General features: G+C 56.6%; 78 protein-coding genes across 78 annotated transcripts in view; 39 read left to right on the top strand and 39 right to left on the bottom strand.

The window, feature by feature from the left end:
- CkaCkLH20_06229 (uncharacterized protein) overlaps window positions 1-1327 on the bottom strand; it is a gene marked incomplete at both ends in the record, with an annotated part of 1560 nt that extends 233 nt beyond the window's left edge. The window contains one exon of the mRNA XM_038888946.1: window positions 1-1327. This exon is cut by the window's left edge and continues 233 nt beyond it. Coding sequence (XP_038745747.1) covers window positions 1-1327 — 1327 coding nt within the window.
- Window positions 1328-1672: 345 nt separating this feature from the next.
- Window positions 1673-2928, top strand: CkaCkLH20_06228 (uncharacterized protein; the record flags this gene model as incomplete). Its single annotated transcript, XM_038888945.1, has 2 exons — window positions 1673-1958; window positions 2018-2928. 2 exons carry the CDS (start codon window positions 1673-1675, stop codon window positions 2926-2928), a joined length of 1197 nt encoding a protein of 398 aa, XP_038745746.1.
- Window positions 2929-3793: 865 nt separating this feature from the next.
- CkaCkLH20_06227 (uncharacterized protein) lies at window positions 3794-4747 on the bottom strand (the record flags this gene model as incomplete). The annotated part of the gene is made up of 2 exons (XM_038888944.1): window positions 3794-4404; window positions 4462-4747. The coding sequence occupies 2 exons, from the start codon at window positions 4745-4747 to the stop codon at window positions 3794-3796; spliced, it is 897 nt and encodes a 298-aa protein (XP_038745745.1).
- An 821-nt stretch (window positions 4748-5568) lies between these two features.
- Window positions 5569-9034, bottom strand: CkaCkLH20_06226 (nitrite reductase; the record flags this gene model as incomplete). The annotated part of the gene is made up of 4 exons (XM_038888943.1): window positions 5569-6676; window positions 6725-8730; window positions 8779-8929; window positions 8976-9034. 4 exons carry the CDS (start codon window positions 9032-9034, stop codon window positions 5569-5571), a joined length of 3324 nt encoding a protein of 1107 aa, XP_038745744.1.
- Window positions 9035-10071: 1037 nt separating this feature from the next.
- CkaCkLH20_06225 (uncharacterized protein) lies at window positions 10072-10920 on the bottom strand (the record flags this gene model as incomplete). The annotated part of the gene is made up of 1 exon (XM_038888942.1): window positions 10072-10920. The coding sequence occupies one exon, from the start codon at window positions 10918-10920 to the stop codon at window positions 10072-10074; it is 849 nt and encodes a 282-aa protein (XP_038745743.1).
- Window positions 10921-11767: 847 nt separating this feature from the next.
- Window positions 11768-12533, top strand: CkaCkLH20_06224 (3, 4-dihydroxy-2-butanone 4-phosphate synthase; the record flags this gene model as incomplete). The annotated part of the gene is made up of 2 exons (XM_038888941.1): window positions 11768-11831; window positions 11899-12533. The coding sequence occupies 2 exons, from the start codon at window positions 11768-11770 to the stop codon at window positions 12531-12533; spliced, it is 699 nt and encodes a 232-aa protein (XP_038745742.1).
- Window positions 12534-12886: 353 nt separating this feature from the next.
- On the bottom strand, window positions 12887-14254 carry CkaCkLH20_06223 (FAD dependent oxidoreductase; the record flags this gene model as incomplete). Its single annotated transcript, XM_038888940.1, has 3 exons — window positions 12887-13130; window positions 13178-13406; window positions 13453-14254. 3 exons carry the CDS (start codon window positions 14252-14254, stop codon window positions 12887-12889), a joined length of 1275 nt encoding a protein of 424 aa, XP_038745741.1.
- Window positions 14255-17272: 3018 nt separating this feature from the next.
- CkaCkLH20_06222 (uncharacterized protein) lies at window positions 17273-18357 on the bottom strand (the record flags this gene model as incomplete). Its single annotated transcript, XM_038888939.1, has 3 exons — window positions 17273-17438; window positions 17487-17993; window positions 18044-18357. The coding sequence occupies 3 exons, from the start codon at window positions 18355-18357 to the stop codon at window positions 17273-17275; spliced, it is 987 nt and encodes a 328-aa protein (XP_038745740.1).
- A 4937-nt stretch (window positions 18358-23294) lies between these two features.
- CkaCkLH20_06221 (uncharacterized protein) lies at window positions 23295-25468 on the top strand (the record flags this gene model as incomplete). The annotated part of the gene is made up of 4 exons (XM_038888938.1): window positions 23295-23565; window positions 23701-24057; window positions 24105-25237; window positions 25301-25468. The coding sequence occupies 4 exons, from the start codon at window positions 23295-23297 to the stop codon at window positions 25466-25468; spliced, it is 1929 nt and encodes a 642-aa protein (XP_038745739.1).
- Window positions 25469-25738: 270 nt separating this feature from the next.
- CkaCkLH20_06220 (uncharacterized protein) lies at window positions 25739-26969 on the bottom strand (the record flags this gene model as incomplete). The annotated part of the gene is made up of 2 exons (XM_038888937.1): window positions 25739-26540; window positions 26638-26969. 2 exons carry the CDS (start codon window positions 26967-26969, stop codon window positions 25739-25741), a joined length of 1134 nt encoding a protein of 377 aa, XP_038745738.1.
- Window positions 26970-38954: 11985 nt separating this feature from the next.
- CkaCkLH20_06219 (uncharacterized protein) lies at window positions 38955-40355 on the top strand (the record flags this gene model as incomplete). Its single annotated transcript, XM_038888936.1, has 2 exons — window positions 38955-39402; window positions 39454-40355. The coding sequence occupies 2 exons, from the start codon at window positions 38955-38957 to the stop codon at window positions 40353-40355; spliced, it is 1350 nt and encodes a 449-aa protein (XP_038745737.1).
- A 2463-nt stretch (window positions 40356-42818) lies between these two features.
- Window positions 42819-43525, top strand: CkaCkLH20_06218 (DSBA-like thioredoxin domain-containing protein; the record flags this gene model as incomplete). The annotated part of the gene is made up of 2 exons (XM_038888935.1): window positions 42819-42987; window positions 43044-43525. The coding sequence occupies 2 exons, from the start codon at window positions 42819-42821 to the stop codon at window positions 43523-43525; spliced, it is 651 nt and encodes a 216-aa protein (XP_038745736.1).
- Window positions 43526-43784: 259 nt separating this feature from the next.
- CkaCkLH20_06217 (transcription initiation factor IIE subunit beta) lies at window positions 43785-44678 on the bottom strand (the record flags this gene model as incomplete). The annotated part of the gene is made up of 1 exon (XM_038888934.1): window positions 43785-44678. One exon carries the CDS (start codon window positions 44676-44678, stop codon window positions 43785-43787), a length of 894 nt encoding a protein of 297 aa, XP_038745735.1.
- Window positions 44679-46076: 1398 nt separating this feature from the next.
- On the bottom strand, window positions 46077-46639 carry CkaCkLH20_06216 (uncharacterized protein; the record flags this gene model as incomplete). The annotated part of the gene is made up of 3 exons (XM_038888933.1): window positions 46077-46241; window positions 46304-46430; window positions 46524-46639. The coding sequence occupies 3 exons, from the start codon at window positions 46637-46639 to the stop codon at window positions 46077-46079; spliced, it is 408 nt and encodes a 135-aa protein (XP_038745734.1).
- A 1820-nt stretch (window positions 46640-48459) lies between these two features.
- On the bottom strand, window positions 48460-51164 carry CkaCkLH20_06215 (transketolase; the record flags this gene model as incomplete). The annotated part of the gene is made up of 7 exons (XM_038888932.1): window positions 48460-48805; window positions 48873-49010; window positions 49058-49200; window positions 49254-49369; window positions 49421-49439; window positions 49490-49551; window positions 50003-51164. The coding sequence occupies 7 exons, from the start codon at window positions 51162-51164 to the stop codon at window positions 48460-48462; spliced, it is 1986 nt and encodes a 661-aa protein (XP_038745733.1).
- A 410-nt stretch (window positions 51165-51574) lies between these two features.
- On the top strand, window positions 51575-53819 carry CkaCkLH20_06214 (beta-glucosidase 6; the record flags this gene model as incomplete). The annotated part of the gene is made up of 2 exons (XM_038888931.1): window positions 51575-52196; window positions 52243-53819. 2 exons carry the CDS (start codon window positions 51575-51577, stop codon window positions 53817-53819), a joined length of 2199 nt encoding a protein of 732 aa, XP_038745732.1.
- Window positions 53820-55606: 1787 nt separating this feature from the next.
- On the top strand, window positions 55607-57866 carry CkaCkLH20_06213 (bicyclomycin resistance; the record flags this gene model as incomplete). The annotated part of the gene is made up of 7 exons (XM_038888930.1): window positions 55607-55941; window positions 55994-56289; window positions 56342-56548; window positions 56616-57144; window positions 57404-57440; window positions 57545-57614; window positions 57703-57866. The coding sequence occupies 7 exons, from the start codon at window positions 55607-55609 to the stop codon at window positions 57864-57866; spliced, it is 1638 nt and encodes a 545-aa protein (XP_038745731.1).
- A 2488-nt stretch (window positions 57867-60354) lies between these two features.
- CkaCkLH20_06212 (C6 finger domain-containing protein) lies at window positions 60355-62617 on the top strand (the record flags this gene model as incomplete). Its single annotated transcript, XM_038888929.1, has 3 exons — window positions 60355-60601; window positions 60755-62520; window positions 62567-62617. The coding sequence occupies 3 exons, from the start codon at window positions 60355-60357 to the stop codon at window positions 62615-62617; spliced, it is 2064 nt and encodes a 687-aa protein (XP_038745730.1).
- A 338-nt stretch (window positions 62618-62955) lies between these two features.
- On the bottom strand, window positions 62956-63621 carry CkaCkLH20_06211 (riboflavin kinase; the record flags this gene model as incomplete). The annotated part of the gene is made up of 2 exons (XM_038888928.1): window positions 62956-63444; window positions 63502-63621. 2 exons carry the CDS (start codon window positions 63619-63621, stop codon window positions 62956-62958), a joined length of 609 nt encoding a protein of 202 aa, XP_038745729.1.
- A 986-nt stretch (window positions 63622-64607) lies between these two features.
- CkaCkLH20_06210 (uncharacterized protein) lies at window positions 64608-65330 on the bottom strand (the record flags this gene model as incomplete). Its single annotated transcript, XM_038888927.1, has 1 exon — window positions 64608-65330. The coding sequence occupies one exon, from the start codon at window positions 65328-65330 to the stop codon at window positions 64608-64610; it is 723 nt and encodes a 240-aa protein (XP_038745728.1).
- A 1743-nt stretch (window positions 65331-67073) lies between these two features.
- On the top strand, window positions 67074-67764 carry CkaCkLH20_06209 (uncharacterized protein; the record flags this gene model as incomplete). Its single annotated transcript, XM_038888926.1, has 2 exons — window positions 67074-67122; window positions 67172-67764. The coding sequence occupies 2 exons, from the start codon at window positions 67074-67076 to the stop codon at window positions 67762-67764; spliced, it is 642 nt and encodes a 213-aa protein (XP_038745727.1).
- Window positions 67765-68061: 297 nt separating this feature from the next.
- On the bottom strand, window positions 68062-68451 carry CkaCkLH20_06208 (uncharacterized protein; the record flags this gene model as incomplete). The annotated part of the gene is made up of 1 exon (XM_038888925.1): window positions 68062-68451. One exon carries the CDS (start codon window positions 68449-68451, stop codon window positions 68062-68064), a length of 390 nt encoding a protein of 129 aa, XP_038745726.1.
- Window positions 68452-75631: 7180 nt separating this feature from the next.
- On the top strand, window positions 75632-77730 carry CkaCkLH20_06207 (uncharacterized protein; the record flags this gene model as incomplete). Its single annotated transcript, XM_038888924.1, has 7 exons — window positions 75632-75674; window positions 75819-75941; window positions 76066-76177; window positions 76233-76437; window positions 76486-76641; window positions 76699-77150; window positions 77199-77730. The coding sequence occupies 7 exons, from the start codon at window positions 75632-75634 to the stop codon at window positions 77728-77730; spliced, it is 1623 nt and encodes a 540-aa protein (XP_038745725.1).
- Window positions 77731-80514: 2784 nt separating this feature from the next.
- CkaCkLH20_06206 (transcription factor PAP1) lies at window positions 80515-82312 on the bottom strand (the record flags this gene model as incomplete). Its single annotated transcript, XM_038888923.1, has 3 exons — window positions 80515-80707; window positions 80759-81783; window positions 81833-82312. The coding sequence occupies 3 exons, from the start codon at window positions 82310-82312 to the stop codon at window positions 80515-80517; spliced, it is 1698 nt and encodes a 565-aa protein (XP_038745724.1).
- Window positions 82313-85601: 3289 nt separating this feature from the next.
- Window positions 85602-86972, top strand: CkaCkLH20_06205 (BSD domain-containing protein; the record flags this gene model as incomplete). Its single annotated transcript, XM_038888922.1, has 3 exons — window positions 85602-85799; window positions 85855-86563; window positions 86611-86972. The coding sequence occupies 3 exons, from the start codon at window positions 85602-85604 to the stop codon at window positions 86970-86972; spliced, it is 1269 nt and encodes a 422-aa protein (XP_038745723.1).
- A 154-nt stretch (window positions 86973-87126) lies between these two features.
- On the bottom strand, window positions 87127-87792 carry CkaCkLH20_06204 (pre-rRNA-processing protein TSR2; the record flags this gene model as incomplete). Its single annotated transcript, XM_038888921.1, has 2 exons — window positions 87127-87710; window positions 87765-87792. 2 exons carry the CDS (start codon window positions 87790-87792, stop codon window positions 87127-87129), a joined length of 612 nt encoding a protein of 203 aa, XP_038745722.1.
- A 604-nt stretch (window positions 87793-88396) lies between these two features.
- On the top strand, window positions 88397-91143 carry CkaCkLH20_06203 (lipase esterase family protein; the record flags this gene model as incomplete). Its single annotated transcript, XM_038888920.1, has 3 exons — window positions 88397-88474; window positions 88562-89611; window positions 89656-91143. The coding sequence occupies 3 exons, from the start codon at window positions 88397-88399 to the stop codon at window positions 91141-91143; spliced, it is 2616 nt and encodes an 871-aa protein (XP_038745721.1).
- A 246-nt stretch (window positions 91144-91389) lies between these two features.
- Window positions 91390-91789, bottom strand: CkaCkLH20_06202 (uncharacterized protein; the record flags this gene model as incomplete). Its single annotated transcript, XM_038888919.1, has 2 exons — window positions 91390-91512; window positions 91598-91789. 2 exons carry the CDS (start codon window positions 91787-91789, stop codon window positions 91390-91392), a joined length of 315 nt encoding a protein of 104 aa, XP_038745720.1.
- Window positions 91790-92747: 958 nt separating this feature from the next.
- On the top strand, window positions 92748-96142 carry CkaCkLH20_06201 (uncharacterized protein; the record flags this gene model as incomplete). Its single annotated transcript, XM_038888918.1, has 3 exons — window positions 92748-93175; window positions 93232-94708; window positions 95441-96142. The coding sequence occupies 3 exons, from the start codon at window positions 92748-92750 to the stop codon at window positions 96140-96142; spliced, it is 2607 nt and encodes an 868-aa protein (XP_038745719.1).
- Window positions 96143-97981: 1839 nt separating this feature from the next.
- Window positions 97982-99813, bottom strand: CkaCkLH20_06200 (cation diffusion facilitator 1; the record flags this gene model as incomplete). The annotated part of the gene is made up of 8 exons (XM_038888917.1): window positions 97982-98178; window positions 98233-98350; window positions 98397-98645; window positions 98700-98855; window positions 98916-98990; window positions 99055-99132; window positions 99192-99218; window positions 99280-99813. 8 exons carry the CDS (start codon window positions 99811-99813, stop codon window positions 97982-97984), a joined length of 1434 nt encoding a protein of 477 aa, XP_038745718.1.
- A 3505-nt stretch (window positions 99814-103318) lies between these two features.
- Window positions 103319-104854, top strand: CkaCkLH20_06199 (fe(2+) transport protein 3; the record flags this gene model as incomplete). Its single annotated transcript, XM_038888916.1, has 6 exons — window positions 103319-103409; window positions 103465-103491; window positions 103547-103662; window positions 103712-104595; window positions 104643-104770; window positions 104820-104854. The coding sequence occupies 6 exons, from the start codon at window positions 103319-103321 to the stop codon at window positions 104852-104854; spliced, it is 1281 nt and encodes a 426-aa protein (XP_038745717.1).
- A 3296-nt stretch (window positions 104855-108150) lies between these two features.
- CkaCkLH20_06198 (glycosyl hydrolase family 3) lies at window positions 108151-110776 on the bottom strand (the record flags this gene model as incomplete). Its single annotated transcript, XM_038888915.1, has 7 exons — window positions 108151-108528; window positions 108579-109208; window positions 109255-109614; window positions 109664-109744; window positions 109791-110091; window positions 110141-110384; window positions 110434-110776. 7 exons carry the CDS (start codon window positions 110774-110776, stop codon window positions 108151-108153), a joined length of 2337 nt encoding a protein of 778 aa, XP_038745716.1.
- Window positions 110777-112003: 1227 nt separating this feature from the next.
- On the top strand, window positions 112004-114347 carry CkaCkLH20_06197 (glycosyl hydrolase family 31; the record flags this gene model as incomplete). The annotated part of the gene is made up of 2 exons (XM_038888914.1): window positions 112004-112177; window positions 112227-114347. The coding sequence occupies 2 exons, from the start codon at window positions 112004-112006 to the stop codon at window positions 114345-114347; spliced, it is 2295 nt and encodes a 764-aa protein (XP_038745715.1).
- Window positions 114348-115291: 944 nt separating this feature from the next.
- On the bottom strand, window positions 115292-119019 carry CkaCkLH20_06196 (uncharacterized protein; the record flags this gene model as incomplete). Its single annotated transcript, XM_038888913.1, has 6 exons — window positions 115292-115432; window positions 115707-115793; window positions 115843-117068; window positions 117114-118388; window positions 118452-118570; window positions 118718-119019. The coding sequence occupies 6 exons, from the start codon at window positions 119017-119019 to the stop codon at window positions 115292-115294; spliced, it is 3150 nt and encodes a 1049-aa protein (XP_038745714.1).
- Window positions 119020-119958: 939 nt separating this feature from the next.
- On the top strand, window positions 119959-121373 carry CkaCkLH20_06195 (N-acetylglucosamine-6-phosphate deacetylase; the record flags this gene model as incomplete). Its single annotated transcript, XM_038888912.1, has 3 exons — window positions 119959-120336; window positions 120387-121057; window positions 121106-121373. The coding sequence occupies 3 exons, from the start codon at window positions 119959-119961 to the stop codon at window positions 121371-121373; spliced, it is 1317 nt and encodes a 438-aa protein (XP_038745713.1).
- A 552-nt stretch (window positions 121374-121925) lies between these two features.
- On the top strand, window positions 121926-122423 carry CkaCkLH20_06194 (uncharacterized protein; the record flags this gene model as incomplete). Its single annotated transcript, XM_038888911.1, has 1 exon — window positions 121926-122423. The coding sequence occupies one exon, from the start codon at window positions 121926-121928 to the stop codon at window positions 122421-122423; it is 498 nt and encodes a 165-aa protein (XP_038745712.1).
- Window positions 122424-123062: 639 nt separating this feature from the next.
- On the top strand, window positions 123063-124797 carry CkaCkLH20_06193 (putative acid phosphatase; the record flags this gene model as incomplete). The annotated part of the gene is made up of 4 exons (XM_038888910.1): window positions 123063-123172; window positions 123287-124223; window positions 124274-124626; window positions 124677-124797. 4 exons carry the CDS (start codon window positions 123063-123065, stop codon window positions 124795-124797), a joined length of 1521 nt encoding a protein of 506 aa, XP_038745711.1.
- Window positions 124798-125512: 715 nt separating this feature from the next.
- CkaCkLH20_06192 (glucosamine-6-phosphate deaminase) lies at window positions 125513-126962 on the bottom strand (the record flags this gene model as incomplete). The annotated part of the gene is made up of 4 exons (XM_038888909.1): window positions 125513-126031; window positions 126084-126629; window positions 126684-126716; window positions 126783-126962. 4 exons carry the CDS (start codon window positions 126960-126962, stop codon window positions 125513-125515), a joined length of 1278 nt encoding a protein of 425 aa, XP_038745710.1.
- Window positions 126963-129604: 2642 nt separating this feature from the next.
- CkaCkLH20_06191 (hexokinase-1) lies at window positions 129605-131332 on the top strand (the record flags this gene model as incomplete). The annotated part of the gene is made up of 3 exons (XM_038888908.1): window positions 129605-130230; window positions 130282-130854; window positions 130909-131332. 3 exons carry the CDS (start codon window positions 129605-129607, stop codon window positions 131330-131332), a joined length of 1623 nt encoding a protein of 540 aa, XP_038745709.1.
- Window positions 131333-131541: 209 nt separating this feature from the next.
- CkaCkLH20_06190 (uncharacterized protein) lies at window positions 131542-132802 on the bottom strand (the record flags this gene model as incomplete). Its single annotated transcript, XM_038888907.1, has 2 exons — window positions 131542-131742; window positions 131798-132802. 2 exons carry the CDS (start codon window positions 132800-132802, stop codon window positions 131542-131544), a joined length of 1206 nt encoding a protein of 401 aa, XP_038745708.1.
- A 2070-nt stretch (window positions 132803-134872) lies between these two features.
- CkaCkLH20_06189 (uncharacterized protein) lies at window positions 134873-138166 on the top strand (the record flags this gene model as incomplete). The annotated part of the gene is made up of 2 exons (XM_038888906.1): window positions 134873-135919; window positions 137633-138166. 2 exons carry the CDS (start codon window positions 134873-134875, stop codon window positions 138164-138166), a joined length of 1581 nt encoding a protein of 526 aa, XP_038745707.1.
- Window positions 138167-138548: 382 nt separating this feature from the next.
- Window positions 138549-140143, bottom strand: CkaCkLH20_06188 (uncharacterized protein; the record flags this gene model as incomplete). Its single annotated transcript, XM_038888905.1, has 2 exons — window positions 138549-139262; window positions 139991-140143. 2 exons carry the CDS (start codon window positions 140141-140143, stop codon window positions 138549-138551), a joined length of 867 nt encoding a protein of 288 aa, XP_038745706.1.
- A 1345-nt stretch (window positions 140144-141488) lies between these two features.
- Window positions 141489-142593, bottom strand: CkaCkLH20_06187 (chromo domain-containing protein; the record flags this gene model as incomplete). Its single annotated transcript, XM_038888904.1, has 5 exons — window positions 141489-141605; window positions 141658-142021; window positions 142079-142158; window positions 142212-142254; window positions 142310-142593. The coding sequence occupies 5 exons, from the start codon at window positions 142591-142593 to the stop codon at window positions 141489-141491; spliced, it is 888 nt and encodes a 295-aa protein (XP_038745705.1).
- Window positions 142594-146458: 3865 nt separating this feature from the next.
- Window positions 146459-148533, top strand: CkaCkLH20_06186 (uncharacterized protein; the record flags this gene model as incomplete). Its single annotated transcript, XM_038888903.1, has 2 exons — window positions 146459-147075; window positions 147129-148533. 2 exons carry the CDS (start codon window positions 146459-146461, stop codon window positions 148531-148533), a joined length of 2022 nt encoding a protein of 673 aa, XP_038745704.1.
- A 1244-nt stretch (window positions 148534-149777) lies between these two features.
- Window positions 149778-150383, bottom strand: CkaCkLH20_06185 (uncharacterized protein; the record flags this gene model as incomplete). The annotated part of the gene is made up of 1 exon (XM_038888902.1): window positions 149778-150383. One exon carries the CDS (start codon window positions 150381-150383, stop codon window positions 149778-149780), a length of 606 nt encoding a protein of 201 aa, XP_038745703.1.
- A 3005-nt stretch (window positions 150384-153388) lies between these two features.
- CkaCkLH20_06184 (uncharacterized protein) lies at window positions 153389-157743 on the top strand (the record flags this gene model as incomplete). Its single annotated transcript, XM_038888901.1, has 5 exons — window positions 153389-153473; window positions 153531-154477; window positions 154553-155593; window positions 155644-156779; window positions 156828-157743. The coding sequence occupies 5 exons, from the start codon at window positions 153389-153391 to the stop codon at window positions 157741-157743; spliced, it is 4125 nt and encodes a 1374-aa protein (XP_038745702.1).
- An 887-nt stretch (window positions 157744-158630) lies between these two features.
- CkaCkLH20_06183 (HECT-domain-containing protein) lies at window positions 158631-164514 on the bottom strand (the record flags this gene model as incomplete). The annotated part of the gene is made up of 5 exons (XM_038888900.1): window positions 158631-158827; window positions 158879-159028; window positions 159080-163939; window positions 164000-164100; window positions 164159-164514. 5 exons carry the CDS (start codon window positions 164512-164514, stop codon window positions 158631-158633), a joined length of 5664 nt encoding a protein of 1887 aa, XP_038745701.1.
- A 2224-nt stretch (window positions 164515-166738) lies between these two features.
- On the bottom strand, window positions 166739-168161 carry CkaCkLH20_06182 (2-oxoisovalerate dehydrogenase alpha subunit; the record flags this gene model as incomplete). Its single annotated transcript, XM_038888899.1, has 2 exons — window positions 166739-167512; window positions 167571-168161. The coding sequence occupies 2 exons, from the start codon at window positions 168159-168161 to the stop codon at window positions 166739-166741; spliced, it is 1365 nt and encodes a 454-aa protein (XP_038745700.1).
- Window positions 168162-168862: 701 nt separating this feature from the next.
- On the bottom strand, window positions 168863-170602 carry CkaCkLH20_06181 (major facilitator superfamily transporter; the record flags this gene model as incomplete). Its single annotated transcript, XM_038888898.1, has 5 exons — window positions 168863-169239; window positions 169297-169633; window positions 169720-169881; window positions 169935-170357; window positions 170414-170602. 5 exons carry the CDS (start codon window positions 170600-170602, stop codon window positions 168863-168865), a joined length of 1488 nt encoding a protein of 495 aa, XP_038745699.1.
- A 1268-nt stretch (window positions 170603-171870) lies between these two features.
- CkaCkLH20_06180 (aminotransferase class IV) lies at window positions 171871-173010 on the top strand (the record flags this gene model as incomplete). Its single annotated transcript, XM_038888897.1, has 3 exons — window positions 171871-171993; window positions 172052-172102; window positions 172162-173010. The coding sequence occupies 3 exons, from the start codon at window positions 171871-171873 to the stop codon at window positions 173008-173010; spliced, it is 1023 nt and encodes a 340-aa protein (XP_038745698.1).
- Window positions 173011-175706: 2696 nt separating this feature from the next.
- CkaCkLH20_06179 (uncharacterized protein) lies at window positions 175707-175910 on the top strand (the record flags this gene model as incomplete). Its single annotated transcript, XM_038888896.1, has 1 exon — window positions 175707-175910. One exon carries the CDS (start codon window positions 175707-175709, stop codon window positions 175908-175910), a length of 204 nt encoding a protein of 67 aa, XP_038745697.1.
- A 238-nt stretch (window positions 175911-176148) lies between these two features.
- On the top strand, window positions 176149-177140 carry CkaCkLH20_06178 (ubiquinone/menaquinone biosynthesis methyltransferase; the record flags this gene model as incomplete). The annotated part of the gene is made up of 2 exons (XM_038888895.1): window positions 176149-176414; window positions 176474-177140. The coding sequence occupies 2 exons, from the start codon at window positions 176149-176151 to the stop codon at window positions 177138-177140; spliced, it is 933 nt and encodes a 310-aa protein (XP_038745696.1).
- An 890-nt stretch (window positions 177141-178030) lies between these two features.
- CkaCkLH20_06177 (uncharacterized protein) lies at window positions 178031-180472 on the bottom strand (the record flags this gene model as incomplete). Its single annotated transcript, XM_038888894.1, has 4 exons — window positions 178031-179789; window positions 179848-179959; window positions 180036-180183; window positions 180377-180472. The coding sequence occupies 4 exons, from the start codon at window positions 180470-180472 to the stop codon at window positions 178031-178033; spliced, it is 2115 nt and encodes a 704-aa protein (XP_038745695.1).
- Window positions 180473-181561: 1089 nt separating this feature from the next.
- On the bottom strand, window positions 181562-184381 carry CkaCkLH20_06176 (uncharacterized protein; the record flags this gene model as incomplete). Its single annotated transcript, XM_038888893.1, has 2 exons — window positions 181562-181786; window positions 181838-184381. The coding sequence occupies 2 exons, from the start codon at window positions 184379-184381 to the stop codon at window positions 181562-181564; spliced, it is 2769 nt and encodes a 922-aa protein (XP_038745694.1).
- A 4224-nt stretch (window positions 184382-188605) lies between these two features.
- On the top strand, window positions 188606-189805 carry CkaCkLH20_06175 (short chain oxidoreductase; the record flags this gene model as incomplete). The annotated part of the gene is made up of 2 exons (XM_038888892.1): window positions 188606-189052; window positions 189137-189805. The coding sequence occupies 2 exons, from the start codon at window positions 188606-188608 to the stop codon at window positions 189803-189805; spliced, it is 1116 nt and encodes a 371-aa protein (XP_038745693.1).
- Window positions 189806-191471: 1666 nt separating this feature from the next.
- Window positions 191472-193547, bottom strand: CkaCkLH20_06174 (uncharacterized protein; the record flags this gene model as incomplete). The annotated part of the gene is made up of 1 exon (XM_038888891.1): window positions 191472-193547. One exon carries the CDS (start codon window positions 193545-193547, stop codon window positions 191472-191474), a length of 2076 nt encoding a protein of 691 aa, XP_038745692.1.
- A 1884-nt stretch (window positions 193548-195431) lies between these two features.
- Window positions 195432-197641, top strand: CkaCkLH20_06173 (catabolite repression protein crec; the record flags this gene model as incomplete). The annotated part of the gene is made up of 7 exons (XM_038888890.1): window positions 195432-196145; window positions 196195-196362; window positions 196417-196793; window positions 196845-197130; window positions 197197-197385; window positions 197440-197515; window positions 197580-197641. The coding sequence occupies 7 exons, from the start codon at window positions 195432-195434 to the stop codon at window positions 197639-197641; spliced, it is 1872 nt and encodes a 623-aa protein (XP_038745691.1).
- Window positions 197642-204675: 7034 nt separating this feature from the next.
- Window positions 204676-206787, top strand: CkaCkLH20_06172 (carbon catabolite repression protein; the record flags this gene model as incomplete). Its single annotated transcript, XM_038888889.1, has 5 exons — window positions 204676-204740; window positions 204847-204990; window positions 205060-205822; window positions 205878-206607; window positions 206678-206787. The coding sequence occupies 5 exons, from the start codon at window positions 204676-204678 to the stop codon at window positions 206785-206787; spliced, it is 1812 nt and encodes a 603-aa protein (XP_038745690.1).
- A 4353-nt stretch (window positions 206788-211140) lies between these two features.
- Window positions 211141-212723, top strand: CkaCkLH20_06171 (ph domain protein; the record flags this gene model as incomplete). Its single annotated transcript, XM_038888888.1, has 2 exons — window positions 211141-211233; window positions 211344-212723. The coding sequence occupies 2 exons, from the start codon at window positions 211141-211143 to the stop codon at window positions 212721-212723; spliced, it is 1473 nt and encodes a 490-aa protein (XP_038745689.1).
- Window positions 212724-214189: 1466 nt separating this feature from the next.
- CkaCkLH20_06170 (uncharacterized protein) lies at window positions 214190-215130 on the top strand (the record flags this gene model as incomplete). The annotated part of the gene is made up of 2 exons (XM_038888887.1): window positions 214190-214305; window positions 214482-215130. The coding sequence occupies 2 exons, from the start codon at window positions 214190-214192 to the stop codon at window positions 215128-215130; spliced, it is 765 nt and encodes a 254-aa protein (XP_038745688.1).
- Window positions 215131-215521: 391 nt separating this feature from the next.
- On the bottom strand, window positions 215522-218361 carry CkaCkLH20_06169 (uncharacterized protein; the record flags this gene model as incomplete). The annotated part of the gene is made up of 2 exons (XM_038888886.1): window positions 215522-218090; window positions 218147-218361. 2 exons carry the CDS (start codon window positions 218359-218361, stop codon window positions 215522-215524), a joined length of 2784 nt encoding a protein of 927 aa, XP_038745687.1.
- An 883-nt stretch (window positions 218362-219244) lies between these two features.
- CkaCkLH20_06168 (tyrosyl-trna synthetase) lies at window positions 219245-220711 on the top strand (the record flags this gene model as incomplete). The annotated part of the gene is made up of 6 exons (XM_038888885.1): window positions 219245-219368; window positions 219437-219786; window positions 219836-219917; window positions 219966-220097; window positions 220153-220391; window positions 220448-220711. 6 exons carry the CDS (start codon window positions 219245-219247, stop codon window positions 220709-220711), a joined length of 1191 nt encoding a protein of 396 aa, XP_038745686.1.
- A 531-nt stretch (window positions 220712-221242) lies between these two features.
- Window positions 221243-222321, top strand: CkaCkLH20_06167 (methylthioadenosine phosphorylase; the record flags this gene model as incomplete). Its single annotated transcript, XM_038888884.1, has 3 exons — window positions 221243-221270; window positions 221357-221848; window positions 221921-222321. 3 exons carry the CDS (start codon window positions 221243-221245, stop codon window positions 222319-222321), a joined length of 921 nt encoding a protein of 306 aa, XP_038745685.1.
- Window positions 222322-222660: 339 nt separating this feature from the next.
- On the bottom strand, window positions 222661-227302 carry CkaCkLH20_06166 (uncharacterized protein; the record flags this gene model as incomplete). Its single annotated transcript, XM_038888883.1, has 2 exons — window positions 222661-227208; window positions 227264-227302. The coding sequence occupies 2 exons, from the start codon at window positions 227300-227302 to the stop codon at window positions 222661-222663; spliced, it is 4587 nt and encodes a 1528-aa protein (XP_038745684.1).
- An 886-nt stretch (window positions 227303-228188) lies between these two features.
- On the top strand, window positions 228189-230178 carry CkaCkLH20_06165 (uncharacterized protein; the record flags this gene model as incomplete). The annotated part of the gene is made up of 2 exons (XM_038888882.1): window positions 228189-229189; window positions 229242-230178. 2 exons carry the CDS (start codon window positions 228189-228191, stop codon window positions 230176-230178), a joined length of 1938 nt encoding a protein of 645 aa, XP_038745683.1.
- A 197-nt stretch (window positions 230179-230375) lies between these two features.
- On the bottom strand, window positions 230376-230924 carry CkaCkLH20_06164 (uncharacterized protein; the record flags this gene model as incomplete). The annotated part of the gene is made up of 2 exons (XM_038888881.1): window positions 230376-230653; window positions 230723-230924. The coding sequence occupies 2 exons, from the start codon at window positions 230922-230924 to the stop codon at window positions 230376-230378; spliced, it is 480 nt and encodes a 159-aa protein (XP_038745682.1).
- A 1589-nt stretch (window positions 230925-232513) lies between these two features.
- Window positions 232514-236281, bottom strand: CkaCkLH20_06163 (metal ion transporter metal ion transporter; the record flags this gene model as incomplete). Its single annotated transcript, XM_038888880.1, has 7 exons — window positions 232514-233366; window positions 233414-233927; window positions 233976-234433; window positions 235475-235985; window positions 236034-236050; window positions 236105-236144; window positions 236221-236281. 7 exons carry the CDS (start codon window positions 236279-236281, stop codon window positions 232514-232516), a joined length of 2454 nt encoding a protein of 817 aa, XP_038745681.1.
- Window positions 236282-236790: 509 nt separating this feature from the next.
- Window positions 236791-238364, bottom strand: CkaCkLH20_06162 (uncharacterized protein; the record flags this gene model as incomplete). The annotated part of the gene is made up of 4 exons (XM_038888879.1): window positions 236791-237842; window positions 237892-238054; window positions 238105-238226; window positions 238292-238364. 4 exons carry the CDS (start codon window positions 238362-238364, stop codon window positions 236791-236793), a joined length of 1410 nt encoding a protein of 469 aa, XP_038745680.1.
- An 843-nt stretch (window positions 238365-239207) lies between these two features.
- Window positions 239208-242972, top strand: CkaCkLH20_06161 (uncharacterized protein; the record flags this gene model as incomplete). Its single annotated transcript, XM_038888878.1, has 3 exons — window positions 239208-239474; window positions 239526-241074; window positions 241123-242972. The coding sequence occupies 3 exons, from the start codon at window positions 239208-239210 to the stop codon at window positions 242970-242972; spliced, it is 3666 nt and encodes a 1221-aa protein (XP_038745679.1).
- Window positions 242973-243031: 59 nt separating this feature from the next.
- CkaCkLH20_06160 (uncharacterized protein) lies at window positions 243032-244426 on the bottom strand (the record flags this gene model as incomplete). Its single annotated transcript, XM_038888877.1, has 2 exons — window positions 243032-244105; window positions 244229-244426. 2 exons carry the CDS (start codon window positions 244424-244426, stop codon window positions 243032-243034), a joined length of 1272 nt encoding a protein of 423 aa, XP_038745678.1.
- Window positions 244427-245209: 783 nt separating this feature from the next.
- CkaCkLH20_06159 (uncharacterized protein) lies at window positions 245210-246253 on the top strand (the record flags this gene model as incomplete). The annotated part of the gene is made up of 1 exon (XM_038888876.1): window positions 245210-246253. One exon carries the CDS (start codon window positions 245210-245212, stop codon window positions 246251-246253), a length of 1044 nt encoding a protein of 347 aa, XP_038745677.1.
- A 171-nt stretch (window positions 246254-246424) lies between these two features.
- Window positions 246425-248162, bottom strand: CkaCkLH20_06158 (major facilitator superfamily transporter; the record flags this gene model as incomplete). Its single annotated transcript, XM_038888875.1, has 2 exons — window positions 246425-247086; window positions 247136-248162. The coding sequence occupies 2 exons, from the start codon at window positions 248160-248162 to the stop codon at window positions 246425-246427; spliced, it is 1689 nt and encodes a 562-aa protein (XP_038745676.1).
- A 2416-nt stretch (window positions 248163-250578) lies between these two features.
- On the top strand, window positions 250579-252628 carry CkaCkLH20_06157 (uncharacterized protein; the record flags this gene model as incomplete). Its single annotated transcript, XM_038888874.1, has 2 exons — window positions 250579-251694; window positions 251747-252628. The coding sequence occupies 2 exons, from the start codon at window positions 250579-250581 to the stop codon at window positions 252626-252628; spliced, it is 1998 nt and encodes a 665-aa protein (XP_038745675.1).
- A 396-nt stretch (window positions 252629-253024) lies between these two features.
- On the bottom strand, window positions 253025-253684 carry CkaCkLH20_06156 (uncharacterized protein; the record flags this gene model as incomplete). Its single annotated transcript, XM_038888873.1, has 1 exon — window positions 253025-253684. One exon carries the CDS (start codon window positions 253682-253684, stop codon window positions 253025-253027), a length of 660 nt encoding a protein of 219 aa, XP_038745674.1.
- Window positions 253685-254273: 589 nt separating this feature from the next.
- CkaCkLH20_06155 (g2-specific serine threonine protein kinase) lies at window positions 254274-255631 on the bottom strand (the record flags this gene model as incomplete). Its single annotated transcript, XM_038888872.1, has 2 exons — window positions 254274-254759; window positions 254813-255631. The coding sequence occupies 2 exons, from the start codon at window positions 255629-255631 to the stop codon at window positions 254274-254276; spliced, it is 1305 nt and encodes a 434-aa protein (XP_038745673.1).
- Window positions 255632-258568: 2937 nt separating this feature from the next.
- CkaCkLH20_06154 (pheromone-regulated membrane protein) lies at window positions 258569-260471 on the top strand (the record flags this gene model as incomplete). Its single annotated transcript, XM_038888871.1, has 3 exons — window positions 258569-258634; window positions 258688-259111; window positions 259159-260471. 3 exons carry the CDS (start codon window positions 258569-258571, stop codon window positions 260469-260471), a joined length of 1803 nt encoding a protein of 600 aa, XP_038745672.1.
- A 911-nt stretch (window positions 260472-261382) lies between these two features.
- On the top strand, window positions 261383-263290 carry CkaCkLH20_06153 (oxidoreductase; the record flags this gene model as incomplete). The annotated part of the gene is made up of 3 exons (XM_038888870.1): window positions 261383-262121; window positions 262169-262266; window positions 262316-263290. 3 exons carry the CDS (start codon window positions 261383-261385, stop codon window positions 263288-263290), a joined length of 1812 nt encoding a protein of 603 aa, XP_038745671.1.
- Window positions 263291-266458: 3168 nt separating this feature from the next.
- CkaCkLH20_06152 (vivid PAS protein VVD) lies at window positions 266459-267362 on the top strand (the record flags this gene model as incomplete). Its single annotated transcript, XM_038888869.1, has 3 exons — window positions 266459-266722; window positions 266770-266904; window positions 266952-267362. The coding sequence occupies 3 exons, from the start codon at window positions 266459-266461 to the stop codon at window positions 267360-267362; spliced, it is 810 nt and encodes a 269-aa protein (XP_038745670.1).
- Window positions 267363-268000: the final 638 nt, after the last annotated feature.

Raw genomic sequence — 268000 nt, 5'->3', positions numbered from 1 at the left:
GAAGCTTTCGGGTGAACGCTTTACTCCAGACAATGGGTCTGCATCCGTTGACAGGCAGCATTTGCTCACCGTACTCCACCAACCTCTGAACCAAGGGGATGTTGGACCGAAGAGGGGGCTTCCTCCATCGACGCTTGTACTCGAGCTCGTGTCTCTGGGCTTTCGTCAGCCGAGACTTGCGGGAGCACGAGTCCCAAAAGTGAAGTTTTGTGTTGCAATACGGACATCCCATGATCCATCCGTCGTCGTCGGGCATTGCGCAGTCGCACAATAAGTGTCCTCTGTGGCCACATTGACCACAGACATTCCGCGGATGGAACCTGGAGTGGAATGCCTCGTCGCCCTTCGTCTCGAAGCTCTTCCGCCGTTGCGGAGTCATGTACACCTTCTGATTGTAAGGGGGCTTGTCTCGACTTTCCCATCGCCATCTGTCGGACCTCCTTCCGTGTTTTCCAGTTGGGCGTGAATTGTACGTGGGCCGCGATGACTGTGCTGAAGGTCGAGGCGGCGCAGCGGGCAGCGTGCCGGGACTCTGCGACCTGGGCCTCGTGTCGGCTCTGCGTTCGGAACCCGAATCAGACCACTGACTCCCGTCGTCGTCGTATCTTTCCAATCTGAGCGGGCTCTCACGTCTCTCCGTTTCGCTCGCGCTCAAAGTCTGGCCTGCCGTCTGGCTTCCACAACCATCTCGTGCATGAGACTGAGTCCCGAGGCCAGTCGACGAATTGTTTGGGGGGCAATCATCGGGGACTTGGTGGTGATGGAGAAATTCCACCCTGAGTCTGATAAACGGATAGCTCGACATTGTATCCAACGATCGCAGGAAATCCGCCTTCACACGATGTCTTTCACCGAAGTAGTCGGCCACACGCTGTTCCATGTTGAAGTTTTGAAGTGTGGTCTCGACAGAAGAGACCGTCGCTTGAGGCGTACCATGAGGCATCTGCTCGTTTGGCTGATGTCCGTTGCCGCGCTTTATGGGCTCGTTTGAGCGCTCATCGACGTGGCTCTGTTCGTTTGAGCGGCCATGTCCGTTGTAAGAGTGACTGACTCTGGGCGCGTTGGAGCGTGACCTGGAGTGGCTCTGCTCGTTGGTGAAGCCATTTCCGTCGTTTGACTGGCTCGTTATCGACGCGACGGAGCGCGATCCGGCGTAGCCCTGCTCAATCGAGCGGCCATTTCCTTGGCGATAACTGTTAGCTCTGGACTCATTTGAGTGCGATCTCACATAGCTTCGCTCAGTTGAGCAATCATATCCATGTTTGGAACTATTCATTCTCGGCGCATTTGAGCCGAAGCGGCGACGAAACTCATAGTCTTCGTTCATCCTTGTTGTCTGGTGGTAGTGGTGTTGAAGATGGGAAAGAGGGAAAGAGAAAGATTTTCAGACGAACCCAGAACTGAAGATAGTCAGTGGAGGAAGGAACTCGACTTCCCTGGACACCTCAGGCTGCTGGGCAGATTGATTGCAAAGCGCGGGAAAGTCAGTGGTCACCTTAGCATCGAGGAAGGAAGGAACTGCCAACCTGAAGGTCAAGCGGCCGGGACCCACATTGGAGCTCCTTCCGCACAACTTGCTTCGAACAAAGAATCGCCTCCTCTTCAGTATTCTACCTCGACACATTCGCAAAATCTTCCGCCTCCCTCACACACAGCGAATTTCACAAAAGCCATGGAATTCATCGGCGGTGCCGCCATCGGCCCGTGGTCCAAAAGCTACGCGATCGACTGGCGCCCTTCTCACGATGGAAACCATCAGAGCGATGACGATGTGCTGACCGAAGTCATGAAGTTCATCCAAGCCAAGAACGGCAAGATTCTCGACATCAGATGGATCAGAGACACTCTTGAAAGACACCTTCCGATCGGCTATCAAATGATGTTCGATATGGGACAAATGAGAGTCAGCATCGAGTCCTCGCTGTTGTCCGCGATGGTGTCCATCTGGCTCAACGATTGTGAGTAACAGAACAGGACTGCTCTCATCATCGATTATTCATGCTAACTCAATAATCAGTCAAGCTGACGCCAGAGGAGTGGTTGCAGAACAATCTTGGTCCCATTCGCGTCAAAGCCTTACGCCTGGGCATGGTGGCTGATCATGGCTATGCGGAGTGGCTGGAGACGAACAGGCCTGAGTTCTTCAAATTACACTCCAACGAGATTCTCGACTTGAAAGAATTTTGTTGGGACTCGCCTAAGTGTCCTTCTCCTCCGCCCGCTGCCATCGATTCGAAGAGCAAGTGGCTTGCTCTGGCTGAGCAGTCGGTCAACCACCTCTCCACACCTGTGATCGGCTCGTCTCTTCAAGATCCAACCATTGCAGAGGCCAAGACATACCGAAAGTCCACAAACCCCGTCCCGACCATACCGTCTTCGTCTCATCACCGCAACGTCGTACCTCTTGCCTCGGCTGAAGAGGTATTTGGCAATGCCAAACGCCATGGAGCACATCTATCGCAGCTCGTTCAGAACGAGATCGAAGGCTGGGTCTCCCGGCTGGACCCCAGCATACTGGGCTCGGACTTTCGAAAATTTGAAGTCCGTATCCCTCGAGACATCGACCACGATCGCTGCTACCGAAGCGTGATGAAAGAAGTTCAGCAACAAGCGGGCATGGGCTTGGGCGTCGCCTGGGCCTCACGAGACACCGAGTCCTTCTTCATTCCCTTCGTATCTCAGAACCAACCGGAACTGCTCCTTGAGCCCCTCACGATACTTTGGAGTCGCCTCTCTAGCTACAGCCTCTATCTTGAGACGATGTCAAATCCCGTCTCTCTCCCCGATTACCTCCGCGAACAACGCCGAGAGCACATGACGAGATGCCTACTGGACGGAATCAGGTCGGGTCAGAAGAGACAGAGAACAACAGAGTCGGACTGCTTCGCCGAAGGGCGTGTCAGCAAGAAGAAGAAGATGGAACACTGAGGGTCGCTGACGGCCGAGGCATACAAGAGAATGGTCTGCCGGCAATGGGATGAGGTAACGAATGATCCGGAAAGGACTCGCGACATTTGGTGTTCAAGTGGCGAAGAAGAGGCATTCATTCCGACCTCTACTAATTAAGGCTGACAAGTGCTTCGGATTTCGGAGGAAGCCGCGCAGGTACTGTGTATATCACGAAGACTGGAAGTACGTAGAGAATCAATCAGATCCATGTAAGCCAGAATATGCAACTGTCAAAGCGAGTCAATTTGGGAATGAAATCAATGGCGGGTGCCAAACTTCGGGGTAAGCGTCGTCGAGACCCCCGGAGCATGCAACTTACTCTCGCCAGCAAATCATGATCATTCTTAAACAGCCATGAACGATCAATATCCTATCACAAGGCAACAGCGAACCCTGATGTGGCATTTCTCGCGACGATGTCATTCAAGCTGTTAAAGCAGCAGCAGGTGGTCGGTGCTCATCCAGTCGGGTGCATTCCCTACCTGCCTCATTCGGACAGAAAGGGCAGTTTCTAGAATGCACTAGCTCAATTTGGATTAGATCACTCGCCGGTGGATGCGGGTCTAGGACTCTGTGCAACGTCACCCGCCTTTTGCAACTGACCCCCAAGACGCTACGAGGAACGATTTTATATTCAAGATCACAGTTGTTTCGCTGTCAAACTCACACGTAGATGTAAAAAATTGATGTAGACTTACCTAGGTTGTCCGGCATTGACTTCATAGCAACTCGCGCGGTCTAAAACCGAGCACTCGCCATTCAACACTTCTACTTTCACGACATAGACTGCCTAGCCTTGAGTCTCCCGATTCTCAATTCAAACCCCTCCAGGCCATCCAGATACCTAGGCCTTGGGGCCTCGGCACTGTTGCTTCATCGGCCTATCGGCACAATTTCCCGGCGACGCCGGCCGCTTGAGCGACACACCCATCCCCTCCCTGTGCTTCTGTCTCCCGGCCCAGTCGTCTGCAGCCACCCGGCTCTTGAATCTCTGCTCTTCGGCAGTGTGCTCGGCCCACTGATGCCTGATGATGTTCCTCATTCTCTCCTTGGTCAGGGAGAGCATGTTGCACTTCAGAAGGGTCGGTGCGTAATCGTAGAGGTCCTGGATGTGCGCCTCGCGTGCCCCTGGAAGAGTGTGTTCTCTCAGAATCGTTCGGGTCTTGTCGATCAATAGCTTCTTTTGTTTCTGTGCCTCACAATCAGTCTTCCCTGCAGTACCTGGAGATGATGTGGGTGTTGGCCCGTTCTTCCCAGCGGCCGCGGAGATCGGCGTCGAACGCGTCTCGTTTGCTTGGACAGTAGCCGCGGGCGGTGCGGCCGTTGCTGCCGGGAGCGGACTCATCTCGAGATACTTGACGTAGCCCGGGTTCGGATAGACCGGGTTCAGAGGAGACTTGGAGGCCAGGGCCATATCCACGTACGGCATGTGCTTGTTGCTGATGAAGGCTTCGTCTGACATGTGTGTTAGCCATGAAGGATCTTTTGGGGAAAGGGTAGTCATTTGCGTACTAAAGAGTTTGTGCATCAAGCAAAGCGTCGCCAAGTTGGTAAACGCGCCCCTTTTCTTCAGTTCATGTACGTATTGGTACACAAACTTCCACTTGGCCGCTGTGAGTCCGTCAAGCTCCTCAACAGAGGCGTTCCGAGCTTCTTGCAAGGCCATGTCCTTGGGCGAGGAATTCCCATCGCCGGTCTTCGTGACTGTGTCGGAGACTTGAGTGCGTAGTGATGAATCATCATCATCTTGCGCAGCCTCCGCACCAGCGCTGTCTGCTGCCACAGTCTTTTGGTTCATTGCGTCTTGTAGAGGGTGTCGGTTTTCCATTTCGTTCTTCTGTTATTGATAGGAAGTGAGTGAATAAAGAAACAAATTAAAAAAATAAATAAAAATAAATAGAAGAAGTTGTTGTCTGCGGAAACGAAAGACCGGGAGAGTTCAAGTGAGAAGAGCTGGCCTCCTTAAGTAGACAGTCTGGCATGTCTCCTCAAGGTTCTTTTCTCGCCCCCAAAGCTTTTGCCATCACCTTGAGAAGTTGGACTTCTGCCATAGAGGTTAGATATAGCAGCCTAGAAGCTTCCAGGGGAATGTTTTAGTAATATAAAATGGAAAAAAATGTCTACTCACCAGATATGGCGAGCTTTTGAGTCAGATAACAAGGGTTGCTGCGTTGTGTCGGCGGCGAATTGCAATTATTGACCTTTACACGTGTAGGTTTGCCAACATCAGCAGCAAAGCCACGTGCAGTATAATATGGAAAAAGAAGAAAGTTTTCTTAGGCTATGGGTGCTTGCCGACCTCGATCCCTAGGAAACGTCATAGTTTGGACGCCTCTCCCCGTTGAACGTGCCTTATGGGTTGACAGAACATAAAGCCGAATACGAAGCGAAATACTACGAGGAGTAGGACGACGACGACAACGACAATGATGAGAACGACAATGAGGACGACGACAACGACGACAAGGTCAACAAGGACGACAGCGAGAACCGAGACAAGTCAAACAAGACACATTCACCAAACACAGCCCATACTCTATCAATTCGCAACGCTTGATTTTCCCTACCCATGTATCCATCTATGCATACCTACCTACAAACGCCAATGCCGCCCGCCAATTACCAATCCGGCGCGCTCCCGCACCCGCCGCCGCCAACGAGCAGCTGCGCCGGCTTCTCCATCTTCAGCGGCGCCAGCGGCCTCACGCCGGGCTTCTTCGCGCGGTGTCCCTTGAAGTTGATCTTCTTGTCCAGCTGCTCGAACTGGCTGCCCCCGGCCTCGCCCTTCTTGACCATCCACTTGGCCGTGCCCAGCGCGGCATCGAGCTCCTCCACCGGCGGCAGCTTCAGGTAGATCATGCCGTCCGGGCGCTCCTCCACGGGGAACGTGGCGATGCTGACCTCCTCGTCGTTCTTGCAGCTGCCGTTGGCCAGGTCGAAGTTGCGCTTGTGGTACGGGCACGACACCCAGGGGGCGGACCGCTTCGCGTCGCCGTTGGTGCTGCACCCGGAGTCGGGCTTCTTGGCGTCGTCGCACGTGTCGGTGCCGAGCTCCTCGCCGATGAGGCCGTCGGAGAGGACGAACTGGCGCTTGTGCGGGCACATCTGCTGCGTGGCGTAGTAGCGCCCGCGGATGCGCCAGATGGCGAGCTGGGTGTCGCCGCGCTTTACCGTCGCCGAGATGCCGTTGGGGGTCTCGTCGGCGCCGAAGAAGTGGCTCGCTGGGAGCATCGGCTGCCACGCCATGCTGGTCCACTTGTTGATGAGGCCCTTGAAGTCGTCCTTGGCCGACTCCTTGGCCCAGAAGACGGGCCGGGGTTGGTCGCGGTCGAGCTCGACCTCCATGTTCTCGACCGTCTCCTCGGTGTTGTTGAACTGTTTGAACTTGGCGGCGATTTTGGGGTTCTTAATGGCCTCGGCCCACTCGTCGAAGAAGCTGTCGACGAGCTCCTGCATCTGCGCCTCGAGCGACGCGCAGATGCCGAGCTTGTCCTCGAGGACGACCTCCTGGAGGTACTTGATGCCGCCGGGGAGGTTCTCCAGCCAGCGCGCCGTGCGTTGGAGCTTGTCGGCGGTGCGGATGTAGAACATGAGGTATCTGTCGATGATGGGGATAACCTCCGATGGAGGAACGTCCTTGGCGAGAAGTTCGGAGTGCTTGGGCTTGGCGCCACCGTTGCCGGCGACGAAGATGTTGAAACCCTTTTCGGTGGCGATGAGACCGAAGCTGTGACGTTAGCGGCGTTCACCCGTTCATTGCAGACGACAGGCTTACTCCTTATTTTGGGCTTCGGCACACTCGCGGACGCAGCCGCTGACACCGCCCTTGATCTTGTGCGGCGCGCGAATACTCTTGTACCGCTCCTCCAGACGGACAGCCATGCCGACACTGTCACCGATACCGAAACGGCACCAGGTGGTACCCACGCAGCTCTTGACGGTTCTGAGAGACTTGGCGTACGCATGACCAGACTCCATACCGGCCTGGACCAGCGTCTTCCAAATATCCAGGAGATCCTGTTTCTTGGCGCCGAACATGTCGATGCGCTGTCCGCCGGTGATCTTGGTGTACAGGTTGTATTTGCTCGCGACCTGGCCGATGACAATGAGCTTGTCTGGGGTGATTTCGCCTGCGGACACACGAGGGACGATACTGTAGGTGCCGTTGCGTTGGATGTTGCCGAGGAAGCGGTCGTTGGTCTCCTGCAGGCCGTGCATCGGAGTGTCCATGACGTGGCGGTTCCATAGTGACGAAAAGATGCTGCCGCACGTGGGCTTGCAGACCTCGCAGCCGAGCGAAGCAGGATCGTTGCCGGCCTCGCGCATGACGTCCTCGAACGTCTTGAGCTGCTTGACGAGGATAATGTTGTAGAGGTCGGCGCGGGAGTAGTTGAAGTGGGCACAGAGGTGGTTCTTCACCTCGTTGCCCATGGAGAGCATCGTCTTGTTGAAGATTGTCGTGACCAGGGGCATGCAGCCGCCGCAGCCGGTTCCGGCCTTGGTGCAGGCCTTGACCTCGCCGATCGTCTTGCAGGTGCCTTCTTTGACCGAGTTGACGACGTCTCCTTTTGTGACGTTGTGGCATGAGCAGATCTGGGTGTCGTCCGTCAGGTCGTCGCCGTCGTCTTCGCCATCCTTCTTAGCGCCCAGGATGAGCTCGCTCGGAGGCACCTCCAGCTCCTTCATGTTCTTGACGAGCGGTACGAGCTTGATGTAGTCTTTTGTGTCGCCGATCATGATGCCACCGAGCAGGTACTTGCCGTCTTCAGTGAAGATGTACTTCTTGTAGATGTTCTGAAACGGGTCGCGGTACGTGAGAGCCTTGACCGGGGCTGGTGGCAGGCCGTTGGTCAACGTCTCGATGGTGCTCTGTTCGTCCTTCTTCGTCTTCCGCGCCACTTTCGGAGGCAGAAACTTTGGCCCGTCGGTATCGGCAAAGTAGTCGCCGAAACTGGCCACGTCGACGCCGAGGAGCTTGAGCTTGGTGCTGAGGTCTGGCCTCTTGAATGCCCTCGGCGCGTGCAGCTTGGCTTGTGTGAGGTTGAAGGAGAGGACGTCGGCCATCTCGACACCGGGACCGATCAGACCGTACGCCATGCCCTTCCAGCTGGCGCACTCTCCGATAGCGTAGATGTCTGCACAGCTGGTGCTCAGGTCGTCGTTGACGATGATGCCGCCGCCGCGGTCAGCGCACTTAATACCGGCTTTCCGCGCGAGCTCGTCTCTCGGCCGCACACCAATGGCGAAGCAGACGGCGGAGCAATCGAGACGCTCGCCGTCCTCGAACAGAACGCCCTTGACTTGGTTGTCCTCGGTCGTCTCGATCTCGCCCACCCGCCTGCTCAGAAGGATGTCGAGGCCGAGGTCGCGCACTTGGCTGACGACCATGGCGCCCGCATCTTGGTCGACCTGTCGACTCAGAACCCAGCGATTCCTCTCGATGATCTTCACTTGGTTGAAGCGCTCGAGGTCGACCATGGCCTTGGCGGCTTCCAGGCCCAGGAGTCCACCACCCACAACGACTCCGTTGGTGCCTTTCCTGGTGTCGGCAAAGGCAATCAGTTTGTTGAGGTCGTCTATTGTGCGGTAGACAAAGACGCCCGTTGCGTCGTGCCCAGGGATGTGTCTGGGGAGAACGGCGTCTGAACCGGTGGCGAGAACCAAGGTGTCGTATGGAACGATCTCGCCATTGGAGCAGGCTATTGTCTTGGCTTGAGAGTCGATGTCTGTGACTTTGGTGTTGATATGGTATCCCAGAGAGCCCTCAGGGGCGTTGCGATACTGCGGACGGTCAGCGCATGCTTTGAGAGCGGCTATGAGTTTTCATACCCATTCTTCGGGGTTGAGGTAGAGGTTTTCGATCTTGCGGTGTTCGAAGAAGCTCGTCAGGCCCACGCGGTTGTAAGCGAGGTACGGCTCGTCTCCGATGATGGTAATGCAGTATTCATTCGTCCGCGCATCCAACTTTAGCATCTTTTCTCTGCAAAACGTCAGTAAGTTGTTTACATCGCCACAAACACACTCACATGAAGGCCATGCCGACCATCCCCAGGCCGACGACCACGAGCCTCTTTCGCTCTGCCATCGTGCGATGCCAAACGATACTGAGACGCCAACAAAATCAAAGACAGAGAAGATCAAAAGTACCAGGAAACAGAAAACGCTGGACTTCCTACGTAGATAAGAGTACTTAAAAGACGCATCACTCTGCTCGGCGCACAATGAACTCAGTCGCCAGCTCGAGCACGATCCGCTGGGATCAGCATCTCCGGGGAGTTGGTCCATGACGTCCCAGGGGCCGCGCGCCCTGATTGGTCCAACGCCGTCGCACCGCGAAGCAATCTGAACGACGCATTTCCGACGGTTGAGCATCAGAGTTTGGTGGCCCGGGCCATGGGCGACTTGCTGCATGGCATTGTCAAGGTGGCACGGTATTACAAGTTGGGAATTGTACGGTCGTTCTACCTAGGTTGATCGCGGGTGATAAGGCACAGCACCATCGGATGATAAGGCCACGTCCGGCCAATCAGGGGCGCAGGACCGCGGCCCGCAGCGGGCGGCTCTGGTTGCGCCCGCGGAGAAAGGCGTCTCTGTCCACTGAAACCGAGGGGTGGAACGTGGGGAGGCTTCTGAGGTTCGAGTGCTCCTAGGAGAAAGGGACTTGAGGGACGTCTGTCTTGATGGCAGATAAGCGGGAGCTTATTTGATTTCGACTGGGCTTGATTGGACGACGACTACCGATATCAGTAGAGGCGTTCGAGATACACATACTCTAAAAGTCGTTTACTTTGTTTGTTATCTTGTTGAGGTTGTTGATGTGTATTACGGGATGTTCAAGACATGATCAAGACCCGGACGCATTGCTCCACAGAGTCTGTCCGGATTCCTGTGGCAATGCCTCGTCTGATCATTTCTGATACCACCGACATCGAACCACGAAAGGCGGCGCATTAGCAATCGGAACTCGGCTCGCTGACTGGACAAGTCATCAGTGGATTCGACCACAGTAAGGTCAACGTCACAGAATACCGTCAAAATCTCTGCGCACCCCGTGTTCCGCCGCTGCTCTAATGGGGTATCACCAATAGTGTACAGTATATTACAAGACCTCGTCTACCGACATCACGCCACCCTCCTGACGCCAAAGAAGTAATTGCCGACCTTCTCGCTCCCCTTGACCTCCTTCCACCCGAGCCCGGGCATGTAGACGACGCCCAGCACGCGCGGCATCTCCCAGCCCTTGCCCATGAACATGCCCTTCAGCTCGTGATCGTTGATGTACTTGCGCCAGTCGTGCGTGCCCTTGGGCACGATGCCCAGGATGTCCTCGGCCACCAGGTTCGTCGTGACCCAGCTCGTCCACGTCCGCGCGATGGTGCTGCCGACGAGCCAGCCGCCGGGCCGGACGAACGGCAGGCAGCGGTCCAGGAACTCCTCGGGCGAGGAGACGTGCTCGACGACCTCGAAGACGGAGACGACGTCGTACAGCTGCTGCGGCTGCTGCGGCACGGGGAGCGTCTCGATCGTGGCCGACTTGTACTCCAGCTTGCCCCTCAGCGCGGGGTCCCTCCGGGCGTGAGCCTTGGCGATGGCGAGGACGCCGGGCGTGGGGTCGATGGCGGTGACGGCGGCGGTGTCGGGGAGGCGGGCGGCGCTCTCGGCGAAGATGCCGCCGCCGCAGCCGACGTCGAGGAACCGGGTCGGGGTCGACGGCGGGTCGTACTGGCTGTTGAGGCAGTCGCGGATGAAGGTGTGGCGGAGCGGGTTCATCAGGTGCAGCAGCCGCGACGAGCCGTGCGGATCCCACCAGTCGGCGGCGAGGGCGTTGAAGTGCTCGACCTCGTCGGGGGAGACGGAGGAGAAGGTCGAGTGGGCGCGGCGTGACGTCGTAGCCGCGCGGGGGGCTTGCGCGAACGGTCCCGCCCGTCTGAGGGAACGCAGCAGCGTGGCTGCTGGGCGTGACGATGCCATTGGCGATGCTGAGGATGTGGTGGTGAGCTCGCAAAGAGAATTCCTGAGTGGGAGAAGGAAATGATGACAAAGCAGGGATGGTAGGTCCGCTGGGGAAAGCAACCTTGTCCTCGGTGCTGTTACCGACGGCCCCCTGTCTGCAGATGCAGGCACGGAAATTCCGTCGACTTCACTCAGAGCTCGAAGGCGTCAATCGGAGACGGATGGGCCCTTAATCCTGATAAAAGACCCGGCGCAGCAGCCGCTGAAAATAATTCACAAAAAAGAGGCCCGATAACCAGGACGGAGCCGCGCGGGTGCTTCCACAAAGGTTTGTCAGTGACAGTAATGGACCTCGACCCTTACGTAATCCCGCTATCGGTTTCGCACCGTGGCAGCTGTCAGCGCCAGAAATCACCGACCGCCGACTCAGAAGCCCGCGGCAGGCCGAAATCCTCGGCGTGTTCGGGGGGTGGCACATGGATGACAGATCTAGGCCCGCGCATCATGAGTCAACTGGGCCAATCCACGACCTCGGGTCCAAAAAGATTAATAACTTTGGGACCGGCGCATCGCGGGTATTGTCAATCAGAACACGTTGTGATAAAAAAGACGAATTGATTGACCTCGACCCGCCGAACCGCATTCTTTATCATTATCAGGGTGCAATTCCCTATCCGCCGGTTGTTGCCCCCTCTCTCGCATGACGGAATCCCTAGCGCAGTGAAGAAAACGGACCCTTGGCAAACCCAACTTTCCCGTAAAGACCGCTTTCAGCCCCTCCCCCTCCACGCCCACCGTCGCCAGACATCACGACTTTCCCATCGCACACTGCAAACCGCAAACCACACACACCCAAACCGCCGCGATGCCCTCCTCAACAATAGACGAGTCCAAGTTCGACTCCATCCCGGACGCAATTGAGGCCTTCCGTACGCCGTCCCGCGCAATCCGGTCCCACCCCGCGTAGAACCCCGCTAACCCCTCCGACACACACAGGCAATGGCGAGTTCCTCGTGGTCCTCGACGACCCCTCGCGCGAGAACGAAGCAGACCTCATCATCGCCGCCGAGTCCCTCTCCGCCGCCCAGATGGGCTTCATGATCCGCCACTCCTCCGGCTACGTCTGCGCGCCCCTCGCCCCCGCCCTCCTCGACCGCCTCGACCTCCCCCAGATGGTCACCTCCAACGAGGACCCCCGCGGCACCGCCTACGCCGTCTCCGTCGACGCCGCCGACCCCGCCGTCACCACCGGCATCTCCGCCCACGACCGCGCCCTCACCTGCAGGGTCCTCGCCGACCCCGCCGCGAAGCCCGCCGACCTGCGCCGCCCCGGCCACGTCCTCCCCCTGCGCGCCCGCCAGGGCGGCGTCCGCGAGCGGAGGGGCCACACCGAGGCCGCCGTCGACTTCTGTCGCCTCGCCGGCAAGAAGGAGGCCGCGGCCATCTGCGAGCTGGTCGACGACGGCGACGTCGTCGAGGGCCGGGCCATCCACGAGAACCCGGGCATGATGAGGGGCGAGCAGTGCATCGACTTCGCGCGGCGGTTCGGGCTCAAGGTGTGCACCATCGCGGACCTGGTGACGTACCTGGAGAAGACGCAGGGCAAGTTGGAGGTCAACGGGTCGTCGTGAGGGGCGTGGGGGAAGTGAGTGATGCAGTGAGCGAAGTGGAAGAAGCCGGGTCAAGCGAGATACCCCGTGTAGGGTCGGCAAAAGGCGCTTGGGAATTTTCGTCATATACTGTCTGCGCTCGTTTTCGGCGCAATTGGATACTTGGTTATTAGAGCATCAGTGAGCAAAAAAGCAAAACACCACTTTGATACCGGCGAGAGTGTGTACGATATTGTGTTGTCTCATAACGAACATAAGATGTGCCCCCATAATGAAAATGCTCATGATACCCTTTGAGTCTCGTCTAATAACGCCAGGTATGCAACCAGTCCCCTCCAGCCCCCAATCCAACCCAGCAATGCATGTAAATCCGCCTACTGCTCGCTCAGAGCACCCAGGATGGGGTAGGTCGTGTTAGCGTCCTCATCGTGAACCCGGTCCCAGTCCCAGAGCTGTCGGTACTTGGGCTCGAGCTCGTTGTCCAGCATCTTGACGATGTAGTCACCGAGGACGGGCAGGAACTTCCAGCCGTGGAAGGTACCGCCGGTGGCGACGTACAGGTTCTGGGAGTGCGGGTGCTTGGAGATGATGAAGTCGTGGTTCGGGGTGTACGCGTCCCTGGGGCGTGTTAGTGAAGCTCGAGACGGCAGCGGCGGCACACTCACCAGCAGAAGCGGTACTCCTCGATCTCGCAGTCCGCCAGGTCTTTCCCGCACAAGCCGACGATGGTCTGGCGTGCGAGCTGCTTGATGCTGTCCGGGATGGCCTTGGGGTCGGTGACCCATTCAGTCAACCCCGGCTCGTTGGGCGCGACCCAGGGCTCGTCCTTGTTGAGCGTCCAGCATCCGTCGCGGTTGAACTTGAGAAGGCCGTTCTTGTAGGAGACCAGCTCCCCTGGGCAAGTCAGCTTTGACACGGTGGCGGCGGATCGTGTACTTACCCATGACTTCCTCCACGCGGTTCTTGAAGACGGGGACGGGGCCGGCGTCGAAACGCTCCTTGAGCTCTCCGTCGATGCGGACGGTGAAGCTCATGGCACCGGTGGCCTTGAGCCTGTTGCCGGCATGCAGCTCCGTCCTCTCAGGGGCGCTGTCTCTGAGCAGAGCGGCCGTACGAGCACCGGTGCAAAGCAGAACCTTGCCCCTGAGCTCCTGCGATGCCCCCTCGGTCTGGAGTCTCACGCCGGTGCAGTCTCCCGCGTCATCAAAGGTCAGGCTGGTCACCTCGCCCACCAGGAGCTTGACGCCGCGGTCGACGGCTTCCTGGCGGACGGCCGCGAGACAGGCCTCGGCATCCACGTAGCCGTAGTCCGGGTTATACATGACCTTGTCCATGCCGCCAAAGTCGGCACCGGCCAGGACGGGCGACACTTCCGCAACGTCCACCCACCTGGACTTGGTGGGGATGCCGGCCTTCTTGTAGGCGGCGAGGCTCTTCTCGTTGAAGTCGTCGGGCTGACAGCGCAACATACCGACCCTGTGGAAGAACTTGCTGTAGAGCGAGTCGGCATCGAGCCACACGTTCATGGCGCTCCTGGCCATGTGGATGTGAAGCGTCTGGCCGTAGTCATCCCTGATGATCTTGGACACGTCGTAGGACGCCGAGCGCGGGTGCGGGAGGTGACTCGGGTCGATGAGGACGACTTCAGAGTCCGGATGCTTGATGATGGCCGTCAGGGCACCCGCGGCACCGAAGACGCCGGCGCCGACGATGAAAATGGGTAGTCTGGACTTCACGGCCATTGCGGAAAAGATGATCTCGTTGATATGCCTGAGAGAGTGGCTTGGATATCTCAAGAGAATCCCATCTCAGGTAACGGGAGCCGGCCCTTATATAGAGGAAAGATCAGCGACGTCGCGACAAGATATCGAGACGGAACGTCAAGAAACGGATCAGACATACCCCCAACACACAAGAGAGACTCGACACGAACCGGTGTTCGACCCATCGGCCATCGACCATCCCGAATCACACGCCCGCAGTCCCGTCGACAACGTCCATGGGGGCATTCGACATTCGCAATTCCCACTCAAGAGCCTCGTCCACCACTTGTCTGCCTCGCCCGTGACCCCCAAAGAGACCTCCCGGCATCCTCCCACTCCCAGCCCTGGAACATAGTTCCCGTCACCATCTGGAATGATCTGACTTTGAGATCCTTGGAAGAAGGGAACAGAAGGAAAAAAATCCCATCCCACGGCCGCTAAGCCGACTAAACTATGGATTACAGCTGCAACATGGCAGACGGGGACGTACGGGCACCACCACCACTACTACCATCGCGTTGGTGGTGGCTCTCGCCTTGCCAGGACGGGAATAGCGACGAGAAGGTGGTCGAACAGCTACCCGGTCCATGATCCGGTATGCCGCCCAGACTCCCTTCTCAGAGACACGTCGGGGGTTATCCGTAGACCGCTGGGTTTCGTTGCATGATTACGATTCCTGGCGAGACGGGATCTGCGAAAAAGCCTTTGTTTAGTTCAACCGTCTGGCGGAGTCGAGCGTTGAAAGGCACACACTTACGGAGGTGAGGTGACAAGTTACAACAACTGGGCGCGACAGAGTGGGTGTAGTAAGCTGAAGGTATGGCAAGCAAGGGGTCGAGTAGGAGGAGGAGGAGGGGGCCCTGCGATGACAATGGGTGTGTGTTGGGACGAGCGATCGAGCAGCAGCGAGCTGGGGCGGAGATGTCGCCGAGTTGGAAATCCGTACTTTGGTTGGATGGCGTGGAATGGCCATACCTCCGCAAGTTGTTCATTGGCCTGCGACAGCTGCAAATGCCCCTCTTTTGCGTTCGTCGTCAAGCGTTCTTGTCTCTGTTGCGACGAGGAACTAATCAGCAATTATGCATGTGCCGCAGGTAGTCCCAAACCAACCCTTGCAAACGTCTCCATATCGCTAACGCAGACAACAACTAATTCGGTCTCTCTCTTTCTCTCTGTGTCAAGGTCTCTTTTCCTCTCTCGCTCTCTTGTCTTCTTCTCTCCAGCCGCGCCCCCAACGAGAGAGGAAAATGCAACTTCACCTCTATGGCCCTTCTCCAGACACGCCCTCAGCTCCCCTTACGAGGTGTGAGGATAGAAAACCCGGACTGGAGTTTCCTCTGCTCTGACATTCTGTCTCCCCCCGGCTGTTTGCTCCTTTTCGGGGCCTCATGCCCGCCTTGTACATTGTTTCTTCTTTTCAGAAAAAAACCCTCGAAAAATAACTCTGGCCTGGGCTCCGTTCCATCATGCGCCATGAAATCAATGAATATGCGCGTCGAACGATACGGCACAGAACGACGTCTTCGATATTCTGCATCGACGGACGGCGGCGGCGGCGGTGGACACAAGCGCAGGTCTCTGCCTCCCCATCCGACGGAGGGCGACCCCGACTCCGCGAAGAAAATGGGAAACTGGCGGTTTCCCATAACCAACAGACGAGAAACCAAATGCCAAAGTCGCCGCCAAGCCCCAACCCTTCCCCTTCCCCTTCCCCCAACCCTCCAACCCCTCTCGCTGCGTTAGCCCTAGCGCCAGACGTCGTACGCCCACCTTCTTCTTCTCTCGCCCGTGCCGTCTTCCTGGAGGGTGATCTGATCGTAAAAAAAACCGCTCGAATTCGAGAGACGGACGGGAAGGACGCGGTAATTGCCCCAATCGTTCGACGACCAGTGAGGAAATGTGCAGTAGACGACGCCGCCAAAGACAGATCCGTCCTTGCCCAGACCTGATCTGCCACGAGGGACTGGGTAACACAACTCACACCACACAGAAACTTGATGTTGTGTAAGACTGCACCGATGATATGACAGGCATCACGGCAGGCAAGCCCTGTCTGCAAGGTCCAGGGACCCGTAGCAATTGTAGGTCTGATGGGAAGGCCATCGGGAAATCGGGGTCCTCCAACGCAGCCAACAACCCGGGTGATAGAGAGACTGGGCTCCAAAGCACGAAGTCACCGAAATGGCTAGAGAGGATCACCACAGTGGTCCAGGCAAGGCAAAACAGGTTTAGTTGAATTTTCCCTGAATTATTCACACGCCTATGCGACTTTTGAGAGAATTATCAGAAACGCACTCAGCCGTTCTGCCGTCGGCCACGCCGGAGACGATTGGTCTCCTTGCATAACATGCCTCGACAGCCTCGTACGCCAAATCATCGTCCGACGTGATATGTCATGGCAGGAACCAGCTTGACTCTTTCGAACGAGTCAGTTCGTTTGGACGTGCCAGCTATTACGCCAACGACAAGACAAAATCCATCCGTGGACATCGCCCGCATGGGTTTGCCCATGTCTCACTGGCACCAACCACTGGCAACGCAGAATTGAGCATGAGAGAACAGGGTGTGGACCGTTTCCTCCGCTCGTTGTTGGTTCACCTCCTCGTGCTGACAAGACGATATCAAATCAGTGGTATTCCAAAACAACTTCGTGTTGGTACCAGTTCCCTGGCCTGCTATACTTTTGGCACGCATGATAACTGCCATGGGTTGTCCGTCCGTCCTTCCAACCAACCAACAAGGCATGCCCAGACTCCGTCGCTATCCCATCATCCTAATCGAGGCGGTTTCCATGCACGCCTCAACTCAAAAGACCGTTCGTGATCCATCCGACATGATAATGATACATTGCAGCAATCAGTACGCCAAATTGCGTAGTGAATCGTTTGCCCCATATTCCACAAGCCCAAGTGCGCCGTCATAATATCAGAGCAAAAACGTACGTGCTGCCCCAGCAGCCCTGCGGCTGTAAATCAAATACAGTAAGAGTACGCGGTGCTACATTCGTGTCATGTGGTAAGGAGCCCGCGCCTTGTTCTCGTTGTCTTCGTGCTTGACGTTCAGCTGGTGTCGAAGAAGCTGGTCTTTTCTGGCGAACCCCTCCTTGTTCGGACACCCTCCCAAGAGACACTTGTGCGGCTTGTCATGCTTTTGCAGGTGTTGCCTGTTTTCTGTAAGTATGATATCTGACATGAGAGGATTTCTGTCATACCTGAACATGCAGTTGCGCTTGAAAATTTTGGGGCTGCCGTGCCCGTTGTTGCCCCCTTTCGTGCAAGTCCGCCATTCCGGGCATATGTACCGGCCTTTCCCCCTGTGCTTCAGGGCTTCGTAGGACCACTCGCGCGTGTCTTTGGACTCGTCGTTGGGCGAGGTCATCATGTAGTCGTCGTCATCGTCGTTGCTGTCGTCGTCTTGGGATTCGTCGTTGCTGTGGTTGCCGTTGCCGGACAGGCCATCGTGATGATACGGCGGAGGGTTCGGGCTCAGGGATCGTCTGCCGGTGCTGAATGCGTGAGATGCGGCCGTGGAAGGTTGTGAAGCCGTAGCGGAGAAACATCCATTCCCCATTCCGGAGACTGACGACCTGGAGCTGGATGCTGATGGAATGATCTGGCGAGCGGATTCTGGGATGCCCCTTTCCACGGGAGGTAGAGGCGGCGGCGCCGCGAGGGACAACGTGATCCTCTGGGCATCTTGCATTGTTTCTCTCATTTCCCTGGTGCTGTTAGCGATTGCGTGCCGATTTCCGAAAGACGGCCTACGCACCTGAGCTGCCTGCGGTCCTTGGTTGCGTTTTCGAGAATCCCCATGCCATTGCGTCTCTCTCCGTAAAACTGATCCGTGATGGTGTACCCGGTCGACTGCAAGTTCTTCTCGTCCGTGATCTCCAAGACAAAGTCTGCGGCAAAATTGACGGCGTGCAGTGCAACCCGTCTCAGGAAAGACATTTTGGGTTCATCTTTAGCTTGGGCGGGAAAGGACCTGGCATATTGGCGGTAGGTCTCCTCGAAGAGCTGGCGACTCTGGGCGGTCTGGTCGAGTGACTCGGTCTGGAGCAGCGAGGTGATGCTGAAGGCCATGATGAAAGTCCTGGCGGGGGAAACACGACAACATGCGAGTTCCCGCCAGGTGAGTTGAAGTGGAAGCCGCTCAGCTTATCAAAGCTTCGCCAGCAGTCGAAGTGCGAGGAACAAGTCTAGACTGTGGTGTGGGACGGACGGGACCGTTGGGACGGCGGCTGAAAAGACAATGTCGACGCGCCAAGTGGGTCGAGTGAAGGATGGGAAAGCAAACGACGTGATGCAATTTCTAGTTTGGGCGGTCCACCAAGAGCACAGAACTGACGACGAGGATAGCTGGATATGATGGACTCGACGCCGGGTTGGAAGAGGGCTCAAACAAGTCACAATTCAGTTAAAGAGTCTGTAGGATTCGGGGCCAGGGGGGAGTAATAGGTGATGGATTACGGGTGGAGAGGGGTTGTGCGAGGTAACAAGGGAAGAGGAAAGAGGTAGTGAGAGACCGACGGCGACGGGACGGGACCCAAGGCGCGCGCGGGGTGGGAAGCCAGGTAGCGTGCAAGACCAGAACCAGAATTCCACTTGGCCTCGGACGGGAATGGGGGCGAAAGCAACGGCAACGGCAACGGCAGCGCGTGGAAGAGCTGGAGGTGCGCGAGGGCGGAGCTCTATCTGCGAGGGAACGACTCGGGGAGTGTCAGATGTGTGTGGCCTCTACGACGAGTTGCGAACCAAAGTCCCTTGCCTCTGATACGCCCGTAGTAACCGGTTTGGGTAGGCTCTGATGAGGGGAGCAGGCATGACGAGCCAGTCAAGAGCGAGCTGGTACGAATGCCTATTGTGTGTGTTGCTGCGTGTCTGAGGAGCCTTCGGGCCAATGACCAGATGCCCGCTGGCTTCGCATGTCCGGTAGCCGTATTCGTAAGCAGCAACGGCTAGCAGTGTGTATGATCAACTGTCATGTCAGGCAGAGAGGCGCGCTCGCTCCCAGTCTGGTCGTGGGTACCTGACGTTCACCGGATGGATGCTACCTGGGCGGGCGTAAGCAGAGATTGACAAAAGAGGGAACGGAGGTGTGACAGGAAGAAGCAAACATACGGCTGGCGGGAAGGGCGAATGGGCCCAGAACGTGGGCCATTTGACAGAAGATGGGGGAGCGGGCAGGCACGGCGGCGGGTTTCTCGTGGGGCGGAGGTGCCCTGTCCTTGGAAGATGGAGCTCGTCACATTCGACCCTTGCCGTTGTTGGTGAGCGAACATGACCGTGATTTCCGGAATTGCAGCCCGAGTCGTGTCGACCGTCGAGCGAATTCGATACAGTGAGGAACGTGAACGTCTTCTGTCCGTCCGCCCGCCCGCCGGGAAACCTACAACCAAGAGACAGGCGGTGTCGGCGTCTGCGGGATAGCGTTATCTGGGCGCTATCGAGGGCGTTGCGGAATGAAGCATGGTGCAGATGCATGGAGTGGGAAGAGGAGCCTTGGGAGCATGGGCCAGGCGAGCTAGGCAGGGTAAGACATTGTGGCGGGCGGGGGGTCGTTGGAGGTGAAGTTGGTGTTGGTGTCGGGTCGTTGTCGGGTCGTTGTCGGAAGGCGTTGGTATCGACGATCAGGGCGACGGGGATACCTATCGCGTTGTAAGTAAGGGGGTAATATTACTGTTGGTAGTGGTGGTGGTGTTGGTGTTGTCGGACAGGGTACCTACCCGGGCGGCACATGGAGAGATGGAGAGAGAGAGAGAGAGGAGAGGCGAGATTGAGGATGAAGAAAGCTGAGGCTGTGATGCATCCAGAAATCTTATTGGAAGTTGGACACGAGACAAGGCCAAGCGAAGGTCAAGAAGAACCAACGGCTCACCGAGTTGGTGAAGATGCATTATCCGTACATGGCAGAGTAGCAGCCGTAGCTTCTCTCGTGGGTACGGGATCCCGGGGGCGGCAGGCAGTTGGCGGCCTTCCCGTCCACTCTGTTTGCTCTTGTCGCTGCCGTCCTTCTCCCGCTTCCGTGGTCCCCGGATGCCGGTGGCCGGGGAGCATCCGACTGCGACATAAAAGAGAGCTATCCGTACCTACCTAGGTAGGTAGTGTAGGAGTCGATGCCTTGGAATGCCTGTGCCGTGAGCGAGGAAAGGAGACAGAAATTGGATGCCCGGTGGAAGGAAATAGCATGGGAAAGAGGTACACTAGGAGCATGGGGCAAGAGCATGGGTAGCAGGGCAGGAGCATGGAAGAGCAAGGATCAGGAGCGTTCCTTCTTCTTGCTGCAGGCAGTGGAAAAGGAAAAAGCAACAACAAGTGGAGACACGACCAACGGACGCTCTATCCGTAGGCACTGCGAATCGATGGAATGCAAAGTACTTTTCCTCTTTTTGGAGGCAGGTGCAGCGGTGCAGCGGTGATCGGCTTACTCTTCGATTGCAACGCGTTTGGGAAATCTGCAGGCGACTCCGAATCGGGAATGGCAAAGCTGCTCAATGGCAACGGCAGGCGCTAGGTGGCGGGGAAGGGAGGGAAAATGAAAATCATCAACACCACACACCTCTCCAGTACTGCGAAGCGAAGCAAGGCGGCTTAGATATGCACGACTTCTCAACCAGTGTCTTGTCCGTCATTCCTCGTCCTGCCCTACTCGTCGACTCGTCCTGTTCCCTCCTTCTTTTTTCTGCCCTCTGTCGTCTGCCCTCATCGCCCCCGTGATCACACCCTGGATAACTCTAGGTGTTTCGTTTCTACTGCGCTTGTCTCGTCATTTGCTCTCCTCCAACCCACGCCGAATAACCGACAGGGCGGGAGATGTCGAATTAAGCTCACACCCCGTCTCCAAACTTTTGAGTTCACTCTGGCATCTGGCGTGGAATCCGCAGCCAGCATCAAGCCGGCACCACCACCACCAACACCGGCTCCTCACTCCAACCAAAGTCCCAACTCACCGTCGCATCTCCGTAGGTACTCCCGTCGTCTTCTCTGGCAGGCAACGCGTATCTCATCGCATGGTAGTGGCAGTAGCAGTGGCAGGGCGACGTCGTCTCGAGGACCACTTTCACCCGAAGTTGCAGTCTCCTCCGTGCGGTCCCACGGTACCGTCCTTGCGCCCGTCCCTGCTGTCTCGTTCCCTCACTCCACGTCGGGTCCTTCCAGGGTCGAGTGGAGGAGAAAGGATCCGCCGCGTGTTTCCTCTCACCCCCACCAGAGCGGCAGCGGTACGGATCGGTCTTTACGGTGCTCATCATCGTCGACGGTGTTCCTCCGGGCCTGGCAACCTCACTCCTTGCGTCTGCTTCCAAGCATCCTTCTCGAAGAGTCGTACGAATACGCAGAGGCCAACGTCGAGGCAAGCCAGGCCGACGAGGTCGACAGAGCACAGCACAGCACAACCTGCCCTGCATACGCATCCGCATCTGCTCTATACCCCGTACCAAGTACTCCGTCATCAACTGCCCCATCAGCGGGCTGTCGTCGTCGTCGTCTTGATACAACCCGAGACAGTACGTGACTGAACATAGCTCCTTGCATGAGCGGTCTCTCTTTTCTCAACAAGCGAGCCTGAGGTAAGATTCTGGCCGGACCCCGCCATCCCCTCTCTGATTCACATTCCTAGCGTCACGGTAGTGTTCCTGCCTCCTCACCGGTCTGGTTGCTAAAAAATCGCGTCACAGTTGCAGTTACGCTAAGGCACGGCCAGACAGACAGGGCGGCCTATCGCCGTTCAATCTAAGGGAGACAGGAACTTTGGCCTGCTTCCTCTTCACACCATCCGTGCGCTCTGCTCTCACTTGCCACTATTCTCCCGTGCGGGCAAGACAACGACCATCACCACCACGCACCCTACCTCCACCCACCAGTACCGTCCGATGAGCGGGAACGTCCCATTGGACTGAACTCTATTTCGCGGCCGCCAGCCAGATCAAGCAAGACATGCGCGGCAGACATCAGGTCATTTGACAAGTTGCAGTTGCCCTTGTCTTGCCTCCTGCTCTCTGCCTGGTCACTTCTTACGCCTCACATTTACGCTACAGACGCAGAAGCAGACGCAGACGCAGAAGCAAGACATTCGCCATCTATCGTCTACCGTCTGCGCCAACCTCCCTGGCAAGACACAGAGTGTCACTCTTCTCCCGACCTAAGCTAAGCAGCTACCTTATCTGCCAGCTCCAGTCTGAATCAGATTCAACAGCAGCAAGTGACGAATTCCTCCGTCCGTGCCTTGCCTTACAGACGGATACCCAACGTCTGCCTGACCTCTCCACGGACGGCTTCCTTCGTCTTACTCGTCTCCTCGCACTCGTCGTCCCCTCCACTTACAAGGAACTCTGCGTCGAGGCATCGGCCAGAGTGGACCACCGCTAAATTAGGCCCCCGACTCTTCGGTCCCGGGCTGACCGGTGCCATCACAGCCCGTAACCTAATTATCCACAACCGCTGCCACCGTCACCTTCGGGGAGCTGTCATTACACGCGCCGGCCGCTCCCTGACTCCCTCTGCTATCCGTACCCTACGCGAATTGCCCGCTCGTTCGCCGACCCTCGGCGCGTTCCTCAATTCCAGAACCAGACATTGCAGCACGAACAGCAAAGTATCAACTGGGGTGCTGGTGTTTGCTGGCCTTGCTTCTCTTGTTAGCGCCGGTGCAAAAAAAAGAACCGGGAAACGACAGGGTACCTTACTTGCCGGCCCTGCTGTTCTCTCATCGGCTCCATCTCATCTTTCCTCACTGGGCCGCACCGCGCTACGCTACGCTAGCCGCTCCGTGCGGGTTCCGCCTCGAGTGTCTCCTCCAGCAGTCCCCATCGGCCCTGGCTCTCCCTGCGCACTCCCCACACACTGAGTGTGAGAGCTCTCCACCAAGATTCCAAGCACACACCAATTCCAGCACCCATCTCAGGCGTCAATTTCTCTTCTGAGTCTGGAGACAACTCGTCCGTCCGGACATCCAGCGTCCCGTGCTGGGGACACGTCCCCGTCCCGACGCTGGCTTTATTCGTCTCCAAGTCTATTAGGACATGGCCGCTGTCGCCATTCTGCCCAGAAGGCCTCTCAAGAGGGTCCTGGAGGCGGATCCTCCTCCATACCCCAGCTTGGCCTCACCTCTGGATCTCATGATTTTGCCTACGTCTAGCGTCGATTTCGGCCTTCAAGCCAGCCATCTAAACTCGCCGAAATCACCGAACGTACAAGTGACCCCGGTCGAACCTTCGGGTCCACCTGTTCGACGTCGTCGCCTGTCGTCCCGTTCATCCAACAAGAGCCGAGTTTCCGCGCCGTCCGTGTCGTGTAAGTTCCTTGGCTCGTCCGATCCCTGTGGTGCTTCCCGCTTTGTTGAGAGGCACAGCACGAAGAATGGGGGAAAGGGGCAAGAGATGAATAATAAAGAAACAATGTCATGTCAGAAGCGCTGACCATGAACAGCAATTAGTGACATCCCTGACTCGGCGTCTTCTGTTTTCACGCCGGAGATCCCTCAGAGCTACCGGGGTGGGCAGGTCTTTGCTAACCCGTTCGAGGACCACTTTGAGCTCGAGCACAAGGGCCAATTTCGGCGTCTCGAGGGCAAGAACTATCCCGTCGTCTCGGGCGCGATCAATGGATATGTCAAGATTCCCAGCCGGTGGAGGGCGGCCAACCTGCGGCTCACGGAGTCCAACGGCGGCGATCCAGCCACGAGCCGAGAACGAGAGTCCATGTTGAAATGGCTACAATTTTCAAGTATCCCGCAGCCCTGGTATGACGGGCTCGATGATGTCGACCGGGGACTTTTTGACTTCTGTAAGTGTTCCCCCGTGTTTGACGCGTACGCGTTGCTAAGTTACCAGACGTCTCCGCCTGGTGCACCGGTAGGACCGTCCTCAGAAAGACCAACACGTGGCTGCGGGACATTGCTCCCATGGTTCATCAAGACGGTGCCGTGAAGCATGCCGTCCTCGCCCTCGCCGGCACCTACGTCTACGATTACCACCACACGGAGAGGATAAGACAGGCGGCCGAGCTCCACTACAGGAAGGCCGTCATCAACCTGAGCTTGTCACTGACCAATGCCCGCCAGCAGACTCCCAGCGACGCGGAAGCGGACGCCCTGGTTGCTGCCATTGCGGTCCTCAACATGAACGACGTCGTCAGCTCGGAGCACTGGAGAGGGAAAGATGAACGCCCTCGGTGGTTGGACGGCGCGCACCTCGCCTGCCAGATTCTGGACATGACGGATCCGGGTTACCGCTACCAGGACGCCAAGAATATCCAACCCTCTGAGGCCCGCATGGGTAACGCCATCATTGCCAGCAGAACCGCCATCCTCGCCCTCCCCATGGTGCCCCTCGACCGCAAAAACACACAGGATAAGCAGTTCGTCTGGCTGCTCCAAGGGCCAGAGCAGAACATCACCAGGATCCACGGCGGCTGCGGCATGTCTCCGCTGCTTCTCTACCACTTCTCGCAAATCACGCACATCACCTCGCTCGTCAGCGAAGACCCCGTCGACACCGAGTTCTGGGCAGTCCCGATGGCCTTGAGGATGCTGGACGAGCTAAAGAACGTCCGTCAGTGGTATGAGTACGAGCACAAGCGTTACGGCGAGTTCAACGACGTCACAAAGGTATCCATCAACGTCGACACCATCCGCGACCAGCTGCGCTCCCGCTTCCTGGACGCCCACGGAGCGATCAAGAACAAGGAGGGCATGACGGCCTCGACCGCCGAGGCGTGGCGTCTCGCCGCCGTCATCTACCTCCTGTGTCGCCTCCTGCGACTTCCCCGCGACCATCCCGAGGTCCTCCTGCAGGCCTCCAAGCTCGCGGCGACCATCCGCGTCATGCCCACGTCGGGATGCATGTTCACCGCCCAAGCGCCCTTCTTCCCCGTGTTCCTGCTGGGCATCGTAGCCGTAGAAAAGGACCATTGCGAGTGCGCGATGGAATGGTTCGAGGCCGTCATCGAGACCAAGTGCCGCTCGGTAAGTTCAAAGTGCCTGCCGCCCGCAGATTGACCCCCGCGAGACTGATCCCACCCATCGTAGAGCGTCCCGCCCGCGTATGACGCGCTGGTCGAGATCCGCCAGTGGATGTCCACCAACATCAAAGACGCGCCCCAGCCCATCCCCGACCGCATCCGAGACCGGTATGCGTGGTGGGAGGATGTCGTAGATCACGTAGCCCAGACTCTGACGACGTTGTGCTTGGTCTGAGGGGGTATCATGATGTAGAGTCACTCATGTAAGGCAGGCAGGCACGTATCTAGACTCGATGCATATATATCTATATATTTGCTATACTGTCGCTGTTGTTTGCTGTCTGTCTCAGCAGCTCCCGCCGTCAACGGGGTATTTCGGAGGTGCGTAAGGCTCGTGCCCCTTTGTTGCCCGCCTATCTAAGATGATTGAAAAAGAAGGAAAGCCACCACCGACCCGTTGGTCCTGCCCGGTGGTGTATACCTGAATCACGCTCGCCCATGCCGTCTAGACTTCATGGACGACGACAATGCCACTATCACTGTCGCTGTACACGGTCTCGGCTCCCTTCTCGGGGACGCGGCGGATGAGGTACTGCCGCATCTCGGAGGGCGCGATCGCCCAGGACTTGATGACCTCGAGGCCGGCCTCGGCACACATGTCCTCGACCATCTTCTGCGTCCGCTTGTGGGCGTCGAACCACTCCAGCTTGGTGCCCTTCTTGATGGCCAGCTCCTTGCCGGTCCCGGTAGCGGCGGCGCCGACGACGACGTCGCGCTCCGCCGTGAGGTAGAAGACGTGGCGCGAATCCTCCTCGTCGATCTCGCCGGGGACGGACCAGTCCTCGGGCCTGAAGACGTCCTCCTTGAGGAGCTTGTTGGCGTGCTTGAGGCCGTTCTCGAAGAAGGCCCTGAAGAGGTCCTCCCGCGCGTGGTAGGCGGCCCAGATCTTGTCGTCGGTGATCTCGTGGCTGTCCATGCCGGCGAGGATCAGGTCCTGGGGGCGCATGACGGCGGCCCACTCCTTGAGGAAGTCAACGGCGTTGTCCCACCGGTTGTTGAAGAAGACGGAGCCCAGCGACAGGAAGATGCGCGGCTCCTCGGTGTCGGGCAGGGCCGAGCAGTACGCGCGGCCGAGGTCGAAGTTGCCCCAGAGCCCCGCCATGCTCACGGTGCTGTCCTCGTGGCCGGGCGCGTACTTGTGGATGTTGTAGAGCAGAGAGTCTTGGGAGATGTCGAGGCCCAGGTAGGTCGCCTTGCGTCCTATCTTGTTGAGGTGGGTCAGGAGGATGTTGACCTTTTTCATGTCGCTGTGTGGTGTTCTCAGGTCAGTCCGATTCAGTGAATGATACAAAGGCTCATAGCTAGGAAGGAGAAGTTCTAGAGTCAAGACTGGGGAGCACTTACCCAGCACCAATGTCAAACATGGTGGTGCCATTCGGCATGTATTCCGCGATCTCGGGACTGTATCTCTCGAAGAGATTGATCTCGTCCTGTGTCTGGTAGTTCCCCTTTGTGAAGATGATCTCGGCCCAGATGTCGAGGCCATCGTCGTCATACAGCAGCTCGTCAGGCATGACGACGGCATACTTTTCCTCGTTGTTGTCCTTGCCGGCAGCGACCTTGGCGAAGGCGGAGCGGATGTTGTCGAGGATGGTGGAGGGCAGCCCGCTGCCGCCGATGTCTCCCACCTCGTCATTCATAGGGACCACGCCCATGGACATCTCACGTGCCGCCATTGTCCTGGCTGTGGGTAGGTGGAGGCTGGGTTGATTGGTGGTGGTTGGTATGGGGAATAGATGGTTTGAGAATAGCAAAGTAGGATTGGGAATGGTTGTGGGTTTCGGATAGTTGCAGGAGTGGAAGAGCCTTTCCTGCTGTCCTCCTCTCCCCATATATACTCATGCGACCAGCCGGCCCCCATTCAGTCATTGTTCATTGATTCTTAATTCACCAGTCAATGCCATCCGGCCTTTTGTCGCTTCCTCCCTTGGCGACTCACTGCAACACTCCCCAAGACCCGTGCTCATCCCAGGCTTTGTCTGATATCGACAAATCCCACTTGCCAGACCACAGTCCACCCTCCTTTGGTTGGTACTCAGCGGTGATGCAGGGCGAACACAGGAGAGACCCTTTCCGGTTTACCACAAAAGCAGGTGGCAGCGACTATCTCTTCCCGGTCTCAAGAATAGATAGGTCATAGCACCCGCCCCTTGGCCGCGGAAGTGCATATGTAGCCGTGGTGTCGCCATCCACTCGCGTTGTCAAAACCCCTGGCTATCCCGACGACAACGTGGGTTAGATCTCCGCCCCGGGGAATCCTCAAGTGACGCCCGGTTGATGCTGGGTCCTGACGTACCCCGCTCAGGGACCGGAAACGCGATTTGAATGGTTCACTACGTGAGAACCCCCCGGCAACACCAGAGTTGTTTCGTTGGATTACGTCCCGGCCCGCGTCTGTGTTGGCTGGCATTCTCCTAAAACAGAAGTCAGGTCCCGCTCGTTGGCGGGATTAGCGGTAGCATATCTGGTTCATCTGCGGGCTCGCGGGCCCGGTCTCGCTCGCCGATGGGTCGAGACGACCCCGGTTCATATGAGATCACTGTCGAAAATAAACCCGGTGAATTGCGCTTGGCGGCACTCCCTCCGCCAGCGCCTATTCGTTCATGCTGATGCGTAGGGTACCATGGCCGCCGTACATGAGTATCGCTATCTGACGAGGTCTTCGGTAAGGGGCACAGCTCACTCGGCCAGACCCCGCGCCCGGTGAGCCTCGGGCCGTCGAATCGCACGCGCGACCAGGACACCCAACTAGTACAAGCCGGTCAGCCGATCTCGTCCGCCGTTCGTCGTCGCTCACCGGTCATGGATGAGACAACAAGCCTCACGCACGATGTCGCAAGAGACAATTCGAGAGAAGTCACCACGCCAGCCGCGGCAGGCAATGGATTATATCGCGGGATGTCGTCTACCAGGAGCCTCATTCACGGCACTTTTGTCGGACGTGGCGGCGCGGTTGTCTCAGTGCCGCATTGCTCGATTCGTACAAGCCGAGGACCCCGTTCGTGATCCAAGACCACCAGCTGAGCCTGCATGGCTTCTGTCTCTCGGTGGTGGTGCATCGCACGAGCCTGCGTCCCTCCCCCCGGATTTCGCTGCTCTCCGTTCTCCAAAGCTCGGATGTCGTGCTGGCTGCCCGGCGAGACTGGTCCGTGTCCTGGTCACCACGCCGGCCCCGGACGGCATCACGGAGCGGACCGCGTGGAAAAGTGAGAGCTGCTCAGCACGGGGCCTCTTGACGGCCTTTGCGGCCGTGGATCAACCACCTCCATTCCGGAATGCAACCCTGACACGTTGCGAATCAACCCCTAGTGTGGAATCGTGCTGATGTGGAATCACGATTCCTTCGTCGGCTCCGTCTCCGGCTTCAGCTCTCCGGCCTCGGCTGACCTCTATTACTGTAATATGCAGAAGCACACTCCATCCGGCCAAGAACTGATAAATGCAGCCCCAATTACGGGAGCTCAGTAGTCGTATGTGGGCCGGAGGGTCATCCGTCGTCCGCCATTGGTGATGCTGCGAATGTGTGCAAAAGCAAAGTGTCTCGCCGTGCCCCCACGTCGAGCGACGCCAGATGACTCGCGACATCTGTAGGTCATGACTGAGAGCCTGCGGTCCGATAGCAGCTGGCATGTCTTGAGTGCGCACACAGCTCGGTGTCGACAGAGCATGACTACGGCCACGATCATCTTCAGCTTCGGTGCAATGTAGGGATGCTCCCCGAACCGCGTTGGTCCGTCGCGGCGGGACCGGAGAATTGACAGTCGTCCACGGGCGCTCGGCAACGTCAGGCCAGCACCTGGAACCCGACTTCAAGCATGAATGTAGCACGGTCAGCATGGAACTCGCTGGCGATCATTCCCAACGCACGCGCCCCAACATACGTACAGCGATGTCTCGAGCAACCTCGCCAGTCCACTTTTCAGGTTGCGGTAAAGGATAACCGAGTTTTGTGAGCTCAAAGCTTCATCATCGTGAGCGTCTTTGCAGGTTTCGGGTGTTATTCGCTTCCCCAGATTAGATCGTCTGACCGTCCAGATTACTCGGTAATTACGGGCGAACCATATTGTCGGATGTCGAGGAATCCAATCGGACGGGCGTGGCCTAGACATGCCGGGGTTAGCATTGCTGCTGCAAGGTTTCTGTTCCCTGCGCAGTCGAACCGCGCGGAGTCAGTCCAGATCAGGCTGCTGTCCTTGCTGAGCCGTCGTCATGGATCTGCCTGCTGGGTGCCCTTAAGACCAGTCACAGGCCTACGGGGCCGGGAAAAGCTTAAGGTCCATCCATCCAAGACCGCAAAGATCCGAGTCTTCGACCACGTCAGAGCCTGCAGTCTCTGAGCTTCGCCCTTGAATTGACCGGGAAGAGGGGCACTGCAGCGCCGTCTTGTGTTCTCGCATTCCATTCGCCTTCCTGCGAGCAGAGAATGGCAACCTGCAGCGCGTCCTCCCAAGACGGTGCCATCGGCCCCGAGAGGGTGTGGAGCCGGCCGCTCAGCCTGCGGAAGTTTGAGGTTTCTCGAGTCAGTTTCTTGGTACTCGGCCGGATTGAATTTTCAATGGTGGTTTCAGGAGGCAAAAGATGCAGAGAGACTTGAGCGAGAGATTCGCCTCTTTTTGCACAAGAGACGAATGTTGGGATGATCAAGAGAGGGAAGCCCAATGCTGCCCAAGGTGGAGGTCGATGGCCTACAGTTCGGTCGGGCCAAAGGCCATGGTGGTGGCATCGACGTCTTCCAGAAGCGGCGAAGAAACTCAGTTGCGAGTCCGTGGTAAGGAATGACGTTGCGGCTCCCGAGCGCAATGACTTGGACGTGGCCACAGCCGTCAATCGTTGCCGCTCGTCCATTTCCTGGTCACGTCTCGGTCGCGTTTGCTGGCCGCGTTGCTCGCGTTGCGTGTCCGATTGACGCCTTTTGCAGAGACGGCGGCGGCTTCGTGTATATTCTCTGCTGTTGTTTTTGACAGCTGCATTGCTTCGACGCATCGTCTTCCCGGCGGGCTGGCAAGCCGCCGGGGTGATGTGGAACAGCGGAAATGCCGGCTCTCGCCGCAGGGAGACCCATTTAGAGCCTCCGTTCCGGTTCGATGCTTTTTGGGCGGTGGTCAACAATGGCTGGTCCTGGCCGTCTGAAGAAGACGACAAGGACAGCCCGGACACACGCTGGACGTCTATGCACCACGAAAGGGTGCGCGTGCGTGACTGCAACCTGAAGGACGAAACAGCAAACTGGCCACCATCGTGGGATCTGTAGCTCCTGTGACGACGCCTACCAACGTCTTCGTCGAGCGCCTCGAGCTTGGCAACACAGCGTTGACAGCTCTTGAGGAGGTGTGAAAAGACAGTGTCGCGTTGTCGACGGCCATCTCGGAGTCAGTTCATCCCACTCAGCTGAGTTTAGCTAGCAGACGTGGTTTCCTCGTGTGGGTGGGTCTAACGAGATTTAACATGCACATCCCTCCAACTGCCGGCGTCTTTGGTGCTCCTGAACCTGTGTCGTCGTCGTTCTCGCCAGTGTAATCGCACGCGGGATGGATAGGCAAGGCGAGGCTAGTGCTGCTCTATTCCGTGCTAGTCAAGCTGGCCACTTTGTTTACGTGGTGTTGGCGGCGACTGACAGAGGCGAGGTTTCGGCACGGGCGTTTCATGTCCAGATCGAGAAGAATGAGGGTACGGATTTCGAACGAGGTGTGAAGCCCAGCGGAACGGCCGTCGATGAACTACGTTATTAAACCTGCCAATAGCTGTGGCCACGATCGCGAGACTGGGGCGGACTATTGACCACTCCATTGCAGCATTTTTTTTCTCTCTTCTCTCCTGTTCGCCCTTGATCCTGGCTAGCTTCGTCCGCGGGAACTATCCAGTCGATCCAGTTGGCTGACATGTGCACCCGCCACAATAAAGGTCGTCCTGGGCAGGAGTCATGGATCCGACAGAGGCTTGGGTTATTGTCTTTGTCCCCTGTGTGTATTGGACGGGAGGCTGAGGACCGGCAGCATTGACGTTGGTACTGTGATTGGTTTCGAGGTGCGATCAGGCCGGGCGTTCGTCGTGTGTGCCTGGCTCAGCGGTCGCTAGTGCGTCGCAAGAGGCATTGACTAGGAGATGCCGTTGCTTCGAACGGAGTTGACGGGAGGCTGAGGCTGCACCGTGCCAGCAGGGCGGACGGATTTCTCATCGTCGTGGTGGAAGCTGAAGCCTCACGCGTTGGCATCCCGGAGTCTGGGCATCTGGCTGTTTTGCGCTGAAGGGCGGCGTATCAGACGCCGTGGGAAAACGGGTGAAAATGACTGACAAAAATAGAAAGGATTTTCGGTTTCGCGGCCCTCACCGAGGCTGTTGAATGACCTGGTCTTCCTGGTCAACGAAGTTCAACATGGATGGATGGTGGTCAGGGGACGGTAAGATGTTTGGAGGTTGAAAGTCGTGGACAGTGCAGAGCGGCACTGTGACCAAGAGGCGGCGCACGGCCTGCGAGGCAAGTCTGGGGGCCAAGGCACACGGAACGCCAACGGCCAGGGGGCAAGGTCGCACACAATCGTAAGCGACAATGGAAGGATGAATAGAAGCCCGCATGGAACAATCATGGAAGCCTCCAAGGATCGATGCATAGGAAACGACGTCGGCGCCCGTCAATCATCCTGTAGCCGCCGGCGAGCTGACAGCTGCTATGATCTGCCAGGAACAGATATCCGCGCTAGCGCATCTGTCTCGACTGTCGAGACGAGCCAAGCACGACGAGGGTGTCGATGATGCACACAGCCAGCCGGCAGCGAGCAGAATATCTTGGTGAAGCCGGAGATCCAGCGGCCAGCAGCCAGCAGCCGCATCAAAATAGCCCATACTCGTCGACCATCGGCTGTCGTCGCCTGCGAGTTGGGCGACCGCCTGAAACAGCTTGTCCGAGACGGATGGCACGAGTCGTACACGCACTTTTAGCTCATGTTTGTTGTTTGGGACGATGCCAGTTGCAGTCTTACTCATCGCGGTCGTCGAAAGAGCCTCTCCAACCCCGAGTCCCATCGAGACTGACCGCTTCTCTCGCTCATATGCGCCTGACCGTTGAAGCCTGTTCTCGACTCATCGGTGCTGGGATGATGACCCCCCTCTCGCTTCTCCCATCTCCACGTCTCGTTTTCCCTCTTCGAGGTTGGCGGTCAATGTCACCAGATTGCTCGTGAGCTTCGACTAATTGGGATCTCTGTAACTGCAGTAGGGCGACCCGCACAGACAATCGATGTTCAAATTCGCCTGCGGCAATCTCCGCCGATGCTCAATAGCCCAATGACCCCATACCTTGACCACCCGATGGACCATGCATGGCGGGTGTAATAACGATGGGTGCCGTGCTGGTGTGCGGCGCGCGTGCCTGAGCAAAGTCGACGATGCGGCTACCTTTCGTTATGGACCGTTCGTCAACGGCACCCAGCCCAAGGAAGTCTGAGCTTCGGGAGCAGAGCCGCAGGATATTGCGCTGACCGTTGGCGGTTGAACGTCCCTGTTCCCGTGATGCTTCACGCCCATCATGCTGAGAGGCCCGTTGCATCTCAGTCGTCCAGTCTCCTTGCGTCTTTCAACCCGTCCCATTCACAGTTCATGGGCGCACTCGAACGGGGGGCCAGAGCGACAAACACACACGCACGCACACAACGTTGTCGACAAGGACGATGTGTCTGAGGCATCCGGGCCCGACGGCTGCTGAGCTGAGCGTGCCGTCAGAGACGGGCCTCAATCCGTCCGCGCGAGCGCGTTCAAGGCTGATACGACACCAAGCGCTGCTTTTAGGCCCTGCCGTGTGCAGCAAGAAGTCCGTGTAATCTTGCTTGGCCGACCAATTACCTGGGGACCCCTGAGCTCGGCCAACCTTCTCGAAGTATTCCAGAAGGAGTGGGGAGAGAAAAGAGGGCTCGTAGGGGTAATTTGACCTCGGAGTCCCACGCTTGTCACAGATGAAGCGGCGAGACGGCGGCGCAGCCCATCCCTTTGACGCAGCCGTAATTCCACGAGGCTTCCACACCGTCAATCCCTTCTAGAAGGCTTCTGGAAACCTGCCCCGACGGGCCTAGTGCCAATCTCCCAGTCTCCCTGTCTCTTCATGCATGGGCCATCACCCTCCCCACGCAGCCAGGTTTGTGCTCCCATCCCTGCAGCTCCTCGTCAGAGATGTTGGCGGCGGCACCCCTTTTTGGCTTCTGCTTCCCGGCTCAGATGCTCAGCTGCCCTGCGCTACGGCCGGCCCAGAGATGGCAGACTCCAGGTCGTGATGCTGATCCTCGCAAAAAGAGGGGTCGGCTCTTGCGTTTCTGTGTCTCCTGGGGGCCGATTTTCGATTTCAACGGCATGTTTGCTGTGGATTTCGTCGAGTACGAGCAGGGCCGCCTGCAGGACGCCTGCTTTCGAGGAGCTTTCCCCGGCAAAGGCTGCAAAACCGGCGCGTCATTCAGCATTTGAATTAGAAACCCCGCTAACGTGCAGAGTACTCGAGACCGTCGACGGAGGTCGTGTACTTTGCGGCATGTACTGAGCCTTGGCCGCACAGTGCTCCGCTGACTGTCCGAAGTTTGTTGAAGAAGCTGTGGTCCGGCAAAGGGCCTCTGGGCAACGGTTCAACGTCTGTCTAGTCTAGACAAACGAGTCGTCTGTCTTTCTTGTCCAGTGGCCATATAGATCCCAGCTGCAACGGCCACATGACGATGATTTCATCAGCCCGATATCTTGTTTCCACGGCTCGCGTGTCTGATTGTCAGGCCTCTGCATTGTCTCTGCGCCCGGGTGGCTCTGCGCTCTAGAAGGTTTCTCTGGCAAGCAGCCTTTCTTCCAGAAGGAATGGAGTGCTTCCATGACATTGCCCCTTTCACACGGCGGAGCAGCCGGGAGCCCTTGCACGTTGTACTGTCGCACCGTCGCAAGGCCCTTGGATCGAGATTGCCCATGCCATGGCGAATAGAGGCCGGCTTCAGACGTCAGTGACAGAGCCGAATAGGCATGGGCTGGGAAGGGGGTCGCAAGGGACCATTCAAACAGCTCCAGCGCAACTTTGTTTCGTGACTTTGATACGTGCTCTGAAGGCGGCAGCCAATTTCAGAGAGTCCGAGCGTTCATTAGATGGCACTCTTGCACAGCGCGCCGTAACATTGCGGCCATGGGCATAATAATACCGTTCTTCAGAGTACGGCTGCCAAGAAGGAGCCGGCGCAAACAGATGGACGACGGCAGCATCTGCGGCGGCTAGTCTCGTTGACCGTCCTTGTGAGGGTTGCCGCGTGGGAAATGAGCGGTAATGAGCTGCGCTGCATTCACCCAGTGTCGAGGCGAGGCGAGGCGAGGCGGCTGCTGTTCATGTAAGGTACCAGATGTCAGACACGGCCGTACCACTCGGACGCGAGAGATGCTGCGCGTTGGATGATCTGGGACTCGGGATAATGCGAGATGCAGTGGCTCTGACCGCAATCCGTCCGCCCTCCACGACAGCGCACGCGCGACGAGGCGCCAACGGTGACTGCCCAATCGAGGAGGGGAGTGGCCACATGGAAGCTTTGGAACATTCGTCTGGCACAGGGTCAGAGCACCGCCAAGTCTAGCTTATCTGACAGACAGTGGTGGCTTTCGTGGTTGAGCACGCACCCGAGTGCCGGCGGACATATTCTGGCCTGCTGGCCCAGGACCAAGGAGCTGTCATTCATTGTTGGATGACGGGGATGACGGTATTGTCGGTAGAGTCTGCTGCGTATTCAGCAGCGAGAGTGGCCAGACTCCCAGCATCAAGTCAGTTCAGACCGGTGAGGGCCGTTCGTGCGGCGGGCAGTCCCTAGCAACATGGGAAACAGATGCGAGCCACCACCCCTGCTCCGCCCTATCGTAGGTTTTGTCTGTGGGGATGCGAAAGGTAATTTGGTGTCTCATTCTGGCACTTGACTGGGAGAGGAGCGATCCACTCTTTTGGTGGAGATGATGGCAGAAATAACCCGATTGTTTGATGATGACGAGGCAAAACGAGAGAAAAGGCAAATAGTGGCCGGGGGTGTTTGGTAGGCGAACCGGCGAGGCAGTGGGCTTGTGTCGTGCCCGATGCTGGGATGCCGGGTTCCTGACGAGGGCCCCTGAATACGGTGGAAGAAGGGGTGAGAGATGGTGAGAGCGATGGTAATGATGAGCGACACTGACGAAGCGACGGAGGCGGTAACGGCGGCAGTGTCATGAGCTGCAGGTGGTATGGACTACGGACGTAGTAGTGATGGCAGGTGGTCCCCTATTGTAATTGATGATGATGCAGGGCGTGCAGATCGGTCCGTATTGTTTGTCTGTTTTCTCAACGGCTCATCTGCGTCGACGTTGACACGAGGCGTGGTGGCCGTAGTGGATGGTGGCCGGTGGGCGAGGGATGTGTCGATGTCCATGTTCCGAGGAAAGGACAAACTGGCAACGGCAACGGCATAAACCCAGTAATAGCATCAGCCGCAGGGCTTTGGCACCGCCTGGGCAGAGCAGGGTCGAGGAAAGTATAGCAGGAGTAGGGTAAAGACGGTGCGTTGCGTGAGGAGTCGTAGGGTAAGGTAGGGATCGAGTGAAAGGTGCGTTGTCGTTGCCGTTGTCGTTGTCTTGTCGTTGGTGCTCGGGTCTTGGTGCATAAGGTCTGTTCCTGAAATTGTCGATGGTGAGGGCAACGAAACATAGATTGGCGAGGATGCTGACGAAGATTGGAGACGGAGAGGTCGACCTCACCTCATTCCCATCAAGGCCGCCAATGGCAAAGACGGGCAATTGGCAATGGTAAAGTCAGCGCGCGAGGACCGGCTCCAAAAGCTGCTCGCAGGGCGGTCCCGACCCCTGAATAGCGGTGATCATCACTGACTCCAGGCCCAGCAGGTCCAGCAGAGACGGAAGGACCTGAGAGAGGAAGAGCACTGTACGCACTGGGTACGGCAGGCGCGAGCTTTGGCAGGTACGTGTGGTGGGAACTTACGGCAGGTACGAGGCAGAAGTACAGAGCAGCGGCAGTCAGGTGGGAACTCAGTGTAGAAGTACTGTTTGGGCCAAGGGAGGGCAGGAAAAGAAGGAAGAGGAAAGGACGTGGAAGGCGAGGAAGGCAGGGAAGGCAGACAGACAGGGCAGGCAGGGGTGAGAGGAAAGCATGGGCATGGGCATGAGGTGGGCACGCACCCTTGCCCAGATGTATCCAAGTACCCCGTACCGTACCTGCCGTACCTTACGCTGCCCGTTCGTTCCTGCCTCAGCGTGAATTGGCCCCGGTCGTCCAGCGTCCAGCGTCCAGCGTCCCAGCTAAACCGTTCGTTTCAATTCACCAAGCTTCCGCAGTTGGCATCTTCTCACTTGACCTGACTTGGGGGGAGGGTGCGTTATGCGAGTCGGGTCTCTCTCTCACTGTGTTCTGCTGCTCTTGCTTCCATTACTCTTGCTGAGTGTGTGTTGCGTAAGGTGAGGACGAATGTAAGGAAAGGATGTGTGTAATGAGTGTGTGTTGTATGTGTGTATGTGTGTGTGTGTGTGTGTGCTATGTATCCATGGCTGGATAACATATGTACGTGTGTAATGAATCTTTTTAGGACGAAAAAAAAAAAAACATATCCTGTCTCTCTCTCATTCTCACTTTTCTCACTTTCTCACTTTGCTCACCTCTCATTCGATTCATAAAAGTAAACCCATTTCTTTTGTCCCCATCCTGCCCACCGTCACTCCCTTCTACCTGGCCCCCTACCTGGTTAAACTGAGGTGGTTCTTCTGATCGATCCGTTACCCCCCCTTCCCTTCCCTTTCCCTCCTTTCATCCACCCCGGTCTCACTAAAAGGATCGTCTCCGTGGTTGACATTTCTATACTAATACCTGCCGAACCCCGTCCGTCCGTCCCTGCGCTCCGCCGCTTGCTGCGTCACAGCTTCTTCCCTTCCTTTCCCTTGCTCTGGTTTCTTAACCTGCACCCAACACCCAACACCCAGCACCAAGCACCAAGCACCAAGCACCCGTCCAAAAAAGCTGGAAGGGGGGTCCTTTATCTTACATATCTTAACGCTCCCTCTGCAGCAGAGACAATTTTCAGCCAACCGTGCTTTCTTTTCCTCTCTTTCCTTTCCTGCAATTCGACGCCCAAAAGCAATCCGATTGCAACCCCGATATTCGAGATACCCAGGTCGAGGTTACAGGTGAGTCGCAGCATTTCTTGTTCACTTGACTCCTTCACTTCTCTGTTGTTGCCGTTGTCGTTGCCGTTGCCGCTGCCGCGTCGAGGACGAGTGTCACAGCTATCGAGGTCGACGTCGACGTCAACGTTTGTCCTTCACCCTTCACTCCTGTTTGGTCGTTTGTCGCCCCGTCTTCAGCTTGGCCTGTTCACCCGGCTGCGTTCCTGTTCCTGGCTTGCCAACGCCGTTTGGTTGTTGCCGCTGCCGCTTCCGCTCTGCTGTACTGCACCGCGCTGCATTGCGCGTGGCGGTACGTACCCTTTCTGCCGTGTTGGCCCCCGGGGTCGTCCAGCGCCTTGGTCACGTCGCCGCAGCAGCCTCTTTCTTCTATTTTTTTTTCTTCCCCTTCCTCGCGCTTCTTACACGTCCACTTTTTTCCCCTAACCCTGCCGGACCATCTGCAACCCCGATCATAAGGTTTCTTGGCCCCCTGTTACCTCATCTCGTCCGAGACCTCAGCACACGCGAACTTTGACAAACACCTCTCTACCTATCCTGGGCAGCCCTCGGCTTCGGAGGCACCAGCTTTTTCTTTCTATTACTTCTACTGCCCATCCTGGCTCTAGCACTACCATCACGGCCTACATCACTAGCATTCCGTCGACACCCAACTGACAGAAGGCGCGCGTCTACCAGGTCTCACTGACACGACCGCCCTCCTCCCAATCCAGTCAACTCTCCTTTTCTGCCGTCATCACTACGACTCGACTCGTACACCCAAACCGAAACACCACCATCCCTCGATCGACTCCACGAGTGCTCTGCATCTCGACGCCGACGATTAATTCACGGATTTTTTGGTGGGCTGTGCCGCCGTCAAACGAACAACCGCGGTTCAGCACCAACTTCTGAGATTTTTTCCCGACCCGACGCGCAAAGTATATATACCGTCACCGCTTCGGTCGCCGACTGTGGGACGTATTCGGATACCGTCGTTGGAAGACGCTGCGGTCCCGACCCCAAGCGAAAGCTCGACCCGGGCGGATATTTTGAGCGGCGAGGACGAGCAGCATACTGGTCTGTGATCTATGATCGGTCTGTCCCGGATTTTTTCCAGCACCCGTACCAGGTAAGCCTGCGAGCCAAAACCCGTCAGTCTGATTCAGCCCGGATCCGCCACCAGGTGCTCCTGGCACCTCTAGTCATGCCAGAGAGCACGCTGGGCTATCCCCGCGATCGAGTTGCCTTTCCCTACCCTGCCGGTGGAGTCGTACCCAAAACGCTCCCTACTCGTGGCGATGTGCTTCCCCTCAAGATAGCCCTCGTCCCCCCGGCGCGTCCTCTCTAAGCCTCTCTTCCCCTCAGAGTCGCTCACCAATACTAACTTTGTCAACAACACGCAGTCCTTCTGAACCTTAAGTCACCTTCGTCTGACGCAGAAAACCGTCCGAAAAAAACCCTCCTGCAAGCTGGCCATTCACGCCGCAGGGGTCTCGACAGCCGTTGGTGATATTTCTCATCGTAATATGAGGTCGCCAATTCCCGGCGAAGTAATGGACATTGGCAACTTGATGAATCAAAGAGCTATGCAACAACACGCCCCCATGCCCACCGGAACGACACCGGAGCGCCAGATGCCTCAACTTCCTCAACTCACCGCGAGAAACATGCCCGAACCCCCGATGGACCGCGCCGGTTCTCCTCACGGCTCCGAACACTCCCAGTACTCGCGTCACACGATGGACGGCGTCCCTCGATCGTACCCTTCGCCGACCGCCATGGTCGGTGGCCCGATGCCCATGCAGGTGCCTGTGTCTCACATGGCTCCCATCCTGCCCGGCATGCCCTCCGACATGGGTCAAATGCATCAATACAAGGCCCCCGAGCCTCAGCAGCCCCAGCAGCCGACAAAGGCTTACCCGTGCAGTACCTGCGGCAAGGGCTTTGCCCGTCGCAGCGACTTGGCTCGCCACGGTATGTCGACTTGAGCGACGCGATGAGAGAATTTTGGCTAACTCGTCCCAGAGCGCATCCACAGCGGAATCCGCCCGCACGTGTGCGACTTCCCCAACTGCGGCAAGCAGTTCATCCAGCGATCTGCGCTGACCGTCCACCAACGCGTCCACACCGGAGAGAAGCCTCACATGTGCGAACGCTGCGGCAAGCCCTTCAGTGACAGCAGCAGTCTGGCCCGTCACCGCCGCATCCACTCCGGCAAGCGCCCGTACAAGTGCCCGTACGCCGACTGCCAAAAGACCTTCACTCGTCGCACCACCCTGACGAGACATCAAAACCACCACACCGGGACCGTCGAGGAGGCCGCTGCTGCCACCGCCGCCGCTCTGGCTGCTCGCGGCGCTGCTGCCAAGCCCACCCGCTCCGACGGCGATGCCATGTCTAACCGCGGCTCGCCCTTGACGACGCCGTCTCCCGGCCAGCGCACCCTCTCAATGTCTCCCAGCGCGGACAACATGCACCGTGCCACCGCTGACTTCCAGTACATGGGCAACAGCTCGCTGCCTGTTCACCTGCAACGCGACATGCACGTCGGCAGCCCCGCCTCGACGTCCTCGGCCGGCTACAACAACGGCATGAGGCCGACGTCGCACCCCACCGGCTACGGCCCTCCCCCGACCTTGGAGCCCAGCGTCGAGCAGCACTCGGGTCCCGGCAGCGCAGGCGGAAGCCCTCACATGAGCAGCGTCGGCTGGCAGTCGCCCTCCCACGTCCCGTCGCCCTCGCACAGCAGCAACGGCGGTAACGGATACACCTACCCCGATCCCGACGGCTACCCGGCGGCGCCCTCCCTGGGCGGCCAGATGTTCTATGGCAATGCGGGACAGGTTCGTCGGCCCCAGAGCACGGAGCCTCCCACTGCTTACGACATTAAGGGACGTCAGAGCGAGCTGTGGGCAGGCGCCCACTAGGAGAACTCTCGGGGCGGAATGTACCAGTATCCCGCGCCTGGTCAGTGATATCCTTGACAGATCACAACAGGCCGCTTTTCTTTGGTGTGCTTATTCCATTTTTCTGACACGAAAAGTTTGTGCATGGCAAGGTGGGGGAGGGTAAATACATACAACTTTAATAATGCGGGCTGCACCGGGAAAAGGGTTCAGGGAGATACCAAAGGGACGGGCAGCCGTATGGTTCGTTTTAAAAACACGCCGCTTTCTTTTGTGTTGATAGACTTGGCGGGGAATCACAACTTCATGACGACTGGGCCTGCATGGGCATTGGCTGGAGGCAAACGGTTGGGAGGAGTTTCCAAGACAGGAAACACGCGCCCGGCGGATTGGCGGGACATCCAATAAAGGAACTGGAACTCTGTTTTGTTGCGGGTCTTTGTATGCAAATCTGTAATAGACAATGAACGCTCATAGCTATGCTCTCTCATTTCATGGTGGCAGTTCAGCAGGGTCCAGTGATTCTAAGATGGATGTGAATTAAAGGTCGCCCAAGGTCAGTACACCAAGTCATATTCCATGGTGTCGATCTGACCTCAACCAACTGTCCAAAATGTTCATTCCTCTGATTTGTATTTGCCTATCAGCATGAGATGAAGCCGATAGATGTATTGCCAGACTGTGTCTCATCGGAAAGAGATCCATGAGCAATTCGCATCTGGCTTTTGTTTTCTTCTTGAGGATGTCGACCGCCGCTTCGTGCTGCTCGATGCCCAGCGAGATGTATGGAGCGGACTGACGTGTCGGGTATGGTGGTGGATGAAGAGGATCCAAGGTTGTGGCGGCTGTCTCCCTCAAGGTCACTTAAACTCATGATTCTGTGGAAACTTAAGCTGCGGGAGGAAGCAAAGTCTCCAGTCCATGTGAGACAGAATACCACCTCTTAGGTCTGGAGAGAGGCAGAAGCTGTGACCTACGAGGCCCGGAGTATCTTCAAAATGTCGGCCAAACTCACCCGCATTGAGGGTCTGCTCTGGTCGGGTACGTGTTAAGGCGATTCGGGAGGGTGTTCTCAATCTCATTGTAATTCGTCAACCATGCTCAAAAATTCATACAGCTTATTCTATCCAGGTCGCAATGACCCAGCAGCATTCGCGTGTATGTTAGAACAAGCAAATGACGACGGCACGACCAGGGGCAGCTTGAGGATCGATCTCACGATGGTCAGTGTGCTGAGACAAACGGGGGCGGCGGCGGCGCATCTCTAATTAATTAGCGTTGCGTTCGTTCGGGTCTGGGGTACATGAGAAAACGAATGAACGACCCGCTGCCGCTTGGCGAGTTTAAATGCAAAGGGCCTTGGCCGTCATAATGGGATCCTGTCAGACAATAAGAGAACGCATGGGCATCTGTCAGCATTAATCAACTCAACGTGTGTCGTGCGTGGTCCGCTTCTTATTAAGCCGTCATGTCATCTCGACCAGGAGAGGTGAGGTGTCAGATTTCGGCCGAACTCATCGCGCGCGCCCGCGCCCGAGACACACACGCCCTGGAATTGTTTTCTAATCGAGTGCTGTTGTCTCAGTACAGCCCGACGACAATCATGAATGAGGCGAGACAATTGGCGGCCGAGGCGCTGTTGGTGAGAATAATCAGAAAATACGGCGGCGAACAGGAAAGGGAAGCGGATCCGCTAGCCGTGGGGTGTTTTTGGATCTGGTTGGGTGGGGTTTTGTGATTAGTGAACCGCGATGCGTTCGTTGCGCATGTCACCCACGGGGCTCGGATGATTGAAGTAAGAGTATGGAGGGAGAAATCGGGCTGGATGACGCTGAATGAACCCGAAAGAGAGAGAGAGGTGTGATTTGGTGAGACGGGTAGCCTACTAAGGGCATGGGCGTTGCGTTGCGCCCGCGTGGGATGTGGACGTCTCGTCTGCCCAGTCCGAGGGACTCAGCCTAGTCGATGGTGTTGGCTGACCTCCGGCTTTCCTCGTTTTCGGGACACGGGAGAGAGGGGGAGAGAGAGAGACAGCACCTCTCACTCGGATTAGTATACAAGAGACACACAAAAACAGCGCCCTGTTGGTGGAACACGGGAAAGGCGCGTATGTGTATGTCTCGGGGGTGCCTGTGGGATATAACTCATCCCACAGGCGACATGAAAAAATTATAAGCTGATTACTATTCACGATGTCTCTTTCCGAGCGCCCGAATTCCCACCAACGCAAAACCTCGCGTGGCCTTAAGATGTAAGGCTGCCCCCTCCCCGGGACGGCAGCGTTTGCTTCACACCCCACACACACCATGGTTCAAGAGTCCTGATCCATTCTGGAGAGAGTTGACGCCATCGCGAGCCGAGGCTAATCTCTGCTTTGGGTACGCTAAGAATATCAGTTCTCGACAACAGGCTCGCTGCCCACAACAGAAACAATTGACGAATTATTCATCTGAGAAAGGAGAGGCATTTGAAAAGAAACCAAAAATGACCGTCATTCGAATCGAGGCCGTGACGGATATGCTCTGTCCGTGGTGCTACGTCGGCAAGAAGAACCTCGACCGCGCCATGGAGCTCTACCGCGAGACGGACCCGACGGCCGAGTTCGAGGTGGCCTGGAAACCGTTCTACCTCAGCCCCGCGATGAAGAACACCGGTACGTCTGCCCCGTCTCTCGCCGGAATCTACACCTTTCTCTCTAACACGGTCCAGGCTACGACAAGAGGAGCGTCTACGTGAGGAGGTTCTCCATGTCGGGCGACTACGACACCGTCTACGAGCGCGTGTCGTCCGTGTGCGGCCGCGCGGGCATCAACCTCGACATCAGCGGGACCACGGGCAACTCGCGCCAGTGCCACAAGCTCATCGCGCTCGCCCTGACGAAGGGCCTCGACGTCCAGGACAGGCTGCTCAACGCGCTGCTCCGGGGCAACTGGGAGGAAGGGGCCGACATCACCGACCGCGGGTTCCTCCTGGCCGCGGCGGCCGAGGCTGGGCTGGACCGGGGGGAGGCCGCGCGGGTGCTGGACAGCGAGAGGGCCGGGGAGATGGTCGACGGGGAGGTCCTCCGCGCGAGGAAGGCGGGCGTGACGGGCGTGCCGACGTTTACGGTCCAGGGGCGGTGGCGGGTCGGGGGCAACCAGGAGCCCGACGTGTTTTTGAGGGTGTTTGAGCGGGTTGCCGAGGAGGACTGAGAAGTTTGTTATGAAAGCGAGTCAGCAGCATTGTAGTAGCGCGGATGATACCACAGTCGAGCATCGGGGGGGTCTGTAAATGATTTTTATTCATCGTCTTTTCTGCCCGTTCACCACAGGACTCGTCCCTGATCGGCCGTGACAAAGCCAGTCTGAAACCCATCTATAAGGACTAAGAAGAGGGAACGCCCGCGAAGGTTTTGAAAACAGCCTGCCGTCCAACAAACGCCGTGAAATGCAACCAGAGTGTGTATCCCGTCTACCGCTTGGTCATGTGGCTGTAGTCCTTGAGCAGGTGCTCCATGTGGGTGTTGGTCGTCTTGCCGGTGCGGCGGACGGCGCGCTTCTTCTGCTGCTTGCCCTTGGGGTCGACCTTCTTGATGAGGCTGGGGTCGGCGCTGGCGGGCTTCTGCCCGACCGAAACGAGCTTCTTGACGATGTCGTCGGTGCTGGGCACCTCGACGGCGTTCCACATGCGCTTGAACTCGTCGTCGACGTGGTGGTGCAGCGAGGCGTCGTCGAGCCAGATGGCGCGCGGGTGCTGCTCCTTCTTCGTCTTAACGATGAGGATCTTGTGCTCGCGTTCCAGCTCCATCAGCGACTGGTCGCAGTCCGGCCAGCCGTCCTTGAGGTCCTTGACGGACGTGCCCTCGGCGTCCTTCTTGCTCTGCAGGTGGCGCAGCAGCGAGATCTTGTCCCTGACGCCGGGGATGATGGGGCGGTGGATGTAGGTGCCCGTCCGCCACGTCTGCTCCGACAGCTTCGGGTCGGGGACCCACTGGATGCGAGGATGGCGGCGCATGGCCTCGACCAGCTGCTGCTTGTGCTTGTCGGTGCTGCGCGTCTGGCCGAGATGGTCAAAGATCTCCGTCGCCGTCTTGGCCTCGTCCTTGCCCTTCAGCCACTCGAGGGCGTACTGCATCTGGGTGAAGACCTCCTGGCCGAAGCTGGTGTTTTGCGGCTGCGAGTAGACCACCGCGTTGGGGTCGCGCTTGCGCTTGCCGGAGGAGGCATCGTTCTTGGACGCCGTGCTCCCGACGGACGGCGAGGGCGAGGGCGGTGCCAGGGACGGCTTCTTGGAGCTCAGCTTGCTGGCGGCCGACGCGAGCGAGCTGTTAAACGCTGCCTTTTGCTTTTCGAGGAGAGACGACATCTTGGCGGGGATGGTTTCAGATCCGTGGTATATAGTGCGATGGTTCGAAGACGAAGAGATGCCAGTAGATGGCTGCAGAGCTCTTACTCGGTCGATTAGGTTAGGCGGACTCGATCGCCTAGCCGATGACCAGGCAGCCTCGCACGAGGCGCGCGTCAAACTCAAACGCCCGGTTCAAGGCGAAGGTTTTTCGATGGCCTCCAAACTGGCTACCGTGTCGTCCCTGCCGTCTCGAGGCGATCGCGCCGACCTGTTGGTCAGCCCCGAGGTGTCGAGGTGTCGCCGTCGCGGGTTCTGCCTGGCGTCGCGGTCGCTCGACTCGATTCGTCTTGTCGTCCTTGACTCGCTTCCTCTTGCCGTGGTCGCCGTTGAATTCGCACGTGTGTAGTCGGATGGTTTCTGCGGACAGCCGGTGGACAATGACGGCGCAGGTGGTGTGACGGAGGGATGATTCTTTGTCGATCAGAGGTGGGATGCTGCTGATTCAAATCTCTGGGACGTTCGACGTTGTGGCGCACGGACGAAAGCTCAGCCACATTGGCCAATCTGGGTCAGCCACGACCTGAAATAACGATTCTCCGGCTGGAAGGTGTCCATCCCCCTGAAATACCTGGCTGGTAGGTAAGTGGTTGATCTCTTACTTGAATAGATCTGGAAGATGATTTGACCCAATTCTTCACAAACTACGTGGCAGTGTTATGGTAGCGGCTGTCAAGGTTGTCTCTAGTGGGTGAATCGTGTGGCCGCATAGATACGGAATGGCCGGGGTTGATAATGGCACCCAGTTTGGAGCTTGCACCATGGCAAAAGTATGCAATTCAACAGTGACAGGGCGAGTGGAATCAGCTCAATGGCTACCTCCATGGCTGTCGCGAGCCAGCGATACCGGCGAGCTGTCAGCAATGCACTCAGCCAGCAACGCACCCAGCCAGTCACGACACTCAAGTACGACCTATCCAAGTCATCGCGTCTGACAGCAAGACACCAACTCTCCGTTGTCAACCACCTCATGTCCACTGCTGCCAATCCCCAAGCGACCGCCGTAACAAGGACCATGTCCGAACGTATATTCTATTAAAAGCATATCTTCACCGGCAGATTCGGCTCCGTCTCGAGGACCAGCCAGATCCTCCGCCGCAGAATCAACATATCAAAAAAATAACTCCCCATCGTGTCGTTACACCTCTCGCCATGTGATCGTAAGAGGCGAGAGAAGATCCCCGCCATCCCTTCCCCCATCACACACCCGCCTCACTGAACTGAACCCCCATTACAAGGCGGCGGCGCGGCGCGGGATTTCCGCTGTGGAAGCTTTGCGCGGTGACGGAATACACCCTCTCCCCAAAAAAGTACTCGCTTGAATCAGAACACACAAAAGTAACCCCGACAAGGGGGCACTTATGCGGACTGCTGCTGTTGCTGCTGCTGGTACTGGTAGGCGACGTAGGCGAGGACACCGCCGATGAGGAGGACGGCGTACAGGCCGATGCCGAAGCCGGGGCTCTCGGTGTGGCCGCCCGAGGAGGTAGCGGGGGCCTGCTTCTTGGGGGCAGGGTCACCGGGCTGCAGGAGAACAAAAGTCAGCTACGGATTCACGGGGATTGCGCGGAGAGGGAGCAACATACCTGGCGCTTCAGGTCGCCGATGAAGAGCTGGTCCAGGGTCTCGCGGGCCTCGTCGCTGTGGCCGACATCCTCGAAAGCCTCGGTGGCGTCCTGACCTCCGACGTCGAGCAGAACCTCCTCACCACCGCTGCGGAAGAAAAAGTCAGTTTGGGACGAACGGTCGGAATTGGGAAGGGCGGCACTCCGGTGGACGGCAACCGCGGGCTTGGCGACGACTTACGGGTGCTCGTCGACGAACTTGGTGCAGTCGTAGATCTTGTCGTGGACTACAATGTAGATGTCCTTCTTGGTGTTGTGCTCGGCAACATCCTGGTAGGTGAGTTCGACGCCGCCCATTGTGACAGATTTCGCAAAAGAGTCCGGGGTAGTTTAAACGTGGCTCCTTTTTTTTCGTTGTGTTTGTTGAGGACGCGAGCAGCAGCAAAACGGGATTGCGAGCTAGTTCGGTGTCGGTAAAACCGGTGGACTGGAGGATGCGCGAAGAAGGTGAGGAAGAAGAAGAAGAAGAAGAAGAGCTCTGAAGCAAACTTTTTGGCGAGATTTGGTGATGGTAGTTGCACAAGAGTAAATCAGACCAGAAGGACAGTGCCGGATGTTGTTGAGCCCGTTCACTATCGCGGATCCAGCAAGGTAAAATTGGGGGGGAGACCAAAACGCTGACAGCTGATGGAAGCTTCTGCTTGGACAGCACCGGTGAGTGGGCTTCAATGGACAGCTTTGGGGGGAAAAGGATATCGGGGGTCCGCTCAGGGGGGACGCTCGAGTCTCGGGCCAATGGCAGACACCGAAATTAGTGCACGGCTACGATGATTCGCTGGCCTGGTGGGCTTGGCCTCCAGGGTTTGGGGGAATTGAGGTGCCGTTTTTAGGGGCCGACAGACCGCTGGGCACCTCACCTTCACTCTTCAGTGGGACCCCGGCGGAGGTTGACTGTGATGCCGCCGTCCCTTTCGGCATCGCATTCGGGACCTGTCTGTCTCACTACCGTCTGCTTCCGAGGCTGCAATTCGTCTGCGTCTGGATATGTAAAACCTTTCCAAGCCTGCCTTGCCTAACGGCTTCTACGCCCTACCCGTGGCACCTACGAGGCCACGTCTCTCTCTCTCCCCGCCCGTCGAGACTCGACAAGCTGTCTTCGAGTCAGGGTTTACCTACTTACTCGGCGAGGAAGCACAGCAACGTATCCGTACGCATCCTTACCGCCCAAGCTACCGCGACAGGCAAAGACGGTTAGCTCGTTTCGAAACGGCTTCTCCCAAGGGCGGGATCCTGTCGGTGTCCGCTGGTCGTGGCTGGGGTCCACGATGGACCATCTTCTGCAGTTCCGCCTTTCCAAACGTCAATCTGCGGCGGCGGAACACACACTGCGGTAAGCTGTCGTCACTCGGAATTCCAGCCACAGGATCCGTCTCCAGTATTTCGTGTTCGTATCCTTGCATCGCTGCATCACCACCAGCCCGACCGAATGCAACGCCGTAAAACTGGCCTGGTCCAGTGTGTCCCGCGGGGTCGTCTTTCCCACCGGGATACCCACAAGTCATTACCGTCCGTCCGCCAGCCACTGGTTGGCAGTAACTGACCGTCGGAATCTTCCTTATCTTGCCGGTTCCGCGGGGTCCTGGCAGCGTAAATGGCGCTCACGGACTCTGGGCCGGCGGTTCAAAGTCCGAAATCCCACGGAGCCACACGGCATTGTTCCACGACCTGGCGTGGCAGATCTGGTTCGGATAGACAGCTGTGACGTCCTTCTTCAGCTCAGAGTGTAAAACAGGACCATTTCCCAGTCGTCAGCCCTCCGCGTGCCTGGAAGTTCGGGATGATGCCGAGGCACTCCGGGATCGTGATGTCAGTTCCATACAAATACAAAAGGCGGGGAACGCGCGGGGTAATCGAGAGATGGCTTCTGATATCGGCTCGCAAGGCGTCTGGACCGTCCTCGCGATACATTCCCTAATAGGGAAAAAATCGCCGGTGTACGGTTTTGCTGCATCTCATCGACTGCCGCACTGAATGACTATATCAAGCAGCACACCACTGGTCCGTCATGATAAAACATAACTTTGTTCCAGCTTTTATAGGACCCAGCATGCCTGCTCAACGCATGGAAGGACATCGCTCTAATGCCACGAGTCTACTAGACACAATGCATCGCCAGCTCATCGCCTCGTGCTGCCGCCGCCGATATCCTGTCCGAGGCGGTACGACGTGATCTTGTCCCACTCAATCTTCTGCCTCGTCACGGGCAGCTGCCGTCTCAGGCCCTTGAACGCTCCCTCGCTGAGGCTCGTGAATCCCCTGTTCAGCTCCTCCTGGTACTTCTTCTCCGAGGTCGAGATCTCCCGGACGATGCCGGCGCCGGTGCCCGAGACGCCCGTCTGCGTGGGACGGCTGGTGAGCAGCCTGACGTTGCCGTCTTCGTAGTAGTGAACGTCAACCTTGACGGAACCCTCGAGGGTCTCAGACGAGGGGTCGTAGATGTAGAGGGAGCGCCAGCGGCCGTTCCTGGGTAGGTCAGCAGGGCACTCTAAGTCGTGGGGCGGGGCACTTCACGCCACGGGGCAGAACGTACCAGAAGTTGTTGGGAGAGTACTTGTTCGAGACGATGATGATGGCGACCTTGGAGTCGTTCTCAGTTGGGTAGACACCGTAGGCCGCGTTGGGGAAGTGCTCCTGGACGTAGGGACCCAGGCTCTTCAGCGTCGACTTGCTGTACCTCAATCAGCGCCATCCATCGTTGCCAGCAGTATAACCCACATCAAGTCGGCATTGGCGCTCTCCAGAACGTAGCTCTTGGCATTGCTGGCCTTCTGTGTGGTGTGGTCGAACGAGAAGCTCGTGGAGCTCTCCACGTCAAAGTACTCGCCGTCGCCGAGCGAGTTGTGGGAGCTGATGATGACCTGCGGCGTTCCCTTAGCTTCCGATAGTCTCTTCGAGCACCGTATCGACCGACCTGTTGGCTTCCGCCCGGCAGCTTCGTCGTGATGAACTGCTCCTCATTGTACTTCTCGAAAGCCGGCTCGAGGCTGGAGACGAGCTCGGGGTCGGACACGGTGAGGGACTTGATGTCTTTGTCGAATTAGTTATCGGGCTGCGGGACCGGGTCGTGGCCGTCGTTACCTGCGATGACATCTGCGAGCTTCGTACAGGTCAGCTTAGCACGGGAGTGGAGTGGTCAGCTTGGCGCACCTCGCCCGGGGGAGCTCCCTCCACGAAGGAGGAGACAGTATCGACTTGGGACATGGTCAGGTCTGCGTGAGAAGCTGGTATCGCGATGTTGCGGTGGGAGTGATGCGGCTGCGATGTCGAGCTACTTGCTGGGACGTTGAAACGTAATGCGGGGCAGTTCCAGGCGGGATGCGCTGGGTCGGGAAAGGGGCAGTAATTGTTAGCGCGAGACCTCCACCCGGGCCGAAAGAAGTGGGCTCTACAGGTATCTTCCATCGTCGTCTTCCATCACATTGGCATCAATCACTCATCGTTGGGCGGGATGATATTAAATCTGTATTTTTTCTACTCTTGATATAGATCGCATGCATTTTTAAAACCAATATTCCAAACATCGCTAGGTCTTCATGGGTATGAATTGCTGCCCCTCCTTCTGCCGCCTGTCCTCAATCAGTAATCCAACACCCTCTTGATGTTGTCATAAACCCCTAAACACATTAGTACTTGGTCGGAGGCTCAAGGGACACAACTTACTGGCAACATCTGGGATGTTGAACTTCTCAAACAACAACGGAGTGTGAATGCTCCACCCCGCAACCCTCGCAACCGGCGCCTCCAGCCTGAGGAAGGTATCTGGATCCTCTTGGATAACAGCAGCAACCTCGGCGCCGATGCCCGCGTTGACCATGGCCTCGTGCACCACAATGCAGTGCCCCGTCTTGCGGACGCTCTCCAAGACGCACTCCTTATCCCAGGGGTAGAGCGTCCTGAGATCGATGAGCTCAACCGAGATGCCCAGTTCCTCCTCGGCTTTCTGGATGGCCGACATGCACGTATACAACGGCTGTCCGTACGACACAATCGTCACGTCCTTGCCCTCCTTCAGGACCTCCGCCTTGGACAGCGGCAGCGTGTATGCCCCGGAAGGGACCTGCTCGACGGCGGCGCGGTACAGGATCTTGGGCTCCATGAAGATGCATGGGTCGTTGCTGCGGATGGCCGACAGCAGAAGACCCTTGGCCTGGAGAGGCGATCTCGGCATGATCACCCGCAGTCCCGGGATGTGCGTGAACAAGCTCTCGGGCGATTGAGAGTGGTACAGGGCGCCGTGTCCGACGCCGCCGCAGGGCATGCGGACGGTGAGACCGCCGACGCTGCGACCGCACGCGCCGTCTCTGTATCTGAACTTGGCGGCCTCGTTGACGAGCTGGTCGAAGGCCGGGTAGATGTAATCGGCGAACTGGATCTCCGCGACGGGGCGCATACCCTCCGCCGCGGCGCCGATGGCAAAGCCCATGATACCCTGCTCCGTCAGGGGCGTGTTGAATATCCGATCCCCGCCGTATGTCTCGGCCAGCTTCATCGTGCACCTGAATACACCGCCGAACGCGACGTCCTCGCCAAAGACCATGACGGAGTCGTCCTCGGCCAGCGCGATCGACAGGGCGTCGTTGATGGCCTGGAAGAGGTTCATCTTCTTGGTCGTGCCATTGCGGACCTCCTCAGGCAGCTCTTTCGTGCCGAGGGCCGTTTGAGAAGAGTGCGCAAGTAAAGACGTCGTCGAGTAGTCGACGGGAATGTTGAGCTTCGCGTTGGGCGGATGCGTCGAGTAAAGCCGAGAGACGGCAAGGGGGAGCTGTGTCGATACTGACGGCGCCAGCGCTCGCCGAAGGGGACGTAAGGAGATTGACCTCATTTTGCACGAATTCGAACCGACGGGATTGGACTCTCAGTCAGTTGCACGGTGATGGTCCAGAAAGAAAGGAATCAAGCCCGCCGGCAAGATGAGGGACGTCGTCTTGACCCGAGGGATGCGGCCCGGGTGATCTAAGTTCGGCTTGCAGCGGCGTTCGCGGGGTCGCAGCGGCCCTTGGCGGCCACCAACCCCTGCTGGCACTTAACGCCCTGATAAGAGAGGATCCGCCCCGATTGTTGCCCTGCCAACAGCCGAGCCGCCAATGCGGCGCCAAAACAGGGCAGTGGACAGGAATACGATCTTGGTATCCTTGGCACCAACACGTATATACCTCTGGAATGGGCGCAGGCCAGCAGCATTCCAGAGAAAACGACCACTAGCACTTTTACGACAACGTTGCGCCTCCCAAAATGGCGCCCGGCGAATCCTCGAGACCGTCATCGCATCGACCGCGGGACTCGGAGGGCAGGAAGCACAAGAAACGACGATCCCATGACCAGCGACCGAGACGACCAGCGACGGACTCGGGGGAGAGCAGGGATGAGAGGAGATCGCAGGGTCTCTCGGTCAATGCGCTAGATCAATTGAATCAAGAGAACACGAGGAGACACAAGAGAAGGGAATCCGATGCGGACAGACCACGAGACCCAGCAAGAGACGCAGAGCGGCAGAGGCTGAGGGAGGAGAGACGAGAAAGACGGGCGCGTCGCGCAGAGCGAGCAGAGCGTGCAGGACGAGCAGAGCGTGCGGAGTACAGCGATGCTCCAAGGGAAAGGGATCCGCCGAGGGAGAAGCCCAAAAGAGTGAACAGAGACGAGTACCGCGATGCGCCGTACGAGAAACCGCGGAAGGACCACAAGAGCAAGAAGAGGAGAGTAGTGAGCGGCGCCGTCATGGAAGAGGGCAGATCGCGTGGGCTTAAAGGCAGCGGGCTGAGAGGCGGCGGATGGGGCAGCTCCGACAGCAACAGCATCGAGAAAGAGTACCTGGTCGATGACCCCCCGAAGCCGGTCAAGAATCGCAAGAAGCTCTGTAAGTATCATCGAGCGGGTGTGCGATCGTCAGCTAACGGCTACAGGGATCTGCGCCGGAGTCTCCGTGGTGCTCCTCATCATCATCATCGTGGTGGCAGTGGTGGTCAGCAAGAACAACGCCAACAAGAGCGACTCGAAGACGGTCGATCTCAACGGCGAGGACAAGAACAGCATCCCGATGAAGTGGCGCGGGACTTACCTCGACCCGTGGTCCTGGGCCGACACGACGGACTTCAACGTGACCTTCACCGACGAGATGGTCGGCGACCTCCCCGTCATGGGTCTCTACACCGACTGGGACGACTCGAAGCGCGCAAACGACAAGGTGCCGAAGCTGAGCGACAGCTGGGGGTCGTACGGGTCCAGGCCCGCGCGCGGGGTCAACGTCGGCGGGTGGCTGAACCTCGAGCCCTTCATCACGCCCTCGCTCTTCGACTACGACTCCCGCCTGGGCATCATCGACGAGTACACCCTCTGCAAGCACCTCGGCGCCAGGAAGACGGCCGAAGTCCTCGAGGACCACTACAAGAACTTCGTCACGGAGGACACGTTCAAGCAGATCGCCGACGCCGGGCTCGACCACGTGCGCATCCCGTTCAACTACTGGCTCATCGAGGTCTACGACGGCGACCCGTACCTGTTCCGCACCGGCTGGCGCTACCTCCTCCGCGGCATCGAGTACTGCCGCAAGTACGGCCTCCGGGTGAACCTCGACGTCCACGGCGTCCCCGGCAGCCAGAATGGATGGAACCACTCCGGGCGCCAGGGGGCCATCGGCTGGCTCAACGGCACGGACGGCGCGACCAACGCGCAGCGCAGCCTCGACATGCACGACCGGCTGTCCAAGTTCTTCGCGCAGGACCGGTACAAGAACATCGTGGCCTTCTACGGCCTCGTCAACGAGCCCAAGATGACGGAGCTGAGCGTGACGGACGTCATCTCGTGGACGGAGCAGGCCTACAAGCTGGTCAAGCAGAACGGCATCAAGGCCGTCGTCGTCTTCGGCGACGGGTTCATGGGGCTGGGCAACTGGCAGGGCCGGCTGACGGGGTACAGCGACCTCGCGCTCGACGTGCACCAGTACGTCATCTTCAACACGGACCAGATCGTGTACACGCACAAGAAGAAGGTCGAGTACGCGTGCGACGGGTGGACGGAGCAGACGGTGCAGTCGATGGACACGTCGACGGGGTACGGGCCGACGCTCTTCGCCGAGTGGTCGCAGGCGGACACGGACTGCGCCAAGTACGTGACCAACGTCGGCTGGGGCAACCGGTGGACGGGCACGTACGACACGGGCAACGCGTCGACGTCGATCCTCACGCCGCGGTGCCCGACGCAGGACTCCAAGTGCGACTGCGGCGCGGCCAACGGCGACGCCAAGGGGTTCAGCAGCGACTACAAGAAGTTCCTGCAGATGTTCGCCGAGGCGCAGATGCACTCGTTCGAGAAGGGGTGGGGGTGGTGGTACTGGACGTGGGACACGGAGAGCTCGCCGTTGTGGAGCTACAAGAAGGGCCTCGAGGCCGGCATCCTGCCCGCCAAGGCCTACGACCGGGACTTTGACTGCGACAGCACCGTGCCGTCTTTCGACAGCCTGCCCGAGTACTACCGGATGTAGGCCGGCGCGAGGCGGTTGTGACACCGGAGGCGGGACCGGAGACGGGACCGGAGACGGAGCCGGGGGGTGGTGAGTTTTTGCATGAGAAGGGCGTTCGGGTTAGCAATTTGGATTTTTCAGTACGAAGCATATACAGATGGAAGTAAGGGATGACGGGACGAGAAGTCATGTATGATAATAACGAGGAGATGCATATGATGCTCCAATTAGATAGATCAAACAAAGAGATGGGTATTCATCGATCCGCGTCTGACAGTAGTCTGACCGAGTGAATCAATCCAAAAGTGATTATAAATGCACGCAACCACCTCCGGATCCGATTTCCAACGCCCGCAGAAACTCCACGGACTCAAATCCCGCGATGACACCAACTCGCACGTGGATGCGCCCTAAGGATTCTCACGCTGACGCTACCGGTTGCCGGCGCCGAACGGCCGGGGCAGCTGTCAAGCAAACACACAGAAAAAAGCACAGACTCGACTCGGGGTCGGGATCGGAGGCAGCGTTGAAATGGCCCTCGCGCTTCGGTGTCTCCGCGAAGAAGCGAACCTATGGAATGTGGCACTTGCCGTGATTGCGAGTGGACCACATGCCCGGGTGAGAAAAGGTGTTTGTCAGGCGCTCTTGATGGGCTTTAATGATGACATCTAATGACCGTTGAAGCTTGTGGTAAAGGCTCACCTCATCTCATCGCCATGTGAAATCCCGTCTGATCTATGTCTCCTGTCAGTTCTTCAGCTTCTGGAACCGCCCAGTCGGCAACGCCCAATTTTAGACCTGCGACTCGTTGCAGAACACTGAAAGGGAGAAGGAGAAGAAAAAAATAAACCGTCCCTGTCTCACCCGGCCCCCAGATGCCGAGGGTCTCCCGTCGAGCCGGCGCCGACGTCATGTCGGGCGGGTCATTTCCGACAGTACTAACGTCCCGTACCCGCGTCCCATTGCCGCCATTCGCACTTATCTGGCGGTAAATGCACACTCACACTCACACACGAATTGACAAGCTACCAGGGAGTGATGGTGTGCTCTGCGTGCTAGAACCAAAACGGGCGCATATTCTGACTGGGCCGTTTCTGGTTCTGGAATGGACCCCCTTTCGTCCGCTCTTCTGGCGGCTGTTGGTTCGGATGATGATGCTGCAGCTCCTGTTTGTTAGATCGCATACCCATGGCTCATCCATCCACTTCCCAGGATGGGGGGCTAATGAACGTCCACCAAATGTCCACTCTCGCCTCGAACTCGCTTCGCCGCCATGACGAGATCCACCCCTAATCCGGGGGGAATTCCTCTAAAGGCGAGCCGCGTTCTGGCACCTTGCTGGGCTGAATAATCGTTAGGGTGAATAATGGAAAAAATTGCCAAAGACGTAATTACTGCAGCGCCCTACTGATGTTCACCCGTCGTTGACTAATTAACGTGGGTATCGCCAGCGAAGAGGCGGTAGCAACACTTTCGTTCTAGTCATCATCGTCAGGTTTGTTGAAAGCGTCGCAATGGGAGAGGATCCCGTTTCTCCTGCTCCTAAATAAAAAAAGCCAAACACCCGCCTGCAACGCATCTGTTCGCAGGAGAAAAAAAAGACCCTGTCTACAAGGTGCTCAGCAACGCGACGATCCACAGCTGCTGGAACTCGGAAGCCGGTCCCATATTAATCTCAGGGCGGAACTTTTCGAGTACGATATCCGACATCCGCGCCGTCGTTATCAAGCTGGCCGTCGCCAGTCTAATTTCAATTTCCCAGTTCGTAAACATCGAATTCGATGCTGTCGTCGTCCGCATCAACAACCATGACGGACGTCGAAAAGGCCGAGAGCCGGTCGTCGAACCCCGACTATGACGACGCCACCATCGCCGAAGACTCGGGCTTCGAGCCCATCCGCACGGGCGCCTCCGGCACGCGCTCGCTCCGCCAGTCGCGGTCCCTGAGCCGGACGAGGTCGCAGAACGGGTACGGCGTCGACGAGTACGAGGCCAGCGACGACAGCCCGCAGCGGCAACCCGAGAAGGACCCCTTCGAAGTCGGTTTCGACGGCGGCGACAGCGACCCCATGTGCCCCCGTAGCATGAGCAAGTTCAGGAAGTGGCTCATCGTCTGCATCGTGTCCTGTGCCAGTTTTTGCGTGTAAGTGACGAGGTTGCGCTTAGAGTGAGACGGCAGTGTTGACGTAAGACAGCACCGCGGCTAGTTCCATCTACACATCGACGTATGCGCAGATGGAGGCAGAATTCGGCAATTCCAGAATCGTATCGACCGTCGGCCTGTCAGTGTTCGTCCTGGGAATCAGTCTGGGCCCGATGTTCCTCAGCCCTCTTAGCGAATTCTACGGCAGGCGGTTGATTTACTTGGTTTCCTGGTCCTCCTATGTAATCTGGATCATCCCGTCAGCCGTGGCCAACGGGATCGCAGTGATGATCGTCGCCCGCTTCCTGGACGGCCTCTCAGGATCGGCCTTCTTGGCCGTCAGTGGTGGTGCGTCAGGAGACCCGGTGATGTTCGCCCGTGCTTGACTAACAGCGGACAGGTACCGTGAGCGATCTGTTTGCTCGCCACGAGCTTCAGGCGCCCATGCTCATGTACTCGATGGCGCCCTTCATCGGACCGTGCATCGGCCCTCTGATCGGCGGTTTCATCAACTTCAACGCCAACTGGCGCTGGACGTACTATGTCATGCTGATGTGGTCCTTTGTGCTGCTGGTGGCCATCGTCGTATTGGTGCCCGAGACTTATCGTGAGTGCTCCAGGTCCCCGTGGAGGGTGCGCCCCTGGGCTAGTGCGCGGCTGACGTGTGCGTACAGATCCGATCGTCTTGCGGACCAAGGCACGCAAGATCCGAAAAGAGACAGGTGACGAGCGGTGGAAGGCCCCCGTCGAGAAGATGACCAAGTCCGTCGCCAAGACCATCGGCCTGTCGCTGCTGCGGCCCTTCCAGCTGCTCATCTTCGAGCCCATGGCCCTGAACCTGTGCATCTTCTCCGCCATCCTCCTGGGCATCCTGTACCTCTTCTTCGGCGCCTTCCCGCTCGTCTTCACGAACAACCACGGGTTCAACCTCTGGCAGGTCGGCCTCACCTTCCTGGGCATCCTCGTTGGCATGTTCTTTGCCGCCGCGACCGACCCCTTGTGGCACCGCATCCGCAGCAAGCTCATGGCCGACCTGGAGAAGGAGACGGGCGTCGAGGGGGCCAGCGAGCCAGAGTTCCGCCTTCCGCCAGTCATCTGCGGCGCGTTCCTCGTCACCATTGGCATGTTCTGGTTCGCGTGGACGACCTTCTCATCGGTCCACTGGATCCTACCGATTTGCGGTTCCGCCATGTTTGGAGCTGGGTGAGTCCGTTTTCTCTTTGCACGACATCGCAGCTTTTCCCCAACGTGGAAGAAGGCCCGTGGTTCCGCAGCATGGTCATGCTGTGTCCTGGCATGCCCGTGGTTGCGTCAAGCCGGCTTCCGTCTGCAGGTTCATGTGCTGGCGTATGCTTTCGGCCGTTAGTCACGCTTTGTCAGGCCTCACGGACCGTGGGATGGTCTTGTTTTTCTCCCAACTCCATGCAGGAGAGCTGCGGCTGACCGTCTGGATGTTTCGCAGGATCGTCCTCGTCTTTACTGGCATTTTTACGTTTCTTGTAAGTGTTCCCTGTGCCACCGGTGGCGGTCCAGGGGTCTGGAATCATTCTCCAGGCCCGGGGGTCACACGACAGGACTTGTGTGCTAAAGTTGGGCTTCGCAGGTCGACGCCTACCCTCTATATGCAGCGTCAGCCCTTGCTGCGAATGCCTTTGTGCGATGCTCGTTTGCTGGTGAGTGAACCCGTGGCACCAACGCTCTTCCAGTCAGCTGGGTTGTGCCGTGTCTCGGACGGCGTTTGCTGACTTTTATGCCTGACAGCCGCGTTCCCGTTGTTTGGGACCCAGATGTACACGAAGCTCGGATACCAGTGGGCGACGTCACTGCTCGGCTTCCTGACGGTCATCATGCTGCCGTTCCCGTACATCTTTTTCAAGTATGGCAAGAGGATGAGAAGCCGCAGCCGCTTCGCCAGGACCGACTAGCGCCGTAAATTCTCCGTGGATGGACGTTGACGAGCGGGCCGGGGCGACGAGGCGAACGGAATCAGACGCGGCCGGCACCGCACAGACTCTGCACATTGGTGTGGAGGACCAACACTCTTGAGTGGACGACAGCGTCGCATGCAGCCTTGATGCTGCTGCTGCTGCTGCTGGCACATAGTGTGCGCGTTCCTGACCCAGACTGTTGAGACGCAATGCCACTTGGCATTATTGGACGACTGCACTGCACGCAGCAGATGCGGCTGTTGATCGTGGCGATCGTCATTCGTGACGGCAGCAGCCGTCTGCGGGTGTCCAAAGTCCTGGACTGTCATTGACGGACGAGGTTCAGGCAGCCAGACCGAGAAGGCTGGTGGGTGACGCGACAGGAGCAGTTTGTCGAGTGGCTGCCAATGATGGGAGAGAGAAGCGGTTGGATTTGTGCTCGCATGCAACAAGATACCCCCTAGTGGTTGCTGGACTGCAGATAGAAGACAGACCGATGCTCGGCACGTCGGCTAAGCCAATGTTAATGCGACATCGTCAAAACGAGCCGTGTCCGTCGTATGTGCCCGTGTTATAGGTCGCACATGGTAAAACTCGCTGATGTTGGAGCTTGGTCGTTGTCTTGGCTCCAGGCTGACTGACTTATACCACTCCATGGTTGTCATAGCGAGTAGTATGTAATCGTGGAGTGTAGACGTGGACCTGAGCGTGGATCGTATTGGATCTCACATGCAGCGACTCAGGAGCAATGGCAGATGCCCAATAGAGTGGCCTGCAGCGACGGCGTTAACGTAATGCCGTGCTACCGAATGACACAGAGACGAGGGTATCCAGGGAGCCAAGGCAGGTCAGAGGAGCCGAGTGGTAGTCGTTATTAAGTGATGAGTCTCAGATGAGATGAGATTTGAGGACGTTGACATAAGAAATGTAGATTGAGATCGAGAAACAAGGCGGACCATGTCGCGAAGAGCATTGGAAGCTTGTGTGATGGAGGAACCTTTGCTCGGATTGCAGCTGGGTCCAAGTGGCCCGCCAATCTGCGTGGAGGCCGTCTTGCAGCGGCAGGCAGCTGAGGTACCGAGTACAGACTACAGACGAGCTTGCAGTGTCAGTGTCAGCAGCAGAAGAAATCCGGTGAAGCACGCTACGCTGCAATGACATGCCGAGGACCTTGGTGCTCTCGGTCGTGGTGACGGGAGCCGTTGGCAAAAGACTCTAGCGAGAGATGTAGTCGGAACCTCCGAATCGGTCACGATGCTGCGAATTCCATGTACCCGATACACAGTGGGGCAGTCTGCTGAAGCCCACTCAAAACGCCCACTTCCCTGCCTCGTGAGCGAATCGCAGACCCGACATTTTCTCCAAGAAACCCCGCAGCTCAGCAGCAAATCTTTGACCAACGGCAGCGAGGCTGGGTCTTCCATCCCGGTACCTTTTGCTTTCCATTCGCTTTTGCCGACCATCTCTTCGCTTCCTCGTCAGCTCTCCGACGAACGACTCTCTCCTCTTCCACCCGACCGAGGATAAACATCACGAACCCCCCCGGAGCCCGGAATCGACCCCGACGACCGCCGCGATTCTTCCAATTCCGCCGCCGCGACCACTGCGATCCAATCCGCCCTACGAGGACCGGTACCACCTCGAGATAGTCACCGTCCGCGTGCCGTGTCTTCGATGCTTGTCTGATACAAGCACAAGGGCCACGGCTACCTGCAGACACCACTCGAGGCCTCGACCTCTCAGAACCTCCGTCACATCACCCCGGCCCTGCGCCGCCAGTCTTCCATCCGCACCCTCGACCCTGTCCCGAACCCCGTCCCCGTCCCCGTGACCTCATGTGGTCCGCGACGCGAACACCGGTCTCCAAACGACTGCGCCAACTGTCGAGTCCTAGTCCCGCCGTGACGAGAACGTCGCACAAGGAACGCCTCTTTCCTCTCCACCAACACACCATTGGAGACTCCTGACTGCTGAGAATACGAGCTTCACCAGACCAACGCCCTCCCCCTCCCTCGCCTCGTCTGCGCCGGCCTTGCTGGGCCGTCTGGCAGGAGGAAACAAGTCTGTCCCGTCCATATTGCGGGAGCGCACAGCGCCTATTCTGGGCCCATCCCACGTCGAAAGCGGGAGCCTGTGTCCGGCTGGACTCCTATTCGTAGACCGCTCGCCGCCCCTTGCGCACGCAGGTTCAGGGAAAAACAACTGCAAGCCGTGTGTGTGCTGCACCAGACCGACCCCCGGTGTGTGCCACTCGAACTTCTGACCGCAGGAGGATTTTCATTTTCCCTTCCTATTCTACGACGCCCGCCAGCGAGACACCAGGCCACACGCACGTCTGGGAGTGAGCCGTGTGGTTTCGCAAACAGAGCATCAGGGTAATTCCTTGACGAGGGCTTGCAGCGCCGTGCCGTCACAGCGGCAGCCCGCTTGCTCCATTGTCCGTCGTCCTGCTGAGGGGAGCCTTGTATATAAAATCCAAGACAACATGCCGGACGGCCTCGAGGAACCCGGGACTGAGGTCTCGGATGCCATGTCTGATAATGACCACGAGTACGACGACGAGACGACCGTAAAAGACGACGAAGACGAGAAGATGGCCGAATCTCACGAGAGCGGCAACGACAACAATGGCGAGGTGAAGAAGAAGTACGATCCCAAGGACCCCTCGCGGCCGAGGAGGAAGAAGGCTCGCCGCGCGTGCTTCGCCTGCCAACGAGCCCATCTGACCTGCGGTAAGCTCTGCCCGATTCCTCAGGGTCCGGCTCGCGATAGTCTGTGGTCAAGTGAATGCGTGTGACTGTCTCCGTGGTAATCGGCGGACACAAATCTTTGCTCTGCTCTGCTGCGCCCTTTGCGATCAACCTTTGCTGATGTGATGGCTACAGGAGATGAGCGACCTTGTCAGCGATGCATTAAGCGCGGACTGGCAGAGGCCTGCCAGGACGGTGTTCGTAAAAAGGCAAAGTATCTCCACGATGCGCCACCAGAGGCTCTCCGGCCCGTTCTGGGCCCCAACTACAACCCGAACGCGCCCCCGACGCGCCCCAACGGCCAGCGGCACCACAGCGGGACCTCGGAGACGGCCTCGACCGCCGGCAGCACGTTCTACGGCCAGAGCTCGAACGCGTCGTTCCCCGTGTACTCGGGCCAGCAGACGCCCGTCGGAATCCCCGAAGGCATCCCGTTCCAGGCGCAGCCGTCACCGATATCGCCGTCCTTCCCGCAGCCGGGCAACAACGCCCGCTCCATCGGCGGCATGATCTCGCCGCAGGTCGCCAGCGACCCCTTCAATACGTTATTCGACCCGAGCAACCCGGCCATCTTCAACTTCGACCTGGAAGGGCTCAACTTTGGCAGCCAGTACGGCGCCATGGAGTTCGGCATGCTCGGGCACATGTCGTCCGGCGCGGCGGAGACCCCGCCGCGCGACGGCTCATTATCCGGACCCAGTGGTGAAGTCAACTTCGGATCCACAAACGTGTTTGGCAATGGCAACAACCAGTTTGGCCAAGTCTACGATAGCGGTATGATCAACGATTTCATGGGTGTAGACCAGTCTTCCAACGGCATGTACCAACAAGGCAACCTGCAACATGGCCTCCCACATGCCTACGCCATCGCTGCTGGCCCAACAAGCCTACATAGCCCGAGTACAGACAACACCGCGAGCCCGCAACCTACTAACTTTACGTTTGAAGGATCTCCAAGTGGGAACTTTGGCGCTGTCGGAAACTCCCAGACCATATCCGCCCCCTCTCGCCCCAAGGCCAACAAGCCCGGCCAGCCCCAGAAGTCGGGCCCCCACTCCCTGTTGGGCAAGCGACAACGCGACCCTTCAGCCATCTACGAGACCGTCAAGGAGCCGTACCCGTACCTGGCCGGCTTCCACGCTCTCATCGACTACCTCCCGAAGAGGTTCTCCGCCAACAAGACGCTCCGCATCGCCAAGGCGCTCTCCAGCATCCGCCCTTCCTTCATCGCCTGCACCAAGACCCTCAGCCGGCAGGATCTCATCTTCATGGAGAAGTGCTTCCAGCGGACCCTGTTCGAGTACGAAGAGTTCATGCACCACTGCTCCGCGCCCACCCTTGTCCTCCGCCGCACGGGCGAGATCGCCGCCGTCAACAAGGAGTTCATCGCCCTCACGGGGTGGAACAAGGACGTCCTCCTCGGCAACGAGCCGAACCTCAACGTCAACACGGGCGGCACGGCCTCGGCGACAAACAGCGGACGCAACACCGGCCGCGCGGGCTTCTCGACGCCCAAAGTGCCGTCGGCAGCGCTCGACCAGGCCAAGAGCGAGGGCGGCGCCCGCAAACAGCCCGTCTTCATCGCCGAGATCCTCGACGACGACAGCGTCGTAGAGTTCTACGACGACTTCTCGCATCTCGCGTTCGGCGACAGCCGTGGCAGCGTCAACCGGACGTGCCGGGTGCTCAAGTACCGCACCAAGGAGCAGACGGAAGCCGCCGCCTCGTCCGACATGACGCCCCAGCAGGACCCCCGCAAGAGCATCCTCAGCAACCGCGTCACCCGGATCGACGGCGAGCACGGCATCTCCAAGATTGAAAAGGACGGCAAGGTGGACTGCCGGTACTGCTGGATGATCAAGCGAGACGTATTCGATATCCCCATGTTGATCGTGATGAACGTGAGTAGCCCGAGTCCTGTGGGGTGAAGCTTGCTAACAGAGCCAGTTCCTTCCGTGCTATTACCAGAACAAGGAGCCGCATCAACTAGCCGTGTAGTGAGAAAGGTAGAAAAAGGGGCGACCAGGGCATATATGAAGGGCATGGGAGGCGTTTTGGAACGGTCTGCGAGTTTCACAACCAATCGAACATGGCTCTCTCGAAGAGAAGCCGGACGGCGCATCTGGGGCTTGACGGGTTAATGGTCTATACTTCCATGGGCTTCTGCCAGTTATTTCTTTCCAGCTTTCACTTCAGCCACCCCCCGGGGGGAACGGACAAACGACCACCCCGTTTTTGACAGAGGACAGATTCCCACAGGTTATCAAATGATTCAAATTCTATTCTACGCTGAATCCCAGTCCGATCGTGAGACATTATAAGAAGCAAGGGTGCATCTAGCTCTCCGCCAGAGGCCGCACCAGCCACTCCGCATCCAGCGTCCCGGCCTTGTCGGCGCCGGGCCGCAGCGTCGCGGGCGGCGCCCAGGCCGGCCGGTCGAGCGAGTTGCGCGCGACGTCGCAGTCGATGTTGATGTCCTCGATGAGCGCCTCGAGGGTGGTGTAGTCGAGCTCGTCGCGGACGAAGCCGAGGATGAGCAGGCGCATGTGGGAGTCGTAGAAGTCGGCGCTGAACTTGTGCAGGACGTGCACCTCGGCGGAGCGCACCGTGTTCTTGTAGAAGGGGTTGTAGCCGATGGACATGACCATCGGGTACAGCTGGAACTCGAGGGAGGGCTGGGCGGGGCCGTGGCCCGAGGCGACCCGGTCCGGGTGCGAGGCGGGCAGGGCGAGGGAGGCCCAGCCGAAGTAGACGCCCGACTTGGCCTCGTCGATCCAGGGGGTCGCGGCGGCGTCGACGGGGAGGTTGGCGGTTGGGATGCCCAGCTGTGAGGGGGTTTAGTCTTGGGATGAAGGTGAGGAAAAGGTCAGATGTTTGCTTACTTCCTTGGACCCGCGGCCGAAGCCCGAGATCACCTTGCCCTCCATCTTGAGGGGGTACGGGGGCTCAGGGCCGGAGTCGGGGCCGACGATGAGGGGTCGTGATGATGTCGTTTTGGCCATGGTTGATTGATGGTCTTTCTGAATAATCACTGAAATGTGAGAGACTGAGGGGAGCTCTGTGAGGGAGGCACTCGGGCGTCAATTGAGACGACGTTGTGATTACGGACGGGAGTGAGGATAGATTTGAACCGCGATTCAATCTCAGAAAAGATGTGTAAGCGTCACAAAGCAATGATGAATCGGAGGTCGGCTGTGGTGAGAATTGCGAGTGAGTCGTTCGCCGTTGAGATGTGGTGGGGCAGGCAGAAGCTCTGATGTGATGGAGGGGTTCGGGCAGGTTCGATAAGACTCCGAGCGTTATCAATCGACACACCGGGGAGGGGCAGCTGTTGGGATTGGTATGTGGGGCCACGAGCCCGGAGGGACGCTCTCGTCACAGGCCGGAGGGTGCCGTCTGACACGGCATTTTCACGACGTCTTGCATACACATCATCGTCCAATGATTTCACTATAGACATCCTGCAGGATAAGGTAATGCAGGGGTGATCCAACCGGCAGCCATTCCGACATAACAAACTGGTATTTTTGGTATAATCTGCTAGACTCCCAAAAGACATAAAACAAGAAAACATTCCTGTGTTGCCTGGGCTTGACCTCTAAAAGACAGTGGTGGTATTTCGTACACGAGCGTACGCACGAGGGATATCAACAGTGAAATGGAACACAAATATCGACAGGAAAACAGCAAAGTGCTGACGACCCCGTCGGCTGACGGGTCGGACAAGCCCACACTTACACGCCCACTTACACCAACAACTCCTCACCTCGGACGTCGTGGCACCCGCACGGAACAAGCTTAAGAACGCGCCGACGACGACGCGATTGGTCCCGAGAAAAAAATCTCGCCGGCGTCGTGGCACGGCGGAAACATCCCGCGAGACGAGACAACCGTAGGACACGTCCACGTCGTGTGTTCGGACGATGGCAGTCCTCCATCGCCGCTGGTCCGTAACGTTCCACGACCAGCAAAACACACATACACACGCCTACGACCGCGGCCACGCGCCGTGCTTCCACTCCGTCCGGCCCAGGCGCACAATGTCTGCGGCCTCAATCACCCACAGGCCGTTGGGCGCCTTGCCCTGCTCGACGAGGATGCCGGCGTGCACGGCGGCGCGCGCAATGACCTCGGCGTCCTGGCCCAGGCTGTCCTGGACGTTGCGGCTGACGAGGCCGAGGGTCTTGACGGCGGTCTGGAAGATGCCCTCGCCGGCGCCGCGGCTCTGCTCGCGTTGGCCGAGGATCATCCCCGGCTTGAGGATGATGCCGTGGTCGAAGCCGGCCTCCTTGATGGCGTCCTCGACGCCGTTCTTCATCTTGCAGTAGGGGGCCTGGCCGGAGATGACGCCGCGGGTGCCGGCGCTCGAGACGAAGACGAAGGCCTTGACGCCGGCGGCCTTGGCGGCCTTGACGAGTTCGACGTTGAGGTCGTGGTCGATCTTCCACTGCTCGGCGATGCTGCCGGCGGCGGCGCGGGTGGTGCCGAGGGCGGAGAAGACGACGGTCGGCAGCGGCTGGAGGGCGGCCAGCTTCGGCGGCCAGGCCGTGGTGTCGGGCTCGATGATGGGCTTGAGGGTGAGGCCGCCGGCCTTGGGCGGACGGCGCGAGATTGTGTTGATGACGGCGAAGGCCTCGGAGGTGATGAGGGACGAGAGGATGTGGGAACCCACGAGGCCGGTTGAGCCGATGACTGCGGCCGAGTGCGCCATGGTAAAAAAGGACGAGGTTACTTTAGGTCGCAGTGAGTGATATGCGCGATGGTAAGACGACGTTGATCCCGAGTGTCTGGTTGAGTTGGTAGGATGGAATTGTCTGTGATGCTGCAGATGTCGGCGCTTCCTTACTGTCTGTGTGGGATACAGGAGAGAAGAGAGCAGGACGTCTGTGTCTGTTGAGGCCGGGCTTTATGGGACTTGCGCCCTTTATCGTTTTCCTGCGCTTTACGGCCCAATGAACTTTTCGACGTCTGTGTGTCTTTCTGGCGAGACAGGGCCGTGAGGGGTTGCGACGAGGCAAGCGGAGGGGACGGCGGTATTGGAGACGGTATAGATGGTGTATGGCTGTTCTGCCGGGGGAGTGACTTGGGCCAGGCGTAGATGACGAAAGACGGTCGACTTCAAGCAGAGCTGCTTTACACCGGCGCAAACTGGGACGACGAACAGCAGGGATGGACGGGGTAGGAAAGGACGATTGGGAAAGAGTTGGAACGCCCTAGTCTTTTAAGCTCAGACAGGGAGGTCGGAGCGGGTTTCTATCACGGCGGTCTTCGCACACTTCCACGAGTGGACTTGGCTAAGCTGAGGTGCTCCGGAAGGAAAAAGCCCCACACCTTTTCGACGTCCGGTGCTGATCTCGTCATGCCATGGCCCGGATGGTACAACGTCACAGATCGCTCTCTGGAGCCGGAGCTGGGAGCCAAGGTCGTGGTATCTGCGATGATACTGATCCACCTTAGGTTCGCCCAGCTGCTGCTGGCTCTGGCCGACCGGCGCATGAATGGCACGGTACGCTTCATGACTAGCCTTCCTTCGATATTTTTTGACTTCCGCCTCGCGAGCAGGTTCTGTCGAGTTCGAGACCCGACGACTGAGACGTTTGGAAATCCGGTTACTCGGAAACCAGAAGCGAGCCCCAGAGTGAGGCTTCCGTTGTGATGGGATGAAAAAGAAGAAATCGGAGGGGACAGTCAAGTCCGCAGAGCCGGGTAGCTACTCATGCAAACTCCGCTTAGACGGAGAGCTCGGTACGTTATCGCCGCGGGATCCATGGCTTGCGTTGTGCTTTTCAACAGCAGCCCCGGGCAGCTGACTTGCAATGTTTTCTTCGAACGGGGCAGGCAGGCCTGGAAAACGTTTACAAACCTTGATGCCAAGGCTATTGGTGTAATCTAGCAACAGAGATGCACCCCCGGAGGCCGGGAGTCTCGACTGGGTCATTTTTCGGCGATAAAAGATGAGGTGACGTGCGGATACTCCGCCGTTTTGGAGCTCCATAGCGGAATCCTCGCGCGGAATGCCGACTCGGTCCTCCCGACACTGTCAATCAATTGACAGACCCGGGAACCGAGTCTGCACTCAATGAAAAATACTTCACATGATGAAATGCCACTCAGCCCCGCAACAAACTTTCGGCACCGGCGGCCGTTTGACTGAGGTGCGGTCAACACTGGACAGCGATGAAGTTGGAGGTGAGGCGGTGCAGCCACAGCAAAAAGTAATGGAAGGCACGCGGGGTACTGAGGTGATCCCTGCAGCTCCGTGCTAAAGAAGCTCCCCCGCTTGCTGCGAACCTTTCCCCTCACCACTGTGACCTCGCCGCTGACCGAAACTTGCGACACCACACGACTGCCTAGCCACATCATCGCCGTTGCAGCCTCACCCTTGCCTCCATAAGCCGCTCCTCGCCCGGACGGCATCTCTTGACCTCCAACTTCAATCCCAACTACCAACCTACTGTTCGCGGAGCTCGCCCGTCCGCCCACCATGGCTACCCAGTACGAAAGTACGCAAAACACACTCTCTCTTCTCGATACGAATACTAACCGGCACAGTCGAGCATAACATCAAGCCCGGACCCTCCACCGAGTCCGGGACCCGCCGCGTCGACATGTCCTCCTTCACCTCCTTCCTCGCCAACCTCACGACCGACGCCGCGCCCTCGTCCCCCCAAGAACACCGCCACACGAACCCCCACGCGACGCCCACCCCCGTCGACGCCGCCGCCCTCTACCACCTCCTGCAGCAGCAGTTCCAGACCCTCTTCTCCACGGCCCCCAACGACGACAACGCCCGCTTCCTCTCCTCCCTCGTCGACGCCCTCGAGTCCGACATCGCGAGCCCCCCCTCCGAGATCCCCGGCGTCTCCCAGGAGTACCTCGACTCCCTCGACCGCGTCAGCAAGAAGTCCATCGGCAAGGACGAGGCCTGTCCCATCTGCGCCGAGAAGTTCCTCGACGACCAGTACCCCCTCGTCGTCCAGCTGCCGTGCCACAGCAGCCACCGCTTCGACCTCGAGTGCGTGAGCCCCTGGCTCCGCAGCAAGGGCAGCTGTCCGATGTGCCGGAAGGACTTGACCAAGAAGAAGGAGCAGATCGTGATCGAGGACGACGAGGAGAACGACGATCCGGATGGGCTGTATGCGTAGAGGGGCGTGACCCGGGTTCTGTGTAGAAGCTGCGTGTGCGGGCGGTGTCGGAGTTGGCTGGAGTTTGGGGCTGCATTGATATCCTTAAGTCAATTGACTTTCACGGCAGGGATGAAGCAAAAAGAAGCTATTAGAGATGCTCAATTACGATGCAATTGTGTCGAGACAAAACGCCGTCTCCGTCCTAATGCTGTTTGTTTACTGCACATCCCTATGCCATGCCATGCCATGCCATGCCATGCCATGCCTTCCTGTCCATGTCCTATGTCCTATGTCCCTGTCATGCCCACGATGCCCTCAAAGACTGCCGGCCTTGGGCGCGCTCCCCCCCTTGCTCTTCCCGCCCTTCTTAACCTCCTTGCCCGCGCCCTTCTTGTCCGGGTTGGTGCCCTGCGGCTTCGACTGTTTCTGGTTCGCGCCCGACGACTCGAGCTCCTCCCCGCCTGCTGCGCGCTCCTCCTCGGGACGGGTCCTGGAGGGGTCGAACGCCTGCGAGTCCTTGGCGGCGTCCTGGTCGCGGCCCGACTTGGTGGCCTCCGTGCTGCCGGGGTTCAGCGAGTTGCGGTCTTGGCTGTCCTTGTAGGGGAAGCGTGTGGTGGCCGTGTAGGCAAAGGTGCGGGTCGTGGTCGGAGCTCTCAGCGAGGTCGCGGCTCGGCGGTTGATGGTTCGCAGTGCCTGGAATGCCATGTTGACGTGTGCTTCGGCTTTGGGGTGGTGCTTTGTTTTGTTTGTAAAATAAACAGAGGTCGATCAATGGTGAATTGGGTCTTCTGCGTGGTTTGTGTAGGAGAATTGGTGAGGTTGTCGCGGTTGGAGCTGCGTCGAAGTGCTTTACCAATCTGTGACGTCATTGCTACGTCCGGTAAACGATTTGCGGCGCACCCAGCTTGTCATCATTCTGACTGACACATTGCACTGGAGCTTAGCCGAGCCGGGCTTTTCCTACCTTGATAGCCTGTTGAAGAACTTTCAATTGTGTTTCATCACATTGTGCAGCAAACATCGTGATGTAGAACTCTCTGCAACTGCTGCTATCAGCTCCAACCCGGCCAACCTGCCACTACTCTGGAAAGCTATTTCCGATGGGAACAACACTGATCCAGAAACTCTTCAACCATGGCGTCTCCTTTGCCCGCGGCCGATTGGCTCGCGGCGAAACCTCCGCTCATACTGCATCCGGCGTCAATCGACCGCAACAAGCAGAGACATGGCCACAGTTGCTAGACAGTCCCGATCCAGTCGGCCGTACCGCACCGCAGAAGAATGATTGGCGTTCTGCCATGCGAAAGGAGACTGCTGAAAATCATGCCTCCTTGGGATTCTCACGAGACATGCCATACTTCACCGTCATACCAACCCTATAGGGATTTCAAATATCTTTGAAGCTTTTGCCCAATACCTTTGATCAGCATGAACGGTCGAAACAACACTGCCCCGCGAGCTCCCTTGTCAAGAAGGCTCAGTCGAGCTATGAGACTGCCACGCCGTGGGCGATGCTATTGGATCTCGTCAGTATTATCCGGGGTTGACAGCCACGAACGGTCTCGGCCGAAGCAACCACTGGCTAGCCGGTCTCGGTTCGTGATCCCCTCGGGTGGCGCGGAATGGCTTCATCCCCATATCCGACGAGGACTGCTATGCTGTAATAGGCGGTAATGCCCCCAGCAAGCACTGCAAGGCAATTGCCCAAACCGTTCCTGCCTTTGAGGCCTTGTTCGATGGTGCGGCAGGTTGAGCCACAGTCGTTTGCGCCTCCGGGAACGATCTCGACGTGCCTGGAATGAGACAATCCCTATGCTGGTCTTCGTTGCGTGTTCAACTCTGAGAACTGATCGCGTGCGCGTCCTGCACCAAGAAACAGGAGGCGGCACAGCGCCGGTAATGGCGTCCCGAACTTTCGAGAGACGGTCACTCCCAACCCTGCCAATAAATCAATCGATTTGGAATGATACTGCGTACACGCATTGCTGCGGCACAGGCCGTAAGTGACGACGGCTGGCCAGTGCGGTCATCTGGTTGAAAACGCGCCTCTGCAATGCTATTGCAGAAGGGATTCCCGCAGCATGCAGCCTTATTCTCAGACTTGAAGAACGTTGCAGCGCCCTGTCATTTCCCAGGGCACTTGCGTGTGTACCGGTGGGTTGAATCGCAATACCGACACAGTGATACGCAGAGAATTTGAAAATAAGCAATGGGAGATGCCACTGGAATGCCAGCCAGGGATCAGCATAGCGCCTCAACGCCTCTGCACGAGAAAGGGAGCTGGATGGCCATCACTATCGACATCACGGCGGTACTCTTGGCAGGCGTTGCTCACTGCTGCTTCCCCAGTTGCAAACGGTTCATTTGCCCGTTCACTGCTTCGTCCACGTGGAAGCAGACGATGCACGATTGACACGAGCTTCATCGTTTTGATACGGCTTCATATGCCGTCAACTACGCGACAGTCAGCAACGCCGTTTCAAATGCGGAAGGTAACCAAGCTTAAATAGATTACCTAACGGGGGAGGTTGAAATGAGGCTCCTGTTGGACGCGTCCAGACGTCAAGTCAAGTTGGATACGAGCCGAAGAACGCGCGGGGCCAATAGGTATATGAACCCCTGAATATGGGGCCTGCCAAACTAGGCGAGAGGACCGACTGTCGCGGCAGTCGTGTTTTGGGTTTGAATGCGATCTGCGGGATCAGCGACGTAAGCCAGAGATGCCTGGAGACGCAGCCGAGACGGTTATTACCGGCGGGGAGAAGTCGGGTGAGTCGCGTGTCGCGTGAGGCAATCGCAGCGTGTTGTCAGCTGTCAAATGTTGAAAAGGGGCAACGAGGGATCGTGTGTGTTGGACGGAGATGACCGGCGTTGAATGAGAACAGGTGCGCTCCTGAGCTCCTCCGTCCGGAGCATCTGAAACGAACCTGCAGATTTGGGATGATCTCGTTGGGGTAACAATGGACGCTGCCAGCCTGCGATATGCTGTTGGCCGTCTGCTGGTGGGATGGACGATTGGACCTGGAAATTACGTTATCCCACGGGGTCCATGGAGTTCGAATCATCGACGAGTCGCTATTTTGGGCGCAGCCGAAGGGAGAAAAGGTGGCTTCTATTGCTTATTGTAAACGTCTCAACCTGTGCCTGGTTTGACATGCGTGACGGGGCGTGGCGTCGAGCGGACGACTGTCTTTTTTTGTTTCTTTCCCCGACCGCGGTTTCCACAGCTGCAGCGTCTCGAGTTGGCTGACGTTCGTGCAGGGTCCCGCGTGGCACGGTGGAGGGCGGACGGGAAAGAGACGAGTCGCTAATCTGGGACGGCATGAATCTAAGGGGCAGAATCTTTCCAGAAGGCCGCTCATGTTGGCGTTCCACATGGTTTCCGTGTCTTGGATTGGTCCAGCCCTGCGCTGCGTCGGTTGGCGGGATGGCCGTCCAGCCATCATCACGGTGTTGATAGTCGCAAGATGGCTGTAGCGCCAGGGATTCCAGAGCCCCAGAAACCCTCTCTTCAGCTGGAGGTCGTCCTCAAACGCTCCCGATGGGCGACATGAAGGAATCAACTGGGGCCTCAGAGGTTCAACCTGGAAGGTCGTGGGCCCAGCCCGCCAGACGCGCCGACGAAGACATGCCCGCCTGCGTAGGTCGACCCACGAGTGGGAGCGGTGCGGACCTCTCCCCCGAAGCGGAAAAGACGTCGGAGATGGGCGGAGAGAGAGCAAAGCGATCTTGCAGTGTCGTCGATACAGTTTGAACGGGAAAGTTCTGGTGCGAGAATCCAATGATCAGATTTAGAATTGACGGTATTCCTTTTGACGCAGCTCGCAAGACAAGTGCGGCAAAACGGCAGAAGCAACGTGAGGTGCAGCATGGCATCGGCCGCACGTGGTTGGCAAGGATGCGAGTTCGACCTGCTGCCACCTCTGCCGCCGGCTTGTTCTATTCCTGCTTCCGGCCACACCAACGCACGCCGCCCGTTTGCAGGGTGAATGCTGTTGAAAAGCGCTGTGATGGTGATTCTGGCGTGCAGAGAGACCAAACGCCGCTAGACCTCTGCTGGGCTTCCATGTCTCCAAGGTTCGCCAGTTGCAGATGCGTTCGTGAATCCGCAGTGGGACGCGGCGGTAGCATGGTGCCAAGGCCGTGATACTGGAATCGAGTACGGGGATCCGAGACAACTTCCGGGTCCTGCTCGAGGGCCACCCAACAAAGACTTGTGCTGAATCATTCTGTCCCATGCGGACATAACGGAAGCCATGACGACAGGCTGCTTTGTTGTTGAATAGCGTCGAGATCCATTGTGGGAGAGACGACGTCGTGTGGAATTGAGCGTCGGGTGAGGACTCGGCCGGAGACTAGAAAGAGGTCGGTTCTAGAGCTGGCATTCGACGGCGGCGGTTGACCTCGTGGCCAGGGTGTTTTTGACCTCTTCAAGTGGCATAATAGGTTGTATGTGAACGCATTTTGCCCTCTTATCGTTGACCAACTATGCACCGACGGGAAGATTTAGCTTGTTCCGTTAGGCTAGTCTGCTCGACTTTGTCGTTCTGGGAAACATTGCCCCCAATCTGCTTGTTGCCAAAGCGTTCGGCAGTGGTCAGTCTGGACGTGGTCGGATGCTGTTGACTAGAAAGTAGCTGGGCTATGTCGTAGTTGTGCTTGACAAGTCGGCAACTCGGTGGTCAGAGTCTAGTTGAAGCAGCTTCAATTCAATGTCCGTGTTGACTTCCATTGACCGTGCAACAGAAATTCAAAAGTAGACGGGATGCCATTGGTCGGTTCGTATCAGAATGACTTGTCTGAAAATGAGTAGTGGTAAGTTGCCGAGCCTCAGGCAGTCGGCAAGCACGTCTGAAGAAGTTCTTGCCCTGGTTTGTGGTTGCAAGCAATTGCGGCAGCAGCAACTGAGGTGCGCAACTGCCCACAACTGCTCTCAACCGTCCGGGGCGCACGTCCCTCAGCCCACGATAAATGAGGGGTACATGAAGATACTTTCTTCTCGTAGCGTTCCTCTGGCCGGTGTTTCCCCCGGACAAACCTTCCTTGTCTGCCTCTGGGAGCATCACATCCCTAACCTTCACTGATTTTGCTGCCCGGTGAGACCGACTGCAACCGCCTTCCGACCCCAATCTGAGGATTTACGAGCTGTGCATGTACCTCAACGGTATCGCCCCGCGTGCTTTTGCTCGGACTCTCCAACATCCACACCTCTCACTTGGCATCGTTGGTTTTTCTCTCTTTATTTCTTTTTACGATTTGCGACATGCGTGCTGACCAGGCGCCAGGCCTGGGCTGAGAACGCCTGCAGCCTTGAGACCCTTGAACTCGAATCATGGTCAGGGTTTGGATGTTTGTGACACAATCATATCGATTGGGGAAGAGAACCGAAGGAACCGAAGCCAGCTGGGACGACGACAAACGGTCTTATGTCCCCGCCCTGCACCCGCAACACGACCTAGACCTGTGGCTTGATGAATGGCATTTTGACAAGCACCTCCGGAAATTCGAGATGCCCAAATGGATGCCACGAGACGTTTTCGCCCTTGCTCCGTTCTGGAAAGCTCTTCATCAGGCTACTCGGTATCTAGGTAGGCACGGTCTGCGGCGTCCACGCTACCGAGTTATCACTTGGCCAGGTACGAAGGCAATAACACTTCCAACGTGGTTCGTCAAAAACCCTTGACGTCCATGGCCTCGTCATCTTCTCCGGACAGACCTTGCCATGAGGGACAAGGTGCCTGGCATCGACTCGACGACGCCTTGCCTTCTTTGGCAGACTTCTCGACCAAGTCATCTGAAACCTGACGCCTCTTTGTCTTTACACGCTGCAGCCGCTATGCCTCTCATGCTCGAGCTGGAGCTTTCCGGGAGTCTGTCTCTCTCTGTCTCTCTGTCTCTGTCTCTGAGCATCGTCCGGTGTCTGATCTTCTCCGCCCCTGCTGCATCACTCATCGATGTTTTCTTCTGCATTACTCCCAGACCGAAGTTCTGCCCGCATATTCGTAGCGGTAGTCTGGGATGAGGCTAATCTTCTTCTGCAGATGCAAAAGAAAAAAGAAAGCAAAAGACAGTCTCGACAGGGTATCGTCGGTCGGTCTGCAGGCCAGGGATGGCAGGCCGGGTTCAAGTTGCTTTGTTAATTACTAGCATCATCCATCATCCAGCAAGCTCCTCGCTATTGGCGACCCTTTGATCCTGGCCTCGTTGCACAAGCCTGTCGGTTCCCACCTTCGCTCCCACTCCCACTTCCATTTGGATGGCCCCCTGCCACACCACACGCAAGCAACCCGCCGCCCACATTACCACCACCACCACGACAGCAGACAACGTGGGAGACGGCACACGGTACCTGACCACACGGCATCTTACCGCTTGTTGCGTTGCCTACGAGCACGCTGCATCTCTCAAAGTCAAAAAAGCTGCCCGCCGTCCTCTGTAGTGTACGCAGTACTGAGTCTCCGTACGGATACTGCCTCAGTAACAAGCACGCGCTAGGCCCCGGCCTAACCTTAGCTGACCTACATTACCGACCGATCCTGCGTCCATCCCGACAAACCACCATGTACAGAGTAGCAACAGAGAGATGTAGCCTCGGCGCCGTCAGAGTAACCCAAGAGCACGGCCGAGATATCTTTGCCTGGCAACGCAGACCGACAGTTTTCACGGACGGAAGACAACGACAATGCTGCCGACGCCAACAGACTATCGACTACGCCAAACAGATTTCAGTTGTCGTCGTCGTCGTACGTAGAGCCTTAGTCAGTTCTCGACACTAACCCTTGGTGCGCTAGAAGGGGCACGGAAGTGTTGGGGACGCCGTAGTGTAGCCGCTTGTCTCGCCCACGAGCTTGACAGGCAACCTAGTACCTTATCGCTGCCGCTGCATCCCTCAATGGGGATCCTTCCGGCGCGGCCTTTGGTAGAGTTCTTGTGATGCATACTCAAGTACTCTCCAGGCAGGGCGTCCGTCTGTACATGCATCCGACAACGAGTCTTCGTACTCACTCGCCTTAGCCTACCTGTCCTGCATGTTTGCTCCCTTCTAATCTGCTTGTTTGTTGCGCGGCGTGGTCTGGGCTGGCCATTGGACGTTACTTTTCATCCCCCTGGGGGCCGGCCTGGGAGACAGGACGGAGAAGAAAAAGAGAGGCGAACATTTGCATCTCGCCGGTCTCCTTTTTCCCTCTGTTCTGTCTTTCCTGTCCAGCCAGCCCTGGTCTCCGAAACAGGGAAAAGACAAAAAGTAGCACATCCCTTCTTCTTTCCGTTACTCTCGTCCTCCTCCCGCCTCCGCTCTGTCCTGAGTCTGTTCTGTTCTGCCCTCTCCTCGTCCTTCCTCTCCGCCCTGTCCTGTCCTGTCCTGTCCCGACCCTGTACCGGACCTAGGTATCCCTATCCCATCTCATCCCAATCACCGGCCATTGAACGGCCCCCCTCCTCGCTGGCTGGCCCTTTCTCCTCCTCGTCTGCTCAGGTCTCGTCCTCTCAGGGAGTCGCAGCGGTCTCCCCCCTCCACCGCAGTACCACCAAGTCCCCGATTTTGAGACCGTCATTCGAAGCAACTGGCCCTCCATCCCCCTGTCACCCCGTGCCAGCTGACTGTGACGGACTCCACTCCTATCTATCTGCCTCCATCTGCTCGCTCTCTCTCACTTGCTGCTGCCCTGGGCTCTCTGGCTCTGTCTCTCTTTCTCGCTCCGCTCCAATTCATTGCCTTCCATTTACTTTCGCTCTCATTTTGCCCCCGATTCCAATTCTGCGGCACCTTCATCCCAAGAAACACAACCACCCCGTTTGGATCATGGTGCGCGACAGTCAACACTGCTTTCCCTAGATCCAACCAGTGTGCAGACGTTAAGGCCATTGAAGACGACTGCACGTCGCAATGGGCAACAGCCAGGGCAAGCCCATCGACTTGGATGGCGAAGGTATGTCTTGCAGTGCTCCCCGACTATCGCTGAATGGCACACCTGCAACAGCCTGTTGCTGCTGCTGCTGCTGCTTTTGCCGCCGCCTCCCCACCACCAATCCATCACCGCCGCCAAGCTAATCAACTCCCTTCGTCGATGCAGTCAACCTCAACCACTTCCGTCTGCTGCGAGTAGTCGGCCGAGGCGCCTTCGGTAAGGTGCGAATCGTCGAGCGAAAAGACACGAACCTATCCTTCGCCTTGAAGTACATCCGGAAAGATGAAGGTACACACACACACACACACACACACACACCGCCTCGTTGCACTGCATCGTCACTCACCCCCGACGGCACGCCGTGCACATCCCATTCGACTACCAAGATGCTGACAATACTCCCATCAAACAGTCGTACGATCCGAGAGTGTGCGGAATATCATTCGAGAGCGCCGGATGCTCGAGCACGTGAACCACCCCTTCATTTGCAACTTGAGATACAGTTTCCAAGACATCGAATACATGTGGGACCGCCCTGCCATTGATGCCCGATGATGCATCCCGCTGACGTCCCTTCAGGTACTTGGTCGTCGATTTGATGAGTGGCGGTGACCTTCGATTCCACATTTCGAGGAAAACCTTCACCGAAGACGCAGTACGATTCTGGATTGCCGAGCTGGGCTGTGCACTTCGGTACATTCACAGCCAAAACATTATCCACCGCGATGTCAAACCCGACAACGTCCTGCTTGATGCCGATGGCCACGTGCATTTGACCGATTTCGTAAGTCGATTGAATGGGTTCTCGAGATGGCGGAGCTAACAGAACAAGAACGTCGCCTCCGACATAGTCCCGGGCAAGGTTTTGTCTAGCAAATCCGGCACACTCGCATACCTCGCTCCTGAAGTTTACGCTGGCAAGGGCTACGATGTCCGTGCAGATTGGTGGTCTCTGGGTGTCCTCTTTTACGAGTGCATCTACAATAAGGTGGGTCTCCAACGCGGAATCACCAGATCAGCCTGACTGACATGACAATCCACGCAGCGACCGTTCGACGGCAACTCAGAAAGCACCCTGAGCCAACAGATCCAGCTCGCCAACCCCAAGTATCCCGTCACCCAGCCGGCCGTGTCCCTCCCCTGTTTATACGCAATTCGAGACGCACTGAACCCGAACCGCGATACACGAATGGGTGCGACATGGGAGAGCTTCACTAAGCACGAGTTCTTCATGATGATCGACTTCGAGGCGTTGGAGCGGAAGGAAATCGAACCGGTCTTCGTCCCTGCGGCTGACAAGACCAACTTTGACGCCACGTACGACTTGGAGGAGCTTCTGTTGGAGGAGGCTCCCCTCGAGGCGAGAGCCAGACGTCAAAAGCCCCGCGAACGGTTAAAGGAGGACGCTTCGGAGAAGGAGATCAGGGAAGACGAGCTCTACCGCATGATCGAGAACGAGTTCCGGCCGTTCGATTACACTCTGGCCGCGTACAAGAAGTATGGTCATGAGCCTCACTCTGTGTGCGACGAGACTAACCATTACAGAATCACCGGCCAAGGCGAGGAAGGCTTCCTCAATGGCGACCAAGTACTACACAACGGCCCCCAGGCCTTGACCACAGACGAAGCGACGCCCGCCGCCATGGCTACCAACGGTGGTGCTCCCAGGAATGCCGCACCCCCCGGTCCGTTACGGAAGAGTTCGAGCCTGGAGAGACGACCGGGCAGCAGTCACAGCTCTATGCCCCGACGGCCAACAGTGAAGCCGCCTCCGATACCCCATTACCCCGGCGAGTACCACAACCAGAGAGCGCCGCCGCCGAATGCAGCCGGCAAGCGAGTCACCAGTCCCACCGGCGGCATGCAAGTCACCCTGGACGGAGGAGGCAGCTGGTCAGAACTGGCCCGACAAGATGCCACGCTTCCCACAGATGCCAACGCCATCAATGACGGCAAGTCGGAGAGCTCGAGCGGCGTTTTCAGTTTCTTCAGGGGCAAGAAGGGAAGAGGACACAGCCCCAAACCAAAGGAAAGGGGAGTGCTGGGCAAAGAGGGAGCCAGACAGGTCATTGGCTAGAGGACGATGTGGGATCGGCTGAAGAGACGAACAGACGCGCAGAAGAGGACGTATCAATACCCGAGGAATTCAGCAAAGCTCGAAAGGGAACACGGATCCCGCTCTCACGACCCGGCGGAGTGAAGGATGGGAGGACACGGCCAGATCGTGGCGTCCCGAGGACTGCTGCCAGAGCTTGAGACCGTTACTCGGGGATGCAGTGCTGAGGCTACAGTATTGCACGCTGCGACGTCTGGAAGGCAGAGGACACACACTACTAGACCGGCCCGGGCTGCATGTCACATTGGCGTGCCTCATCGGCGGATGCCAGCTAGAAGGAGGCCAGGCGGCCTCTGCTGCGTACGATGACCGGAGATGACTGCATGGCCGGCCGGCCGGGGACCGGAGCTTGGGCTGTTATCTCGACTCACCTCATCGCGGGGATCCAGGAGGATACACCGAGGGGCAACCAATTCATGATGCATCAAAGACGGTATGGAGCGTGGACTAGCGGCGAGAAATAGGACCATCAAGAATATACCCTTTGTAATAACAGGCTACTTGTACATGCACACACGCCTTCTGCGGTACTTCTCCAAGAGCCCCTCCAGCCGCGTAGTCCCAAGGTTGTGACCCCAAACTGATGGATTACTCTAAATGTGCGTGCGTCGGTCGTTGACTTTGCTCGCCTCAACGGGGATTGGATGACGTTGGACGATTCGAGCAAGTCGGCCCCCGGTTCCGGGACTCGCCATTGGCCGACCGCCCGCCGCAACCGGTAAGTGGTCTCGACAAAAAGCTCGGGGGTGGCACCGCAGATCCTCTCGCCTCCCACCCACTTTCCATCCAACTCAAGCAGAAGCAACCACCACCACCACCACACCCGAGCAGTTGGAGCTGTCAAATGCCGACTCGATGCCGCCTTGGCACAGGCAGGTCCGGAGGGGAGGCATGCGGAGGCATGGGAGGACGGAAGAGGGGAGGGGCGTAGTAACGAGACCGAGATGACCAGGATTTCCGATGTGCAGTAGCTGTAAGCATACAGGGCATGGTCGAAGAGTCTCGTGATTCTGGGTTTCTTTCTTGTATTTCGTGTGCATGGGATTCGTTTCTGCCGCGTCGTTGACTGGGGTAGGTAGCTAGCTGGGAAGCTGGGGGAGGAGATGACGGTAAGGTAGCTTAGCAGTAGCTTGTGTCCATCCGTACTCCGTATCGCCCCCCCGACCCTCCGCGAGTGAGGGGTTTCCTCCGGGTTTGGGTTTAGGCAGGCTCATAGATAACACACACACACACACACACACACACAAACAAAAAAAGATGATCCCTCCGTCTGCCTGCCTGCCCCCAGAGCTTGGCCGCGCAGTGTAGACACACATCACACACCGCTCATCGACAACCCATCCCTGGCGATATGGACAGGTGCCGTGCTTATCTTGGGGGGGATCATTCATTCCACGTGCCGTTTATTCCTGTTCTTCCTACCTTACTCCTCGTTTTAAAATCCCCCCTGTGCCAAAAAGCTACACAGCACACGTACGGTGTAGTGTAATGGGTGGTTGGGTTCCCACGGTGCGGAGAGAGGCCCTATCGCCCTTCCGCCTTGTAGACACATGGCACACGTTGTTGACGGCCATCCGTGCTCCTCCTCGTTCCATTACCTCCAGACGATCATGGGGTTAGGTAGGTAGGTAGAAAAGAGAGATGCCAGCCGGGTCGTCATCCGCGCGGCGCAGAAAACCACGAATCGTTCATCCCGCTCGGCCTCGGCTGCTGCACCCACCCCGTTCGAAAGGAGAGAAACCCGCGCGACGTCGTCAAGGCCTCTCGTCCGTCCGTCCGCCCGCGCCCGCGCCCGCCCGCTCTTCTGCCCGCACCCGCGAGACGATGGGGTGGAGGGAGCTGCGATTCGGATGCGGGAATGCGGGATGGCGGGTGCGGGCGGATGCGGGGTGTGGGTTGGGCAACAACACCCACTGGAACAGCTTCCAGGGAGACCGACCGACCATTTCAGGACATGGCATTTCTGTCTTTGCGACTCAGGTTCGGGCTGGCGGCGTGCGCCAAGACCGCCATCTCGATCTGATGTTTATACGACGGACGCATGGGATTCTCGGGGGGGCTAGCCCACCGGCCAGGGCTGAAGGCTGGGTGGGCGGGCGCCCGTCCGTATCACGCGTGTATAAGACGTGGTTGTGATCCGATCCGTTGTTCAGTGACATCCCGCGGGAGCGAGTCGGACGGGCTGCCCCGTCGGGGTTTGAAAAAAAGGTCGAAACGACCGGCCCCGAGAGGTGTGAGGCTCCTCCGGTGAATGAAAGCATGACCAGCGTCCGCGGGATTCGAACAGGGACGGTGTAAGTCCAATGTGGAGATTCTCATTCGTTCGTCGTCGGAACACCCTAACTATCTGATACTGATGGCATCAAAATTACAGCTAAAAAGAAAAAAGGACAAATCCCCGTCGAGTAAAAACAAAACAACCGTTATGGTTGCCGCCAAGTCATCATCGTAGCCTCCTAAAACCATTCTCAATCGCTCGGAGGGAGTCTCCCGCCACGGCCAGGCCAGTGCCTTACTCGTGGGCCGATCCGGATCTCCTGCTCCGTATCTAGATTTCCGATATGTGATGAATAACCATTCGCCTTGCCATGGGTCGAAACCTTGCGTTCGCCCTGTTTTTGGTCCGTGTTAAAACGCCTGCCGTCCCCAGAAAACCTGACCTGTTCCTGAAATGCTTCCAAACCTGACCGCCCGACCCGATGCCGCGGGTACGTGTGCAAATGTACATGGAGACGTCGCAATCGATCAGGCCTTGGTCTTGCCCTGGAAGCAGGCCGCCGCGTCCTTGCCCATCCACTTGTTGACGACAGACTGGAAGTCCGTCTCAGACACGACCGGCCCCTGACCCGAGCACTTGGCCTTCTTCTGCAGCTCGGAGCAGAGGCCGTCGAGGTCGAACTCGCCGCTCTGCACGCTGGGGCAGTCTTGCAGCTTCTCCCTGTTGAGGTGTGAGTAACTTGAAGCAGGCTGCTCTTCGGGGTCAACGTACCATATCTTATTGCAGTTGTAGTTCTCGGGCTTGACGGCCTCCTTAACCACGTCGTCATCGGCGTTCTTGGCGGCATCGATCTGGTCGATGAGGTTCTTCTTGGGCTGGGCGGGGCTGGGCGCCGCCATGTTGTATGGTGTAATGAAGTCGGCGTCGAGGGCTTCGTTGAAGAAGCTTTCGTCAAAGTTGCCTCCCAGGATGTTCTCCTGAGGCTCTCTGTAGTTGCCAAAGAGTTGAGGGTCAAACTGTCCGCCGTTCTGCTGAGCGAACCAGTCGATACTGTTGGTGTCGATGCCGGCGAATAATGATTGCTGGCCGGTGTGCTCCTCGCCGATGGTGGTCATCGTGTCGACGGGCTTGAAGCCCATGGGCGACTGAGTGAACGGTTCAGGAGACGTGCCGCAAGACGAACTTGGGCCGGCGTTTGACTGAGACGAGGCCGATGGCGAGCTGGTCGATGTGCCGTTGTGCATGCTGTACGGGCCAGAGTCAACGCTGGCCCGGGACGTGCCGGTGCCGTTGGAAGCGCTCATGGACGGGCTGAAGAGAGAGGTGAAGGTGGCCAAGTCGTCCTTGGTGCTGAAGTCCAGCCCGTTGATGATGTGGGGGCTGTTGTTGTCCTTGGTGTTGAGAGGGCTCACGGGGTTGCTCCCATTTGTCTGGGGCGACGCCGAGGATCCTGCTCGTTGTACGGGCTTGGGCATGGTCGACCCAGGGAGGACGCCAAACTTGGGGAACTCAAATTGGAAGTTGACATCACTCAGGTTGCCAATTGCGGATGCGCCGAAGCCCATGGGCGACTTGCCGTGGGAGACGGAGCGCGTGCTCATGGCGGCGAGCTTGGTCTTGTACTCGTTGAGCTCGCCCGTCATCTTCTCGATCTGGGCCTTCAGGATGCTGTTCTCGCTGCTCGCGTCCTTGGACGCCTTCTCCAGTTCCTCCACCTTGGTCTCAAGATCCTTCAAGTGCTTCTCCTTACGCTCACGGAACGCCCGTTGAGCGGCGCGATTCTGGGCCTTGCGCTTCTTCATGGCATTAGAACATGTTCACACATCAGGGGGTGGCGACACATACTGAGCTCGGCTCGGAGGTAAGGGGCTTGCGCCCCGGCTTCTTCGGGACCTTCTCCGCGCCCTCGCGTCTCTTGGGGTCGTTGCCAGGCGAGCCCTCGTCGTCCTCATCGTCGGGATGGGGCCTCTTGTCGGAGGTGTCGTTTTCGGTGGAATCTGACTTGGTGGACTTGGTAGACTTGGCGGAACTCGGGATGTCTCCAATCATCTTGCCCTGGTCGTTGGTGAAGTCAAAGTCGAAGCTGGAGTCGCCAAAGTCATAGTCGTAGTTGTCGAGGTAGGGGCTCTCCTGGAAGCCGTTGGCCGGGGCCTGGGCCGGCGAGGTCTGGAAGGAAGAGGGCGACATCGAGGTCGCCTTAGTGCCGGGGGACTGGTTCGCGGCCAGCTGCTGCTTGTTCGAGTTGAGGGCGGCGAAGAGCAGACTCTGCTGCTGCGGGGTCAGGATGAAGTTGGTTGGGTAACCACTGTTCGTTGCAGAAGCCATTGCTAGAAGGATGCGAGGGAGCGAAGTGGTAAAGGTAAAGTGAAGTCAATTCGGTGCGAGAGGGCTATGAAGTGAGGTGGACTCGGGAGGCCGATTGCGGCTCGAATGCCGGGACGCCGTGAGATTCGAGACAGCCGGTTCGAACGGTGATATCGCCGGGATGGAAGTGTTGTTCGATAAAAGCACACAACTCTCGTGGTCCTTCTCCGCAACACAAAACACCAGACTCGCCGTCGAGATGGGTAGGAGGCAAAGTGTATGGAGTTTAGGCGTAGGCTGGGGATGTGACGAAATGGTACCAAGCTGGGGTCCAGTTGGAGGGACGGTGCAGGTGCAGAGTTGGTGCCGTTCCGCTTAAGTTGCTGCCTGAGTCACACGGCGGTCGCCAGGCCGCCAACTTTTTTCAGTGTTGATTCTGCGGGATCCTGATCCAGATCCAAAGATTCCACGGGATTCGGAAGGATACGTGCTGCGAAGGGTGTGCGTGATGCGTGTGCGGTAAGGTGAAAAAAAGGTTGGTGGTGTTGGCCGCAGTGTAGTGCGTCTGAGGAGTGAAGTGGAGAGAATCGAACTGAATGGACGGCCGCAGACGGTGAGGAGGGGAAGAATTTCAGCGCCCTTTCAGCGTCAATTTGTCAGCCGTCATATGAGGCGTGGGTGCCACTTGGAGGACGCCAATCGAGGAAAGGCCAGGGCCCAAAATGGAGGGGGTCGGCAAGGACTCAGGGAGTCGGGGTCCCGGACGGAGGGTGCTCCATTGGAGCTTATCCATTGGCTCGTACGCTGTATCGAGGGTCCGCTATCGCCGATAAGCACAAGGGCGGGAACCATCGTTTTCGCATCATTCCGTCGTCGACCCTCCAATTCTTCAATCTCGCCCCTCTTCCGCCCCAGAAATGTACTAAAAGTCCCAAAAGACGGTACACCACTGCTTTGATTATTATGGCAATATGACTTTGGTCAGATTGCCCGCACCATCAAAACAAGCGCAGCCCAGAAGGGATCGAAGGGAACCATATCCCGCTCCAAGGCACCAGGCTCGCTCCCCCTGTAACGGTAGCTTCCCTCAAAAAGGCACATTGTCGATTTGCCACGCATCCTTCTTGCTGCCTTCTGGTTGGCGATGGAAGGGGACCTCGCTTCGTCGGCATAAGCAGCACCAAGACAGACAGGGCAGGCGGGTGGGTGGAGGCTCCGGCGGACGAATATCATGGAGAGACTGTCCGCGTCTTCGGCCCTCTGCCTCTCGTCCATCGATTTCCGTCTCAACCACATCGGATCATCGCGACTTCGCAATCTCACAGCCCAGGGCTCCCCAGGCCACAGCCTGACATCTCAACGCGATATGACGGCCAGACGACACCGGCATTAGCTGGCCATGGCCAGTCTGTCGCATGACGTGGGTATGGCCCTCATTGCGTAACAATGCGAGTGGCGGGTCATCGGCCAAGATCCAGAGACGAGTTCCGCACAGCGCTGCGCCTGCTGGTGCTGCAACTTCTGGCTGTCCAGCGTCCTCTTCTGGCTAGCCAGCCTGCCAATTCTTCAAACGGCGCGCCCGGCCTGTTGGTTATGAGTCAGGGTCATCCTCCCACGGCTGCACCACCATGCTCAAAGCCGCTTCACCGACCCTAAAGACCGGATTTATGCCCATATCCGTGCGGAAGTAGCAACGCCGGCGAAGCTGCAGCCCCGATACCTTGGCCAGATAGTCTTCTATCCCTTCCTTGGCCCGACCGAACCGCGAGCCCTCACACCGCATGGCACGACAAGCAACCCATGCGCAGGCTTACGCTCCAGTTGCGTAGGAGACTGGCGTGACTGGCCGAAACTCTAATCATTTGTGGCCGTGGGACCGTCTTGGCCCTGATCAACTGTTCACGAAGAAATTTAAGAAACGGGCGCTGGCACTCGTTGAAAAGGGGGCTGCATCTCGCTGATCGTGTTCCTGCCACAACCGCGAGATCTGCTCCGGGAATCAGGGGACGACGTTGGAAGCTGTCAACATCCGGATGACAAATGACATGCTGATGACTCTGTTTCAATGGTTGCTTCCACAATACCATACAGGGATCCGAGGAGACGAGGAAACAGACGCAGTTCGCGGCACGGGCTCCGACCAGACGAATGAGACGGCTACTGCCTCTGTACTCCGCGCCCTTCGTGCCTGTTATGCTGTAGCGGGATTCTTAGTAGCTGCTGGTCAGGGACCAGAAAACGATCGACCTGCTTACACTCTTGCTTGCATAAATCGCCACGCCCGAGAAGGCGTCTAGACCCGAGCTGCCCCATTCGAAAAGCTTACACCGTAAGCCTAACTTGTGGCCTCGTGTGACAAAAGGCCAGCTTAGTAATTCAAGAAGAAACGAATTTGAAATGGCGTCGGAACTTTGGGGGTCAGAGGCTCGCTTTCAGTCAAGTGTGTGCTGGATATCAGGACTCTCTATTCTACCTTCTAACACCAACTACGTAGTGGATGAAATGTTCAGTTTCTACCGAGTAAAAGCATTCCTTAAGCGTAAGGATCACTTGAGTTGCCTCAGCTGCACGCAAAGCTGTAGCGCAACGGTATATGGGAATTGCGATCACTAAACAGTAACACCACCATCACGGCCTCGGCCATTGAATTAGGCGCATGTGAGCCTTTTGAGCCGTCGCAGTAACAGCCGTTGCCACTCGGGATGACACCATCCTGTCCCGCTCGCTGCCGCCTTCGTACCCGGGGTAGTTATCTGGTCAACCAACGCCGCGTGTAAGCTGCAGCCGCTGTGAAGCACCTGGATCCCGTCTTTGGCGTACACAGTCAGATTACCAATATCCCGGGCTGTCACTTCAAGTTCAGACCTTGGCAGTCGTTGTCTCTATCGTCGTGGTCGTTGGACCCTTCATGCAGTAGAGTAGGTTCATAGGGATGACTCCCCTTGCCCGCATGCGACCGTCTCATTCTCCCTGTCGCCGAGTCGATGATTGGAATGCCCTTGTCGTGCAGGTGATGCAAGCAGTGTCTTCCAGTTGCAGAAACACCACCGAGAGAGAAGCGGCAGTGACCGCGCCGGCTCCACACGTGCATCGAGGCACCCGGGCCCCGCATTGACCACCCTGCAGCCGTCCACCCCGCCCATCAGGGGGAGAGCAGCCTCACGTCAGAGCCAACCGTCATTCGCCCGCCAGTTTCGACATCTTGCACGATTTCGCTTCACCTCTGCCCGCCAGCTAGCCTCGCGACGGACCATCGAGCCTCCGAAAGAATACCTGCGTCAACCCGAGCTTGGACTACTACAGCCTCGCGATGGATCTAGCATACGACCACGTCCAGGAGAGCACTCTCCCCACGCACGACGATAAGAAGAAGGACGGCTCCAAGGACCCCAAGAATGACCAGCCGCAGGCCTCGCTGAACGAGGACCTCCAGGAGGCCTACAAGGCTCTCTCCACGAGCGCCTGGGGCATGCGGATCGGCGGCTTCTTGGGGAACGCAGTGAAGCAGGTAAGAGAACTGTGGAGGCACCCACGACGGAGGCAGCGGCTAAACCGGACCCTAGGGGCAATCCGTCTACAAGGAAGCGTCCAAGGAGGTCACGGAGCTCGGTGGAGATGCTGCCAAGGGCTTCACATCCATCATCAACCGCACGCGGTCCCTCACCATCAACACCACCGAAGGCGAGGCTTCCGGAGATAAGGGCAAGGAGACCGACGAGACGACGCCGACCAAGACGAGGGGACAAGCCTCCGACGAGGCCATGAGCAACTCGGAAAACTACATGACCAAGATCCGCGCCGAGGCAGCAAGGAGGCTCAAGGAGCTGCAAAAGGCGGAGGACGCGGCCGACGAGGCCCTCCTCCGCTTCGGCACCAACATCAGCAACTTCCTCAAAGAGGCGGTCAGCATCGCACCGCCCTCCGACTCGAACAACCAGGGTCGAACCGTCTTATTCGAGAGCAAGGACGCGCAGGGCAAGCGGGTCATTCACACCTCGAGACAGGACGCGCAGCTTCACGTTATCCACACGAGCACGGAGAGCTTCACAAAGGACCCCGCGACGGAAGAGTTCGCGACATGGGGCAAGACATTCGACGTGGAGAAGAAGACGGAAGACATTAGCAACGACCTGAAGCAGTACCCCGAGCTGCGCACGACGATGGAGAAGCTGGTGCCCGACCAGGTCCCGTATGCTGAATTCTGGAAGAGATACTACTTCCTTAGACACGGTATCGAGGCCGCCGAGGCCCGGCGCCGGGACCTTCTCAAGGGTGAGCTTGGTTGGTCGAATTCCACGACAAAGCGCTAACTGCTACAGCCGCATCCGCCGAAGACGAAGTCAGCTGGGACGACGACTCCTCCGAGTCCTCAGAAGAGGAGTCCTCCGAGGAAGACTCCGACGACGAGGCCGCCCCCGCTACCGCCTCCAAGACCGAGCAGAAGAAGCCCGTCCGCCCGCCATCGACCGAGTCCTCCACCACCATCCAGCCCCCTGTCCAGGCCTCCCAGACCACCCTCAAGCCCGCCGAATCCCGCAAGTCCAACGACGAGAAGTCCCAGCCCGATAGCGACACCAGCTACGACGTCGTGGGTGACAAGTCGGGCGTGCCCAGCCGAGCCCCCAACAGCCCCAAGGGGCGCGAGAAGGCCGACGACAGCGATGACGAGGACTGGGAGTAGGCGTAAAGACTGTATTGCTTAGGCTGGCGTTGCGGGGTTGAACTTTTTTCGTATGGCAGCTCTTAATCTGCGGACTTTTTTGTACATCAGCCGCGGCGAGTAGTGACCCCATCTCCTTGAGACACACAAGTCGGATATTTTTTCCTTCGCTTGTTTATCGCTTCTTCTTAGTGACCATGGTAAACCCGTCCTCATCGACCTCGGGCTGCGGCTTCTCCTTGGGCGCAGACACGAGCTGGGGCGCCTCGTCCATGTCGACGTCCTCATCCTCGTCATCCTCGCTGTCGTCCTCCCAGTCGGTCTCCTGATCGCCGCTCTCCATCTTCTTGTAGAGCCCCTCGACCTTGGCGCCCTTGCGGCTGTCCCACTTCTGGCGCAGGTCGTCGATGGCGTCGAACTTGCCCTTGGCGCAGTCGGCACGCAGCTTGATGATGCGCTCGGCGACGTCGAAGCCCGTCTCGTCGTCGACGTTGACCTCGAACTCGTCGACCATGACCTGCAGCAGGAACGTCTCGACGTACTCGGTGTCGGGCTCCTCGACGGCGTTGGCGGCGGGCACGGCCTGGCCGTTGGTGACCTTGCTGTACGTCGGGAACAGCTCGGCCACGGCGCCGGCGAACCAGTCCCTCTTGTCGGCGGAGTCCGGGCCGCCCCAGTTGTTCTGGACGGCGAGCGAGAGGGCCGGCCACATGTGCAGCGACAGGGCCACGGCCTGCTCGAAAGAAGACTGGCACGCCTCTGCGGAGAGTTAGTACACTGAGGCAGTGATTCGGTTTGAGCAGCTTGACTGACCTGCCGTGATGGGTCCTGTGGTTGCCATGTTGACTGTGTTTGTTCGCGGGGTAGTTTGGAGGGGCAGACAATTCGGTGACAGTTGTGCCAAAATCACAAATTTTTGAAGGATAGTGCGCGCGACGATCTGCACTGTCGTGGGCGCTGTGTGGGGCTTCCCGGGTCAGGCCTGGGCAGGGTCCCGTGCGGAACCTTGAGATTGGGCATCCCGATGCGTGATGATTCCCGCTGCCGGCAGCATGCTTGCTCGACAGAAATGTGAGAATAACACGCTCAATTCTCATGATCAAGTCTCGTAAAATATCGTCAAAAACACGCCAAGCTCTACAGTTTCTTTTCGCATCATTACCTCATTTATTGGTTTAGGTTTTGGTCCCCAGCATCCATACGACAATCGACCAGGACCGCGGACATTATCACCCACTTAGTCTCTATGTGATGTCATCGGTCCCCTATTCCGGTAGCCAGCTTGAGTGCGGTTTCAGGGTCAGCTTTCTTCTGTGCTCCTCCACGACGTGATGGTCTGTCCACTGGCTTTGCCAATCACCTGGGCAGCTTCAAAAAGCATCGCGTCCGCCGGTGCCGAGGGTCGAGTCGTGGTTCTCTCTCTTTAGCTACCTAACGTCGTGATCATGAATCCGCTGAAGCTCAACACCACCTCCGTGGGACTGGCCGTGACGCCAACCGTCGTCTCCACACTCTTCTCACATGTGAGCATTCCTCCCCCATCCTTCCCCGGATTCCTGGACGCGATGCAACCCAGTCGGGACGCGTAGCTGACCCAACAATCCCGCCAGTACCTCAACCGCAACCCTCTGAAACAGAAACCGACCGCCCACCTGTCCTACGACGAAGGCCTGCATCTCGTCCGATCGTTCCTCGAGTTCGCGTCCCAGCACACGGTCGAGGAACTGCAGGCGTTCACGGCCCAATGGGTCCCGCATCCGCAATGGGTCAAGGTGGAGGACGCCGACATCCCGGAGGAGCACGTCGACAAGTCTGCCGGGCTGATCGAGGCGCAATTGGGGCCCGCGGGTGTCCACGCCGTGGGTGGCCGCAAGTGGTGGCAGTGGAGGAAGCCGCAGAGTCCCCTCAAGGCGGAATGGATCGAGATGCGGTCGGATTACCACGAGCGGAAGAAGAACGACGGCAAGACGAAGCGGGTGATGCTCTACGTGCACGGCGGCGCCTACTTCTTTGGTAGTGTCGACGAGCACCGCTACCAGATGCAGCGTCACGCCCGCAAGCTCAAGGCAAGGGTCTTTGCGCCGCGATATCGTTTGGCACCGCAGTTCCCGTTCCCTTGTGGTCTGCAGGACTGTTTAGCGGCGTATTTGTACCTGCTCACCGTCCAAGATCCCAGCACGATCGTGTTAGCGGGTGACTCGGCGGGTGGTGGAATGGTGCTGTCCATGATGGTTATCCTAAGAGACCAGGGCATCCCTCTGCCAGCCGGCGCGGTTCTCATCAGCCCGTGGGTTGATCTATCCCATTCGTTCCCCAGCGTATCCGGTGACAACCCGTTTGACTACATCCCGTCGTCGGGTTTCCACCACCGTCCGTCACGGGCCTGGCCGCCGCCGAACGAAGACGATATGGCGATGATGAGAGAACAGGCCATCAAGGCCCGGGCAGGCAAGGAGAAGAATGCTACGAAACTCAATACGCTTGAGAAGAAGCAGGCCGCTCCAATTGCACTCACTAACTCAGGCGAGGACGGAGCCGCTGTGAATGGTGCTTCCGGGAGCAAGGCGCCGGATCTGGCAGATCCGAATCCCCGCAAGACGGCACTCCAGCTGCAAGTGACAATCGACGGCAAGCTGACCGTAGTCAAGGATCAGATCCAGGTGAGTGGTCCAGTGTTTCTACGGAAGCACGCTAACGTTCGAAGATGTACACAACCAACGCGCTTCTGTCACACCCAATGGTAAGCCCTGTCATGCAACCGACACTCGGGGGACTCCCTCCGTTACTCATCATGGTCGGAGGAGGCGAAGTCCTTCGTGATGAGCAGATCTATCTTGCTCACAAATGTGCAAACCCCTCTAAATATGCGCCCCCCGGTCTGGATGAGGCAGGCTTGGCGCAGGTGGACAAGTACAGGCCAACAGACGTGCAGCTTCAAGTGTGGGATGACCTCTGCCATGTAGCTCCGACGCTCAGCTTCACCCGGCCTGCCAAGTACATGTATCGCGCGGTCGCACAGTTCGGTGCCTGGGCTCTGGCGAGAGCGCAGCACTCGGAGATTGAGATCTTGGACGACGACGATATCTCTGTGATTTCCAGCTCCGCGTCGGAATCTGATAAGCCGGAAGAGGGAGAAAACCCCGAGAATGCACCGCAGCTGGTCGGGAAGGCCGGCATGCCGTTACCCCCGTTCAAGAAACACATGATCCGACAACGGATCACCCGACACGGCGTCGTCCACGACCTGGTGCCTGAGTCTGAGCTCCCTGGGTGCACCATCAAGCAGGAGGAAGTCGGTGTTGTCAGGCCCACGCCGGTTCAGAGGTGGCTTAAGACGAAGGCAACATTTGACAAGAAGTTCTCGAGCACCAAGGCCAAGGTTCACAAGGCCATCATTAAGGATATGGCATCCGGCTTCGTCGATTTTGGTGACGGCGAGAACCCGCCACCGACCGCGCTGGCTGGACGACGAAAGGCTACCGATGAGCTGGTTGATCGCAAGAAGCACAAGAGCTTGGGTCTGGCTCTGTGGTCACTTTGGGGGTCGAAGCACGACGAGATGACGATGGAGAGGGAGAAGAAGGCCGATTCGGGGGCAAAGACGTCCATGACCACGGAGGGCTCAGGTGAAGGAGCCAGGTTCTTCCAGGATGTCGAGCAGCAGGATAGGGCGCCAATTGAACGGCGAGGAAGCAAGAGACGTGTGGTCGTCGATGAGCACCAAACGTCACAGGCCACCGACTCCCAGGTCACAGATTCGCAAACGGAAGTGGACGAGACGGCCGTCGAGGCCCTCATTGAGAAGAGGAGGGAGCAGGAGAAGCAGAACGATCATCTCAGCCCGGACTACGTCCCCGGAACCGGCGTGGCCGGCAAGCGCCCGTTCCTTGACGGCATCGCCCTGCCGTTCAGCCTCGGCAAGAAGGACGCGGAGACGGCGAGCATGATGACGCTGATGTCTGGCGGTGATAGTCGACCCATCAGCCCCATGCCACCCATCGACCGCGACCATGATAGTCATGAAGTCCACGACAGTCAGGCTACTGAGGTTTCCCCTGAGCCGACGCCGGGAGAAGAGGCCAAGCGACCTCAGTTGGATAACTTCGTTACGGCCGCGGAGGACCTCCCCATGTCCAAGGACAAGGGCAAGGGGAAGGAGATCGCTAATGGGAACGTCGAGCAGACGGCGTAATCCCTTCGTTCATAAATTAACCAGCCAGAAATACCCTAGTTTGTACTCTTAGTGTGTAGTAGCCAGCCATCAAAAACGTACCGATACCACATGTCGCCAGCGTTTGGTGTTGATCGTTTACATATTGTTACAGTGTATCGAGGGTATATACAGCTCTTGTACAGCTCATTCGTGGCCTCAACGCCCCTCCGCTTGAATCATCCCGCCGTCCGCATCTCCCTTCCCCTCCCCATCGTCCGAAACAGCTTAATTGACACCGTTTTGCTGCTTCCAGTTCTCGAGGAAACGCTGCGGGGAGCGGGGACCCAACGGGTCTTTGCCGTAATCGGGAGGGAACGCTTCGACCATATCGGACACGAACGGTGTGAGCTGCCGCGCAGTCGTCAGTAAACAGATACAGAATCCAGGACTCAGCAGCAGCTGCTGCCGCTGCTGCTGCGGTAGAAGAACCAACCTGGCACGCCTTGAGCCCCTTCGGGACGACGTACGTCCGCACCTTGTGGAACTGGATGATGTATCCTCCGTACTTCGTGTGTTTACCCGTGGGTCCCGTTCGGTTTCCCTTGTAGAAGCCCTTGTTGACGTCCTTGGTCGTCAGGCGGACGTGCCTGAACTTGAGGACTTGGAGGACGGGCGATGGCCTCATGATGGCGGGGCCGGGGGGTTGTGGACGTGGAGGTGTGCTGATGGGGTTTTGGTTTGCTCGTCGGCGACCGCGACTCGGGATGCCGTGCTTTGTCGCTCGTTTACGTTCGTCAATTGGGGTTCGGGACCGCGTCGTCGTTGTCGTCGGCGTCGATTGGTGATGTGGTGGTCGCCGTCTCCGAAATTTTGGGATGCGCCGGATTAGAGTTGGTCCTCGTACCGATTGTTGCGCGGGAGGCGGGAGCACGGACCCGATGAGAGCCGGTTGGATTTCCGACGACAAGCCGGGGAGGCTGACAGCTGGCGCCGGCTCGTTAGACTCCCCACTCATCTGTTCGTTGCCAGGCGTTCGAACTTCCTCATTTCATCTTAGGCACTGACAGCAACCACCACGCAGAAAGACGAGGCGCTTGTGGTTCAGCCAGCAGTGCAAGAGAGCATGTCTGTACTGGATAACTCTACGATTTGCGGAACTGGTGCTCGCTGGAATCGTCGCTGCGCTGCGTTGCTTCTTCGATCACGAGTAGTAGGCCATTTCAGGGCGGTCGGGTATCTATCTAGGTAGTTCACTTTTGTGTAGCTCCTGTTTCGGAGACCATAACACAATAGAACCATATACCCCTGCGCAGACATGGTCTTGGTCGCCTCTTTTGTCACTTATATTTTTGGGTCTTCTCAACTGAGGTGTCATATCGGCACCCAATTTGGGCTGGGTTGCAGGAGCAGCCAGCTGCCGTCCTGGGAAAACCGCCTTACTGTTGGTCCAGGCTATGCTATGTGAGCACCAGCATCAAGAGATGCTGCCATTGGACGCCTGATTTTGTACCATCTGCAGTCATCTGCCCACATGGTTCGACTTGGATGAGTGTAGGCAACCCCGCTTCAGTACGAAAGATCTTCCGCCTCTTTCTTCCCTTCGCCAATCTTCTCTTGGTCTGAAGGACCGAACTCGCGCCCTAATGTCCGGCCTCGAAGCCATCGCGGCCCTCGGGCTCGCGTGCAATATTCTCCAGTTGATCGGTACCGTCGGCAGCACCATTACAGTCGCAAGAAACATTCTCGAAACTGGCGAGATCGATCCTGATCTGGAGAAACACACCAACGAGTTGACAAGCCTTTTTCAAGACGCCGAGGGGTCTCTGAGTCAAACGTCACAGCACAAAGGCGATAAGGAACTTCGAGCCGCAGCAGGCCAGGTTCTGAAAGCGACTAGGGAGTTCGGGTCCGAACTGGTGAAAATATCAGGCGGCGCATCGAAGGGCAAGATCCGACAAGTCATCGGGGGCACCGTCAAGGGTCTCTGGAGACGGAAGAAGCTCGACGAGTTGGAAGCAGAAATATCGAGATGTAGAGGCATGTTTGAATCGCGATTGTTACTCAGCCTCCGGTACGTTTTCTTTCTTTGACAGAAATGAATCGGTATTGATAGTCACGGTATGTCAGCCATCGCATCGATCTGGGTGCTCTACAACAAAAAGAGAGCTTCGGTCAACTTGACAACTCTCTGAAGAGCTTCATCAAGGGCCTATCAGATGGCCACACCAAGCTCGAGGAACTCATGAAATATCAATCGACTACTCTCATAGACCACGTTACAGAAGAGTCTCGACAAACGCGCCAGGAGATTTCCGCAGCGATAGAACCTGTGGTTCAGAAGATGAATCATGAGGAAAAGCAGCGATTCCTCGGGAGTCTTCGGTACGATACTATGAATGAGCGGCGCAATCGGGTCGAAGCTGCCCATCCCGGAACGTACAAGTGGATCTTCTACGACAGCGAAGCTCCCAATGTAGACGACGGGGACGACGGGGACGAAGATGGAGATTGCGACACCAGATATGTCCCAAAAGACGGCATTCCCGACTTCATCAAATCTGCCAGCGAGAAGATATATTGGATCAGCGGAAAGCCCGGTTCAGGGAAAAGCACCTTGATGAAATTCATGCTTGAAAACTCCCGAATGGCAGATCTCCTCAACAAAACATCTCCAACTGGTGCGAGCAAGATCGCTTCACACTTCATCTGGGCTGCTGGCGCCCCAATTCAGAGAAGCCTCAGAGGCACCTTGTCCTCTCTTCTGTTCCAGCTTGTTACCCAGGACGAGGGAGCACTGGATAATCTCTTATCGAAATGTCCCAACAATCCTCAGCGTCTATCTCTAGGCGACTGGTCCGACCAGCAACTAGCTGAAGCACTCAAAATTGTTTGCAGCAGTTCACGAAGCGTCATTTGCTTGTTCATCGATGGCCTGGACGAAATCGACTCAGACGACACAGACAAAGTTCTTGCTATCATCGATGATCTTTGCACATTGACTCACGTCAAGTGCATTGTGTCAAGCCGCCCGGAACAGATCTTTTCTCGCCATTTCCGCAAGCTGGAAACACCCTCCTTACGCATGCAAGACTTGACGGCACGGGATATTCGACTTTACGTGCGAGGAAAACTTCGCTCTTGGTCTCATAGCCCTGACAGGTATCACGACGTCGTGAAAACCTTATGCGAGAAAGCAGACGGGGTATTCCTATGGGTTGCGCTAGCGCTCAAAAGCCAGCGACTCAGTGCGGAATACGAAGACGACCCCGAGATTGTGGCCCGTCGCTTCAAGCAGCTACCAAACGGGTTGTCTGAGCTCTACAGCGATATGTGGGATCGCTTGAACGATGACAAGTTCATCTACGGCGAAGAAGGAGCGAAGTATTTGAACACGTACTTAACGGCTACGCATGGGGTCCTCGACATGGATGTTTCGACGATGGCATTTGCAACACATCCTGCACTTATCATGGGATCGTCAAAACCACCAACCCCACCAATTCTCGAGCACATGGAGCGGACGCTGGAGAAGACTGCTGTTTGGCTTGAAGTCCGAACAGCAGGCTTGATCGAAGTCAACCCCAAGTCTGAGACAGTCGAGCTCGTCCACAAATCTGCTCTGGAATTCTTGAGAAATGATGCCAAAGGCTTGGAAATCATGAACCTCGACACGAGGCATAGAAAAGAAGTAATACTTTCTCTCCTCGAGGCTAAACTGGCTATCGTTAAGTATAGATGCGACAGTGATCGCCTGAATCAACCCTCACGCCTCCAGAGAACCCTATCCTTTGATCTATGCGACAGAACAAATGGCTTGACCACTGTGCTTGGCGACATAAAGGCTTCATACGAAGATGGAGAAATCACCGAAGTCGACTACTTAGAAGTCCTAGATCAAGCTGCAGCAACGTACCATGCAATCAAACTATTAGGAAACAAATATCCGTTTCGGCAGTGTAAAGAGTTTCTTTCGTCTTTGTCTGGCGACTATTTTGGTTTGATGGCTAGATTCGGCTTCTTTGAGTACGTCTCAACGAAGATCGAAAAACATTCAACGAAAAAGAAACCATCAATGCGGTACCTAGAATATCTCTGGGCAGAAACCTGCAATGCGAGTTACAGTCCAGAGATCCGCTCGTTTTTCAGATCACGGGCAGTCAAGTGGTCGCCGAACCTGCTACCGCGGCAGAACTCCCTTTCCCTAGCCTCACTTATTGGCGGCTACCAGCGTACTGCAACGGGGTTGATTTGTATCAAGCCGCTAAATTCAATTTTCCATTTTCATGAAGTTGAAGAGGTTGCCCTGGGGAGACGATATTGCCACAACATTCTTCAGGATGCTTCGCCCGAACACTGCATATTGTTCCAGGTTTCCTGGAACCGCCGGCCGAATCACCTCTTCGAGCATAATCTGGAGTTCAACGTTTTCATTGAGCTGCCCTTGAAGATGCTTTGGGAGGCATACAACTGGATAAAAGATGAACTGTCCACGTCATTTCTGGATGTCGTGGGTTCTAGAGAAGACCTCATGTCTGCGATGCCTGAGTTGAAGCCTAGGTTGATTTTCATACAGTGCTGGGACCCACCATCAAAGTCACTTGAGTTCCTCGACTTATATCCCGAGAAATACTTTTCCCTCAAGACTGAAGAGGACAAAAGGTTTGTGACAACTGCCGTTATGCAGGAGTTGGTGATGGCCCAGGAGGTGCAGACCTGGCAAGAGGAGAGTAGCGCGCTACCCGCATTCTGTAATAGCAGGATCGCAGACAATTGCTTCGAGACAATCAGCACAAGTCAATTCGAGGATATCCTGATCGAAAGAGGCCATGCTTTCAGGCCTTCGCAAGAGAACCCATGGCCACCTGCAATGTTCGAAGGCATGGCAGGGCCAGGTGTTGGGGAAAACTCGGGGACTGAAGACTACCCATCAACGCCGGCAACAAAGAATGGCTACAATGCCCAAGTTTATACATGGAACATGGGTGGCGAGGAATTCAAAGGTGTCATCGAGGGAGATGGTCTGCGAGTTGTGAGATGACGCAGGTGGCCGGCCTTAGGAGTGCCCAAGTCAAACATGAACTTGAATAAGACACAGTCTGCTCTTCACAATAGAAATGAGACGCATAACTTCTTTGTAGCTCTGTTCGATGGTACCCGCTCCGCATATCTTGTTACTCCTGAGACTAAGATGTTCCTTCCTTGGCTGAGTAAGCTCATAGAAGCTGTTGTCGTCTATGTAGGCAAAACTCTCGTGATGCTCATCCCAAGTCGAGTGCCGCGAGCTGACCGGATAGAGCGGCAAAGCAAACACGTCTTCAAAGACGATCATGCCGTAGCGGGGCCCATAGTCGAAACATGGACGAAAAGAACCTAGGAGCTGAGAGTCGTTGAAGGCGGGTCAGGACGTTTTACACCGTTCAGAATAAGCCCAAGGCTCCATAACTCACGATCAGGTCGATGTGACACCCATGCCAATGTGAGCTGTGAGTAAGGGGCGTGCTGTGAATGAGACCATCGTCGGATTCTTCGGCCTCCGGGGGGAGCTTTACATCTGAATTGAGGCACTGGACGAGAGGAACTGATGCAATATTCTACGCAACACAATGCAGCCACCAACCCTTATTGTTCTGGCTCGCCATACTTAACGAGTACACATTTAACATTTAATATTCTGAAATAATAAACCGTGTCCTGGTAAGCTTGATCAGGCGCGAATCAGTTCTTGTCGTTGAATGATAGCGCTGACATGGGATATGTAACACATAACTGGACGAGAGGAAGGAACCAATGTATCAGCTAGTGAATCTGAAAAGAGATTCAGTGTGTGTGGAGTGATGCTGGGCTTGTCCTCACGAAATCTTAGACCCGGTCGATAGGTTTCCTACCTATCCAACCGCAATAACTTATTTTATATGCTCATTCTTCAACATGAAAACCTCGGGTTATGCTGTAGAGTTCTTCATCCCAAAAGACTACGGTAGCTACTGAAATACGTAAGGCAAGCCTAGTCACATTCCGCGACTTAAGCCAAGTCACTAGCAGGAGGATAACTTCAGACCAGGACTGGGAAGTGTGAGAGTCCCCGATCGACACAACTCCATCACCGCACGTCCTCTCGTCCCTCCTTCATCCGTGCTTTTCCGTCCCCTCCCTTCCCCTACATCCCCTTCGTCTCCGCCAAGCCAAGACCGGGGTCCAGCGAAGAAGCAGCACAACGCCCACACAGCCAAGCCTTCAACACCGGGGAAGAAAAGAGCATACGACACGACAAGACCGCTTGGCTGTGCCATCTCATACCTCTCCCACCGCCAAGTCTGTCACTCGCACTTGGCCATCACTACAATCGAGTCCCGGCAGCGTAGCATCCTCGTGGCGCAGGCGGGAGTTGACCACTTACACCGTCTCCTCTCACGACAGCAGCCAGCGCTTCAGACAAATGCCGAGGACGTGTCTGGGCATGAACGACAGGCCCTCAAGGGTGGTTCCTCAAGCTCAATCTTACGTTTTTCTTTGGAATGTTCCGTCTATGTATGCCTTCTACGGGATGCCGTCCCCATCTTTGTTTCAAGTCCTTCCGATGCCGCTGCTCAAAAAAGCGGACTCGAATGTCATTGTGGCTCCATGTGCCGTCGCAGGCCTGCGTCCGTCCCGCCCGTTTCCCGTCTCTTCCCGTCGTCGTGCGGCCGGGGGGCTTGGGACCCCTACCGGAACGAGATCGTGGAGGGAGGGGGGAGAGATAAAACAAATTATACCCAGCTTACTGCGGCCCAAACGCCAATATTATCCCTCGTCCCTTTTTCCCTCTCATTATATTGCCTAGCCGCTCTCTCTCTCTCTCTCTCTCTCTCTCATCTCCAACGATGTTCCCTTCACTCCTTCAAGTCGAGTTTCGCCCGCTGGAAATCTCGGTCTCGACGACTTTGCTCGTGTCCTTCTTCGTCCGCAAAAGGATGTCCTTGAGCGACCTCCTCGGCTTCTTCTCGATTTTCTCGTAGAGAGCCTTGTGTTCGGTCTGGATGTTGTGTTGGTCCTCGTAGTCGACGTGGACGAACGCCCTCTCGACGTCGCCGAGTCCTGTTTTCACGATGTCAGATGCGGGCTATCATCTGCCTCATGAACGGCACTCACCTTCGACCTTCCTCTGCAAGTCCTGCGCCACGTCATGAGAGATCTTCAACGGAGTCGATTCATCCATGACGATGTCGATTTCGACGTAATACTTCTGACCGGCATGGTAGGCCCGGCACTATTCACTGTCAGACGGCCTCAACACACTTGGCGACTCAACTCACAGTGTCGACTTTGAGAATCCGAGTGTCGTGCGTCATCGCCATGTAAGTCAGCTTGGCGAGGAAGTCCCTCGGCGCGGACTTCCCGACCAGCAGCCAGACCTGCTCAAAGGCGTTGGCGACCCACGAGAACAGGATGAGCAGGGCGATGCACATGGCGCCGATCGGGTCGAGATACCACACGAAGCGGTCGCCAACCACGGACATGATCAAACCGAAGCTGTTGACGACGATGTCGTTGCGGTGGTCGATCTGCGGGCTATTATTAGCGGCTGTCATCCGAACGGGGCTGACGGGGTTCCCTACGAAGAAGACATGCACCGAGGGGTACTTTCGGTAAGCGAAGCAGTAGACCATGAGGGTGGCCTTGGCGAAGATGGCGACGCCCACGATGACGATGGGGACGATGTGCAGTTCCTCAGAGGCCCGCTTGCCCTCGCCAAGAGCGCGTCCTGACTCGACCTGTCCCCCGTATGAGCATCTTCAAACCCGCCCAGGCTAGACGTCACTTGGCAGACTCACCAGCAATTGAATGGCGACCGTGGTCATCAGAGCACAAAAGAGGATGATGCCAATCGTCTCGATCCTGGTTCGTCCCTATTTCATTTTCACTTCTGTCAAACCCCGGAAAACCTGATGCCAAGGCGTCGCGATAACTCACCACCGGATACTTGTAGACGCTCGGCCGGGCGGCCAGCCACGAGGTGATGAGCATTACAAAGGATGAGACGAGATCCATCTGGACGGCTCTTGGTCAACTTCTACGCCGGAACTCTTAAACGAGAGGGTCCTACTGACGAATGCGTCGGCGGCAGTGGCAAACAGCTGGATTTCACACGAGTCAACAGAGTCCGTGAGCGCGAGGTCTTGGTGGGTGGGTGTATACCGATAGGGACCCGGTAGAGACTGCGGCATAAAGCTGGATGACGAAGAGGCAGAAGTTGACGGTGAACGAGGCTCTCACGGCGAACTTGATCTTGGGCCCCATCCTCGCGTCCTCGGCGACCTGCTGCCTCTCCTCATCTTCGGCTCCGAGGAACTGGTCGATGAGCTCGTTCTGTCTGTTGTAGAACTTGGAGAGTTTCCTCTTGTTGCCCTTTGGGTGCTCAATCTTCATCTGCTTCTTGGAGACATTGTCACGGCGGTGCCGGCCAAAGTCGTAGGGATCGGGCCGGTAGAACGTGTCGATGGTGGAGGCGTCCGCCCCGTCGACGTTGGACGACGTTCTGGCGTCGTTCTTGGCCGTGTCATTCGTAGTAGACGTGAAGAGACCTTCGGCCTTGTCGTCCGTGCCAGAGACTGGGGCTGGTGTGATGCTGTCGTCTTTAAGGTGCTGGGCTGGTTCATATTGGGCTTCACCTTTCGGATCAGTTTTCAGATCACCGACAGAGTTGCCTCGAGCTGAAGTGAGTGAAGGCAACGGTCAGCGGAGAGTGGTGGATGGTGTAGTGGGATGAAGCAATGACAAGCGGTGGTCAGTGTCATTGGGTGGGCAGGGCAGTCCGATGCGAGTAGCAACAGCAGACGTCGCACATCTTGGGATGTGATGAACCAGCAGATGGCCGATGCCCGGGGAAGAGGAGGCGAAGGCGAGGCCAAGTCGAGGCAAGGCAAGGCAAGCAAGGCAAGGCTAGAAGAGGGGGGTGAAGGGGGGTGGGCAGGAAAGAAGGCAAGCCGAAACCCACGTACTGGACGATGGTTGGACGTAGTCCTGAGACTCGCGTGGAGTTTGCATTTTTGGGAAGCTATCGAGCTGGGTTCGTTCTTGGGTGTTACTATGCGTTGGAATGGGAAGTGAGGAATAAGAGCTGACGCGATTTGCGAGTGGGAGTAATATATTAAACGACGACGACCGCCCGTCTTGTTGGAATTCATGTCATGCTTCCCAACCGCCTCCGCATTCCGTGCCGTCCGGGGGGAGGGAGCCCGCCGGCGGATGCAAGAGACGGCCCCTTACGTCGACGATTAACAGTAAGCTCTCGCAGAAGAAGACCTGGTTCCATGCATGTGCGGGCGGGCTAGAACGTCGAGAAGAGGGGGAAACATTTCAACCCCTGGAAGGATGACGGCAAGATTTCATGATTTGTGTGCTGGATTCGAGCTCTCTGCCGGTTGTTTCTTTGCAAAAGTCCACGGTTCAGCCAGTCGAAGAGCGGTGATGAGGCACGCGGTTCGTCGGTCAGGGGGCATCTATTTGCGTCTTCCCGGTCGAGGGACAGTCGAGCCGGGTCGAGTAAAGTGTAAGCGAGGGACGATCGTAGGCGGCAAGCGGAGTCGAGTGAAGTAACGGGCCACATTTGGGCATGGTTGGAGACGAAATGGCAGACGTGTCCCTGCGACAGTTTGTCACGATGAGTTGTGGTGCGGCATGGATGACGACCAAAGGTTGAAGACGATCAGGACGACGGTCCGAGCGAGTTGACGATGATTGGAGGGAGGAGCTGTTTCACACCGACGGCCGACCCAGAAGCCGCACCTGCCCTGGACAGAGACAGCTTTTGCCAAGAGTTTGGGGCTGTTACAGGCCTTTCCAGGTGCAGGCAACTGGGCGGGGGTGAATTACGCGGTACGTAGTAGTCGTAGCGTAATCCGGAGCCTCCAGTTGGTTCTTTTCTTCTCTCTTCATCTTTCCTTTTCTGACGGCGAATCAAGACAATTGGACACACGACACTGGGAGCATCGGAAAGTCTTGCATGTTTGTTTCTTCCCAAAGCAAGATTGAACGACACCACACGCAATTTCCCCACTCTTTCTTCGTTTCCAACTTCTCTCCTCCATCTCAGCTCGGATGCGATAGTTGCTTTTCCATCCCTCTGCTATTACGCAGTACACACACACCCACACCACCGTCGCCCATCACCACCAAAAAGTGCAAGATTTCACGGACGAAGCTGTCTCCAGCGTCCCAGATATCGCCAGACGACGCCATTCCACGTCGTCTCTCGTCTCGCCCAGCCTCGCTTGATCTCAGACGCCGAGAAAGCTCCTCTTTTTTCCTCTTTTCCTTGGCTCTCCAAGTTTGAACTGCCCCGGCCAGAAACCCTTCGTGCAGGACGATTGACGACTTCTGGGCGCCCAGGATGCCATCCCATCCCATCTGTGAGCCCATTCAGAGTCAGTTCGCTGCCTCCAACATACGCAGTGCAGCTGTGGTGCATCAGCCTCCGACTAAGCCCCGACCCCGATCGTCGCGGTGGCTCTGACCGTTTGGCCCCAACCAACGCCCACCGCCCACCGCCCACCGCCGACATAGGCAACTCAGCACGTGAGACGAGACACAGGAGTCGACGCGGACCCGGAGAGAGACCCAGTCAGCCACCGCGCAGAGTCGCAGACCCCAGAACTCGAAAAGAAGCAGACCAGAAGGGTGCGGGTGCGAGTGCAGAGGTCTTACGCCATCTTACAGAAGGCTTGCAGATGCGAGAGCGGATGCACAGAGACTCAGACCACGACTAAGGTGGCCATGTCGACTGCCTGCCAGATTCCCGCCAAGCTTAAATTTCATACCCCAGGAAAACGACATTCCAATGGCCTGCGAAAGGGGACAATTGTGTCAGCGGCTTCTTGGCTCGACTCTTGGCTTCAACGGCTGTGCCTGTCCCGCCGCCTCTGGCCTCCATCCTCCAGCCTCCCCCGCGCCGCCAACGCCAGGGAGGAGCCTCTCTCCAGAGAATCTCTCCAGAGTCAAATCGACTTAAGAATTCTCCGACTGGCGACCCTGGACGCAGACCCCGGGAACCTGCCGTTTCACACAACCCAAATTTTCATATGCCGGCAACAAGCCCCATTCGACTCGACGCGCACCCCACGTCCACGACACCCCTGCCTCTGCAACTAAACCCTTGGCCCTTTACCCGCTTGGCAACTTTCCGATGGAAGATCGACCGTCGTCTCGTTTTGGATTCTTGTCCATCACCAGTCGACCAAGGCATGGCAGAGTCTTTTCATTGCCAAGCGCGACAGTCAAGTCAGCCAGAACTCGAGACGAATGACCGCCGATAGACGCAACCCGCCCTCCAATCCGTTGTTTCCGTTCTGTCAGGTTCAACCGGGCTCTCAGACTCCCCGTCTCGTTCTGCCGGCAAATCATGCTATAACGAGAAACATGATCGAACAATTCGATAACATCGGATCCGGACAACAGCGGGGATAATCGATGCCCAGAGACAGCCTGGGTCTCAGGCACAGCAGCAATCTGCACCGCAGAACCGTGGTCGACTTAGCCTACGTCCATTCGGTGACGGTCTATCCTTTCCTCTGCCTCCGCCCCATGCTCACGGCCTCTTCCCACGGTAACCTTGTTCCCACTCAGGTCCTCCCGCCTCCCGCTTCCCGCGAGGCGGACGCTACGGCCACGAACCCACTGCCTCTGCCCTCGTCAGCTGCATCATCCCGGCCGCAGTCTTCTATTTCTGATTCGGCTGGGCGGCATTCGCGCAAGGCCTGTTGTCCCATGTCAACGTTTATTCTTGCCTTACCCGTTTCCACGCGGGAAGTATTGCGCGGGCTGTCATACACGAAGCATATTAAAGCAAGTCGAGCCCAGACTTTGCCAAAGCTCAATTTCGTGCTCGCCACACAGAGCGTCAGGTCTCGTTCGATTCTTATTGCGCCCGTTTCTTCCTTCCCTTTTTTCCTTTCTCTTCCTGTCCTTTTCCTTTCTTTCCTTGCCCTCTTGACAATTACGACAGCGGGGACTAGATCAGCACCTTTTTTTCGTCTGTTCTATCCACACTGAAGCTGCGGGACGGCTTCTCTTGTCCCCTTGTTTTCAGTAACACTCCTTTTTTCAAATGAGTCGTTGTTTTTAGACGGCCCTGGACAATTGGCTGTCCTTCTTTTCTCGACTTTACTTCACTTTTTATACCGAGGCTACCAATCGAGTAGTAGCCTCTTTAAATCACAAAATACCATTTTTAATCAAGATGGACGGTATGAAGGAGCCCAAGCCGCAATGCGGCGGCAAGAAGGGTGGGCCCAGCGAGTATGACGTTGGTTTGCACGTTGCTGGCCTCTGTAAGTCAACCCGGCGAACATCACTCAACCGAGCAACTTGGCTAACTTGGCGCAGTCTTGGTGTTGGGATTCTCAATCTTTGGTACGCACGCAAGCGATGAGGATCGTGGGGCCGGAAACTAACTGAGTGGATGCAGGCGCTGGATTCCCCGTGGTGGCCAAGAAGGTCAAGTGGATGAAGGTCCCGCCCAAGGTCTTCTTCGCCTGCAAGCATTTCGGTACGGGTGTGCTGATCGCGACGGCATTCGTGCATGTAAGTGAGCATCTATGAGTGACGCATCGTAGAAACTCACACGTCGCAGCTGCTCCCGACCGCCTTCGGCAACCTCATGAACCCGTGTCTGCCGGACCTGTTCACCGAAGACTACCCGCCTCTGCCCGGTGCGATCATGATGGCCTCCATGTTCATGCTCTTCGTCATCGAGATGTGGATCAATTCCAAGGTCGGCGGCCATTCCCACGGAGGCCCAACTGGAGATGTGATGCACGACCACGGCGGTCACAACCGCGGTGCTGTCGCGCCCCCCAGGCCCCCGCGCTACAACCGCAGCAGCTTCGACGCCGAGGCCGACAGCATCGACTTTGAGAAGAGGGTTGCGCAACGCATGTACGATGAGAAGGCCGGATTCCCGAACTACCAGGAGAGCACCTATGGCGCGCCGCCCGCTTCCAACCTGGCCGACTCTGACATGCCTCCCTGGTTTGTCGTCTTTTACGAGCAGTACGTGCGCCAGCGCATGGAGATGATGAACATGATCCGAACCACCCAGGAGAAGCAGGTCTCTCAGGTCAGCGTGCAGGAGGTCAAGCAGGAGGAGCCGTTCTTTGATGAGGAGGGACAGACCGTTGATCCCGCCGTGTACCGCAAGATGTCTCTCAACATTACCATGCTTGAGGGTGGTATTCTGTTCCACTCGGTGTTTGTCGGCATGACCATTTCCATTACCATTGACGGCTTCATCATCCTTCTCGTCGCCATTCTTTTCCACCAGATGTTTGAGGGTCTTGGTCTTGGTTCCCGTATTGCCGCCGTTCCGTACCCCAAGGGAAGCATCCGTCCTTGGGTCCTCGTCGTTGCTTTCGGTACCACCGCTCCCATCGGACAGGCCATCGGTCTCGCCACCCGGAACACCTACGATCCCGACAGTGCCTTTGGTCTCATCATTGTCGGTGTCTTCAATGCCATGTGAGTTTGTTTCCTACTTGGGCGTGGGCTGCAGCTAATGTCACCAGTTCTTCCGGTCTTTTGCTCTACGCGGCCTTGGTCGACCTCTTGGCCGAGGACTTCCTGTCCGAGGAGGCCAACCGCATCCTCAGCAAGAAGGACAAGATCACCGCTTTCTGCTATGTTCTTGCAGGAGGTCAGTTTCGCTCATTCACACTCATTCACACTATACTGATTTTCTTCAGCCGCGGGAATGTCAATCGTCGGTATCTTCGCCTAAGCCGTTGCCGACAATCACTTGGATCTCCGATCGTCACTCGTCGACTAGTACCACGCGAGGAGTTCCACCACCCGATCCTGTCGAGGGTCCAGTCATCACCAACCCCCGATACCCGAAGGGCGAGCGAGCGGCACAACCATCAACACTCGACAGGACATGATAGCAGAGAATGAGCGCTCGTTTTCTTCGATGCTGCGCCGGATTTTGTCATCAAGTCTCACGCGGGGAAAGGACTGTCACGGAGCCTACAGCATTTCTCACACAAAATCTACACACATTCGTTATTCTCGCTACCTACCTTCCTCACCCCTTCCAGCAGCGCGCTGGAAAACCTTGTACAATAGTAGTGATGTGGTGTTCTAACTCTCGACCACCGCATGACAGTGCATACGGACAACAGGAAAACATTTGTTTGGGAAACATTTTTAGGATAATGGTTTTACGAGCATACTATGCGGTGCGGCTAATCATCGAGAGCGCACAAACATTACGAACAGCACGATAGAAGCATGGAATTGGATATGTACGATAGTAGCATACTCCCCAGGGAAAGGGGTTCAGTTGGCACAAAAGCTAGATTGCATCAATATCACGGTCTTAACATCTTATGATCTTCGAACTACTGGCACCGGACCCCCCCTCTCCGAGCAACTTTTCTCCACCATCGTGGTCTATGGATTTATAAGCGCTCTGTGAGAGTCATCCCACGTCCGTCTCACTAAAGATCTGACGTCTCAGGCCCGAAGAGCCCGAAGAACGCCGACTGGGAAGCCTGATGGAACGCGATCTGATAAGCAACCGCCGTCCACAAACGGCGAACGATGAGGGTTAAATAACCGAACAAGAGCTCGATTAGACTTTCTTCCCCAGACTGGCTCGGCGTCTGAAATAGAGTGGTAGATAGTCAGGGGAACAGAATAAGGAAAGCAAAAGACAAGATGCCAAGAAGGTACCGAACGTGTGTGAAGCAGTCGGTGGAAACGCGAAAGAGTGCTGGGCGATATCAGACAAGACGTCGAGAGAGGGTTGGCGCGTTGCGGCGTTGGGGGGAGCATCCATGTAGTAGTTGGCTTGGTGTGGCCCTTCTTAGATGGTCGTAGAGCTGTGATGGCATCACTCGTTTCTGTCTGTCTTCGCTTCTGGGGGTTCTACGCATTTCAGTTTCTCATGATGGTCATTTGCTTCTTGCCGTCAGGGGACGAACACAAAGTGCTACTCTGTGTCTCCCCTTCGTGCCGGGGGTTACGGGGCGTCGTTGTTAGATTTAACCATGTCTTGTATAAGGTTATTACACGGGCCGGCGAGGGAAGACGACAGCGGAGGGAAAAGGGAGCGGGTGGAGCAGAGCCTCCGTCAACGCTACCTAAGCTGTGTCTTGCAAGGGACATGCTACTCTGGCCTCTGCCTGCCCGGTTGTCTTTCTGCTGCCCCGTGGATCTTGTTTGCGTGCGAGTTGAGTGAGTGCCTGACCGTCTATTAATAACATCCCAGACATTCAGAGACCGGGGGTGGTGTGTGTGTGTGTGTGTGTCCCCCTCCGTCTCCGCGACTCCAGACGAAAAGAGGGGCAGGGGTTTGAGGCTTGGAGGAGGGGGCATGGTGGGCGGGGTTTCGTGAAGCATTGGGCACGATGATCGACGGCGGTGATGAAAGGTCTCGTGGTCGTGGTCGTTGTCGTCGTGGTGGTGGTTCTAGAAGTTGTTTCCGCGGTGGGTTTGTGTGCGTGTGCGGTCTTGTTTAAGGTGCGCAGCTGCAGTGAGGCGCAGGCCAAAGGTACGTTGGAAAAAAGGCAACCTTCTTCATCCAAATCTAGAGCCTCTCTTTTCCAACGGGAAGCACCGAGGAAACAAGGTGTTGGTAACCAGATTGGCTTTTGCATATAGACCTTTTCTTGGCAGATGCCCGATTCTAGGTGGATCATGGACACCCAGAATGAGTCGATACGGGCAGGACGAAGCGAAGTCCTTCCTGCCAACTTAGGTTGTCAACGTCAGGCATCATGATGTTTTATTTTCGGTCTTCAGTTGAAGATGAGTAAACATGTCTGTCCTGCTCACTTACGTCTGTTTGAGAGAGAGAGAGAGTAGCTGGATGAGAGATGACGGACGACCGTGCGGTTGCATCCGTTGTTCGGCACACCCTCGACGGGGCGCTCTGGTTGGTTCGAGGGGTGATGTATCAGAATGCGACGGGGGACTCTTTGACAAATTCGGGGGAGGGGGCTTGGCGGCTGCCGTCCGGCCGAACCTATATCTCTCTCCTTCAGTACCTTAGTTTCGCTACCAAAGTATTCAGCCATATCAAACGGAAAAAGGAAAAGATTGTAGTGTTATTCTCTATGCGCCTTCACTCTGAGGGGGGTGCGGGTTGGCTGATCCGGAATGAAATTACGCATGCGTCTTGCTGGATGCAACTGTATATCACTTCTATGCTATATGGTATTACGTCGGCACCCTCCTGTCTCAGGGAGGAAGATTTTCATCCGACGTTTTGGAGCAGGGTGACTTGCATCTCTCTGGCGTGGTGGTGCCACGCATGAGAAAGAAACCAAACAAAACAGAAAGTCGAACCGGCAGGTCGCGAGGCCGAACCAGACTTTGGAGCGCCTGTTGTGGAAGCAGAGAAAAAAAAGGGTCAGCAGCATTGGTGCGTGATGATGATGATGCGGTTGGTAGGTAGGGGGGAGGGTTTCATTCGGGCATAGTTGCCTTCTGTCGCATGCCTCACTTTGGACTTTTCTTCTCGGACGAAAAGGGGTCTTGAGTCGCGATGTTATTGCCATATCGGGAATACTCAAGAGATGGCAGTTTAGCAGTAGTGGGAAGTCGTGGCGGAATTTCGTCATTTGCTGAAGTTGAGATGAAAGGAGGGAGGGGGGGAAACAGAAGGGGGAAACAATACGAGTGGAGGAGCATGAATTGACGGGAAACTCTGCTGAGCTTGAACTTCCTCTTTGGCCTTTGGAAACAATGCGGCGATTCAGGAGGGTAGGGCGAAACGAAATGCTCAATATGTGGTGGTGGTGTAGATGAGGCTGACGAAAAGCAAACACACACACAATCTTGGGATGAAGTCCCGGCGGACACCGAAAGTGCAGCCGAGGCCGATTGTCCGCGGGCATCTTCACGCGGGTCGTTTTGCGTCAACCGATGAGAGAGAGAGAGAGAGTTGATGCGTGTCGTCTCGTCGTTTGGTTTTCATTCAAACATTACACAATTATCTACAGAGAAGGTGGCCCAAGGTGGCCAGAGTTCCACCCCATCCGACCCTTTTTTATACCCAAGACTTTTTCACGCTTACTGAACAGTAACGGTCGTGTTCCCGCGGATGTCGTCGGACGAGGATCCGACGAGGATCTTGAAGTCGCCGGGCTCGACGACATACTGCATCTTGATGTTCCAGAGGCCCCAGTTGGAGACGGACAGGTCGACGTTGACGGCCTTGGTCTCGCCGGCCTTGATGAGGACCTTGGAGAAGCCGCGGAGCTCCTTGTTGGGGACGACGACGGTGCTGACGACGTCCTTGACGTAGACCTGGACGACCTCGGTGCCGTCGCGGGTCGAGTTGTTGTGCACGTCGACGCTGACCGTGACGGTGTCGGTCGGGGATACGGTCGAGGAGGAGACGGAGACGTTGGAGTAGTCGAAGGTGCTGTAGGACAAGCCGTAGCCGAACTGCGATTGTTAGCACATGGCATGCCAGAAGGGAATGGAGACACGCTTACCTCGTACAATGGAAGAGGGGTGTTGAGGACGTAGTTGCTGCCAAAGACCAAGGTGCCGTTGTCGTACACCTTGCCCGGGTTGGGCCAGGAGCGGGCAGAGTTGAGGTAGTCGTAGTAGACGGGAGTGGTGCCGACGTCGTAGGGAACCGCAACGGAGAGCTTGCCGGAGGGGTTGACGTCGCCGTAGAGGATGTCAGCAAGAGCGTGACCGCCCTCCTCACCCTGGTAGAACATCTGGATGAGGGCGCCGGCCTCGTCGGAGATCCAGGGCTCGGTGATGGGTTTTCCGGAGCTGAAGATGACGACGGTGGGCTTGCCGGTGTCGATGACGGCCTTGACGAGCTTACCCATGGCGCCGACGAGCTTGAAGTCGTGGACGTCAATGTGCTCACCAGTGGTTGCGTTGAGGCCGGCCCAGAGCTCGTCCTGGTCTCGAGACCACGTGCCCACAATGACAACGGCAACGTCGGCGGCATTGGCGGCGGCAACGGCCTCCTCGATTCCAGACTCGTCGGTGGACGCGCGGTCAACACCCTTGACGTAGGTGACAGTGCCTTCGCTGGCAGCCTTGATGCCGTCGAAGGGAGTAACACCACGTTGCATGGCGGTGTGGATGACGTAGTCGCCGTACTGTCTGGTCAGGTTGAGATCGAGTTATCCGGTATGGAGCACTTACGTTGACGCGGTACGGGTCGTTCTCATCGCCGCCAGCCATGGGTCCGAGGACGGCGATGTTGGCGCTCTTCTTCAGGGGCAGGGTCTCGTTGTGGTTCTCGAGGAGGACAATACTCTCGGCGTCAAGGTCGCGGGCAATCTTCCTGTGCTCCTCGGTGTTGAGGTAGTCAAAGACCTCGTCGTCAGGCACGCCGGTGTAGGGGTGCTCGAACAGACCGGCCTTGAACTTGGCCTTGAGGACACGGGAGACGGCGGTGTCGACAATGTCCTCGGGCAGAGTGCCGTTGGCGACGAGCTCGGGGATGTACTGGAAGCTGTAGCGGCCGCCACCCATCTCGACGTCGTTACCAGCCGGGAGGGCCTGTTTTGGTCAGTGACTTGCGCTGGCGAGGACATGCTGCAAGACATACATTCATGGTGATGCAGGTATCATCGGTCTCTCCGCAGACATTAAAGGCGTTGCCCAGACGCGCAGTACCGCCGGCGTCAGACTATTGTTGTTAGCCAAGGTCAGTGACGATACATTGGTGAACCTACAATGACGTAGTACTCATAGCCCCATTCCTCACGGAGGATCTCGGTCAGAAGGTGGTGGTCGGCAATGGTAGGGACACCGTCGTAGGAGTTGTAGGAAGACATGATTGCCCAGGCATCGGCCTCGAGGATGGCGCGCTTGAAAGAGGGCAAGTAGGTCGTGCGGAGCTCTCTGGGACCGCCGTGAACGGGAGCCGTGTTGACTCCCTGCTCCGGAGTGGCAAAGGCAGCAAAGTGCTTCACCATGGCGCAGACGCCGTTCTCTTGAAGACCCTTGGTGTAGCGGTAGCCGTACTCGCCGACGCTTCTCTTTGTTAGTTTTCTTTGCCATTGGATGGTTCACCGGCACGTACAGGAAGGGGTCCTCGCCGTAGGTCTCCTCGACACGGCCGAATCTCAGCTCGCGGGCCAAGTCGACAACGGGGGCGAAGATCTGGTTGACACCGAGAGCCTTGGACTCAACGGCAATGACTTTGGCCATCTTCTCAATCAACTCGGGGTTCCACGAGCATCCGTGGGCAATTGGAGAGTTGAAGATGGTGGCATTGAGGGCGAGGAACCCGTGGATACCCTCGCTCTGGATGAAGGCCGGAATACCTGGACAGTCTCAGCATCAATTGATCCAATTGACTCCCATCGAACTCACCCAGAGAGGTGTTGTGTACGAAGTAGTCCTGAGCGACCTTTGCGCCGTACGAGATCTTGTCTACGGTCGAGTACAGACCGGTCCAGATGGAGTTGGCTCTGTGCTCGGCAGCCCAAACCAGGCCCGTCTCGTTGAAGCGGCCATCGGTCAGGTTGAGGTAGTCACGGATGTCAGCCTGAAGCAATTGGGCAGTCTTCTCCTCGATTGTCATGCGCTTGAGGAGATCAGAGACTCTGGTGTTAATTGGGGCCTTGGGATCCTTGTAGATGGGCAAGCTGCTGTTCGTGCTGTTCTGGGCGCTAACGAGCGCGGCCAGCGAGGCGAGGGCCAGAGAGAGCTTCATGATTCCTGACCGGACAATGGAACACAGGGTGACGTTCGGCTAAGGCTCCAGAGATCAGAGGACGCGACTCGAGCATGACACGCGCAGCTGGAGGGTATTAATACGCTCGCAATCCGAGTCCACGGTTCCGCGAATTCCCAGACCGAAGCGACATGATCCCACGGCCAAGGAAGCTACATAAACAGACGTAATTGCTTTGGGGCAAACAGCCGACGGGAGAAGACCTTCTCCGCATCGATCACATATCCCCAGGCCACCCCGGAAGACAGTCCAATCTGGAGAGATGTAAAATGCAACGGCGTAATTTTGCTAGCGCAGCGGTCTTGTCTGCTGTCCATTGGGCGGAACTTGGACGACCCCTGACGGTTCGTGGACCTTGGCCTTGCGGGGAGTGGCGGTGTTGGAGACCTAGACCGGTGACCTCACGACGAACAGCAGCTGTCGGCCAGCTAATTAGGAAGTACAGCAGACGATTTCGTCGCCATGTTGGCTTGTGAAGCTGATGATGGGCAGTTGAGTGAGGGGAATAAGATGAATTGGGGTTGAGGTTGGAGAAGCTCATGTCGGCCCCAGATCTGCAGGAGCGGACTGGGGGAGGGGTTCGCTTGGGGCCGACCAATAGCCGGGGCTTGGCAGGTGGGTCTCTCCCGGCTGTTTTCCACCAATGACACGGCTCGCGGCCCCTACTGATCCGGAGCCCGAGAACCGCACAAATCCGACCAACCGCAGAGGACGCGGCGCCGGGACGGCAGTGACCCCACTGCCCCACAATGGATGGAGGAGATGGAGGTGGCCCCAGATCTCCGCAAGAACTGCAAAGTGGTCTGCTGGTGCCTCTTTGCTCCCAATTCTTCTCCAATCCGCATTTCTTCCCGCTCTCGTTCTCGCCAACACGATCCTGCGCTCTCGGGCCGTCTGCCGCAGCCAATCGGTCGACTCTAATGGCTAAACCCGTGGACATGAATCAGCGGCCTCGCCGTCGAGGCTCGCTCTATTGCGGGTCCCGGCGGGATTGCGGCCACCGGATTCGCTGGCGATATTCCCCGATAGCGGGACTCTGCCGTGCGAGTCCTCTCTGCTCCGCCTAATCCTTTTGCCCTCGACTGAGAGACCGTCGTACAAGAGACGAGATTCACTCTGTTCTGAGCAGCCTGGCTCAGTCGCGTCTTGACTTTTCAAAATCTTCAGTTCGTGTGTTGAGATACCCCTTTTTGAAAGCTGTCCAACATGGTCCGCCTTCGCGATGGAATGTGGCTGCCCGCCGAGGGCACGGCGACGGAATACGCAGAGGAAGTCTACTATACAACCGAGATCGAGGGCGGAAAGGGCCTCAGTTTATTGTGCCCGACGAGGAAAATCAAGTCTCGGGGCCACACGCTGAATGCGAGCACCGTAACCATTGTAAGTCAAACCTTGGATCCTCTGCGGCACGTCACTTACACCAAGACAGGATGTCAAGGCCGAGTTTGACGGCGTCATCTCAGTCGAGGCGACTCACTGGGCCGGCGCGCTCAACAAGGGTCCTCATTTCGAGCTTTTCCCAGATGGCAGGCCCGAGGTTGAGGCACAGATCAAAAAGGGTGACAAGGGCACGACGACTTTATCCTCGGGCTCGCTGTCCGCGACCGTCCACCCGGATTTCGACATACAGTTCCACAGTACCGACGGCTCCAAGCGGCTGACGTCCCTTGGGAGCCGAAGCGTCGGCCTGGCGTACAACCCCCCGCCAAGCACGCCAATGCAGACCGGGGACATGCGCAACTTCAAGCACTACATGTTCACCCAGACCACGCTCGGCGTCGGTGAGACCATCCACGGCCTCGGTGAGAGGTTCGGCGCCTACAACAAGGTCGGCCAGTCCATCTCGCTCTGGAACGCCGACGGCGGCACCTCCAGCGAGCAGGCCTACAAGAACGTCTCTTTCTGGCTTAGCTCCAAGGGCTACGGCGTCTTCATCGACACGCCCGGCAAGGTCGACCTGGAGATCGGGAGCGAGCGCTGCAACCGCCTGCAGACCGTCGTCGAGGGCCAGAGGCTCAAGTGGTACATCATCTACGGGCCCACGCCCAAGGACATCCTGAAGCGCTACACGACTCTCACGGGCCGCGCCGGCAAGGTGCCCAGCTGGAGTTTCGGTCTCTGGCTGACGACGAGCTTCACAACAAACTACGATGAGGAGACCGTCAACACTTTCCTCGAGGGCATGAAGGCCCGCGGCTCCCCCGTCGACGTCTTCCACTACGACTGCTTCTGGATGAAGGCCTTCACCTGGACCGACTTCGTCTTCGATTCGGAGCGCTTCCCCGACCCCAAGAAACAGATCGCCCGCCTCAAGGAGTCCGGCCTCTGCAAGAAGGTCTGCGTGTGGATCAACCCCTACATCGCCCAGCACGGCGAGGCCTTCAAGGAGGCCGCGGACAAGGGCTACCTCGTGAAGCGCAGGAACGGCGACGTCTGGCAGTGGGACCTGTGGCAGGCCGGCATGGGCCTCGTGGACTTCACCAACCCCGAGGCCTGCGCGTGGTACGTGGGGAAGCTCAACACCCTCTTCGACCAGGGCGTCGACGCCATCAAGACGGACTTTGGCGAGCGCGTGCCGACCCTCGACGTCGAATGGCACGACAAGACCGTCGACCCCGTCAAGATGCACAACTACTACGCCTTCATCTACAACAAGGTCGTCTACGAGGCCCTCCAGAAGCGCTACGGCGACGACGAGGCCGTCCTCTTCGCCAGGGCCGCCTGCGCCGGCACCCAGCGCTTCCCGCTGCAGTGGGGCGGCGACTGCGAGTCCACCCCGGAGGCCATGGCCGAGTCCGTCCGCGGCGGCCTCGGCCTCGGCCTCAGCGGCTTCTCCTTCTGGAGCTGCGACATCGGCGGCTTCGAGGGCTACCCGCCCCCCTGGATCTACAAGCGCTGGGTCGCCATGGGCCTCCTGTGCAGCCACAGCCGCCTGCACGGCAGCAGCTCGTACCGCGTCCCCTGGGTCATCGACGACGACGACCAGTCCGACGAGGGCTGCTCCAGGACGCTGGCCAAGTGGACCGCCCTCAAGTCCCGCCTCATGCCCTACATCTTCGCCCAGGCCCAGGCCGCCGTCGACCAGGGCATCCCGCTCTCGCTGCGCGCCATGTGCATCGAGTTCCCCGACGACCCGACCGCCTGGTACCTCGACAGGCAGTTCATGCTCGGGCCCGGCGTCCTGGCGGCGCCCATCTTCGAGGAGTCGGGCGAGGTCGAGTTCTACCTGCCCCGGGGCCGGTGGACGTCCTTCTTCACGGGGGAGCACCGCGAGGGTCCGGGCTGGTTCAAGGAGACGCACGGCTTCGGCACGCTCCCGCTCTACGTGCGGGAGAACACCGTCCTGGTGCTGGGGAGCACCAAGGCCGTCGGTGCCGTGTACGACTACGCGGCCGACGTCGAGGTGAGGCTGTACCAGGTCAAGGAGGGCGCCAAGGCCGTCATCGTCGACAGCGAGGGTAAAGAGGTTGGCGTGCTGGAGGTCGGCGCGGACGGGAAGCTCAAGGATACGTCGGTTCTCAAGGGCGACTTCAGCGTCACGGAGCTATGAGGTTGTGTGGTCATGTTCACGAATGTATGAGGTTATCTGCATTATCTAGGGTTAAACGGCGTAGACGCGGTGCAAAGTCATGGGTTTTACCAGTTCAGTTGTCGGCTCGTCGCCATCGTCACCGAGAGGTCTGCCGGCCCGTCCCAGCGGCCATCCCGACCAACCGGGAGCAGTCGGGTAACGGCTATCTCGTTCAAGGCGTCCCCGCGCCAAGTCAGTGACGTTGGCAATGAACCACTCATCTCATCTCCGTCCTGCGTCGCTCCCCCCCTTCTCAATGGTCTGATTCAAATGAGTCCTTTCTCCAATTCCCCGACCTGACGATCCCCATATTTCGTCGACTTCCACGAGCAAGGTCACCCCTCTCATCACGAAGAAGAACCCCTGGTCGGCCAGAGTTTCCCCGCGAACCACGACGATCGATCCCCACCTTTCGACCCTGGTCGTTCCCCGGCCCCTCATCGCGACCTGACCCCGGATCCCAGACAGCCCAGTCAGAGCTGTCCAAGGCCGCCGCTACGAGTATGCGCTGCTGCGTTGTTCGCCTTCTAGATGGGCTAAGAATTTCTCTCTGGTTTCGCTACCTGACGTGCTGACTTTGATTTGGACAATGGATAGTTGTGTTCTCATCGGCCGTGTCCTGATTCAGCTTCCAATTTGACTAACAGGGGTTTCCCCAAATGCGGGGTAGGTAATCCGGCAGGATCGGATGACGTTGCCAGGATGGTGCTTTGAGATCTTTTGAAGACTTCTCCCTGAACTGGGCGGATGAAGTCTTTGAGAAGATGAGAAAGGCCGCTTGCGTAGATGGAGCTCTTCTGTATAGAACTGCGAGGAAAGAGTTAGGAGAATCGATCACAGCCTCTCGGACTCGAGAGTAATACTGTCTGCTTGTATGCTTCCTCTCCAGGGACCAAAGACCAGGAGGTCTCTTTAATATAATCTCATTCTGTCCCGAAGCGATGGTAGATACCAGCGAGATGGATCGCGTTGCAGGGACCAGATCCCAAGTTCCACTGGAACCGCGCAGTTGGAAGCCTCTCAAGGGCCTGAGTGCGACTCTGCGATACGACTTCAAGGGTGGTCTGCGTCCGTCAGATGGGGTCGCTTCTAGATGATTGTAACATGTCTCATTGGGCTCCCTTAACGCCTATCCCGGCAGTATATGCAAGAAGGATCTCTATGGAAAATGTGTGAAAACTTCTGCCCCGATAGCGTAATCCAGGCATCCGACGTCCCGCAAAGGGTATACCTCAATATGAACCTCCCAAGGCATATTGTATCATAGCTAGTTCAAATCAGTCCACTGGGGGTCTGCGTTAGCCTCTCCTTCTGAAAGCGTCTTGCCGGTCGACCTACGTTGTCCGGTGCGTTCGTAACCTCCTCGTACGACTGCAGAATCTCGAATCCCATCGCCATGACATGTTCATAAGCGTCATCTTGCACCTGTACGCCGTTAGTCGAGGCCTCTTACCATGATAAAGAGGCTACATACCCAGCTGAGCACCGTCCTGGCAGATTTGTGCGCCTTGTTTTGCCGAACACCCATCAACGTCAATCCCTGAAGCACCAGCGTGTCCTGCGGCCCAGAGTGCACCACGGGCGCGAGTACACCGCCCACTTCCTCGTCCCCGTTGGGCAGGAGATGTGGTATGAACGTCGACAGCGGGCTCCCCGGTCTGCAGATGATGATCGTGCCCAGCAACGCGTCTCCCGGGCCCTTGGCTCGCACGATACCGCACGCCTTGGTCTCCTGCAGGGCAGACTTGTACAGCTCAAAGACCTCTGGGTTCGCGTGGGCGCCGACGTGGCCCAGCACCGTCTCGGCGTTGTCCAGGCCGTGAATGAGATCGAAGCTGAGGTTGGCTCGTTGGATGCTCTGCAGCAGACCTTCGGGGATGCTCCAGCTACTGAGATCGTTGATGATCAGATTGGTGAGCCGCTTCGGGAACTGAACGTCCCATCCGTTGTTGGCGAACCAGTTCTTGACCCCTCCCTCGTCGATCGGGATGCCAAGGAAAACGCCTGGGTAGGACGTCCCCAGCTGCAGTTTCTTGACGCCCCGCTTACCGGTGAGGTGTCTCAGGGCTCTCCGGTGAAGGGAGCGGCCGACCGAGACGTTCCGTTTCGACGGATCCACAAAGATGGCGCCGAGGATACCGATGCCGTCTACCACGTACGTCGCCGCAAACCCGTACAGGGCGTGCGTGCTGCTGTTTCTCACCACGAAGTGCGCTTCCTCGATGTCAGGGTTGAACAGCTCGAAGCAGGCCGCCGATATATTCTCCAAATGGCCGAGGTCGACCGTGTTCGCCCGAGAAACTGCCTTGGTAAGCTCCTCCAGCCCCTGACTGTCACGCTCGCGGTCGAATTCCTCGACGATCCAGTGCTGGCGCGACTTGAGAACCTTCTTGCTCTTCCGTAGCGTCCCGGGAAGAGTCCCCTTGGGTACGAACATCCCACACAGAGCGCGGACCAGTGCGCTCATAGCGTTTTCGGTAAAGTCAAACGTGCAGATGTAGGTGCCGATGGATTTGTCCATGGCGAAGTCGTAGGGAGAGCTTACGGCAACGACGATGACTGATTTCTTTTGACCGCGCGTGCGAAGCATGGAGCACATCATCTCGACGTGCTTGGTGAACCCGGCCTGATATAGGTTCCTGTTGGCGTCCGCAGTCACGATGATGATGCAGGATGCCCGGTTGATGAGGTTTTCATGCACTTCTATACTTAGCTGAGATCGTCACATCAGAACAGTCGACTTACCTGGTCGAACTCCGTTTGCAGTGTAGCTGGTGTGGAGGAGCTTGCCGTGGCGTGCTCGAGCTAGAGAACGTCCAAACTCCCGGAAGACGCCCTCTCCACTCATGATGGCCCCCTTTTCCCTGTGGAGCCATTTGTCATGGGCTGTAGGCGCAAGCATCTGCGCATCTTTGGCCTGTAGGATACTCTTCGTCAAGCTTGAGGCTGGTAATGGCTTCACAAGCGGTGTCAGGAGCAGCAGCTCCTCCTCTTGATGCATAGATTGCGGTAAAGGCAAAAGCTTCTCCTTGTCACGGATAACCGTGATAGAGTCGTCATATGCTTTCCTTGATAAAGCCATGTGCGAGGGGTGCAGCTTAGACAGAAGCGATATGCCAGGAGGGTTGAGGGCGGTCTGCCAGGATGTGCATGTGTCCTTCAGACGAAGCACCCGCTTGAGGGAGGTGAGGATTCTGTCTTTGGAGAAGATGCCGTTCTCAACACCGAGCTTGAGCCCCTTGATGGCCTCGAGCTGGACATCGTAGGCTCGGCAAAGGAGCACGAGATCGCACCCGGCTTCTACGGCCATCACAACCCCGTTCTGCACACCCAGCTCATGGGTGAGTGACTCCATCTCGAGGCACTCGGAGATGGCAACTCCATCAAAGCCGAGTTCTTCCCTCAGGAGGTCATCCACAACTTGGTTGGACAGGCAAGCATGAGATACGTTCATAGAAGGGTTCGAAATACCACAGCCTCCAACGAACATGGCATCAAGCTTCCCTGTGGCGATGGCGTTGCGGAAGGGCACCAGAGCACTCAGACTCAATTCTTCCAGGGTCTGAGTGATGATGGGGACTTCCAGGCTGGAGCCCAGAAAGTCCAGGTTCCCGTACGAGGGAAAGTGCTTCCCGCAGCACGCGAGGCCTGCATCACGAATACCGTTGATGGCTGCGATACCGTACTGAGAGACCTCCTGGGGGTCGTCCCCGGTGGCGCGGACTCCGACTGGCTGGTACCTCGCGTTGGAGAGAACGTCTAGAACAGGGCCGAGCATAAGGTTGATGCCACATGCTCCGACTTCAGTCGCAGTAGCCTTTGACACTTCGTACGCTAGCTCGACCCGTCCCGTGGCGGCCACGCCCATGGCGCTCGGGAACTGGCACACGTAGTCCTCATCGAAGAGACTATTCACGCCGCCGTTCTCCTGGTCCAGAGCAATAAGCAGGGGCTTAGGATGGCCGGCCTTGTGAGCGATTGTCTGGAGTTCCTTGACCAACTTGGCCGTCTCTTGGGCCGCTGCAGGACATCAGCATGGGTTGACTGGGACAGATTGGGGGCGGAAAGGAAAGTGCTGCTGACTCTTGAGGTTCTTGGCCGTCAAAATGATGGTTCCGAGGTGGTGGTCCTCAATCAACGAGCGTATCTGAGGCGTCACTTCTGTGCCATCCCAACCCATGACGAGCATCTGGCCAATGGCCCTGGACGAGACGAACCATGTCAGCAAGCGAATCGGAATAGCATCCACAGGGCCTGGCTTCTAGAAGAAGCAACGAGCACGACACGAGACGGGACGAGACGACAGGGAGGGCTCATGGGAGGGCGGGTCGAGGAAGAGGTAGACGTACCAATCGAGATCCTGCCATAGTGGGTCGAGCTCCATGTTGAGCTGGGCCATGGCGAGCGGTCTGCGGCTCGTCACGTTTTGACGCGCATAGTACTTTTCCAGGTAGCGTGTCTTGAACGGGGAGAGGTAACGACGACCCTTCTCCGGTGTTGACGTTGACGTTGACGCTGACGTTGAGTCCCCGTTGATGGACGGACGCTGATGCTGGTGCGGATGCTGGCGCTGGTGGTGTCTGGAGCTGTTGCCGGGTCCATCGCGCGTCGTCTGAGAGGACGCGGGCTGCAACTGAGTGTGGGACGCCATGTGCCGCGCTCTCGGGAGGGGTGGTCCGGGCTTGACCTGTCAGACCCGGCCCGAAGCTGATTGGCTGCCGGAGGGCGGGGATATCGAATGGCCGATTGGCGCACGGTCCAAGAGTCCAGGCGGGGGTGTGTGGAGCGGATGGGGCCGATGCTGAATGGTACGTACCGTGACAAGGTCCACTTTCTTCTGTTAGCGTTCTGATCTTCGGCTTCGACAACGGAACGTTACATGGAGCCTCACCACGTCAAACCTTCTTTTCCAATTCCCCGTCCCGCCCGACACCTCAGTCTGTGTCTGGTGTCTGCGACTGTGACAATCCGTCTTGGATCTTCCACACTCCAGTCCCTGACTCGATGTGGGCCTTCTCCGATTCTGGATCTTGAGGAGGGGGTGCCGAAAGCAGTGGTGCGTCGTCGGTGCTTGGGTGCTTTCGAGTGAAACAAAGCAACAGAAACGAGTCCTTTTGCCATGTGGACCGGCCGTTGGTCAAGTAGTCTCTGACTCGGAGGGGTTCCAGAGGCACCTGGCGCTGCAACGGACACCTTTCGGAGGGCACCTGGCACTTCAGTCTCCAATGCTCCATCCCCACCGAGGGCACGTTGATGCTATCGCCTGGTGATGTGCTCCGTCCTATCTCATACCACCATGTGTGGTGGCCAAGTCTCTGTGACTGTGAGGGGCGATGACGAGGTCGCCAGCGTCTTGGAAGCCACCAGACTTTCATGCAAGCCGGGCCATGCCGGCACCGTTGCCTTTCGCCGAGCCGCAGCGGTTGCAGCAGCCCGCAGCTGCACCGCCGGTGAATAATACCCGGATGACGCCCAGCGCTCCCTCTGCGTTTCGGAGCTGAGTTCATGGCGTCGATATTGAAGATCAACCCGCCGACCTCTCTTCTCTCTACACAGGAACAAATCAGCGCTCACCATCCAGTCTGACACCATGCCCATCGCCATTCCCCAGACGCCCAAGAATGGCATTACAAAATTCACAAACTGCCGCCTCGTGAAGGGCGACGCCCTGGTGCAGGAGGACATCTGGGTCAGCTCCGTCACGGGAAAAATCATCCACAGCCAGGCGGCCTTCTTCGATGACCTCCTGCTGCCGGACGAGACCGTCAACCTCGGCGGCCGTATCGTGTCCCCCGGCATGATCGACTGCCAGCTGAACGGCGCGTTTGGGTTCAACTTCTCTACTCTCCTCGAGGACATGTCGCAATATGGCAAAAAGGTCCGGGAGCTCAACAGGAAGCTGATAGCCACTGGCGTCACGTCCTACGTCCCAACTCTCACCAGCCAGAGACCAGAGCTCTATCAGAAGGTGAGCAAAGTCACGGCATCTCAAAGGTTCTAGAAGGCTCACGGATACAGGCCCTTCCATATCTGGGACCGTCTAAAGGCTCGGCAGCAGCGGATGAGGGAGCCGAGTCTCTCGGAGCACACGTCGAGGGCCCGTTCCTCAACCCCACAAAGAACGGCGTTCACAATGTCGACGTCTTGCAGCAAGCAGAGACGTTCGATGATCTGGTCGAGTGCTATGGCGCCGAGAACATTGAGTCTGACGCCAACGGCGGTGTAATCCCCATCAAGATGATCACCGCCGCCCCAGAACGTGGGCGGATGACAGAACTCATTCCCGAGCTGCGGGAACGAGGAATCATCTACTCCATCGGCCACTCTGAAGCTACATACGAAGAGGCATCGGCTGCGGTTGCTGCTGGAGCCACGATGATTACTCATCTGTTCAACGCCATGAGGCCTCTTCATCACCGCAACCCGGGTGTGTTCGGTGTCTTGGGTATTGCTGAGAGCCTGGCCAGGCCCTACTTCGGTATTATCTCTGACGGCATCCACCTGCATCCCACCACGATCAAGATTGCCTTCAATGCCCATCCTGATGGCTTCATCCTGGTCACCGATGCCATGCACATGATGGGCCTTGCAGATGGGTCTTACGAGTGGACCAACGGGGAGGACATGAACCATATCGTCAAGGTCGGCTCTACGTTGTTGTTGGAGGGCACAGATACGATCGCTGGAAGGTGAGTTACAGCTCTTGGTCTGAAGTGAACATCACTAACGGGTCTCAGTGCCGTCACATTGATGGAGTGCGTCAACAACTTCCTGAGATGGTCCGGCACGGGCATTCCCAAGGCCCTGAAGGCTGTGACCGCGACCCCGGCGGCGATGTTGGGTCTTCACGGGGTCAAGGGATCTCTGGAAGACGGTGCCGATGCGGACCTGGTCATCTTCTCAGAGGAAGTGAGAGATGGCGCCACACAGCTGGTCGTGGATGAAGTCTGGAAGGCCGGAAGGATGGTGTCGAGTCGGGAGGACACACAATCGCCGATCTCGTAAAGTGCGAGTCACATTTGTGGGCATGGCATAGTATGGCATAAGACAAGATTGAAAGAGGGACGAACCCTACAATAGACTGTATACTCATAGATATGAAGCAAGATGCATTATAGAAGAGCAGCATGAAGGAGTTTTGGGATATGGTGTAGTTAGACGTGACGTTTAGTCGGATAGCGAATTCATCTAGATTTGACTTACAGCCACATGCAACGGTCTGACATCAGATTGACCAACTCACCTCACTCAATCTCTCTCAGGAAACAAGAAGTAGGAACGCTTCGACTGCAATTGACGGGAAAATAAGACAACATTCCTACGATGTAGGTGGCGTACGGGTTCCATATGACCTTCACAAAAAAATGCGTGAGAAACAGTAAGATGGGCGCCCAAGGTAAGCGCTAATTTCCCCACGTAGAATGACGATGACCGCACCCTGATCTTCCAGTCCTCGAGGAACATATTTAAGACATTCAAATCCAATTTCAACTTCAATCACAGACTTCGTCTGACTTCATCTACTTTCAAAACGTGCAGTTCATCATAAGATCCATCATGTCCGCTTCAGACTCATCCCTCACCGCCGTCTACGAGGCCATCGAGAAGACCCTCAACGAGTTCCTCCTGGGCTACGAGAAAGCGACAGCGCACAACGACACATCCTACCTCTCGACCACGTTAACACCCGACTGCAAGCGCCGCTTCTTACCCGAGTCGTTTCTCAAATCCCAAGGCGCCCCGGGTGACTTCGCCACCGACAACAAGACGTACGAGGAGATGTTCTCCAAGCATCTTCCCGTCCACGCCACGCACAAGACGGAGATCAAGAACGTCACCATCGACGCCTGGAAGAAGAAGGCCGCCGCGACGACCGTTTTCCACTGCAAATACAGTGACGGAGAGCCCCTTCTGATGGAATTCGGGTGGTTCCTAAGCTTCACGGATGACGGGACGAAGGTTAATGAGGTCTGGGAGGTCATCGACAGCATGGAGGCGCCCAAATTCGAGGAAAAGTCCAAGAGGCTCTTGGAGGAGCTGGAGGCGAAGAAGTGAGAGTGAACGTTTGTCAATTATAAACACTGTGAGATATTCATCACTAAGGTAGTAATCGACACTCATTCATCGAGTGTATCTAAGTGAGGTGTTGGCAATTTCAAGCATGATGTTTGCTGCAGCCAAAATGACAGGGGACTTCATTGTGCTCAGCGGGGCTCATCTCCCCAGTGCACCGGGGATGCTGCTAAGAGAACCCCCAGAACAGACCCCATTAGGCGCCCCCTCACTGCCTCCACAGTGCGATAACGCCTGCAGCCGTTGGCGAGCTGGTCAGCCAATGGCGGCAGACCAGCGGCCTGATAGGGGTTGGCGCGGCGTCTCTCCAGTGCTCCACCCGACCTCCACGTCCACGGCTGCCGTGGGCTGGGCCTCCCAAGAGAGAGATCCCTCCGCTTCTGCATTTCAATCGACAGTCGCTCGGACAAGACATTCGCTATCCGTACTCAGGCGGCACATCGCCCTTTGCTTTTGCGACTTTTTTTTCTATTATTCTAGCCGCGCCCGTCCCTCGTTTGTCTATCGAACGTCCCGTCGACAAATTCCTCGCCCTCTGGGCCGCCCGACCCCTCTGGATCGTCCCTCGCGACGACGACCAGCGAGCGCAACTCGTCCTCCCGCGGCTGGCACAACCATGCGATGGCCGCGTTCCATTCATTATCGTCCGGCGCGACGCCTGGCGATGGCATGACTATCAACAGCACCGTTGTGGACGGCCTGGACTCGTCCATCTTCGACGAGTCTATCCTGTAGGTCATCTTTTGTGCGGACGGGAACGCTGCTGTCAAGCTGAACCTTCGCGGGCGGCTGTCGCATCTTTGGGACGGGTGTGGTGTGTCAGACGACTAACACGTCGGCCGCAGGGAAACGATGAACGGCCCCTTTCCCACAATACCCTTCACTCCGAGCTACGATTTCCAAGACCTGTCCACCACGGGCTTCGAGGACCCGTTCGCATACTCGAACCGACCCTTCGAGGCGCAGCCCGCGCCCGAGTTCAGCCAGGACTCACCCGCGCAGGAGCTCGACAACAAGCTGCTGGGCTTCTCGGCGCCCACGCTGAAGGCGACCCTCGTCGACGGGAACGGCCAGCCCGTGGAACTCGGGATCACGGCGGAGCTGTACGGCATGTTCTTCGTCGCGGAGGACGTCTTTGGCGTGGAGAACAGCGGCCGTCCCCTCGAGCTGACGTGCTACCGGCGGAACCTGTGGCAGTGCTCTGGACAGGTGACGGTGCCGAGACACATCACGCATGTGCTGGATGAGCAGGGGCGGCACATACCCATCTTCGAGCTTGCGGCTTCCATCATAGCGATCGAGTCCATCGAGGGCAAGGTGACGGAGATCATATCGATACCCTGGAAGAGCGCGCACCCGATCGGCGCCGAGGAACCCAAGTCGTCTGGTGGGCCGCCGAATATTGTCCTCGATTTGGCCAATGGGCAAGAGATGGACGCCAATACGGTCTCGTTGCCGCTGTCGTGGAAGAGGCTGCAGTTCAAACATGCGACGGCGAACAACGGCAGGAGGAAAGGTCTCCAGCAGCACTATCTGGTGCAGATAAGCCTGCTCGGAAAGCAGCAGTCTGGAGAATACATCAAGATTGCCGAAATACACTCGAGTCCCGTCATTGTTAGGGGGCGAAGCCCAAGGAATTTCGACAGTCGGAAGGACATCCCTTTGACGGGGGACAAGAAGCTCGAGAGGAGGAGCAACAGTGACGCTTCATCATCTGTTCCTCCCAGAGACAACGGCATACAGACGCCAGCACCAAAATATCAGCCACTAAACAACATTCAGGTAAAGAGCTTCTTTCGTTTCTGGTGCTGAGGATGACTGACAGTTTGTAGCAACCCGCAGACTGGGGCACGCCTCAGCTGTACCGAGAAAACAGCAACAGCCAGCCTCCCGCAAAGAAACTAGCCCTCTCACCGGGAATATCTCGACCACCAATACCAGCGTGGTCTTCGGAACCAGCGAGACAAGCAGCAAGGCCCTCGATGTCCAGTTCGCGACCGGGCATATCCGGGCCCATCAACCTGTCCCTGTCCGAAGACGAGAGGAGTCCAAACAGGTCCAACTCGGATGTGCAGAGCCCGCAATTTACCAAGTCCATGGCAGCTGTAGTCCACAACTCAAGTCAGAGCCCCAAAGAAGAGGACGACCTGCTGTACGAGTACTTCCCGCTCAGCGTGGACGACTGGTAAGTCTGCTGGACATTTTCACTTGCGTTCATAAGCTGACTCTCTTCAGGATGCCGCCCGTCGAAGCTATCTACCGGCCACACGTCGTCCACCACACGATTGTGCCGCCCGAGATCAAGGCGCAACAACTACGCAGCAAAAGCAAGCGCATGTTCACGGCGGAGTCGTGATGCCGATTTGAATGGACATTTATGCTTTTTATTCTCATACTATTGGCATGTGTGGGCAACGGCGATTTATATATGGATTCACTGGAAATGATTTAACGAAGCCAATTCTTTTTGGTGTGAGGTGTATTATAGGCTAATTTGGGCCATGCGCCCGTTCGGCAGACTGAGGAGGGGCAGATGAAAGTGGTTTGCAAAATGCCGAGGCGGTCGAGTGAGTGGAACACGTTGTTATACCCGGATGTAGTTACGTTGAACGACTAAGGAGAATTCAAACGCCCGAGCCTTCATCTGGCCGGGCGCTTTTTCGTATTGAACCAGAGCTGAGATGATCTCTCACCTGGCCAATCACATAATGAATGTGTTTGAAGAACTTGAACGACATACACAAAACTCCAAACTCCCCCCCACACACGGTTTCTATTCTCGTTCATCTCATCTCAAATAAACGTACACGGTACGTAAAAGGTCATTCTACTCATGACATGCGTGTCTAAGCGCGCCCCGATTTCCCTTTTTCCTGATTTTATCCAAAGTTTTACAAGTTCCCTTTTTTATGATAATTCAGATCCGTTCTACTATGCTACATTCTGGCCGGCCCACGAAATGATTTGCACCTGCGAAAGCGAGCGACTGTGCGGTTAAACGACTCGGCTTACAATCAATGATGCGCTCTCTCTTCTTCATCTCTTCTTCATGTTTCTCATTGCCCGCTCACTCAAGCGCCGACGGCGTTCACACGCAGCTGCTGCTCCGGATTCGGAGTCAACCGCCGCGCGAGCGCCGGCTCGGGGATGCGGGATGCCATGCGGTCGAGGACCGGCTCCGGCGTGACGGACCTCGACAGAGAAGACTGCTGCTGCTGCTGCTGCTGCTGTTCGGGGTTCGGCGTCAGACGCCGCGCGAGGGCCGGCTGGTCGGGCATGCGGTTGGCCATCCTGTCGGTGACGAGGTCCGGGGTGACGGCGCGCAGCTGCTGCTCCGTCGGCGACTTGGTGCGGGACTCCATGCTCTCGAAGACGAGCTCGATGTCCGGGGAGACGGAGCGGACGGGGTACTCGGTCGCCGGGGAGGCGCGGAGCAGGCGCGAGGTCGTGGGCTGCGGGTGCAGGATCGTCGGGGTCTGGACTTCGTCGACGACTGTCACGGGGATGGGGCCCGGGCCGGTGCGGATTCTTGAGGGGAGGATCTGCTCGAAGCCTTGTTCTCTTGCCACCTTTTCGATGCTCTTGAAGTACTGGGACTCATGTTAGCAGATGGACGCGCTTGGAAGAGAGGGAGCTCGTTACCTTGACAGTCTTGACCTGCAGCTCGAGCGTGGCGTCCTCGTCGACGACGAGCATCGGGTGGGGGTGCAGCTGGAGGCTGGAGAGCGTCCACATGTGGTTGACGCCCTGCTCGATGCACTTCTGCAGGGCGAGGGCCTTCTTGGCGCCGAGGATGATGGCGACGACCTCCCTGGACTCGAGGACGGTCTGGACGCCGACGGTGAGGGCGAGGCGGGGCACCTTGGAGACGTCGTTGTCGAAGAAGCGCGAGTTGGCGAGGATGGTGTCGTAGGCGAGGGTCTTGACGCGGGTGCGGGAGGCGAGGCTGGAGCCGGGCTCGTTGAAGGCGATGTGGCCGTCCTCGCCGATGCCGGCGAGGAAGAGGTCGATGCCGCCGACGGCCTTGATGCGGGCCTCGTAGGCGACGCACTCGGCCTCGAGGTTGGGGGCGTTGCCGTTGAGGATGTTGACGTTGTTGGGGTGGATGTTGACGTGGGAGAAGAGGTGCTTCCACATGAAGGAGTGGTAGGACTCCGGGTGGTCGCGGGGGATGCCGACGTATTCATCCTTTGGTGTGTGAGACGATGATCATGTTTGTCACTGGAATGGATTCACGCGTACCATGTTGAAGGTGATGACATTTTCGAAGGAGATCTAAGGAACCGGTCCGTCAGCCACAGACACACACTAACACACATCCTGATCAGAGGCGACCCTTACCTCTCCAGCCTTGTACTTCTTTACGAGCATCCTGTACACCCCCAGGGGACTGCTCCCCGTGGGCAGGCCGAGGACGAACGGGTGGGCGGGGGTGGGACGGAAGTTCTTGATCCTGTCCACGATGTAGTTGGCCACATAGGCGCTGGCCGCGTCGGCATCGTCACGGATGATGAGCCTCATCTTGAACAAGGTTTATGGAAGCGGTATAGCGTGGGGTTGCAACGATACGAGGAGGGTGTAGTATAAGCGCGAGCGAGGGGGTTAAAGAGATGAGCTCAGGCTTGCAGGTGAGGGATGTATTCAGAGAGAGGACGGGGAAAAGAAGCACTACGAGCGATGCAAAGCTGAAGGGGCTCTGCTTATGAGGGCACAACTGCTCAAGGTAGGCAGGTCTGTGGGCAAGGTTCGGAGACAAGAACGGTCGTCTCGCTCCCTTGAGGGGTTGAATCCCCTGAGGGGTTCCCCGTCGCGAAGCACAGCTGACATCACAGACTTTGCGGAAGGCCGTTCCCCCCAGAAAAAAAGTGTGCTGAAGATTTGGCCGTGGTGGAGGGATGGAACGTCACTGCTATCGGTGGTGTTTGAAAGTGGTGAGTCCCACCACCAACCGGGCGCGCGCGTCCCACCTTGGAGAAGACCGCGGGGAACATTGTTATCAACGTTGCCAGTCGTGGGTATCGGCCGAGTCACCTGGTTTCAGGGATTGGACGAGGACGCTCTTGTGGTTTGGGGCTGTGGAGGGTGTCGAGACCGACCAGCCGACGACTCACGAGACGAGGCTTCTGGAAGGAGTTGTTCATTTGGGTAGTGAGCAGCACCGTACAGCAAGTAGACCATGACGGAGCCCCGTTTCGACGGGCCATCGTCATCCATCATTTAGACTCGATATGGCCCGACGTCCCCGAGCAGGGGTTGGCATGTCTGTCTGGGAGTTGGTGGGTGTTGGACGAGCCAGGCGGTCGGGTCGGTATCCCAGGCGTCTTGGCTTCTCGGACGTCAGAACTTACGAGGGAGAACATTCGCGACGGGACTACTGCGGCAGTGAAAGTACGCACGGGTGGCGAGGCCGTCGTCGGCATGGCTAATGATGATGGGGGCCACGGCGTCCGTGAGACCGGGTCCCTGGTTTTGCTACATGTACGATCTGGCGGCTGACAACCTGGCCTGCGTGGAGTGAGCGTCTGCATGTAACTGATACGTGGGACCGAGGCTGCTGCTAGTGATCTAACGTGACGGGCATGGTTGCCGTTTGCCGCGTGGGACTGGAGTGCGACTGCGTGCTTCGGAGAATACATAAGCAGTGGTGTTATGCTAGTGAGACGAGGTCGGCCAGCTCGTGCTAGTGATGTGAGGTTGGTACTCGGATGCTGCAGTTTCGACGGTTTAGTTGCGTCTAGAAACAGAGACAATGGAACAACAGTCCGAGAACCGCCAAGAAACGTGGTGTTGAACGATTCGGCATTGACGGTGTTGTGAGACAAGAAGCATCCAGTAATGCACCATCGCTGATCGCATCGATAGCTGCTGCCATTGTTGAAGATGGAGAAAAAGTCTCACATTCCTCTCTCAGAGATAGACCAGAAACCCCTGTTCAATTGTTTCCCGGCGTCCCCGCTGTTGGTGGTTGCATGTTCCCGTAGCTGTGGACCTTAACAATTTCAAACTCCGCAGTGTCCCGTCCGCTTTCATCTGATTTGGTCAGCCACCACCTGACGAATACAGTGTGCAGAGTGCACCAAGGCCCCTATCAAAGGCAACGTTACAACTGGAGGGGCGACGACGATTCCTTCCCCATCTCACCTTCAACCTCACCACACAATCAGTGCTCCAGAGCGCATCCTGCCAACCAGCAAGACCCGGCAAGCAGGTCAAGCTGGCTGGGTGGTCTAGAGACGCCGCAATGGATTGAGGCAGGGTAGCTTGCAGCAGCAGTGGTAGCAACCGTCAGTGGCTGCCCGAAGGCGTCCATCAGACCAGCGCAGTCGCTGTTTCAGACCGGTACACCTCACTCACCACCTCACTCACACCCACTACTCATCTCTCATCTCATTTTTCCCCAGTGCTATTCCATCATCTCAAGGTCGTTTTCATCCCGGCAGTGGACCGGTAGAGGAGTCTCGTCTCTGGCCGGTAGCACTTCATCGTTGCACTCGACCCTCAACTTACATGCATCCACCCTAAGCAACACTCCCAACGCTCTCATCCCATCATCCTCCGTTATTTGGCCCCCAAATCAACTGGACTGGACCCGACTAGGCCAGATGAACATACCCTAGGATTACGGTGTGTCGCCCCATCACCTGTGCGACGTTGGAGGCGGAGAAGAGTCTTGCGGTGGTTCCCGCTCTCACCTCGACATCGACCTCAACCTCGACCTCTTCTGCTGCACGCCCTGGTCCCAAGGGTCCGTCTCTCCGTATCCCGGCGGCCATCTCTTCCCGCCCTGTAACCACATTCGGCCTGTTGGTTGCTTTCGCCATCGCCTCCCTCTGTTGTTGTTCAGCCCACCGCTAGACTTCCAACGCGACATCCTACCGCTCCATTCTCCTCCGTGCGTGCTCCAGTCACCATCCCTCGGCCGGTGCCTGTCGATCCGCTCCTCTGGCCTCTGGTGTCCGCCGTGAAGCCGTTTAAACCTCGTTTACGACGTCTCTGCGACCCTCCTCTTCCTCCGTCCCTCCGTCTCACTCGTCTTTTGCCTGTCTCCTCCCCGGGGATATGGCTCGTGCCTTGTTCTGTTTATCTACAGTCCACTGCCTCATCGGCTAGATGATCAGGCATCGTCCAACTCATCTCTTTCGCTCACATCTTACTTCAATGTCATGCGCCAACCTTCTCCTGCCATGACAACATTTCCGAGATCATTCCTGGCCGCCGTCGTCAAGCAGCTGCTGCGAGGCAAGTCCCTGATACAGGCCATTCTGGCCTTCTGGATCACTCCCCAACCCGTCTCCGGGAAGCCCTCGAGGACACCGTCGGTAGAGTGCTCGAAATCCGCGGCAGCGCTGTATCCGAGGACGATCGACGACTTCTTGGAGGAGGCCGAGGACCTGTTCCTGGGCCCTCTGGCCGGCAATGGACTCCTCGAGCTGTCCGACGCCCTGAAGGCCCAGTTCAGGGACAAGCTGCAGACCAGCATGGCTTGCATGCTTCCCTCGTACAACCATCAGCTGCCCGGCGGACACGAGGTCGGTCAGTATCTGGCCCTGGATGTGGGGGGATCGACCCTGCGCGTAGCACTGGTGGAATTGCGGGGCCGCGATGCCAAGGGCCGTGAGAGCGAGATCGTCCGCCTGAGCTCTTTCGTGATCGATGCGGACATCAGAAACCTCGAGGGCATGGCCTTCTTCGACTGGATGGCGGATAGGGTATTGGAAACCATTTGCAAAGACGGAGAGGACCCCTCACGACCCATGCCCATGGCCGTGTCGTGGAGTTTCCCCATCGAGTATGCATGCTCACTATGTTGTATAAGTCATCTCATGCTAATCATTGGTAGACAAACATCAGCAAAGGGTGGCCGCATCCACGGTATGGGCAAGGGCTTCCTCGCTGCCGAAGGCCTCATGGGCCAGGACCTCGGCGAGGTCATCGAGACCGCCTGTACATCCAAAGGCATGAACGCCGTCCTCAAGATCATCGTCAACGACGGCGGCGCCACGCTCTTGTCTCAGGCGTACATCCACCCGGCCACGCGCTTCGGCCTCATCCTCGGCACCGGCGTCAACATCGCCGCGCACATGCCCGTCTCCTCCGTGGGAAAACCGAAGTTCGGCAACCGTCCGGCGGAATGGTGGGACCAGGCACGCGACGTCATCGTCAACACGGAGCTCGGCATGTTCGGGCAGGGCGTCCTGAGCGTGACGCGCTGGGACAGGTCGCTGAAGCAGGGCCACCCGAGGCCGGACTTCCAGCCCCTGGAGCAGATGGTCAGCGGCATGTACCTGGGTGAGATGGTGAGGTTTGCCCTGATCGAGGCGATTCAGACCACGGGTGTCTTTGGCGGCGTTGTGCCCAAGTCACTTGATGAGCCGTATTCTCTGAAGGCGGAGACGATATCAGCCATTCAAGGGTAAGTCTCTCTGCCGTCTTAGAGTGTTTGTATGACGTGGCCAACATGGTGCAGCGATACGTCACCCCAATCCGCGTCGTCAATCGACCTCTTCGTCTCTCGCCACCCGTCATCTCACACCCCGACCTCGTCCGACGTATCAGCCCTCCGCGACCTGGCGTCCTTCGTCTCGAGGAGGTCAGCAGCCATCATCGCCGCCTGCCTGCACGCCATCTGGGCCTTGCGGCTCGAGGCGTTGAACGAAGAGGAAGAGGACTATGCCGGTCGGGAGAGGTTGGAGCAGGAGTCCGGGCTGGTGAGGACAATGGTGGCGTACAACGGCAGCGTCATCGAGCATTACCCGGGGTACCTGAAGATGCTCCAGGGGTACGTGGATAGGTTGGTCGGCAGAGAGGATAGGAGTATCGACCTCGTACCGGCGAAGGAGAGCTCGTTGTTAGGGGCCGGCGTGGCCTTGGCAACTATTGATGCTGCGTGAGGGCAAAAGCGCAGAGGAGGGACGACTAATGACGGGCGCTGTGGTAGACGTCGCCCTTGGGTAGAGCACGTGCATAATTATAAAGCGAGAATTGTGTTTCAATCACGTCGGAATGCTATATTGCTGATGATGGGTATCATACCATATTTTCCCCTGAACGCCCCTTAACCCGGTCCAGTAACTCTGTAATGTCAAGACAATATGTACGACTATTCATCATCATCATCGATGGTCTCCATCTTACGCTTTCGGCCCTGGGAACGTCTCTCCGACTTCACCGCCGGCCTGTCGTCGTCATCGTCATCAGAGCTGCTGCTGCCCTCCTGCTCCGCGAGGCGCTGCAACTCCTGGGCGCGCTTCATCTTGCGCAGGATCACCCTGTCGTCGTAAAAGTCCGACAATTGGAAACTCTGCGTTGTTTGTCAGTAATCAAAAGTTCTCGACACCGATCGCATAACAACGTACCTTTTCGCACCCCGGAACGGCACAGACACCGCGTCCCCCCGGCGCCTTCCGCAGCATGTCCACCAGCCACTGCTTCTCGTACGTGTGGTTGCACACGTGATTGCTGTACGGCTCCTGGAACTCCGCCATCGACAGCGGACACCTGTAGTCCCTGACCTCGGAGGCGATGATGAGGTCGTCGTCCTCGTCGTCCTCCGCCGCGCCGCCTTCGTTCTTAACATCCTGGCCGGCAGACATGCGGGGCACGACGGGGTTCCCGGCGTCGTCGAACCAGCGCTTGGCGTTGGGCACGGGCGGGCCGTTGTCGCCGTGGACGGACTCGTGCCAGAGCTTCTTGAAGGCGGCGTAGTCGTTGTTGAGGGCGTAGCGCTGGTACGCGTTCAGCCTCTCGTACTCGCGCTGCTTCTCGGCCCGGTGCTGGCGGAGGGTGTCGATGACGGACTGCTCCGGCGGCGGCATCTCCACGTCCTCGTCCTGCCCCTCCCCCTCTCCGTCTTGTTGTCCCCGCCTCGGCCTCGCGGCGGGGGCGGGGAGCGACTGGAAGTAGTCCACCGTGGCCACCAGCGCGGCCTTGTCGTCCTCGAGCTGCACCTGGCGGTCGATGAGGTCCCTCAGCGCGGCCTCGGCCTCGGCCGAGATGGTGGGGACGTCGGCCTCGAGCGCGGCGAGGTGCTTCTCGAGGCCGAGCTCGCGCTCCGACTTGTCCTCGAGGGCGGACTCCGGGCGCTTGGCGGCGACGCGGGCGACGGAGTCGCGGGTGTCGCGGGTGACGTCGTTGATGTCCATGACGCTCTGGCCGAGGTGCTGGATGGAGTTCTTGATGTGGGTCTGGTAGCGGTGGACGTCGCGGGTGTTGGAGAGCTCGGCGATGGCGCGCTTGGCTTCGTTGGTGAGGGGGCAGGCGAGGGGTTCGTAGGGCGGGAGGTCGAGGGTCTGGTCGTCGCCGTTGTCGGCGACGCGCCGTTCGGGGCGGCGTTGTTGCCGGCGGCGGTCGAGGATCGGCATGGTGGGTGAGAGGACTCGATGTGTGAACAGGTTGGTGTTGACGGTGTTGCGGGTGAGTCTTGTGGTGGCGATAGCGATGTCGATTGAACGGGCAGATGTGTGATGCAGTGAGGATGTCTGAATTTCTGGCAGATTTGGGAGACGCGATTGACGTGCCGCGGCGCGTTGGTGGGGGTCAAGATGCACTTTAAACAGCGGGGGTGGTCCCTGTCGACGACCGGGGTGCTGCGAGGTACGTATCTTTTGTTCAACACCACATCAACTTCGTTGGCGATAGCTGCTGTCGACGTCGACGAATTATATGTTTGACCAGGTGTTTGGGCTTTTAGAAATACTTCCGTAGTATGAAATCTGGTATGAGACTACCAACAGCTTCGCGTACTGTCTTCGTTCGAAGTGTAAATGTTTACGCAACGTGTAAATGGCCAGCCATCGATCCGGCTCGCTCCAGCTCCCATGCTTGTAAAACTTCATTTCTTTACTTTTCCAATAAAGCATGACCATATGTGTTCTAGGCTTGAAATTGAATGAATATTGGGTATGAAGAGTCTTTCCAATGTGTGGGCGACGGTCTGCCTGAGGCTCAGACGTGGAAAAGAGGCGACTAAAGTCTTCCAGGGAAGGCGCACACCTTTATAGTCCACCTCCGTTCAGTGGTCGTCAACAATGAGTCGGCGACAGTTGCAACATGGCCTAGGGGTGGATTGTATGCCTGGGTTTGGCAGAGTTCGATGGTTCGAATCAAATTGGTGGCTCTATATATATCCTGGAGTGGCTCATTGTTTTTTTTTGCCTTTTTCCTCCTTCGTCTTCTTTCTCTTGTTTCCTTTTATTTTTTAGTCTTATATTCGTATTTTCTGGAGCTATTTTCCGTTTTCTGTATGCTGTTACCAGAACTTGCTGGCGAGGCATGCTGTGAGTAGTTTCCCGGGTGGACTACGTCACATCCATCCGCGCGAAAGTCGATGCAGATGTCTCTTAAGGGATGCTGCATGCAGAAGAGTAATCCATCAGCTGCGCATGCCAATCCAGATTCCCAATTACTTCCAACTTCCTATTATGGATCACCTGGTAACAGGCCCGCTACCGCAATGTTTCTCACGAGGCAGCCTCAGCCCTAGCAAGTGTGTCTTACAATTTCAGGTCTGCCTTGCGCCCAGCGTCACCTCCTTGAGGTATTTCCCTGCGAACTGGGGAGTTCTTTCCTCTGTTCTGCACCCATCTTGTTAATCTTCCTGTCTCATTCAGACGACTCGTCACCTCATCAACTTTCACTTGAAATCTCTTTGACTTCGAACCGCGAATCATTCGTTCTTTTTCCTATTTCATTCTGGCTGGTAACATACCTGACCCATCAATACGTTTCGTACTCCAATAATAGGTATAGTTCAACGATCGCCGCCATATCAACGCCGCAACGAGACACGAGGCAAGTGTGAATGACAAGACATTGGCCACAGCACCGCTAACACCATTGAAGCACCAGACATCGCAACTAGCCGGCAAAGAGCACAACTTCACGATGTACCAATACGAACGATTTGTTAGGAAGACTTCCGACATCAGGAGGAGGTTTACATGCAGAAGGCACACAGTCATCTGTTACGCCCAGCTCGCAAGTCGACCAAGGCCAAGAAAGGCTGCTGAGTAATTCAGGCATCGACATCCGCCACAACAACAACAGTCAAAAAAGTGACGGCCGCAGACACCTCGGTGGTTTATGGCGTCCTAACTGGCTGCAACTACCCATTCTTTCCTTATTCCTGGGATTCTTCGTCTTCTGCGCTTTGTCTCTTTCAACAATGTGCGCAGTATCCCTTAAGTATGATGGCATGTTCGAAAGTCGGAAAAGCTACGTCTACCTTTGGCGCTTCGGTCCGACGGCAAGTATGTTGCTACCCCAGCTGTCTGGCTCCATTCATAGGTTAATAAGTGGCTTCCACAGTTCTTACAATTACGTCAATTCTCTGGTGCCGAGTTGAGACACAGGCTCTTCGATATATGCCCTGGATTGCTCGACGCCATGGCATGTCGCTCGGAGAGAATGGTTCCGCCCTAGACTACACGTCTATGCCGACCCCTACAATTCTCTATCAGTCCCTCAAAAGGAAGCATCATCTTGTGTCGCTGGTGGTTGTTGTATCGCTAGTTCTCAAGGTGCAAATTGTCCTGGCCCCAGGCCTGTACAGTCTCGCAGGTATCTCAAGCATGCAACAAATGGACTTGGAGATTCTCGACTCATTCAACCCGAACATGACGACCTCAAGCATGGACACTCGCCCATGGTACCTTGCTACGGCACTCCGAGATTTCAATTTGCGTCGCCCATTTGGTGTTACCGAGGATCATGCATTCCAGACATTCAACACTCCAAACGGACCAAGTAGAGGGACAGTTTCCGCGCCGATAAGCGTCACTGTAGACGGATATTTCACTGATGTCAAGTGCTTGAAACTTGAGTCTTGGCGGTCATCGAAGCTCGTGGTAACTCAGGATGCTTTGACAGAGGAGCCAACTATGCGTTCCGGCCTGTACACGGTTGACCTTGAGCTCACTTTCCAGGGCTGCAAGGGCCCAATCTCACTGAAGAACCAGAGAATTCATTGGATCAATCATACCGGAACAAATGATCCACGGGAATGGCTGGGGATATGGCAAGTTATCGACGTTGGCCTCGAGGAGCAGAGACCTTGCCCAAACTTGCCACAAACAAACATTCAAACGCTATATTACGCCACCAGAATCAACTCGTCGTCACCAGACTTGGTCAGCATGGCGGCAGTTCTTTGCACGTCCGCATCTTGGATATCTCAAGTGCAACTCGTTGACGATGGAATGAATCCAGTCACATCGGCGGTTTCTGGGGCAGATAAAACACTCATCACTACAGATTTCTTTCAGTTGATGTCGAAATCCCCTCCCGAGGGGATTCCCAACTACTATCCAGGAGGCTGGTGCCCGGAGCTGTCCACCGACTCGGTCTGCGGGCCTGTCGACGCTGCAATTCGACTGCTTAGTGTCAGACTCGGCTACCCCGACTACTCCGATGACTTGCGTCAGCCCCCCAACGATATTTCACTATACTCAACTGATGCTCTGTACAACCTCACCATGGAAGTATGCCGCTTGCTTGGTCCCTTAATTGGGCATTACCGCTTTAGGGAGGTTACCAACCAGAAATCTTTCATTGCCGGGGAAAGGGCAACAACTGTCGATAGACTTCTGGTTAACCCTGGAGTGTGTTTATCTATGGTGGTCTTTTTTTTTTCGCTCGGCGCAATTATCTTCTTTATACTCCTTCGCCACGAAAGGAGGACCACGACTTGGTTCAGAGACCCAGCAAGCGTCCTCGGGAACATGTTATTCTTCAATACGAATCCGAATTCCATCGCTCGACCAGCCGAACTCATCTCTACATCAACCTCAAACAGCCCGGTATGGATCCTTGGCTTCACTCCGTTCATTCTAAGAACGTGGATCCAGACATTATTTACCATTTTCGTTTCCTGCATCATTGTCGGGCTCTTATGTTTACTGCACCGATCAAACATCACAAATGGAATAACAACTATACCCAAGGAAGGCGTTATTACTTTTGCATGGACCTCGATTCCGGCTCTATTGATGCTCAGTATCAGCCTTTACATCAGTTGCTGCGATACCACGCAACGAAACCTTACGACGTTGTCTATTCTTTCAAGAAAACCATGCAGTGTCCAAGACCTCGACAGGTCCTACATCGATATGCTAGGACTGCAATCCTTGTATCATGGTACCAAGAGAAAGGTCTGGGGCGTATTATCGTCGCAGTCTCTTACACTGCTTTGCGGTTTCCTAACAAGTCTCACATCTATTGTGTTCAGCATTGAGGCTGTCGCAGAGCTTACAACTGTCAGTATTCAGCAGAACACCTGGTTCGGGGCTCGCAAGTTCGAGGAAGGATTTCAAAGAGGTAACCGGAAAAAGATAAGCGGCATAGTTTGGAACAGAGACGGGGCCCTTACCTATCCGAGAAACACTTATGAAGACCTGGTTTTCCCCGAACTTGGCTATCCGGAAACTTTGGGCGCATCTCAGAACCTCTCCATCCGGGCCACTGTTTCTGCAGCAAGAATCAACAGTAGCTGTGTCAAGTTGTCCCCGTCAGACTACAGCGCCACGTACGCACGAGGCACATTTGCAACAGGACAAGCAGGTTTACAGATTAGCCTAGTCGAATACGTCCTTTGCCCCAACGGCACCCGGTCATACTCCGGGAAAAATGTCTCCTTGGTCGCAGAAAACCTCCCGAATGGTCTCGGATATTTTGCTGAGACGTTCGACTCCCCAAATAACGACTATGTGCTGCGCAAAATCTGCAGTTTGAAGTCGTCGAACCCTTACAAAGATTATTACTCGAATGCAGTTCGGAGATCAGCTACCTATGCCTGGGGGTCCTATTCTCCCGAAGACAACAGAATCAGTCATGTAACAATGCAGAGATGCGATTATACTTGGGTAGAGGCCCCTACAGAAGTCCATCTTATCTCCGCGGGTGATGGGTATATTTTCGACACGGAGAATCCACCGAAACCAGACAAGACCATCTCCAGGCCATGGACTCCAGCCTTTGACGTACCGTTTACCTCTCACGATTCCTTTCCAGGACACAGTGAGATATCGTATCCTGAAGTGGCTTCCGTGGAAAATGCTACTGGCATCAAAAGCAAGCAAGTCGCGGCTTTGTTAAGGCCTTTTGGTCAATTTCCAATCGAGGCCTTAGGTGATCCAGCTCAGGAGGACCGCATCCTTACCGATATCAATTACAATTACGGTCTGATATGTGCTCAGATCGCCAACCTCGAGAATCGTTTCAACATGACTGAGCACTCTATGGATCGAGAACCGCCTTCGAACGGCCTCCCACCGATAGAGGCAACCGTCACTGACAATGGACGATACCGCCTGGTACAGCATCCCGGCATCACTTACGCGCTCGTTGCCATACTCTCGCTGGTAACCCTCGTCAACCTATGGTCCCTCATCGGCGCCGCCTCTCGCCGGTTTCTTGGGAAGAAATTGCCCGCCACCACTAGTTTCAAAGGTCTGGCCCCCGATGGCTTCAACAGCATGGCAGCTATGGGCTCTCTCATACGCGACTCGAATGTGTTTCGCCATCTGCCAGAAGGATCTGAGGTCTTACCAAAGGAAGAACTATACGATAGGATGTCTGATTTGAGCTTACGCATGGGTTGGTTCTACAGCAGAGAGGCCAAGAAGAGGATATACACGATCGGAGTAGTGGGAGATGATGACTTTGTATTTCTCGCCAGTAAGAATGAGTCGGTCAAGGAAAGAGAAGAGCATGGGCAGGAGAACGAGTGATTTTCAGGGATTATTTAGGAGCTACTGTTTTCAATTGGTCAACAGATCAATCGTTCTGAGGTTTTGCATCGTGTAAGTCCGCAGCAGTATACACATACACAGTGAATGAGCATGAGAGGTATGAGAACATGAAGGGCGAGAACGAGAACTGAACTATGGCGTATCTACTGTTGCGGAGTCTAGCACGACTCATTCCTGAGACGAACTGTATTACAATCTATTGAGTGTGAGGTAGAAAAATACTCACTGTGTTTTTGATTCATGACTTATCTGACTTGATGTGTATTCATGGTGTGATCCAACGGAGAACATAGGCCCTGCCTCATCCCGAGTGCCATGCTGCTTACTCTGTTTACTTTCTAGTGTCTGTCTCCGGCTCCGCCTACGCCTGAATCCGCTCCTTCATCTCACCACTCTCCATCCCCTTAGTCCTCTTATACGAAAAAACCCACTCAGCCGTCTCGACTAGACCCCTCTTCACCTCCTCAACCGAACCCGCAACTGGCCCGTCGTACTCAAACTTCCTCTTATTCTCCTCCCTGCAGGCCCCGCGCCGGCGCCCAAACAACGTAAACTTACACCCGTCAATCTCAATCGCCTCGTCGAGAACCCGAGGCTCCCCGACCATGGCCGCCACGCGACTAATCTTGCGCCTCAGCTCCGCGCTCTCCCTCTCGTACCGCGCGATCCGCCCCTCGACCTCGCAGCCCTGCCGCTCCCACCGCGCGCCCTGCGCCCTGCCCTCGGGGACCATGTCAGGCTCGCCGTCAATGATCCCGACGTCGAGGATGTGAGATGCGAAGGTCTCGGGGGAGAGGTCGATCATCACGAGGTTCAGCGCCGTCTGGGCCTTTTCGAGGGCGAGGAGGGCGGAGGATCGGGCGCGGAGTCGGTCGTGCAGCTCGTTGATGATGAGCATGAGGATACCCTGGTTGCTCGGGTCGTCGATGGACCAGGTGGCGAAGAGGTGCTTGGTGCGGGATGTGCGGTCGAGGTGGTCTACTTCTCTGCAGAGCTGGTCCAGGATGTTGAGGTCCATGGACGGGGGCGGGGGGCGGAAGTTGAGGTTGGCGGCTGTTGGGTAGGTGGTCATCATCTCGACGTTGTCAGTGATATATTGGGACATGGTATAGTTGTGATGTCGACTAGAATTCGTTTCTAGGTTCTACTTCGGATTGATATCGTCAGTCTTGGTTCCTGCTTGGTACGATCTCCAAGAAGACGTCCTTATATAGGACACAGGTCGAAGTCATGTCCGTCACCGTCTGGAAGACCCAGTGGTCTTGGAAGTGATGAATAGGTCCGAGTCGAAGTCACTGAATCACCAGAGGCGATGGCCGAGCTCTACATGCTCTATTCGATGACCATGACGAACATTGATAGACCGACTGGGAACAAGAGGTGACGGAATTTGTTGTATTCTTCAACGCCGCCGCGCGCCTTCCAGATATCCCTCATACCGCCGTCGAGGGCGTGTTTCATTCTATATACATAGGCTCATCTCATCTGAACAACTTCCCACCCCTCCGCGAGCCTCCCGCTGTATTTGTATATCATACACTCGTAGATATCTTGCCTTCCAATGTGATAATAACTTAGCCAAAACAAAAGTCGAAAAGTAAAACAAAAATGCTGTGAAAATGCCCAATGCCTGTAAATCATGTCTCGTATCCCTTCTTCACCCTCATTATCTTTCGTCCCAATTCGTCGCTGCTTTTTACTTTTTCATCCGCCCAAGTAGAGGAGCCGCGTCCTCGACCCCGCTGTTGGCATGCGGCGCCGCAGACTCGCACCCGAGGAAGACACCGGTGATCAATCGTCGACGATCTCGTCGCTGCTGCTACTACTCGACCCGGAGGTCACGCTCATGCTCTGGCGCGCGACGTGGACCAATCTGTAGATACCGAATGCGACACCCGCGAGCACGATGAAGAGCACGATGACGATGATCGCGATGACGTCGTTTTGTTTGACCATGGCGGCGGTTGTGGTGGTGGTGGTGAGGGCTCAGGAGGTTTCCCGTTGTGCCCGGAAGCTGGAACGGAAGAGACCCGTCCGGAGGAGGTGTGGAGTGCGCCCGGACTGTCGGGGTACGATGTGGAGCGAGCGGACGGTCCGGTGGGAGTCGGAGTCGCCGTGGCCGGGGAATATTTGGTGTCTCGGGAAGGCGAGAGAATTGGGTTCAAAAACCGTCGCCGTTGAAGATGTGTTTGGGTCAGACGTCTGCGGACTTGGGTTAGTCAAATTTTGTGTCTTGGGGAGAATTCCAGAGGAGAGTGAAGCGCACCCTATGTTCGCCTTGCAGTAGTCGCACAGGTCCCCGCGATGTACAAGATACCTCCGGCAGAATGGGGTCGTTTGGTGGAGTGACCGAGATCCGCTTCAATTGAGTCGAGAACAAATGTATTTTCGAACGTTCCCGTTCAATATCTCAATTGAGTCTTGTCGTGCAACATATCCAAAGGGAAGAGAGAGAGGGAAAACCCAGCAGAGTGTGGAATGCAGCCGGGCCAGCGCCGCGTTAAAAAGCAGCGTTGCCCCGCCACCAGGTTTCCCAGGCCAAGTCAATAAAATGGGAGAGGCTGGAAAACGCAACAGCGCGCGACCACCCAACCGCCCTCGCGGCAGGGGTCTAAAGCTGTTTTTTTAGTGGGGGCAGTCCAGCGGACAGGGGGGTTTCGACGCACCCAACCTCGCGGGTGCCGCATCTGCAGGTTTTCCCCCGTCGTCCCGCGGGCTGGGCGCAAGTATTCTCACCGCATAATTTGGGTGGCGGTGTACTTTGGCCGCCTGTTCCTGTCTGTTCCTGCATCCGGCCCCTCAATGACAGCCCTGCCCGTGTGGGATGTCTTCCCCTTCATGAACGTGAGACCGAGAGTCGCGGCTGACGTGGAGCCATTGCCGTATGGGACGAGGCAAGATTCGTGTGCCTGGACATCGGGCATCATTTTCGACTTAGTGCCTGGGTCTTGAATGTCTGGACCTTGGAACAGAGTAGACTAGTGCCCGAACGGCACGAGGCTCACCATCACGACGCAACGGTGAGGATTTCAACCCGAAAGCCAGATTCTGTTCCGTTGCAAACTATCTCCTAATCACACATGCCACACTGCCCTACACGTCGAGACGTTACGCAGCTGCTTCCGACCGCGAACCCCCACGCCTAATTACAGACGAGGTTCGCGCGGATCCCTTTTGAAGAACCCCGAGATGATTAAGAGAAAAACTCAAGTCCATGAAAGCCTCCTGACAATGTTAGATACTAGCAGCCCTAACGCCGGTCCCGGAAACGACAACCTCGCAGCCATGATATTGCGGCGCTCTACATCTCGGCCTCTGGCGCAGCAGACTCGGCCTTGGAGTTTCCAAAGTTGTTGTCCGCATCGGCCTCGGGCTCTGACTTGACAATGCGAATGTGTTTCTCGTAGAAGCGAAGCATCTGATGATTGGTTAGCGCGGCGGTCTCTAAGACGAGGCAGACGAGATCTTACCTTCTGCGGGCATCGCTTGTAGACCACTTCCGTAGGGTGCTTCGTCTTTTGGCCATTCGCCCAGTTAAGATAGATCACCAGCGCGCCCGTCTGCTCGTCCTGGCAGGCATCAATACTCTCGACTTCATCCTCCCAGCTGCCGCTGGGCAGAGTCCAGGCCTTGCCCTTGGCAGCAGTTGCGGATGCTGGTGGCGTAGAGTCGGCAGGGTGTCCGTTTCTTCTAGACCTCTTACCCGCGGGCGGCGTGGAGGTAGCGGGACGGCCGCGCTTCTTGGTCGCCTTGGCCTGTGACTTTTGCTCGAACAGCGCCTCACGACCGCCAATGGTCCTCAGGTACTCCTCCAAGATTTCGGCAGCGCCCTCCCTGTCGCTGTGTCAGTATTCGGTCGGTCGCTGTGACGAAGCACGGTGTGTCACTCACTTGAGACTGTCCTCGGGCTCCCACGTCTGATCCGACTTCTTCGAGTAGCCTTCCCACTTTACTCTGAAGTTGACCAGGCCCTGCGATGTGTGTCAGTGTGGGATCGCATGGATGCTGGGAGAGGAGCGCGTACATCTTCGCCGACCTGGTGATCGAGAATCTTCTCTACGACATACCTGAAGCAGCGTCAACCCCATTATCTAGCCACATCGTTGACGTCGCAATACGTACTCGTCGGCGTCAAGGTCTTCGTCTTCGTCGTCATCACCGTTCGCATCGTCGGCGTCGCCGTTGAGGTCGCCCGAGATCTTGGGAATGCCGGCGTCGCTCCTAGGTTCGCTCTTGGCATCACTGACGTCGTCCGCGTAGTCGATCGACTGGCTCTTCCCGCGAGTGGCTTTTACCGGGGCGGGGGCGACAATGTCGCCGCCCACGTCGGACATCTCATCGTCGCTGATGGCTGCGGCGCGGCGAGTCAGTCTTCTGTCTCTCTTGTAGGTCTTTTTGGGCGGCATGGTCGCAGAATGGAGGGAATTGAGGCCGTTGTCGCGTTGGGTATAGAGTTGTCGCAAAGTAGACGCGCTTTGCAGGTGAAGCGCGCAAGTGGTGCGAAGGAGAAGAGCTTACCGGGAGGCATTGCGAAGATTCTGTATCAGGCAGAAGATGCTCGAATGTTCGGGGAAGGTGCGAGACGGAAGTTGCGTGCGAAGTGTATTGAGGCAGGAAGTAGCGACGCGACGATTGTTAAGGTAGGTAGGTGCAATTGACGGAAGTAGCTGCCCCAAGCTGCAGAATGAGGCTGGGGATGGGAAAGATAGGTGGGAGCATCACGTCGCGCACGGCCACACATGGCGGGTGGATAGTCACGTGATGACACTGAGCCACAGTTCTCATCCCGTCGGCCAGTGCTTTCCCGACGTCAATCCCGATGCTTTCCTCCAACACGGGACCCCGTCCTTCTTGTAAAGAGCTTGTGTGGATCCTCCGAACCGGTGGACCAAGCTCCAGATCCAACCCGTTCGAGGTGCACTTGGATGGAAGGACAATCTGTTGAGATCAAGCAGATGCATCTCAGATAGAGAGGCTTTCGCAAAGATATTTGGACGTCAGGAAGCTCCTGGGGAACCCGATGATTCCCCGTCGCGCCTTTCCCGGTTTTCAAGGCAGCTAGGGCTGAAGCTGACACTCACCCTACTCAGCGTTATGTTTGACCCTTGATCTAAAGCAGCAGTCAAAACCTGGCTCGTCCTCCGACTTCAACGTTCCACAAGCTTCCCGCCAGCGGCAAAGCTTGACGCGAGGGAGAAGAACACGGTTGGCGGTTGCGAAGACCTGGCTTCGGAGCAGGGTTGGCACTTGCCAGCCAGCTGCTAAATCATTCATGCGCCTTGCCTCCGTCTAGGACTGACAACCAGAGTGTTGTCGTTGGTTGTGTTTTCATCCGGCAAAGCGCCGCCCCTTTTGGGGTGCAGAGTTTTGATGAAAACCTCACTACGCTTCTGCAACTGCTGCAGGTGAACTAGACACCAACAACTCTTGTCTGTTGGTTGGAGCGGCACAGTCTTATCCGCCTCCCTGGTTGATGACATAAGTTGTCAGCTCTTGCAGAAACATCTCAATCTGCTGCTGAAGAGACTGCGCCGCCGGCATTGAAGTCGCGAAATTATATTCGTCTCTCCTTCGTCCTGTTGCGTCGCGTCTTGCAAACGTCAACTTCATTCCACCAGTCCACGGTTATTGTGCTGACTAACAAGACCAATGACGGAGCCAATAGCGACTTAGAAGGGCAATAGCAGACGCAGCGAGGAGTAGAGTAAGAGTAGCATTTGTATGAGTGAGTTCTTAGTCACATACAAGACACGTACCCTCTTGATGGAGTCGCAAATAAAAGTAGCTGCGGAGGAGTGTGTTCTTGAGCGCCGAATAATATTCCCGGATTCGAACAATCAGAAACAAGAGGACTGAGAAGGGATAACGAGTCGATGAGAAACCTCCTAAAAATTCTTGGAATCTCCGAGTCTCTCGTCGAAACCCGAGCAATCTGCAATTCGTTCACTCCCTCTCAGCAAGGAAAAATTGAGCCAAACGGCCTCGAGACGAAAGCTGTCAAGTCTTGTCGGCGCCGTTGGCACTAAGCTCCTTCACCGGCTCCCCTGGATGATCTCCCGGAATGCCCCTGAAAAATTGGATCGAACACAGGTTGGTGGGCCCAGGAGCCTAAAGAAACGAGCCGGGAATGCCAGCGCGAGCCCCGGTCGGTCAGTCTAGCCAGGATTCATTCATCCAGCGCCAGTGGTGCAGCATTTTGGAGCGACGTTGTGTTTGACTTTCACTCATGATTCGCCGCTTGATGCTGGGTAATCCACCGCGTCGTCAAATGGACAAATAGGACTTGCTTCGCTGCAATTGGTGACGGCTATCAGCCCCATCCCGCTGTGCGATGAACATCTCATCTGCAGAGCAATATGCGGCCGGTCCCGATTTGTAGTCCTCCCAGGTCGCTCCGAGTCAGAGCCGTCGGCTACGCAGCTCGATTCGGGCTCAATAAGGCAGCTTGGCAGGGTAGGGTTGGAAATGCATCCTTCTGGTAGGGATATTTGGACGGAGCCCGAGGATTGGAAAAAGACAGCTGTTGGAGCAGACAAGAGACAACAGACGGTCTCGGTGCTCGAATCAAAAGTTCTCCCGTGTATCCCCAACAGCGCTAGGCCTGTAAAAGTGAGGGACAGGGCGGCGCCGGGCTGTCCCTTTCGTTTCCGCGAGCCAGATCAGCACTAAGCGAACAACGAGCACATGTAAGAGAAGAGAGGCTCCGGTGCCAAGTGCTGGAATGGAGATTGGAGAGAGCGAGGAAGGAAGCGAGAGAGAGCGAATATGTCCGTGTGTCCGATGTCTGAACCAGCAGGGTGCAGGAGTTCAGGTGCCGAGTAAGGAATCCAACGTGGTTTGAAGACATGTGCGTGTCGTCGATTGGTTTTCTCGTCATGTCGCTGGACATTAGCTGCTGAAGAGTTGGAGGGCACGGTAGGCCAACGGCAAGGCGTCATTCGGGCCAGCAGCGGCGCACATGTCTAGGCGAGGAAATCTCTCGGTTGATCTGAGTGCGCGCGCGTTGTGATGGAAATAGAAGTGAGTGTTGGTTGTGTGGTTTGTTGGTGCTCTTGGTTAAGATGATGAGGGAAGGTGGAAGGCGAGATACGTACCTGAGTGCCTAGCCAATTGAACCCTACCTTACCTTCCTTAGCGGCAGAGGTAAGGTAGGTACGCGGTAAGGAAGGTGCCTTCCCTCCCGGTCTGCGTTTTATTCACGGAAGGTGGTGGTAATAATAGGCGCCCCATCGCACCTGCCATTGATTCTCATCTGCATCCACGAGTTCGAGTACACAGATGCAGCTGCAGATATTCAAACCATTGTGCAAAACAACCTACTCGCATACTCTGTACAGATACATTGGATTGCATCTGCCTCCAGAGGTGGGACCAGCATACGGCCCTGAACGGGCTGATCTGGGCCGTCCTTGGCTCCGTCTGTGCTGCCCACTGGCGCCAATCTGGGGGAACTGGACGGGATGGGGGGAAGCAAGCTCGACTTTTTTTTTGGCGCGGGTCGGCGGTGCTACCCCTGCCGTCCTGCCTTATTAAAAAAACTGCAATAATTAAATCCCGGGTGACATTTTTGCACTTCCCCTTACTCTCCATCTGTACATCACCTTCCACCTCCCGTCTACCCTCTCCCACCCCCCTACCTCCTCACCCGCCCAGAGGCCCAGAGACTGCGAGCGTCCATGGTTGAAATAGAGACTGCAACGGCGTGATTGTTCCTGCATATCGTCTTTACAGGTCCGATCCGAGGGAAAGATATCCAGAAAACTCCTCTCTCGCCAAGAGCCTCGCCTCGCCTCGCTACTCCTCCCCCCGACCCGAACCACCTCATCCCGACTCTATCACAAGGATCGGCTGTGTTCTGCTCGCACGGGGGTTTGGCAGCTGCTTCTCGACATCTCCCACCGACCTCCTTCTCTACCTTACACACTCGTTTAGCTCTTCAGCATCTTGTCCTTCCTTCCCATCGCTCGTTCTTCTCCTTGAGTCGCATCCACTCTGTCCTTTCCACCTCCTTTCCTTTTCGTACCTACCGTACCTACTGCCATAAACTCTTTTTAAATTGTGCTTCTTCTCGTCTATAACCCCCTTTTCTCTGCCAACAAAACACATATCATTACATATCAACACACCGCATGAGCCTCGACTGCATAGCTCCCACGGGGCAGCTCCTTATTCGACCGAACGATCTGTAGCCACGTACCGAATACATCCACCTTCGAATCATTCACTACCCACCACCTCTTTCAGGGACTTACCGAAAAAAGTCGACCCACGATGGCCGAAACCGCGAGCAACGCCGATTCGAACCAGAAACTAGGCGCCCCTAAGGACAAGAATTGTCCTTACTGTGGTCAGGCCTTCACCTCGTCCTCTCTCGGTCGACACCTCGATCTATACATCAAGGAGAAGAACCCCAAGCCTCCCGATGGCGTTCACGACGTTGAGGCCATAAAGCGCTTGAGAGGGGGCATCACGAGGAGACAGCCAAGGGGCTCGCTGCCCAGTACTAGTAGGAACGTATCCACCCCGGCGAGTACACCGAGGGCCGCACCTCCAAAGCGCGAACCCGTCTCCAACGAAACCGAATCACACAAGTCTCCTCCTTTGCCCAAGGATGGCCAGTATGCTGTGGACTCGACTTTGAGCAAATACCCCTGGACCCCTTCTTGGGAGGCTACGGGCGTCATGAACAACATTCCCCCGAATGGCGAAACGGCCAACTCCACAGACGGAGAGGGTAGCCAGAACGCCGGGAGGAGACAGAGACAAGTGAGCAAGCAGATGCAAAAGGCAAACTTCGACCAGAAGCAAAAGATGGCCGACATCTACGACAACGCTCGGGCTGCAGAGCTTGCCTTTAGAGAGCTCTACAGCTCGCTGAGAGCTGCCAAGTATGTACCTGCGGGCTCCTGAAGATGACCATGTTTGCTGACCCGGACGACAGACAAAACATCGACAATAGCTCCATGCCTTTTGACTTTGATCCTCTTGCTCTGGACTTTCCGGCATTAACTCTGCAGTGTCTCGCCCCGCCTCCGACACTATTTTCTTCCACTCAACATCCCACATCGACCTCCTGGTCAGTACAGTCACCCGGCCAAAGGGAGTACGATGCGTTGCGCGCCCATTTCCAAAAGGAGTTTAGTAACTGGAAGGTTACATGCGCAACGGCCACCACGGCCGTGATAGAAGAACTGACATATCCTCCCCGCGATGGTCCGTTCCGAGATGGCCGTGAGGCTGTCAAGAAGGCCGAGAAATCTGCCGAGCATCTCGAGACGCAGGTCAACGAACATTTGCAGTCGGCTTTTGCCGTTTGGAACTCTCTGCCCGTTCAGCGGCGCCACGAGCTGTGGCAGCTGGAGTTAGCCAGGAGTGTCGGGAGGAAACAGACCGAAATCAGCAAGATGAAGGACCAACAACACAAATTGGAGCAGGAGAACGCCCATTTGAAATCCCAAATCGACCAGCTGAACCGTCTTCAACAGCCGCGGGAATTCAAGCTGTTCGCCCCGACTCTCATCCCATTCGATCGTCAACTGATGGCACACGTGTTGGAAACGGGCGTAAAGGGTGGCGCACGCGGCGTCGGGCTGCGGCTTGAGGATAGGCACCTGGATATGAACGACGTGGTGTCGCAGAGCATCGAGCGGTGGAAGAACGTTATCCAATCAGCCCGCGTGGCTAGCTCTGGCATGAACGCCCAGCGGCCTTTGGATCAAACAGGAAGCAAAACGCCAACCCCGACCCCGACTCCTCACCAGCAACAACAACAACAGCAGCAGAACCAGCAACAATCACAGCAGCAGACTCAGCCATCGCAACCGCAGCAGCAACAGCAGCAGCAGGTTCAGCAGCAACAACAACAGCAGCAGCAACAGCAACAGGTGCAGCAGCAAATGCAACAGCAGGTTCAGCAGCAACCCATGCCCGTTCAGCGACAGTCGACGACAAGCACCAATGGCAACAGCGATCAGGGTGCGTCAACGAGCGGCCCGCCCTCGATCGATGAGAATAGCGACCAGGATGCGGATGCGGATGCCGACGCCGACGCAGAAATGGAGGACGATGACAGTTTCGCCGTGATGAATACGCCAACCGCGAAACCCATGCCGCAGCAGCCGGTACAAAGGCAGGCTACACTCGATGTGCCTCGGTCAAGACCGGTGCAGAGAGGCGCGAGTGATGCGCGGTTCATGGCGCAAAACGCAAATGCGAATGCGAACCGGGGCGCAATCAACATGAGCCGGTCAATGCCCAACATGCAGGCAACGATGCAGGCCATGCACGGCGGCGACATGGGAATGGTCATGTCCCAGGTACGGGGCGATCCAATGTATATGGATTGAGGAGATCCGTTCTTCACTTGGATGGATGACTAGGGTAATTCAATGGGTTTGGGAGAAAATAAAAAACTTGCATTGGAGGGTCAACGGCCGCAGTATTCCTTTCTTCAGGCCGCGGCTTACTTTTATGGCGACAGCCTACTGTACAACCTTACTTCAGGAGTTAGTAATTCAGAGGCTTACCAGAATGAACCCGCGATATCTTGCATGTTTGGTGTGATGGTACAAATTCACATGTCGGAATATAGGATTCCATCACCGCATTGGTTCTCGGGCGCACATGGGAAGCACCCTTCGTCTTACGTTCTATCCGATCAATCTCTGGCGTGTCTCACGAGACCTCTGCGATCTTCAGATGACTGCCCGACGCTTTGATTGCGGGCTGATGAAGCCGATTCCCAGGATCTGATTCTGGAACCTGTCAAATTGCTTAGTGTTACCATTGCGCCGGGCACGCAGCGGTAGGAGTGGGGGTTTGCCTCTCCACTGTGGGATGCCACGGGCCGGGGGTTCGTCACAGGTTAAGAGAGCCCTGAAGCATAAAGCAACTTCGTTTAACTCGGTAAGGGAAGGCCACCGAGATGGGCAATGAAAGTCTGGGGTGCATATCGTGAAATGAGTTCCGTGGGGGAGGGGAGTGATGAGAGGGTTCACGAGAAGTCGTGAGAATTGTGAAGAGGTTGATGAAATGAGACGATCCACCGAGAGTTCTATGAGGCGCAAGGGTTTCCGGTGAGTGTGCTCCATCGTGGGTTCAATATTGAGACGGTGCCGCTGATGGGTGTGGTCTGGTATTGCACAGTCATTTTCATTTCATCTTATGAGTGTCTCATACATGGGATACTCGCCGCCGTCCTCCCTGGTCGTCTTTCACGTCTCCATGCCGGACATCGCCCCCAATCATCCTCTCCATCTCCATTCGTCACCGGGTATTACACAAACGACGCATCCTGGTGGCCAATAATACCACCTTACCGGTAAGACTTTGTCTGATCAGAATCGTGACAATTTTATTGGGAGGGTCGGGAAGTTTATTCTTAGCATCTGGAGGGGTAACCGGGCCTTTGGCGGCGGGACAGGGAGGAGACGAAGGCTTCATTTCCACTGCCGAGAACCACTTCCGAGCGTTCATCTTCTGGAACCCAATATCCCATTTCCCGAAACCCGGGAAGATGGAGATGACAAGCTGCTTTCTCGCGAATGCAGTTCCGGTGACCTCCTCTCGTTGGTGTCCTCGCGCACCTGCCTCATTCCCGCATTCGGATCTGTGGGCCGAACGCGTCAGGTCCCACGCTCGTTTTAATGATGACCCCTTGCTCCCGTTTTTGTAGCTGGATGTCCGCCGCCTGGGCTCGCGCCTGGGATTCCTCCGCCATCAGGCCGTGTTCCGTGACGGCGATGGACTGGACCCGGGAGAGTCTCTCCTGGAGGGAGAGAAGTTCGGCGTTCAGGGGGGAGTTGGTCACGAGCTGCTGTTGGCGGAGGACGATTCCGCCGAGGCCTTCGAGGATGTCGTTGAACTCCAGGATCGCGTTGCTGACTTTGGCCTTGCCGAGGATGAGCTCGGCCGGGGTGCAGGCTGCGTAGGGGTTGAGGGTGGCGGAAGTGGTGTGAGCTTCGTCGTCGGCGGTGCTGGTGGGAGGGTCTACCGGCGTCGGCGTGTCGTCGTCGGTTGGGGTGGGAGGGAAGTTGATGTCGTGGGAGAGGCTTTGGGTACCTGGTGTGGAGGCGTCGTCGTCGACTGGGGAGGGCGGGAGGTTTAGAGTGCCGGCTTCGTGTAAGAGGCTTTCTCTTCGTTTGATGGAGCGGACTCGCTCTTCTGTTTGGATTGTTTGGAGCTGGTCGAGCATCATCTGTGGAGTCAAACGTTTTGGTGTCTTCGGGGGTGATGCTGGGACGCCTGAAGGCATATAAGTTGATGATGGGATGTGTGGGAGAGGCTGTTGTTTGGATCGGGATCGTGTTTTTAGGCTGGACGACTCCGATGTGTCGTTGCTTGCTGTAAGCTTCGTTGAGTTTGGACGAGTGGAGACTGCTTCTCCTCGGGTCTTCTTGGATACCGAAGCCACGTCTATCCGGGTTCCTAGTAGCGCCATCCTTTCTGCGAGTTTGCGGTTCCTGTTGTAGTCATCCTTGGAGTTGGAGTCATTCCGGTTCTTGCAGTCCTCCTCGAGGACCGGCTCAAGCATATCTGGGAAGGACTCTGGTGTCTTGTGCTGAGGGAAGTCGAGATATTGGTTTCATGGACACGAAGCCGGATGAGCTCCGTCACGCTGTTATTCCCAAAGACATAAGTATCTTAACTTGAAGGTGCTTCGAACAGGTATTAAAGTTGGTGGCGTGCTGTGCTGTTGAAGTTCGTTTGCTTTTCGGTCCACTAGGTGGCTTGCTGAGAAACGATCTTCCCTCAATGCAAGTAAACGGAAGAACGAGGGAATAGAAGCAGGGGTTGAATGAGTTCAACATGGCCTTTTGTCAGTTATTCTGATCAGTCTCACTGACACGTATGACATAGCATGGCTACAACGGTCATCTCTTGGTATTATGAAACCTGAGGGTACGATAAGTGATGTCAAATTGCCCGGAACTCAAGCGTTACACGGCAGTATTTGTTTGCTGAAGATGAATGATGCAACCAATCAAACAGGACGTCGCCGTTTGTCGTCTTGACGGGAAACGTCAGCCCACGGGTACACTGGTTTCTGTCGGATGGTGAGTGTATGGTCACTCATCGGTGACGGATACAATGATTCTAGTGAAGTTTTGGTGTTACTGCCGGAATTGGGTTGGATGGCGTTTAGGCATGGAGCTCTTCAGCGTGGGATGAGGCCGTGTTACACGTCCGTTCTACAGAACGCTTTTCGGCTGCTATTTGGTATGTCATATGAACTTGTTTCTGGCGGCAAGTCGGGTTTGGCTTTTCAGTTAGTCCCTGTCCTCAATTCGCCATCCTTCTATAACTTTCGCCTGAGTCTTATCCCTTGCAGTCTTCGCTGCTCCCGTTGCTATTGTTGGTTGAGAGACATGACCTCGGAATGCTCAAAGATAGATATGGTGATGATGGCCGTGGTATCAACGATGAAGACATCAGCAAATGATGGCAGTTTTGACAGCAGCATTGTGAACAGATTTCGGGAATTATAGAGCCGCCACCGCAGGCCGCAGCGAGGGGCTTACACCACTCCACGGTTACTGTCCCTAGTCATATACTTGCGTAGTGACAACAAAGAGAATAGCAATGGTAGCGCTCAGTCATAGAGGTAGCGAGCAGTGGTTGTCAGGAAAAACAATCGTGGAGGACTGTATATGGGCAAAACACCCTGTCTGACCATACGACAAGTCAGATTGCTTCCAGAAGAAGCTGAATGCTAGGGTGAAATGGACAGGAAGCTAAAGACTTTGAAACTCGTCAAGACGAATGAAATATTCGACCAACAACTGAATGATCAGACGGCTGAAATGAGATGACCTCATGAGCAGTGTTCGGATCTTTGGAACAAGCAACAAGTCACTGTCAAGAGACTGTCTGCAGGTGTTTATGAGCTTTCAAAACATTCTGTCATCCAGGGTCTAGAAACCGTCCGATATGTGAGAGCACAGGCCACGCGAAGTTGCCGTAGGTGGTGAGAATGATGACTGAAGGTTTTGTCTGAGCATGACGGCCATCGTGCCCGGGGCATGATCCTTGGCGACCGGAAGATGACGTCTCAAGTTCGGGGGGAGAGGCGGCCCGAAAGGCGTCAAGCGCAACGTCAGAAGTGCCCGGAGGCTCGGCAGGGATAGCATTGGGCTTCCGGCAGTTGAAGCGGCCGGAGTGTGGAGGGGGCTTTCTCATTCATGGACAGGGCATCTTTGAAACAAGGACGAGTGGGAGGCATGACGACGAGCGCCCGAGCTCTCTGGCGGCAACCTTGCTCCGATGATGCGTCTGATATCGGTTCGGTGCATAGATCGCGAGAGATAGCATGAATATGGGCGAATCGTCGTCGACGGTGGTTGTGATTTGATGAGGCGAGGTCAAATTATGAGCGCGAAACTTGCCGTGGTGAGAAGACGTTCGCCAATGGTGAGATTGTTGGAATGGATAAGGATAAGCTCATTACAGGCGAACGAGCCAGGCGATTGCGAGGAAGAAAAAAGCTGAGAAGTCAATTGGTGGCGGTACATGCCGCCATGACATTTTGGTTCGCCCTTGACCCTCCTCCCCTCCCAACCGCCAACTACACGCACCCGACTGGCGGGCACAGGGGAGCAGAGGCCGCTGCAAGTTCCCGTCAGGTAGCAGATATACAGGCATTGGGTCAGGTACAAACAAGTATCGTGGAGTTGATGCGGAACCGAAGTGTTTAGGGATACTCGCGATGAGAATGGTTAACGTAAGCTATAGAAGGGAAGAAAGACGTCTGAATTTATGGAAATTGGTGAAATTCCAGAGACCATCTTTAAAACATCAGACCAGCCACATGCACCTCCTATTAGCCTCCAAGTGATGAAGTGGCGGGAGGTGCTGCTGTGCTTCTTAGTCCCGCACTAACAGAAACCCCATCCTGCAGGACTGAGATACTTTCACCCCCCAATTCTCAGCGGGTCTCAAGGCTGGCAGCAAGCTTCCCCCAAGAACAGACACAGCACACGTCGCTCCCCTTCTGCTGTGGCCTGCATCACGACACGACCTCGAAATCCCACTTCAACCTTCAACTTAATCATCCCCTTCGAACCCGAAGCGCCCCATCGACCGCCACACCAACGTCCGACGTCGAGATAAACATGCGCATGCTTTCCCCCTCTGCTCGACGAACCCCCTCATGAAAGCTCCCTCAAACTGCCACCGATCGCCCACCCGGAGCAGCGAGCAGCCATGGACAACAGGGCGCAGCGATTCGAGGATGAAAAGCGTCGCATCATCGACAGCTGCTTCACCAAGAAGGATGTAGATGGATCGCGTACGTCTCTCCTTTCAGTTCCCTTCGATTCCATGCCCTGATGCTGACCTCCGATAGTGCTCGAGACATACATCACCCACATCCGAATCACCGAGTACTCCTCCCATCCAACCTCTCCTCCACCCCCCGAAGCACGAACGCCCCAATCCGAGAAGCCCCGTATCATTGTTGTTGCCGTCAGGAAATCAGGTCGTGTGCGCATGCACAAGACAAAAGAGAATGCGAACGGCTCTTTCTCGATTGGAAAAACATGGAACCTCGACGACCTTTCAGCCATCGAGTCCTTCACAGCACCCCCGGCCAACCCGACACTACGCGAATATGCTGGCGACACCGGCTTTGTCGTCACCATCGGCAAACCCTACTTCTGGAATGCCCAATCGGACAAGGAAAAGAAATTCTTCATCGCCAGCTTGGTCAAGATCTATGGCAAGTATACGGGAGGCAAGGTCCCAGAGCTGTCGGGCTTCGACCAGGCCGAAATGGCCCAGATCCTGCGAAATGACCGACGACCGCCGCCGCCTGCTCAGGTCCCCTTCAGACCCCCGGCCATGACACCGGACACCATCAACACTCTGAATACTGCGAATGCACCCTCGAACTACGGCACTCCCTCGCCAGGACCGCCGGGTCCTCGCCGGCCGCCACCCCTCAATGGCCCGCCGCCCATCAACGGTACCAACTCTCCTGTGGGAAGCCTGAACTCGTCTTTGTCGCAGCCAGAACCGCCCACCCTGCGACGCTTCGGTAACAAGAGCCAGGAGTCTTTTGCCCCGTCAATGGGAGGGAGGAGCGACGATACAGGCAGTGTACCACCCCGCTCGAGGAACGGCATGCCGGGACCGGGTGGCTTTGGCAGATTCGGCGACAACACACCTGAGCCGATTCCTATACCCCCGCCGCAGCGCCCAGAGAGCAGAGAGCCTCCCCCCGAAAGGAGGAGGCCCCCGATGGACCCGGCGCGGCAGGGCAGTTCCGACCGAGACTTGGTTCCCGCGCCCTTGGTAAGCCCAGGAATGCGACGAGATCAGGTGGCCCCTCCGCCGAGAAGCACAGCAAGGAAAAATTCAGTATCGCAGCGATCCGACGCTGGATCCTACAAGGACAGACCGGTTACCCCTCTCACTCCCGGCGGAGACCTTGGACCGGTCGATGTACCACCAGCACTCAGGACCCCGACCCGAAATGGCGCTACACCGACAAGGCTCCCTCCGATGGTGTCGCCGCCACCTGAAATTCCCGTTCCTCCGGCGCCCGTTTCTCCTATCGCACCGCCCCCGGCCCCAGCTCCGATCCCCGAGCCGGAACCCTTGGTTGCAGAGTCCCCTATCGAGCCGCCCGAACCTCCGGCCCCTGAAGCCACCCCTCCTGTACCGGATGTGCCCGAGGAAGAGGTGAGACCCGGCCTTGGCCCCATGATCAAGTCGAAGAAGTCCAAGGGCGACCTGGCTGGCGTGCTTTGGAAGGCTGCCTCTGCTGCTGCTGCTTTCAAGCCTCGAGCTGGCGGTGCGGGCGAGAGACTGCGCATGGCCGCGAACAAGAGCGCAGAGCCAGCTGAAGGAATTACCACAGTGTTCCGTCCTCCGCCTCGCCCTACGTCCTCTGATGGTCCCAAGGAGACGACACCAGAGCCCACTCCGGAAGCTGCTCCTGCACCGACAGAACCGCCCAAGCGAGTATCGGGCGTACCGGAGGTTAAGGTTACAGTGCCCAACTCTAGTCGCCCAACTAGTCTGCAGCCCTCTGTCAAGGAGGTCAAGAAACCCGAGGAATCAGCAGCCAAGGAAGAGGCTCGCAAGTCACTTGTGGTCGGTAATGACGCCAAGTACCTGGCCTCTCTCGGTGTGGATCCCTCGGTTCTGGACAAGAGGAGCATGGAATTCACGAAATGGCTCGACTACTTTGGTTGGGTCCCTGGTGACAAGATGAGATCTCGCAATGTCGACGAGATGAAGACGGACCTTGAACGTGAACTCAACAAGGCTCAGGCGGGCGGCTGGGTTGCTCGATTCCAGGAAGAAGACGACCGCGTAGAAGCGATCAAGCGTGGCATTGATCTCGCCGTTTCCGAATGTGAGGAGATGGAGAACCTGCTGACGCTGTACAGCGTCGAGCTCTCGGTAAGCGATGTATCGTCACTGATTCGTCAACACCCACTAATGCAGTGTAGACCCTGTCCGACGATATCGCATACATTGAGGCCCAAGGTCAAGGTCTGCAAGTCCAGACCGCTAATCAGAAGCTGCTCAAGAAAGAGCTCGAATCTCTTTTGGAGACAACCACTATCACCTCGGCGGATCTCAATGCTTTGCGAGCGGCACCACTGGAGGACGTGGGAGGTCTCGAAGACATTGAAATGTCGCTTGTGACGTTGTACAAGGCCATGAGCAAGATTGACCCCTCACTACTTGGTGGCGAGTCGAGAAAGAGCGAAGAAATCGATGGCGAAAGCGTCGACCAAGCAGTCGGTCTTGAGAACACTGACTACGGCAAGATGCGAATCGTTCAAGAAAAGAAGGAAATGTATCGCCAAGAAAGCAACATGTTCCTGAGACGCCTGGTCGAGTACATGGCTCGGCAGTTTGATGATGCCTATAACGAAACGAACAGAGCGCTCAGCGAGGCGTTGTCGAGGAAGGTGGACTCGCGTCACCACGACGCAGGTCGTGACATGCTTTGGAAGTACAGCCCACTGATCAAGTACGCCAAGGATGTGGACCCTAAGAACTGGGATCGCATGATTCAAGTCTACCAGGACAAGAGCTATCCCGTGTACAAGAACGAATTCCGCCAGGTTCTGGAGGCGTGGAAGCGCAACGCTCGCAAGATGAGCACGGAAGAGACTGAGCAGCTCCTATTCACGTATGAAGTCGAGAAGCAGCAGGAAGGCCGAGCGACGACGGTCAGGAAGCTTACAGTCAAGCGAAGTCAGACTTTGGCCAAGAGTCTGCGTTCGCCCATCGACAGTAGCAGCAGGTCGAACCTCAAGGAAGCAGCAGAAAGCCGCAGCCTGCCCTATGAGGTATTCGGCAGCATTATGGACGACCTTTTGCCCTTGGTAGAAATGGAGCAGAACTTCATTGTCGACTTTTTCCACGCCACAACAATGGAGCAGTCCGATTTCCCCGATCTCGTGGCAGCCACCAGACCGAGGGAGCGCAGAGGAGGCGATTTGCGGCGGCATCGTATGATGGAGCCCGACCGTGACCTTGCTCGAAGAGTGACCAAGGCAATGGAAGTGATCTTCTCTTTTCTGGAGCGCGAGCTTGGGAACCTTGTGCAATGGGTTCTTCAGGCAGATGCTTTGTAAGTCTACTCGTTCCAACAGGAAGACGACGTACTAACGACTTCCAGGCAAGGTGCTGGTGTTCTGGCTGTCATCGAGCGTAGTCTCGTTGACATCCAACAGTCAAACCAGGACTTCCTCAACACACTTTTGCAGAAGCTTCACGGCGCACTGGAGAGTCAGTTTAAGAAATTCGTCGACCTCCAAATCTCAGCCATCGAGGAGACAAAGGTCAAGATCAACAAGCGCAAGGGAGTCATCTCCTTCATCCGCGTCTTCCCTCACTTCTCCAATGCGGTGGAGAACATCCTCACGGGCATCGACCCGAACCTTGGTGTGCGTAGGACGGTCGACCGCGAGTACGATCGTATCCTCAAGTCCATGTTCGACTCCCTCAAGATTATCGCCCGCGAGAACCCGGCAGTCAGCGTTGGTGCTGCTGGCGCGGACCCGGAGGACAAGGAGGCACTCAACTTCCACATCCTGCTCATTGAGAACATGAACCACTTCCTCGAGGAAGTGAACACCCACGGCCTCGAGGTGCTCGAGGACTGGCGCCAGGCGGCCACGAACGAGCTCAACGAGCACATGGGCTTGTACCTGAACGCGGTTATGCGCCGCCCTCTCGGCAAGCTCCTCGAGTACATTGAGAACATCGAGGGCCAGCTGCAGTCGGGCAAGGCCGGCTCCAGCATCGCCGCGCAGCCCTCCAACTCGAGATCGACCTTCAACAAGGTGCTGTCGACGTACGACGCGCGCGAGGTCCGCAAGGGCATCGAGACGCTCCGCAAGCGCGTCGACAAGCACTTTGGCGACGCGGACGACCCTGCTCTCAGCCAGAAGCTGGTGAACAAGGTGCTCCGCGAGTGCGAACGCTTCTACGGCGAGGTCGAGCTGCGCATCAGCCGCATCACCTCGGACGTCTACGGCGGCGACGTCGTCTTCGAGTGGCCGCGCGTCGAGGTTAAGTCCAGCTTCCGCTAGGCAACGAAGCCGTTTTAATATTTCCTCGGACGAACGCGTGACGGCAGCCCGCCCGGCCAACAGAGATGTTTTGTGTGTGTTTGACGGATTACCCCTTTTGCATTGTTTTGCTCAAGTCAGGCACTGACTGTCCTGGCTCCTACTGGAGGAAGGGAAGGGAGGGAGGGCAGATGATTTTGTCTGTTTTTTGTGTTTTTATAGGCGGGGAGGGCGGCGAGACCGAGGTTCCGGTACCCAGGGCATTTTGATGCGTCAAGTAGGGACGAGAAAGATCCTGTGATGAAATGAGACTTTTGTTACGCATTCACGATGGCATCTGTGCCGTTGGAGATACCGAGTGACGGCACCTACTCATCACGTCTTTTACCGCAAGCACAAGCGTAGATGATTCGCTCATACCAATCAATTGACATTCTAATTACGAAAAATGACCCATTGAAGCTCTGCTTGGAGCCCGATCTGAACCAAAGCGTCGGCCCAGGAGACAGAAGTGCTGAACATGCAGAAAGAAATGCCTCGAGGCCAGAGCGTGGAGGCCGACTCGGAAATGGAAGCTCTGACGCCTTAACAACCCTGTCATGCAAAGTTGGGTGGGGTTTCTTCCTGTGCCCTCACCCTCCATCCCGCCTCGCTGGTGTTCTCCGTACCAGGCCGTTCCCATCCCGAATGTCTTTGTGTGTTTGTGAAAAGAATACTATGATCAGACGCAGATGGGATGCCTCTCCCTCTAGCCTTGATAACCGCATCGCTAATCGCGTAATCCATACTAATCCATCGCAGCTAGATCTCGTCTGCTGCGATACCGCTATGGGCATTCGCCTTTCGTCTTTTTTATTTTTGTTTGGTACCGCTATTTCGTACACCCGGCCGACTATAGAAACGTTCTTTTAAGATAGATGGAACGCTCCCTGTCCCTCCTTGATTGCTGTGGAGAGTTGCTTGCGCATGATGTCGATGGTGGTGTAATCGGGCAATTTGAGGTAGTTCACACAGGTCATGACGCTGGGGAGGTAGTCGTCAGATGTGTATGGGGCCTCGCTGGGCTTGCAGACAACCGTGAACATGGGCGTCAAGCTCTTGAAGCCTACATCAAAGTTAGCATCATTGCGTGGAAATGGGACAGCAGCCGACTTACCCCCAATCGGGAGCTTGGGGCTACCAGTCGTGAATTGCAAGAAGTCGCGGCGCTCAGCAGGAGTCAACTCGCTCATCGTCTGGAGCAGGTTCTTGACGCTCCTGCTGTCCATATTGTAGCCGTGGTCTGCCTTGATCGAGTCCATGAGAGCTGCAACGGGGGTCAGTAACTGCTCGGGAGGAGATGATGTGGTCAACTTACTTTCAAGGGACCAGTCTTCTTCGACTCTACCGAACAAGGTGACGAGTTCGTCAGGGGTGAATGCGCTCAAGGCCGAGTAAGGGAAGACTTGGGAGAAGCCAGTCCGGAAGGCATCGACTTGTCGGCGCACGCCAGCTCCCAAGGTCATGTCAACCACGCGCTCGAGGTACGAATCCACGTTGTCGATGGTGACGCGCGATTGGGCGCCATTAGGTGTGAGCTCGATTTCGGGGTGTCCTGGAAGGGTGAAATCCAGGCAAAGGTCATCCAACTTGACACCATCTATAGTGATGTCTTCAGTGTCCGCCACCTTTTGCGCGGCCGTGCGAGAGGGATCTTCGTCGATCTCCTTCTTGGCCAAGGCGAACTTCTTGATAGTCTTCAGAGATCGAGCCAAACCGGGGTCGACGACCTTAACGGCACCAAGAGAAGGCTTCACGCCGGGTGCAAATGAGCTGTCTCCAATGCGGAAGAAGATGGGGTTGAAGTTCAAGTCGATGATACGGGAGTCAATCATGGACCGAGCGACGAACTTGCCGAGCGTCTTGAACAGCTGCAGAATGCGTTCGCCATTGGGGGAGGATGAATCGTCGTCGCTAAGCGGTCGAGGGAAGAGCCCACTTGCGCCAGAGATGTACTCTTCCGAGTCGTTCGAGTCCATCTCTCTCCAGAGCTTGAGCTTCTTCTTGGCGAACTCCTTGGAGACAGTCGAGTAGAACTCCAGAGTAGGACCCAGGCCAGTGCCGACCTCTTCAAAGTACTCGACTTCGAGAATACTCTGCGAAGCCCCATAAAGCTCCATCACCTTCAACGCAGACTCCAAAATCTTAGACCTGGAGATGCGGACCTTCTGGCGTTGAAGTCGGCCTAAGAAAGGACGGTCGTGATCCCTACGGTCGCGTCTGGAATCGTCTGCCGATGCGTTTTGCCAGCGCGTCATGGAGCGAGCATACCCGAATGAGGTTGATTGCAGGAACAAGTGTCTCGTCTCAAAGGGGAAGAGGAAGGGGTATAACCTCGCCAGATCCTCCACCCAACTGGGAATGCAATTGCTTGCCACAATGAGCGGCTCCTCCAGTTGTCTGTTCAGCTTGGCAGTGAGCTTTGTGTTGACGAACTGAGACAGGGGCTCGACATTCAGTCGAACGGCGTCCTTCTCACTGTTCTCGACCATGACGTCTTCAATGTTGGCGTTCAAGTCGTGAAGAATGTTGAGTAGACGAAGAATCGAGGCAGTAGATGGATGCTTCGCCAGAGACGCGGGGACGTTTCCGTCGCCGCTCTCCTCGTTACTCGACTCAGTGTTGGGACTGAAGGACAAGGTCTCCGCAGGAGGAGGTCCTGGGGCACGGCGGAACTTGATGGGATGAACAGCAGACCACACGCTGCGGCTAAGGTGCTCGTCGGAGTTCGAAGCCATGGTGTGAACCGCGCGATAGATGGTAGTCTCACTAGGGATCACCTTACCGTCGAGGGTGAACTCGATGTGCCAGTCTTGCGGCACAGCCTGGATAGCAGCGGCGTATGACATGGCTCGAGAGGGAGCCGACGGCGTCGGAGTTTCTTGCGACGGCGGGGCCGGAAGACCACTGGACCGAGTGGGAAGGGCGCTTTGAGATGGCGTTGGAACTCTAGTACCATCGTCCTTGCGTGCGGTAACCTTTCCACCGGCCGCGATCTCCATATTGACAGCGCCAGGCTCAGGACCAGGCGACTCGCCCATATCCTCATCCAGATCACCAACAATAGCGTCGAGAGCACTGCTGCCGCCAATCTCTTCGTCGTCGGACAATTGCTTCTCGTCTGCACACTCGAGTGCGTTCTGCAGGTCGTCGTCTTCCTCCGGAGGCGGTCTCGAGGGAGCCGGGCTATCTGCAGGGGCACCGGCGCTTCGACGCGTCGATCTGCGCAACACACCCTTGTCTCTGGTGCTCGAAGAGGTATCAGGAGTGGCTGCGGCGTCCGACTGCGGTGTTGACTTGGTCTTCGTCTTGCGCAGGGACCGCGAACCACCAGGCGTGGGAGCGCTGGGTGGAGGGGGAATGGGGCTCGACCCAGAAGCAGCTGAGGCGCGTTCGGCAAGTCTTGCGGCAGCATGGCTCAGGGGCAACCCAGCAGAGCCAGCAAGCGAGGCAAGGGCTCTGGAGAGGTTGTCAGCTCGCCTAGAACCGCGTGGCCTCTCTGACAAGCTGATCCTTGGGCGTAAGTAATCATCAAGGGACTTGAACGTTGCTATTGCGTGAATCGACACCATGATGTTACGATAAGACCTCGGGATTTCCGACTCATCATCCGCTACCAGTCTTAGCCTTATCTGCTTCGCAAGCATGGAAGCCGCACTGCTGCGGTTACCGTCAAATGTGTTTTGGTGAACTGTGATGACTTCGAAGTGCTCAGACCTACTGAGCAGGTCTTGAAGCTTGTGGACCATCACACTGAAGGGAGTCGCTGGAGAGTCAGCGGTGGCAGTCTTGGGCTTGGACTTGACTGTGTATCCCATGAAGACTTGCAGGAAAGCAGACTGTGCCGATCGAGCCAGTTCCTCGTCAGGGTTGCTGAACACGTCCAACAGAACTCGTACGAGGCCAGATGCCAAAAGCTCTGCACTCGTGACGCTCTCAAGGACATCGGCGTCAAAAGACGATGCCAGCCTCTTGAACAGCTCCACACCATTCTCAGGTGCGAGATTGCTTGCGGTTCTGTGGAGGTAGAAGGCTTCGATTTCTTCCGCAAGGTCCGAAAGGTTGGAAAGAATCTTGGCGGCCTTCTTCTTCATGGTCTTACCATGCTTCTCGGTCTCGTGGTTCTCCAAGAACTTCTTCGCCACCTCGCGGATTCGAGAGCGCATGGACTGAATATCGGACAGGAAGTGCTGAGGGGGCCCGTCAAGGGACATGGTAGATCCTCTTGAGCTAACGGGCGACCCTGAAATATCGTCAGGGTGAGGCTCGTTTTCATGATCCTCGTCGTTCTCGTCATCGTCAGACTCTTCGTGCTCCTCTTCGTCTTCCGACTCTTCGTTGTCTGATGACTGATCTCCAGGCTCTGCCGATGCCTGTCGATCCGCGGTGTTGGCTTCTTGCGGCTCGTTTGCCTCGGGGGCGGGTGGCGGCGTTTGCTCCTCGGCAGCAAGCTTGGTGATTTCTGAAATGACACCCTCGCGGTAAAGCTGGTAGCGGTATACGTCATCCAGGCGGCTCAGAAGAAGCTCAGTAGCCTGCAGCGCCAACATCACGAGAGAAGGGTGATCCTGCTGCGAGAGAATCGAGGCGAGGAAAGAGGCGTAGGGGACAGTCTTCAAGGATTCTCCCAGGATACCTTCATCCAGGTTTGAGAGCATCTTCAACTGCGCCGTGAGGACCTTTTGCCGGACGTTGAGGTTGACGGTGCTTGAGAAGGCGTCCGTCAAGGTCGGGAACAAGATCAGGGCAAAACGGCGGACCTCGGCTTTGCACCCGTCCAACAGCTCAATACGCTTGTCGTTTGGCGACTTGCGCGCCCTTCCGGGGGTGGTCGAGGCAGGAGTGATGGGCTCGGTCGCGTTCATCTCGACAAAGTCGCCGTATGAAGGGTCCGCGTTGCGAGGAAGACTGGGGAGAAGCTCGCAAATGACGTTCAAAGTCTCAATGATCTGCTCTCTTGGGCGATGAATCAGTGCTTGCATGATAACAACACTGTCAAGCTTAGAGGCGACGTCGTCCGTCCCACTGGGCGGAGAAACGCCGGTGAGAATCTGATAGAGCGTCTCGACGACATTTAGCTTGAATAGCTCCGCCGAAAGTTGGGGACTGGCACGGGCTGTGAACGCCAGAACTCGGAGGAACTGGGTGTGGATGTTAGGTCCAATGAGGTTGGTCGTGCCTGGTACGAGCAGCCGCAGGACAGCCTTCAAGAGATCCACGCTGACGAGCTCCTCCAGCTTTGCTGATTGGTACTTGAAGCTCTCGACGATTCCCGAGACGCAAATAGAGGCCTGCTCGACCACGCGCTGGTCACTGCTACCCAGGACGTTGAGAAGGGTGGGCATAACGTCTTTGATGACGGGAAATGAGTCCTCGGGAATGTTTCGACAACAGTTCGCCGCTGTTGTCACGGCCGTCCTTTGTGTGCTGGTAGCAAAGAAGTCTAGGTATGACAAGCAGGCCGTAAGGCCGCCCTCCCTGACGATGCTGGAAGGATACTCGGCAGAAATCTTCTCCAACGTGCTCAGAGCTTGCTCGGCAAGGTCGATGAAGGAGATCTCCAAGAGCTTTTGGCAAAGAACCGGCACAGCACCGCCGTAGACGACGTTGGCGACGCTGCTGGGAAGGGCCTCCATCAGATTCGCCAAGCACCGGCACGCGAGAAGCATGATCTCCGGGTTCTCCTCGCCGGTGATCTCGTTAGGCTGCATGAGGATCACAAGTTCCTTGACAAACGAGTCGGGAGAGAAGTGGCCAGTCAGGTTGTCTTCGTTTGATACCAGCAAAATCTCGGACAGTTCTTGCAAAGCGATCAGCTGGATAGAAGGGTCGTCCTTTTGCCGAAGGTTGATCAGAAGCTCGCGCAACCTAGACGAGATGCCTGACATCATGCCCGTGAGTGCCCGCAGTGTGCTGGACAGTCCTCCAGGGCCTCCGGGGCCGCCAAACCCACCGAAGGGGTCATCATCGTCATCATCGTATCTCCGACCGTCGTCATCGTCGTCGTTCTCGTCACTATCATCGTCGTCGTGATGCTCGGGAGGGGGAGGTGGCGGCGGAGGCGGGATTGCCCCCTTCTCTGCTTCCTCTGTGCCGGTCATGGGAGTATCTTGATCAGCGTTGTTTGCGGCGTTTCGTTTCGTCCGACGAGAAGAGCTGGATGTGTTGGCAGACGGATCTGGAGCGGTCGGGTTAGTACGACAGGCCACGAGCCCATGGCCGTTTGTCTTGGGGTTACCTGTAGCACTGGGGGCAGTCCTCTTGCTTCTGCTCGATTTGCGGCTAGAGGATCCGGAAGGAGCATTGTTCTCTGATGTGTTTGCAGCAGCTGCAGGGGTGCTATTGAATAGGGTCAGCGTGATGTGACTAGAAGGGGAATTGAGCATGTGCTTCTTACTCTGGGCTGGACATGGCTGCAGAAGCTTTGCCTTTTCTCTTGGGACGTAGAGGTGCAGGCGGCGTTTGGGTAGGAAGTTGAGGTGCCGGAGCGGGATCAGCGACTTTCTGGCGCTTCGATCGTCTCGTTGAGGCGGTCGACGACTGCTGGGTTCCCGGAGTAGGGCTGGGTGGTTGAGCTGGAGCCTTTCGCTTCCGTGACGCAGAGGCGGTAGCGGTAGGGTTCTGAGGACTGGAGCTCGCGGGTGCGGGTGCAGGGGCGTTCGCGGCGGGATCGGCGCCGGCAGCGGATTGTGTCGATGAAGCTGCGAGACTAGCTGCTTGCCGGGCAGAAGATCTTGTTATTCTAGGAGACATGAGTGACTGGGTTTTGCGAGGCATTGCCGACAGAAAAAACAGAAGAACGAAAATCAAATCAAGTCGGGAGAGTCAGTTGGCAATCCAGGATGCCGCCAGCCATCTATGTCTCCAGCCAGGGTCAGATGTGTGGGTGCGAGTGGGTGCGGGTGTACAGTGTAAGGTATGTGTGGATTGATGGGCCGGGGAGAGACAGAGAGGGGTCGATGGCCGCGATCTGGAGATGATGCAAGCAGGCCAGAGGGGTGAAGGAGCGGAAGAGGTATCGAGGAGACGAGAGAGATAGATGGTCGAGTAGAGGATCAAGAGTCGGCGGTGCGGGTTGCAGAGAGGCGCGATGCAGGCGTGTTTCAATGTTGGGAAGTAGGCCTCTCTCTCTCTTTTTTTTTTCTGAGGTAGAGAAGGTGCGTTGCGGTGCCTAGCAGAGGCGTACGGTAGGCGACCCGCTTAAGCTCGACATCCAACCGGTCGGGTACCTAAGATGGTACCTTTTGAGGGGAGCCAGGTACGCCAGATCCTGAGGCAGAGATGATCTCCAACGATTTTGTTTCTGAGGAATAAGGCGATGCAGATGGGAAGGCGGGAGGCATGGAAGTTGTAGACGGAGGCAGAAAGGCGACCGTCGACTGCCCCCAAGACAGGTGGACGTTCCTGCTACCAACGGCGGTGCTTCTGCTTTGCTCCTTCTCGATGTGCTCTTTCCTCGATTTCTCCTCTCTCGTATGTTTTTTTTCTTCTTCTCGCTCTTTATAATCTCTCTTCCTCTCCTCTGTCTCTCGCAACGCACAAAACAGTGTAAGGGGACCGAAAAGACCGGCAAGCAGGGGAAACGCAGTTACCTACCGGTGGGAAGGCGAGGTCGTAGCTAAGGCGGGCGAGCCCGACCCTGAGGACGATATCGTCGGCGTGGACGGGAGGCGCGCGGGGGGATCGTGGTCGACTACCGATCTGGAGCGCGGGTTTGCAGAGGCGATTCGTTCTGCCATGGATTACGCCATGAGGCAGGGCAGCTCGGAGCGGTGCTGACGATTGGCAGAGCGGTGTATTGATGCTATCGGATCGTTCTTGGTGGGAGCGTGACCGCCCGGTGAATGGGACGTGGCCAGCGAGAAGCGAGAATGTCGACCAAATCAACTGGTCAAAAGGAGCTTCTTTCGGTGGTGGGAAATCATCGGCAGTCGAGTGTGCTTTCTGCGGTCGTTATCGTCGGCGATGTTGTCGGTGTCGTCGTGTGTCGTCGTCGAAAAAAAAAGGCCTGAATAACGAAAAGGTTACGGTGCTCGGTCGAAGTTACGGCAGAACTAAAAGCAGCATGGAGGGAGAGGTGAGTGACTGGCCTGACTGGGAGCCGGACCACACACACACACACTGATGGAATGACTGATGGATGGCCGTGGCCGGCCGACACACCACACACTCTCTATCCAGGTCCGTATCAACTCACACAATACTTCTCCGCTAACAAGGCACAGCAAGCACCTTCATCGCTCCAAACACGCACCAACACGCGGCTCTGATATTGCTGGAGTCCTGGACCAACCCGTTTCCCTCCAAGCAGCGACAGTCGACTGGGCCCGCGGGAGCACCACTCCCAACAGTCCAAGGGGTATCCCTGCGGTAAAGGGCCTTGGGTCCTTGGCTCCAACAACGCCTTATGTCATGATACCGTCTCCGACTGTCACGCCCACCGTTTGGGTCCCGTCCAAGAGGGCGCCAATCAGGGACGTGCCGCATTCTGTCTATCTGCTGCTCGGTTCACTTCCCTCAAAGCCATTTGGCCACCTGACAGCGCCCCAGCGTCCGACCGTACAGCACCTGGCAGGCCGATGCCGCTGGTGGAAGTGTGTTGGCACGCCCTGGACGACAGTGGCCATCATGCCTAATCTTGCGCTACGCAGGCGTGGGACAGCACCGCAAAGCGCCATGTCATTACGGGACCCTGTCTCCGTTCTCGTCTCCACATTTGCGCTTAGAGCCCCAGATCTTGACGGAGCTGATTCAAGCGTGGTGGAGAGTCGGAATTAATGACTCCTGTTACGCCATCCGACTTGGGGATGGAATTTCTAAGCAACGGGGGAAAAAACACCTCACGGGAATTTGGTCAGAAATCTTTGTCAAACATCGCTTGTTTTCTGGAACCTAGGCTATCTCTGAAGTACCGACAACTCCGTATCTTTTTCTAAGCAGTATTACTATACGCATGCGACAACGGAGACGGCCTGGTCTACGCCTTCAGGCTATCCTTGCCCCCCTCGAATTCATTGAAATCGTACTCGTCCGGATACTTGTCGAGGTGCTCCCGTAGCTGCGCCATCTGCTGCTTCAGGTCCGGTGTCAACTCCTCATAGACATCCTCGAACATGGCGCGGATGGGCGGCTTCTTGCCCATCTCGGCCTCCTTGAACGCCTTGAGGATTTCACGTCTTGTCGAGTCTCGGCATTCCTTCTCTTTGGTCTCGTCCCACATCCCTTTGGCCTCCATGTACTTGCGCAACCGCGTGATCGGGTTGTCCCTCCTCTTCCAGTCTTCGACTTCCACCCTGGCGCGGTACGCAAAAGAATCGTCCGACGTGCTATGGTGGCTCACACGGTAAGTCATGGCCTCGATCAGGACGGGCTTGCCCCCGTTCTCGAGCGCCATCTCGCGTGCTCGCTTGGTGGCCTCTCGGACAGCCCAGATATCGTTGCCGTCCACACGGATGGTGTCGATGCCGTAGCCGAGACCGCGACTGGCGATGCCGTCTCCTCTGTACTGCTCCAGCGTCGGTGTCGAAATGGCGTAGCCGTTGTTTCGGCAGATAAAAATCACGGGGCATGACCTCGTGGCTGCGATATTGAGAGCCGCGTGGAAGTCGCCTTCGCTCGCCGCACCCTCACCGAAATACGCAGCCACGACTCTCGGTGGTATCGACTCATCCTGCATCCTATGCATCTTCAGAGCATACGCCGCTCCTGAAGCTTGCGGCAGCTGTGTCGCCAGCGGTGATGAGATAGTATGCTGTGAAGCGTCCTGTTAGCCCAAGACGTCCATACTCAAATCAAAAGAGGAAACCCACAATGTTCAGCTCCTTGCTGCCGTAGTGCACCGGCATGTTCCTCCCCCTGCCGGGGTCCTTGCTGTTGGCAAACAGCTGGTTCATAAAGTCCGCCGTCGTGAAGCCGCGCTGCTTGAAGACGCCCTGCTCGCGGTACTGGCAGAAGATGACGTCCTCGGGCGAGAGCACGCTCGCCGAGCCCACGCTCAGCGCCTCCTCGCCCGCCGAGACCATGTAGAAGCTCAGCCGGCCCTGGCGCTGGGCGTCGAACATGATGAGGTCCATGACCGAGATGAACAGCATGTCCTTGTACAGCTTCACGACCTCCTCCTCCCCCAGGTCCGGCGTGAACGACTCGTCCACGATGGAGCCGTCCTGGTCGACGACCCGGTACGTCGGCACCGCGGCGTAGTCCTCGGGGGTCTCGAACTTGAGCGCGCTCGTGAAGGCGCTCTTGACGGCGCCCGGGAAGGAGACGTGGTTCGCGTTCGGTCGTTGCGAGAGGCTGCTCGCCGATCGGCTCGGCGCGGCCAGGGGCGTCGTCGTCGTCCTGGCGGCTCGGGGGAGGACCCCGCGTAGGGGTGCACGGCGAAGCATCCTGGAGGACCTCATTTTGGTAATCGGGCGAGATTCCTGGCTTTCAAAATCTTACAATGACAAAATCGGACGCTCAATTCCACGATATCTGGGAAGTAATCGAGGGAGCGGGAAGCCGAGACACAAGCAACCTCACGGCGGGAGTATCGTCGTCTACCGTCGGCCGGCGCCTGGTGAACGTCATGAGCCGAAGGAAAGCGAGCACGATAAACCCGAGCTTTCCATGGGTACCACCCCCGTCCCCATCCCCATCCCATGCCGCCCGCCCCCGCGCCCCGCGTGGCTGGAGCCGATAAGGAACCGAACGAACCTTGACAGGGGCACAATGGCGACATTCTCCGTGGGCGCTGATGATAGAGTTATGTTTTCACCCGAGCTGGACACACATGTCTGGGACTTTGGGCCCAACTTTTTTCTTCATGTTTGAGGATCAGAACTGACAGCTTTTGTTTGGCGCATAAATGAGGCTGTTTACCGTTTGGTTCCATGACGTGCGCCCATGGTTACGGTACGTTCTTGGAACCGTAAAGTTAACTGTCCCAAGTCAGTCGGCAGTGAATCGGGCCACGCTATCACCAGCTATAGGACACACATGACTACAACATTCAGGTTGGCGTCGTACCAATATCCTCGCCAGGCTTGGGCGGGCTGATTCGCGTGTAAATAATCGTTTAGAGGCTCTATTCGGCCCATCTCATAACTAATCACAGAACAGTCTAGTACGTGTAACGGAACCCCTTGTTCTCCCAGTCCGTCTTGTCCTCCCTCTCCGACTCCAGGCCGGCCTGCACCATGTCCTCCGGGACACCATACTTCGAATCGCGGCGCTTGTTCTCGGCAACGCACAGCAGATAGTAAACCACGCCCGACGCCGCCATGAGGGCAAAGGCGAACATCATGGAACCGATACCGAGCGGATACCTCGGCGCCTGGCTCGACAAGAACATCTGCGGGCCGATGATGTTGCCGAGTGCGTAGCAAACCGCGACAGAGACGCCCATGAAGCTCTTCTTCGTCGCGCCCGCCGTGTTGGACGAGTTGAGACTTAGCATGAACACCCAGGGGACGTTGTAGAAACCCATGATGTAGACACCTGGCTGCGGTTAGTATAAGTTCCAAGAACTATCCAAGTTGATAAAGGACTCCTTACCCGCCAAAGAAGCATCGCGGTGATCGTTGGTGTCGAGCGTGTGCACCATGACGGCGCCCGCGAGCCCGATGAGCGCCGAGACGATCCAGAACACGCACCGCAGGTTCCGCACGAAGAGCGAGACCGCCGTCAGCACGGTACCGGCGACCATGGCGACGGCGGCCTGCGGCGTGGCCATGAGCACCGTCTTGGTCTGGCTGAAGCCGTAGCCGGCGATGATGAGGGGGTTGAAGTTGGTGATGCCCGCGTTGGCGATGGCGTAGCCGATGCCGCAGGCCCAGACGCACCAGCACTTGGGGTCCTTGAGGGCCTCGAGGATCTGCCTGCCGTTGAATTTCTGTGTTTGTGTGGCGCGGGTTAGTTTTCTGCAGTGGTGAATTTGAAGAACAAAAGTGTTGAGAATCGCGCGGGGTAAACACGCACCTTGTCGACGTCGACGCCCGTCTGGTTCTCCGCCAGACGCACGATAACTGCCTTTCGCTCTTCTTCGTTGAAGAACCAGGCCTTGGCGGGGGAATCTGGCAAGACTACGAGGACGACGAGGCCTGTGAGGACGGTGACGGCCCCGTAGATGATGAAAATGTACTGAATCTCATGTTAGCCAGCCGCTTCTTCTTACGATGCGCGGCTTTACTCACCTTCCAAGTCGACAACGACCCTTTGATATTGCCAATAGCGTACGACAGGATACCGCCGAAAACACCAGCAAAGGTGTTATGCCACAACGCCGTCCGCAGCGGTTGCTCATCGCGGCGATACCACGTCGAGTTGAGAACCAGCATAAGGGGCAACAACGCAGCCTCGAAAATCCCCAAAAACACACGGATCGCCGCGAGCCCGGCGAAGTTGTGACACACCGACATCAAGCAGATCGCGGCGCCCCAGAGCACGAGGCAAGATCCCATGTACTTCCCAATGGGCACCTTTCTCATGAGCCACAAGCTGGGCAGTTCCATGGCCAAGTAACCAAAGTAGAAGATGCTGCCGAGCCAGGAGTACTCTTGGCCCTTGAGATTGGTGTCCTGTCTGAGGCCGAAGATGGCGGCGAAACCCAGGGCGTTCTGGTTCGCGGTCGTCAGAGAGATATTCACGGGGTCGAGAACAGGGGCGGCGTTACCTTGTCGAGGAAAGCGAGCGTCATGCTGATGACGGCGCAGGGCAAGACGACCATGTCCGTCTTCATACGCAGCCGTCTGTTCTGCGCGGGCGATATCGCCTCGGCCTCGTCAAAGTCGGGCGCATCGCGGGGATCATTCAACACTTTCGGCTCGTTCGCCTTGTGGTCGTCGCCAGGTTTGTGGTCCATCTCCGGGGTTTCTTCGTTTTAGAACCGTGTAAGTCGAATCCTACCCTCTTATCTCAAAGAACCGCAATCAAATCGACGAAGATAATCACGGACCAAAACCGAAGTTGAGACAAGAGTCGAAGGAAGACAGACAAGAAACCGACAGTCTCGCCATGCAGGGCTAGAAATCCAAGGGGCCACGGGGGAAACACAGATATTTCACGTCGACGCCTACCATCATCCACAATCTTGGGTAATGGAAACCGGGGAAGACGTTTTTGATATGGAGAACGCAGCTTCGAAGTCAATTGACGAAATCCCACCTCGGGATCACGCCATGGAGGAAGGTGGATCGGCCTCGGTGGGGACCGAGATGAGGGCCGGTTGATAGCGGTCGGCCGAGTTCTCGACGCTGACTCGTCGCTCCGGGCTGTGGGCGTTGAGTGACACCCGGGAGATATCGGTGTGTCGATCACAAAAGGTTCGATAGCGCGTGAAGAATGTGTAGGTTCTGAGGTTCGTATCTCAGCTTGTGGCCATTGTTGAGCTTTGGCGTCTTTGGCGTGGATACCTTCCCCGCGTATCTGGGACAGAGAGGTTGCGATCTACGTACACGGTTCTAGATCGTGGAATGAAGAGGACTCTAACAAACACGTAGGAGTCATAGTAAACAAGCCGGGAAGCCTACCCGCCGGCAGTCACTATTAGTGGCTGATGGAAGACCCCTTGTGAAAGTGGGAGACGAGAATTTGGAAACAATTATTAGGATGGATCATGCTCTTATATATTCTAGTCCAAAACCGTCTACTACACTGGCTTTTAATTTTGATTTTGAGATAGAACGTCCAGACAAGCATTGCTTTCCTTCACCATGCCTAAGACGGCTACATCAGTATGCCGAACCATCACGGCGATGGTCAGCTGAGGATAAGCTCAACTACCGTTGCTGATGACTTATCTTTCTCGATTCGACGGAGCGAACTCATCGGTTACTTCGTTCGGCATGAGATTGAGCCGGGATTCCAGGGGCTTGGCCTGCGCCGAGCCGGAGCGGCGGGGCTCATCTCGGAAAACAAGCCTTCGGCCTCCACCGAGCGTAGTCGGGTGCTACCCAGTATTTCGACATGGATGATTTTCTGCTCCGACAAGCGGTCAACTTCTCTCATGACAAAACTTATCATCGGCGTCGTTTTGGGAATTCTCTAATCGATTCCGGATCTGAACGCCAAACACACCTTTTGGAGACTCACTGCCGTTATCACCCACCCCCGGCCGAAAGCTGAAGAACCATGTCTCCGCCGGAAGGAAAGAAGCAGGCGGCTAACAGCCACACATCTGTTCTCAACGCCAAAAACGCTTCCATCTTGGCAAGTTCTGACAGTTATGACGCCTGTACAATATCTAATCAGTTCGTAGGTTGGAATTCGCGATGGAGTAAGCAAAGAGTTCCGCCTAGTCCCGAGAGACCAGGCGGTGGTGTCGGTCTTTGACTCGAACTTCCTCATCGGTGACGGCATCTGGGTAAGTCCAGATAAACCAACCCAGTAGTCGGAGTTGGGCTGACGGGAATCCGCATCAAGGAAGGCATCCGCGCCGTCAGAGGCCGCGTCCAGTTCGCAAAGGAACACATCAACAGACTCTTCCAGTCCGCAAAGGCAATGTACATGGACCTGGGTCTCACCAAAGGAGACCTCCTCTCCCTCCTCCACCAGACCATCGACGCCAACGACATGACCGACGAGCCTCACGTGCACATCCGCCTCGTGGTCAGCCGCGGCCTCAAGTCAACGCCGTACCAGAACCCGCACGTCAACATCGGCCTCCCGCTCATCGTCATCATCCCCGAGATCAAGGCCGTCGACCCGGCCGCCAAGGAGCGCGGCCTCCGCCTCGCCACGACCTGGGTGCGCCGCGGGCCGCCGGACGTCAAGGACGAGCAGTGGAACCACATCTCAAAGGCCACGGACGTGCAGGCGTGCGTGAGCGCCAACGTGATGGGCGTCGACGAGGCGCTGATGCTGGACCTGAACGGGTTCGTCAAGACGTGCAACTCGGTCAACTTCTTCATCGTCCGCGGCGACGAGGTCTGGGCGCCCACCAAGGACAACCAGATGCAGGGAATCACCCGCCAGAAGACCATCGACGTGTGCCGCGCCCACGGCATAAAGGTCAGGGAGCTCGACTTCGCGCTCACCGAGGTGTATGGGGCCGACGAGGCCTTCTGCACCGGGACTTTCCCGTCTCAGATTCATGTCACTGAGGTTGATGGGCGCAAGATTGGAGATGGACAGAAGGGGCCTTTCACTGCGGCCATCCAGAAGTTGTACGCGGCGGAAGTGGCGATGGATGTTGCAAGGTCGAGAGAGGAGATTATGGCCGAGCTGGAGAAACCGCGAGATCTGAGTGTTCTGAAGCTTCTGAAATTGTGAAAGGGAAGCAAGTCGACTACCTAACAATATACAGCGTAATCCCTTTTCTTCGGACCAGCCACAAAGCAATAACCTAATGCTCAGTTTGCTCGCGCGGGTTGACTGGGAGGAGTTATATCAAGGAATGGGTCATACCAAGCCGCTAGGCCCTCATCCAACTTCATCTGGCCATCGTTAAAGTATCCTTCCACTTGACTCACACACGTTTCCAGCCCCTCGCCTCGGAAAAAACTTTCCGACGGGTTGCTATTTGCTAGATCGAGAACTAACTGAGGGCCGGGGCCGTAGACTCTGAGACTCGCGTCTTTGAGAAGGTTGCGATATCTCACTAATGAGTGCTCTCTCATATGGGCAATGCCGCCCTCAATCAGACGGACGCATGATGCTACATCGTCTCCATGAGGACGATATTGGTAGGAGGCGTTTTTCTTTTTCTTTCTTTCGTTGTTCCTGAAAATAATGGGCCGTCAGTACTTTCCAAGATGAAAAGGCATTCGACCTACCAATCACAGTAGAGGCCCGCGAGCCCGACTATTAAAATCGACCGCACATGGCGAAAGCACCGACACGCTGGGCTGACGAGTTGATCGGTCTCCATTAGTTTCCACTGGCTTACAGTATCAGACACTGCGTCGGAGCACTTCCGGAGCATCTTTTCGGGCGGTTCAAACGTACGGTACGGCCGACACGTTCTGATCACGAAAAGGCCATACTCGACCTCCATCTCCCAATGCTCCCGGGTGTCCTGGAAGCCCAACGATGCAATTTTTTGCTTGTAGCTTTGCAAGCCTTTCTGGATCCTGTTGATCTTGTCGCAGATCTGGTTTCTCGATGCTCGTTTGCCCGTCCCCTAAATGAACTCCAGCACGGGAGAGGCAATTCGTCGCAGTTCAACCAAGTGTGTGAAAATCATGATGCTGAATTTGTGGAAGGCGGGGGCTGATTGTTCTTCTTCTGGCGTTAGGTCGTCCATTTTGCTCCGCACCAGCGCCGGTGCGTATATCTGGTCGTGTCGAATAGGCAACCCCTTCCCTGTGATGACGGCTACCTGTTTTTCCAATGCATCGACGCACCACCAAGTGCGCGTTCGTACCTCGAGAGCCTCCGCGTCGTGACGACCCGGTGGGTACCGGCCAACGCCCAATTCTTTGGCAACAGATGCTGCCCACTGGCTGACTTGCCAAAGGTTTTCGCCGTGACTTCCATCGTTTGAATCCAGCATCCACACACCCAGCAGTAATATGAAATGCAGGTCTTGGAATTTTCTTGGACGATCGATGATACCGAGGAAAAGCCGCAAACTCGTCTCGAAGTAATTCTCTGGGTTGTTCACGTCCCTCCTGCTGTATTCTGGATGTTGGGATGAGTGCTTCGCGGCTAGGGCTAGAACTTGAAAAACAACAAACTTGTCGTAGAGATTGTGCCCCGACGGCGCAGTATTCTGCCCCGCCACAGGAGTGTTGTATAAATTACTGATACTATCTCTCAAGAAAGGGAGCCTAATGAACGGCCACCAAAGGTGGACATGACGGATGTAAGCAGCGACGAGGAAGTTCGCAACTGGTTGTGGTGGGAGAACTGCATCGTAGAGTTTTTGATACAAGATCTTCGTGCAGACACGGCGAGCTGAAGTCGATCCGGGAGCGGTGTACACTGAGGAGCACTTGATCAGATTTCTAGCTTCAAGATACTACCTCGAGTCCAGAGATGACTTACGGTTGATCCTGTCTCCCTGGTTGCTCGGCTGCCCAATGGCTGGAACGGCAATCTTTTGGGCTTCTTCGCGCACATCACCGAAGCCACCGGCATCTGGGACTTGTTTGGCCCGGTCTCTAGTTCCCCCCTCAATGGGACCCTTGTTTTGGTCCTTGAGGCGTTTGGAGGGACCATCGTAGTGAGCGTTTTCAGTGCCCCTCTTGCTGGAAGTTTCAACCTCGTCCTGTAGTTCCTTGTCTTGGTTCTCGAGACTTTTGACGGTATCATCCTGGTAAGCGCAATCGGCGCCGTCCTTCTGACAGGCAGAGCATTTAGGTATTTGCTGTTCGCACTAGGATGAGGCGAAGAATAGTTCAGTAACCCGTTCTGCATCTGAGGATGATCTCCCATACCTCTATATTCTGAGTACGGCATCGCGTGCAGGCTTTTGCCTTAGTTGGCGGAGACGGTGTCTCCCGGTCCGGGGTTGTTATGTCAGAAATATCCATCGTTTCGAGACGGGAGGACGGTGTCGGTCGAATAGAATGAGGTCCCGCGGCTCGGACGTGTGCAAGACCAGAGGTGTGCACAGTGTAATACAGTACTCTTGACTGTAAAATACTGTGAGGTATGTCTAGCGGCTTATCGTATGTCTTGACGTGGTGTAAGTGAAATCGCACTGTGCTTGGTGAGGCAGCGCGCAGATGTGGGAGGTAGAGGAGGAAAGCTAAGGCATCAAGTTCAATAAGAAGAAGTGTTGCTTTATGGTTGTATGTTGGATTGAAGAAGATGACAATGTCAATTGCTTGCGAGAATGCAGAATGTCAAGAAGCCCGCCCGCTACCTTCTCCTTCCCAAACTCGCAACAATCGGAGGTCGCTCCTTCCAAATCCAACTCGACCTCATCGTCAACTTCACAACTTGCCCTTTCCATTCAGCAAAAAAATACTCACAAGACCTATTTGATCACCCAGAAAGTAGGAGCTATCCAATGCACCAAAATGAGTCCTTCCGCCAAGATCGCCGTCTTGATCATCATGATCACCCTCCTCCTCTGCGTCGCCGCCTACTACGCCCGCAACCAGATTCACAACTTCGCCAAGGCCCTCGCCCAGCACCGAGCCCGTGCCAAAGAGCGCGAGACCAGCGACGTCAGCGAGACCGGAGACGCGACTACCACAGTCACTGCCACGGCCACGGTCTAAGGTATATTTCTACCCATCGAAGTTTCCACATTGGATTTCACGATGTCCATCCCGTCCGGGGTGATCGTCCTCGACCCTGGTCAATTCAAGATGTGGCTTGGACACCCCACGTCGGGTCGCCCCAGCCACACCAATCGCATCTCCACCAAAATTTCCATCCCGAAAGCTCTCTCGATCGACTGACACTTACAACCCCAGGACCTCCCGTCGTTCCGCGAAAGCAAGCCATTCCCTCAAGATGGCGACCAGACGTGCCCTCCGCACGCCATTGAGCGCGCGCTCAATCTCAAATTCCTTCGCCTCCTCCCAATCCCTCCCCCGTCCCTTCGCAATCGCCTCCCGATCCATCAACACCGACTCGTCCGCCAAGACGACACACTTCGGCTTCAAGACCGTCGCCGAATCCGAAAAAGCCGACCGCGTCGCCGGCGTCTTCCACAGCGTCGCAGACAGCTACGACCGCATGAACGACCTCATGTCCTTCGGCTGGCACAGAATATGGAAGTACGTCAAGCTCCCCACGAAACCACCTCACACACACACATCACTAACACGCCTCCCAGGGACCACTTCGTCTCCTCCCTCCAGCCCGGCTACTCAGCAACCAACCCCCCGACCCCCCAACACATCCTCGACATCGCAGGCGGCACCGGCGACATCGCCTTCCGCATGCTCCACACCGCCCACAACCTCAACCACAACCCCGACGTCCGGGTTACAATCTCCGACATCAACCCCTCCATGCTCGCCGTCGGCCGCGACCGCTCCAAGTCCCTCCCGGCCTCCCAGCAGGCCGCCCTCTCCTGGCTCGAGGCCAACGCCGAGAAGCTCCCCGACGGCGCCGTCCCCGACAACTCCGTCGACCTCTACACCGTCGCCTTCGGCATCCGCAACTTCACAAACATCCCCGCCGCTCTGCGCGAGGCCCACCGCGTCCTCAAGCCCGGCGGCGTCTTCGCCTGCCTCGAGTTCTCAAAGGCCGACGACTACCCCCTCTTCAACGCCGTCTACAAGCGCTGGTCCTTCTCCGCCATCCCCCTCATCGGCCAGGTCGTCGCCGGCGACAGGGACAGCTACCAGTACCTCGTCGAGAGCATCGAGCGCTTCCCCAGCCAGACCGAGTTCCGCGACATGATCAAAGACGCCGGCTTCGTCGTCGCCGGCGAGGGCTACGAGAACCTGACCGGCGGTGTCGCGGCTATTCACAAGGGCATGAAGCCCCTGGCTTGAGCGGAAGATGTGTGCAGAGAGGACGTGACGAAAACGGCGAGAGGCAGACGGGCCCCGGAAGAGAAAGGGCTCCTGTACAATGTTGAATCTGTACTAATACGAAAGAAACAAAACGGACATGGCTGCATGAGGTAGACGGCGGGCAACCAGATAGACTCTCTACACACAAATGTATATCAGACGGCCGCTGGCCTTGTATAACAGCCACACGAGGGATTATCGAGGATTGAATGATCGGATGCTCCTATTGCTCCTCCGTGTTAGTATGAGAAAGCTGACTCAATGTAATCGCGTCTCACTGATGCTGAGACCTCAGACAAGGCCCGGGTCTCAACGGGGCACTGCACTGCATCTCTAATCCCATGTGACGGCAAACTCAATTCACGTGGCACAAGACGTAGCGACGGCATCATCCTAATTGATCACATGGATTCAACTCTATCTGATCCCGTCCTCACCATCACCGAAAAAGAAATGGACGACGAGGGGTAATACCTAAATCCGGCTCTCTCTCAACTCCACCGAAGCCGTAAAGCCTTTTATTTCTCATCGACGAAGAACTCCTAACATGGAAAAACGGGAAAACGGAGCCAAAAAGGACCAAACATCCCGGATGAGCTCGTCCAGCCCGAGAAACCCTCCCCCTAAGTTATCTCATTAAGGTACGCGTACAAGAATTGGTAGCACTTATTTTCTTTGCCCCCCTTTCTCCTTTCATAACCGGAAAAGAATTTGGTTCGTGTCCTTCATTCCCCTTGCTCGGAGGGACCACAGTTGGCCAGTAGGGCTGCAAGAACATCATTAGCGTGGGACAGGCGACGTCTCTTCGATCCGGAAGAGCTCGAGTCGCCCGCCTTAGCATACTCATCAGTGACTCTGAGAGAAGAGTCCTAATCCGCCGGGGTGGCGGGACCAGGGGCAGGTGACGCGCCACCGTCACCCTTGAGTCCGCCTCGGCCACGACCGCGACCCCGCTCGCCTCCGCGGCCGCCTCGAGCTCCTCCACGGCCGCGGCGGTTGCTCTCAGAGTCACTGGCCCCACCGGCACTACGGTAGCCGCTGCCCGTGTTCGCCGAGTTGCCGCCGCCTCTGCTGCTTCCCCAGTTGCCGGCGCCGCTACGGGGCTGGAACTTGGTCTCGCGGTGCTGGAACACCTTGACGAGGGGACGAGAGCGGTCCTCCTGGGCGCGCGTCTTGAGATCCTCGGGAAGGCTTGCGAGCGCGGCATCACGATCCTCCATGGTCTTGAATTGAACAACCTTGTTGGAATTGCCCCACTTCTCAATCTTGAGAATGTTGGCCTTGTGTTCGCCGTCGAAGAGGTCGCGTGTTTGCTCCTCGGAGCTGACATTCATAATGAACAGACCGATGATATCTTGCGCGGGAGTCTTGGGAGCGGGAGAGGAGATGGGGTCAGGGCCGTGGGCTGATCCGTTAGCAGCCGCGGGAGCCGGACGCTCATCCTTAGGAGGCACGGCGGGCGGCGTGGGAGCGGCAGCAGGCTGAGGAGTCGCGGGCTTGGCAGGCGGCAGCGGCGTCGCGACGGCAGGCTTGGGAGGGGCTTGAGATGAAGGTTGTCTGCTCGCAGGAGGGGGAGCTGTGCTTTGCGTCGAGGGAGGAGCCGGAGCCGGGAGGTTGCCGGGAGCACCAGCGGGGGCTGCGGCCGGGACGGGCGCCGCCGCCTTAGCACCCCTATGTGAGAAGTTGAAGCCCTGCGCACGCATCTCGGTTCCGATACGCCCGTCTTGGATCTCAAGCACAAGCCAGCCGAAGGCGGCATCTGCCAGGTTGAAGTTCCACATGTTCTTGAAGGCGCTCTCATCCACCTGGCCCAGCTGTGCTTGGCCGGCGACGGGACCACCGAAGGGGTTGCCGCCGGCAGCCGTGGTAGGCATCTTCTCCACAAGCTGCAGGGCGTTCTTGAGCAGGTTCTGCTGCGCCTCGTTCTGGGAGATGGCCGGCTCGACCTCGCCCTTGACAGTCTCCCAGACGTCGTTGAAGGAGGCCTTGGAGGCGGCGAGCTTGCCGCGGTAGTGGTCGAGGGTAGGGTTGACGCTGAACTCGTTGTAGGAGCTGCCGTAGCGGAAGTGCAGTCCAGCAGAGATGGAGAAATCGGCCTTCAGGGTGACGGAGAGCTGGTTGAGGATACCCTCACGGGCAGGAGAAGCGTGGGTGACGAAAACACGGGTCTCGGTAGGGTCGTAGACTCGGTGGGCAGTGTCGACGAGCTCACCCATCTGCAGGAGGGTGGTCCACATGGTACCCTGACCTCCTGCGATCGTAGTGCGTCCCTCGCCGTTGTCGAACAGCTTGTGCATGACGACAGCACCGCCAAGACCGAGCAGACGGAGCTTCACTCCGCCAATCTCCAAAAGCATCGACCGAGCCTCGTCGATGATGTGCAAGTTCTGTACCTTATACTCGCCGGACCGGAACTTCTCAAGAACGCGCACATCTTCGCAGGCACCCCATACGGTGTAGACGGGGACATCGAGCTTGATTTCGCCGCTCAGGAGTAGGGAGAGTTCGGAGAGGGGAAGCTCGTTGGGAGGGAATCGGCTCTTGACTGGACCGGGACCGCCCTGCTGGATCGCCTTCTTGACGGGCTCGGAAATCAGGGGGGAGTATTGGGCAACATGCTTGAGGGTCCTTGTTTGCCAATGTCAGAACGACAGCGGTCGGGTGTAGGATCGCGGGGGGTCCTTACTTTTCTGCGATTCGCTCCAAGGAGGTGTCGTCGTAGAAGCCAAAGTCGCCAGTGTGAATGATGTGGTCGGCTCGTGCTTGTTTTGCGAGGTCGTTCAAAGATGTGAGGTTTCCTGTGACGAGCGGATTAGATTGAAGCTCCACAATCGGGCCCGGCGCCCAACCGCATTCGATGGAATGGCAACGAACCTCGAACATCAGCTATGCACAAGACACGGATGGGGCCAGTCTGGAGGACACGGCCTTGGTTGGGAAGGAGCGGCGCAGCTCCAGGTTGGATGGAAGAAGCTCCGTTAGGCATGTAGCCCGGGTTGGTGTTGTTGTTGTATGGGCGAGGCTAAAATGGCGATGGTGTGTCAGCACGTGTCTGCGGCGGGACGACATGAGCTATCAAGACCCCGGCGCCAGCGACGAGGCATCGCGACACAGAGCAATCGGTGAGGCCGTGTGCGCAATCGTGTAGAGCAGAAGCGTGCTTCTGATGTCGGCACCATGGAGGCCTGGATGTGACGGGAAAGGGGAGAACTCACAGCAGCCATGCTAGGTGGTTGTCCTGGTAATCGCGAGATGGAGTCGGGGATGGAGGCCAGAGGGGGGGGATCGGTCGGGATCGGGGTGTTCGTCAGGGTCTGGACCGGGTGCTCGGGTCGGGAGGTCGTGGGCGGAAGGGTTTGGGTATCAACGGAGATGGAAATGAGGTTGGAAGGAGCAGACGGTGATGTTTGCGACGGAGAAAGGAACAAGCTCCCCTTACAAGGCTGGTGATATTTTTCTGGAGGTTGAGTGTAAGGAAAAGTGCCAGGTGTAGGTGGAAGCAACGAACGGACGAATTGGCGCCCTGCCAGAAGAGGCTGCCCTTGCCCCAAACGGTTTAGCGCGGATGGTCACAGCTGGCAGGGGCTAGAATTGCTCCTTCGCAGCATCCGCGCACCTTGTTTCTGGCCCGGACGGCGGGATGGACACTGGAGTGCTGGGCACTTCCAGGCACCACGGCGGGGCTCGGGCAGCTGCCTCTTGCGCTAGACCACCTAAAGATGCCCGCCCCGACCTGGGCCTCTCAGGGATAGACACGACAGTCACTCACGACAAACGGACGCTATGAGTTCTCCTCAGCTCACTTTCTTGGACAGCATGAGGAGGCAGCTGGTGGCAAACGGTACCGATTGTATAGAGGTTCCCGAAGTGGTTTGGCTTCACCGCTCAAGGTATCCGACTTCTATCTGAGGGCCTCCCGCCGCTACCAACAACACTCATGGGCACCTCGGGCAGAGAGCAGCGATATCCCAACAACGACAAGTGATGAGCAGGAGATCCACCATATGCTGTGCTACCTTTACCATGTTCTTCTTCCCCGCGCCTCTCAACGAACCTAAAAGTAGCCTCCAAAATATCCCGGCCGCTATGCTATCTGTGTACATGTGCTTCGACAAACTCCTCCGCCCAACGCAATAAAAAAAACCGGACAGAACAGTAGATATGATGTGATATAAGATGAGAAAGAGACCCAAGAGGTGACTCGCCCAAGCCACCAACATGAGTCTCTTAAGAATATATGTCGCACTGTCACCCTTCAAACTCCGCCGTATGCACAAACGTTTGGATTATACAGCGCCTCCGGACGAGATCACTATCACGAGCCGGATCTGGCGGGAGCGTTTCCTTACTCGACGGTCGCGTCTTGCCGCTCCGATTTTACCCCGCCTCGCCATTTGAGACTACCACATGTCGTCTCGTCCGTCACGTCGCCTGTCGTCGTCGCCGGCATCGCGCCCATACTGGTCGTGATAATACTGCTTGCCAGGCTGAGGATCATAGCTGTCAGGGCCGTTGTAGCCATCGCGTCCATGGTCCGCATCGCCGCCATGGTCGTACTCGTAGATCTGAGCGTCGTCGACATAGTCCACCTCGTCATGAGGATGGTCTCCGTATTGGGAGTCGCCCTGGGGCAAGTCAGCATAGGCTCGATGAGCGTTTGCTCCAAGTAAACTTACGCGATGGTAATCAAAATCGTACTGGCCCTCCTGACCCCCGGATTCTTGATCCTGTTGCATCTGCTGCTGCGCAAGGTACTGTTCCTCTTGCTCCTTCCGGCGGCGCTCCTCTTCCAAGCGGCGCTGTTGCGGCGACTGCGGAACCTGCATCTGCGGATGCATCGCTTGGACGATGGCAAGGTAGTTGTACATGAAGTTGCTGAGCAGGACCTGACTCATCAACGACCGACGTGGGTTGGCGAGCTTAATGTGAGCCATCCGATAAATCGCCCTCTCCTCGAGCAGCGGGAATCTGGTCCAGTGGTAGTCTACGTCGGGCTTCAGAGGCCTGTAGGGAACCTCCTCCGAGACGCGCAGATGCTGATTCTTCTTGCTGCCACTCTCCTTGTCGCTCTTCTTCTTGCCGCCGCCAAACAGACCCGAGAACAAACCGCCTTCCTTCTCCTTCTTAGCCTCTGATTTACGGCTTTCCTTCTTGCGCTCCTCTGCGAGCTTGTTGTCGACATTTTCGCGATCCACAATGATGCTTTCTCTGCCTTTGGCGCCCTCGATCGAGTTCTGGAGAACGTCCAGTCGCGCGTTGTCCTGGGTCTTGTCTGTGTAGTGCTTTTTCTTCTTTTCTTCTTCCTTCTTCTTCTTGTCCTTGTCGTCGCTGCCGCCCTTGAGCCATTTAGACCATCCGCCAGACGACTTGGTCGAAGACACGCTCGCCGAGTCATCGTCTCTCTCTTTTTGAAGCTTCTTCTTAACCTTCTCCTCCTTTTTCTCCTCCACGGCCATGGGGATGAAAGTGAGCGTGTCGGTACGATTAGCACCACTACCGGGCAGCGCAGACGGGTGAGACGCCATGTCGTTCAAAGAGTGGTTGGAAGCACTCGCCTGCTGCTTGACAGACTGCTGGGATGGCGGCTGGTGCATCGTGGGCGTTGTCGGACTCTGTGCCGAATGAGCACTCTGGGCTGAGTGAGAACTTTGTACAGAGTGCGACGAGCCAGGGCGCAGATTTGAGCGAGCAGGAGGCTCTTCCACAGGAGACTGCGGAGCAACCGGTGAGCTTGGATGCTGGGACGAAGACGATCGCTGGGGGAATTGCTGCCGTTGGACGTTGTCATCGGTAGTCGGCGACTCGACAATAGACGGCACAGACTGTCTTGCGTCTGCCGATGCTGATGAGACCCGAGTGGGATGCTGCTGAGTCGGCTGCAGCGCTGGCTCAGGACGCGTGTTGGTAGGAGACACGGGCTCGTCGACCTCAGCCGAAGCTCCGTCAGATCCGCCTGGTGGCGTACTCATGTCTTGGGAGAACTTTTGTTGACGTCGCACTGATCGGTTCGGGCGTGAGAAATTCTCTGATACCGGCTCGGAAGGAACGCGGGCGTGTGTGGCGGTCTTGGGTATTTCGCTGGGCAGAGGAGGCACCGTATCGGCCGAGTCAGAAGAATCCGTATGACCGTGGCGGTTCGCGACCCGTTTTGAAAAGGGCAGACGCTCCGATCGCATACTTCCGTTCTTTCGATAAGTCGTGCGCGTCGAACGACGAAGTCCCATGCCGGGGGCCACTGGCAAGATGGGCACATCTTCGGCACCAGCCTCTGCCTGGGAGTCCTTTGACAGCTTCTGCACTACCTTGGTAGGGTCCTTGACGAGTTCGCCAAGGTCCAACTCCGGGGTCGAGTAGTCCCTGAGAGAACTCTTTCGCGACAGCCTCTCGGCACCATCGATGTATCCGTCCCCACCTCTGGTGCCTGAAGTGTCGATTTGTCTGGAGAGCATGCTCTTCTTTCTCCTCAGCCCGCCACCGGAGTCACTGCGATCGATGCTGCCATCGCCGGAAATGAAGGAGTCGCCTGATCGTCTTTTAATGGTGTTGACGCGAGTTTCCAAAAAGTTCTTGAACTCTGTTGGCGCAAGTTCGGGGTGGACAGCTGCGGGCACCCACAGCAACCTCGACGGATCGTTCTCGTCATCGTCGCCTGTGGGGGCGATGGGGGGCATGGCCATGAGCGAGAGGCCGGAGAATGGCAACATATCAGGGTCAGCATTGTTTCCCACATCCATCGACATACGTCTCAGGGCCTGCAAGTTGCTAAGCTCCTGTGCGATATCATTAGGGTTCTCGATGTTGCCCAAAGGAAACTGAGAGGACTCGTTCTTGACGTCTCGCAGAGATAAAGGGGGCGACTTGGGGCCATTTTCGAAATTGGTGCTTCGCTGACTGGGCGAGCGGGTAGGCAAAGTCTGCGACTTTTTCAGCGTCGGAGCACCGTTCTGCGCCATGTTCAAGCCTGTCTTGTCCGAAGCTGAGCGTATCATCTGTCTACGCGGGTCTTCGGCGGGATCGGCATCGTAGTCGTTTTGGTCGCCGTAATGTTGACTCAGGAAACTCATGCGTTGCTCGTTCGAGTAGTTGTCGTCCCCGTAAAGGGTTCCAATAGCCTCGGTCACATGGTGACTGGGGTCAGAGATTGACAGCTGGCTGGCATGACCGCGTCGACTCGCAAAGCTGCCACCAACATCGGCGCGGGGTCTAGATGAGGTCTGCATGGGAGACACGAGTTAGCGAGAACGGCGATCTATCAGAAGACAACAGCCGACACGGCCGAGGCCAGGGCCCCGTGAAGGCTGAGGGGTGTTGGCGGGATTCGCGACTGGAGGTTTAGGAGCGTCGGGGGACGCAGGAAAAGCCGGAAGAAAGGGTTGGTGGAGTGGACGACGCACCATCATCTAGAAAAGACAAAGACCCGCAGGGAGGCCGAAAAGCCAGCGATTCCCTTGAATACACCACTTGTCTACCAAGTATCTCGTTCGGAAAGGGTTCGTCGGTGAGCTCTCATCTGTCTGGGGTAGGGGGTAGCATCAGGCGGCGCGGGCAGCAGTGAGGGAAACGAGCGTCGAAGTTGAAGGTCGAGGAGGTAGGTCGTCGGCGGGTCGGGATACAGATGCAAGTATCTATTCGAGAGTTGGTCGCGGTGGTCGGGATCGCATGGGAGGGTTTATTGGAGCAGTACCCACGGCGTACGTGACTGGCGATAAGAATGGGTAGACTGGAGAAGTCGACCGTTGCGAAAGAGAGAAAAAGCAAGCGGCAAAGGAGTGTTGGGAGCGTGGAATAGGCGAGGACAGCGCCGGGCAGAACGGGGCACGTCACGGCGGGTAGACGGTTGGCGTGCTACTGGTGCTCGTTAAGTTGTATTGGAGGCGGCGGCAGACAGCAGACGTATACTCTGATAGGTAGGTAGGTAAATGGTGGTTGGTGTTTTGGTGGTGGTGGTGGTCATGTAGTCGAACCGCTGTTGCTCCTGTCGGTAAGGTAAGGCAAGTTCACCGTCCGGTCTTTCTGGACATTGGGGGCCTCTTTGGAGAATAGACTTCTGGGCTGCCTGGGAAATCAGTTCGGGCAGTGCAGTGAGGGTGAGAGTGAGGTGTGTGCAAGTCAATTCGCTGCCTACCCCCTACTGCCTACTGGTAATTACCTTACGGATACTGCAGGTCAACTCGGAGAGCGGACAGAAGACACAGCGCGAGCGAGAGCGATAGACAGGCCGGGAAAGCGGCGCTACCAAGTTGGAGGTCACGCCGTGGAGATCAGGTACTTGGGCATCGAGGTAGACAGGTACAAGTTCTATTTGCAGAAGAAGGCCAGACAGACCCCCTGCACCGTTGCTGTCTCGGGTTGCGGACCGCTGGGACCAACCAGGTGGAGGCGGACGGGGTCAGGTACCGAGTACCTTCCAATGAGCAGGCGAGACATGTCACCTCGAGTGAGGGGCGCCACCCAAAGTGCATTAGCGCAATCAAACCGGGCTGCTCGCTGCTTCGCATACCTACCAGGTACCTAAGTACCGTGCCTAGGGGACACCTGCCTGTCACGTGCCGTTTTCCAGGCCGTCCTTTTTGCTTTGCTTCACTCTGAGCACTTGGAGTGCGAGCGCAGGTGGTCTGTTTGGCTTGGTCTTCTGCTGCGGTCAGGGGCTCTGTCACCTTTGAAGTGTACCTTACAGATTGACTACGTAAGGGAACGGACGGTAAAGGACGAATTTAGCTCTCCAGAATGCAGTGTGCCTGATCCAAGCACGGTACTACATGCAGACGCCTCAAAGGCAATTGGTCTGCTAATAAGAATAAGAGACGAAATGCGTCTTACCTAAGAATGGGCATCCTACGTCTTGCGTACCGTACCTTGCAGAGAACCTCTACTGCGTATGCCATGTTGCTCTGATCATCTGCATTTCTTTAGTTCTCTCCCGTCTGCGTCATAGTAAAGCTGACGGAGTTTCCAAGGGAAAATAGAAAAAAACCGGTACCCGGGTAGAACGATGGATGATGCCTTCTGCAGTTCCGGATTATTCTCTCCCCTGTTCGAATACATGTTCCAAGCACGCGCTTATTCCTTAGTGCTCGCCTTGCTAGTCATTCGCAAGACGTGCACTGGCGTGTGGCCTGCTGCCCAATGGTTAGTGGGATCCGGGACTGAGACCAGAGAAAAAAAAATAAGGGCCACCGAGTCACATCGTCTTGAACTCATTACAAAAGAATGATTTCGTACCGCACATTACCTCTTCCACGCCAAGACCCGACTGACACCGGATGACGAGACAAATCAACAGGCTCCGGCCGACTCTCCCCCGAAAAGAAGATGGCGACTCCAGGGTCCGGATATTGGAGTGGATGGTGCGATGGATCGGATGGCCGCAGAGCAACACCGCACGCCTGTCGTTCCATCAAAGAGAGAGACCAGAGGAACTTTCCTCCACAATCCGACACGACCCTCGACTCTGACGTGAAACACGCAAACGCGATACGAGTTCTAGACTTTTCGTGTCTTTTTCTAACTCGAGCTGAATCCGAATCTGTCATCGCCAAAAGCGTGTTTCTCATGCCATTTCCATTCACTGCCACAACCACGTCCGACCCGCGCAGGGAATACCCGACCAAAGGAAAGAAGTTCATGACGTGCAACCGGGACCAGCGTCACTCGTCTACTATTTGCAGAAGTTCAAGGAAGCCTCGACTTGACCTCAGCATCGCAGCACGATGTACATACGGCAATTCTCTGGATAGCTGTCATTTATCGAGTTCCAACACCTATCGGCTAACCTCGTCGACGCCCATCGAATCGACATCGAAACGGCATCGGGCTTCGCTGCGGGCTGCTACCGAGAATCGAGCCTAGGGCGGCCCATTGGCACCAAGCATACGGGGTCCATCCCAGACCACCAACCTGGCAAAAGGAAAGCCCCCAGAATAGCTCTGTGCAGTTACGCCAGGGAACGCTGAACAACGTCTTCTTTTACTTCTTCACTGGAGTACAAACGCCATCCGCTCGCCGATAATAGTCGCCATACTATTCCATCTTATTGAAGCCCGACAACGCCGTCTTCCGAATCCAACGTTCCCTGTCGTTCCTTGAGCCTCGAGGAATGCTACCCACAGGTCTGAACCGCACGACGGCCCTGACCCCGGTGTTCCACGTCCTTCTCGAAGAATTGGACACTGGGGCCCGACTGGAGACGGACGGGGGCTGGAGACTCGCATCGCCGCTGGAGACTGACCACTCTTTGGCCTGTGAGATGGTGGTGGCCCGACGGCCATGTCACCGCCTCGGGCCCCTATTCACCACCGGCGCTGCCGGCCGTCGTCTCCGTCTTCTCGGGGTCATCTCCCAGACTCCCACTTTCGCCCCTTCAAGCCTGGGGGGATGACTGTGATTTCAAGGCCTGAACCGCCTGGTCTCCACTGCGCCAGACCGACCTGAATCGGCAATCTCATTTCATAGTCGACGTATTCTTTCCTCTGGCCTCTCAGCGCTCAAGCTGTGCGTAACCCCTGTTCACCATCGCATCCACGCGAAGCGCCCTAGCCGGCTCTGAAAAAAGAACCCTACGGGACAGCCAACCAGAGGCCGGTCGGATGCGATCGCAGCGTCGTATGCCATCCCATCTGCCGCCGCCCGCCAGTGATAAAGACCCGGCGCCGGTCGCTGGCGTTTGACGGTTGGCCGCTGGCCGCTGACCGCTGGTCTCTGCAATGAAGTGACTGCCGGAGAATGCTTCGTTCGACGGCAGACGAAAGCCACACCCTCAGAGAGCCTTCTCATCGTCATCTTGGCGCCTCCGTCATCACATCGCGTCCAGAGTACGTGGGATGACTCAAAATTCTGCAATCCTGCTGCATATTCCAACTGCAAGTGCCGATGATCAAGCGATCAACAATGTGCAACTCTCCGAAATCCCAAATCCATGTGCCAGCCCGAGCTGGGTTGGCGTCAGTCTCTTGCTGTCCAAACGAAAGGCCCCCGAAATAACACCAGACAAGCCGCTCCGAGTGGTGTGTGGCTTTCGATATCCCAACGCTCGCCGCCGTCACCCTCACAGGTGCAACAGCAAGGGTCTGCGCAAGCGTTCTTCCTTGCATTCCAGTCGGTCCAGTCGGCCGTACCGCATATGCTGAACGATACAGACAGCCACTGATTGTGGCGGATTTCGAGGTTGAAGGGGGACAAAGTGTGGACGGGAGGCGGGCTTGCATTGGTCATCCAGCGCGATCGACACCTCAGAGTTCCCCGCGCCGCCACACCATCTCGCACGGGATGGCCTTGGCCAGGCTGACGTTCGCTGAAGGGTGTCCTGGTGGTGCGTAGTGTGTGTGGCAGGCAGCTCCAACAACAGAACGCAGAAACAGCATTAGCACCAGCACCAGCACCCTCCACCATACTTCGTCATCACACCTTTCGAAACTCAGAAGCTCTGCAGCACCATCCATATCTGCATGGACGTCGCACGCACTCAAGAGAATGCCATGACTACGGATCCCAGTCAAATGGCCTTCAGAGCCGTTACGCACTGGCTTCAAAGTCAGACTATGCCGGTATACTGCTGCACCACGCCGGCATTCCGCCTTCGGATGCCATCAAAGCTCGACGCTGACCCGCCACTATTACTACAGAGCCAGCTGAGCAAGGTGTTGAGCCGACCGCAACAGAGCCAGAGCCAGCAACAGACGCAGCAGTCGATCCAATACTCTCAGCCCAACAACAGCGAGGACAGCCACGACGATAGTGCGAGGCGCGCATCCTCGACGAACCTTTGGACGAAACCGCTGCCCCAGCTGCCGCCGCCAAACATGTCCCTGTCCGGCAAAGTCGCCCTCGTCACCGGGGGTGCGAGAGGCATCGGAGCTGCCATCGCGCTGAAGCTCGCCAGAGAAGGAGCCAGAGTGCGTCTTTTGGCCCTCGTTCGTTCGTTCGCGCAGTGAAACATGAAAGGCTAAAGTTAGTGTTTATCATTCGCGCAAGTAAAGGTCGCCTTCACCTTTGTGAATACCTCGTCAATAGCCAAGGCGCATGAGGTCATATCCGAGATCGAGGCCTGCGGGTCCTCGGCCACCGCCATCCAGGCCGACGTCTCCAAGCACCAGGAAAAGGTCGTCAAGCGCGCCATGATGGCCTTCGGCGTCCAAAAGATCGACATCCTCGTCAACAACGCCGCCGCCACGCTCTCCGCGTCCCTCGACGACACCACCCCCGAGGACTACGACCGCATCTTCAACACAAACACCCGCGCCGTCTTCTTCATGATGCAGGCCGCCAAGGCCCACATCGCCCCGGGCGGCCGCATCATCAACATCTCCTCCGTCGCCGCCCGCGCCGACAGCCCCGGCAGCATGGCCTACGCCGGCTCCAAGGCCGCCGTCGAGGCCTTCACCCGCGTCGCCGCCCGCGAGATGGGCCAGGCCCACGGCGTCACCGTCAACTGCATCAGCCCCGGCACCGTCAAGACGGAGATGTTCGACGCGCTCCCGGACGACCAGCGCAGCGCCGACCTGGAAAGGGCGACGCTCACGCCCGCCGAGGCGCGGCTCGGCGCCGTCGAGGACATTGCCGACGTCGTCGCCTTCGTGGCAAGCGACGAGTCGAGGTGGATTACCGGCACCGTCATCCCCGTCAATGGGGGACGGCTGATGAACTGAAAGAGAAGACAGGTATGATACACGAAGTAATGGGCGGTCTAACGAGTTATTTATGACCTTTTTTTTTTCTCTTTCGCCTTCCGCTATTGACGACAAGGGCTGTATCGGGTAACGAAAAAACTGTAAGATGTGAGTCTGAGACATTTTGTGGGCTATTTTTTCTCTTGGTTTTCGTGTCATGGGATGGGATACTGATGGGGATACTGGTCAGGTTGGGTTTCGAGTCGGGACAAGCCATGCAGTGTTACATGAGTCTGGAATGTTTGGATTCCCCGTGGTCAGTCAGCCTTTGACCAAATCGATTGTCTCTGGGTTTTTGGTTTTGTTGTTACTTTATGAGCACACGGCTGCGATACTATTTACGAATACCACTTACGCTTTGTTTGGACACTTTTCCCTCGTCCCTCGTCGTGCGCGTTTAGACCTCTTATGAAGAGGATGAGGAGGTTGCGTGGAAGGAGTAAGATGGATTGAGGCCGGCGAGAGTCAAGCAAGACATAAAAACGGGGTCCACAACTCGGGATGTCGAAGAAAACCACCAGACAGTCTCATGACCCGCAAAGCCGGAAGAGATCAACAACGCCATGCAGGCAGATGGATTCCGAAATGTTTCTCGTGCCCCTCCCTCCCTCCCCGATCGCACGACCCTTCCTCCATCCTATTGGAATGTTTTCCCCCGACGAATCACTTGCCAAGACTGTGTCGTATTCCGCCTGACTAGAAAGTCTGCCGTTCTCAGAATCGGAGCAAAATGATAGAGGAAAGGTATGAGTCTTTAAAGAAATATCGAGATCTCTCTCAGAAAAGCCGTGTAGTATGTCTCGTTATCTCGGTCCCTCTCCTAATAGCTAGCCAGCCAGTGAAGCCGCCTGCCTCTGCTTCTCCCGTTCCATTAAGAGCAAGAGCCGTCGTTACACAACTTGATCACACATGAGAAGAAGAGATAGCAAGATACGTTCTTCGGATACTTCTGGTACTGGTGCCATCCCCTCCTGTTGGGCGCAGGTTTGAATGAGACGGTGTTCGTTTGCTTGTCTTATGAGTGAGTCGGGGAGGTTTAGATAAGAGTCGAAGAAGCAGACGAGGCATGGCGCTGTTTCTGGTTCTTGTCTTGTCTTGGTCTTCGCTGCTGCTGCTGTTTCTATCGTCGCCTCAGTCTCTGTCGTTAACTACCAGGTGATGATGATAATGTCATCTTGGTCATGGCTAGAAGATCCTAAATGCACTTTCACTGCGAAGTATGACATTTACGATCTCCCGACAACCTATTCAGCTTCACTTGCCAAGGTGATCATTCAGGAAGTACAAATCTCAGGGACTCCAGCCCAAGTCGAACACTTGGACAGTGTTGTGTATTCGGTTGCATGTCTGTATGTAGTATCAATGCCCCAACCGCCCAGATCATTGTTGACCAGTGGTTGAGAGGTTAGATCTGCTACCACTCCAAACAAGACAACATTTCACTCATATTACAGCTCCAAGCTGACAAGCCGAGTACCGAGAACGACAAGATTAGATGGATTAGAGACTACGGTCCTGTTATATATGTATGGCGGAGTTGGGTATCATAATTGTGTTCCAGCGAGTGATGTTCGAATGGCGCCAACTCCCTGAAAATGCATGTTGGAAAGAAAAAAGGGTGCCCAGCGCCGCCTCACCGCCTTCTCTATGCCGATGTGGTCGAGCGCCTCCAGATCATGAAGGCAGCAATGCCGGCACAAGCCGTTGCGCCCAGCGCGAGATACAAACTGGTTCTATCCGGAGGCGGCTCCTCGCTCCGAGGAAACGCATTGCTGGGGTTCGTTGCAGCGTCGGCAAGGGCGATGAAGAGCTCGCTGATGTTGTTCCACTTGACGGTGACGTGGAGCGGGGTGCTCATCATGAGATTCGATGTGTACGCGTCCGGCTGCATCTCGCTGCGCTGCATCGTCTTGTCCTTGTCTGCCTTCAAGGCGGTGTAAATGTTGGGGAGGTCGTCCAGCTGCGGGTAGCGCTTGCGCAGCTCGACAATGTGAGAAAAGGAGTTGGGGTCCGAAGAGTCGTACGCGTAGCAGATGAGATCGCAAGCATCGAGCTTTGCCTGGTTCTCCAGGATGGCAGGCTCCAGCTCGCCAAGCTCCTCTAGAATCATGTAGCACTGCTTTCCGCCGGGGAGCTCAACACTATTGACAGCTCGCCGCGGTTTGATGGTTGGGCGGTAGAGGCCGTCGAAGGGACGACTCAAGAAGGCGTCCAAAAGCGACGACTTGCCAGCCCCGGATGCGCCGAGAACGTAACACAGTACGACATTACGTTCGACCTTGCCAGGGCGTCTCCTGCGCTTGCGTGACTTGGTAACCTTCAGGGCAGCAGTCGTAGTCTCCCGCGGGTTTGCCGGCTCAAAGCCCAGATACGCCAGATACTCGAGCGTCGTCTTTGGCTCCATGAAGGTGGTCATACTCCACTGAGCAAGCCATCCTTGCAGTGTGACGTGCCCGGCCTCGTTCCGTACCGTAGAGGACGGGAACAACATGTCGATCCAGGAGTAAGGCAGCCCGGGCGTGGGCGCAAAGAGAGCCTCCAGCTCTTGGTCGTTGAGACCGCCGTCATTATCCTTGTCAAAAAGCAAGAACAAGTCTACAAAGAAGCGATAGCCCGCAGGGCTTAGCTCCGCTGACGAGTATTCAGGCACGTCGAACTTGGGGCGCAAGAAGCTGTCTTCCAGACTCAAGCTGTCCGTGTAGCGGAACTTGCGGAGAATGATCCATATCGTCTCGTGGCGGCCCTTTTCGGCGTAGATCTTGTTCAACTGCAAAAACCCTCTTTGGTCAATGCCCTTCTCCGCAGACCATTGGGGGAGCGACTTGATTAGGGAGAGCTTGATATTCTCCAGGTCCTCGGGGCCAAGTGGCTTATCGAAGCACCTGGCCTGGAAGCTGTGCATCTCCTGGTCGTTGAGGTATCCGTCCTGATCCTTATCGCAGAGGTAGAATATCCGTTTGAGGGCGTCGACGCAAGCCGGCTTCAGATTGCCCTCCTTGTAGTCGAATAGCGGGGCGATGGGGTGGGTGACGGCCTTCTGACAGAGGAAGAAAACTTCGTTAACGTTTCGGTGCTCCCTCGCGCTTGTCCTGATGCACGAATCGATTTCGCGGAACTCGGCCATGACGGGCAGCATCTCGCCCTCAACGACTTGTGGTGTGTTTCCATCGCCCGTCAGATCGGATTTGTTCGCGCAGAGGACGACCGGTACGTTGACGCCGAGGGATCGGAAGTAGGGCATCCAAAAGAGGGCCACTCGCTCGTAGCTGTAGTGGTCGCCGTAGACTAGGAGGATGACGTTGCACTTTCGAATCTCTTTCCGCAGTGTGGTGCGGTCTTGGGGACGGGCGGAGGTATCGACGACGGTGGTGGTGACATTGTCGGGGGTGCCGAGCTGAGGAGGGAGGGTGATGGAGGGGAGGACAGCTTGGATCTTGTTGGAGATGAAGACATCCTTGACGAGCGAGGCGATGAGGCTGGACTTGCCAGTGCCCTCGTCACCGCAGACGCAGATACGGACTAGAATGGGAACGAAATGGTCAGCTAGAAGCTCGAGAACGGATCGAGGTCGGATAGAGCTGTCCGTCAGGCCACCTACCAGAAGCCATGGTAGGAATAGGCGAAGCTCAGATTGAGAAACGTCTCTATTGCGATGCCATGGCAGGGTGGTTACTTTTGCTGGAAGGAGAGCAAGTCGGAGTGATTGAAGCTGAAAGCTCAAGCTTTGTGTTTTTGTAGGTCTCTGGGCGGAAGAAGCTCTGGAGCGGGTAGGACGGGAATCTGCAGGTCGACGGGGGTAGAGTTCGAATGACGACCTGAATTGCAAGGATGACACTGGTGGGGGACCAGTAGAAGCTGCCCGTGGGTTTTGGGAGCGAGACGCCTCGGCGATGTGAGACCCGCTGGAGCAGCAGCCGATTAGCGGATCAGCGCTGTGCGACTGGGCTGATAAGCGATGAAGGGAGCCATGTCCGAAGCAGTGACCTTGGGCGTGTCTTGAGGTGTCTTACCTTCGGTGGAATGGAATGCTCTTAAACAATTGAGATTCTGGGTGCCAAAATGGATTGATAAAGACATAGGTAATAGGTATTGAAATACCAAGGTGAATAGCTCACTTGAGTTAGTATAGACCCCGTTGGTGAATCAAGAACTCAGTAGAATCAACTCAGTATGTAGGCTGTACTTATTGATAATACCTACCCTGATGTATAACATCACTAGTATTAGACCTCTTTTCAATTTTACAGTCAGTACCACTGATTGAGTTGCCTGTTCAACTCCCAAGACATGTCTCAGTTGCGCAATACCTCATCACAAACAATGGTGCCGAAACATTACCAACGCTCAATATCTAGCCTCTCCTGATTTGGACAACATAAGTTGACCTCAGTCCAAGGATAACAGCTCGGATAGTCCCTCACAACTGCGTCAATAGAACACTTTCTTAACGACTGCACAGAAGACTCCAAGTCAGCTGTGAGTGACCTCTTTCTCCAGCTTTCTACCCCACAATCCCGCAGACCAGGGCGGCCATGACCAATGACAATTACGGAATCGAACCCGGCCGTCAGGGACGACTCGCCTGACGCAGCGCTGCAGCGTCGCTCCTGCTGCCACCACCCCCGCCAAACTGGAGACCACAACGCTCTTCTCCACGAGGTCGTTTGCTGGAGGTGGGCGTGGTGTTCCCCTCCCACCACTCACGTCGCAGCAATCCTTCTCCGGACCCCAGGCTGACCTGCCCTTTGCAGGTGCCCTGCTGCCCTCGATATTGGATGGGCAAATGGCCATGGCCAACTTGGATGGCTTATCCCAGGACCAGGTCGCAGAACATGACCACCACCCCGGGGCAATGGGAAGGCGGGGACCGAACCAGAACCAGCAGCACGTCGCTGGGTTGGGGTTGATCACCTTTTCTCCAGCCAACCACTTCGACCAGACCAACCCAAGCTTCCAACACTTTAAACCAGCCTTCCCGGCGCCGACTCTGGACTTTGGACACCTCCTCTCTGCCCTTGCATAAAGTCAGCACCCCGTCAGGGAAACTAGCTGCGTCCTGAGTTCGTCTGGTCGCCGTCGCGCACCACACCTCCTCTGCCCAATCCTCCCGCCACGACCTCGCTGTCATCCGATCACCGAATCCTGCGAGAAGCCTCACAACCTCGCCGAACCTCACATCATATCCGCCAGCCGTGAGACCCTCCCGAAACGTGCCTTGCCGCCCTCTCTCTGCGCCTCCACCGCCCCCGGCGCTCTTGGGGACCTCCACCGCAGCCGCCAGTGACGTGCGGCGGAGCCGACGACGAACCACCATCCCGAACCCCGACATTGATAACCTCAACCGTCCTCTTTCCCGCGCCTGTCGTGTGCCAATCCGCCGTGGCTCCGTGCCCGTCCAATTCCTAGTCGTAACGTCCCTGCGCGCGAGCGAGCATATCTGATCGCCCGTCATGTTGTGAGTACCCCGTGCCGACCTTATCATGTCCCTTCCCGTCAGCCGAACCCTCGTACGACCCATCGCACAACCTCCCAGCCCTACAGGCGCACAGCCAAGCTCTCCCACAACACCCATCAGAACACCGGCTGACAGACTGCCTCGTGCGACATGGACTTCAGCGTCCTCCCCCCTCCCCCGCGATACCCCTCGCATGCCGGCGCCTATGGCGCAATGGGCGCTGGCATCGCTCCCATGATCGAGACGAACAACATCCTCTCCAACCCCGAGGGTCCGGAGTACCAATTCCTGGTCGGCGAGGGAACCTACGTCCTCAAGGAGGACCTCCACCTCGCGACGCCCCCGCCTCACCCCTCCGAAGCTCCCGTCGTGAACCCGAACCCGCTCGCCACGAACCCCCAGCCCGCCTCCGCCGGCACGAAGCTCTCCCTCATAAGCCTCGACATGCGCGCCGCGCCGCCCTTCTTCTACAAGGGCTCCTCCGCCACGACGCTCTCTCTGTCGGGCGACATCAAGGAACACCCCTTCGAGGACCGGTACTCGACCGACGCGAAGCTGAGCAGCGATGGCGGCGCCGGGACCTCCGTGAGCGACGGGCCGCAGACGTCGTTGCCCATGGTCTCGGCGCCGGCGTTCGGCGACGGCAACACGGCGCTTGCGCCTGCTAATACCAAGGATGCGGCCAAGAAGAAGGTGCCGAAGCCGAAGAACAACATGACCAAGAGCAATTCGTCTTTCATTTCTAGAGTAATCGTAAACGAGAGCTTGGCCAAGAAACTTCAGGAACGGCCGTCGGACGGAGTCTTTGCGTTCGCCAACATCAATCGCGCGTTCCAATGGCTGGACTTGTCATCGCCGACGAAGGTAAGAGATGCAGTATATGACAACCAGAAGTGACACTGACACGGAGAAGGCCGACTACTTGACCAAGATCCTGTTCACCAAGGCCCACTGTCTCTGCCACGACGTCAACTCGATCACGAAGAGCATCTCCCACATTGATGTCATCATGGGCTTCTCCACCGGCGAGATTATCTGGTGGGAGCCCGTTTCGCAGCGTTACACTCGTCTGAACAAGAACGTAGGTCGCGAGCTTCAGGACTCTCTCTACGGCCCGCAAGACTGACTTTCGCAGGGCATCATCAACAGCACGCCAGTTTCCGAAATCAGATGGATTCCCGGCTCTGAGAGCTTGTTTTTAGCGGCGCACATGGACGGAGCTCTGGTCGTGTACGACAAGGACAAGGAGGATGCGCAGTTCTCGCCAGAGGAAGAGCTGGCTGCTAATGGTACGACAAACGGCGAGAGCGAGTCGACGAACGGCGTCAACCACAACCTCAAAATCCAGATCAACAAATCGGTCCACTCCAAGAACCAAAAGACGAACCCGGTGGCATCCTGGAAACTGTCCAACCAGCGCATCAACGCCTTCGCCTTTAGCCCGGACAACCGGCATCTGGCCGTGGTCTCGGAGGACGGCTCGCTCCGTATCATCGACTACCTGAAGGAGGAGTATGTTTGGTACCCCCGCCCTCTGAGATTGTATTCACTGACGCGTAACAGAATGCTCGATCTCTACCATTCGTACTACGGCGGCTTCATCAGCGTCTGCTGGTCCCCGGACGGCAAGTACGTATTGACCGGCGGCCAAGACGACCTCATCTCCATCTGGTCCGTCGTGGACTCCTGCATCGTAGCGCGCTGCCAAGGCCACCAATCATGGGTCACATCCGTCGCCTTCGACCCGTGGCGGTGCGACGACCGAAACTATCGCTTCGGAAGCGTCGGCGAGGACTGCAGGTTGTGCCTGTGGGATTTCAACGTCGGCATGCTTCACCGACCCAAGGCGGTACGTGACTCTTGACTCGGTTGCTGGGTTCCGGAGAGAGAGCAAGAAAGAGACTGACGGCAATAGGCTTCCGTCCACCACCGGGGCTCCGTGTCATCACGGTTCGCCAATCCCCTGCAGAGACAAGAAACAGCGAACACAGCAGCGAGCCGGATTCGATCCAACTCGACCGTCTCGGGAGGTGCGGTTGACGAGGAGAGCGTTGTTCATCCGGTCGAACCAAGAGCGCGAATTCCCATGCTACCCCCTGTATCGGTGCGTTAAAAGCTTCTGTCATTATGTGAATTCCATGTGTTGACGTGTCCGTAGTCCAAAGCACTTGATACCCACCCTCTCTGCTGGCTTGAGTTCACCGAAGAAGCCATCATCACTAGCTGCAAGTCAGGTAAGTTGACCTCACGCCGGCAGGAAGAGTTACGGAGCCGTCATGCTGACCGGACCAAACACAGGACACATCCGGACGTGGAACAGGCCGACAGATGCCCCGGTGCCGACGGAGGGCGCACCTTAGATGCGGTAGACTTTACGATTTGTTTCTGATGCAAATATTGGAGCTTGGATATAGGATGAGCCACTGCAGCCTATCCAAAGGTAGAACCCCCAAATGCCACGAGCAGTTATGCTTCAAATTCCGTCATCGCGAATCATGCAAGTGCGAGACTTGTGTGTGACCGGCGCGGTGTGGCAGTTCAGATGAGATGGTGATGTACGCGTCTCTCATGAGGACCAGGTCATCATGACGTTCGATCTGCATGTGAATGAGGGTCAAGAGGTCGGAGCTTCACATCCTGAAGGACCCTTTTTGAGACACAAAGTGTGCATTGGATACTCACACAATCGAGATGCGGCTCCGTGGTGGGCTGGCATGGCATGGCTGGCCCGTGGTCCCTTGCTTAGGTCCTTGGATCCTTGGATCCTTGGGGGTCCTGTCCAATGTGTTTTGCCTGCGTGCGTGGGGGTTCCACCAACCGCGTCGCCGCCGCCGCTCGCACCCGACTCTGGCCTGCTGGACGCCGACCCATGTGTCTGGTCTGCATGCGGAAAGCCGGCGGGTGAGAGTTCGTCCCCGGTCCACCACGAAAAGAAGCCGGAAGGAGAGTCGAACGGTTTTGCGCGCGTGGCTAAACGGTTCTCCTGGGTCTAATAGAGATAGGGGAGAGGGATTCTGGAACACGTCGAACGGGATATCAAATGGCGCTGTGTCCTCTCTCTTTTCTTCGGCGGTATTCATTGGATGCGTGTTGGTCTTTGAAGCAGGGAAAGGAAATTCCCGATTCTCCACCTCGTTCTGATATGCGACGAGGAAACCAAGAAAGGGTGTCGTGGTAGACAAAATGCCTCTCGGTGAAACTTCCAACGTGCGTACTACGTGGTGTAGAGCTTGAGCGGAGCCTCTTTCACATGCTGTTGAGGTGTTGGCACTAAACCATGATACGGCGGCGCGGCATGAGGCTGAGAGAGAGGACTGATAGGCTTGATGTCGTTGATGGATACTTTTTGAGTGATGCAGCCGCAGCGTGTGCTTGTGTATTATGCAGTAGCATCGACGCAAGAGGCTGCCCTGGCGTTTTGAAGTGTATGCAGGCGTATCGGGAGATCCACGTGCAGGCCATTTTTGAATTTTCTCTTCGTTGGGCTCGACTCGACCGCGAGCCCCTCTCGAGGTAACAGTAGGTGTATGCGTAGATAACGGGTAGCAGGTCCACATTGAGCGGTTTGTGTGCATGCCCAGGAGCTTAATAGGCCGGGAGCCAGGAGGCAAGGCTGAAGATTGGTTCCACACCGTGGCTTGAGGTCAGCTTGCGAGAGGTCGGATTCTGGTCCACGACGGGCGGATATCAAGGTTCACGTCTCGACGCTTGCAATCTGTGAGACGCGCCCCTTGGTTTTCACGACTGCTCCTGCAAAGGGCCGATGGTGAGAGATTTCGGCGCGGTGGGGACGATACTTCAGGGAGCGGTAGTTGGCGAGATTTCAGATGGGGCTAAGCTTCGTGACTCAGCTTGGTGCCCGAGATGGATCGTCGAGGCTCATGATTGTTGAAACGATGGGCCTGTTTTGGTATTCGGACCTTCGCGAGCCCTTCGCCATTAACGGTAATGGCGTGCTGGTACATGCTCTCCGTGTCTCCTACTGCTGTTCCGCACATTCATCTGATCTGCGGTAGAATATTTCCAGACGACCCGCTCGGTTCCGACAGACCTCAGTCGATTACGCATGCAGGCGAATATGAAGAGTGAACGATGCTCAGGCCATAATGTGCACTGAGGCGAGACCGGAACAGGCCAGACGAGACGACGGAGAAATACACGCGCTGCAGGCCAGGAAGGACTTGCTTTCCTGCGCAAGAGATGTCATGTTGATATCAGTGGATCCTGAGTGATCTGACATCAGGAGCAGGCATGATGCTATCTTTGCACACGCCCAGGGTGATGGGTGTGGTGGACCCGTGGCTGCGGATGCCATCTGCGGCAGTCGGCGAGCTGAGCCGTTGGGACGCCATCTCTAAGAGCGACCTGAAATTTGCGCTAGCAGACTGCGTGCCGCCAGTCCTCGATCCTGTCATCGTCTGGGCCCTTTTGGCTGTTGGGCCTTGGTTCCTTGTAAAAACGGCCCTCGTCTCGCGTTTCGATAAACCTTGGCTTGGCGGGCCAACCGCTCTTTGCAGACGGATACGGGTGGGTAATGGCTTGAGTTCGCTTCTGCTAGCTACCCGCCCTCTGCGCCGATGGATTCGATAGACCGGTTTTGTGGACTGGGATATCTTGAATGTCGAGATAGTGCGTGCGCGAATATGTTTGTCCTGGCTGCGAGCGACTGAAGATGATATCGTGCGTGCGTGGCAGTTTGTAGATGGAATCAGATAGACAAGAAGGATTTGAGTGTCGTCACGAATGTCTGCAACCAATCGGCGCCGTTTAACCATTAGATCAATGGGTTATGACACAATCCCGCCTTGGTCCTCGGTGAACGTGTGCCCAGATATCTCAAGCTCTCAGTCTAATCAAGACTTCCGGAGGCATTTACCGGCCAGTGAGGGTGTGCGCCGGCGAAAGCCCGCCACTGACCGAAACTCACGTCCGCATATTGACGAATAGCTCGGCGTAGCTCCGGGCTCGGCGCGGCTTCGGACCGCTGCACAGTGATTTTGCGTTTTAGTGTAATTTGTCGTTATCTCGGAGTCATTCATCCAAGTGCGACGCCTATTGGTCGCCAACCACCAACGTGCGAGGGAAAAAATCGCAGTCGGAGAAGAGAAGCAGGGTTGAAGGCGCCATCTTCAAAATTTCAGCGAAGAATCCACAACATGTCGGTGAGCGACCCATTATTTTTTTGGTTTCCGTTGGTCGTGTCCGTTCTAATCGGAAGGGGGCTGGAAGCCCTCGAAACTGGAGATGAGTCGCAACGCGAACGGTCCTGGTCGCGACATCGTATGGTGATGGATTGATGTCCGTTTCCGGTTCATGTGTTTTCTCATGCAGGTTGAAGTGGCAGCAGAGCTTAGAGGAAGGCGCTGCAACCGCGGCATCGTGACTTGACAACACGGGACTTGACGGAATGGCAGGTCAAGGCCCCTGGGCTCACGTCCGGGAGTCAGAGCCCCTTCGCTAGGAGTTGGAACGAGAAACGGCGGGATCCCGGCTCGAAGGCAACACAGGCCTGGTGCTTATCGGTGGGGTTTTCACCGAACCCTCAGTCAAGGAGAAATTCCCATCGCAGGGCTCGGGCCAGCTGCCAAAGTGCCTTCCGTCTCTCCTGGCGACGATCTCCAAGAACACAACTGGGTCCTTGCAGGGGGCCGAGAGACACAGTGGATTGGGTCCTCAACGAGATGCCCAGACCAGGAGACCAGCCAGACGTACGGTCTAGAAGGTCTGGAAGGCCTTTGTGTGCTGAGAATGCTGCATGCGGCAGAGCAGCTCGTGAAAACGAGCCTGCCAGAGCCGCTGGATAAATTGGCCTGCGTCGATTTCCTGCCGACGTGCAGATGCCAATACGGAGGGTCATGCCCCCAAAGTCTGGGACGAGGGTTGATTCAGCAGGTAGATTGAGACCCGCAGAGGCTGTCATGAGGCACGGAATCGGCGAAGCGCAGTGTGATGCCGGATTCCCCGTGTGATGGACTGCGCGGGATGTCGCAAAGCTCCCGGCTCGACACATCGTGAGATTCTAGCCACCAGGTGCAGGCTGAGGTTGCGGAGACGGCTCGGCGGTGGAATTCATCTGTCGCACGGCTGCAGGTCTTGATGTCGCACATGGCCTTGGACAAAGAGGCAAGCGTTGATCATGATCTGAAATGTTATCGCTCCGATGCGGGCAGAGGATACCCCGCCTTGCTCTCCTCATAGGTCTCCTGACAAACGATGCCCATGACCGCGGGCTGCATCTGGAGGTAAATCAGTTGGCCTCGCCTTGGCCATGATCGAAGACGGTTGTGGGGGTCCGTCAATCATGACCGTACACAGCGCAAGCAGTCGTCACTTTTTCTGACGACGATGGTCGAAACAAGGCAGGACTGGCAGCTGAAGAGCGTGGGCGTCCGGGGCGCCCTCTGTGTGGCGATGAGACAGGTCTTGGGCTGTCTGCGTTTCCCGTCGACAGGAGAAGCCGGTGCCAAAGCCACAATTGTTGACGATGGCGTTTTCGAGGCGGTCTGTTGGCGTGTTGCTGCTAGATTAGGTCGACATCTTAGCCGTATCGGTCGTGATAGATATCAGAACCAAGAAGAAAGGAGCAGGGATAGGCCGGCGAAGACTGAGGTGCCTGTGAACTGTCACTGTCAGCGAGACAACTACCACCACAGACAATAAACGCCATACCGGCTCCGAAAAGTGACGGAAGGAAGACCGCTGGAACAAGAATTGAGATGATGGATGGAAATCGAAAAACATCCCACGCGGCCCCACTCAGTTCTTGCCTCTTTCGAGGTCAGATACTTCAGTACTTTTCCAGGCGGGCGTTCAAATCTTGGAAGGCACATTTCACACAGCGGGCTGGCGGGAGGCAACCGCTGTGTGGCACCGTGGAATCGTGGCTGACAGTCACCCTCCATGCACCTCCAAATTGAGGTGGTTGCACAGAATAGAACGGCAAGATGCGCCAAGACAGGGAAGAGGCATGCTCCATAGCTTCCATTTGGCTTCCATATCATCGCACGATTCATGCAGGGGCCAATCAGTGGCGGTAGTCCTCGGTCGCCTTATCCGTCAGATGAACGGCGGCAGGCGGCAGCACCGTCTCTTTTGTCCATCTTTTTTTGACTTTCGAGTCCGGCTATTGGGTGCTTGACTCTTTCCAACCGATGATGATGGGGGTTACGGTCACCGCGGAATCTCGCAAAGGCTGCTATCCTTCGCAACTCCCTTGGCATCGATCATGCCCGGTGAGCGTTCATCGGAGTTCCTGTAAGGAGGCATGTCGGCAACTTGCGCTCTCGCCGTGTGACGACTTCAGCGCACGAATCTGGCAAATCCGAGTTACAAACAACATCAGTTGCTTCGCAAATAACGGGCGCAATTTGTATTCCGTGTAAATAAGGTGCATGCATGTGCCTTGGACCGCGGTATCGCAGCCGGGCACAGTTGCCGACAGTCCTAAATCAGGCCAGACTCGGACGGGAGCAGAGCTGTTGCCGTTGCAGGCGCTCGAACCATGTGTTTCGATTCCAGTTGCTTTTTGGCTCTCCATCGTCGTTTCCCGTGGATCGTTGCATTTTAGGTCATTTTCTTGTTTTTGAAGAGACACTAGCCAATGCATCGTGACCACATTAGCAATCCATCTTGGCGAGTCGTGTACTCGAAAGCGCTATGAATCAACGATATGGTAATTCATTGTCTCGATAATCGTTGATGCAGCTGCCCGACGACAGTCATTGTTCTCTCAAATCAGGTATTAGGTTCGTATTACACGCTGCATCATCAAAGGAAACCGCCAAGCCGGCCAGCTAGTCCACCACACCAAGCAGGACGGGCCACGGCTGGAAAAGCCACTGTGCAGCCCTAACACGGAACAGCTTGGAACGATTAGCGCTATCTCGCACTCTAATAGAGGGACGGAGAGATGCCGCGCCTCGCTGGCAGTGACGGTGACAACTGACGAGAGTCAGACACGAAGCAAACCTCAAGCTGACATCGTGCACTTATTAGACTCAGACTCAGCATCAGCATCAGCAGTAGGGGTAGCCGCACAACCAACCATAAGACCTAATCAAGAGCCAAACTTGCAACTCATGTGAAAACGCCCTTAATGATGGATGGATGGTTGGATAGTTACACCCATTCAGGGACAGTATGGAAACAATTGCGAAGTGTGCTCGTGTTGTTTGACCGAGAGACTGACCATGATTCACTCACACCCCCCTGCTGGCATCGTCATTCCCGCCATCCCTCCCTTTCTGAGGCAATGGCAAAGGAACAGTGCAAATCCATCCCACTTCCCATCCACCAGCGGTCCAGGGCACAATCGCCGCCAAACCCACCTCTCCCATCATCCATGACAGGGCAGGGCAGATAGCACAGCTGTCGCACAACTGGTCCACAACCGCCCGTCGTCGTAGGTAGGCTGGAACGCGGTGATCCTGTCAGTCGGGTGTCAGAGCTGGCTTTTCTTACTGCTGACCACGGTGGCTAGCTAGCTGAGGATTAAGGTGGTTTTTCGGTGTCGAGTCGGGATTCTCTCCCGCAGCCACCAAGGAGGGGAGGGAAGAAGAAAAAAAAAAAGAAAGAGCGCACGTACCACCCGTACCTTACGTCTCTTAAAACAATCTGCATCCAAATGTAAGGTACGTACTGTAGGAATGAATACCCGCGTTGCAGTGAGGTAAAGTATTCGCAATCTCGTACCTTTTTTACCTACGATTATCCGTACTGGCGCATCTGCTTCCCGTCGTTTCTTTGCTCGCCATGGCCCCCCCGGCTCCGTTTTGGGCCGTCTCCTTCCATTGTCCGGTGTCTGCCGCTGACCCTCATCGTCCTCACATTCGACGTACCAGGCGCAAGCAAGCGCAGCGGCAGCGCAGGTGCCAGGCCCAGCCCTCGTCCCATTCTCTCCTTATCCAACTCCGTTCAAGGTTCGGGCTCCAGGGACCCTGAACAAGGAACCGGGCCGTCCTTCTCTCTAATGGCTCTCGACAGTTCAAGGACACAAGGATGATGGCCGATGGATCTCTTCCCTTCCCGACTTGACTCCGCCCCACCACGACAAACCCGTCGTGGTCCACGCCTCTTCTCTCCCACGCCCATGCCCACGTCGACTCGTCCACCCCTCCTCGGTCCTGGTCGTCGTCTTGGTGGGCTGCCCGTTTGTGAGATGAAAGGCACCGGCGCATTTTTTTCGTAGCTTTCCCAGGTTGCGCTTGCAAATCAGGCTTGCGCTTGCTCTTTGCCTGCTCCAAAGCCCACCTTTCCATCAGATGAATGTATCTCCGTACCTAAAAAGACGCTCCTGGCTCCGTCAATAAATACAGACCTGCCTCCAGACCTCCCCTTCCTCGATGTTTAGGCCGTTTCTCTCTATCCAAGCATACCGCTTGGTACATCGCTGAAGATGCCGTCATTCAATCCATTCTCGACCGTCACGGGCAAGCATGCCGCTTCCCTCTTTGAGATCAGGTATGCGCCCCCAAAGCCCCACGTCTCTCCAAATTCCACTCGACTTTTTTTTCTCTGCCGTCCTCTTCGTCTAAGTGATTCCGAAACTGACGTCGGCATTCCACAGACTAGACAATGACTTCATAGTCTTTCGCGGAGGAGAGGATGAATCTGCCGGCCAGATTCTCAAGGGTGTCGTGGTGCTCTGTCTGCCCACGCCGCTCAAGATCGAAGACGTCCACCTCCGACTGACCGGCACCCTCCGATTATCGTATGAGTGACTCCTTATTCCCGGTTCGACTTTTTGCAGATCGGCCAGCTGACCGATCCCTCTGCATAGGTGGGATTACTCCAAGAGTGCCGCGTCTGGCGTATCGAGCCAAAAAGTCGACAAGACCACCACCCTGCTCCAACACCGCTGGGCTCCGTTCGTCGGCGGAAACGGTGGCAAGAACACCATCCTGCAAGCCGGCAACTATGAGTGGCCGTTCGAATACACCCTCCCCGGTAACACGGCCGAGAGCGTCGAAGGAATCCCCGAAGCGAGCATCACCTACAAGCTCAAGGCTACCGTTGCCCGCGGCAAGCTCGCCTACGATCTGCACGCCTACAAGGCTCTGCGCATCATCCGCACCCTCGAACCCGCCGCGCTCGAGTTCCTCCACGCCATGAGCGTCGAGAACATCTGGCCGAACAAAGTCGATTACTCCATCATCATCCCGCAAAAGGCTGTCGTCTTCGGAGCCACTGTCCCCTTGCAGATGCGTTTCACACCGCTGCTGAAGGGCCTCGAAATGGGAGAGATCTCCGTCAAGATGCTCGAGATCCGCGAGTGCACATTACAGGGACCTACTGGCAACATTTTCAAGGAGCACAGGACGGAAAGAGAAGTCTCCAACTGGAAGTTTGAGGTGGACAGGGACGAGCACTGGCACGACACCATCGAGGACACTGGCCAGGAGGGCTGGTTGGTGGAGAAGAAGCTGAACCTCCCCAAGAGATTGCGACAGTGCGTCCAAGATCTCAACCACAACGGGATCAAGGTGCGACACAAGCTTAAGCTTGTTGTTGCCCTCAAGAACCCCGATGGTCACATTTCAGAGGTAAGTCAGAGGAGACTCCACGTGGAAGTTGCTTTCAGACACTAACAGACGCCAGTTGCGAGCCACGCTCCCTGTTTCCATCTTCATCTCTCCCAACATGCCCCTCGATGAGCATGGTGTTCTCGTTGACCAGGCTCCTGGTACGGCACCAGCCGCAGAAGTCACTCGAATTGCGCCTCCCGGTTATGGCGAGCACCTTCTCGATCAACTATACGAAGATGTCGATATGAGCGGTTTCCAGACCCCTGGCGTCCAGTCAGGCTTCAGCAGTCCTTTCTACGCCCAGTCCCGCGCTGGCTCTTCGGAAAACCTTGCGGCTCTCGCCATGTCGAACGGACACGGCCATGGCGTTGCTCCAGCCGCGCTGTCATCCCGTCTCCAAAACGTGTCTCTCGAACCCTCTCAACGCAACACTTCCTTCAACTCTCTCAACGCCATTACCGAGGATGTGGCTTTCCCGACATCAGCCCCGACCGGACACAGCTCACAAACGCAATCTGCGGCGCTGACCCGCCACAACAGCGCAGAGGAGCATCCCAACTCCCACTCCTCCGGCCGCAACTCGCCTGAGCATCTCGACTTCCCCGACATGGCCACCTTGAGCAAGGTTCCCAGCTACACCACGGCAATCAGGACACCTGCTGCCCGTGTGAGAGGCCAGTCCGGCGAGGCGCTCCCTGACTACTTCTCTGCCATGAGCGCACCAAACACGCCTCCTGCCAGTGACGTCCCCGTCGCGGATCCCCTGAGCATGATTCCCGAGTCCCACGAGGCTGCCACCAGCGGTACTGGGAGTGAACCCACTACTCCAGGCGGATCTCATCGCTCATGGCATCGCCCAGCAAGCATGACCAGTCTGCTGCACGCGGTTCAAGGCGGTGATGATCGCAGGCTGCACCTTCTCCAAGGGCGCGAGCGAGTATATTGAGATTTCTTACGATATGTTTCACTCTACTCTGATTTGATTATACGTTATAGAGGGCGGCAGGCACTACTTTCCGGCATGGCATGGCATTGGCGTTGGAGGGGTTTAGAAACCCAAAGCGGGAGGGACTTTTGAGATTCACAGGTTTTAGACATGCGCCTTGAGGCACCAGGACTCTTTGGCAGCTTGGACACACGTACACGGATTGATATAATTCTATGGAAGGGGTACTGGGGGATACCAGGAAGGCATTTGTAACATACCCACCGCTTCAAGTGCGGCACACCGAATGCAAGATACCAAAGATGAACCACCACTGTTATCTCTTCATGCACAGTCTCAGCCGTGTGTAACTTGCTTGTCGCAGGTCCCGTCTCTGAATCGGTCGGAGTGGGATAAGTGGCGCGATGTCTACGAGGCAGCCTCAGTCACATGCAAACACAAATCATCCAAACGGTTTGATGGGTTCACTCGTAGAAAAATGAGTCAGTCGCGGTTCCCGGGTCGTCGCAACGCCGAGAGACCCTCGGGCCAAGGATGTGAGGTGCGGCACGGCATCGGATCCACTTCGCCGGGATGGAAGTGTGTGTGTGTTGTGTCGCCGGCCGATGTCGGACGCCGATGACGGTGCGATGGTGCGGCGATCTGGGAGGCTAGGCCGTTGCATCGTGATGCGCGGGTATTTGCATGTGTTTTAGGGGGGTGTTTGTTCTCGTGATGTGATGGGTGGTTGGTGATTTGTGCGGTTGGAGGGGTTGTTGGTTGGTTCCATAGATTGTTGGTGGTCGGGGGAGCCGGCGTGTCGGTCCGGCTTTGGACGGGTTTTCTTCGGGTAAGTATCAGTATCGGGCTGTGGTGAGCCTGGACCTACGGACGATAAGGTAAGGAGATAACTTTGGTTGCTCGGATGGTAAGGTAGTCATCGCGGTTAGTCGGTGGCTGCTTGAGGATATACGCAACTATGTGATGGAGTCCTGAATAAGCACCTAAGTTTATCCAAGTTTTGCCCTCTCTCATGCGATTGTGATGGGTTCTTACCTGCCCGCGGTTTCCCTCTATGCGTAATGATGAATTTCGATTCCAGCGACCTTTCTGGCAGGGTTCTGCAAATCATTTTATACAATCATAAAGGAGAACTGAGATACGATGAGTCGAAGCCCAACTTGATCATACCAATGCGCAAGCTTGGTGCGCTACGCAGAGCATTCTATTTCCGTTTCACCAGAGTTGGCCAACACTGTCATCCCAAGCACCAAAAGTCCAGACCATCAGATGAGACCAATCGGCACGGGCGGCCAGCCGCTGACTTTCCATCCGATTCCTCTCTCCCGGCCGTCAGGCCGCAACCTTGCTCCCGAATGACGACGGCCCCCCAAGTGGGGAAGAGGGTTTATTACACTTATATAAGAAGAGGGTAAATATTCTTATTATAGCTACTTTTAATAAATATCTATATTAATTAGGGCCTAAAATAGTTATACTTATACCTCTATAAATAACTAGTAGAACTAAATTTCTACTAATAATATCTCTCTCTAAAGTAACGTTTTAACCTTTAATATTATTAATATTACTATATTAAGATAGCGCTTATTATTAAGTTAGTATTAATATTATTAAAGTTCTCTTAATATATACCTAATTAGAGGGTATAATACTCTAAGGTTATTAAGAAGTATTATATAGCTAAATTTAAAAATTACTACTTAGAGCTAAATACTATAGAGGGTTACTACTATCTATAGCTTACTATTTAGAAGTCTAAAATAAAGCCTTTTTATAATAAAAGTATACTAATTAGCTTAATATTATATATTAGGCGGCCTTTAGCTACTATATTGCGTTTAGAAACTATATATTTAACTAACTCTAGGTTTAGCCTAGCTAACTTAACTAATTAATAGCTATTTAGTTATATAACTATATATAAGCTCTTTCTATCTTAGCTGCTATTTTATTGCTTTACGCCTTAACTTCCCCTATTATAATAATAATAATAAACTTTTTTATTAAAATATCTCTAATACTTTAAAAGATATCTCTAAAACTTCTACTATTTACTAACTAACTAACCCTTTTAACTATATAGCTATTAAGCTAGTACGCTATTATTAATTAAACTTTTTAGAAGACTTTTAGCTTACCCCTAGTACTTAAGACTATTATAGTTCTATTACTTATTATTAATAACGCTATTAATATATTATAATCTAGATCTATAGAACTTATAGATTCTTAACTTTAGGCTTAAGATCCTTAGCTATTTAGAGGAAACCTATAAGATACTTATAGGTTAATAGATTACTATTAATATCTAGAATAAATACCTTAATAATATTAAGATCCTTATCCTTAAGCCTATTAAGGGTAGGTATAATAATACCCTCCTTATTAGGGTTTAGAGCTAATAGTATAGTCTTATAAGTAAAATAAGCTATTATAACTTTTATATTAAAGTTTAAGTTATTATATTTATAGCTATTAATACCTTAAATATTATAAATATATACTAAATCTATAATATTACTATTATTAAGCTTATTATATAGTACATTAAGTTAAATAATACTTATCTTAAAGGATTTAAATATAGTAATAAATAAGAAAGATAAGGAATAGGCTTTTAGCCTAAAATAGCTAGCTTCTTATACCTACCTAATAATATAATAGAGATACCCTATTAGCTACCCTTCTAGCTAAAAGACTATAAAGGTATTATAAAGAGGGACTTATAACTAAAACGTTTAGTATTATTATAGTAGATTTAAGTTATTATTACTACCTATTAGATACCTCTATAAGGCTTTTATCTAACGTTAGTAATAAGGCTTACTACCCCCCCTTTTCCTATAGCTCTTATAAACTTATATATACTTAAAGACCTTAGCTAGGCTAAATCTTATTAGTTAATACTAATTTAACTATTATTTATATCTATTTATTATATTAAGAGATAGTATAGGCTAAAGTACTAGAATTATATTAAAGAACTAAGAAACTTATATTAGTAAACTACTATATAAAGCTCCCTTAGAGCTAGGCAATATTCCTACCTTATTATATATTAAGCTAAAGGTTATAGTTATTAATAATATAAAGTATAGCCTTAAGGTATCTATAACTTACTTATATAGTAGGATATTTAAGATAAAAATATCTATTTTAAAGTATCTACTTAAGTTAGTATACTTTTATTAAGAGAGGATAAGGGGGAGTACTTAAGTAATATAGATAAGGGGTCTTTTTTAGTTAGTACTAATATAAAGAAGAAGAGATAAATAGGGGGTTTACCTATTAGTTAGTAATTTTATATAGCTAATAGGCTATACCTTAAGGGTATTACTATAAGGGTATTACTATAAGGGTATTACTATAAGGGTATTACTATAAAAACTTAGCTATTTAGACTTTATTTACCTAGTATTTATAGAGGTTTTTATATATAACTATATATATAATAAGAGGGTATATACTTAGACGTAATTAGTTAGAAAAAATATAGGTAAAAGGGGGTAAAGATATATATATATAATAATAGAACGACGACGGCTGTCATCTCAGCGCAGCGTATCTGGACGATCCAAAAGCTTGTTCACCTGAGGAAGGGTATCCCAGCAAAGTGCGACATTGCCGCGGGATTCCAATTTATGAGCTGCTGTTAGTCGCGGTGCTGTGTTCTACACCGCCGCTCTACCAGCTCTGATAGCAGGCACTTATTTGAGATCATCCAATCTCAACTAGCGCCGTCGTACGCTGGGAAAAGTAGGGGACTATTCACTTTATGTTGACGTCATATCCACCCTCAATTACCGCCCGGCTCCCTCTTAGCGTGTCGCAAAAGGGGACACCTGATGGGCGCCAGCGCAGCAGAGAAGAGCCCTGAACAGCTGGAAATAATCTCAGCCAGCCTACCGCGCGATCTTTTTTTGCTTGTCTGGGCTGGCTTTCAGCTGGGAAGTTGGTACCAACACAGCAAAACAAAAGCTTGGATTTGGCGAGAGAAAGTGGTGATCGTCACAGGGGCTTAAGATGACCCCACTCTTCAGGGAACGTGCAAAGCTGAAGGGCCGCGGCGCTAGGGCCAGAAAAGTCCGTCAGTGGTGGTGGAGACGTCATTCGATGTTGTTCGTGCAGGAGCTTGGGCGGTTCAGTGTTTAATTACCAGCTGTCACTGGCGGGGAAGGGGGGAGGGACACGGTCTGGACGAGTGCTACTACTACCCTTTGCAATATAACTTTCTTGTGTCCTGCTTGCTTGCTCCTGCATCCCCTCGTCGCAAGCGATCTACTGCCTGACCTAAGCATCTGGAGCGACTTTCATTGCACTTGCGATACCCCTCATTCTAATTGGAAAGCACAGCTTCAACTCCGTTCCGAATTTGCATATCGTGACAATGGCGGACACCAAGACGATACCTTCGAGGTCGGCGACCATGAAGACCACCTCCACCGCCGACGAGGCCGTCCCCGAAGTCGACCCTACCAGCGTAAGTGTAGCCGCCCAGCTATCCCATTCGTTCCCAGTGATCTTCACTTCGCTGTTGCTTGTCGTTCCTACATATCGCTCTTCGGACACTGGCTAACTATTTTCGCGCAGACCGCCGGACTGCTCGCAGAGCGTCTCCAAGCCTGGAAACACGCCGTCGGATACCTGGAGGACTACATGGAGGCCGTCGAAAAGATTCACAGGGCTCAGTCGAAGGAGTACGAGAAGGCCCTCAAAGTCATCTCTCACCCCCTTAAGGAGGGCCACCACTTCGACCAAAGTCTTGGCGGAGTCGCGGGCTACTTTGAGAACATGCGCTCCAACACTCAGGCGATTATTAACACCAATCTCGAGACGGAGAAGAGCATCAAGGGTTCGGTTCTTCCGGTCATGGACCGCTTGCATAAGGAGATCAAGCACAAGGGCAAGGAGCTGGCACACGGTGCCCAGAAGGGCGCCAAGGAGGTCGAGAAGGCCCGCAACATTACCCAGAAGCACATTGAGCTTCTCGGCCAACAGACCGCCGCTTTCGAGTCCGCCGGCGGCAAGATGCACGGTTCCGACGACCCGTACGTCGTACACCGCGGTGTTCTGCACAGACTCCACAAGCAGGTTCTCGAGGAGAACAACAACCGAAACGATTTGATCGCGGTCCAAAACAACTTCGAGGCCTTCGAGGCTCATGTTATCGAGGTCATTCAGCAGGCCATGGAGGCTTTCATTCAATTGACCGGAGGCCAAGCTGAGAAGACGCGCGCTTTGTACTCGGATATGCTCGGCGCCATCCAGCGTGTCCCCCACGATCTGGAGTGGAAGGGCTTCGTCAGCCGCAGCGGTGAACGTCTGGTCAACCCGAACGATGCCCCGCGATCGGTTGAGTCTGTCACTTTCCCCAACATGGACCACCCTGGCGTCAAGCCTCTCATCGAGGGGTCCTTGGAGCGCAAGTCGCGTAACAAGTTGTCCTGGGGCATGTCCACCGGTTATTACGTCGTGACCCCGGCCAAGTTCTTGCACGAGTTCAAGGACTCTGACAATGCCCGCCACGATCCCAAGCCAGACTTGTCCATCTACTTGCCCGATGCCGTCATCGGCCAACCTAGCGGAGACAAGTTCAACGTTAAGGGCAAGGACAAGAGCGGATCGATGAGCGCCAAGCTCAGCGGCAGCGCGGAGCTGGCTTTTAAGGCACACACTCCCGCAGATGCTCAGAAGTGGTTCGAGGTTATCAAGAACGTTGCGGGTGCCACAGGCCCTGCCGAGACCTCCGCACCCACCTCTCCAGTCGTGGCCTCCGACGAGAAGTTCGCCGCCGTTTCTCCGACAGTCACCACGGGATCGGGTAGCCACCACGCCCAAGAAGCTGGCGTCACTGGAAACGATCCTACTGCCAGCCCAGAAATCATGAGCCCCGTTGACGGTCCTTCTTCAGCCTCTGCCATTCCCGCGGCCAAGACACCAGTCGCACCGGTCGACGAGAAGAAGGCTTGAGGGATTCAATGGACACCATCTTTCTACTACTCATTCCTACATGCACACCAAGACAGCCTCGGATTTGTCTTAGCGCCGCCATTCTCGCCTCATTAAAACAAAAATGAGGCGGAGTTACGTCGACAGGATGCCCTCCCTGGTTGCCTGAACACCCCTTAGCCTCGCGACAAGGCGAACTCGCCGCAGTCGCGCGGCAGTACTTTTTTGATTGGCCACACCAACTTGAGCAATACACAGCCTTATGCGTCTGCGTCTGGCGTATGCGTTACGGAGGATACCAACCTGGCTTCATGTCGATGAACATATAGCAGCTCTTAATGAAACTACATTTTTATTTGAGTCGTTTCCACCCCCCCTTTATTCCGAGAGAATGTCGAACCCGAAATATTGACCGCATCTCAGTGGATTGACGATCCAGCACTTCGCCGTTGTTCCGATGAAACTGCCTACCTGGGTAGGCATTGTGTCGTTGCCCAGAAGACGGCGCTGAGACTTGCATGCGATTCGCGTGGGCCACCACAACTGTCTGGGAAGCCTCGAGTATAAGTGCGGAAAGCCTGCCCAGTCCTTTTGATTCACCGGACTGAGACTCCCGATCTGGCTGACAAAACAAAAGCCACTGCGACGTGGACTACGACAACGGACCGGCATTATTCGAAGTCAAGGACATGGCGGAACGGCGCGCGGTGCTTCGCGCGCATCGGTCGGAAGACCACTTCGGTTTTCGACGCATGATCTATTGCACTTTCGACGTGGTGGAAACCCGTTGAAGATCCTCACACCTTGACTGACCTCCAGATTTCTCGGTGAGGGTGAGTGAGGGAGGGGCAGGGGTAATGGTGGTGTGGAACACCAACGCTCTGCCATAGCCTTCTTCCCCTCATCGAGGCTGCTTACCGAAGAGAAAGGCAGATTTTCTTTCGCACCGTTCCGCTCATGGATCCGCGCGCAATTGTGCTCTCTAGCAGATGAGGGTGTGTTGGCTCCTTCTGACTGGTCTCTTCGAAAATCAAGTCCAGACTTGTATGCAGGTCTTTTCTGTCTGCTGTGAGGTAATGGCGACGACGTCCTCACAACACACACACCCACGATGCAAGGCAGATACAGCCTACATGCTGAATGACTTCCATTTCGTCAGCCCCAGAATTGTCTTTAGAGACTCGAGGGCCGCTAAAGTCGCTGTGAAAAGAAGCGTAGAGCCTGATCATGCTTAACTCGCTCTGATATCGTATATACATAATGATGGAGCAAACGGTTTCCCCGGAATCCTTCGTACTAGACTTTTCTTTGAGATCAAACCATACTTGGATTACAACCAAATGTCACGATAGCCCCCACAATCTACAGAGCCTCTCTTTTCATTTCTGCTAGTCTCCCCCATCAACCACACTCATCCTCGACGTCTTCGTCTCTTCAATGAACCCGGATCTGCGCTGTAGAGCCCGTCGTCTACCAGCGCAACAAATATGACCAAGGCCTGGAAAGAGCACCGCGACGTCATCACGAGGCTCTACATACACGAGAGCCGGACCTTGGAGGATGTCAGGGATATTATGCAGAAGCAGTATAACTTCAAGGCATCGTCAGTCAACCCCCTTTCGTATTCAAGTCTCTTGTGTTTCCATGGGCCCCTATTCCCCTATGACTTTGGCAACTAGACTCTTAGTCTGTACAACTACTGCATCATCTCGTGCAATGGCACTACCACTCCAGAAGAGCTTCTCAGGGTGAACAAATGAAGACTAACTCGTCCAACAGAACCAGATCCTACCGCCAGCAGTTCGACAAGTGGCACCTGAGCAAGTATAACTGCAAGAAGCGCAACAGCCGTCGCCAGGTCCAACACGCAAACGGTTATGGCCAGCAGCAGCATCAGCACCAACAGCTCCAGCACACCGGGACCAGCCCGGACTTGAACGGCCTGAGCCTCACCGACGAGGGCCCCAACAGTCCCCAGAGCGTCGGGAGCGGTAGCCCGGAACATGACGCCGGCACCGAATACTACGCTCCCATGCCCCAGACCTACTCCTCATCCTCGTACCCACACCACGCCGTGCCGGCGCCGACGCCGACGTCGCTGGAGCACTACCACTGGGACCCGCAGGAACGGTACCCGCAGGACAGATATCAACAGCCCGGCTGGAGGGGCATTCCCGACATCGACGCTCTTTTGATCTCGCAGTCTGATCCCATGGACCCGATGGCTTCCCAGCAGGGCCACGCACATCAGGGCTATCCCGTTCATCATCCGGACGAGCAGGAACAGCAGCAGCAGCAGGAGCAGAGCGTGCCCCCACGCGGCCGGATCGCGTCTGCCCCTGATAATCGCTTCAGCCCGTACTACCCCGGCGTCGATTGCAGGTTCCGTTCCGGCGGGTCTGGAGGGTACCGTCGTCAGTCTGAGTAGGCTAGGAAAGGAGGGAAGGGGTGAACGAATAAATGAAAAAGACATTCGGTGGAACATTTGACATTCGCGTTGGCTTTCTGTTTAATCTGACGTTTCGGTTCTTGGTTTCTTTCCAACATGTTTAAAAAGGAAGACTTACTGGTCATTGGGACGGGAAGGCTGCTCTTGGGTGATGGAACACAGGACACACACACGATGGCACCTCGCTCCTTTATAGAAGCAGATAGATTCCTTTCGAAGTAGTTTCTCTTCGTTCGCTCGTTTATATGAAATACCCACCTAAGCAAAGAAATGAACCCGTCATTTACCTCCTGACCGTCATGCTTTTAAACCGCCTTGCGCCGCCATAACAATGCTTCTTCAATCAACGTCAATCGTCCAAACCAACCCACTACATAAAGTCGTCCTCGGTAAAGGGCTCGTCGGTGTCCCGCCTCTTGTTCGAGATGTTCATCTTGGCGGCGCTCTCGGCGAGACCGTAGGGATCGTGGACGTGCCTCTTGCCATCGCCGCCCTCCTGGGACCCGTCGCCCGCGGGGGCCGAGTTGGAGCGCACCTGGACCTTGACCTCGCCCTGGATGCCGTCCACGCGGATGGTGGAGGTGGTGGTGCCGCCGGGCGGGGGCCGCAGGTTCGTCGGGGGCGCGAGGTTGACGAGCTCGCGGAAGAAGTTGTTGGCGGCCTCGCAGCCGTCGAGGAGCCACTTGAGGCAGATGGTGACGCGCTCCTTGGCGAAGGGGTTGTGGTCGTCGTAGGCGCAGCAGTTGAGCAGGGGCACGATGCCGTTGTGGTTGACCATCTGGTTCTGCACCTCCGGGTTGCCCGGGGAGGACTGGCCGAGCGGGGGCTGGAGGAGGGTAGCGAGGATGGTGAAGATCTGGCCCTTGATGCCGGACCAGGGGTACTTGTGCGCCGGGTCGGAGAGGGAGGCCGGGGCGGGGGAGGGGGGCAGGGAGTCGCTCGTGGAGTAGGGGCGCTCGACGATGGGCGTGCTGCCGGCGCTGTTCTGGTCGGTCGGGGAGGCGGGGGCGGCCGGGGTTGCGGCGGCTTGGGGCCTGTTGCGGGAGGGGACGGCGTCGACGAGGGGTTTCTTGGAGACGCCGGCCTCGAGGCCGTTGAGGAGGGTGATGAGGTCGTAGACGGCCTCCCACTCGATGAGCTTCTTGCGGGACTCGGTGACCTCGGAGGCGGTGGTGAGGAACTCGAGGTACTGGGCCAGGCCGTCCTTTGCGCGCTCCATGTCCCAGGTGTCGACGGGGAAGTCGGACGGGTCGGCGTTCTGCTCGCGGATCTGGGCCTGGAGGTGCATGAGCGCGACGCACTCGGGGACGATGCGGGAGCGGAAGAAGCTGAAGAAGAACATGACGAGCTTGACGTCTCGGTCCTGGTCCTTCTTGTCCTGGGGCGGGTTGGCGACGCGGGAGCGGAAGATGTGGTTGACGAGGCGGAGGAGGACGGTCTGGGCCGGGGAGATGATGTCTTTCGGGATGCGGAGGGAGTTCCAGGCGTAGGGGATGAGGGCGGAGTGGTGCAGGGCCTCTATCAGCTGGGAGGTGATTTGGAAGATGAGCGTCGTCTCATCCTTTTCCCAGACGGCGATGAAGACGAGCATCTCGCGGAGGAGAGACTTGCCGCAGTCGAGGGCGAGGAACATGCGGCAGCGGGTCTTTTGGAGGTTCTCGCCGGCGCGGGTGAGGCCGGAGCCGGCGGAGTCGAGGATGCAGGACTTAACAATCATGTGGAGGGCCTCGATCTGCTTGGGGTCGAGGATGTTCGGGATCTCGGTGAGGAGGCCGGTCAGGGGGCCCTCACCATAGGACTCGTCGTCGTCGAGGTCCTCGTCGTCCATCATGTCGTCGAGGTTTCTCATGTCATCTAGGTTTCCGATGACCGGGTAGTCGTCGGCGTACTCCTCCGGCGAGCCCTCGGGCAGGTCTTCCGAGTCCTCGATCTCGTCGACCTCCGTCTCTTCCGTCGTGCGCATGTCGGGCCCCGGGTGGTAGCGGCTGACGAGGTTGTTCTTGCAATGCTCCGTCCTCTGCTTGGCGAACTCGACCGAGGGCATGGCGACCGACCAGCCGTCGTAGTTGGCGTCTCGCGCGCGCAGCCACCAGGTGTCGATTTCCCGCGAGACGCGGCAGTAGGCGCGGTCCTGCTCGAACTTGTCCTGGATTTCGGGGTCCCACGTCGGCACCACGCGCTCGCCCTCCTTGTAGTTGTCCGCGCGGACCAGGCCCTGCCCTTCAGCGTCGGGGAGCCAATTCCAGGACAGGGGCGGGATGGCGGCGAGGACGCCCGGCGGCTTGTGGGACTTGTTGCGGGAGTAATCTGAGAGGAGCTTGCGGGCGGTGTCGCACATTCTCGAGTTGCGCTCGAGCCAGTGGTGGATTTCTGTCTTGGCGACGTCGACGCGGAATCCGGAGCCGTCGCCCATGCCTTCCTGAGGATCATCGAGCTGGGCGTCTTCGTCGAAGAGGACGTCGTACCAGAAGGACATCTTGTTTCGGTCGTTCTTGGCTGTCCAGTTGTGGGCTTGCTGTAGGGATGTGACCAACAGCTTCTTGTACATTTCCGTGATCTCGTTCAGCTTGGCGCGCGAAGCGTCCTCGATGATCTCGCCGTCGTAACCCTTGCTTGTGACGTTTACGCACAGGATGATAGTCTGGTACACCATCTGGTCGAAGTGGACGGCGGCGCAGATATCCTGAGGGACCTCTGGTTCCGAAGTCACCAGTAGGTTCCTTGCGATGTGCATGAGCTTGTTGAGAATTGAGAGGTCATCCTTGAGGCTGTGGTGGTTCTTCACGATCAGGGCGGTGCTTTCCTGGGGCGAAACGCCTTTCTCGGGGTCGTTGAGGCTCGACAGCGGGCCTACCGAGCGGGTGGTGAGACTCGGAATGGCGGCGCCGAAGATTTTGGTCAACCATATCCAGATCTCGACGTTTCTCGACAACGTTTCCCTGGTTCTTGTCAGATATGTCTGGAGGTTCCTTGGACCTGCAAGCGGTGTACTTACCTCACATGCTTGAAGGTGTGTGTCTTTTCGAGGGTTTTGGCGATCATCGATGAGACCTTGGCAGCTGTTTGAGGGCCCATGGGCGGGACGGTGTAGTGGCCCTCGAGCATGATGAGGGCTGCTGAGAAGCAGCGCTCCTCGATGGTCTCGTTTGATGACGAGTCATCCTGACTTAGATTCACCTCCGTCAACGGTCCTGCGAAGTTGACCGTCATGGCTGCGCCGGACTTTGTGGTAGAGGGTGAAGTCGATGAGCCAAGACTCAGATCGCAGAATTCAGGTGGTGAGTAACAGAGCGAATTGGTGAGGATTTTGTGGCGGTCCGTCGGCCGGGTTTGTTTGAAGGCTCTCCAGATTAGTGATTATGTGTGATTGTGCACCTCTTTGTATCAACAATACCAAAAACTTTTGTATGAAGCAGTGCTTGAATTGTCATTTGAAATGAAGATGGATTGAATGGGGTGGCGGCGCCTGAATGACGGATTACAAGTCGCCAGCGAGGAAAATTTCCGCCGCCCGGCAGGTTGAAATGGATGTATCCTTCCACACAAAATTGGTAAGCAAATACACACAGACCAGCTACTCTTTCCAGCCATCAGATGTCGTGAATATCGACATGAATATCAAGTTTTGTATAGCAAGTAAATTTGCATTAAATCTCAGAAAATCCCATCAAACTTATAACAAGAGTAAATGCCAATTCAATAACGCAGCATCATTCCCGGTGTACATCCTGTGCGAAAAAAGCGAACCTGTATGCCCGGATGCGACTGCTGTACTGGGTTGAGAGCCCTGTGAAATTTTGGAGTAAGCCCCTCCGGAGGGCCCCCTGAAATCGACCAATCGTCAGGGGTATCTGCCCCGTAGACCCCTCTGTCGGCCGTGTCCGTCCTGGGCTCCGACGACCTCCCCTCGGCGGGGTAATCGCTGCAGCGTCTCGCCGCCGCTGCGAATTTGGCGACGAGTCACGAATTTGAGTCACTCGACAAGAACACAACACCACTACCGTCAAACCCGCGATCTCGCAGCCTGCGCCCAATTCACAACGACCGAATATCCCGTCGATCCACGTGCACGAAATCCTTGACCGAACTCAACATGGCGGAAGGCGCAAAGGCGAACGAGAGGTTCTCCCTCATCCAGGAGAACCTGGCCGAGGTCATGAACCCCGAGATCCTCGAGAAGATTCTGGCTGAGGGACGCAACCCGAAGATCTACTGGGGTGAGACTGATTCAATGGCGCTATTCAGATCCGTGGTGTGCGCATTGGCTGACTGAATGTATTTGCAGGTACTGCGACAACGGGCAGACCGCATTGCGGTTACTTCGTCCCGGCCATCAAGCTGGCGCAGTTCCTTGCTGCCGATTGCGAGATGACGGTCCTCCTCGCCGATATCCACGGTTTCCTCGACAACCTCAAGGCCCCGATCGAGCTCGTCGAGCAGCGCGCCAAGTTCTACAAGTTCGCCATCACACACATTCTCCAGGCCGTCGGCGTCTCGACCGAGAAGCTCAAGTTCGTCCTGGGCAGCTCTTACCAGAAGAGCCCCGAGTACATCATGGATGTCTACAAGATGAGCTCGCTCATCAGCGAAAGAGATGCCAAGAAGGCCGGCGCGGAGGTCGTCAAGCAGTCAGACGTGAGGTGACCGAGCCAATTGGATGGATACACGGCTGACAGACTTGCAGAACGCCCCCATGAGTGGTCTGCTTTACCCTGTTCTTCAAGTTTGCGACGAAGAGCACCTGGGCGTCGATGCGCAGTTTGGAGGTATGGACCCCCGCTCGCAGATCTCAATCCCTTGACTGACTCCCTTAGGCATGGACCAGAGGAAGCTATTCGCAGCGGCGACTGAATGGCTGCCCAAGGTTGGATACAGAGTGCGCGCGCATCTGCTGAACCCCATGGTTCCGGGCCTGAATGGTGGCAAGATGAGCTCGAGTGACCCTGGTAAGAAATCTCGACAAGATCGTACACAAGCGGGTGCTGACGTTGGTATGCGCAGACAGCAAAATCGACCTCCTCGATGCCCCTGACGTCGTCCAGAAGAAGCTTCGCAAGGCTGAGTGCGTGCCCAAGGTTGCTGAGGGCAACGGCGTCCTGGCCTTCGTCGAGTACGTGCTGCTCCCTGCGGCCGCTCTGAAGGGCAAGAAGGAGTTCCGCGTCGAGCGCGAGCGTGACGGCCTCGAGCCCCTGGTTTACACCGACATTGCTGCCATGCACGAGGACTACAAGAACGATGTGGTGAGTGGATACAAAGAGACAATGGTGATATCGAATACATACTTACACCTCTCTAGTTGACGCCCCAGCTCCTGAAGCCGGCTGTGACCAAGTCTCTGAATGAGCTCCTGGCACCCATCCAGGCAGCATTCCAGGCCTCCGCCGAGTGGCAAGAGGTTACGACCAAGGCCTACCCGCCAGTTGAGGACGAGAAGAAGAAGAAGAAGAAGCAGCCCAAGGACAAGGGCTCTCGCTACCCCGGCGGTGCCAAAAAGGACGGCGCGGACGGTGCCGCGAAGGAGACGGAATTGCCGGTGCGCCCGGCCGAGGAGAGCAAGTAAGCGACAGGCGTCTTGATTTGCATTGCGATAGAGATAGGTTTTCTTGGCTGTACGTACTAGGGTTGGAGTTCGGATGAAGACCATCAAAAAGAGTCTAGAGAGCTAGATACCTCAGATGAAAAGAGCATACCTTGTGAAAGAGCAAACCATCCCTGCGCGGGGAGGATTGTGCAACTCACTGCGACTTGGACCTTCCAACGCCTCACTGGAAGTGTCTCTGATCGACTGTTCCCAGCATGATCGTCAACACGTGGTGAGAAGATTGACCTTCTATGGTGGGGGTTCATGGGGGTGAACCGTCAGCGGGACACCCGGGAGGAAGCAATGGCGGGGCACTGAAGAAACGCAATCAAGGATGGCGGGGTAATTTTCGGCGGGGTCCTCAAAAAAAGAAGAATCCCGTTCACTGCCATCGCAACATCGTCCGAGATCTTGAATCAGTCGAGTTTGGAGTTTTATTCTTTCGTGCTCTTTTACAGCCCCCCTACCTTGAGATACCCCTTTCTTCCAAACACCGACATCACAGACACGATGGCCGACCTTCCCACCACTTTCGACCGTAAGTCCCTCAACCACGACCACGAGCGCGCGCAAGCTCCCAAGCCAAAGAAGTCAATAAGCTAACGGAAACCTCTCCTCCTCCAGGCCCCGTCCACATCGCCGTCATCGGCGGCACCGGCCTCGGCAAGCTGGAGGGCTACACGCCCGTCGCGGCCCTCAACCCGACGACGCCCTGGGGCCAGCCCGCGTCCCCGATCATGATCCTCGAGCACGGCGGCGTCCCCATCGCCTTCCTCGCCCGCCACGGCCTGCACCACCAGTTCGCGCCCCACGAGGTGCCCGCCCGCGCCAACATCGCCGCCCTGCGCTCCATCGGCGTCCGCTGCGTCATCGCCTTCTCCGCCGTCGGCAGCCTGCAGGAGGAGATCAAGCCCATGGACTTCGTCGTCCCGGACCAGGTCATCGACCGCACCAAGGGCATCCGCCCCTTCACCTTCTTCGAAGGCGGCGTCGTCGGACACGTTGGCTTCGCGGACCCCTTCGACAAGGGCCTCGCCGAGGTCGTCAAGAAGTGCGCGGCGCACATGCAGGGTGACGGCGTCGTGCTCCACGACAAGGGAACCATCATCTGCATGGGTAAGTCAGCGCGTTAACATGAGCTCGCGGTCGAGGAGGGACAGAAGCATGCTAACAACAAGCGTTCTCCAGAGGGCCCCCAATTCTCCACCCGCGCCGAGTCGCACATGTACCGCTCCTGGGGCGGCAGCGTCATCAACATGTCGGCGCTGCCCGAGGCCAAGCTGGCGCGCGAGGCCGAGATGGCGTACCAGATGATCTGCATGGCCACCGACTACGACTGCTGGCACTCGTTCGAGGACGTCGACGTCGCCATGGTCATGAAGTACATGGCCGCCAACGGCGAGAACGCCAAGCGCCTCGTCGGCGGCGTGCTCGACGAGCTCTCCAAGCACGAGCACAGCGAGATGGTCCTCGCCAAGCACTGGGAGGGCGCGTCGCAGGGCGCCGTCAAGTTCATGACCAAGCCCGAGGGCCGCAACCCCGAGGCCATGAAGAACGTCGAGTACCTGTTCCCCGGTTTCTGGAACTAGGCGACCTGTTTTAGGGAGGTTTGACATACAGTTTGATAAGGGTATTGGAATTTGGTGTTAATATGGGATGGTCAAAATGAGCGCAGACTTACGTGATTGGGCATGTTATGATAGATAGACAACTTCCTCAGCATCAACTGGCTAGGAAAATATGGTTGATAGATCAAGAATAGAGCACCTGCAAAAGAGGGTCCGTGTGCGACACCGTGCGATGCTGAGTATTGTTGAATTTTAAAAATCTTTGGAAATCCCCGTACATGCCTTCTTCAACTGTACAACGCCATCTAACGCCAGTCTCTGGGCTCAAAGGAAGTCTACCTCCCAGCCCCTCGTTTCGAATCACATCAAAAGGTATAATGCCCTGACGCCCTTCTCCGCTGCTGCGATGTGCCAAGGTCGTATGTCCGTCCCCCTATCTACAATGCCCCTGGCTCGAGCCAGAGTCCCAAGGCCCCTGAAGTAAGTGAGCATCTCCCGCATGAGAGACTCGTATAGCCGCGGGTTGCTTTCCACGTGCACGATGTTGACTTCCATGACCACTGGCGGGTCTTCAAGTTTCGGTCCTCCGCGTTTGACGAGGTAGCCACTGATCAGAGCAGGATTTATATCCCCCAAGGTAGCCGAGTTGCTGAGCCTGTGGGCAAGCACTGCACCCCAAGTTTGGTCCATTACATCGAGGAGGATGGCATCTCCTTCGGCGGGTTCCGCGTTGCCGTCGCCAGGTGTTCCTCCAGGTGTGGCGGCATTGACAGGATAGGTTTCCTTCATAGGCGTAACCGGAGTTCCACTCTGCTCAGGTGAGAGAATGGACGCCTGCGGTGTCGAGACGGGCGTCGTGTAGAATGCCGACGGAGCAGTTGTTGGAACTCTGATCGCCGGAGGAATCAACTGGAGAGACGGGCTGGTATCCACCGATATCAGTGTCAAGCTCACCGTCGCCACCGACTCCGTTTGCGCAAGCCCTTGCCAGAACCCGATTTCCTGCTGATCCATGGCACCGCACTTGGTGATGATGACCCGCCAGTGAACCTTCCACTTAGAGATCAGGTCGTGAGTCGTCTCCCAAATCTCGTGATATACGTCATTCAGAGAGGTCGATAGAGGTTTGCCCTTACGTCCAAGGCTGTAGGATACTGTCATTTGTTGACATCCTCTGTTGTCGGTCCATGCTGCAGTAATCCATCTCTCGTCGATGCTCTGCGCATAAGCAATATGGATACAACTATTTTCGTGCATGAGAGATGAGGACGATGTGTTTGTGAGCTTGAAGTCGATGCCCCTAGGTAACGACTGCTCCAACATGATGGCAGGCGACGGCATCGGCCCGCCAAACAAGGTGCATCGGTCATACGTCTCCAATGCGAGTTTGATCGTGTCGCTCGGCGTGGGCTCAACGATACCCGCCGACGAGGTCAAGAAGTCGAGGGGAACCAGTTGCAGAACAAGCTCATTGACTGGAACTTGTCTCTGGTTGGTCAGGGACCTCTTATACATCTCAAATAGTTGTTGGAAGGCCGTGCATTCCTCCACGATGGACCCGGGATGGTCTGGCGCGTACACAAAGTACACCACGAAATTCTTCGCCGTGACGTTCGTTGACAATAGTCCCTGGCAAAGAGCTTCCATGCGATCGCCTAGGCCTCCCCCAATGTGAGGGCTTACAGTGCCCGGTGATGTGGCAATCTTGTCCGCTTCGAATGGCATAAGCCCGTCGGCTACCTTTGAGCTAGGAGGAAGACGCTCGAAAGAGCCCAACTTGAGCAACTCGTAAACGTTCCGCATCCGATCCAAGAAGGCGGCGGCAACATCAGTCATGCCGTCCCAATTGGGAAACACGCAGACTGCGTTAACATCTTTCGTGCCTTGAGCTGGGCCGAGCCCCAAGCTTTCCCAGAACTGAACGCTTGACGGAAGGACTGAGAGTCTGGCTTCGGCTCGACGAAGCTCCATATGCGGCGCCGGAATTTGGAAAAGATTATTGGGCTTGGGCGGTTCTGCATTCGCGTCTCTCGGCGGAACCGGTCTTGGGTTCAGTCTATTTGGCTGCCCAAGCAGAGGGACGTCAGGAACCTCAACAACGCCTTTGAAGTTGCAAGTGCTGAACTCCCCAAGACAAGCAGGTACAACCTCCCGCAGAGTCTGCAAGGCAGTTCTGCCCAACGAGGACAACTGACGGCGCGTTTCTGATACAATGGCCGTATTCAGAGTGTTGGATTGTGAATCACGCACTTTCAGATTACCGGTCACCGCCTGCTCTGTTACAATCTGAGCGATCGTGATCATGTCCTCGTCCGTAATTGAGAGGTGTATTGGAAGCGACTCGGCGTCCTCAAAGTACCTCGTCACCGATACCTCTTTAGCCTCGACAATGGCTAGCTTTGGAAGGTCCAAGGCTAAAGTCGGGTCGGAATCTTCGACGGATTCAATGTCCCTCAAGGAGGTAACATGAGAAACAACATCATCGTCAAAGTTCATCCTCTTCATGCTTGATTTGAAAGGAGATGCTGGCTCATCTGTGCTCGAGCTAGAATCGTCCTGGTCCGAAACCAAGCTCAAATCGTCTGCGTCGGATGCTAAATCGTCCCCCTTTCCAGGACTTGTGTTGAGAGTTGCGTTCTCAAGGCCGCCTGTAATTGTGCGAATGACAGCGTTCTTCTGTTCTGCTGGGTGTTTCAGCATCTTCTTTTGCTTTCCGTGTCTTCGCAGATAGTCGGTGGTAGGTGGCCCTTGAAAACTAGGTTGCGTGACTGGTTCTTGTGATATTCCTCGTGAAGTCGGGTTGCAATCAAAACGGCCACCCTGCTCATATTTCTTGTTCACCAGAGGCAAAACCGGATCAAAGTCCACACTGTCGAAGATACTCCCTTTACGAGAAGGTGTTCTGGTAGGCGTGGATCGAATGTCTGCCAGTGAGGCGCGCACTCTCTTGTAAACGGTGTCTGGGTCGAACGGGCTCGACTCTCTCTTGATTCCTGTTGGCCTTTCCGTGTTGATTTTTTGCTTCCCTTCGTCCATCAAAGTGCTTCTGGCATGTTTCAGTTCGGGTTTGGTGAATATTGGAGGAGTCGGTTCAGGTTTTGCCTCATGTATCGGAGGAGCCTTTATTTTCGCAGGCTCAGGCACTGGAGCTGATATGACGGAGGGCACCAAAGACGCGTCTGGCATGCCCAAATCCGGCAGACCTGATAAGTCCAAGTCATCGCCTGGTTGCTCATCGAAGAAGCTGAAGTCGGCATCGGTTATGTCGGCGTCTCCAAACATATCTGGCCCAATATCTCCAAACAGATTGTCGTTATCGCCTCCGAGAAACGAGTCCGCTCTTGGCTTGGTGTCGTTCGAAGTCCACCCATCCCCGTAGTGTTCGGTTTGCTGGCCGATGTTCGGCATATTCGTCATATGAGTTTCAGGAACGGTAACATCTGCCATAGCAGTGTCTATATCAGCCACCGCAACTGTCGCATTCGGGGCTCCCGGACTCGAGGTTGTGCCATCAATGGAAGGCGTGATACCAAGAGGGTTCTGGACTGCATCTGGTGGAGTCGGATACATGGTGCCCACAGCAGCTGCGTTGCTTGCACGTCTCAGTCCCAGAGGAGAATGTCCGTTGGGTTGTGGTGGGGGGGCCACCGCCGATGCCTCTTTCGTCGCAGCGATCTCCCTCTCTTTCTTCCGCTTCACAACCTTGTCGTCCCTATCAGCTCCCATCTGGAACCAGGTTCGGGCTTCACTGAGGAAATCCGTAGTTTCCTCTTGGGCCAAGAGCATAGCATCCCCAAGACCATGATTTCGCGCCAGTACAACAGACTTCTTCCGGAAACAGAGAACAGCCGGCCAAGATATTGTTGCCAAAGTCGAGGGAAACGGCGTTGTCCTTCCGCTCTGGTCACCAGTTTTGCGGCGGATCATCTGGAGTGCGATCCAGGGACAAGACTGAAGCAGTGCGGGAGAGAGGCCACGAGACAGCAGAATCTTGATACATGTGTCTCTCCATTGCGAGGATTTCGCATCTGCGTTTCTCCAAAGTTGTGTATCTGGCGTTTGTCCTAAACCAAGCTCTGGATATGACAAGCCTCCGCCCATGAACCCTTGATAATTCGCCAAAACACCAAAGGGAGCTGCCAGGATCTGCGAACCTAGGACAATCTGACCCGGACTTGACGGTTCGTTCACCGACAACATGCCTTCGCAACATGATAAAGAGAGGCTCATGACCAGGGCGCCCTTGGTTGTCAAATAGACCCTGAAGGACCCAACAACTGCAGCTTCGGCATCGAGAGCTCGGTCGGATTGTGTTTCGCGGGTTACTTTGGATGGCAAGAGAACGGTTCGGTAGTTTAGAGGGATCGCGGCAACGCGGTTGCAGAAAGATGCCGAAACGGTCGCTAAAAGCGCCGTGACGAACTGTTCGTAGGCGATGCTCAGGGAGACGGACCCTGTACCCTTCGTATCGGATCCTCCGGCCGAGGCCGGTTTCGAATCGGGATCGGAAGCACTTGGCGTCCCGGAGCCAGCCGTCTGTGGATTCCGGAGCGACAGATCGAGAGCCGAAGCGCTTGATGACGAGCTTGTAGGTGTATTCGCAGCTTGTTGGCCCGGCGCGCGGCCTTTGAACAAGCTGATCGGCTCGAACGACCCATCCTCCACCATCAGCAACGTCGCACCAGCTGCCTCGACGGTCTGGCCCAGGATCTCGTTGCTATCGTCGGAAGAGGCCGCATCTTTGCTCGAAATGGAATAATACCACAAGACGCGTTTTACCGTATCATAGTAGACGATGTGGCCGCGACTCCGTAGTTGGGTCTCTACATCAGCAGCTGCCGAAGGGAAGGTTTGCGCCTGGTCCAGAGAAGGTTCATATACTCGGAAAGCGATTGACGAGATGTTATTCTAAGAAAATCAACGTCAGTCTTACACCTGAAACCAAGGAAACAATGCCACACACATTTAATAAGGTATTAGTATCGTATTCGCTTGTGTCCATGTCGACGGTCGAGTCTCGCGAAGGCGGGAGCCGTTCCGTGTCGCAACATCAACTCCCTGGGCCGCTAAAGCTCCCGAAGGCTGCAAGAGCCAGTTTATTTCAGGGGAAATACAATCATAAAATTGCACCGTCGCTTCGGCATCGATTGGAGTCCAGTAAGCGATTCAAAGTGCGTTCCGAAGGGTTGTCTGCTGGGTTTCGCGAAGTCATCGACTCCATCTCCGTGGGTCGAAATCGCGACCAAGGAACCGGCTTCTCGGTATCAACCGAGTTCGAGACCGTTCCGGGTCCGTCGGGAGTGGTTCGATGAGAAATGCAGGCAGCGAATCGCAAGGTGATGCAGCACCTAGGATTCTTCGATGCTCGATCGTCGAGGTCGTCGTTGGGGGAAGAAGTTGTCGGGGCTTTCGCAACGATTACTGTGTGTTCAGCCAGGTCTGGCCGGGTCGGGATAGCGGCGGAAATTCAGCACGTCCTCCCCTAGGTAGAGAGAGGCCTGGGACCTTAGGGAGCAGTTCGTTCGGCTGAACACTAACAGGGTCTAGTTGAATCGGAAGTCGGGCACGTCTTCGGGCCAATCATCGCGGCGATCCTGGATAATGTCCCTGACCAGCGGCCGGGATAGACGCTAATGCAGCGTCGCCTGATTCAGCGGGGAGCCGCCCGGAGCCAGGACTTACTTTTCCACCGCCTCACCGAACGAAACCCCACTCCAGGTCTGCCGGCCCACGCCAGGTGTGGCTCTCATCCACCGACGCGCCTGTTCTTATCTTATCAGAACTTTTTTTTCTTTGGCTCCCCTCGGCCTCAGATTTCCTCCATCTTCGTCGCATCGTCGCGCAGAAACCCGCACGTGTATCCCAGCCTCCGGTCCTCGACAGTCAAGATGCAGTTGACAAATCCGGGCACCGTGCCGGTTTACACCGTCTCTGGTGCTTCAACATCCAGACCTTTGCCCGATTGGCTCGCCAAACGTAGGAAGCGATCGCTCAAGAACGACCCGGAGTACCAGAACCGAGTCGAGCTGCTCCAGGATTTCGAATTCGAGGAGGCAAGCACCTGCATCAAGGTCAGCGAGGATGGCGACTGGGCCGTCAGCGCAGGAACCTACAAACCTCAGATCCACGTCCACAACCTCCCGCAACTGTCGCTTTCTTTTGCGCGCCATACCAACTCTCTCACGGAGAAGTTAGAGATCCTCTCCGCCGACTACTCGAAAACTCTGCTTCTCCAGGATGACCGACGACTCGAGTTCCACACCCCGATGGGCTGTCACTACACGATTCGGATACCCCGGTATGGAAGAGATTTGCTGTACGACAGGCAATCCACGGAGGCGTTCGTGCCGTCTGTCGGCGTTGACCAGGACGGCTTGGGCGAGGTTTTCCGGTTGAACCTCGAGATTGGAAGATTCATGAAGTCATTCCAGATTGATGTTGGAGGAGATGAAGAGGGTGCTGGCTTGCAAGGCGGCATCGAAGCCGGCAGCGTCAACGCCGGCGCCTTGGCTGAGAAGTCCCACGGTCTGGCTGCTTTTGGAACGTCCCTCGGCACAGTGGAATTTTGGGATCCGAGGTCCAAGTCAAGAGTTGCGCGCCTTGCCTGTCAAGAAGGAGCCATCACCGCTCTGGACTTCAGCTCTTCTGGATTGTCCATCGCCACAGGTTCCTCCAACGGCATGGTCCAGCTGTTTGATTTGCGTCGCCCAGTTCCGCTTTTGAGCAAGGATCAAGGATACGGTTTCCCGATCAAGAAGTTGATTCACATGACGACTGCCTCCCAAGAAAAGAAGATTCTCTCGGCCGACAAGAGGATCATCAAGATTTGGGACCAGACCGACGGTACGCCTTGGACCTCGGTCGAGCCCATCGTGGACATCAACGATATGTGAGTTCCGAACACTTCCTCGTACAAGTGATACAAGCTAACGAATAATTAGCGCATGGTGCAAGGACACCGGTATGCTTCTGACTGCCAACGAGGGCAAGCAGCAGCACTCGTTCTTCATTCCCAGCTTGGGTCCCGCTCCCAGATGGTGCTCATTCTTGGACAACATGGTGGAGGAGATGGCCGAGGAGGTTCGCACCGAGACTTACGACAACTACAAGTTCTTGACGCTGCCCGAGCTCAAGCAACTCAGCATGGAACACCTTATTGGCAAGACCAACCTGCTCAGGCCGTACATGCACGGTTACTTCGTGGCCTCGAAGCTCTACGAGCAAGCTCGTCTTATCGCGAACCCCTACGTTTGGGAGGAGGAGAGGACGAAGCGCATCAAGGAGAAGGTCGAGAAGGAGCGCGCCAGCAGAATCAGAGGCAACAAGAAGGTCAAGGTCAACCAGAAGGTGGCCGACAAGCTTCTCAAGAAGCAGGAGAACAGAGAGGTCGTGGACACCAAGGCCGGTCTGCTCGGCGACGACCGTTTCGCCAAGCTCTTCGAAGACGAGAAATTCGCCGTCGACGAGACCAGTTACGAGTTCCGCGCTCTCAACCCGAGCACCACTGTTGCTGCCAAGGATACCCACGAAGTCGGTGTCAGCTCTGCTGCGAAGCCTGCTGAGGCGCCTAAGTTCGGTCTGGGTAAGAAGGCCCAGGCTGCTAAGGCCGCTGCTGAGGAGGGAGTGACCATGAAGGTTTCCTCGTCAACCCAAAAGGGTGGAAGGCAGAGGGATACCGCATTGGGCTCCAGAGTGCAAAAGTCTGGACGCATCAACAAGACCAACCGCGGAGACACTTACGGCGAGAAGCAAGTCACATTCGTCCCGGACGCGAGGAAGAAGAGCAGGGGCCCGCCGCAGCCACAAGAAGAGAGCACGCCACGGGGCAAGCGCGATGCGAGAAGAAGCGCAAGCTCGAACACGTTCAGGAGGATGTAAAGAAAACGCTATGAGTAACCCAGGGGTTTAATAATGGTACAAGAAGGGGCATTTCTATTCGCCAAGCAGATCCCGGCTGCCGAAATCATCAATCATTCAAGTCTCCAACCCCCTCGACGAGCGACCCATTACACCCGCACCAACCCAGTTGGCGATCTTTCGAACTCGACATCTGTCACCCTCTCTCTTTCCCTAGCTCATTTCCGTCCCCATCTCATGAGCTTCCGCTTCTTCTCGGCCTGCTCGATTCCCTTCTCGAGATCTTCCGGGCGGAGCCTCGGCGTCGGGGGCACATCGTCCAGTCTAGCGCGGCCGCGGTGGCTGCGCGGCGGCGAGGACGACTCCTTGACGGACTTGGGAAATTCGGTCCTCCGCGGCGTGAGAGCAGTGACGACTTTCCTGGCCGACTTGCGCATGGTCTCCCTAATCTTCCATTCGCGCTTCTTGGCAATGTAGAACAAAACAGCCATACCGACTGTACGAGTAGAAGAGGTGGTTAGTATTTCTTGTGGGCGTTTGGTATTTGAAAAAGGGTTATGCATACTTCCGAGGGCGCCCACGATGGAGACGACCACGATGATGGCAATCATGGCGCTGGATGAAAGACCGACGGCTCCGGGGCTGTCTCCAGAAGCGCCGGCCTCGTTGTCGACGCGGCCGCCGGACGAGGAGCTGGCATCGCCGGCGGGATCTGGGTAGTAGGTCTCCGTCGCCAGAGGGAAGAAGTTGGAGGTTGTGGTCGCCATGGTGCTCAGGCTGTGTGCCGCTCAAGTGCAGTACACGAAGGCTGGGAAAAGCGCGCTGGTAGTCGGGGAGAGATTAAAACGGCGTCAGGATCGTATGAGTAGTAGTAGAGAAAAGCTGAACAAAAATCGAAAGGATACCCGGCGCCACGAATGTGGCCCAACTCAGTATTTACATGTTCAACCGCCCAGAACTCAGCGCCAATCGTTGTCCCCTCCCTCCCCCTCTCCTGCAACTAGCCTATGAATAATACCCTTACCAGCGAAAAAGCCATGAATGTGACGAGCGAGTCGACCGCCCCCCTTGGAAGTGCATCTGGTCCCCCAGCGGCAGTTGTGCGTAGCGTGGGGCTCGTCTACTACGAACCGTACCTGTTGCCATGGGACGTCCGAGCCCAGGGACGGTCGAAATAGGCTCGCGATGCTCCCATTGGTGTTCAGCGGCCTCGAAGCGCCGGCACACGGCGCTTTCACATCGGGACCGGGGTGCGCCGGCCAATGAGCGCCCGGGGCCTGGGATCCGGCGGCACGGGCGATTTTCATCAGTGGCAGGGGTCCTGAATCACATCTCCGGCTTTCTTACGTCCTGCATCCCATTTCATGTCTCGTCTGCACCTCTCTGCTTGGCCGGTTCGGGGTGACCAGTCTACGTCGCCGGTCCGGCAGTATCTGCAATATCAACAAGCTTAATTGTGTGATCGGGGCGCGCACTCGTCGACTCGGAAGCATGCGGTGTGACGAGGGCTCATGGATTCTGACCTGTAGCCTCCATCGAGAGGTCGCCGCTGGATGTTGGTCGTCTGTGATGGCACCTGCACGCCTTGTCACTATCACGAAGCCGTCTGCAGATGGATGGCCTGGTGAACATCTCCACGCAGCGTCCCCAAGCTGCAAGTTTCGTAAGTTGGCTGAGTTGTGTGGCCACTCATTGCCTTAGTGATCATCTTCTCTTTCTCGAACGCGGAAAGCACCTCCAGCCTCTGGATATGATGCCTTTGCGGTATCACTTGCCGCCAGTCTGCTATCCCGTCAATTTCTTCGTACATTTGGCATTTCTCGGCATGGTCTGAGGCCTTCTAAATTTGGACAGCGGCCTCGGCCGACATCCCATGGCCTCCCCGCACACTTAGTTGTCAGTGTCACTCGAGTTTCGGTGCTAGCATCTTGTCCGCCACTCAGAGAGTCATACCTGAATGTGAATCGCGGGGTCAATGGTCAAGCGGCCTTCTTCAGTTGTATCGCAGCCTTCGGGCTTCTGAGGTTCCGGTGCTGATCGTTACACTGTCGATTTGGTAGAAACGGCTACCCAAGGAGGACTTTTGCAGATAATGGATGAACCACAGCTCATATGTCCTTGCAGCAAAATACCATTGTTGTTTTCATTTTTTGTAGGAGACTACTTCCCGTCGTGCCGTCCTCGCTCGTTGATAGCGTAAGGACAGGTAGATCATGGGTGATACATAATACGAGTTGATGATTGTACACCTAGCTTACAAAGCCTGACCTATAAAGCCCCTTCTCGTCGACCCTGTACCTCAAACTATGAAACATAAATCGATATCGTTACGTCGTAAGTCATGTCCCTCCACCGCCTAGTTCCGACTAGTCACTATCAACAACACCAGGTTCGCCCCAACCATGACCGTAATGACCAGCCACAGAAACACCGCGACGACCGTAGTATACCACGAGTTCGCCATCTTGACTCCGACGGTGCTAAACCTCCTCGCCGGCACGACCCCCGTGTCAGACCCATAACTAGCCGCCCCGGGTACCACAGTCATGTACTTGTTGAACGAGGTGAAGTAAATCAGCGGCGCCGTGATGACGGGCAGCACCGTGCTCAGCACAACCTGCGTGCCCGTGAGGGCGTTGCTCAACCCGGACTGCCCCGCAACCGCAACGACCACGGCCGCGGGCGTGATGCTGATGACCCTCGTGATCAGCCGACGAAGCCAGGGCCTCATCCGCCAGCCCAGGGCCCCCTCGCTGACGAGCTGTCCGGCGATGGTGCACACCAGACCCGCCGAGACGCCCGACAGCAACAAAGCAAAGGCGAAGATGATGCCGGCAGCGGAGGAGATGCTGTTCGCGAGCAAGTCGTGCATACCGAAGATATCCGATGCCAGGCTCGTCTGTCCCTGGTACAGCGCGGCGCCGGCGACAACGAGAATGGCCGAGTTGACGAAGAGGGCGAAGATGAAGAGCGAGAAGATGATCTCGGCGATGGAGAACTTCATGCAGTGCTTGATGGCGGCCATGGAGGGGAAGTAGAAGACTTTCTGGACGCTGTCGACGGTGGTCATGGTGTCGGTGCGCGGTAGTTCTTGGAGGTTTCCTTCTTTCATGTCGAAGTCTTTGAGACGGGATTGGACGACGCCGGAGCCGAGGTGTAGACTGTGTGGCATCACCGTCGCTCCTAGAATGCCGCAGGATTGGTAAAGTCTGCCAGTGTTAGTCGAATCATTCAGTAGCTGTGTCGGTTTGCTTACCCCTGAGTTTGGATGATCGAGCCGGAAGGGAGGTAACCGCGGAAGACCTGGCCGACGGTGGTATTCTCGATGAGAGATAGTTGAATGCAGAAGCAAACGACGACCCCAAGGACGAGAAAGCAGACGGCAATCTCAAATAACCGCAGACCCCTCATGGAACCGTCAGGCCGATAGAAGACGACGATGAAGACGACATCCAGCATCGTTAAGATCACACACGCCAGCAGCGGTAGTTTTGGGATGAGTAGATGTATCGCCGTCGCGGTGCCGATCACAACAGCCATGTCTGTCGCGATGATGGCGATCTCTCCCAAGACGTAAACAGTCACATTCATCCATTTTGGTAGGAAGACGCGGCAGGCGGTGGCTAGATCGAGGCCCGTGATGGTGCCCAGTTTAATGGCGAGGCTTTGGAGAAAGATGGCGATGATATTACTCAGGAGCACGATGAACAACAGATCAAAATGGTAGGACGCTCCCGCTGCGATGTCGGTTGCGTAGTTTCCCGGGTCGACTGTAAGGCGTCAGCTCATCGACTTGAATGGCGAGAAAGAGGACTTACTATATGCGACGGCAATCATGAACCCTGGCCCAACAAACTGACCAAAAGTGACGAGGTCGCTCCATCGTCTATTCCACCACCCCGCTTGGCTTTTTCTGTAGGAATCATTGGGAAGAGGCAGGGTCGGACCAGCCAGAAGAGCCAGCGGCTCAGTTTCTTTCTTCTCAATCGGCGTATCGAGCCTGAAAGTGGTTTCCGATGGCCCTGGAGTTGCGGGAATGGTATCGAGTCTGATGAAGTCGGTCCTTCCGAAATCTGGCGGCACCTCGATGTCTAACGTCAACCGCCTCGACCGCCGACGGTCCGTATGCGATAGACCATGCAAGGTCTGGTCGATAGTGTAGTCCGCAGTGAAGGGATTCGCGCTGTTCCTGCGGGAGTTGCTCCCATGCTGGGTTTCGTCCACCCAAGTGGGCTTCATGGTATTCCCGGTAACAACGATCGTAGACGGGCGGAATCTTGAAGCTGGTGAGGAGTCAGTGTCGTGCAAATGGCCAAGAAGTAGAGCCGGGTACTTGCCATCAACATGAGCGACAGCGAGTGAGAACGTTAGCTTTCCGTCAGTAGCATTAGGAAGAGACAACGCAGGAAGAAAGAGACAAAAGACGACCGATTCGAGCAGGCATTTTGGAAATGAAGCGGTTTTGTCATGTTACTGGCCCCGGGCTGAAAGCATCTCTCTAAAACGACTCGGGATGCCTCACAACGGTAAGGCATGCCGAAAGCGGCATCAACAAGGGGACACGGTCTCGTCCGTTTAAGACACATGTTCGTCATGGTCAAGCCGTGGGGGGCATCACCGAATCAGTGGGACGCCCAGAACCAGGTCCTTGTGGCACAACTCAAGGGCTTCTTCTCGAACGACTCGAGACTGAAGGGTCCTTCTTGGCTAGCGGATCGTCGGACGAGGCCGTGGAAGAAGTCCTCAAGATGTTGGCCGCCACTAGCCCACAAGGCAGGCTTCTGGACCGGAATTCCTGAGATCTTGGCGCCCCGGCTTGGGAATAGCGGACGCAAATGGCACATGTTAGTGACAATCAGCATGGCAAAAATCAACGATTACGGCATGGCTTGTCCAGTTAGGTACTGTATGGGAGTGGATAAGAGCCTGTGGCGTTATTGATGGGAGGCGCGCAACCTTTCTGCCAAGTGATTTTGTATTTGCTGGTTCGGCCATTAGGCTCGGCCTGACTAGAAGCGAAGTTGTGCACCCTCTTATGGACGCTATTCGCCAGCCGCTCTCTGTTGAAGGCTGATCTCTTGTTCTTGGAGGGCCGGTTTTGGCTTGACTCAACCGGCCTCGTATGGATGCGGGACGGTCAGCAGCTCACCGGGCTGACCGGGCTCACCGGCGACCCATTTTGGCGTATCTCCGGGCGGGTCCCGTTTTCCGTACATCCTTGTCACTCCGGCTTGACATTCGGCCCCGTGCCGGACTGCGGACGTAGATTTATGTGGGTTTGCTGTTGAAGCTTTCGGGCCTCTATTCACACATTCACCGAATCTTCTTGGTCTCCTTTCCGGCGGCACGCTCGCGGTCTCTCTTGGCGTAGATGCCCGCGGTGAAGGGGTTCTCGTAGCTCAGGGCGATCTTGTAGACGATGAAGACCCACACGGTCAACAGAATGCCGGCGGGCTTGCCGTAGATGAGCGCAGCACCGAGGAAGCTCAGGGTGGAGCCGTTGTACATGGGCGCGTCGGTGACGTTGAAGGGGAAGCCAGTCACGATGCTGTCCATCAAGATGCCAAAGTAGTCACCAAGGAAAGTGCCGGTGATGCCCAGCTGCCATGTCGAGGAGAGAACGAGCACATTGCCGGTCGCGACTAGGGCATAGCCAATGTAGGTCGCAGTGTCGGACGCGAGCAACGGGTGTGCGGGCTGGAAGCGGAGAGCGCGTTCGTAGAGGAGGTCACGGAAGATTCCCAGAGAGAAAATGGTGACAGCGAGCGCGTAACAAGCAGTCTGCGAGCGTCCGCCAAACAGCTTGGTGAGGAGCTTATTATTGTACTCTGGTCGGGTTAGAGGCGTCTAGTCGGGCAGGTGAGGACCCTACGAACCTTGTCGCGCGACGATGCTATGCAATTGTCAGCCGGCAAATTGGCTAGAACTTTGAGGAGACTTCACTTACTTCCAGAACAGAGGATTGAAGGCGATAGAAGCGGCAGAGACTGGTTGGGGGTCAGCGACGAGGACGGCAATGTGAAGCTCCAGAGGCCCAAGCTCCACGCAGACGACATGACGTACTGAACAAGCTCTTCTGGTCAAAGTCAACCAGCGCCTTGCTTTCGATGTCGATGGGTGCCATGGCGAAGGGTTTTTGACAAGGGAAAAAAAAAAAGATGAGGGTAAATGGCTGAATCGTTGAATTCCTGGCGAAGCAAACTCGTGGGGAAAACCGTTGAGGAATAGTTGTAGGTTCTTGGTGCGCTTTTGCTTGTGACAGAGCTCAGCTCCACCAGTATTTATGTCGGCGGGGACACCTGGCCATAGCGCATCATTACGCATGATGCATGGGGTCACTTTTTTCTCTATGGGGTTTCGGGGGCCTTCGGGGAATGGGGTAACAACCTCCCCGCCGTAGCCGACACTGGGCAGGCACCGAATGGCCAATTCACTTTTCACGCACAGAATGCGAGGGCCTAGGCGGAAACACCGAAAGGCCGTGAATGTCAGACGGTGCCATGATCCATCGAGGAAAGGAATTTATCATTGAGTCTACCGAGAATCCACAAAAAGCGCCGACGTCAAATCGAAAATGGGTATCAACCGCAACCTCAAAACCACTGGAGAAGCCAACAACGCCCCGAGCACAAATCACCTGCGATTCCTAGTCTTCTTGGCCACTGTGCCCGTGTCTTCTTCCTCGTCGTCCTGGCCCTTCTTAAGGTCCTCGGTCAAGCCCCATTCCTCCTTGTCGTACCAGTCTTCGCCGTCCGACATGTCGCGGTTCGGTCCGCAGTGAGCCTCCGCCTTGGACCAGTGGAGGACGGTCCTGCGAAGACGATTCGCCTTGAGGAGGCCTTCGTGGAGCTTCCTGGCTCCGCGGCAGACCTCTTCCTGCTTTTGCACGTACAGCGCGAGTAGCCGGCGGATATCCTCGGCTTCTGGCTCCGGAATACCCACATTCTGGTCTGGGCGGGCGTTTGGCGGCGGCCGGAAGAATGGGTGCACAAAGGTCTCATCCATCTGGTCCGACTCTACTGACGGCACGTGCGTGCCGTTCCGGTTCGTCGCCTCCGCGTCCTGATGTGGTGGAGGAACGGCGCCGGCCTGGTGCATTTCGACATCGGTGGCCTTCTGCTTCTGTTTCTTATCCGCGCTTGCCTCCTCTCCCTCCTTCGGGGTAGCGTCGGTCGAGGTTTGTCCTTCTGATGGTTTGGCAGTGTCACCCTCAGCTTTTGCGTCGTCCTTTGCGGGTTTGTCTGGCAGTGGCTTGCGGCCCTCTGGCTTGTCTGACCCAGCGTCTGTCATCGTGATATCGCCATCGCCGCTGTCCTTGTCGCCTGATGGTTCTCCATTCGTGCCATTCGGCGCCTGGTTCGGCCTTGCGTCGCCGTTGACCGGCGCCGGAGAAGGCTCCTCGTTCTCGGTCGAGGTCTTTAGGCCGCCCTGAAATGCACGCTCCAGATATTCGGCCGAGTACAGCTCAACGTCGTCAGGGCCCACCATCATGCCACAGGGAATCCAGGTGTAGTCGCCGCATAGCCTCGTGAAGAGGTGCTTAACTTTCCACAGGGATCTGTTCTCTTTTCGCATCACTTCGCAGCTCTGGTCGGCAATCTCGTTCAAGGTCTTGGCCGTGAAGGGTTTCGAGAGGGTAGGATGGGTCGGGAGGTCGGTCGACGCGGTCAATGGGGCGAGGATCTCTGAGGAGGGTCAGCGGAGTGGCTATGGTGCCGCAAGGGTAGGACTCACGTTCGATCCGAATGTTGGCATAGGGGTCGAGCTCTGTGGCAGAGGCGACGGCCTCCTGTATACGCTCTTCGTCGTCGTCGCTGTCAATCTCGTAGCCTTCTTCGTCGACTATCGGAGGGTTGCGACTAATTATTGTGCGTTGTTGTCCGGCGTAGTCGATCACCTGCAATCGTCAGTCCCGTCGTCTACCCACCAGAAGGACGCGCGACGCACCTCATTGTAGACCTCGGGTCCGGAGGGAGGCGCAAGCTGGCCTTGGTGAGAGAAGAGGGCACGCTTCTTAAGCTTGTGGCCGCGGTTCCCGTAGTGGTCAATCTCATCGTCTGAATCGGATTCTGCGGCTGCTCGTCAGAATGCTGCGGCAACAGCGAGGGCGTCTCGTGTGTGTTGGGTCGCGTACCGTAAGCTTTGCGCTTGAGGGCCTTTTTCATCGCGGCCACGGTCTCGGCGAAGAGGATCTGTTGGGTAGCCATTGCGCCGTCGTGTCCTGGCTCCTGGCAATGGGCCCAGAGCGATCACGGAGGTCGGTCGGCAGCGAGGACGAGGTGGTCGGCTTTGGGGAGGTTTTTGGAGCGAATAGAACAGTAATCTCACACAGTTTTCGTCGGGCCAAGATTCGCGTCGAAACAAGGTCGCAAGGGAGGCATTTACCGGCTTGAGCAATGCGGTGGTGTGGTGTGGGAGAAGTGGTAGAATGGGTAGCCCTCAATTTCTGCGCGCAGTCTCTGTGACGAGGCGGGAGGAGACCTACTACTGCCGTAACCACGCGGGCGGCAAGGCTGGCTTTGCGCTGCGCTGCCAGTGCCAGGTTCACTCAGGTTCCTTCAGGGCACTTTGGGCCGTGGACCATGACCGCATCCGCCGCCTCAGCCAATCAAAAGCCTGTATTACGGCACCCATTTTTACCGATCCAGCCCGAAGATTTCCCGCCCGCGGCCAAGTCGAACGATCGCTGCAGCGCTCACAGGGGGGTGACGCCCTCTGTGAAGTCACTGGGTACAGTGGGCCAACGCTGGAATGGAGCTGCGATACCTGTGACATGTACAGATCGGTACCTTGAACCCCATGCTTTCACGATTATCATTTGAATGAGGCCTTCCTTGGCGACAATCCGCAATTTTGTTCGTCTTGCTGTCGAACCTCGAAACACAAGCTCGGCAACCATGCGCCCTTGAGTCTGCTCTTGTGAGATCCCCGCAAAGTTTCGCTAAGAGCTCCAGCTAACCTGCGCCAGAGCTCCCGCGACGAATCCCTCACTGCCCCTCGATACCTCACCTCGGTCGACTCGCCCATGAGTAGATAGGAATACCTTGAAAATGGACGGATATCCAGTTGGAAGCCTGGATCACAACATCCCGCACGTCGTCCTCGCCGGTCTCACCTCGAGCCCCGCCAAGGACCTGCCTCTGAACGCCGAGCTTCGGGACCAGGCGTTTCTGTTGCGATCAGAGCTACCGAACCTCGAGACGCCAGATGCCGAAGCGCTGAGGGACTACATCGTGCGCCAGGATGGGAGGAATCAACCGTGGAACGGGAGAGACAGCGGGAAGCCTTACAAGCTCCGCGTCACCGTGGCTGGTCGGGTACGGCTTATACCATCCGCATGTGTTCTCTAAGACTAACCCCCTGGATAGTCGTTTGTCCTTCCTCCCCGGCGAGCCAGGCTTCCAGAGGGTATCGAAGCCCCCGATACACCTCCCGTGCTGCACTCTCCCTTCTCGCCATTGAGCCCCGTCTCTCCTCTGTACCCCGACGGCCTCATGAACACGGAATGGCTGCACAAACATGAGGATCTGGTCCCGAGCGTCTACGTTTCTTTCTGCATCCTTACCTCCGACCCGACCCTCGCAACGCTGCACGACAACCAGCTAAAGACCGACATCAACAACCTCAAGACCGCTCTTGGCAAATCTGGATATAGAACGCGACTCGCTGTGGTGCTCTTGAGCGATGGCACTGCGTCTTCCTCCATGGTCGACCTCGTCCAGGACCGGCTTGACAACATTAGGAGAGGCGTAGGTCTAGACACCAAATCATTCTTCTACCTCTCTCCCGGCGACCTGTCCATCGATCTCGAGCATACGGCAGACTCCATGCTGGCTGCGGTGTTCCTGCAAGCTATAGAGTACTATAGAGACCTCGGCCGTCATGCGCGGAAGAAGCGCAGTCGTGGCGTTGCCCCGCCGCCCACGGTACCGCCTACAAACACCTCACAAACACTCACGGTCCAGGACTGGAACGTGAGATACGACTATAAGACGGGCATATTTGCCGAGTTCCGCCAGGAGATGGACGCTGCGCTGCGCTCATACGATCAAGCGTACGAGGAGCTCCTCAGCCAGGATGTGATGGACGTCATCCCGAGCTGGAGTCCGCGGTGGAACGAGGCGCGCATGCTTGCCGACACTATTGCCATACGCGGCATCCGGTGCGTGCTCTGGGGCGGGCAAACCACCTCAGCAGTGCGGAGATGGCAGACACACCGCGATAAGATAGCCGACTTTATTGATCGACGAGGCCGAGGCACGCACAACTACGGCTGGAAGGCGTGGGAGTCGAGGTGGGCCGTTGTCATGGCGAACTTGATCGAGAGAGTAGACTTGCGCAGTCTAGCACCATCAACGAAGACGCTCTTCCTTCAACCGGAGAAGGCTGCTGCGGTGGATAGACTACAACCCTGGGACATGCTACATCACACTGGGTACTGGTACCGCACTGCGGCAGAGCATCTCGCAGCCAGGCGCGCCCTTGCTCGATCAATTCCCGAGGAAGACCGCAGGTCACCAGATACCACACCCGCATCAGCTGTGGCCGGCAAAGCCTTCACATACGACACCTACATGTGCCCAGATCCTCACGAGGAGTTCCCCCTCCAGGGTATGGGAGTCAACCACTCTCAGCTCATCATCGACCTCCTGATGGCAGCAAGATCCCAGTTCCAGGCGCGGAAGCAGCACAGGATATCAGCAGAGCTGTCTCTCCAGTGCGCCAAAGAAATGGCAAACTTGAAGGCGTGGGATGACGTTGTTGCGTTGCTGCGCCCGTTATGGGAAGATATGTCGTTCAGGGCGGAAGGTTGGCTCAACATTGCCGAGGACCTCAGCTGGGTTCTTCGGGCTGCTGCTGCCCACACCGGAAATGGGCCGCTTGTGGTTGCCATTGACTGGGAGCTGATGAACAGGAGTAAGTTTCTCGCTGGGCTTTTGCACTTTCTTTACTTACCTTCTGCAGAGTTCACACGGCGACCCAAGTGGCACTACGACATCTCCAAGTCCTTGGAGGGCTTGTCGATTGAGACCAAGCCTACGGTCACCATCAACGACGACGTCGTATCGTCCTTCATCTCGGCATCGTTCATTTTCAAGGCCGAAGACGGAAAAGCCGGCGAAACCTGTCAAGCTCAAGTTGCGATCAAGTCGGAAGCGTTCCCGGATGCAGCCCTAGTAACACTGAAGGGACTGCATGTTGACTTCGAGGGTAGTCTCAAGACCATCACCCTAGACCACACCCCAGACTCCAATGCTCGCACAGAAAGGGGCAGCGTGACTCTTTCAAACGTGCCGCTGGCAGAGACACCTCGTGATGACAATGAAGAAGAGGGTGCCTCAGTCCTGAGCGGGTCGGCCGATCTGTCGATCAAGCCCGGCTCTACCAATGTCTACGAAATGGCGATACCGTTGCGAGAACCTGGCGAGGCCCGCGCATCCTCAGCAACCCTGATCTTGGAGGCAGACGACTTTTTGCTTAATTACACGATTGCGTTCCAGGATCTCGGCGCGGGGGATTTCTGGTTCAGTCCGTCTCTGTCCAGACGACGCATTGTGCGGCAAAGCGCCCACGTCATCCAAGTGCAGCCCAGGCCGCCCAAGATGGAAATCAAGCTTGCAAAGCCCCTCGAACAGTTCTACGCGAACGAGCCCATGGAGCTCCTTCTTGACGTACTCAATGCGGAGGATGAAGAAGCCGTCGCCAAGTTGGAGGTCCACGTATTCGGCGAGCATATTCCCTCTTTTCGAGTCCGAGTCGAGGATCAAGACGAACACTTTGCAGAAGAAGCCAAGGAGGAAGCCAAGCTCACCGGTCTACCTCTCGGCACACTTGGAACGTCGCAATCAACAAAGGTCAAGGTTTCTCTTGATCCTATTCAGTTGACAACCTCCTACGACGTCACATTACGAGTCTTCTACCACCTCGTCTCCGATCCAGCGACCCTGATCATGCAAATCCTCCCCGTCCAGCTCAATGTCGTCAATCCTTTCGAAGCCAACTACGACCTCATCCCCCGCCTCCATCCCGATCCTTGGCCCTCGCTTTTTGACTACGAGGGCGTCCAAGACCCGACAATCACCAACGAAGCCGCCATCCAACCGCGCGGTCTGGCCCAGAAGTGGTGCCTCGTATGCCACTTCGCCTCCTTTGCCTCGGAAGACCTCGAAATCGTTGGCATGGACGCCGAGGTGGTCGCATGCCAGAACAACGCCAGGTGCACAACCGCATCCCGGCCCGAAATCCCAGCGGACGGCCTCCGCATATCCCCCAAGTCGATGCAAGAAGCACACTTCAACCTGGTCGCCCAGAAATTGAGCCTTGACGACCGCGGTCCCGCGTCGCTCGACGTCGCGTTCGTCCTCAAATGGCGCCGCGCGTCAGCAGACCCGTCCTCTAAGGCGAACACCACGACGATGCTCGTGCCGAGATACATCGTTCTCGGCTCCGAGCCCCGCGTCCTCGCCTCCTACTCCCTTGCCAACCCCGCCACCGGGCTGATCCACCTAGACGTCACAATCGAGAACGGGTCGAGCCACTTCTTGACCTTCGGCCTCAGCATGGAACCCAGCGACGAGTTCGCCTTCTCGGGCGCCAAACAAACCACGGTCCACGTTCTTCCGGTCTCGCGGCGCTCGGTGACCTACCGCCTCCTCCCCCTCGTACGCGGCGCCTACATCAGGCCGAGTCTGGTGGTAAGAGACAAGTACTTCCAGAAGGTTCTCAGAATCATCCCGACAGAGGGCATGAAAATCGACAAGGACGGTCTCCTAGTGTGGATCCCGCCAGAGGAGGAGGAGGAAGAGGATAGCTAGTCACGCTTGCATACATACTCTACATCTAAGAATCTCTAAGCACCAGCATCTATCGTGACCTACATCTTGGCCTTTGGCGGCCTCTCCGGCCTGCCGATCCTCTTCATCCACTCGTCCGTCAACGTGGTCTTCTCTTGGACGCTCAACTTCGACCACCTCTCATACTCATCCTGCTCCCTCCTCCACTCGCCCAGCCCCTTCACAATCCACTCCGCTGTCAACTTCGCACTCAGCCCCGGTATCTCCATGGGGAAAAGGTGCCCCGCCTCGGGCAGCGTGACCTCCTTCACCCGCCCCCTCGCCACGCCGCCGCTCCCGCCGGGCCCGGTCCCCGTAAGCCTCATCTTCTCCTCCCTCAGCTCCGGCGTCGACAGATCGCTCGTCCCGCCAAAGACGTACAGGGCCCCGGGCCTCAGGTGCGGCAGCCTCGCCAGCGTGCTCGCCCCCTCGGAGCGGTACACGGGGAACGTGTAATACCTCTCGTTCAACGACTGGTCCAGGTCCGGCACGAGGTCGGGCCGCACAACCGCCCGCCCCGTCTTGTCGTACGCGTCCCAGCTCGGCCTGAAGTACGTGAAGACCTCCTGGTGCTTCGTCGTCGTCAGCGTCACGCCCTTGCCCTGCGGGTACAGCTGCGTCGGCACGTCCCGCAGCCCGTTGTCCACCCAGGCGTCGAACACGCGGGGGTCCCAGGCCCTGTAGAAGGGGCTCTTCTGGAAGGCGGCGCGGGCCTCGGCGCGCGAGGGCCAGAGGTCGCGGCGGTAGGCGGAGGCGGCGGCGGGGCTGGCGGCGATGCTGCCGCGGGCGTTGGAGGACCACTTGGAGATGACGGGGTCGAGGAGGACGACGGCGGAGAGGAGGCGGGGGTTGGCGAGGGCGAGGTTGACGATGGAGTTGCCGCCGAAGGAGTGGCCGACGCCGAAGAGGGGGCGGGGCGGGCGGAGGGTGTTGACGACGTGGAGGAGGTCGCGCGGGTGGTCGAACCAGCCCGGGTCGTTGCCGAGCTTGCCCTCGTTGAGGACGGAGGAGGCGCCCTGCCAGGCGGCGTCGGCGATGATGATGGAGCGGATGCGGAAGGTCTGCGTCTTGACGGACTCGGCGTGGAGGTCTTCCCAGAGGGCCTCGTAGAGTTCCTGGGTGCTGTTGTCAGTATCGTGGTCTCAATCAAGGATCTCGCCGGTTTTGTGCATCTGATGTGTTTTGATGAAAGTGATGAAATGAAATGAGATGAGATGAGCGATGCGTGACGGACGCACCTTTGGAAACCCGTTGGCGTGCGCGCCGATGATGGTCACGTCGCCGGGCTGAGGGTTCGTGTTGTCCTTGGGGATGTACTCCTTGACGGACAGCTTGAGGACGTCATCTTGGGAGTTTGCGAGGGCGTGGGGGAACTCGCGGACGTGAGAAGCGTCGAGGATGTGCTCCTTGATGTGGAAGACGGATGACGGTGACATGGCGGTTATGGTTGGCTGGCTGCTCGTTTGAGCCGGCCGGTTTCTGAGTGAGTGTATCTACAAAACGTTCGAACGCGAGAGGCTGTCTCAATTGTTTGGCAGTCAACTAAATGAGTGTGTCTGAATTACTGAGACGAAAAGACTTGACGAACGTCTCAATTTCAAAGAGGATGAAGCTGAACTGAGAAACCCGAGGGACCGAATCGCATCCCGGGCGATGGAGAGTCTGGGGTGTGTGGAGCTGAGATGCCGAGGTCCCAACGGCACGCTGCCAATCCGCAGATTCCACCGGCAAACAAACCGCCGCTGCGACCGTTCTCTCTGCACCTCCCCGAGACAGGGAGGCAGGACTCGGCGGCAGTTGTATTCGGCGAGGGAAAAGCCGATGAAACCCATCATCTCCCTTCCATCACGGATTGCGGAGATGTCACAGAGGTGTACCCGTCAGCCCTGTGTTTTGGGATCCTGCGGCTTTCCAAGAGATTAATTGAGTTCCCGAGCAAGGTAACCAACCTGTCACTTTCTCCTGGCGTGTCACCCGTCTTGTGTCTTTTTTTCGTCCCTTCTTCACCTCAGGGAGAGACACTCGCTTCCGTTGTTGTACCGTGTGTGACTTGGCTGCAAGGCACGGCACGGGGCAATCTAAGGTACCTACCCCGCGGTTTGCTCTCTCGTCTCCTCCCCCACCATTCATTCCTGCACTCCACACGCACATCCCGTCCCGTCCTCTCTCCATCAAAAAAACCACCGGAGCACAACTCGCCACACCCCGGCCGGCCCTGCATGCCCCGGGTCCTCATCTTCGCCGGCGCCCCGGAGGCGGACTGGTCCTCCCCGGACCTCCTCCCACCACCACCACTCCAAACGCCGCCGGCCGGCCCCTCCTGGCGTTCACTATCCCTCCACCGCGCGCCCCTCGTCACGGGCTTCTCCCAACCCCACGGCCTACCCACCGACTTCAGACCCCCGGCGCACTTCTTCAGCCTCTCCATCTCCGCCTCGCAAGACCCAAGCGGCGCCGCGTCCCAGCAGGACCTCCTCCTCTCCCAGTTCTACGACCACTCGCTGGCCCTGCACCACGACATCCCCTCGTCCCAGCTCCCGCACTCGCAGGGCACGCAGTCCTTCGAGACGACGGTCACGGACTCCTTTCTGACGGAAGAAACGACGTCGTCCTCGTTCGCGGGCGACGGCGACACCACCACGACGAGCGTCCGCCCGCCCCTCGCGACGTCCCACCACCTCAGCGACCTCGAGGACGTCCCCGCCGGCCCGGCCCTCCTCCAACTCGCCCCGCAGACCGTCACGGTCAACCTCATCGCGGGCGTCATCTCCGTCTCGCCCGCGCGGTCCATCACCACGCGCTGGGGCACCGAGCTGGCCCTGGTGGAGGTCCTCGTCGGCGACGACACCCGCGCCGGGTTCGGCGTCACCTTCTGGCTGCCCGCGAACGCCAAGAGTAGCAGTAGCGGTGGTGGGAGTAACGTCCTCCCGACGGAGCTGCGGCGGCAGGACGTGGTCCTGATGCAGAACGTCGCGCTGCACGTCTTCCGGGGCAAGGTGTACGGGCAGAGCCTGCGCAAGGGGCTGACGCGGACGACGGTGCTGTACCGGCGGAGGGTCGGGGAGGGGGACGAGGGCGGGTATTACCGCCGCAAGGACCTGGAGTCTCGGGGGTCTGGGGCTGCGAATCCGCAGTTGGCTAAGACGAGGAGGGTGTGGGATTGGGTCTTGAGGTTTGTTGGTGGCGAGGAGAGGACGGAGGGGAAGGGGAAGGGGAAAGGAAGGAAGAAGGGGTGGGATTTGCCGCCTGATGATACCCAGTGAATTGGATTTAAGCTTGGATAAGAAAGAGTGTATTTGGATTCTTTTGGATAACTTCATTAATCGACTCTATTGTCGTCATTACAATTCCTAGTCTAAGCAGAGTGAGTTCTAGCCCGGGTATCCTCTAAACACATCCGACACGCATCGTACACCAACATCTTCTTCAAACGTCTAAACAGCAACGGCAGTGGCGCCCTTGCCCTCCTTCTTAACACTCCTCCACTGCAGACCGAGGCAAGCCACGAAGGCGGCGGCGGCACAGGCGACCGTGACGTAGTACGTGTGTCTCAGACCAACCATGTAAGCCTCCAGAACCGCCTCAATCGCATCGGCACGACCCATCTTGGTCAAGATGCTCCGGACCTGGTCGGCGCCGCCGTTGATGAAGATGGTCGGGTTGATATCGGGGACGCGGGAGGCGACGCCGCTGACGAGGCCGGTCTGGAAGAGACTCTGGGCGACGGCGATCATGATGGCGCCGCCAAAGGCCTGGAAAAACTGCACGCAGGCGGTCGCGACGGGGACGTCCTCGAGCGGCAGGACGGTCTGGACGACGAGGACGCCGATCTGGAAGCCGGCGCCAATGCCGAGGCCGGCGAGGACCTGGTAGCCGAACCACTCACGCATGGGCGTGGTGAGGTCGAAAGTCGTGATGAGGCCGGAGCCGACGGTGAAGAGGACGAGAGAGGGGAGGATGATGGCGCTGTAGTAGCCGATGACGGAGATGAGGGCGCCGCTGGCCATGCTGGCGACGACGGTGGCCAGCAGGAGGGGGAGGATCTTGATGCCGGCCTGGACGGCGCTGACGCCCTGGATGGCTTGGAAGTAGAGGGCTGCGCTTGTTAGTGCCTGTTCTGCGTGAGGTGCAGGAGAGAGACTTACAGAGGTAGTAGATGAGGGGGAAGAAGGCGGCGCCAAAGAAGCAGGCGAAGAGCATCGCGCAGACTACATTGCGGTTCTTGAACAAGTAGGGAGGGAGTGTTCCCTTGTCACCCTGCCAGATCTGAATTCCGATGAACAGAATGATCATGAGGCCGAATCCGACGAAAAGACCGATGATCTTGGAGCTGTTCCAGGGGTACTCGGCGCCGCCCCATTGCAGGGCGAGGAGAAGGCAGATGATGGCGGGGATGAAGATGGCGGTACCAATGATATCGAGCTGCATGAGGCGCTGGACGAACGTCTTTCCGTCGGGGTTGTTCTTGCGGCTGATGTGAAGCAGGAAGAAGACGAAGACCATGGCAATGCCGCCGATGGGCAGGTTGATGTAGAAACACCATCTCCAGGTAGCCTTCTCAGTGAAGACACCTCCCAGGAGAGGACCAGCGACGGAAGCCACTCCCCACATGCCACCGATGAGACCGAACGCCAGGGGACGCTTCTCCAAGGGCATCGTGTAGCTGAGGATGACGATGGAGCCGGAGAACAGGCCAGCGGTGCCGATGCCCGCGATGGCTCGGCCGACGATGAAGGCGGTGGACGACGGGGCCAGGGCGCAGAGCAGGGATCCGACCTCGAAGACGAAGATGGCTGCCAGGTACGAGTACTTGATGCTGAAGAGCTTGTAGATCGTGCCGTACATGGGCTGCAGAGCGGTGGTGGTGAGCAGGTAGGACGAGCCGTACCAGCCAATGTCCTTGACGCTGCCATACTCGGAGGTGATGGCGCCGAGGGCCGGGGCGATGATGGTCTGGTCGAGGGCCACGAGGAAGACGGCGAGGCAGAGAGAGGCGATGATGAGGATGAGCTTCAGGCCGTGGGGGTATTCGACCTCATCTTCGTGAATGGAGGGTGCTTGCTTGCTGTTGCTGTCCGTCGCTGTCATGTCATGGGGAGGCTTCTCTGTGAGAATCGAGGGGTCGGCAGAGGTGGTCTCGCCGGGCCTCTCTTCGCGATGCTTCGTATCCATGGTGATGAACCCTGCTGTATGAGTAAAAATATTTCTTGAATACGCTGACCGATTAGGGTTGAGGGACGGTTCACGTATAAGTGGTAAGCAGAGTGACGGAAGGAGTAAGACGGCAGAACTACCGAAGCCGCTGAAAGAAACGATCAACCCTGGAAGATGATTCAACAAGAAGGGACGAAAGCAAAAATCAGCAGACGGCAGGTGGGATACTTATGCCCTACATGACACCCGAGATCGTGAAATTTCCTTCCAGCACAACAGCAGCAGCATCCCATCGGGTGTTAGCAGCGCAGCGCGGGCCTATCCCGATCTGGACCTGTTTGCAAGCCACAGGGAGGGTCCAGCCTGGAACCAGGACCCCAAGCCAAGGGGCCAACTAGCCATTAGCATGAGCTTGTTTGTCTTTGGGTATGTGGGAAAGTGGGAAGCGCCGCCAAAGGAGTCGGACGAGGACGAGGGTGCGGACGAATTCGAGGCAGGGGTCGTTGGATGGAAAAGAAATCTCTCCGAGGGGCTGTCATAAGGTAAGGAGAAATAATGACGACTGCATTATCGGCGTCATCACCATCACTATCCCGATCACCGCAGTTACCAGCACATTCTGCCGCTGCCGCGTGCCAGAGGAGGAGGAATCCGCAGAAGGAATCCGTACCTGGTGCATATCGGACGAGCCAGGGACCCAAGTTGTGCGAAGGGAAGATGTGAAGAGAAGCCTCGATCAGCGATTTACGGCCTTTGCGCCAGATTCACAAGCCATGTGGCAGTGGGCCGGGTGGGAATGACCGACGGGATAGAGGATATAGGGTGGAAATTCCGAAGAATCACTGCAAAAAAAGTGCAGGTCGGGGCGGCCTAAGCGGCCCCCTCTCGGAGGTCGGCGAGTAAACTTGTCCGACTGACACGGCGCCGTGTCGGATGATTGGTCGATTCGCCCTTCGGCACTCTTATTTGGTCACCATTCCTCTTTCGGATTTACGACGTCGAGACAAAATTGCTGGATTCCCGGCGATTTTTTTCATTTTCGTTCCAAAAAATATTGCTCCGGGTCTCGGTGCACAACATTGCCTGCCCAGAGGACCTAGCGGGCCACCGGCTTCGACCGACTGCAAACATGCGCCGTGGCTTGCTCACTGCCTGTCGGGCTCTTTTGTGTGACACCCCGACATGACTCACTTAGCCCGTAGATCGGTGTTATGTCGAATGCGGTTCAAAGTCTCCCCGGCGTGTCAGTCATGTCGGCCTCGTCCGGCCCTGTTCGGAGGACGAAGAGGATGTTGTACCGGGGAGTGGTTCCCATTCCGTGTCGCTGGATTTCCGTGGTGTAACTTGGACGCGTCATAAAGAGCGGGACGGCGCGTCGTTTTAGATGGTGGTATTGATGAAATCTGTTCACTTGAGATATCCTCATGACAGACGCGTATGATGGCCACGAGTTCACCACCCACTACCTAGTGAGCCTCCAGAAGAGATGGCTTACATCTTGATGGCTAATGGTCCGCGCACCATCCCCACCAAATATGCCGTCGTCTCCCGTCTCAGTCTCCAGCTCTTCATGGCTTACACGCGACGTGGCTGAATAATCTTGGTCTTCTGATGCCACGGCATTCACGTTAAGCTTAAATTGTGGCCAGGTTTAACGGGTATGAGAGACAGCAAGGTTGATCCCGCTGTGGCCTATCAACTTGGGAAACACGGCTGACCTCTGACGGATTGCGCAATATCTAGATTACGTCTCCGGAATCCGAGCCAAATCAGAAGTCTTCCACCTACTTGAAGCATCTCTTGAGGAACGTGACGGCTTACTATGTTGATGGCCAGCTTGCCGCCATTGAGAAGATCACCTCAGAGAAGCTCTCTGCAACAGCGTCTTTAGGTGCTATTTTAAGGGCATTCCCCGCGACGTTTCGGCACCGTTGTGGAGACCAGGAAACAAATGCTGTTGGCAGTCATGGCGACCAAGTACCGATGCACGCACTTTAGGCGCTGCAGTACATGTGCAAGGTGACGCCTGCGAAGGAGCCTCAGCGTCACCCGCCAAGCTCGCTGTAAAGGGCCTGGCCTATCTAATCTCGGCGCATCCAATCCAATGGAACCTTGCAACATCCGCCCGCATCGCAGCGTCGTCTGCGCTTAACGCAACTACCTTACCTTTTTGACCTCCGCCGTGTCCGTTGGCGTCGACGTCGTCGCGTCTTCACCTTTTCTTCGAATGGCACTTTTGGTCTATCCATCACAGAAAATGCCATTTGCTTATTCACCTATAGCAACCGAAATCTCAATGACCGAACCGAAGCCGTAATCCACCATCGAGCCCCAACCAAACGGTCCACCGTCTAGCCCACCCACCCGCCGCGCGCCGCCGGATATCATTCCCCATCCGTCGAGAGCCTGTCCTCTCGACCAACACTTCGCCGTCATGGACCGTGCCATGGCTATGAGGGATATGGAATACGACGAAAACGCCATCATGGACGACGACAGGGACGCCGAGCCCCCCGTGACCGGAACCCCTCAGCGTCTTCTCCTCGGCCGCTCGCCCTTGTCCAAGACGCGCTCCATGTCGGACGGCGGGACGCCCTCAAAGCTTTCACCATCGCCTCACATCACCGAGCGGAACACATCCAAGGACGACAGCCATATCGGGAGCGCGGGTGCGGCGGCGGCGGTGGCGCCTCCCGTCACTCCCCACCGATCCGAGTTCCCGCTCCGCGGACTGTCACTGCAGATGCCTGCAAACTCTCCGTCCTCGTCGTCCTCCGCCACCTTCACGAAACCCGCGCCGTTGTCACCGAAGCTCGACCACTCCCAGATCTACGCGAGCCCGACAAACATCCTTCCGCGTCGCTCCCGCGGTCTTGATTTCTCCCGCGCCGCTACCAGCCTGCACCACTCGACCCTCGCGGAGTCGTCGCCCGACTCGTCACCCACGATCGGAGGAAGAGGAATGAACATTCCGGGAAGGAGGAGCAACGATTACGGCCAGGCCGAGCAGACGACCAATTCGTTGTGGTCGATGATGGGCAACCACGAGCGCATGACCGTGTCGAGCTCACTAGGCAGCGCGAACCACCCGCTGGGGTCGGATTCTTCGTCTTCATCCGACGACGACGACATCATGGATGAAGACATGGATGAGCCGTACATTGGTACGCCGCAGGCCAACAAAACCAGCGCGCCGATCGGAACACAGTCTCCTGCTCCGTGGATGGGGTCTCCTGCAATGAACAGCCTGATGAGCTTTCAGCAGCGGCAGCGCCAGAGGAAACTGCCCAAAAAGAAACATAAGCCCCCATTGGGTCTCGGATTCAGCCCGGCCACCGTCGCCGGTCTGTCGAAGTCACCGCCAAGTAACAGTTCAAAGGATGCCTCCGCCCATAACCGGAGAGAGAGCATCAGCTGGCAGGCGAACCAGCTGCATATATCCGGCGAGGAGGAGAGGGGGGATATCGACCATCTCTTGACGACACCCAGCCGTGACGGACAGCGACCAACAATTATGAAACGCGTGGTCACCCGTCGCGCAAATCTCTTGGTCAGTTGGATAAGTTGTTCCTGCCTGAAGACGCGTTACTAACTGAATCCAGCCCAAAACGAAGAACTTTGCTCGCATCAGAGCGGCTCTGTTTGAGGAAGGCGCGCCTGTGGAGGTGGAAACCCGGCGCGAGGCCGAAGTCGTGCGCCAAGTGCGTGAAAGCGACATGGACCTCGAGCCGCCACGCCAACCAACGGCACCGGCCACACAACATTCATCACCGAACCTCGGAACGCAGGAAACCTCTCTAGACGACATTCCGGAGAGTATGATAACCGATTCCGCGCTTAGCCTCTCGGGTAGCTTCAAGCAGCAGGCACTAAAGAACTCAAAAGGCTCCAAATTCTGGGATACGTTCTCGGAAGCCAGCAGCGCCGGCACACGCACAACACCGCCCCCTCCCAACGGACTGCCCCGCGGATCGTCTTCCGGCATGAGCGAGGACATCTCCATGGACTCGCCGTCTCTAGGACCGACAGCAGGCTTCGCCATGGCCGCAAGCAGCGGCGAGTCGCAGAAAGGCGACACACCCCTCCTGACACAAGGCCCGCAACCAGCCCCCAGCGCGGCCGAGATCACGCGGCGCATTAACAGCAAGCGCCGCCGCGAAGACGACTTCGACCCCGTCAGCTTCAAGCGCCGTGCCGTGAGCCCCGGCATGAGCGTCCACAACTCCCCGATCATGCAGAGCCCCATGCAACGCGACGTGCAACCGTGGGGGTCCAGACCCGGCAGCAACAGCGGCGACCGTGGCGGTGACCGTGGCGGCGGCGAACGCGGCGGCAGCGGCGCGCCCAGCGAGTCGGGAAGTCTGGGCGGCACGCCGGGCAGCAACCCGAACGGCAACGGCCGGGTGAACGGGACCAAGGGTAGGGTCGGGTTCCAGGGCATGGTCGACACCAGCGACGGCCTGATGCGGATGAGCATCGAGTGAGGCAACATTTACATATGATTTGGAGCAGTATAAGGAGAGAACACGCGTAGTATTACTGGTGGCGCGGTCTTTGCATTGGCGTTATTTTGGTAGGGAAACATTGACAGACAGAAAAGTACGGCGCGGGCGAACCGGTGGTTGGTTTCACGGGACAGACAGAGAGAGAATATCCATAGAGCCGTACTCGGCATCACATCACATCACACACAAACAGCGAATGAGCACAGCATTTAATGACCGACGCATATTGGTTTGAAGAAATGATGAGTTTTCTTTCGTCGTGGTATCTTCGCAACGCCGTGTACGCCTTGTAATCGCAGCTTATCCTCCCACAAATCAAATGACCATGCAACAAACAATCAGATCAGTCCTCCATCAAGCAGCATCCTCGTAAGTTCACTCCACGCCGACGCCTTCCTCGGGAACCCTCAAACTACCGAGCTTATCGTCCAACCACCGCGCCAGGTCCTCCGCGTGCCGCCGCATAACCACCACGCCCGCCGTGTTCACGCTCCCGACGCTCCCCAGGCTCGCCGTCGTCACGCCGCCCACGCTCAGCACGCTGTCGACCTCGGACGGCGACGCGGGCGCGGCGCTCGGCGTCGCGCCGCCGGATCTCTCGCCGTTGCCGTGGTGGAGGTGCTGGGCGGAGGAGGTCGACTCGTCGATGTGTTCCGCTAGGGGCCCGATGCAGACGAAGAGCAGGCCGCACTTGAGCCTCCTGATGACAACAACGCCGGCCGCGAGCTGCACCGTGATCGTGAGCGGTTTCCCCCCTGCTCCTTCCGCTAGAGGAGCAGGGGAGGAGAGGGAGGAGGAGGTCGGGAGGGCGTCGGGGATGTCCGGGGCCGTGGAGGCGTGGAGGGCGAAGAGGGAGGAGGCGACGGTGGACTGGGTGCGGAGGAGGGAGACGGGGTGCGGCGAGGCGTGGGCGAGGAGGCGGCCCGAGGGGGTCGCGAGGAGGGCCGTGTGCAGGTGGGCGTTGAGGTTGGAGGCGAGGAAGGCGGTGAGGCGTTTTGTGAGGAGGAGGGGAGGGGTCGGTTGGTTGAAGGACATTTTGTGTTCGTCCGGTTTTGGGGGTTGAGGTCGAGGATGCGGATGGCTTCGGAGGGGGGGGGAGGATGGCCCCGGTTGAGGCTGTGTGGTCGGTTCGTTTGCTTCGCAGCTTGCTGTTCTGTTTTCTCGCGTGACGTTTGTGGTCCTATTTGACTGTGTGAGGTGCGAGACTGGTTCGGAATGCGGTTCGAAGATGTGTTCGTGGGAGCTCTCGGAGCTGTTTCTGAGCTGGGTTGAGGTGGTGTGTGTTGAGATTGAGGTTCGGTCCACTGTCCGGAGCTCTGAGGCAGCCTTGTGCAGCTTCGGGCTGCGGCGGGGCAGCTGCGAAAATAAAGAGGTACGTACCTCCGAGGACTCCACTGTTGGGCATCCACTCCGGGAGGCATGGCACGTGGGAACGGATACCTGTCACCGACATCCCGTCACCGTGCTGGCTTTTAGGTCGCGGCGTCTGCTGCGGACTACTGCGCGCTCTGTGATCACGACATTGGATGAACTTGGACGAGCGCTGGCGCCACTGGGCTAAAGCTACGTTGGATAGGTATTCAAAGATGGGTTTACTGCAAGATACAACGCGACGGAGACTAAATCACTCCGCCGCCTTCTCGTCCAGCCCGTTCAACGAAAAGAACCGGCCTCGAAGATCGTCCATGACGTCGATGTACTCCCTCCCGTCCTCCGTCTTGTTCCGCCACTTGCGATACAGCACCTCGACCTCGTCACACAGGCGCTGCGAGCCCGCCGCCGGGTTCATGAGGTCGTAGTCCAGGAGAAGCCGCACCGCGAGCTTGAGGTACTTGGAGTAGCCCACCCGCATGAGGTTCTCGTCGATGTGGATGTCGGTATGGGACTCGCACTGGTTGACGCACTTGCAGCCCTGGAAGTTGGGGTGCTCGCAGCCGCGGCCGAGGTGGCTCTCGCCGCCGATGCACTGGATGCTCTCGCACCGCCGGATATGGACGCAGTTGCAGGTCTCGCAGCCGTCAAAGGTCGGAAGGGGGTAGCCGACCATCATGCGGAAGAGGACGGCGCCGAGGTCCCAGTGGTCGTCGCTGATGGTGTGCAGGCGTTTGCTCTGTTGGTATTAGTGATGAGTGCATCATGGGCGGGGGAGGGGGATGGACTTACGTTGTGACCTGTTTCGAGGTACTCCTCCCACTGCTTCTTCATCTCACGCAGCCCCATGTGGCCGTGCTGTGGCGCCATTGGGATTCCCTCGCTGTTGGGAAAAGGGTTCCCGTTAGACAGCTGGGCTTGGCGGCGAGCCGGGACGCCAGATACAAATGCGTTGCCGAACTTGCCCAGCTTGCAGACGCCGTACGTCTCGTCGCCTCGCGAGTGCTGGAAGAAGATGGTCGACCCGCTGATGCCACGGTGCAGGATGGGCATCCACTCCATGTCCGTCCGAACCCATCGCGCCTCGCTCGTGACCCAGTCGACTTCCTGGCGGTAGCCGTCGTGTAGCCAAACGAGGGCGCGGAGGATGGACGTCAGGACGTGCCAGCAGAGCGACTCGGGCATGTAGCAGTTGGGCTCGCGCTCCGAGTGGCGGTCCGCGAAGAGGAGCTCCAGGGTGCCGGCATCACAGATGTCCCAGACGAGGTAGTCCTCGGTGGCGTCCACCTGAGAGTGGAAGGGCCTTTGGCGGAGGTATCCCGCGAGTGAGATGATGTTCTCATGGTTAAAGATGTGGGAGATGTTGCGGCCGATGCTGCAGTCGTACAGCAGGTCCATCAGCCCCTTGATTTGGCGCTGCTTCTTGGTCGTGAAGCCGAGCGAGTATTTCCCGGCATCGTAGTACTCGTCAAAGTCGTCCACTTTCCGAGCGATGAACTCTTCGCCGTCGGCATATCCTATGTGCTGGGCGTGTCTCCTCGCCAGCCATATATTGCCCCTGACTTTTTTGACCAGTTGGAAGGTCGGCTGAGGGTGGTCTGGGTCTTCCATTTCTGCGGTGTCACGTTGAACTCGTAGAGAAGATGGGCATCGCGAGAACGAGTGCTGGGTGAACTCAAGGCATCTTTGTAGGGCATTGTGTTGTGTTTAATGCCAGAGCAGAACTCTCTGTTGTATCAATTGCTGCCAATGGCTTCAAAGAAGCGCAACCTCGTCAATGGAGCCTCATAATGGACTGCCTTGACTTCAAAGCAGGGCACCATCATGAAAGAAACCACCAACATTATGGATGTAAGCCGTCCTGAATGGATATGGTCCATTGAGGCTTCCTGCATCACGACAAAGACACACCAGACATTGTCGGTATTCGTCCAACGGTTTCGAGCTTGGCAGTCCGCAAATGGCCATCCTGTGCGCCTCATCCGTAATTAGTGTCACGGCCGTTGGATGCCGCTCCGCAGCCGCAGTACTACAGGAAACATCCGCCAGCCAGCGGTCGGACGAACTGCGAGGCAGCCACGATCCCTTACCGAGTAGTTGGCGCAGACCAAATGAGAAACAACCCAAGCACGCGCGCCGAAGCGCCGCCACTTGGCGGAACACACGACGACGACGACCATGGATTTCCTGGAAACATTGTGTCTACCTTTGGTCGCGCGTTCTTTGTCGACTGTCTCAACAAGATTGGGCTGGCGATAAAGATAGCCGAATGGCCGGGGTAATCCACGTGCGGCCGGCGGCCAAATTGGCATTGGAAAAAGCGAAATGTCGCGTTTGCCCGAAGTGGGAGGAGCCCGGTTTTCGCAGGGTCATGTTGGCCAAGACCTGCCGTCTGATCCGTGGGTGTTTGCAGGCTCCTCCCTTTGCCCATTGCGCCGTTTGCGAGGGTTGGGAGCCCTTTGAATGTCGAGCTATGCTGGAGAGGGAGAGGATAACTGCGACTTCGTGCGACCCTGCGGTTCAACTGAATTCCGTCGAATGACATGGCCAGCCGGGGCTCAATCAATGCGAAGGGGCGCATTGGCCAAGTCGGAGGTAAAAGAAGCAGTTGCGAAGCCGATTTGGCGTCCAGGGTGCCGTCACCGGGGTGTCGACATCATGCATACCGTTGTACGGTTTGAGGGGAGCACGTTTCATCGATAGGAAAGCTGAGCAAGACTGCCGCGAGTTGAGACGGGATTCCCGGTGGCAGCGAGAGTCTCCGGCGGGAGAGAGCATCCGTTATGGTTGGAGTCCTCCAGATGTCGGAGAGCGATGTTCAATCGTCAGGAAGACGATGTGTTCTAGTCGGATTGACCTAAGGTACGGAGGTATTAGTGGTCAGCGTCAGTGTCAGGGAGCAGCCGCGCTCCTTCAGGGCGGTCGAAACAATGCGACCAAAGTTGGCCTCCCGCTGGGCCTCCCGCCGCTTCGAGAGGCGCAGGACTTGGGTCAATGGTTGGATGGGTTGGGCGGGCGCGTCCGAGCCGCGGCTATAAAGATGAGGCCGCGAACTTGTGTGGCCGTGTTTAACTCGAACGAGGCAGCCGTCTCAAACAGAGGATTCGTCCAGTGAGAGGCGATTGTGGTGGTGGTGCTGCAAGTAAGACTTTGGGGGTCTTGGGGGCAGAAGACGCTCTGAGAGGCCGACACTGAATGTGAGAGCTGGAGGTGCCTGAATGGAAGGAAGGAAAGGCCTGACAAGGGAAGAGGCAAGGCAAGGGAAGGGACCTAACAGGGGGAACACACTGTGGAACCCCTTATCAACCCTATATGTGACCGTGGCCAATGACATGTCGTAATTGGGGCGGGAAATGGGACCTCAAACGCTCTGATGGGGAGCTATTCCGATTCGGGACTTGGCGATTTGGTACCTGCGTTAAAAGACCCGCGCTTGAGTCGCTCTATTGCTCCACATGCGCCGCGGACGGCTCGAAACCGTCAAGACTGCCCACGACGCCAACGTCCACCCGCATCCTACGGGACGCCAGACCGGGAACCCTCAACCACACACAATTATTGGACGGAACCGCCAGAGACGCCCCCCTTTCCTTCCTCTTTCGGCGTCTCTTGTCTCTGGGTGCGCCCCTCTCGCCGATCCCTCTTGAAGGCCTCCACTCCCCTCTAACTCGCCCGGTCACGTTCACGTCGATGCTCTCAGTCAAATCTCACTCACTGACACCTCCCGCATTCCTCCCTCCAGCTTCGCGAAGCAGTCCATGGCCTCGAGAGTGAGCCTCGATCTTTCCATCGACCGCCAGCATTCCAGTCCTGCGTGAAAATTCCACGCCGTCCGCTCATTATCGTCTCGTCCTGTCTCGCGCCTCTCGCTCTCGATCGATTCGAACGCACGTACACTCATTCGCTGTATCACCTCTGCCCTTTTCGACATTCTGATACTCAGCCTTGCAACTTACGGCGGCCGATCAAACGCGGATATTCGCCCTACCACATTATCACCACCAAGACCCTCCACGACACCGCCTGTCTTCGGCTTCCCCTTGTTATTCAACAACTCGGACAAGCCCGATTGAATGATTGACGGGCTGAGCTGAATTTCCCCGGCTCGCTGTCGTCACCTTGCCGTGGCGTTTCTCTCAACCGCCATCTTAATCCACCCTCAAACGCCTGGTCGCTCGACCATGTCTTTCTGAGTCCTGACAGCCCACGGTCCGAACTCTTGTCTCGCAAAAGTCAGCCCTCTGACCCCCGACCCACATTCCGTTCTCCCTCTCCTTCACGCCTCTACGGATACTTCTCTTCTTTTACTCTTTCGTCTCGTCCCGTCACGAAATCGACCTTTCTTTTCTATCCGTCAAGACGAGAGCACAGTCGATTACTTCGCGGGCGAGTAACGACTAGTGCAGGGCAGGCCCGGATTTCTGGTATCACCATCATCCGCGACACGGTCCCAGTCGGCCAACCATTTCCTATCTTCTCTTCGCCCCTCGACTGTGTCGATTTTTAACGATACCTTTTATCCGTCATCAACCGAAAAATTAGTTCAAGATGGGGTGCATTGATCATCGTCGGAAGAACATCCAGTACAAGGCGGAACAGAAGTGGGATTACATCGTATGTGCGACCGCGGGAATGGTCGAACCATCTCCAATGCTAACCCGTCACAGAGCCTGAACGATTTCCGTTCGCGAGGATGCCTAACCCCGTTCGCGTACTTCTACCTCTGGCTCATGCTGCTCATCTCAGTCGCCGTCTACGGCGTTGATATGTTCACTGCCATCAACCTGCTCGCCTTCGACAAGTGGTCTTCCGAAATCGATCCCGCCATCGACTTTAAGATATCGAAATGGATCTTTTCCGTCTCCATCATTGCGTCCTTCGTCAACCTTGCCTTTGAGCAGTTCCGGGCTTTGCGCGTCATGAAGCGAGGAAACGTTGCTGAATGCTACCTCGACAACATTGCCGTCCGCCTGGAGAGTACTCGCATGGGAAAGGGACAGGGCTGGAGACGTTTCCTGGTTTTTGCCGAACTCACCAAGAGCAAGAAGGGAGCCGAGTACATCGCTCTGTTCACCTACTTCAGCTTCCAGTGTGAGTTGGTCCGATCACGTCACATAGAACGCCACTAACATGAACAGCCTGGATCCGTGTCATCGTCTGTTCCGGCCCCCGTCAAGTCGTCAACGCCCTCACCCTGAAGTCCGTCTACGACGCCAAGCTTGCCGTTCACGAAGCTTCCGTTGAGGGTTCCCTGCTGGGTTTCTTCGAGAAGATCAGGCAACTTGCTACCGAGGACTACCAGCAGGCACTGATCTTGTCTGGTATGCTCTTCACCCTCATCATCTGGGTCTTCTCCGCTCTCTACCTCATCATGGCGGTTCTGTTCTACGTCCTGTTCCTGTGGCACTGGATTCCCAAGGATGACGGTGGTCTCTCCGGATACTGCGAACGCAAGGTCAACAAGGCCCTCACCAAGGTTGTCACGGCCAAGGTCAACAAAGCGTTAGCCAAACAGGATGCAGACAGGAAGAAGGCGGAGATGAAGGCAGCCAGGAAGAACGGCGAGAAGATTGCCCCTGAGCGACAGGCAACTCTTCCCACCATCCCCAACGTGGGAGACCCCGACAAGCTCGCCGAGATGCCCATGATCAGCCGCAGCGACACCTTCGCGACGCTGCCTGCTTACGAGTCTCGCCCTGGCACTCCTGGCAGCTTCGAACTCGGCGCCATGGACCAGAAGCGGCCAGTCCCGTCGAGGATGGGCACCACCACCTCAACTGCCAGCTACTCTTCTCGCGCGCCTCTCGTCGGTGGTGCTGCGGACATGGGCTACCAGCGATCCGCGTCTCCCGCTCCCTCGCTGCCTCCCTTGGACCTCAACAACTACCCCCCACCCGCACGACCCGGCACCTCGAATTCGCAAAGAAGCTTCCGCCCTCAGCTGTCACATGTGCACACCAACTCACAAAGCTCCCTGCGGGGTATCTCGGAGAGTCCCGCTACCTATTCCCCGGATACGATGCCACCTTTCCCGCCCCCTGTTCGAACTGGCACTGGCGACAGCTACAGATCCCAGGGCCCTTACCAGGGTGGCCGGCCTACTCCTGCTCCGCGGGCCACCTACGACGACTACTCTGGTCAGTCCAACGGAAGAGCCAGCCCAGCGCCTTCGTCCTACTCATCACGCACCCCTGCTCCGCGGGCCCCTGGCTACCAAGCCTATCAGCCTTTCAACCCCCAGCAGCGAAGTGCCACTGGTCCGATTCCTCCGCGTGGCCCGACCACTGCTCCCACGCGGAACATGACGGCGCCTGTTCCTCCTCGACCTCAGGAGGACTACTTCGCCCGTCCGGGAACGTCACAGAGCCAGAGACCCCCGAGAAACCAGGGCTACGGCGGCTACAACGGCTACAACGATGACGTCGAGTCCCAGAGAGGCCCGCGGTACTAGGGATACCGGACGTCTCCCTTGGGTCCATAGAGGAGCATTGGGTTCGGTACAACCAGCATTTTCTTTTCATAATGTCTTTATGATTCGTGGGCGTCCACTTTAGCGACTTGTGTAAGGACGGCCGATCTTTGGCAAAAGGGGTTCTAACCCGTTGTATCGCCTCACCAAACCCCACGCGGGCTTGGCAGACTTGGATCAAAAGAGCTTTGGGAAAGAGCTTTGGGCCACAGTCTGGATTCGATTCTTCTTCATCTTTCAAAACTTCCATCCTTTCGATACCCACCGAATTTCACTTCAATCCATTCTCAGTGTACTATAGGAAAAGGGCGTACCCCTCGGCAAAGGGGACCATGTTCATGACCGAAGAGCGAGAGAGAAACAAGGACCAAACTTGTATTTTTAGTCAAATACAGCCATCGTCGATGATGACAATCCAATGTTTCCGAACGCAGTCTCCGTGAATGACGTTCCCCCCCTCCCCACGCCCTGCCAAGGCCCTCGAGTTTGGGGTACATAAGCAGCGGGGCGAAACCTTATTAATCGTCAAAGCAGAGCGCGCCAGGGGCGTCTAAGACGTTTCGGGCATCTCGAGGTGGTTCGGGATGGGATTGCGCCCTTCAGGTGCCTGATTTGTCACCGACATGTCACCATCAGACCCCGAAGCTGACGAGATTGAATTTCTCCTCGGGCACTGTTTAGAAATGCGGAATCGAGAATCTTGACATGGAGTGGGTTACCAAAGGGCGCAGTTCAACGATCACTTCAAAAGAGCATAATCTGCAATTGTCCGAAGGTCGAACCTACTAAGCTTTCCGCAACCTCGGATGAATTGCACGCTGCTCCTCACCAGTCTCCTCGCATCAAACTCCCTCCCGCCGGACAGCATTTTCTTCTCCCTCGGATCGAACACCATGCCGGCCGCGACGATCGCGTGGCACGAGGGCGAGCTCGCCGTGCACGAGCTCCTCAAGATCCCGACGCGGCAGAACCCGACCCGGGCGGGCCTGCCCTCCTCCTTCGGGCAGCGCGTCGCCGTCGCGCCGCTGCTGGCGCTCGGCGCGCTCGACGAGCGGGGCCGGCCGTGGACGACGCTCTGGGGCGGGGAGGCCGGGGCCGTGGCGCGGCCTATCGCGGAGGACGTGCTGGGCGTGCGGAGCAAGGTCGATGTCGTCGATGATCCGGTCATCAGGGCGCTCTGGGGGGGTCAGGAGAGGGAGATCAGGGAGGGCGAGGTGCTGCAGCCTGGGGTCGCGGGGGAGGGGAAGGTTGTTTCTGGGCTTGCTATCGATTTGAGGACGAGGGATCGGGTTAAGTTTGGGGGGAGGATGATTGCGGGGGCTGTTACGAAGGTGGATGGGGACGGAGGGGGGGAGCTGCAGATTGCGGTCAAGGTCGAGGAGAGTCTTGGGAATTGTCCGAAGTATCTCAATAAGAAGGACGTTAGGGGGAGGGAGGCGGTGGTTAAGGGGCGTGTGGAGCGCGGGTTGCCGTTGTCTGGGGATGCCGTCGCGGTGATTCGGCAGGCGGACATGATCTTCCTGTCCAGCGGGAACGGAGAGAGCATGGATACGAATCACCGTGGAGGATCGAAGGGGTTCGTGAGGGTTGCGAGGAATGACGACGGTGGTCTGGAAATTATATACCCCGAATGTGAGTTGCTCCTTGCTGTATGTCCGATGCCATACTGACGGTCACAGTCTCTGGGAACAGGTTATACCAGACGCTGGGGAACTTGAAAGTCAACCCTCGGGTAGGCGTCGCGATTCCGGACTTTGAAACGTCGAATGTCCTCTATGTAAGTTATTGTCAATCGTGTCCCCGAGGCCAGCAGCTAACACCGCAAGATCACGGGAACGGCATCCATCCTGTTCGGCGACGACGCGGCAGCACACCTTCCACGCACCAAGCTCGCCGTCAAAATCACCGCCTCCTCCGCCGTCTTCGTCCAGTCCGGCCTTCCCTTCACCGGCACCCCGCGGGAGCCGTCACCCTACAACCCGCCCGTCCGCCCCCTGCACACCGAGCAGCAAATCCCAGGGGCGGCCCTATCCTCGACAACAACAGAAACGACGGCGACACTGCTCGCCCGCGACATCATCACGCCCACCGTCGCGCGCTTCACCTTCGGCCTGGAGCCCCCGGGACGGTGGGAGCCCGGGCAGTACGTCACGCTCGACTTCGCGGAGGAGCTGGACGTCGGGTGGAGCCACATGCGGGACGACGAGCCGCAGGCGCTGAACGACGACTACGTGCGGACGTTTACGGTGTCGAACAGACCCGGGGGAGGGGGCCAGAGGGTGGAGATCACGGCGCGGAGGAAGGGGCCCGTCACGGGGCTGCTGTGGAGGTGGAACCCGCGGGCGCCGTTGACGGTGCCGGTGTTGGGCTTCGGCGGCGAGGAGGCGTTCAGGATGGGCAGGTCTGGGGGGGAAGAGGTTTTCGTTGCGGCGGGGGTCGGGATCACGCCGGTTATGGCGCAGGCTGAGGGGGTGTTGGAGGCCGGGGGCAGGTTGAGGGTGTTGTGGAGCGTGAAGGGGGAGGATTTGAAGTTTGCGAAGCATGTTCTTGATACTGTTCGGGGGCTGGCTCAGGTCACGACGGTGTTTGTGACTGGACGGGTTGAAGAGGAGGACATCTTGATTGACGAGATTCGGGATCTCGGGGCTTCGATTGAGAGGAGAAGGATGGTTGAGAGTGATGTGAAAGGACCTGGAGCTGGGAAGAGCAAGTATTTTCTGTGTACTGGGCCGACGATGTTGAAAATGTTGAATGAGTGGTTGGAAGGGGAGGAGGTTGCTTTCGAGGACTTTGCGTACTAGATGATTGGATAAAATCAGACGTATGTAGACCACTGTCAAAAGTCCGGAGTTCATAAGATGACTAAAATACTCCAAGCCGAATTCAGCATAACAACATTCAGGTCAAGGTTATGAATCGATTTTCTGAGCGCTCCTGCTTTGACAATTATTCTTCTGGTGAGATGATAAACAGTTGCGCAGTTAGCACCTCAAATACAGAATTTCTTTACTAGGGGCTCCGTCGTGTAATCCGAAATACTCCATGCTGCATGGCATTGGCCACCAAACCATACTACATGCTGTTCTAGAACCCAAGTATATGAACCGAGGTACTTGTAGCGAGGCAAACCCTTACAGGGCCAAACAACAAAAGGTAGGTAAATCGCACAAGGTGAGCAAAAGCAGTCCTATCCAAGTATATGAATCTAATAATCCATGCCCTAAGTGACATCAGACCTCTTCGCAATTCTCGACCAGTCTCGAATCAATGTAATCCGAAGTACGGATACTGCTGCTGAGGAGGTTGCTCCGGAAACCTTCACATACTGATGATTGGATGAAATAAAGGCCAATGAGCGTCATTAATCAGACAAGAGGAGAAATCATGTCCAATGATAATCGCTGGAAACTGTTCCGATCATTCGGCTGCGCTGCTCCTTCCATCGAGATGCTTGGTTCGTGTGAAGCAAGCAGCCGCTACTTCTTTCCCAGTGCATCACTCGTGTAATCCCAAGTACTCCTGCCGCCACACCTGGCAAGCGGCAGTGTCACCTGCCGCCAGCCGTCTCATACATCACGATCCCCAGTCGCGATGGCACACCTTTTCCCGATGCCCATCAATCCCCAGAATTCCCCATGTCGCTGAATCGGTTTTCGAGCGCCCATCGCAACGGGCATGTGCGACGGGAAGCGCCAAGTCCGCCTCGTGTCCAGCAAAATATCCTCCGAAAAGAATGGAAAATCGCACCAGGATCCGTCGAAACGAAACGGGGCCTGCACGCCCTCGTTGGTTCTGCACGACGCCGGCGGCGGTTCTTCGTTGATCGATCAGGCCTTAACGAAACCGAGAGTCAGCCTCAAGCAGGGGATGTCTTCGATTGAGACCGCATCGCCCGACTTCAATCTATCGATGCGATGCTGCCGTCTGCTATTACTGCTGCTCAACCACAGATGATGTCGCCGCCTCTGCCAGCACATGGCTGCATCAGCACTTCTGCACCTGCACACCGGTTGACTCTCGATTCGGTGGGGACGGCAGGCCGGGGGATGCGGAATTTACAGAGTCGGGACTCGGATACGATGCGATAGGGGATTCCTCTCCGGGGGCCTAGGAATCGCGGGAATCACGATCACCCAGAGACATGGGGGTGGATCACCGGTGAATGAAGCCATCGTCGGGTTCGCCCGAACCCGCTCGAGTCAGCAACAACACCACAACAACACTCAGCTGTTACGTCTGCTGCTTACTGAGCATTTCTTCGCCGGCCTCACATCATCGTCACGTTCGTTCTGCCAACACAAGAACACTTGCTGTTGAGCCATTGGTTTGCTGAGCTCTTGACTTTCGGCCGATTTAGCGATCAAGAAGCCCGAGCAGGCATTCGACACAGAGTTCTAGACCGTCCAACCGAAGCGAGGCGGCGCGGCGCAACCAGCCTTCGGCAACGTCCCGGATGACTGGGATGCGAAATGTGAGATCTCGATGAGCCACACCCATGCCACAGACGACACTGGCAGAACGCACCACGTCTGCGGTAAATCAAGCACTCGGTCGACATTCAATCATTACGGCCGACCGGCCCTGAAACCTGGATTGAACGGGGCCGAACGTTCAAGACGTCTTCCCTGGATAATGACGGTGGAATGGAACCATCTCCAGCTCTGAGACTGATGAAGCTGCCGCCTGTCAGGACAAAGTCAATGTCGGCCTTGGGATAAGGCGGCGGAGAATTCCAAGACGGAACGACATTCCTTCGCAAAACCGATCACGTTCGCAGCAGAAACAGGAGCCAGAAGCCAGAAGCACACCACTTGGGATGGAGAACAGGCAAACAGGGCAAAAATGCAGTCCGTAACTCCCAGTCGTCGGCCGAGGAGGGGGTAGGGGGGCTGCAGGGGTCCAACCAAATCGAGATTGTGGGAAAGCCGTTGCGTCGATCGCCGTGATCGCTGAGGCAAACGCGAATCTGAGAATCGGATTTCGCTCCGCTCCGACTCATCATCCACGTCCACGTCCACCTACACACACCACACGCCCACTGCGTCCGGCGGTTTTTAGTGCCACTCTGCAACAGCTTCAGCAACAGGACGAGCACCGACAGCAGCCAGAGACTCGGACATGATCCAAGCCACGAACGCATATCTAAAAGCATTGACATGACTCTAACATTGGGATGCCTCGTCTCATCGTCGATCGCCGGGTCAGCACAGCTTGTCGCGATGGTGTCCTGTTAGGCGTCTGTTATCCCGCTCACGTCCCATCGCTTCCGTCCAAACATGACGTCCACTGCCATCATTGCTCATCCTGCAGTCCATTCCCACTCATCGTGGACCTTCCGGGGCATGATAGGTGCGAACCGTCGACATGGGCCCGGCAGGATACTTTGTTGATGTAATGCCCATCGTCCATCGGTCAAATGCCCTCCTCTCTCGGATTGGATGGAAAGGCTCTTGCTGGAGGCGGTACCTCGTCCGTCAGTCCCTCACACCCAAATCTGCAGCGAGCAAGCTGGAGCTAGATGTACTCCTATAGCCGTCAGAGACTCTTTACCGACAAGCGGCAGATGCAGACAGACCCTTACCTTTGGGCCTCCTTTTACTATCCCCACTCCCTCCCTCCCCCGATCACCAAGTGTACCGCATCGACTCGCGATCAAGCCAACGAACTGAACGATCGCTCCGCTCGCAATGGGACAACGGTATCTGGATTCCCACACCATCGGTCATCATATTACCCCAAGTAGTCGGCCACTGCCTTTTACTACCTGCCGTACAACAAACCACTTGCATACTGATATTCAGCCGTCACCCATCAACCTGCTTCATGGCTATCTCGTGCATACCATTCAACGACCTGTCACTTTTCAGCCTTTTTGACCATTTGGTGTGCGTCGAATCGACAAAGTCCCTTCGGTCTGCCGCCTTCCTGCCAACGCATCCAGACGCATAATGCAAATCGCCTAAATCACCCTGTCACCTCACGAGATCTGCTTCGAGGCCCTGCTCTCGCAGCTGGACCCAGTCGAGACCCCGGACAGTACCGTCGACGTCTTCGCTCGCTCTGCGTCGCTTTATAATTACGAATCGTGCTCGCCGTTATTCTTCACCATGACCAAACAAGAAATCCAGTATCCCGCCGCCTACCTCCAGTCGGAAACGGAGCGTATTCTATCATTTCGGGCTCACTATCAAGTCTCCTCCACAATGAATCCTTGGGAATCATGCGCGTTGCAGGTATGAAAAACGATTCAGTCTTCGTAGTTCGTAACTAACAACACCAGTACCAATACCCCGATGAGTCGGACCAGACCTCACGTGGAAAGACAACGGCGAGGCGTCAACAAAATGCCGCCGCCGATCCCGTCATGTACCCTGGGCTCTACTGCCCCAGCGGCTTCGACATGATGAGCATTCTCGTAAGTTTCCTATTTGGGCGTTATCGACGTTGTTCTAACTGTCACAGCTCCGCGTTGCCGGCAGACCTAACCCCAAGGTTTCACTCGGTGCCATCGACTGCTCCGTCGCCCTCATTCTTTGCGATCTCGAGCAACCAGACACCCCCATCGTCTACGCCTCCGAGCACTTCAGCATTCTGACCGGTTACTCCAACAAGGAGATCATGGGCAAGAACTGCCGATTCCTACAGGCACCCGGCGGCAAGGTCCGACAGAAGTCCGCACGCAAGAACGTCGACAAGGACACCATCAAGCAGATGAAGCGAGCCGTTGAGACCAACGATGAGTTCCAAACGGAGGTTCTCAACTTCAAGAAGGACGGAACTCCCTTCGTCAACATCCTCACCATGATCCCGGTGCACTGGGACTCGCCAGGCTTCCGCTACTCCGTCGGCTTCCAGGTGGAGCGGGAGGACTAAACTCTATTTCGATTCACGCACGTCTACGATCGAATCCTAAATTGCAACGACTGTTTTTGGTCGTTTTTCTCGAGGGCGGATTTTCCGACGCCGCCATTTTCTCACGTCAATACTTCTACGGCAACGTTACGACTTCCTTACGAGCGAGGCATCTTCTGCTATTAGGCATTCGTGATACCCACACATCAGCATGCGAGTTAGAGCTCAGGCATGTCGTGTTAACGACCTGTTTTTTCTGGTTTGATATTTCGATTCGGCGTTACAACGGAGCGACACATGAAAAAAAGCGCAGCAGCATTCTCGGGTCACTATTAGGTGCATTAAAGATACAACTTTTCCCCACTACCCAACCTCGCTGGAGGCACAAGGGTGGCAGCATTATTCTCTACCGGGGAAACAAACGAGACAGCATTTGGGAACGGCGTTTGCAAACCCAGTCGGCTCTGGCCTGGACTGGAAGAGGTGTTGGAAGAGGCATTTTGATAGCTTAGCCATGATATTTTGATCATGACGACATGGGGTAAATAGTACAGAGGCCCAAGCCGTCCACAAATGAATAGGCGTTTTATGGCAAATTTACGGCTTTCTATGGACTACACCTGAACGAAACTGTTCGATAAATCCCTTCTCTGTGTTCA

Source organism: Colletotrichum karsti (assembly GCF_011947395.1).
Source record: "Colletotrichum karsti strain CkLH20 chromosome Unknown Scaffold18, whole genome shotgun sequence".
Classification (NCBI taxonomy): Eukaryota; Fungi; Ascomycota; class Sordariomycetes; order Glomerellales; family Glomerellaceae; genus Colletotrichum; species Colletotrichum karsti.
The sequence above is the reverse complement of the archived record's forward strand: the minus strand, read 5'-3'. Positions and strand labels throughout refer to the sequence as shown.